Source organism: Loxodonta africana, chromosome 10, assembly GCF_030014295.1.
Source record: "Loxodonta africana isolate mLoxAfr1 chromosome 10, mLoxAfr1.hap2, whole genome shotgun sequence".
NCBI lineage: Eukaryota > Metazoa > Chordata > Mammalia > Proboscidea > Elephantidae > Loxodonta > Loxodonta africana.
The window spans coordinates 14459123-14732050 of NC_087351.1; the positions used below are offsets into that span (position 1 = coordinate 14459123).

At 44.5% G+C, this 272928-nt stretch overlaps 4 protein-coding genes across 8 annotated transcripts; 1 reads left to right on the top strand and 3 right to left on the bottom strand.

The window, feature by feature from the left end:
• Positions 1 to 29867: 29867 nt before the first annotated feature.
• Positions 29868 to 164217, top strand: INO80 (INO80 complex ATPase subunit). 3 transcript variants are annotated; one of them, XM_010598353.3, is made up of 36 exons: positions 29868 to 29940; positions 58764 to 58949; positions 59194 to 59363; positions 59459 to 59526; positions 62532 to 62690; positions 65947 to 66067; positions 74655 to 74869; positions 81180 to 81233; positions 82042 to 82245; positions 84355 to 84550; positions 85408 to 85475; positions 86306 to 86515; positions 86998 to 87078; positions 87936 to 88031; positions 92996 to 93055; positions 93470 to 93612; positions 94853 to 94937; positions 95547 to 95664; positions 96840 to 96925; positions 100107 to 100274; positions 100521 to 100654; positions 102211 to 102278; positions 103284 to 103377; positions 104170 to 104341; positions 118127 to 118264; positions 122446 to 122671; positions 126833 to 126960; positions 136796 to 136890; positions 147373 to 147445; positions 154594 to 154752; positions 155376 to 155478; positions 156445 to 156533; positions 159685 to 159837; positions 160815 to 160974; positions 161865 to 162080; positions 163877 to 164217. In XM_010598353.3, the coding sequence occupies exons 2-36, from the start codon at positions 58807 to 58809 to the stop codon at positions 164092 to 164094; spliced, it is 4671 nt and encodes a 1556-aa protein (XP_010596655.1). In that variant the 5' UTR covers positions 29868 to 29940; positions 58764 to 58806; the 3' UTR covers positions 164095 to 164217. The 3 variants fall into 3 exon arrangements, with proteins under 3 accessions (XP_010596655.1, XP_003418712.1, XP_023414437.1); XM_003418664.4 differs by having other exon boundaries at positions 29869 to 29940; positions 159682 to 159837; XM_023558669.2 differs by lacking the exon at positions 29868 to 29940 and adding an exon at positions 30321 to 37498 and having other exon boundaries at positions 159682 to 159837.
• Positions 164218 to 205107: 40890 nt separating this feature from the next.
• Positions 205108 to 208982, bottom strand: CHAC1 (ChaC glutathione specific gamma-glutamylcyclotransferase 1). Its single transcript, XM_003418748.4, has 3 exons — positions 208632 to 208982; positions 208151 to 208186; positions 205108 to 207714 (listed from the first exon to the last, which is right to left on the bottom strand). The coding sequence occupies exons 1-3, from the start codon at positions 208860 to 208862 to the stop codon at positions 207313 to 207315; spliced, it is 669 nt and encodes a 222-aa protein (XP_003418796.2). The 5' UTR covers positions 208863 to 208982; the 3' UTR covers positions 205108 to 207312.
• Positions 208983 to 219616: 10634 nt separating this feature from the next.
• DLL4 (delta like canonical Notch ligand 4) lies at positions 219617 to 231011 on the bottom strand. Its single transcript, XM_010598352.3, has 11 exons — positions 230525 to 231011; positions 230153 to 230422; positions 229618 to 229675; positions 228527 to 228790; positions 228047 to 228107; positions 227828 to 227958; positions 226092 to 226261; positions 225768 to 225987; positions 223970 to 224672; positions 223388 to 223496; positions 219617 to 222837 (listed from the first exon to the last, which is right to left on the bottom strand). The coding sequence occupies exons 1-11, from the start codon at positions 230588 to 230590 to the stop codon at positions 222832 to 222834; spliced, it is 2058 nt and encodes a 685-aa protein (XP_010596654.1). The 5' UTR covers positions 230591 to 231011; the 3' UTR covers positions 219617 to 222831.
• Positions 231012 to 254295: 23284 nt separating this feature from the next.
• Positions 254296 to 262171, bottom strand: VPS18 (VPS18 core subunit of CORVET and HOPS complexes). Of its 3 annotated transcripts, none has more exons than XM_010598351.3 (6): positions 261766 to 262171; positions 260834 to 261102; positions 260575 to 260716; positions 258388 to 258479; positions 256384 to 258254; positions 254296 to 255373 (listed from the first exon to the last, which is right to left on the bottom strand). In XM_010598351.3, the coding sequence occupies exons 3-6, from the start codon at positions 260601 to 260603 to the stop codon at positions 254648 to 254650; spliced, it is 2718 nt and encodes a 905-aa protein (XP_010596653.2). In that variant the 5' UTR covers positions 260604 to 260716; positions 260834 to 261102; positions 261766 to 262171; the 3' UTR covers positions 254296 to 254647. The 3 variants fall into 3 exon arrangements, with proteins under 3 accessions (XP_010596653.2, XP_010596652.2, XP_003418711.2); XM_010598350.3 differs by having other exon boundaries at positions 260805 to 261102; XM_003418663.4 differs by lacking the exon at positions 260834 to 261102 and having other exon boundaries at positions 261766 to 262170.
• Positions 262172 to 272928: the final 10757 nt, after the last annotated feature.

Below are 272928 nucleotides of genomic sequence, written 5' to 3' on the forward strand. Positions count from 1 at the left end.
TAAAGCTTCAGTTGAGCTTAATGAACAACAAAGTTTCAGAACCACCGTGTGACCCCAGTACTCCCCAGCATGTTTTCTCCTTTTTCAAAATGGGTGACTAAGAGCTTGACATAACTAAGGCCATGATGAACTTGTAAGTTTTTCTCCTTCCTCTGCCTGCCCCCTCCTTCACATACCTCTGTTAAAGACTTTGTTTTGATCTAATGTTAATGACTTTGTTCTAAACTGATGCAAACCACTTGTGACTTACAACCCCTACAGGAAAATCAGAACCCAGGTATCTGATATGTATCTCTTTAGTCTGATGAAGAGTCTTTTGTCACTATCCTGTAATGCATAACTCCTCCAGCCAGGCCATCTGTGGACTACGTACGAACAAGCTTCTAACATAAGCTCTAACGTAAAATTGGTCTTTGCTCCAGGGCACGGACCCTAATCAGATAATAAGGGATAGAGAATATATTAAATGTAAAATTTAAAGCCTATCAGACAAATGGCCAATAAACATATGAACAGATGCTGAAGGTCATACGTCAACATATGAACAGATGCTGAAGGTCATAAGTCATTAGGGAAAAGCAAATCAAAACCACAGTGAGATACCATTTTTTTGGCTATTATCAGATAAATGGAAAACATTAAGTACTGGCTAAGATGTGGAGAAATTGGAACACTCATCAGTTGCAGGTAGGATTGTAAAATGGTGCGGCCGCTGTGGAAAACAGTTTGGCATTACCTTAAAAATTTAACCCACAATTCTACTCCTAAGTATATGCCCAAAAGACTTGAAAGCAGGAACTCAAACAGATACTTGTGTTTACCAGTGTTCATTGCAGCATTATTCACAATACCAAAAAGGTGGAAACAACTCAATTGTACATCAAGCTATAAATGAATAAACAAAATGTCATATATACACACAATGGAATATTATTCAGTCATAAAGAGAAATGAAGTCCTGATACACGCTGTGACATGGGTGAACCTTGAAAACATGTGCTAAATGAAATAAGTCAGACACAAGAAGACAGATATTGTATGATCCCACTTATGTGAAATACCAGAATCAGCAAATGCTTAGAGACCAAAGTTTGTTAGTGGGGCAGGTGGGCAGGAGAAATTGGGGGTGTGTGAGAAGTATTACTTAAGCAGTAGAGAGTTTTTGTTAAGGGCGATGCATAAATTTGGAAACTGATAGTGGTGAATTTTGCACAACATGGTAGATATAGTTAATGTCACTGAAATGTATGAGTAAAAATGGTTGAAATGTTTTGTTACATGTATTTCATTACAATTAAAAAAAAAAAAAAAGCCCATCAGGCTGGGCCCAGGCATGCTTCTGACAATTTACACTCTGAATATACTGTGCAAAGAGAGATATCAGGTCTATGATGTTGGGAGCCAGACCAAGATAAAGAAGAGTAATTCACATGCTATCTGAAATTAACCTAGGATTAAACAGAGCCTAGGTCTCTCTTTTTACTTATTTTCTGCTCCTAGGTCTTAATCGACTCGACGGCACTGGGTTTTAGGTCTTAGCAGTTCTTTTTCATAAATTATTTCTTTTTTCATATGCATTATTCTTATCTTACTTTAGTCACTTATTTTATTGTTCGGCCTGTATTATTGCAAAAAGATCCTAAACTTGTTTCTCTGACTTCACCACAATTAGGATTACTGTTCTTCAGTGCAAATCTGGTCACATTATTCCCCTGCTTAAAAGCCTACAATAGCTAGCTACCTGCCACCTCAGAGTAAAGTCCAAGCTCCTGAGCAGAATATTTAAGGATGTTTGAAGTCTGTCCTTAGCTTATCTTCCAATGCTATTTCACTACCCTCATTCAACATACATTATATCTTCTCTAACTTCTCTTCCTTCCTGAAGCATGCCACACGCTTTAATTCTACCCTCACATTCCACTAAACTGTTTCCCTTTCTTAGAAAGCCACTTTTCCATTTATGTCTGTAAAATTCCATCTCATTCTGCAAGACCCAGCTCAAATACCATGTTTTCTCTTGCAGACAAGACAGATCACTCTGCCTTCTGTAGGTTCTTTGATTATACATCTATTACAGCATTTGTTCCATTATGTACCATTATTATGTTATCTGTCTCCCTTGCTCTTTGGAGGCAAAGCTATTTCTTATTTATCATTATAACCCCAGTATCTAGCACAATGTGTGGCACATAGAAGGTGCTCCATAAATGTTTGTTGAATAAATGTAGTAAAAATGAGCCTCCATCAGCTTGACCTGCTCGCTCTTATCTCTACCTACTGAATGGTGACCAAATTTAAGAATGAGGGTCAATGGGAATGAAAAATGGTACATTCACTCTGGAAAATAGTGTCACAGATCCTCAAACAGTTAAACAGAGAGACCATGTTACCTAGGGATACCTATCGTACTCAAGAGAATTGAAAACATATGTCCACACAAAAAAATTTGTACGTGAATATTCATGTCAGCATTATTTATAACAGCCCAAAGTGGAAACAACCCAAACGTCCATCAACTGATGAATAGATAAACAAAACGTTGTATAGCCGTACGATAGAATATTATTCAGCCATAAAAAGGAATGAAGTACTGATACATGCTACAACACAGATGAACATTAAAAACATTATGCTAAAGTGAAAGAAGCCAGCCACAAAAAAACCCTGTACATTATATGATTCCATTTACATAAAGGGTCCAGAATAGTCAAATCCATAGAACAGAAAGTAGATTAGTAGTTGCCAGTGTCTGGGAGAAGGGAGGGACAAACAAGTAACTACTAATGGTACAGGGTTTCTTTTTGGAGTGATGAAAATGCTCCAGAATTAGATTGTGGTGATTGTTATGGATTGAATTGCACCCCCCCGCCCCAAAATATGTGTCAACTTGGCTAGGCCAGGATCCCCAGTATTGTGTGATTGTCCACCATATTGTCTTCTGATGTGATTTTCCTATGTGTTGTAAATCCTACCTCTACGATGTTAATGAGGCGGGAATAACAGCAGTCATGTTAATGAGGCAGGACTTAATTTACAAGATTAGATTGTGTTTTAAGTAGATTTTTTTCCAGATATACAAAAGAGAAGTGAGCAGAGAGACATTGGGACCTCATACCACCAAGAAACAACAGCCAGGAGTGCATGCTCTGGACCTGGGGTCTGTGCTGAGAAGCTACTAGACCAGGGGAAGATTGATGACAAGGAACTTCTCCCAGAGCCAACAGAGGGAGAAAGCATTCCCTTGGAGCTGGCGCCCTGAATTTGGACTTCTAGCTTCCTAGACGGTGAAAGAATAAATTTCTCTTTGTTAAAGCCATCCACTTGTGGTATTTCTGTTATAGCAGCACTAGATGACTGTATCAGCGATGATTGCTCAACTTCATCAATATACTAAAACCCACTGAATCATGCACTTTACAATGGTGAATTCTATGATTTGTGAATTGTATCTCAATTTTTGAGATAGAATGAGGACCAAAAAAAGAGAGAAACATGAGACAGCCTCAGTAGAAACTGGTACTGTCATTTGGGAGGTCAATTTATCAGTAAGTAGTGAGTTATATAAAGATGTTTGAACCCTTTGACTCTGTAATTCCAGAAAATTGAAAATCAGATCTAAGGAAGTCAACTGAAATGCAGACACCGATATTCACCTTGGAATTATTTGTAATTGTGAAAAAAATTGGCAACAGCTAGGTATATGGGAATAGTTAAATAAATTATGGTAAATCTAGATGATGCAGCCATTGAAATGCTTTGAAGAATTTTTCATGATATGAAAAAATGCTCACTCTACATTTTAGGAGGCAATAATCAAAATTATATATCAATTTTGTTTTAAAAAATTTGTAGGCAGAAAGATAGTAAGAAAGTGCATCAAAACACTCTTAATGGTCATTTCTGAGTTGTGGGACTATGGCTGATTTTTTAAAAAATGCTCTTTATGCAATTTTTCTGCAATACACATGTACCATTTACATTTTAAATCAGAAAAATTGTAGTGTGTAACTAAAAAAACAATAAAGCTCATGTCTGTTGTAGGCAAATACTGTTAAAACCTGGAAGAAAGGTTGTAACATCAGGTATGAATTCTTAGTTCCCCATCTCATTACACTCCAGAAGGAGTTCTTAGCCTTTGTAGCACGTGTTTGAGAGGGACCTCAGGACTGGGAATCACAGCTGCTGTTATCTTTTACATTTAGAAGGGCGTGTACCTATAGTGACTGATTTGCTAAACTTTGTAGGCGGATAAGCCTGATGCATCTGGGTTGATGGGCCTGAGGTGGTTTCTTGAGTAACAGTAGTATATTCTTACAAGCTTTCTAAAGTGATTTCTCCGAGGAGAGAGGATCGACACTCTGACTCACCTGTAAATGTGGACTCATGTATTCTGTTCTTTGGGAAACCTCTGAGGCCCCTCCAGGGTGGGTTAGGTGTGTCACCTAGTTCCCCTTACATATTGTTGTCTTTGCCCTCACACCTTTTGTTCATAATTATTTGCTTCTGTGTCTATCTTCCTCAGCAAGCTGCACTCCTTAGGCAGAACCAGGCCTTGCTCAACTTTGTAGCTCAGGCACCTGGTCCATGGTAAATATTTAACATGTTTGATGAATAAACGACAAATGAACAATGAACGATCAGCAGGTTGTACAGGATGGCAGGCTGGTGAGAGTGGAACCAGGTATGACTGGGTATCAGCAGATTTGGCAGGCGACCCATATTGAGGAGACAAGGGGAGGTGTATCAGATTTTAGGGATCAGATTCTCAGATGGACCAAATGGCTCAGAGAAAGCGTTTCCTGTGATGTTGCCAGTCAGGAAGGAATGGCAGGAATTTCTACCTGTGAAAAGGTTATTCCTCAAGTCAGTGTTTTGCAAAGTCTTGTCCCAGAGCATCTAGCACCACAATGCAAATTTCTGGGCCTCCTCTCAAAAGCCCTTCTGTGGCAGTTTATGGGCTTGAGTCAAGCTCTCCAAGTGGTACCCTAAACTGTGAGAGCCACTGGACTAGGTGATTTAGTGCCAGAATCGATCCATAGATCTTTCCATCCCTCCAACCACCTACAGTGCAGTTAATTACTTTTATGTGTGGCCTTTCCAGCCATGGTCCTGTGACTCCCACCCAGGTGATTGGGTGGGACTGTGCAAATAAGATAATTGTTGCCCACTGAGGGGATTGGTCAGTTTTGCCTTAAAAGAGAACCAATTCCAGAGCAAAGAAGAGAGCCTACGACCACCAAAGCAGCAGACAGCCGCAGCAGAGGCCCGCAGAAGACGGCACAGTAGGCTTCCTGGCACACAGAGTGAGAAAGCTGAGTGCCTTTGAGCAGAGACAGGGGGCCAGGGAGAAATCTAGGCCTGACCCACGAATTTGGGACTTGCCAGCCTCTACAACCCTGTGAGCCATTTCCTTTATATGGTTCTCAAGTTCTGTGAGACGTTGCAGTGAATTAGGGAACCCAAAGACAGGAGGAAGAGCACTGAGGTGAGAGGAGGTAGCTGATGTTAGAGATGATGGAGCGGTACAGCAGCTTGGAAAAGTTAGACACATGGGACATCTTTAACCTCAGCCTTATAGGAAGCAGCTTTGTGCTAATTCTTAGAAATGATTCGTTTACTACCCATCCAAAATCAAAATCCATTGTTGTAGTCACTGTGTCAATCCATCTCACTGAAGATCTTTTTTGCTGACCCTCTACCAAGCATGATGTCCTTCTCCAGAGACTGGTGCCTCCTGACAACATGTTCAAAGTACGTAAGACAAAGTCTCGCCATGCTCCCCTCTAAGGGGCATTCTGGTTGTACTTCTTGCAAGACAGATGTGTTAGTTCCTCTGGCAGTCCATGGTATATTCAATATTCTTTGCCAATGCCACAATTCAAAGGCATCAATTCTTCTTTGGTCTTCATTGTTCGTGATAGTTAAAATTGTGGGTCAACTTGGCTAGGCCATGAATCTCAGTGTTTTGGCAGTTGTGTAATGTCGTGATCAGTTCCCTGTTGAAATTTGATATGTGATCACCCCCATGATGGAAACTGCCGAGTGGTACTGGCAGGGGCAGGGCCTGTGGTGATTCACTGACCCCTCGGCCTTCATCTCTCCACCCTCTGCTGCCTACTTCCTTCCTGCTCACCTTGTCAAGGGTTTTGGCTGGTTCTGGATTCTGTAGCTGCCTCTCGTTTGTCTGACCTCTGATTCTCGGAACTTGAGCTAGCAGCTTACCTGCTGATCTGGGGGTTTGTCGATCTTCACAGCCTATGAGCAAGAGTCCTGCTCACAGACCTGCCAATCTTGGGTTTGCCAGCCCCTGTGCCTACACGTATCAGGAGAAACCTGTACTCTGATCCACAGACATGGGACGTTCCAGCCTCTACAATCGTGTGAGCTATTTCCTTGATATAAATCTCTTTCTGTATATATATTTATACACTTTACTGGTTTGCTTCTGTAGAGAACCCAGTCTAAAATATTGTTCATTGTCCAGCTTTTGCATGCATGTGAGGTGATTGAAAATACCATGGATTGGGTCAGGCGCACCTTAGTCCGCAAGGTGACATCTTTGCTTTTGAACTCTTTACAGAGGTCCTTTGCAGCAGATTTGCCCAATTCAATGTTGCTTGATTTCTTGACTGCTGCTTCCGTGGGTGTTCATTGTAGATCCAAGTAAACAAGTAAAATCGACTTCAGTCTTTTCTCCGTTTATCATGATGTTGCTTATTGGGCCAGTTATGAGGATCTTTGTTTTCTTCATGTTGAAGTATAATCCATACTGAAGGCAGTAGTCTTTGATCTTCATCAGTAAGTGCTTCTAGTCCTCTTCAATTTCAGAAAGCAATGTTGTGACATCTGCATATCTCAGATTGTTAATGAATCTTCCTCCAATCCTGATGCTGTGTTCTTCTTCACATAGACCGGCTTCTCAGATTATTTGCTCAGCACACAGACTGAATAAGTATGGTGAAATGATATAATCCTGATGCATATCTTTCCTGACCTTAAACCATGCAGTATCCCCTTGTTCTTTTTGAACAATTTTCTCTTGGTCTGTGTACAGGTTCCGCATGAGCGCGATTAAGTGTTCTGGAATTCCCATTCTTCGCAGTGTTATCCATAACTGTTACGATCCACACAGCCAAATGCCTTTGCATAGTCAATAAAATGCAGGTAAACATCTTTCTGGTATTCTCCGTTTTCAGCCAAGATCCATCTGACATCAGCAATGATATCTCCTGCTCCACATCCTCTTTGGAGTCTGGCTTGAATTTCTGGCCATTCCCTGTCCACATACTGCTGCAACTGTTTTTGAATTATCTTCAGCAAAATTTTACTTGCGTGTGATATTAATGATATTGTTCAATAATTTCTACATTCTGTTGGATCACTATTCTTCGGAATGGGCAAAAATATGGATTTTTTCCAGCTAGCTGTCTTCCAAATTGTAAATGCTTCCAAATTTGCATCTGTTTCTTGAAATACCTCAATTGGTGTTCTATCAATTCGTGACACTTTCTTCTTTTTTGGCAATGCCTTCAGTGCAGCTTGGATTTCTTCCTCAGTACCATTGGTTCTTTATCTAATGCTACCTTCTGAAATGACTGAACATCAACCAGTTATTTTTGTATTCTATGTATGTATTCCTTCTACCTTCTTTTGATCCTTCCTGCATCATTCAATATTTTGCTCATAGAAACCTTCAATATTGCAGCTCAAGGCTTGAATTTTTTCTTTAGTTCTTTCAGCTTGAGAAATGCTGGGCATGTTCTTTCCTTTTGGCTTTCTATCACCAGGTCTTTGTACATGTCATTATAACACTTTATTTTGTCTTCTCAAGCTGCCCCTTGAAATCTTCTCTTTAGCTGTTTTAGGTGATCATTTCTTTCTTTCACTTTAGCTACTCTATGTTCAAGAGCAATTTTCAGAGTCTCTTCTGACATCCATTTTAGTCTTTCCTTTCTTTCTTGTCTTTTTAAAAGACTTTTTGCTTTCTTCATGTATGATGTCCTTGATGTCATTCCACAACTTGTCTTGTCTTCAGTCATTAGAGTTCAAGTGTCAAATCTATTCTTGAGGTGGTATCTAAATTCAGGTAGGATATACTCAAATTTGTATGTTGGCCCTTCGCAGGTCTAGGGTTTAGGACTCCACACCTCAGTCGGTTTGTCATCCTGTGGGGGCTTGCGTGTTGCTGTGATGCTGGATGCTATGCCACCGGTATTCAAATATTAGCAGGGTCACCCATTGTGGACAGGCTTCAGCTGAACTTCCAGACTAAGACAATCTAGGAAGAAAGACCTGGGGGTCTACTTCTGAAAAGAATTAGCAATGAAAACCTTAGGAATAGCAGCAAAACATTGTCTGATATAGGGCTGGAAGATGAGCCCCTCAGCTTGTAAGGCACTGAAAATATGACTAGGGAAGAGCTGCCTTCTCAAAGTAGAATTGACCTTAATGAGGTGGATGGTGTCAAGCTTTTAGGATATTCATTTGCTGATGCAACACGACTCAAAATGAGAAGAAACAGCTGCAAACATACATTAATAATTGGAATGGGAGTGTATAAAGTATGAATCTAGGAAAATTGGAAATCATCAAAAATGGAATGCATAAACATCAATATCCTAGGCATTAGTGAGCTGATATGGACTGGTATTGGCCATTGTGAATCAAACAATCATATGGTATACTATGCCAGGAATGACAAATTGAAGAGGAATGGTGTTGCATTCATTATCCAAAAGAACATTTCAACATCTATCCTGAAGTACAACGCTGTCAGTAATAGGGTAATACCAGCACACATCTATAAGGAAGACCAGTGAATGCAACTATTATTTAAATTTACATGCTAACCACTAAGGCCAAAGATGAAAAAATTGAAGATTTTAATCTACTTCTGCAGTCTGAAATTGATCAATCATACAATCAAGATGCCTTGATAATTACTGGTGATTGGAATGTGAAAGTTGGAAAGAAGAAGGATCAGTAGTTGCAAAATATGACCTTAGTGAAAGAAATTTTGCTGGAGATCACCACATGATAGAATTTTGCAAAACCAATGATTTCTTCATTGCAAATACCTTTTCTCACCAACACAAATGGCTACTATACACGTGTACTTCCCCAGATGGAACACAGGAATCAAAATGATTAGATTTGTGGAAAGAGACGATGAAAAAGTTCAATATTGTCAGTCAGAACAAGGCCAGGGGCTGTCTGTGGAACAGACTATCAATTTCTCATATACGAGTTCAAGTTGAATCTGAAGTAAATTAGAACAAGTTCATGAGAGCCAAAGTATGACCTTGAATATATCCCACCTGAATTTAGAGACCATCTCAAGAATAGATTTGACACACTGAACAGTAATGACTGAAAATTAGCCAAACTGTGGAAGCACATCATACATGAAGAAAGCAAAAGGTCACTAAAAGGGCAGAAAAGACAGAAAAGACCAAAATGGATGTTAGAGGAGACTCTGAAACTTGATCTTGAACACAGAATAGCTAAAGAGAAAGGAAGAAATGATGAAGCAAAAGAGCTGAACAGAACATTTCAGACGGTGGCTCGAGAAGACAAAGTAAAGTATTATAATGACATGTGCAAAGACCTGCAGTTAGAAAACCAAAAGGGAAGAACACTCTTCGCATTCCTCAAGCTGAAAGAACTGAAGAGAAAACTCAAGCCTCAAGTTGCAATATTTAAGGATTCTATGGGCAAAATACTGAACAATGCAGGACTCATCAAAAGAAGATGGAAGGAATACACAGAGTCACTGTACCAAAAAGAACTGGTCAACATTCAATTGTGTCAGGAGGTAGCATATGATCAAGAACCAATGGTACTGAAGAAGTCCAAGCTGCTCTGAAGACACTGGCTAAAAACAAGGCTCCAGGAGTCGATGGAATACCAATGGAGATGTTTCAACGAACAGATACAGCACTGGAAACACTCACTGGTCTATGCCAAGAAATTTGGAAGACAGCTATCTGGTTAACCAACTGGAAGAGATGCATATTTATGGATATTCTCAAGAAAGGTGATCCAACAGAAAGTGGAAATTATTAAACAATATCATTAATATCACACGCAAGTAAAATTTTGCTGAAGATAATTCAAAAGCAGTTGCAGCAGTACTTCACCAGGGAACTGCCAGAGGTTCAACCCAGAATTAGAAGAGGACAGAGAACAAAGGACATCATCGCTGATGTCAGATGGGTCTTGGCTGAAAGCAGAGCATGTCAGAACTATGCTTACCTGTGTTTTATTGACTATGCAAATGCGTCAACTGTGTGGGTAATAACAAATCATGGACAACATTGTGAAGAACGAGAATTCCAGAACACTGAATTGTGCCCAGGAGGAACCACAATCTGTGGTTGCAGTCTGCCAACAAGGGCCTATTGACAGTGAATTTTCGTGAAATAGGCCCATGCAGGTTCATGCAGGGGGGAAAGATAGTCAAAGTACATGGACCATTTATGCCTGAATAGGAGCCACTTCTGTCCTGAACTCACCAGATTAGTGGAGCTGGCAGATTATATTTTCCCCCAATTGTGAATTTATTCCTTCTCCAAGGCTGGGAGAATGGCTCTGAGCACTCAGCAGGACCTAGCTCAGGCCCAGGGAATTTGATAGCCACTGAAGGTGGCTTGGGGTTTGGGAGCACGGTAAAATATATGCAAGTACTTAGCTTTCACTGAGATCACAGATCAAGAGGCAGTCGTTTGAACAGAACAAGTGAGTACTGCATGGTTTAAAGTCAGAGAAGGTGTGCCTCAGGGTTGTATCCTTTTACCGTACCTATTCAATCTGTATGCTGAGCAAATAATCTGAGAAGCTGGACTGTATGAAGAACACGGCATCAGGATTGTAGGAAGACTCATTAACAACCTGTGATATGCAGATTACACAAACTTGCTTGCTGAAAGTGAAGAGGACTTTAAGCACTAACCAATGAGGATCTAAGACTATAGCCTTCAGTATAGATTACACTTCAACATAAAGAAAACAAAAATTCTCACAACTGAACTAATAACCAACATCATAATAAATGGAGAAAAGACTGAAGTTGTCAAAGATTTTATTTTGCTTATGTCCACAATTAACACCTTTGGAAACAGCAGTCAAGAAATCAAACAACACATTGCCTTGGGCAAATTTGCTGCAAAAGACCTCTTTATAGTGTTAAAAAGCAAAGCTGTCACTTTAAAGACTAATGTGGGCCTAACAGGAGCCATGGTGTTTTCAATTGCCTCATATGCATGCGAAAGCTGGACAATGAATAAGGAAGACCGAAGAAAAATTGATGCCTTTGAATTTCAGTGTTGTTGAAGAATATTGAATATGCTGTGGACTGCCAGAAGAATGAACAAATGTGTCCTGGAAGAAGTACAGCTTGAATGCTCCTTTCAAGCGAGGATGGCGAGACTTTGTCTCACATACTTTGGACATGTTATCAGGAGGGAGCAGTCCCTGGAGAAGGATATCATGCTTGGTAAAGTGGAAAGTCAGTGAAAAAGAGGAAGGCCCTTAATGAACTGGATTGACACAGTGGCTGCGATAATGGGTTTAAGAATAACAATGATCATGAGGATGACACAGGACTAGACAGTGTTTCGTTCTGTTGTACATACAGTTGCTATGCATTGGAACTGACTTGATAGCACCAAACAACAACAATAACAGGGAGTTAGGATTCCAACGCATATTTTGGGGGACATAACTTAATCCATAATAGTGTCATAGTTTTAGTGCTTACTTCTAGGTTTATAATCTATTTTGAGTTAACCAAAAACACAAGGTAATTATCAGCCCAAGAGACAGAAAGGCTCACATCAATCAGAGACTACATCAGCCTGAGACCAGAAGAACTAGATGGCGCCCAACTATAAGGGATGACTGCCCTGACGGGGAACACAACAGAGAATCCCTGATGGAGCTGGAGAGCAGTGGGATATAGACCTCAAATTTTCTTAAAAAGACCAGACTTAATGGTCTGACTGAGACTAGAGGGATCCTGGAGGTCATAATCCCCAGACCTTCTGTTGGCCCAAAGCCAACTCTTCAGACAGGCATTGGACTGGACTACGAGATAGAAAATGATACTTTTGATGAGTGAGCTTCTTGGCTCAAGTGGACAAATGAGACTATGTGGGCAGCTGCTGTTTGGAGGGGAGATGAGAAGGCAGAGGGGGACAGAAGCTGTCTGAATGGATATGGGGAATACAGGGTGGAGAGAAGGAGTGTGCTGTCTCATTAGGGGGAGAGCAACTAGGAGTACATAGCAAGGTGTATATAAATTTTTGTATGAGAGACTGACTTGATTTGTAAACTTTTACTTAAAGCAGAGTAAAAAAAAGTAAATCAATGGATAATCTATTTTGAGTTAAATTTTGCATACAATGTGAAGTATTCATCTAATTTCATCTCCCCTGAAAAGTCTTCTCTGAAGTCTGTTGGCAGTTACCCACGCCTCCTCTTAGCTTCCTAAGTAGTTTGTACACATCTCTTTTGTTGCACTTGTCATGTTATATTGCGATTTCCTTAAAGCAGTTTTACTGTAATTGTTTAGTCTGATGTCTCCCTCACTGGGCTAAATTCAACTTCGTTCTTTTGCGTGTGACTCTCCAGCACCATTGAATAGCCTTAGTCAAAAATCAACTGACTATAAATGTAAGGGTTTATTTCTGGGCTCTCAGTTCTATTCCATTGATATATATGTCTAGCATTATGCCAGTGCCACACTGTCTTGATAACTGTTACTTTGTAGTTAGTAAGAAGCCCCGGTGGTACAGTGGTTAAGCACTCAGCTGCTAACTAATAAGTTGGCGGTTTGAACCCACCAGCTGCTCCTCGGGAGAAAGATGTGGCAGTCTCCTTTTGGAAAGATGACAGCCTTGGAAACCCTGTGGGGCAGTACTACTCTGTCCTGTATGGTTGCTATGAATTGGAACTGACTTGATGGTAATGGGGTTTTTTGTGTTTTGTAGTATGTGCTGAAATTGGGCATAGTGAGTCCTCCAACTTTTTTATTCTTTTTCAAAATTGTTTTATTTACTCAGGGTGCTTTGTTATTTCCATATGAATTTTAGAATCAGCTTGTCAAATTCTGCATGAAAGCCAGCTTGGATTTAATAGGGTTATGTGGAATCTGTAGATTGCTTTGAGTAGCACAGCCATTTTAACAATACAAAGTCTTCTGGTCCATGAACATCGAATATCTTTCCGTTAATTTAAGTCTTATTTCTTTCAGCACTGATTTTGGTTTTTGGTGTACAAGTCTCACATTTCTTTTTTAAAATTTATCCCCAAATATTTATTCTTTTTGATGGCTTTTGTAAATGAAATTTTTTTCTTAATTTCATTTTCAGATTGTTCTCTGCTGGTGTTTAGAAATGCAAGTGATTTTTGTATATTGATCTTGTACCCTGCAAATTTGCTGAACTTGTTTATTAGTTCTAATAGCTTTTGTTGTATTTTATAGGATTTTCTGTATACGAGATCATGTCATTGACTCGTTGTTGCTGTTAGTTGCCTCAATTCTATTCCAACTCTCCCCTTTGTTATATTGTCAAATATAACACACGGCATTCCCCAGGCATCAAGTTTGGGTTGCTATAAGTCAGAACGAATTTGGGAATTTTCTTTCTTCAATGCTTTATATAAGTCATCCCATTGCCTTCTTGCCTGCATGGTTTCTGCTGAGTAATCTAAGCTTATTTTTATCGACTCTCCTTTATAGGTGACTTTTCGTTTATCCCTAGCCGCTCTTAAAATTCTCTCTTTATCTTTGGTTTTGGCAAGTTTGATTACAATATGTCTTGATGACTTTCTTTTGAGATCTACCTCATGTGGAGTTCAATGAGCATCTTGGATAGATATCTTCTCATCTTTCACTTTATCAGGGAAGGTTTCTGCTAACAAATCTTCAATAGTTCTTTCTGTATTTTCTGTTATCCCTCGCTGTTCTGGTACTCAAATCACTTGTAGGTTATTTCTCTTGATAGAGTCCCACATGATTCTTAAGGTTTCTTAATTTTTGTAAATTCTTTTGTCTGATTTTTCTTCATATATATTGGTGCCAAGTGTTTTACCTTCAGTCTCACTAATCCTGTCTTCCCCTTCCACAATTCTGCTCCTCTTTCTACTGAGTTTTCGAATTCTGTAATTTTATTGTTAATCTTCTGAATTTCTGGTTGCTGACTCTCTGTGGATTCTTGGAGCCTTTTAAATTTTTCATTATGCTTTGAATAACCTTTTTAATTTCTTCAACTGCTTTATCTGTGTGTTCCTTGGCTTGTTCTGCGTATTGCCTGATCTCCTTCCTGACCTCATTCCTGATGTCCTGAAGAGTTTTGTATATTAATCTTTTGTTTCTGCATGTGGTAATTCCAGGAAGGCACCTTCATCCAGAAGATCCCTTAATTTTTTTGTTTTGAGAGCTCGTTGAAGGGATCATGGTCTGTTTCTTTATGTGATTCGATATTGACTGTTGTCTCCAAGCCATCAATAAGTTATTCGATTAGTTTATGTTTGCTTACTGTATCCCGGGAAACCCTGATGGCGTGGTGGTTATATGCTATGGCTGCTAACCAAAGGGTCAGCTGTTTGAATCCGCCAGGCACTCCGTGGAAACTCTATGTTTCAGTTCTACTCTGTCCTATAGGGTTACTATGGGTCGGAATTGACTCGACGGCACTGGGTTTGGTTTGGTTTACTGTATCCTGGCTTTTTACTTGTTCTGTTTTGCTATGCCGAAATAGATTGCTTGAGTGAGCTAGCTTGATTATTTTTGCCCTTGAAGATCTAATGTCCTGTCACCAGATGGCTAGAGCTGTTGTCAGGTATCTGAGCCTAGGAGTCCATTCACCTTTCTTGTATGGATTCAGCTCAGGTGTCCAGGTAGTTGATCATCATGTGTGTGGTACAGGTTCTGTCCTACAGTCTTAGAGGGGGAAGGGTGATTTGTATAGGTACAGGTATTTGGTTGTAGCAGGGGCTCATGCTCTGAACAAGGCAGGGGCTGACAACCATCCCCCAAGCGTCTATGTGGAAAGCGCATCCCTGTTTCCTATAGCGCATGGGACCATGGGCACCCAATGCTTTTGAGTGTAAGGACCGGGAACCACCAGTTATCCTTGGACCCGTCATGGGTGGCCGGGTAATGTGAGTGGATCCACCAATCCTTAGACCCCTGATGTGGGTGAGGACCCTGTTTAATATGCAAAGCAGTGTCAAACATCAAACCCATCTCTCCACTGCACAGCTGAGACAGTTGGTCTGCCAACAAGGGCCTGTTTTCATGAAATAGGCCCATGCAGGTCCATGCAGGGGAGAAAGATAGTCAAAGTCCATGGACCATTTATGCCTAAATAGGAGCCACTTCTGTCCTGAGCTCACCAGGTTAGTGGAGCTGGCAGATTATATTTTCCCCCAATTGTGAATTTATTCCTTCTCCAAGGCTGGGAGAATGGCTCTGAGCACTCAGCAGAACCTAGCTCAGGCCCAGGGAATTTGATAGCCACTGAAGGCAGCTTGGGGTTTGGGAGCATGGTAAAATATATGCAAGTACTTAGCTTTCACTGAGATCACTGTCCTTCTTTGGTTCCGGAAGTGTCAGTAGGCTTTGCAGCTGGCTGTTTTTCCCTGAGGAAACTGTGGCCTGTCACTACCACCAGCCTGCTGCAGTTGCTCCTGGGAATGGTACCTGAGGATTCCCAGCAATTCAGGTTCAGCAATTCCTCTCCGCTTCTGAACCATCTCTCCCTCCCCCTGCCACTCAGTCCATTTTCTAACTTTGCCTTTGATTTTCAGGGCTCCTAGCTTGTCATAAATATAATTCTTTCACTTGTTTTTTTTTGGTCTTTATTGTAAGAGGGATCACCGGAAGTGTCTGACTGCTCTGGCATCTTAGCCCTGCCTCCTGCAGATAAGTTTTTACTTTGCTGATCTGCTAAAAACGTTTGGCCAAAATATCTCAACAAAAAGATGGACTATATTGGACTTGTGAAAAAGACTGTGACTAGATTGAATCAAGATTTCCAGAACTCTTATGCAGAAGGCGATGGGTTCACAGACTGCAGCTGATGTAGAATCACATAGAACAGAAAGTAACTACATAAGATTGAGTAAACTAAAGGATTACTATGCGTTTTATTTGGGAATATTACTGATGTTTTAAGGTCCTACTTTCTGGATAGAAGAAACAGTTTTTCTCCCTTCTCCTAAATTATCTATCGGGTTTAGATATTTTAACTCTTGAATTAGACGTTTCTGTTGGTAAACTCAGCAAATTTGTAAATATCATAGCCAGATAATTGTCTGAAATTTGATCTATGATTTTATAAAATAGAATAGCATTAGATTTCCTATTAGTCTCTCAAAGAACATTTCATGACTTAATAAATAAATGTTGTTGTATTTATATTAATGCCCAATCTGGGGTTTTGCAGAATGTAGTTACTATTGAGGCATGTAAAAAGTAATTACTGATGCTGCTTATGCATAAACAAAGACCTCATGAGATTTGTTTCCTTGGTCCAAAGACCTTAGGGTCATGGTTTCATTGGTTACTTCAGATAATTGGCATAATGTTATTGTTAGTGTTTCTATTCTACTTCCTAATTCGGTGTATGATGCTGGGATCAGATTGTGCCCTACTATCATTATTAAATGTCTTGGATCAAAGATTCTATAGCAAGATCATGATCCAAAGGAGGGAATGACAAAAGAGTTGTACATCTCTTATAATCTAGATTTCCGGTTTTCATGGAGGTTAGGGTAACCCACACAGGCTATTCCTTTTGGGTGTCCTTTTGAACCTTGAGTTTTGAAGAAAAAAAAAAAAAAAAGTGGTTCCTGAAGCCTCTTTGAATCAAACAATGGTCCAGATAAACTAGTAAGAATGTTCTGCTCTGGGCATTGTGCTTTTTGAAGATTTCATTCTGTTTCATGAAGCTGACTCCAAAGATCAGACTGAAAGCTATGCTTAGGGTAAATAAATAATTAGTCTTCAATACAATATCATATGAAATGCCTGTCTAATGTTTGTGATCAAACTGTAACCCCTCGTGTTATGCAGAAATTTATGTACCTCAGAGAAGCCAGGTTCTCAGAGATCAACCTCACGGCTTGGACTCCATTTTGTCTTAGGTTTCACTTCTGCTTCTGAGAAAGTGACCCATGACTGTTAATAGGTAAACAAGGAGGGGCAGCTTGCCCTTGGGAAGAACACTTAGTATTATCTTGCCAATCATGTATTCACTAATGAAAACTTGGTTGTCACATGTGTATTTTTCTATACTCTCTGTTTCCTCTGGACAAACTTTGTGTGGTCCTTACAGATATGTTTTTGTGTGGTGGATCCCACTATACCAGTTTAGATGATCCCTTTCCAATTGACAGTGAATTTACAATCTATTTAGATTCCTGATGAATGTATGGGCAATGCACTTTGGGAACTTTAGGATTACCTTTAGGTATTCATAGTAACGATACTAGTAAATAATGGAATGATAATGTTAAATTGTTACACATTGTAAAATGAGAGTCAGAAGAAAACCCACTAGTCCAATACTCAGGTGTGGTTGGTAGTTTTAATTCCTAATTATGGTATAGTTGAATTGGAGAAATATTTAAGAAATTTGTCAATCACTATGGGACAAATAGCAGGCAAAGTTGCCAATGGGATGGAACAACAAGTGATCTCTGACCTCATTAAACCAAGGTGACATAAGATAACAGAATAGACTTAGTTTTTTTTTTTTTTATTAGCCCAAGAAAGTGTAGTCTGTGCTGTAGCAAATACCTATTGTTGCATGTGGATAAATAACACGGGAAAAGTAGAACAAGATATACATAGACTTAGACAGCAACCTACTTGGGTACACACTGTAACACCCTTACAAACACCAGATTTATTTGGTTGGTTACCATCAGGAACAAGTGCATGGGTAGATCACTATTGCCAGGGATGTTAATATTCTTAGTTTCCATCCTGATAGTATTAGGTAAAATAAAACTTATCTTTTGTTGTTTATACGCTTAAAAGGCAAAAGAGGGCCTTGGGCTAAAATGTTGATGTACGCCGATTCTGCTCATTTCGGCAATATGAACTTGCTCTTACTTAAGATCCTGGTGAAGAACCAGATGGTATCTGGTGGAAAACCAGCACTATGAGTTTAAAGAGCCTACCATGGCTGCCATCTAGAAGGATGACTAAGTCCAGATTATTGATCATGATGTGTTATCTCTAATCCCTGATCAAAAAGAGGGAATGATTTAGGAGGTAATATTGGAACTATTATTCCTTGTCCTAGAATGTGACCCAGCTGGAGCTGGACTCATAAAGATACATCAACTGGTCCCTGAGGTATAAAGACAATAGCTGGGACAATCTTGGAAAACATCTTTTAGGGAAATTTCACATAAACTACTCATAAAACACAGCATTAAAGACCCACATGCTTTCCACTCTTTTTTATCAGCCTTTAGTGAATAGTAAGATTTGTTGGAACAATGAAGACCCTCCTGATTGTCACTACTGAAACCTGTACCAATGATTGTTAAGAAAAACAATTTAAAATGTAGAATCATGGTGACTTAATAATTTCTAGCCAATCTGTGAAAAGGTGAAGCTTTCAGTGGTTTTGCCCATTCGTAACATTAGTATATACTGATGATTCTGTAACATCCCTCAGACTCAGCAGGCATGGCTTTAGCAACATACTTATCTGTTTTCCCACTCTTTACTAGTCTGTAATCCTTGGACTCGTATAGACATGGCTCTAGCATCATGCTTGTTGGTTTCCCCATTCTTGCCTATTCTGTAGTATTTCCTTAGACTTGGACAGATGTGGCTCTGGCAGCATGCTTGTCTGTTTCTCCACTCTTGCATAATCTGTAATAGTTCTTGGACTTGGGGAGACATGAGCTCTAGAAGCATCCTTGTCCATTTCCCACTTTCGCCTCTTTGAATATATGCTGAATAAAACTTTCTTTTTGCTTTACTAATTTTTGTGATATTTTTACCTTAGAACACCAGTGGAGTCCTGGTGGTACAGTGGTTAAGAGCTATGGCTGCTAACCAAAAGGTTGGCAGTTTGAATTTACCAGCCACTTCTTGGATACTCTATGGGGGCAGTTCTACTCTGTTATATAGGGTTGTTATGAATCAGAATACATTTGACGGCAATGGGATGTCAAACCAATACTCTGAGGAGCCAACCATGGCCCTTGGTCTGACGAATCTTCTGTTTTGGATGGAACTTTGATCATCTACATCTATAAGCAAAGTCCAGTCCACAGTAAGCCATCAAATTGCAGCAATTTATACCAGTTCATGGTGTCAAACAGCTCTCTCTTTATTCAGTCAGGTTCTCATCAGCTCATTCCTAACCCCAGTGGGCTAGGTCAATGGGTACCAGCCACAGGTTCAGGAAACCTTATACCTCCCAGCTCTTCAAACAAGCCAGCCCCCTCTCTTTCTGTCTCACTCCTAGCACCCATGGGATAGGTCAATGGGCAGCACCCACAGACTCAGGAATCCACACACTCCCTGCATTTCAGACCAGCCATCCCTTCTCTCTCCTCTCTCATCCCTAGCCTCCTTGGGCTAGGTCAATGGGTGCCAGTGGAACATGTCCAAACTCAGCCCATCTCTTCATTGCTGCACCTCCCCCACTTCCACTCATCTTGTGGCCCCAGGTGGTCACCTCAAACAGACAGAGCATACATACCAGGCTGCCTACTTGCTGATTCCCTTTAACTTCCAGTCTTGGAAGGGGGTTCTTCTGATGGACACTTCCTTTTCCTGCCTCGATGCACCCAACGGCAAACCGCTTTTGAAATTCAAAAGTAAAACAGTCTGCAAGAGAAAGACATGGCAGTTTGCTTCCATAAAGATTTATAGTCTTGGAAACACTATGGGGCAGTTCTACTCTGTCCCATAGGGATGCTATGAGTCAGAATTGACTCGAAGGCACTGGGTATTCTCCTTTTAGGTCCCTGGGTGACACAAATTGTTTGCACTTGACTAACCTGAAGGTCGGTCGTACAAACTCACCCACTAGCACCATTGAAGAAGGGGCTGGCAATCTGCTTCTGTAAAGATTATAGCCAAGAAAACTCTATCACACATTTCTACTCTGTACCATGTGTGGTTGCCATGAGTTGAAATAATTTCCATGGCAATAGGTTTTGTTATTTTATTTCCCTTTTGGCCTAGGCTCGAGACAAACATAACAGATCACTGCTACTCAATATTATCCTGGTTGGTTTCAGTTTTTTATTTTGGGGGCACATGAGAGGTATGTGAAACATTACTGTGGTTCTACGAGTCAGCCAACGGCGCCCTGGTGGTGCAGTAGTTAAAGCACTCAGCTGCTAACCAAAAGGTCAGTGTTTTGAACCTATCAGCTACTCTGCAAGAGAAAGATGTGGCAGTCTGCTTCCGTAAGATTTACAGCTTCGGAAACAGTTCTACTCTGTCCTATAGGATCACTGTCTTAGACTGGGTTCTCTAGAGAAGCAAAACCAGTAAACCACATAAACATATATATTTATGTCAAGGAAATGGCTCACGCAGTTTTAGAGGCTGGAACATCCCAGGTCTGTGGAGCAGGATAGAGGCTCCTCCTGATGCACGTAGCCACAAGGGCTGGTGAACCCAAGATCGGCTGGTCAAAGAGCAGTTCTCTTGTACACAGGCTGTGAAGATCAATGAATCTCAAAGATCGGCAGGCAAGACCACAGATAAGCTGCTAGCTCAAGTCCCAAGAACCAGAGATCAGGTGAACAGGAGCCAATGGCAGGCTCCAGAATGAGCAAAAGCCCACAAGCCTTGCCAGAATATCCACTTGCATTCAATGCAGGCCACACACCAAAAGAGACTCCCTTTCAACTGACTGGCTACTCACAGCAGATTCCATCATGGAGGTGATCACATAATCTCAAATCTCATCATGGAAGTGATCACACCATCATACAACTATCAAATCTCTGAGAATCGTGGCCCAGCCAAGTTGACACACAACCTTAACAATTATAGTCCACTGCTTGTCAACTTGGCTCCTATACACATCACCTCAAACCATACATAATATCTGAATAAAGGCAACTATAAAGTCATACTTGCCACTAACATGATACAATGAACACACATACAAAGCAGAAATACTCATAACAATTATAGTCCTTGTTTCTGCAACTGGTCACGTAGCCAAAACTGGTATTTAGAACTACCTTCTTCTACCACCCATTCTGTATCCCCTTTGCCCTCAGCGAGCACCTCAGCTGGTCATGGTTCTTTGCTGGATGGGGTGACCCAAACCTTCATTCCTGAAGGTTGTAGGCCATTAGTAGTTATGTCAAGAATTGGGTTGTTGTAGTTTTCCACTGACTTTAATCACAGGGCATGGTAGTACTAAGAGATGCCCTAAGGGATCTCCTGCATTCCAGACATGCTCTTGTTTACCTCCGTTATGTAAAATCAATCCAATTTCCTCTTGCTAGTCAGGATCAATCACACCAGTCAGTATGGTAACTCCCTTTTTTGCCTGTTGATCCAGAGGCATAAGCAGACCAAAGTGGCCAGGTCGCATTCTTAGCTTCCAGTTCAATGGAATCAGTGATGTGTCTCCAGGTGGGAACATTCCTCCCTTTGGAACTAAGACCTCTAGACCTGCAGAGTATAAGATCGTGGGGAGAGAAAGCAAGAATCTTGCGAGTGGGTCACTAGGGGTAATGGTGAGTGGTGCCTCTCCCATTTCCAGCCCTTGATTCCTGGACCCATGAATCCTGGCTATGGGAGAAACAGCACCATATATTGGATGCTGGTTTAGAGCATATACAGCCTCCTGGAGAACGTTGCCCCAATTTTGCAAGGTATTGCCACCTAGCTGGGGCTGTAATTGCATCTTTAGAAGGCCATTCCATCATTCTTTCAAGCCAACTGCTTCAGGATGATGGGGAACATGGTAAAACCAGTAAATTCCATGTGCATGGGCCCAATGCCACACTTCATTTGCTGTGAAGTGAGTCCCTTGATCTGAGGCAATGCTTGGGATAGCATGGTGATGGATAAAATATTCTATAAGTCTACAGATGATAGTTATGGCAGAAGCATTGCATGCAGGGAAGACAAATCCATATTGAGAGTGTCTATCCCAGTAAGAACAAAATGCTGCCCTTTCCATGATAGAAGTGGTCCAATGTAATCAACTTGCCACCAGGTTGCTGGCTGATCACCTTGACAGATGGTGCCATATCGGGGAGTCAGTGTTGGTCTTTGTTGCTGGCAGATTGGGCACTTAGCAGAAGCTGTAGCCAAGTCAGCCTTGGTGAATGGAAGTCCATGTTGCTGGGCCCATGCATAACCACCATTCCTGTCACCACGACCACTTCGTTCATGAGCCCACTGAGCAATGACGGGAGTAGCTGGGGAAAGGGAATGAGTGGTTTCCACAGGATGCATCATCCTATCCACTTTATTGCTAAAATCATCCTTTGCTGAGGTCATTCAAATAAGACATAAATATCTTCACTTCTTTGGCCCATTCTGAGAGGTCTATCCACGTACCTCTTATCCAGAAATCCTTGTGTCCAATCCTCCACTCATGTTCTTTTCAAATCCATGGCCATCCAGCCAAACCATTGGCCACAGCCCATGAATCAGTATATAATCACACATCTGGCCATTTCTCCTTCCAAGCAAAGTGAACAAACAGGTGCACTGCTTGAAGTTCTGACCATTGGGAGGATTTTCCTTCACCACTGTCCTTCGGGGAGGTCCTAGAAAGGGGCTGTAGTGCTGCCGCTGTCCACTTTTGAATGATGCCTGCATATCATGCAGAACTATGTATAAATCAGGAGCAAGTTTTCTCTTCTTCAATCAACTGATCATAAGGAACTCCCCATGTCATGGACTGAATTGTGTCCCCCCCAAATATCTGTCAACTTAGCTGGGCTTTGAGTCCCAGTATTGTGTGATTGTCCACCATTTTATGTGATTTCCCTATGTGTTGTAAATCCTATCACTATGATGAAATGAGATGGATTAGTGGCAGTTATATTGATGAGATATTCAAGATTAGATAGTGTCTTAAGCCAATCTCTTTGAGATAAAAAAGACAGAAGCCAGCAGAAAGACAGGGGGATCTCATACCACCAAGAAAGCAGTGTCAGGAGCAGAGCGCATCCTTTGGGCCTGAGGTTCCTGCACTTAGATGCTCCCAGACCAAGGGTAGACTGATGCATCACAAGGACCTTCCTCCAGAGGCGACAGAGAGAGAAAGCCTTCCCCTGGAGCTAAATGCTTGAATTTAGACTTGTAATCTACTTGACTGTGAGAATATACTTCTCTTTGTTAAAGCTATCCACTTGTGGTATTTCTATTACAGCAGCACTAGATGACTAAGATACCCCATGAGGCCATAGGTGCAGACTGGCAGACAGAAGGTAACATGACAAGAGTGGGGACAATGGGCATTTGGGCCACTTCCTCATGCAATTCACTTGTGCCTTCAGGTCCTACTCAAGCCCAATCTCGTATATACCACTTCTGTTTAATGATGGAGTACTGCTGTGCACGTCCAACTTTATGACTGTGGGTCAGAAAACAACCAGTTCATGATGGGCAGCTCAAGGCGCATGGTGACTTGGTGTCCCATGGTTAAGCGTTCAGTCTCTTGCTAAGGCCCAGGAACAAGCCAAAAGCTGATTATCCAAAAGAGAGTAGTTATTTGCAGAGGATGGTAGGTCTTTGCTCCAGAATCCTAAGGGGCTGTGCTGTGACTCAGCGATAAACCCAAAAACCAAACCCATTGCTGTCGAGTCGATTCCGACTCATAGTGACCCTATAGGACAGAGTAGAAATGCCCCATAGGGTTTCCAAGGAGCACCTGGTGGATTTGAATTGCCGACCTTTTGGTTAGTAGCCGTAGCACTTAACCACTACACCACCAGGGGTTCCTGATTCAGCAACAGCGGCCTGCCAAAGACTCCAAACAGCATCTCTATCTGCCACTGGCACTTCAAGCACCATTGATCAGCTAGTGGCAGAGCACTTTGGACTGCAGCCTGAACCTGTTGCGGAGCCTTCTCTTGATCTCGGCCCCACTAGAAAGTAGCAGCTTTTCAAGCCACTTGATAAATAGGCTGGAGTAGCACACCTAAATGAGGAATATGTTGCCTCCAAAATCCAAAGTACCCCACTAGGCATGCCTCCTTTTTAGCTGTGGGATGAATCAGACGCAATAACTTATCCTTCACTTTAGAAGGAATATCTCAACATGCCCCACACCAATGAACCCCTAGAAATTTCACTGAGGTAGAGGATGCCTGAATTTTTGTGTGATTAATTTTCCACCCTCTAGCACACAAATGTTTTGCCAGTAAGTCCAGAGTCATTGACATTTCTTCCTTACTAGGACCAATCAGCATAATGTCATCAATGTAATAGACTGACGTGGTGTTTTGTGGAAGGGAAAGACGATCAAAGTCCCTACGGACTAAATTATGACATAGGGCTGAAAAGATGATGTAGCCTTGAGGTAGGCAACTGAAGGTGTATTTTTGGCCTTGCCAACTGATGGCAAACTGCTTCTGATGGTCTTTCAAAACAGGTATGGAGAAAAAGGAATTAGCCAGATCAATAGCAGATACCAGGTATCAGGAGATGTATTAATTTGCTCAAGATACGAAATTATATCTGGAACAGCAGGTGCAATTGGAGTCACCACCTGGTTAAGTTTTCAATAATCTACTGTCATTCTCCAAGATCCATCTGTCCTTTGCACGGGCCATATAGGTGAGTTGAATGGGGATGTGGTGTGAATCACCTCCCCTGCATCCTTCCAGTCTCTGATGGTGGCAGGAATCTCTGCAGTCCCTCCAGCATTTATTCTTGGTTTACTATTTTCCTAGGTAGGGGCAGTTCTAATGGCTTCCATGTGGGTTTCCCTACCATAATAGCCTTTACACAATTTGTGAGAGATCCAATGTGGGGGTTCTACCAATTGCTGAGTATACGTAATTTGATTATGCATTCTGAAACTGGGGAAACCACTACACGATGGGTTTCGGGGCCCACTTGACCTTCTGTGAGACGGACACGAGCCAAGACTCCATTACTAACCTGACCTTCAAATGCCCCCACTCTGGCTGGTAGGCCACAGTGACGTTTTAGATCTCCTGGTATTAGTGTCAGTTCAGAGCCAGCATCCAGTAATCCCTGAAAAGTCTGATTATTTCCTTTTCCCCAATGAACAGTCACTCTTGTAAAAGGCCTTGGATTCCTTTGGGGAAGGCTAGGAGAAAGATTAACAGTATAAGTTTTTGGCAGTATATTGGAGTCCTTCAAGGGGACCCAGCCTCCCCTTCATTCAAGGGGTTGTGGGTCTTTAAACCCATCCATGTCTGGGAATCAATTAAGGGACTGCGACTCTCTATTCTGGCAATTTGAGTTAGACTGCTGTCTTAGGCTGGGTTCTCTAGACAAGAAAACCCAGCAAAGTGTATAAATATATATATAGAGAGAGAGAGGGAGGTTTATATCAAGGAAACAAACAAACAAAAAAGCTCATGTAATTGTAGAAGTTGGAACATCCCAGAACAGAGGGCTTTCCGAATTCACGGAGCCCACAGAACCTGGTGAACCCAAGATCATCAGGTCAGAGAGCAGGGCTCCCGCTCACAGGCTGTGAAGGTTGTGGAATCCCAAGGTCAGCAAGCAAGGCCACAAGGTTTCTCCTGATTCACGTAGCTGCAAGGGCAGGTGAACCTAAGATCGGTATGTTGGGGAGCAAGACCCTTGCTCGCAGGCTGTGAAGATCGATGAATCCCAAGATGGACAGGTAAGCTGCCAACTCAAGTCCCAAGAACTGGAGGTCAGACAAGAGACAATTGCTGGATCCAGAACAATCCAACAACCTTGGCAAGGCAAGCAGGAAGGAAGTAGGCAGCAGAAGGTGGAGAGATGAAGGCTGAGTGGGTGGTAAACCGCCATAGGCCCCACCCCCGCTGGTATCACTCTGCAGATTACATCATGGCAATGACCACATATCAAATTTCAACAGGGACTTGATCACAACATTATACGACTGCCAAAACACTCAGAATCATGGCCCAGCCATGTTGACACACAATCTTAACCATCACAACTGCTGTTCACCTGACCTAGAATTCATCCATTTGTAAAGACCAGGTAAATATTTAGTAGATTGGCTATCTATTTCACTCCTAGGGACACTGTGACTACACACCCAATGCCATAAATCCGTATGAGTGAGATTATTCTGATTACTGCTTTGACTCTGCTGTTCATTATTTAACCACACCTACCTTGTCTTTGTCAATTGAGTGCGGCCATTTGGCCTCTACTACCATGGGGTCCAATTAGCCCCATTGTAATTAGGCGTCTTAATTCAGTTAGAGCAGTTCCCACTGTCAAATCTGATTTATATAAAATAGCAATCACAGCAGTCTTCAAGGATGCTGGGGCTCCTTTCACAAATTTGTTCCTCACCATTGTGGTAAATCATGTGTCCTCTGGGCATTCCACGTGTGGGTCTGTGGGTCTAACCTGATAAATCCATTCTAGCACGCCAGTTTCCCTAAGCCTTTGAATACCTTCTTCTATAGTACACAGAGGCAACTCTAGTACTTCAACTTGATTTAGTGTAGGCCACCATGTAATGCATGCTTCAGGAACCCAACCAAATATTCCTTGTACCATTATCCCATGCCCTTAGTAGCCATTCCTGCACATATTTCCCAGGTTTCTGTCTGTACCTATTAGAAAAGTCAAGCACTTCTTTTGGACTGTAGCATACCTCCTCCTGGGTCACATTTTGTACTTGACCTTTTGAGGCTTGCTGGGACTTAAGTCTAGTTATAGGTCTAGAAGCCGAAATGGATGGTGGGGAACAGTTTTGAGAACACTCAGCATTGTCTTATAAAGTATCTGCCTCAAGTGATGCCCCAGGCAATGACTCAGACAAGGGCTCTTTAGGGGCAGCTGGGCTAATCTCATTAGATGGCAGTGGAGAGGCTCATGGATTTACTGGGCAGGGTGATTTGGCAGACAAACATGGAGTAATCTCTTCAGATATGAGTGACCAGGCTGGTTGTGTTGGTGGGGGTGATTCAACAGAATTTAGGGGCTCAATGTCTCTAGCTTCCTGATTATCTGCCTAAAGACCCCCATCCCAAGCTTCAGGGATTTCTTCCCAATCAATGTACTCATTTTAACTTCAGACACCTCTCAAGGTTGGCCATTGAGTTGGCGTTATAAATCAGCCACTCTTACAATAAGACTTTGGGTTTGTTTTTCAGGAATATTAGCTCTGTTACTACAAGAACTGAGGGTTTCTTTCAAAGCAGAATTGGACACTTTGAGGTTGTTTATGTGGCACTTCAGCTTTGACTCTGAAGCCCTGAGTGACTCTCTTTCTCTCACCTGTTTGTCTAGCGATAGTAGGACCAACCAACCAGCTTCCTTATACTTCTCATTCTGACAAAATTGCATAAAGGTATCACACATGGCAATAAACCAGAGCCTCACCTTTCACCAATGCCTTATCTACTGGTGGTGATATTTTGCGTATCTGAATAGCTACGTCACATCATGGATCAGCAGTGCCTTCTTTATTACTCAAAGCAGAGTCATCAACACCTTTAAGACTAACTAGACTTCAGAACCAATTTGGAAACCTCATCCTTACAATTTTGTTTCCCTAGAACCACTCTTGGTACCAAATGTCTTAGGCTTGGTTCTCTAGAGAAGCAAAACCAGTGAAGCATATAAATATACAGAGAGATATTCATATCAAGGAAATGGCTCAAGCAGTTGTAGAGGCTGAACTTTCCAAGTCCCTGAGTCAGGATAAAGGGTTTTCTGGATGCATGCAGCCATAATGGCTGGTGAACCCAAGGTCAACATATTCAATTTGTTTTTTGTTTATCATGAGGTTGCTTATTCAGTTGTGAGAATTTTGTTTTCTTTATACTGTTTTATGCTAAGGTGCAATCCGTATTTTTTATCTTCATCAGTAAGTGCTGCAAGTCCTGTTCACTTTCAGCAAGCACTTCGTTATAATACTCCACATGCATACAAATGTACAGTATAGTACATATATATAGTTTACTTACACATATGTACATATAATATGTATATACATGTAATACTTGGTCTCCTCCAGCTCCCCTTGAAATCTTCTGTTCAGCTTTTACGTCATCATACTATACCATAATGTTTTGTGCTTAAGCAAAATTAATTTTTAAAAGTCCAGTAAATTTAGGACAGGAAAGCCACTTGACGACCGTAGCAAATTCTTTTCTATTTAAGAGCTATGGACCAGATTGAAATGCATTAAAGGCTGAGACACGAGGAACTGGTAATCAGTTAACTTTTGGGAAGTTCCAATCCTTATCTACAGCCAGGTTTTACACTAGGTACTTCTCACCACAGGTGGTGTTTGGTTAATCTTCATAAATGTGGATAGCAGTGGACTCACTAACCAGTCAGGATAGACAGGAAAATTATTCCCTTTTCAGAGAGGTTCCCTGGGTGTGTGTGAAACTAGGGTGACATTTCCTATAACCAGTGAAGCGTTGGTGGCAAAATGGTTAAGAGCTCTGCTACTAACCAAAAGGGCTGCAGTTCAAATCCACCAGCTGCTCCTAGGAAACCCTATGGGGCAGTTCTATTCTATTCTGTAAGGTCACTATGAGTCGGAATCAACTTGACAGCAACGGATTTGGTTTAGGTTTTTTGGAGCGTGCTCCCAAATCCTTAAATCCTAAGGCACTCCTATACAGATTTTGCATAACTATGTCACACCATCCCAATTATGGTCCTGGAGCCTTAAAGACCTCAACTAATGTGTAGGATTGGCTCTACATAGGAAACCCTGCTGCTGTAGTGGTTAAGAGCTCTGCTAACCAAAAGGTCCACAGTTCGAATCCACCAGGCACTCCCTGGAATCCCAGTTGGGCAGTCCTATGCAGTCCTCTAGGATCGGTAGGAGTCAGAGTCAACTGGATGGCAACAGGCTTGGCTTCGCTTGGTTCTACCCAACAGGCACTTGTCCGCAAATCTACAGCCCCGTTCAAAGGGGTCAGAAACCGGGGAATAAAATACCAGCTCTCAGCCTATCCGTCCTCTCACGTGATCTTATCAGTGTTCGGTAGTCCCTAACAAACGAATCAAAACACCCTCGTCCCTTCTCCCTCCGGGAGCAAACATCCTAAGGATTACGGGCCGTTTCGATTGACGTTACATCCGGGAAAAGTAACCTTTATTCGGCAGTTGCAGGCCTGCGGAACTCTCGCGACATCTGCTCCCGCGAGATCTGCTTGCTCACTCTAGCGATGACATCCTCCTCCTCCTCCCCGCCGCCTTTCGGCAATCTTCGCCAGTCCCAGCCCCGACCAATCTGTACTCGGATAGCATGGATCAGGGTCTCCCCCCGAACCCCGGTCCGCGCGGGGCGTCAGGCGGCAGCGGTGGGGTGCGGGTTGCACGAGGTGGACGGCAGCGACACTGCGGGTGTCCACCGACTGGGCGGCGAGCAGCGAGCGTGGGCGGGGCGGGAGTAAGCCGGCCGAGTAACTGCTCGATTGTTCTGGCCTGGCTATGGCGCCTCTCCTCCCCCCCGCCATGGCTCCCCGTGTCCCTGCTCCGCTCCTCTCAGTGAGTGAAAGTGGCCGCCGCCGCCGCCGGCCCAGCGCCCGCAGCCGCCTCAGCGCCGCCGCCATCTTGGGGTCCCAGGAGCCGCCGAGGGAGCGAGCTAGGAGCGTCCACGCCCAACGCAGTCACCGTCCCACGGCCTCTGCGAGCGAGCCGAGGCTCCACCGTCGGCGGGGCGACCCCCCTCTCCGGACCCCGCCCGCACCCCGCCCCCCCTCCGCCGCCGCCGCGGCGGCGGGGCCCGGCGGCCCGAGGTGAGGCGACTAGACGTGGGCGGGCGAACGGAGGGGGGGGCCGTAGGCCCCGTTGCGCCCCTCGCTGTGGGCGACGACTGGGCCGCGTCTTAAAGGGGCCGTCGCCCCCAGCCCTTGGATTTGTTGGGGTTAGTAGGGAGGATGGGTGTGGACGCTCCCCGCAGGGTTGGGACCTCGGGGACCTGGGCCTTGCCCTTCCCTTCTCCTACCTCTAGAGACCCGGGGGGTCACGCGGTGACCTGAGCTACCCGAGGAAGCCCGTGGGGCGCCCACACGTGGGGAGTGTGTTAGACCAGGTGCACGTGGGACCCGGTGGGGCGGTGTCGGGCTAACACGTGTGTGGGGTTGGGGGTGGGGTGGGGCAGGGCGGGGGCTGGTTGGACTCTTGTGGGAACTGGGTGAGAGTTATACCTGTCATTTGAAACAAATGTGATCTGAGAGCTCTGTACTGTTTAGCGTCAATTTACGAGGAGCAAGTTGGGAATTGTGCACGCTGTTGGTTGGTGATACTGTTTAGTTGGGGCAGCCTAAGACGTGCACGATTTAGGAGTGTGTAGGTGACACCTCTCTCTGGTTTTTTTGGGCTTTTACAGGGCGTCTCGGCAAGTGTCATCCTATTTTGACATTCCTTCTCGAGCTTGCTGTTGAAAACTACTACTTCCGTAATCACTGAGGGTGGAAGCCCCCTACAGTTTAGGAGTGATAGAGCCTAAGAAGGCACTCACAATACTATTGTAACAGCCAACTCTTCCCCGAATTCTTCGTTGATTCACACACTGTTGCCAGTTACATGTTCATTACTTGGTAGGAATGGAGATTGACCTCGCTGACATCACGTGTAACCAGCTTTCTATTCCAATGAGTGACTTTCATGACTTTGTTTCTCAAGGAAATTTTCATTGTGGCTTACTGGTCTTGGCCTTTTTTTTTTAAGTAAGAGCTTTATTGAGAGTGATTGAGATTTATAATTCATCCATCAAAAATTCAGCCTTTTAAAGTTTTAACGTATACATTACAGTTGTGCAGCTAAGCTATCACCTCGAAAAGAAATTCCCATGACCATTAGTTGTCACCATTCTACTCCCTACTCTTCAAACACTAATCTGCTTTCTGTCTCTGTAGTTGCCTATTTTGGAAGTTTCAGATAAATGGGATCATACAATACATGTCCTTTTGTGACTGATTTCTTCTGCTTAACGATCTTTTCAAGGTTCAATCATGTTGTAACATGTATCAGTGCTTCATTTTTTTTCATCGCTGAATAATATTCCATGACACTTGGCATTTTGTTCTTGAAATTCTCATGCCTTTTTTTAACCTATAAAACAATTTGAAATTATATGTAGTAAAAGTAGAATACACTGTTTACTTTCCTGTTCCTGTTGCCTTCAAGTTGATTCCAACTCATAGCGACCGTAAAGGAGAGGAGCAGAACTACTTCATAGCGTGTCCAAGGAGTGCCTGGTGGATTCGAACTGCCAACCTTTTGGTTAGCAGCCATAGCTCTTAACCACTATGCCACCATACTACTTAGTAGGTTCTAAAATAAATTACATTCTTTAAGGGATTCAATTCCACTATTTCAGTTTACTGTATTATTTTTCCCGACGTTTTGTTTCAAAAGAATCTAAAACAGGCTTAGAAAAGCCTTATGTTTTGATAGAAGATGACCGTAAAGAGTACAAATGTAGCTAGGAAAGTTTATGACTGATAACATTGGACTACATCAAGGTGGAAATGTGATTAAGGCTAAACAGCAGACCATAAACTGCTGTGGTGTTAGATCACTTAATGAAAGTTTGCCAAAGTCCTGAGGGAAGATATAACAGCTTTTGACTTCTAGTTACTTGTGCAGACACAACTAGAAAAGGAGTGATAGACACCTGTTCTGCTCACAGTAAGCTGCTTGGCGATTTAACATGTCAACACCCAAGTTCATACAAAAGGTAAATGTTAGGGCGCAGTGGATTTTAGAGTGGTCAGATATTGGATAGGGTTAGTAGAAAATGCTCGTGTAGTTAAATAAGTGAAGTTATGACAGATTTTATAGTTGGATCTTAATTAAAAAACCCAAAAACCCGCTGCTGTTGAGTCAGTCCCGACTCAAAGTAACCCTGTAAGAATTTTGATGTACTAGGCTCCCTGGGTGGCACACTAATCTACTACTAATCTAAAAGTTGGTGGTTCTAAATGCCCAGCAGTGCTGCAGAAGAAAGGCCTGGAGGTCTCCTTCCATAAATACCACAGCCAAGCAAACCCTGTGGAGCAGTTCTACTCTTTAACACACGGGGTCGCCATGAGTCAGAATTGACTTGATGGCATTGGGTTTGGTTTGTTGGTTTTCTTAGCATGTAACAACAGAATGGGAAGGGCGTAGGTGAGGACATTTGTTAAGCATCTCTTATGAGCCAGTATCTATGTTAGGCATTTTATATGTTATCATTTTAATTCTCACAAAACCATCTGTGGTAGATAGTGCCATTTTACAAATGAGAAAATTGAAACCCAGAGAAGCCCACAAATGACAGGATGCATTGCTTTCTAAAGTCCTTCAGCCTTCCTGGAAATATTCTGAGGAATAGTTTGTAAAAGATACTTACAAGATTCTTTCCCTATGTTATGTCAAAAATTCAGTTATAGTAACATTGGATTCAGTAGCTGATCATGATAGTGTGGGTTTACTTAAGGTTGGAAAGTTGACTGAAAAGAAGCTTAATAACTGCGTGTTTAACGAGAAGCGCGTAGGGGAGATTTCCTTAGGTGTTGTATCAGAAGTAGAAAATCAGTAACAGCAAATGTAGTTGACAAATCAGATAGAAAGTAATCACTGAGACTAAATGCTACCCATATTTTTTAAGGAACTAGAGGAAAATTGATAAACTGTGTCACATGCCTTTATAAACCCTTTCACTGCCAAAGACTGACACACAGCCTGTGTGATGATGGTCTTTGGGGTTGGGGTTCTTGAATTGTAAAGCCGGTGAATCCCTTCTCAGGATGTAGTTTTTTAATGTATAAAATACACTTAACATATAAAAAATAAATTTCTGATGTAAGAAATTTGATTTTTATTATTGAATTAAATAACAAGATCTAGTGATTATCTTGCTAATATTACTGTGGTTTGTTGCCTGCATTCAGAATTGAAGGAAATATTAAATTTCAATAATAGATTACTTAGAATAAAGATGTAAATTTCTTTCGCCATGGACCGTATTTTAAGAACTCCTGTCATGAAGAGACCTGGACACATAGCTAAGTTATTTCCTACCAGTGGCTTCCATAACAAGAAGTAGGATTATTAACTCTTAAATTCATATTCACAAGAACATGACCATGGCTTATATGAAGAGCAGTTGGTGATTTAGCTAAGGAGAAATGTAGTATAGTAGGAAGACATTGGTTTGGAACTTTAAAATACTTCGGTTTGAATCCCAGCTGTGCTGTTTGTTGGGTAAGTTAGTCACTTAATTGTGCTCATGAGGAACTGGTACATAGACCAAGTGGCAGTTGTTTGAACAGAACAATTGGATACTTTGTGGTTTAAAGTCAGGAAAGGTGTGCCTCAGGCTTGTATCCTTTCACCATATTCAGTCTGTATGTTGAGCAAATAATCTGAGAAGCTGGACTATATGAAGAAGAACGTGGCTTCAAGGTTGTAGGAAGACTCATTAACAACCTGTAATATACAGATGACACGACCTTGCTTGTGCTGAAAGTGAAGACAACTTGAAGCACTAACTGATGAAATCAAAGATTAGCATTCAGAATGGATTATACCTCACTGTAAAGAAAACAAAAATCCTCACAAATGGATCAGTAAACAATATGATGATAAATGGAGAAAATATTGAAGTTGTCAAAGATTTCATTTTACTTGGATCCACAATCCAATCCGTGCCCACGGAAGCAGCATTCAAGAAATCAGATGACATACTGCATTGGGCAAATCTGGAAAAGACCTCTTTAAAAAGTGTTCAAAAGCAAAGATGTCATGTTTTGAGAACTAAGGTGTGCCTGACCCAAGCCATGATATTTTCAGTTGCCTCCTATGTGTGTGAAAGCTGGACAATGAATAAGGAAAACCAAAGAATTGATACTTTTCAGTTATGGTGTTGGCAAGGAATATTGAATATACCATGAAGTGCTAGAAGAACAAACAAACCTGTCTTGGAGGAAGTACAGCCAGAATGCTCTCTAGTGGTGAGGATGGCGAGACTTCCTCCCACATACTTTGAAAGCGTTATCAGGGGAACCAGTCCCTGGAGAAGCGTATCATGCTTGGTAAAATAGAGGGTCAGTGAAAAAGAGGAGGACCCTCAATGAGGTGGATTATCATAGTGGCTGCAACAGTGGATTCAAATATAGTAACGATTGTGAGGATGGCTCAGGACCAGGCTGTGTTTTGTTCTGTTGTGCATAGAGTCACTATGAGTCAGAGCCGACTGGATCTCACCTAACAACAACTTAATGACAATAAAAAGGAACCACGTATATGGACAAATGCTTTCTCAGGATATTCACGTATAGAGTATACTTTTGGGAATGGTACTAAGACTATTATTTCTTGTAAAAGGGCAAATAAGGTACCTCTGGTTTGCATATAGTTCCCTAGCTGGCAGAAACGGTTTGTGCTCAACTACTAACCTCAAGGATGGCGATTTGAACCTTCCTAGCGCCACTGCAGAAGAACGGCCTGGCAGTTGGCTCAGGTAACAATTACTCTAACACATGGAGTCGCCTTGAGTCGGAATTGACTCAACAACAAACGGATGTTTTAATTTGTTGGTGTGTGACAGCTTTTCTGGATGAGAAGTTTGTAGTAAAGTGTGTGCATGAACACAAAAATGGCTAGTGAGCATCAATAGGGTAAAAAGGGTACGAGGGCAAATGATCAATTTAATTCTGAGAACGTTGCCTGAGTGTTTTTCCAAAGACCAACAAGAAGGATATGAGAAAGTTTAAAAATGGACTGGATTATCTTGGTACGAGCCTACAGTATAGTCAATCTTAGACTGTTAAATGGATTTCAATTATTGCACCTCAAAGAACAAATTAAAAAGGGGGAAAGTTTCCAGAAAACGGCGGTTAAAATGTAGAAGGTAATGCTGAGGCTTTTGTACAAAGATAAAAAAGCAATTTGACTCCAAATGGAATGATAACGTCTGAGAGGGAGGGACTATGATGGAATTGTATTGAATTAGGAAAAGCACAGATAATAATCCTGGAAAGTTAAAACTAGCTTGAAAGATGAGTATTGCTTGACGGGGCTTAAATAACTAGTGGCTTATTCCCGAAACATAGTAGCCCAGAAGGTGGTTTAGGTTTAAGGACATACCAGATGCCATGTAAGGATTACTGAACTAGGGACTGTGGGAGCAATGGTGGTTCAGTGGTGGAATTCTCGCCTTTCACGTGGGAGACCCGGGTTCAGTTCCTGGGCAGTGTATCTCATGTGCAGCCATCACGCATCTGTCAGTGGACACTCGTGTATCACTGTGATGTTAAACAGGTGTCCCAGCATGGAGGAGATGTTAAGCACTTGACTGCTAGCTGAAGTGTTAGCAGTTTGAACCCACCCAGCGGCATCTTGGAAGATAGGCCTGGTGATCCGCTTCTAAAAGGTCACAGCCTTGAAAACCCCAGGGGGCAGTTCTGCTCTGCACATGTGATCTAACCATGAGTTGGAGTTGACTCGAGGACAACTAAGAACAACAACAACATGATGCTGAACAGGTTTCAGTGGCGCTTCCAGACTAAGACTAGGAAGAAAGGCCTGGTAATCTGCTTCTGGAAATCAGCCAGTGAAAACCCTATGGATCACAGTGGTTGATGTGCAGTGGATCATGGGTATACTGCCTGAGTGGGCAGCATTTTAGGCTGACTCGATGGCAGCTAACAGCAACAGTAAACCTGGGAACTAGCCCTAGTTCATTTCTAGTCAGCATACCATTTAACAATACTTGTGCCTCATGGTTTATGAAACTTTTTATTCTATTCATTTACTCAATAAATATTTACTGAATATCTAGTGAATGCTTTTTGATCCTCTCAACAGCCATTTGTTGAGCATCTGCCATCCTCAAGGGACTGTGGAGCATGTAAGTGAATTAATCCAATAGCATATGTATGTGTGGAAAGTACAGAGGGGCTTTGCAAAGATAAACACAATTATGCAAACTAAGTGCCGTAACAGAAGTATACACCTGCATGTTTCTCTTGAGGTGCTGATGCAAATTACTAGTACTTAGTTTTTGTTTTTTTTTTTTAATGAATTGACAGTAACTCTTTTGTTTTTTTGAACAGAAGCAGTGTAATCTAATGGCACTGCAGTGTGATAGAACTCCTTCTAGATCCTAGAGCCAGATGACCTGGGTTTGAATTTTAGCTCTACGGGAAGTTATTTAAGCCGCAGTTTCTTCATTTGTTAAGTGAGGCTAATAATAGTCCCCACTTCATAAATGAATAGATTTATTGTGAGAAATAAATCAGTATGTATAAAATGCTGGCACATGGTGCTCTCAACAAGTGTTAGTTGCCACCATAAGTTGTATTTTGATAGCTTAATCAATTTAATCTAAATAGTTTGTTAACGATTGTGATCAGAACTTTTTTACTATGAGTAGAAAATCATCTCAAATCTTTTTTTTTTTTTAAATATATGACAGGGAAAATACATCAATAAACTATTATGCACTAACTTTTTAAAAAAATTGTGGTAAAATGTGTATTACGTAGTATTAGCCATTTTAACCATTTTTAAGTGTACAATTCAGTGATTTTAATTACATTCACAGTGTTGTACAACCACCACTTTTTCCAAAATTTTTTCATTACCCCAAACAAACTCAGTACCGTTTAAGCTGTACCCCTTGGTAATCACTAACCTGTTCTTGTGTGTATGCATTCGCCTCTTCCAGGTGTCTCTTCATATAAGTAGGATGGTGTATTAACTTTTTTTCAAATAACGATTTGTTGTGTTTTCAGTGGAAGTTTATTAAGCTTTTACGTATATATAATGAATACCAGTAGCTGGTAATAGAAACATCTTCCTATTTAAGCGTATAACTCAAAGAGGTTGTGTTTTGCAACGTGAAACTTATTTCAGACCCTGAAATATTTCTGCCCAGGGTATTGTTCTAATGTTAGTAATAGTTTGCTGTTTTAAAATTGTCCTTAGACTGTATTAGTCAGTAGACCGGGCTTTAGAACAGGGGTAGGAAAGTGTTTTCTGTAAAGGGTCAGATGGCAAACGGGTTGCACCATCTTTCTTGCATCTGCTCAACTCGTGCCATCGTCCTGTGAAAGCAGCTGTAGTCAATATATAAATGAATGTCTGGGGCTGTGTTCCAGTAAAACTTTATTTGTGGGCATTAAAATTTTAATTCAGTATTTTGTAAAATATTATTTTTTGGATTTTATTTTCCCCCAATCATTTAAAAATGTAAAAACCATTCTTAGCTTGCAGACTTTACAGAAATGGACAGGGGCCTGGATTTGACTCGAAGGCCATAGTATGCCAGCCCTGCTCTACAGTCTTGGCTCCACCAGTCCTTGGGTAGGTGACCTTGTGCAAATTAACCTCTAAGCCTTAATTCCATCTTTTAAATGGGGGTGATAGTAGTATCTACCTTATAGAGTTGTTAGAAAGACGTGAGATAATCCATTTAAGTGCTTAGCATGATCCCTGACGTAGTAAATGTTTAATACTTTTAATTAATGCTGTATATTATAATCATCTAATTGAACCCCCTTGTTTTACAGTGAGGCAGTGGGGCTCTGAGAGGATAGCTGATACTGTTAAAGTCTATGTGTGGCTTGTCAGTGGCATTGAATTCACAGCTCTTGACTTAAGCTTCTCTTTCTACCCTACCATGCTGCTTCCAAGGAGGTTTGTGGTATTGTTTAATTCAGTTAAAATACTGCTTGGTAAAACTAAAGTATACTCTGTGTGATACTGTAATGGCAAACGCGTGACTTTATGCATTTGTCACACCTCATGGAACTTTACAACACAAAAAGTGAACCTTAATGTATGCGGATTTAAAAAAAATTATTTAGGGGGTCAAGGGATCCCAGGAAAGGATGCAGATTAAATGTGTGAAACAACCTCACTGAAAGGGGTGGTGAGAAGGGTGCCGACCTAAGTAACTTTGGACGTGAGTGGAGTCGGCAAGACTAAAGGCAAAAGTAACTGCACATAAGCTCTATATTTGAATTGATAAAGTTGTTTCCCACAGGGGTACAAGTTAACAATTCTGATACTGCTGTATATGTTTACTACAATTGAACAATTAAGTGAATGGATAGCAGATGGTGGGAACCAGGTTTCTCACTGTTGGAGTGAGAATTTGTAGATAAGCAAGGGGAAAAGGCTAGAATGATCCATGTGTTAATAGATTAGAGTTGGAGACAGCATGAACTCATGTTTATCTTAATACAAATATGATATGTAAGTAGTTTAATTAGTATACTGACTTTTTAAAATTTTGTTGTTAAGAATATACACAGCAAAACATACGCCAATTGAACAGTTTCTACATGTACCATTTAGTGACATTGATTACATTCTTCAAGTTGTGTGACCATTCTCATCCTCCTTTTCTGAGTTGTTCCTCCCCCATTAACATAAACTCAACTGCCGGCTAATGTTCCTATCCAATCCTTCATGTTGCTCTTGTTTATTCAATCCCATATAGATAGTTTTTAAGAGAGCATAATGCTCAAGACCTTTATTTATTTTGTTGTGCTTTAAGTGAAAGTTTACAATTCAAGTCAGTTTCTCATACAAAAACTTGTACACACACTTTTATGTAACTGTAGTTGCTCTCCCCGCAATGTGAAACTGCACTCCCTCTCTCCGCCCTCTATTCCCCGTGTTCATTCAACCAGCTCATGTCCCCCTCTGCCTTCTCATCTTGCCCCCAGACAGGAACTGCTCACATAGTCTCATATGTCTACTTGAGCTAAGAAGCACATTCCTCACCAGTGTCATTTTATGTCTTATAATCCAGTCTAATCTTTGAAGAGTTGGCTTCTGGAATGGTTTTAGTTTTGGGCTAACAGATGTTTTGGGCGCCATGACCTCTGGGGTCCTTCCAGTCTCGGTCAGACCATTAAGTCTGATCTTTTTACTGGAATTTGAGGTCTGCATCCCACTTTTCTCCAACAACTCCATCTGTTGCGTTCCCCGTCAGGACAGAAGGTGGTGGTAGCCAGGGACCATCTAGTTCTTCTGGTCTCAGGCTGATGGAGTCTCTGGTTTATGTGGCCCTTTCTAAGACCTTTTTTTTTTTTTTTACTAGTTCAGCTAAACTATGGTTTTAAGATGACTTCAGGGGATACTTTTAGTTTAATTCACATATATTTTTGTGCTCTGTCAGCTGACAGGGTTAAAAGAAGCAACAGTCCAGAGTACAACTCATGCCCATATCTCGGCTTCTAATACCATTCTCCAGTAAAAGGAACCAGGGCTCCTTAGACAAACGGCTGGTTTTAGGACTGGGGCAGAGAATATACAAGATGAACCTGGAGCATATTATGGTGCAGAAAGTAAAGAAGTACTCAAACAAACAAAACCCAGGGGAAAAAAAAACCCACATCGATGGGGGGTATCAAAGGAGCACAGGATCCAGTTGAAAGAGCTTCCGATGACCAAAGCTGGAACACTTTGAGAAACCAAGTAGTAGTGGATTATAACTGAAAGTGTAAAATATCTATGAGTTCATACTGATGTAAATAAACAGTTGAATAAAATACTCGAAATACTCCAGTGGCATGCTTTCATGCCCTCAGAGGCCCTGATTTGCTGGAGGTCCTTCAGACAGTATTGGAGTAAGAATGTGGAGCTTTGGTGTCAGACTTCTGAGATTTGAATCCTGGCTCTGCCATTTCTGACTGTGATTTTGGGCAAGTTACTTAACCTCAGTTAAGTTGTAAATTGCAGGTAATGATAGATAGCATCAACCTCATATGAGGAGTACGTGGGTTAATGCATACATAAAACGTACCCACAGGTGTTTGGCACATGGTTCTCAGTAGAACGTGCGTATGTAGCCTCCTTATTATGGTAGTATTTGATGTAACAAAATCAAGGTGTGGACCATTACTCGGAATCCGACTTTAGGTTTTCCGCCCTGGATTTCTTAAATAGAGGAAAGAGTCTGACATTAACAAGTGTTCAGTCGAGCACTTAGTCTGATAAAAACATACCCTCCTTGTTCAGATGGACTGTATAGGTTGTGGAATGGACAGAATGAGAATAATTATATTTGGGGTTAATAGAATCACAGGTCTGAGTAGCTGAAGCATCTAGAATTTGAAAAGTAGGATCTGCTTGGTGTACAGGTCAGCTCTGCTTATTTACAAATGGTTTGTCCCTGGGACGAATACCCCAGCTTCCATCCTCAGGCTTCCCGTGGGGAACACAGTTCTACACAGTTACCACTCACACCAGTTAGTGTGTCCACTGCCAAAGTGAAAACTAGATCTTTAGTATAAGAAAACTGTATATAAAAGTGAATTTTGGGATATTGTCTGTTTTAGGATGTCTGTTACTTTATTTTCTCAAGAATGCCTGTCACTATCACTTGTATGTATAACAGAAGGTTATAGTGGGGCTGAAAATGAAAATTTCCCAACACTTTATGTGGGATCCCTATTTTTCACAAGTGACTATCAAGCTAAAGTTATCATCCCTTGGCCAAGGAGGGAACTGAGTTGCTCAAGGTTTTCTGGGTTTAGAATTTATCCCTTACCAGAGCACTTTTTTCTCAGGTTAGGTGCTTTTCACCAGAAGACTTCTGAAAGAGAGCCCAATGCTAGGAATCTCTAACATAGCCTAGCTTTTTTTTTTTTTTCCTCTTTACCAAATGAAAGTTCTAACACTATACATGCCTGCCTTATTTTTTGGATATCTTGATTTAGTAATATCTAGACCCTAAATGCTTCATAAATATGGACTAAACTTGTCTGACCAAATGCTCGCTCTGTGGTCTGTACTGTAGATCTTCCCTAAGATGGTTGTGCTAGTAGGGCTATTTCTTTTATTATTCTGATAAGACGTTTTTGTTCCCCATGTAGGTGAAGATTTTCTTCTAGGAAATTGAGATGATTCTTTGCTAAAAGAAAGCAAATGCATTGTTACTGATTTTGTTTGTTTTGGTCCCTGGCAACACATTATACTTTGGGGAATACTATTCAAATTTCATTAAGACACAGAAGTACAAAAAAAAAAAAAAAAAAGTTACCAAAAGCAAAACCAAACCCACTGCTGTCGAGTCAATTCCAACCCATAGCGACCCTATAGGACAGAGTAGAACTGCCCCCATAGACTTTCAAAGGAGCGCCTGGCAAATTTGAACTGCTGACCTCTTGGTTAGCAGCCGTAGCACTTAACCACTACGCCGCCAGGGTTTCCAGGTAAATGTTAGGCTTGCTGTATTGCCAGACTCTTTCCGTGCTTTTATAGTGATCCTTTTGGTTGAGTAAGTTGCTTCTGGGCTCCATGCAGAAGTCTTTGTCTGGCTCTGCTCCTTGAGGGCAAAGTCTTTTCCTCGTTGTGTTTAACTTAACATCTGCCACGTAGTAGCCTCTTAGTAAATATTTGATGGTCTGAGTGGAGAGTTTGGGTTCAGCTAGAGTAGTTAAAGAGTATTTTGTGATTTATTTACCTCTGATTTGTCGTGGATACCAAACCCGTTGCTGTCGAGTTGATTCCAACTCATAGCGACCCATAGGACAGAGTAGAACTGCTCCATAGGGTTTCCAAGGAGCGGCTGGTGGATTTGAACTGCCAACCTTTTGGTTAGCAGCTGAGCTCTTAACCACTGTGCCACCAGGGCTCTCTGTCATGGATATAGGATAACCGAATAATTTATTGTTCGAACATGGATACTTCTGACAGGAAGGCGGGGGAGGGGGCGGGGGGGACTATTAGTAATTGTGCTGGAAGGGCAGCTATCAACTGAAATTGCCCTGGGCAGTCCACCTGGGAGGGATGATCACCCTAGGCCTGAGACTTCTCTATTTTCGTTATACCATAGCAGAGCCTGATGGTGAAGAATTGGGGCTTTGGAGTCTGTATAATACACCTGAGTTCTGATTCTAGATTGGGCAAGTTATTTCATTTATCTAAAGTGGGAATAAATTTTGGGTTGTTAGGATTAAATGAGCTAGTGTATTTAAAGCACCTAGGACAGTAAAGCCCCTCACACTGTTGTTAGCTACCGCCGAGTGGAATCTCACTCGTGGTGATCCCATGTGTGCAGAGTAGAACTGCTCCACAGGGTTTTCAAGGCTGTAACCTTTTGGAAGCAGATCACCAGGTCTGTCTTCTGAGACACCTCTGGGTGGGTTCAAACTGCTAACCGTTCTGGTAGTAATTGAGCCCTTAGCCATTTGAGCTACCCAGGGACTCTGTCCCCTCATACTAGTGGGCTCTTTGCATTAGACCCCTTCCCTCCTCCTCCTATTATGCTCTAGCTAGAGCTTTTCCTTTCAGCTGAGGCTGACTTTGAGAACCGTTTTTATGGTTCAGATTAACTGGTAAACGTTTTACTGAAAGCAGAGATGTTTTTCACTTGAGCTATTGAGCTTAATTTTTTGTTCAAGTTCCAAAACGATGGTATGCAGAAAACAAATGGCCTATCAAATCTAACTACACTTACCTCTTTCTCAAAATATTCATGGAAAACTTTTTCCCCCAATCTTTTTATTTTGCAGTATTGCTAAAAGGCATTTTAGCAAAATTAAGAACTGTCTCTAATAAACTTTAGTTCAGCTAAATGGAGTGATATAAATAAATATTGGTTATGAAGAAAAATGTTTAAAATGGGAATTTTTTGTCTCTTTGTTGTGCTTTAAGTGAAAGTTTACAAATCAAGTTGGTCTCTCATACAAAAATTTATGTACACCTTGCTATATACTCATAATTGCTCTCCCCCAATGAGACAGCACACTCTTTCCCTCCGCTCTCTGTTTCCTAAAATGGAAATTTGATTAAGTTTTGATTTGTACTGTACAAAATTATATATTCCCTTTTGGTATTTTGTGTGATTTTTCCCCATGTTTTTGATGTTTTGCTAGCTTAATCCATTTTAATGACTTGTCTTTTTAAAAGGAAAACAAAGAAGAGCAATTTACTTATCCTGTGCGTTAGTATGGGTATCCACACCCCAAAGCAAAGGGAAGCATCCTGCTACTTGGAGCTACTTCAGGTGCCGCATGTGATCTGTGTAATTCTGCTATTACATATGATTTACATGGGAGGATCCCAAGGACCTCTGGTGTTATATACGATTCCTTACTTATTAAACAACTGAGATAATAGGGTAGTGCAGAAAGACATAGAGTATAATCACAGCAATATAGATCCAATAATTTTTGTTCTTCCAACTAAGAAAAGTGGGAATTACTTCGTTTGCTTATTTAATGTGTACAATAAGTTATTTTCTATAAGATATCGGTGAGGTGGGGAAGATGCTGTTGCTTATTCAAACAGAAAGGGGTTAAGCACGGCATGCCGTGTTATGGGAGCATATAGCATCTCCCTTCGACTGGTACTGGGGAAACGCGAATAGTGCTTTAAGGGCCATGTCTGGAAGTTCAGTTCGATCTGATCTGGGCAAGAGAAGGTGTACCAGGATGTTGTGGTACTCGCCAGACTTCCATGAGAAGCCAGGTAGGGTTCTGGTATCTGTGCTAGAGGGAATTCACGCATTTATTTTGTGTGGAGTTGCAAAGGTGGCCAGTTAGCCTGGCTGAAATCTGCTTTCAGTACCTCCTGCAGACTTTTAAAAATATACTTGCATACTGATAAAGAGTAAAACCAAGCAAAGAATAGCTAATGATTTTTTTATGCAGAAGTTTTAAATTATTATTTATCAACATTTTTAATAAATTTCGGTAAATCAGTAAAATTGATTTATCAGTATTTTCTTTTATGGTAAATGCTTTCTTTCTGTGTCCTATCTTAAGGAGTTTTTATCTACCCCAGGGTAACAAAGATATTCTCTTAATGCCTTCTTTTAGATGCCTTATTATGTTGGCTTTACGTTTAGGTCTGTGATTCATTTCTAATTTCATTTTTTTTTATATGATGTGAGGTAGGGGGTTTGAGATCCCCCTCCCCTCATATGGATCTCCAGATGTTCCAGCACCGTTTTTTGGAAAGAGCTTTTCTTTCTCTGTTGGATTGTTTTAGTGCCATTATCAAGAATTGACTGACTGAGTCTCTTCCGGACTTTTTTCTGTACCATTGGTCTATTTGTGTATCCTTACGCCAATACTGTACCATTTTCTTTTTTTGCATATTAGTGATTGTCTAGGCCTGGTGGGATGGAAGTGTTGGAAGAGACGGCATACTGGCAGATAGGAATTTATAGGATCATGGAAATATTGTAAAATTGGATTGTGCTGATGGTTACACAGATTTACGTTTTTACTAAAAATCACTTAATTACATACTAATGTTAGATGAAATTATTACACCTCAATAAAGTTGTTAAAAAGGAACAGAATGTAAGAGTCCCCATCATGAATGTCCATATAATTGACATGATATCGTTATACAAATCAGTGGGCTTATCTAAACATTAAAAAGGCTCCCACATATGAAAAAAAATTTTTTATTAACCCTCATAAAAATATTCTTTAAAAGTAAAATATATTAAATGAAGTGTCTTATAAAAAAATAATGTGGTCATTTTTTACAAAACTGTTAAAAGAGCGTGTTTGGTTGTTTCAATAAGATGGTTTTGTCACAGTTGTTGCTGTGGACATTGTTATTTAAAATTATTTTTCTAGCGATGATGTGTTTGCATTCTCATGAACATATTCAACTGGTCATAAATAAAAATTGGAGAGCGTCAGTGGATCAAGGCCAACACATTAAGTATTGATTTGCATACCATCTTGATTACTGTAACTTTTACTAAATGTTGGAAATAGTGTAGACTCTCCAACTTTGTTAATCTTTTTCATATTTGCTTTGACTGTTCTAGGTCCTTTGCATTTCCATATAAACTTTAGAGTTAATTTGTCAGTTTCTTCAGAAACCTTCCTGGGATTTTGATTGGGGTTGTGTTGAATCTCTAGATTACTTAGGGGATAATTGACATCTTAATAATAGGAAGTTTCCAGTCCATGAACCTGTAATAGTAATATATATATATCTGACAAATTGTATCCAGATTATATAAAGGACTCCTACAACTCAAAAAAAGACAATACATTTTTTTTAAGAGGGCAGAATCTCGAAAGACATTATACAAAGGCAGTCATAAAATACAAGTGGCCAAAAAAGTATACGAAAAGGTGCTCAACTTCATCAGTCATTAGAGATATACAAATTAAAACTATAATGAGATATCACTGCATACATATTAGAATAGCTAACATTAAAAATTATAACAACAAGTGTTGGTAAAGATGGGAAGCAACTGGACCCCTTATACATTGTTTGTAGGAATATAAAATAGTAGAACCATTTTGGAAAATAATTGGTTTCTCATAAAGTTAATGATATACCTACCCTTTGACTCAACAATTTGATCCTCAGGAGTTTACCCAAAGAGAAGTGAAAGCCTTAGTATTCGTCAGTAGGTGTGTAGATAGATAAGCTGTAGTATATTCATTCATACAGTGAAATCCAGTTCATCATCACAAAGGAGTAAACTACTGCTGCATGAACCAAAATAGATGAATCTCAAAAACACACTAAACAAAAGAATCTGGAGACAGAAAAGTACATATAGTATGCTTCCCTTTACGTAAATTTTTAATACATAACAAAATTAATCTAACAATAGGAGTCAGAACAGTGGTTGTCTGTGGGATAACAGGGTGGGAATTGACTTCGAAGAAAAGAGAACTTCCTGAGATAATGGAGCTATTTTAAAAATTTTTTTTGTGCTTTAAGTGAAAATTTACAAATCAAGTCAGTCTCTCATACAAAAATTTAATACACCTTGCTATATACTCCTAATTGCTCTCCCTCTATTGAGAGAACCTGTTCCTTCCCTCCATTCCCTCTTTTCGTGTCCATTCTGCCAGCTTCTGACCCCCTTTGCCCTCTCATCTCCACTCCAGATAGAAGATGCCAGCATAGTCTCAAGTGTCTACTGGATCCAAGAAGCTCACTCTTCACCAGCATCATTTTCTATCTCATTGTCCAGTCCAATCCCTGTCTGAAGAGTTGGCTTTGGGAATGGTTCCTGTCTTGGGCTAACGGAAGGTCTGTGGGCCACGATCACCGGGGTCCTTCTAGTCTCAGTCAGGCCATTAAGTCTGGTCTTTTTCCGAGAATTTGGTGTTTGCATCCCACTGCTCTCCTGCTCCCTCAGGGGTTCTCTGTTGTGTTCGCTGTCAGGGCAGTCATCGGTTGTAGCCGGGCACCATCCAGTTCTTCTGTGTAATGGAGTTATTCTTGATACATTTTGATAGGCATGTGAGTTATATAGGTACATGCATTTGTCAAAACTCCTCAAACTGTATATTTAAGATTTGTACATTCCAATTATATGTAAATTATACCCCAATTTAAAAACATCTTTGCTTTTTTATTTGAAATACGATATATACATGGTAAGAATTTTGAAAAATTCTGAAATTAAAAAATCGGAAGTAGAATTCCTCCTCTGTCCAATTCCCAGAAATAAACACCTTCAGTCATTTGGTATGTATCTTTCAAGGCATTTTCGAGTCTTATAGGGTCGTGGTTAAAGGTGAGGGCTCTGGGGTCAGATTGTCGGGATTCAAATCTAGTTCCTCTATTAAGTTGTGTAACCTTGAACTTAACGTATCTAAGCTTTTGGTTCCCTTTCTGTAACCCAGTGCGACCCTGTAGGACAGAGTATAGCGACCTATACTCTGTCCTATAGTGACCCTATAGGACAGAGTAGAACTGCCCCATAGAGTTTCCAAGGAGCACTTGGTGGATTCCCTTTCTGTAGATGGGGTAATAATAGTAAGAACCTCTTTAAACGGAAAATTACTGAGTGGATACTATGTGCTAGAGGTACTATACTACTGGTAGACATTTGTTAAAAAAATTTGTTAGAACCCTTTAAATATAAAAACCAAAATCCAAACCCATTGCCGTTGAGTTGATTCTGACTCATAGTGACCCTATAGGACAGAGTAGAACTGCTCCATAGGGTTTCCATGGAGTGGCTGGTAGATTGGAACTGCTGACCTTTTGGTTAGCAGCCATAGCACACAGTAGCTTTAACCACTGCGCCACCAGGGCCCTCCTTTGAATATAAGGGATTTTCATTTGTCATTGTTTCTATTAACACTTTACATTCCTGTGGTATATTTGTTACAACTGATAAACCAATATTGATACATGATTACTAACTGAAGTCCATATTTTACATTAGGGTTCACTTTTTATATTGTACAACACTATGGGTTTTGACAAATGTTTGTCATATGGCCACTATTTCAGTCTTGTACAGATTATTTTCACTGTGCCCTGTATTCTACCTATCCATCTCTCCACCCTTCCTTCTCCTGGCTCCTTGGCAACCACTGATCTTTTCATTGATCATAACTGCCTTTTCCAGAATGTCCTAGAGTTGGAGTCATAAAGTGTGTAGCTTTTTTAGACTGCCTTCTTTCCCTTAGCAGTATGCATTTACAGGGCCTTCATGTTTTCTTGTAGCTTGATAGCTCATTTCTTTTCGCCCCTGAATAATATTGTGTGGTGGCACAGTGGTTAAGAGCTCAGCTGTCAGCCAAAAGGGGCAGTTCTGTGTCGGAATATACTCTATGACAACAGGTTTGGTATAGTTCATCCTAGTTTTATCTGTTCACCTGTTGAAGGAAATCTTGGTTGCTTCCAATTTCTGGCAATTGTGAATAAAGCTGCTATAAACATTTGTGTGCATGTTTTTATGTGGACATATATTTTCATCTCAGTTGGTAAATCCTTAGGAGCACAATTGTTGGAATGAATGGTAAGCCTGTGTTAGCTTTGTGAGAAACCGCCAGACTGCCTTCCGCAGTGGCCGTACCATGGTGCATTCCGGCCAGCAGTGAAGGAGGGCTCCCCTTGCTCCACATCCTCACCAGCATATGGTGGTGTCAGTGTTTTGTAATTTAGCCGTTTAACAGGTGTGCAGTGGTATCTCATTATTGTTTTGATTTGCAATTTCTGGTCCCCGTGAGTCAGAATCAACTTGATGGCAATTAATAACAATATATGATATTGAGCATTTTTTCATGTGTTTGTCTACTATCTATATATCTTCTTTGGTGAGGTGTCTATTCAGATCTTTTGCCCATTTTTAAATTGGACTGTTTCTTATTGTTGAGCTTTAAGAGGTTTTTTTTTTTTTAATATCTTGGATACAGGTCTTTGATCAGATACGTGTTTTGTAAATGTTTTCTCCCAGTCTGTGTCTTTTTCCATTCTCTTAACAGTGACTTTTGCAGAGCAGAAGTTGTTCATTGTAATGAAATTCAGCTTATCAGTTTTCTGTTTTATGGCTCCTGCTTTTGGAATTGTATCTATAAAGTCATCACCAAATCCAAGGTCACTTATTTTTCTCCGATGTTATCTTCTAGAAGTTGCATAATTTTGATTTAGGTTTGTGATCCATTTTGAGTTAATTTCTGTGAAATATGTAAGCTCAGAATATATGTATATTTTGTGAAATATATAAACAAATTAATTCTAAAGTCATATGTTTTTGATGTCCTATCTAAGAACTTGATCTAAAAAAAAAAAGTGCATGTAAATTAGTTGCAGACTTTTTTTTTGCATGTGGATGGCCAGTTATTCCAGCAGCAATTGTTGAAAAAAACCATCCTTTTACCTTTTCTCCTTTGTCAAAGATGAGTTGACTGTAGTTGTGTGGATCTGTATCTGGGTTCTCTGTTCTGTTCCACTAATCTGTTTGTCCCTTCACTGATACCACACAGTCTTGGTCAGTGTAGTTTTATAGCGAGTCTTGAAGTCAGGTCATGTGAAAGACAGTTTTTATGGAGGATTGCCTGAAAGATACTCAGGTCATGCATTCTCCTGTCCTTATTCAGAAGCATGGATAATGAATGATTGAGCCCACCCTGCCACTTAAGTTTGTGATACCTGACTTTTGTATCGTTAGGTTTGTTTTATTTAAACTTTTGTTGCCAAATCATGTGTCCTGGGTGGGAGTGGAGGCCTGTGGTCATTAAGTACAGATTGTCATTATGTAGAATATAACATTAGAACTAGAATTTTCTAGTCTTGACATTTAAGACTGTACATAACAAAGAGAATTAATGTGGTCATTTATAGAATCTCAGAACTCGGTAGATTCATGTGATGGGGACTCCTTCCTTAAATAGTCTATAGCTTAGTAAGGAAGATAGGGCATACGTTTTATGCAATAAGTAGACTGTAAGATCATATAAGTGCATGATTTCTATAAATAACACTTGAGAAGAAATTCAGAGAAGAGAAAGAATAGTGTTAGTTGAGAACTGTCTAAAAATGTTTCCTGGAAGAGAGTATTTCATTTTTGTTTTTAAAGGGTTTTGCCTCAACTTATTAAGTCTTTCTTACAGAGTCATTATTCATAGCATGGAAACCCTGGTGGTATAGTGGTTAAAAGCTATGGCTGCTAACCAAAACGTCAGCAGTTAGAGCCCACTAGGTGCTGCTTGGAAACCCTATGGGGCAGTTCCACTCTGTCCTATAGGGTCGCTGTGAGTTGAAATCAACTCAATGGCAGTGAGTTTTTTTTTGGGGGGGCGGGTATTCATAGGACAAGGGCAGGACAACATCCAGAAAAGCACTGCAGTAACCAGAGAGTGCAAAGGAGTCGGCCCGGGATCACACGTGAACATAAGTCAGAAAGTCTGATATGTGAGGATGATTCAGAACCAGACACTTTACCATGGACATCAAGCTGGAGCCAGGGAGCTAAAGTACGATCAGAGTCCAGTTCTAGGATAACCAGGATAAAAGAGCCAGCGTTCAGGCTAGTCAGTGGTAGATTGCTCAGACAACGTGTAAATAGTTCATCCTTTGAAATGGCCATAGAAGCCTATGGTCAGGTGAGCTTTAAAGAGCTCTTTACTTGAAGATGAGAGTGCGTCTGACAGGAAGTTAAGGTTTCAGGGTGGCCGAAATGATTAGTACTCAACAACTAACCTAAATGAGCCTTGGTGGTGCAGTGGTTAAGCATTCGGCTGCCGGCCAAAAAGTTAGCAGTTCAAATCCACCAGCTGCTCCTTGGAAACCCTGTGGGGCAGTTCTACTCTGTCCTATAGGGTTGCCATGAGTCGGAATTGACTTGATAGCAGTGGGTTTTTTCTTCTGTTTTGCTTTGATACTAACCGAAAGTCTGGTGGTTCAAACCTACCCAGAGCCACCATGGAAGGTGGTCTGGCACAATGGTCTGGCAACCTACTTCTGTAAAGACCCCAGCCAAGAAAACCCTGTAGAGCAGTTCTGTTCTCTAACACATGGGGCTGCCGTGAGTCAGAATTGACTAGACGACCTCTGGTTTGGTTTGGTATTGGTAGGGAAATAGTAAAAGATGAAACTGGAAAAGGTAACTTGAAGCCAGGTGATAGAGATCTTTGAATTTCGGGCGGAGGAGTTTAGACTGTATTGAATTTGGGTGTTTTTTGGGGGGAATAGTGATTTGGCAGTAGCTGCAGGAGGATGGATTAAAGTGAGAAGAACCTGAAAGTAAGAGCCGCTAGGCCTGGTGATCCGCTTCCAAAAGATGACAGCTTTGAAAATCCTACAGCGTGCGGTTCTACTCTGCACTCTTGGGGTCGCCATGAGTCAGAATCAGTGTGACAGCAACTAACAACAACACTTCAGACATGAGATGATAGAACCTACCTGAGAAAACTAACAACAAGAAGGAAAGGACAGATTCCAGATATCGTCCCAAAAGAAGAATTAACTAGAAGTCGGGACTGGATTGCATTTAAGAGGAGAAGTAAAGGGGAATTTTAAAAATGATTCACAGATTTTGAATCTGACTGTTATAAATAGGAAAGACAGATGAACTAGCTGGTTTGGCGCAGATAGGACTTTGAGTTTGTGGAGGCCTGTGGTATATCAAAGGAGCCTGGTAGTGCAGTGGTTAAAGTGATCGACTGCTAAATGAAAGGTCGGTGGCTCCAAACTACCAGCGGCTCAGTGCGGAAAAGATTTGGCAGTTTGCTTCCATAGAGATTTACAACCATGGAAACCCTGTAAGGTTGCTATGAGCCAGAATCGACTAGATGGCATTGGGTTTTGGGCAGTGGTACATCAAGAGTGGGATATCCAACAGCATCTGGGAGTGTGGATTGTATACTTTGGAAAACGGGGGCCAGAGAATCAGCCAAGTAGCAGTATTAATTGAAGTCTTGATAGTGGATGAGATTTTCCAAGGAGTGAGGATGAATGCCAGAAGTATAGTTGATTCCTCCATTTAGAATAAATAAGTTTCTAATCAAGGAGGTATAGAAGGAATAGTCCAAGAAGTTTTCAAAGATGCAGAAGTAAGAGTTAGTCAGCAATATCAACTTCTTTTCATCTATTCTGATAAAGAGTGGTTTAGAGAGAGGGTTGTTCTCAACCATATCAGACTCAACTCTTTTTTTTTTTGTTTGTTTCAAATATTCTATAATTCCTTCTTTCCTATTCTAAAATAAATGGAATAATACCCCAAAGAATAAGAGAAGAAACCAGTGAGTTAAGGTGGACTAAAAGGGTGGAGACATTTGCTCCTCAAGCCCTCCCGAGGTGAGAAGGAGTGAGTTGAGGATTTCGAGGAAGAGGGAAGATGTTTGTAGTAGTCTTTTGGGGCGCGTGTCAAAGAATAACGTCTAAGGTAAGAGGTGAGTAAAAGAATTACTGAGAAATGTCCTCTGCGGAAGTTGGACAACAACTAGTGAGTTAGTGTGGTCCTGCTGTTTTCTGTGGAAAATGGGAGAAAGACAAGTGTAGGAGATAAAAGTATAGGTTATTAGGGCAGCAGCTTTTAAGAGACTAACCAGGACATCTGGGCTCAATGTAAGGGTCACCAAGCTTAAAAGGTCATTAAAAAATTATTGAACATTAAAAAAATTATTACTTAGCTCTCCAAATAGCACCATAAGACAACTTCTTGTAGAGATATGTCAAGAACCTCATGCTTGTAACACCTCTTCCTTGTAGCTTTGTAGAAATAAAGGAATGCATCACAGCCACCATTTCAGCCATCAATGGTGATATGATTCTGAGATGAATCAGATTACAGGATTGATGTCTGCTGGGTGTCACAAGGGGGCACATATTGAGCATTGTTAAGACTATGGAAGTAACTGTGATCTTTCCTGGACAAATTGGTTTTGACATCATATATAACCTAGTTACTGGGGAATTAATTTTTGAAATTATCCAGTTCATTTTGGATCATTCAGTATAACTTTTATTCATACCTCCTATAGAACATTGAATTTTGCCGTCCCCCCGCCCCCCAAAGATTTGTTGAAGTCATGACACCTGGTACCTGTGAATGTGATCCTGTTTAGAAATGAAGTCATACGGGGAATAGGGTGGATCCTAATTCTAAGTGGCACCTTATAAAAGAGGAGAACAGATGCGAGACAGATGAGACAGGAAAGGTGATCGTGCGAAGATGCGTCGACAGGCCAGGGAACCCCACGGATTGCCGGGAGCCGCGGGAAGCTAGGAGAGAGGTGCGAAACGCTGGAAGGGGTCAGCACGGCCAGTGCCCTGGTTTGGACTTCGAGCCTCTAGAGCTGAGAGAGTCACAAGGTCAGTTGTTTTCTGACAGAAGCTCAGGAGGGAGCCAACGAGCAGTTTCACACACTTCATGTGTACATATCTGAAGGTGAATTATTTGCTGCTTTCTGATTAAGGCAGTTTTGCTGTCTTTTTAAAACAAAGTTTCTTTGAAATTTTCTGGAAGGAGGTACACGTTAGATCTCACTTTGAAAAGTAGAACTTATTGAAGCCTTAAAACATTTTTGAACATTTTTTTTTAACGTCATTACCAAGACTGATAATTTACATACCGTAAAAGTCGTCTGACTTAAATGTACAATTGGGTGATTTTTAGCAAATTTACAGCATTGTGCAGCCACCACCACAATGTCCGTGTAGAACATTTCCAACTCCTGTGCCCCTCCCCCCAAAAAAGATCCCTTGTACCTATTTACAATCCTACTTTGCACCCCCAGGCCCAGGCAACTCTGAATGTCCTTTGTGTCTCTATGAATTTACCTGTTCTGGACATGTTATGTGAATGGAATCATATAATATGTGATCTTTTGTGATGGGCATTCACCTAGTATGTTTTGAGATTAATTCACATTGTTGCATGTATCATTTTGTTCTTTTTATTGCTGAATGATATTACCATTGTATGAATGTACTGCATTTTGTTTATCCATTCACTCATTTGATGGTCATTTGAAATATTTTACTTTTTTCTTTTTTTGCTGGGTATTATCTAGTTGTACTGGACTCAGTCTGATGGAGACTGTGGTAGTTGTGGTCCATTAGTCCTTTGGACTAATTTTTCCCGTGTGTCTTTAGTTTTCTTTATTCTCCCTTTCTCTTGACAGGGTGAGACCAGTGGAGTATCTTAGATGGCACTCACAAGCTTTTAAGACCCCAGAAACTACTCACCAGAGTACAACGTAGAACATTTTCTTTATAAACTGTGTCATGCCAGTTGAACTAGATGTTGCCTGAGACCATGGTCCTTGGAGCCCTCAGCCCAGTAATTCAGTCCCTCAGGAAGTTTGGATGTGTCTGTGGAGCTTCCGTGACCTTGCCTTGGACAAGTTGTGCTGGCTTCCCCAGTATTGTGTACTGTCTTACCCTTCACCAAAGTTACCTCTTATCTATTGTCTCTTAAGTGTTTTTCCATCCCCATCCCTCCCTTCCCTCGTAACCATCAAAGATTTGTTTCTTTTTGTATGTAAGCCTTTTCAATGAGTTTTTACAGTAGTGGTTTCATACAATATTTGTCCTTTTGTGATTGACTTATTTCACTCAGCATAATGCCCTCCAGATTCACCCATGTTGTGAGATGCTTTTGCAGATTCATTGTTGTTCTTTATTGTTGCGTAGTACTCCATAGCGTTTATCTACCATGGTTTGTTTATCCATTTATCTGTTGATGGGCGTCTGGGTTGTTTCCATCTTTTTGCTATTGTGAACAATACTGCAGTGAACATGGGTGTGCATATGCCTATTCGTGTGGTGACCCTCATTTCTCTAGGATATATTCCAGGGAGTGGCATCGCCGGATCATGTGGTATTTCTGTTTTCTAGCTTTCTAAGGAAGCGCCATATTGTTTTCCAAAATGTCTGTACCATTTTGCTTCCCAGCAGCAGTGCGTAAGAGTTCTAATCTCCCTGCAGCCTTTCCAACATCTATTTCCTGTTTTTTGATTGTACCAGTAATGCAGGGGTGAGATGGTATCTCATTGTGGTTTTGATTTGCATTTCTCTAATGGCTAATGGTCCTGAGCATTTGCTCATGCCTGTTAGCCACTTGAATGTCTTCTTTGGTAAAGTGTCTGTTCATGTCCTTTGCCCATTTTTTAAATCAGATTGTCTTTTTGTTGTAGAGATGTTGGATTTTCATATTGATTTTAGAGATTAGAGCTTTGTCGAATTTGTCATAGCCAAAAACTTTTTCCCAGTATGTAGGTTTTCTTTTTGGTGAAGTCTTTTGATGAGCACAAGTGTTTAATTTTTAGAAGTCCTAGTTATCTAGCTTATCTTCTGGATTTGTGTGTTATTAGTTATGGTTTGTATCTTGTTAATGCCGTGTATTAGGGCCTCTAGCGTTGACCCTGTTTTTTCTTCTGTGACCTTTATAGTTTTTGGTTTTATATTTAGGTCTTTGATCCATTCTGAATTAGTTTTTGTGTATGGTGTGAGGTATGGGTCTTTTTTCATTTTTTTTTGCAGATGAACATCCAGTTTTGCCAGCACCATTTGTTAAAAAGACTTGACTTTTCCCCGTTTGATGAACTTTGGGCCCTTATCGAAGATCAGGTGACTCTTAGTGGATGGATTTACATCTGCGTTCTTATTTCTGTTTTATTGGTAATGTATCTGTCGTGGTACCAGTATCAGGCTATCTTGAATACCGTAGCTGTATAGTTGGTTCTGAGGTCAGGTAGTACCAGTCCTCCTACTTTATTCTTCTTCTTCAGTAGTGCCTTTACTTACCTGGAGCTTCTTCCCTTTCCATATAAAGTTAATGGTTAGTTTTTCCATCTCTTTAAAGAATGTTGTTGGTATTTGGGTGCAAGATTGCTTTGTATTTGTAGATTGCTTTGAGTAGAATTATCATTTTCACAATGTTGTAATGAGCATGGTATGTTTTTCCATTTATGTAGATCTCTTTTGGTTTCCCTCAGTTTTTTTTTTTTTTTTTAATTGTGTTTTGAGTGAAAGTTTACAAATCAAGTCAGTCTCTCATACAAATACTTACACACACCTTGTTATGTTCTCCTAACTGCTCTCCCCCTAACAAGACAGCACACTCTTCCTCTTCACCCCGTATTCCCCATGTCCGTTCAACCAGCTCCGGTCCCCCTCTGCCTTCTCATCTCACCTTCAGACAGGAGCTGCCCACATAGTCTCATGTGTCTACTTAAGCCAAGATGCTCACTCCTCACCAGTATCATTTTCTGTCTTATAGTTGAGTCCAGTCCCTGTCTGAAGAGTTGGCATCAGGAATGGTTCCTGTCTTGGGCTAATGGGGTCTGGGGACCATGACCTTTGGGGTCCCTCCAGTCTTGTTCAGACCATTAAGTCTGGTCTTTTTACTAGAATTTGAGATCTGCATCCCATTGTTCTCCAGCTCCATCAGGGACTCACAGCCGTGTTCCCTGTCAGGGCAGTCATCAGTGGTAGCCAGGCACCATCTAGTTCTTCTGGTCTCAGTCTGAAGTAGTCTCTGGTTTATGTGGCCCTTTCTGTCTCTTGGGGTCATCTTTACCTTTTGTCTTTGGTATTCTTCATTTTCCTTTGCTTCAGGTGAGTTGAGACCAATTGATGGCATCTTAGATGGCTGCTTGCTAGTGTTTAAGACCCCAGACGCCACTCTTCAAAGTGGGATGCAGAATGTTTTCTTGATACATTTTCTTACGCCAGTTGACCTGTTTGTCTTCTGAAACCAGGGTCCCCAGATCCCTGTCCCTGTTACTCTGGCCTTTGAAGTGTTTGATTGTATTCAGGAAACTTCTTTCTTTGCTTTTGGTTTAGTCCAGTTGTGCTGACCTCTCCTGTATTGTGTGTTGTCTTTCCCTTCACCTAAAATAGTTCTTGTCTACTATCTAATTAGTATTGCAGTAGTGTTCTGTAATCTTCTTCGTATAGGTCTTTTACCTCCCTGGTTAGATTTATTCCTAAGTATTTTATTTTTTTAGGGGCTCTTATAATGTTTTCCTGATTTCCTTTTCATTTTTCTCTTTATTGGTGTATAGGAATCCAACTGATTTTTGTATGCTTATCTTGTATCCTGCTATTCTGCTGAACCTTTCTATTAGTTCTAGAAGTGCTATGTCACTGTGCTTTTAATTTGCCTTCATTGATGTTGAGCATGTGCATAGTATAGCCATTCCTGTATCTTTTTTGGTGAAATGTTTACTTAGAACCTCTTGCCCATTTTTTAATTGGGTTGTTTGTCTTATTATTGACTTCTAAGAGTTCTCTATATATTATGGGTGCAACACCTTTATCAGTTATGTGAATTGTAAATATTTTGTTCTAGTCTGTAGCCTGTCTTCATTTTCTTAGTGGTATTTTTTGGAATGTGAAAGTCTTTAATTTTTATGAAGCCTAATTTATGAATTTTTTTCTTTTGTGGTTGTGCTTTCGATGTCATATGTAAGAACTTTTTGCCTAACCAAGGTCATGAAGATTTTCCCCTAAAAGTTTTATAGTTTTAGGTGTTACACTTAGGTCTGTGATTCATTTTAAGTTAATTTTTGTGCATGATATGAAGTAAGGGTTTATGCTTATCTTTTTGTATGTGGATATCCATTTGTCCCAGCAAAATTTGTTGAAAAGGCTGTCTTTTCCCCATTGAATTGCCTTGGTACCTTTGTTGAAAATCAGTTGACCGTAAATGTAAGGGTTTGTTTCTAAATTCTCAGCTCTGTTCCATTAATCTATACAGCTATCCTTATGTCAATATCACATTGTCCTGATTATTGTAACTTTATAATAGGTGTGTATATATACACAGATATATACATATATATGCGTGTATGTAATAATGAGCTCTGGTAACGCAGTGGTTAAGTTTTCAGCTGCTGAGTGAAAGGTCAGTGATTCTAACCCACCAGCTGCTGCGCAAGAGAAAGATGTGGCATTCTGCTTCAGTGAGGATTACAGTCTTGGAAACCCTGTGGGGCAGTTCTACTCTGTCTTACAGGGTTGCTATGAGTGATAATCGACTCAATAGCAACGGGTTTTTGGTTATATATACCATATAGATTTAAATAGATAAATATATTTGTAAAAAATATAACATTTTAAAATCAGGAAGTGTAAGTCATTCAAGTTTTTGTTCTTCAAAATTGTTTTGGTTATTCTGGGTCCTTTATATTTCTATGTAAAATGTAGAATCAGCTTGTCAATTTATATAGGAAAAAAAGCCTGCTGGAATTTTGACAGGGATTGTGTTAAATCTGTATATCAATTGGGGAAGAATTTTTAATATTCTTTTAAGTAAAAAGATTATGTTAGGAAATGTTTAAAATGTTTAAAAACTATTATAAGCAGAGACAACTCAAGAAAGAGATATTAGGGTTTTTCCTTTAAAACTTATTACTTTGTTAGATTATGAGCTTCTAAAAAATAATCACCATTTAGTGAGTACTCACTGTATGCCAGAAAATGGGCGAATCGTTTAATATTCTCTTGTTATTTAATCCTGGCTTACCCCCTTAAGTTTTTAAAGATGTTGCTGTTAGGTGCCATCGAGTCGGTTCTGACTCATAGCAGCTCTGTGTACAAAACACGAAACACGGCCCGGTCCTGCACCCCCCTCACAGTCACTATGCTTGAGCCCACTGTTGGAGCCACTGTGTCAGTCCATCTTGTTGAGGGTCTTCCTGTTTTTTGCTGACCCTTCACCAAGCATGATGTCCTTCTCCAGGGACTGATCCCTCCTGATAACGTGCCCAAAATACGTGAGATGTAGTCTTGCCATCCTTGCTTCTAAGGAGCATTCTGGCTGTACTACTTCCAGAGTTAAACATAACAAGTTACAAAGCAGGCGTCACGTGAAGACGGTTGGGAAAGTTGTTGTATTGGTTGTTTCTCTAGTGAAAACATTCTTACTGCAATCGTTTCTAAATCTTGCTCATTATAGCATATTTATGAGGGATTGTAAAATACTCTGCCAGACCATCTACTCCTTTGTAAATAAAATAGCTTGCACCCGTGTACAGATGTAAATACAAAGTAAAGAAGGAAGTAACTATTTTGAAGGTGATGCTGAGCACAGGTGTTCCTATGTTCCTCTGTGAGGTTTGCAACAGTGAGCTTCCTATAGACTTAGGTAAAAAGTAGCCGGGAGTAATTGTCAATTGTGGGGAGGAAGGGAAGTGGTTATAAATTTTAAGGTACTGTTTCGGAAACATAACATGAATTTTCATTGCAACATATAACAGTGTTTCTATTCTTGCCTTCCACCTTCTGCATTTGCATTAGGAAGCAGAGCTTTGTCATGATCTTTCTACAGACTGTTGTCTTCTCAGTGTCTTGTGTTCTACAAGATCTGATTTCTCCTCTCCTAGGAGAATGAATAGTATTTCACCTTTGACTACTTATCTTCATTATGCAGCCGTGCAGTCGGAGGCCTTTGTGCATGAAGACAGATTTGTTCTATGGCCTCGGAGTTGGGTGCCGGGGACGATGGCGGCTGCACTGAGCTGGCAAAGCCCCTCTATCTTCAGTACCTGGAGAGGGCCCTCCGGTTGGACCATTTCCTGAGACAAACGTCAGCCATCTTCAACAGGAGTATTTCTAGGTATGCTGCTCCGTGTATTAATTCTTCCCAACGTAGTGTTCACATTTCTGAAGCATTGTCATCCCTGTAGATTTTAAAGTATTTTGGGGTATGTTTGATATTTTCTTTTTCTTCCTTTTAAATAAAATGTTGACTTATTCAAAGGATCCATTTCTTCTCTAAAGTGCCCAGTTCTGCTAACCTTAAATTTTAGTATTTTGCTGGGTCAGATGTGATTGTGGACTCACCATTTTTCAATTTATAGTGATGACAGTGAAGATGGACTGGATGACAATAATCCTTTACTGCCCCAGTCTGGGGATCCCTTAATACAAGTTAAGGAAGAACCTCCAAACTCATTGCTTGGTGAGACTTCTGGAGCAAGCAGTTCTGGAATGTTAAACACATACTCGCTGAATGGAGTTCTGCAGTCAGGTCAGCATGGGGTGACATCCTTCTCTGAGCTGTTACTTCTCTTGGGATAGTCATCTTTTCATTCGTTTATTTATGTTTTTTTTTTTTTTACACAGAATCAAAATCTGACAAAGGGAATCTATATAACTTCTCTAAGTTGAAGAAAAGCAGAAAATGGTTAAAGGTAAGAGATAAGGCGGAATGTTTACAATCCAGATATAAAAGTTCTGATAGAAGGGAAAAAAGGTACTAACTCATTCTGGCAGGTTGGTAGAGATTTTTCTAGATGTGAATCTTTTTTCTGGATGTGGTTTTTTGAAGAGATAGGAAAAATCTGGAGGATTCAATAAGTCATTTTAGCAAACATTGAGTGTAAACCATGGGGCTAGTGGGAGGATACAAAATTAGATAAGATCTGTGCCTTCTCTGGCTCACATTTTAATCAGGAATATAAATCTACTTTTTCATCAGCCCCTGAGTAGTTCATTCATCCAACAAATGTTTACTGAGCACATTCTACTGTTCAAGGACTGATGTAGATATTAGGGATACATCAGTGAACAGACAGACAAGGCCTCTGCCCTGTTGAGCTAACATTCTAATGGAGGGAGGCAGACGGTAAGCCTGTACTCTAACAAATGTGAATGGCTTTTATAAAGAGGTAACATTTCAACAGATTTCTGAATGATCAGAGAAAGCTATGTAAAGATCTAGGATAAGAGCATTTCAATCAGAAGGAACAACTGCAAAAGTCCTGAGAAAAGAAGCACACGCTGTTTGTTCGGGAGAGACAGTAGGCTGGCACGACTGGAGCCCAGTGAATGAGGGGAATGGTAGAAGACCAGGTTAGAGAGCCTGGGCATGTAGGACCTTTTATGTCGTGTAACGGAATTTGGATTTTACTCTAGTTAACAGTGGCAACCCAATGGAGTGTTTATAAGCAGGGGAGTGGTATAACCTCTATAATGCTCTTGTAAAATGAAGTAGCCCTTGCGTGCAATGAGGAGCCCTGGTGGCTCAATGGATAAGCATTCGATCGACAGTTTCAACCCACCAGCCTCTCCGTGGGACGAGGCAGTCTGCTTCCATAAAGATTTCAGCCTTGGAAACCCTACGGAGCTGTTCTCTGTCCTGTAGGGTTGCTGTGAGTTGAAATCGACTCGATGGCAACAGGTTTGGTTTTGGTTTTTTGGTGGTGCAATGTTTAAGTGCTCGGGTGCTAACCGAAAGGTTGGCAGTTTGAACCCACCCATAGACTCTGCAGGAGAAAAACCTGGTGACCTGCTCCCATGAAGATTACAGCCTAGAAAACCCCATAAGGACAGTTCTACTCTGTCACATGGATTCAGTCTTTGGTAAGCCATTGGAGCGTTTACAAGCAGGGGAGTAGTGTAATCTCTGTACACTCACTCCTTCCTTATCGATGTGGTTTGGTTCCAACGACTAAGTTGTTATGTGAAAGTCAGCATTACGTGAAAATAGAAGATGACCACATCATATCACAAGATGGAGTATGACTACATCATTATGTAACTGCCAAATTGCATCATTACGGAACCAGAAGCAAAAAATGGAACCCTGGTGGCACAGTGGTTAAGAGTTACAGCTGCTAACCAGAAGGTCAGCAGTTCAAATCCACAAACTGCTCCTTGGAGACCCTATAGTACAGTTCCACTCTGTCTTATAGGGTCACTGTGAGTCGGAATTGACAGCAACGGGTTTGGTACATAACTGCCAAATTACATTACTGCCAAACTGCTGAGAATCATGGCCCAGTCAAGTTGAAATAACCTTAATCATCACAACCGGCATTACTCTCACCTTGTACGTTGGCGTTCATTACTGCCAGAGACATGCGTCATTAATGCATGAAATAGACAGCAGATTTTTTACTGTTGTCGTAAATGTGATACGTTGGATAACAATATAGTTGATAAATGAGGAGTAGGTGTACTCTTAACAAGATTCCTGTCTTTGCCAAACTGAATTAAGTATAGTGTTTCTTGTATTAAAATGAATTGTTTTTCTATTTCGTACTTTAAAAGGTTCATGTGTAAAAAGTCTGATGGCCTTGTATCAGTGAGGTTTTAGTCTGTTGGGAATGCAGAGATCTTTTTGTTTAACCATCACATTAAAAAAATTGAGATATAATTCACATGCCATAAATTAGCCCCTTTAAATTGTACAATTCAGTGGCTTTTAGTATATCCACAGAGTTGTGTAACCATCACCACTAATTCCAGGACATTTTCATCACCGCAGAAGAAAACCTTTACCCGTTAGCAATCACTCCCCATTCTCCTCGTTCCCCAGCTCTTGGCACACAACCACTCATCTTCTTTCTGTCTCTGTGGATTTACCTCTTCTGAACATATAAAAATGGACTTACATAATGTGTGACCTTTTGTGTCTGCTTTTTTTGTTTAGTATACAGTAGCAACCCCTTATCTGTGGTTTCGCTTTCTGTGGTTTCAGTTACCCACTTACTTACCCACGGTCAACGCGGTTAGAAAACGTTAAATGCACACAGAGCATGATGAAATCTCATGCCATCCGGCCCTGTCACTCACATAACGTGTATTACAGCATATTGTTAAAACTGGCCTGTTTCATTAGTTAATGTTGTTAATTTACTGTGCCTAGTTTATAAATTAAACTTTGTCATAGGTATGTATGTATAGGGCAAGTCATAGTGTACGTAGAGTTTGGTACTATCTGCTGTTCGAGGCACCGGTGCGAGGCCTTAGAACGCATCCTGCACAGATAAGGGGGGACAACTGTAATGTTTTCAGGGTTCATTCATGTTATGGCATGTGTCAGTACTTCATTTCTTTTTATGACTGAATAATATTTCGTTGTATGGAGTGCCAAATTTTGTTTATGCACTCATCGGTTGATGAATATTTGAAGAGCTTAATGCCTTCTAGCCTTGCTGCTGTTTACTGCGTTGCTCTGTGTTATTAGTCTGTAATTGATGCCTAAACCAGTGCTGTGGAGGTGATTCCGATAGATAGGTTCAGTTGGCGTTCATTTGTTTTTCAGTCGAATTGGGAAAGAATAGTACAAGGGAAACTGAATGACTGTACCTCAGCTGTTTCTGTCATTGTTCTGGGATCTGGAAAAAATGGTAGGATTATAAAAGGAATTGTTTCCTAGCAGAAGTTACATTTCCATTTCCTTCCTGTTCAGAGCATTCTACTAAGTGATGAGTCCAGTGAGGCAGATTCTCAGAGTGAAGACAATGATGACGAAGAAGAACTCAATCTCAGCCGAGAGGAGCTTCACAACATGCTGCGGCTGCACAAATACAAGAAGCTTCACCAGAACAAGTATAGTAAAGACAAGGAGGTGAGAGTTTCAGGAAAAGCCTCAGACCTTCGTGCTTGATATGCACGCCTTCTGGGTTATAGCCATTAAAGATACATCGTTTTAACTTTATATTTAGGTAGTGGGGATGGTTATTGTTATTTCAGTGACAACTTTATTAAGATTTTATTCCCATACCAAAAAATTCAGCCTTTTAAAGTGTGCAGTTGAGTGGTTTTTGGTATATTCAGAGTTGTACAACTACCACCACTAATTCCAGAACCTTTTTCTCGCCCCAGAAAGAAACCCTGCACCCACCCCTTAACGGTTACTCCCCATCCTCTGCCCCCCAGCCCTAGGCAATTACCAGCCTACCTGTGTCTCTGTAAATTTGCCCGTTCTGGACTTTTATACAAATGGAATCATACCACACGTGGTCCTTTGTGTCTGATTTCTTTCACTTAACATAGTGTTTTCAGGTTCATCTGTGTTACAGCATAATACTTTATCCCTTTTCATTGCTAAATCATACTGTTCCATTGTATGGATATACCACATTTTATTTATTCATCAACTGATGATGTTTCCACTTCTTCACTGTTATGAATAATGCTGCTGTGAACATTGGTGTACAAGTTTTTGTGTGGATGTATGTTTTCATTTCTCTTGAGTATATACCTCTGAGTGGATTTGCTGGGTCATATTGGAAACCCTGGTGGCATAGTGGTTAAGTGCTACAGCTGCTAACCGAAAGGTCAGCAGTTCGAATCCACCAGGTGCTCCTTGGAAACCCTGTGTGGCAGTCTGCTCTGTCCTGTATGCTCACTATGAGTCAGAATTGACTCGATGGCAGCGGGTTTGGTTTTTTTGATGGTTTCTTTGGAGCCCTGATGGCACAGTGCTCCACAGTCAGCAGCCAGCCAACAGGTTGGCAATTCAAATCTACCAGCTGCTGCTTGGAAATCCCATGGGGCAATTCTTCTCTATCCTGTAAGGTCACTATGAGTCAGAATTGACTTGACAGCAGTGGGTTTGGATTTTTTTTTTTTTTTAATGGTATCTCTGTGTAACTTTTGAATAACTGCCAAACTGTTCTTCAGAGTGGCTGTACCATTTTACATTCTGGTGATTGTTTTTTAATGTAGTTGTTCTTTGGAAGCGTTTTTACTTTTCACACACTAACATTAGAATGATGATAGGTTTAAGTGGCAACTATTTGAAAGCTGCTACCAAAGCTTTCTGATTTTTGTGAGAGTGTGGCACTTTACACACAGTGATCAAAATGTACATGAAGAGACCTAACAACCTTCCAGCAGTTACTTAAGGTCTAAAGTTAGCTCAGAGAGCTTTGAATAATATGCTGGAGTTTATAAACCAGTAGAAGATACAAACAGTAAGATATTTGACCAACTTGATGCAGAGTTGCTCTTTAAAGTCCAATGCTGAGACACTTGGTGCTTGAAATATTTGCTCATTCTTTTAAGTGAAGTAAAAGATACATATAGGAAAGTCCATACATTATAAGTATACAGCTCGGTGAATGCTCATTTAGTTTTAACCTGGGAGGAGGACCTTACAAGAGTTCTCCATATTAATCTCTGTACTGGTTTCAGAGCTTGAACAACTCATTTGGCTAAAATCCAGGAAAGGGATTCAACATTGGGCTACATAATTTTAATCTACATTCATTCACATTTATACATTAATAATAAGTGAGACACAAGGTGAGATTTGGGGTCGATTTAAATAAAATATTTGAACGGATTTGCTACTCCCTATGTGGAAAAAAGGAAACCCTGCTGGCATAGCGGCTAAGTGCTATGGCTATTAACCAAAGGGTTGGCAATTCGAATCCATAAGGTGTTCCTTGGAAACTCTATGGGGCAGTTCTGCTCTGTCCTGTAGGGTTGCTATGAGTCGGAATCGACTTGACGGCAGTGGGGTTGGGTTGGTGGTTAGATATGGGAAAAAAGGAGCCCGTTGGAGCAGTGGTTAAACACTCAGCTGCTGACTGAGCGGTTCTGTAGGAGAAGACCTGGTGATCTGCTCCTGTGAAGATTAAGGCCTAGGAAACCCACGGAACAGCTCTACTCTGTCATGTTAGGTTACTGTGAGTCAGAATTCATTTGACGGCACGTAATAACAACAACTACATATGGAAAAAATTTTATCATTCATATATTAGAATTCTGGCAACCTAGGCACTATTGAGCATTGGTGGTACAGTGCTTGAGTGCTCAGTTGCTAACCAAAAGGTCAGCAGTTTGAACCCACCAGCCACTCCATGGGAGAAAGACGTGCCAGTCCATGGGGCACTTCTCCTGTGTCCTATAGGGTCTCTAGGAGTCGGAATCAACAACGGCAGTGGGTTTTAGGCACTGTCCAGAATGTTGGCAGGATCTCTTAGCAGGAGAAAAGAGAGAGAAGACTTAAAAGGTTGGATAATTGGGATGGCTGCTGCCTTAGTTTCTTAGTGCTGCTATAGCAGAAGTACCACAAATAGGTAGCTTTAACAAAAAGAAATTAATTTTCTCATGGTTTTAGGAGGCTTAGAAGTCCAAATTCAGAGCACCCAGCTCTAGGGCAACACTTTGTGTCTCTGTCGGCCCTGTCCTTGTCTCTTTTCAGCTTCTGTTCCTGGGTTCCTTTGTGATCTTCATGTGGCATCTATCTGTGCTTGCTTCTGTGTCTAATCTGCTCTTTTATATCTCAGAAGTGATTGGTTTAAGACACATCCTACACTGATAGGACCTCGATAACATAAAACCCTACTGCCAAATGGGATTACATCTACCGCTAAAAGGTTAGGATTTACAACATAATTTTAGAGAACACAATTCAGTCTGTGGCAGCTGGTGACTCTTGGATCCAAGTATAAGACTATGAGCCAGAATGGCAGCAAGAATCAGGAAATTTAGTAAATCCGAGGACCTACTGGTCATAGAAATATGGTTTATTTCTTAGCTGATGAATTTCCAAGGAAGAAAAGTCTTTTTGCAGTGAATTGCATCGCTCATGTGTTTGTCAGGACTAAGTAAATAATCTGATGGAAATTCAGTAGCATGAAAGGGTTCTCCTTAATTCCATGTGCATTGCAGCTGAACGTATTTTGCTTGGAAGCCAAGTAAATAATTGACTTTGATATACTAAATCCTTATTGATCTCTTTATGGGAAGACTACTGTGCTAAGAGCTTTGATTTTCTCTGACTCAGCTTTCTGTAGTAAAGGTGATGTTCCCTGAAGGTTATGCTATAGAACACAGGCTCATCTAAGCATTACTGTCTTTGTCTGCTTCAGTTGCAGCAATACCAATACTACAGTGCAGGCCTGCTCTCTACATATGACCCTTTCTATGAGCAACAGCGGCACCTACTTGGACCCAAAAAAAAGAAATTCAAGGAAGAAAAGAAACTTAAAGGTGAGCATGCTGACGTGCCTTCTACTTTTACTCATTCTGGATCATGTATGGCTTGCTAGTGCTTTTAGACTTGGCACATAACCCATATAATAGAAGTTTGCTTTGCTATGTGAAAGGTACCAGGCTCTCACATTTAATTATTAGCAAGTACTACTAACTTTGTTTCATATTTGGTTTATGATCATTTCTAAATCTAGAAAGACTTAAGAACTACAGATGCCTAGCCAAAGGTTTCGGCCAATTGGTTTATTCCTTTTCTACATACTCTGAAAATGTTCTGGGAGAGGAAGAAGTTGATGATCCACAGGGAAATACGAAGAGTCTTATCTTTGGAGTAAGTTATAATTGTTGCTGTCTGAGGTGATTTAAAATAGATCCTCTCCTGGTGATCCTCTGTAGCCTTTGGTTTTGTGTTTGCCAGGAAATGTCTTTTCCTCTCTTACTTAGCTCTGAGCAGCTGGAAATCCGGAAGGAAACAGGAGGGGAAAGTTTTAAACTATCTGTACAAGGCAGATTTTATTCCCCCGAAGGACTGAAGTCTATTCAGAAAGTCCATTTTTTGCCTTCTTCCTTTCTCCTACATCCTTCTTTTTTGCCTGTTTTATTTCTCCTGTTTTCTCATCCTCCGCAGCCTCCCCTAAATTAGATATAATCAAAGATGGTTTTTTTGTTTTGTTTTTATTGTGCTTTAAGTGAAAGTTCACAAATCAAGTCAATCTCTCATGTAAAAACTTATAGACACCCCTCTGTACACTCCTACCTGCTCGCCCCCTAATCAGACAGCACGCCCTCTCCCTCCACTCTCTGTTTTTGTGTCCTTTCGGCCTGCTTCTGACCCCGTCCGCTCTCACATCTCCCCTCCAGACAGGAGATGCCCACAGTCTCTTGCGTCCACTTGATCCAAGATGCCCACTCCTCACCAGCATCATCTTCTATCCCATAGTCCAGTCCAATCCCTGTCTGAAGAGTTGGCTTTGGGAGTGGTTCTTGTCTTGGGCTAACAGAAGGTCTGGGGACCATGACCTCTGGGGTCCTTCTAGTCTCAATCAGACCATTAAGTCTGGTCTTTTTATGAGAATTTGAGGTCTGCATCCCACTGTTCTCCTGCTCCCTCAGGTGTTCTCTGTTGTGTTCACTGTCAGGGCAGTCATCGGTTATAGCCAGGCACCATCTAGTTCTTCTGCTCTTAGGCTGATGTCTTCACTGGTTTATGTGGTCATTTCTGTCTCTTGGGCTCATAATTACCTTGTGTCTTTGGTGTTCTTCATTCTCCTTTGCTCCAGGTGGGTTGAGACCTGTCGATGCATCTTAGATGGCCACTTGCTAGCGTTTAAGACCCCAGAAGCCACTCTCCAAAGTGGGGTGCAGAATGTTTTCTTTAAAGATTTTATTATGCCAATTGACTTGTATGTCCCCTAAAACCATGGTCCCCAAACCCCTGCCACGCTGGACTTCAGAGCGTTCAGTTTATTCAGGGAACTTCTTTGCTTTTGGTTTAGTGCAGTTGTGCTGACCTCTCCTGTATTCTGCGTTGTCTTTCCCTTCACCTAAAACAATTCTTACCTTCTGTCTAATTAGTCAAAACCCCTCTCCCTCCCTCCCCCTCCGTCTCGTAACCATCAAAGAATATTTTCTTCTCTGTTTAAACTGTTTCTGCACTTATTATAAAAGTTGTCTTATACAGTATTTGTCCTTTTCCAGCTGACTAATTTCACTCAGCATAATGTCTCCAGATTCCTCCATGTTATGAAATGTTTGACGGATTCATCATTGTTCTTTATTGATGCATAGTATTCCATTATGATATATCATAATTTATTTATCCGTTCATCTGTTGATAGGCACCTTGGATGCTGCCATCCTTTTGCTATTGTAAACAGTGCCGCAGTGAACATGGGTGTGCATATATCTGTTTGTGTAAAGGCTCTTAATTCTCTAGGATATATTCCAAGGAGTGGGATTGCTGGATTATATGGTAATTCTATTTCTAGTTGTTTAAGGAAGCAGCGAATCAATTTCCAAAGTGGTTGTACCATTTTACATTCCCACCAGCAGTGTTTAAGTGTTCCAGTCTCTCTGCAACTGCTCCAACATTTATTATTTTGTGTTTTTTGGATTAATGCTAGCCTTGTTGAGGTGAGATGGTATCTCATTGTAGTTTTGATTTGCTTTTCACTAATGTCTAATGATCGTGAGCATTTCCTTACATATCTGTTAGCCACCTGAATGTCTGCATTGGTGAAGTGCATGTTCATATCACTTGCCCATTTTTAAACTGGGTTATTTGTCTTTTTGTTGTTGAGGTTTTGCAGTATCATGTAGATTTTAGAGATCAGATACTGATTGGAAATGTCATAGCTAAAAACTTTTTCCCAATCTGTGGGTATCTTTTTACTCTTTTAGTGAAGTCTTTGGATGACTTCTATGGATGAACATAGGTGTTTGATTTTTAAGAGCTCCCAGTTACCTAGTTTCTCTTATGCATTGTTAGTAATGTTTCATATACTGTTTATGCCATGTATTAGGGCTCCTAGCGTTGTCCCCATTTTTTCTTCCATGATCTTTATCATTTCACATTTTATATTTAGGTCTTTGATCCATTTTGAGCTCGTTTTTGTGCATGGTGTGAGGTATGGGTCTTGTTTCATTTTTTGCAGATGGATATCCAGTTATGCCAGCACCATTTGTTGAAGAGACAGTCTTTTCCCCATTTAACTGATTTTGGGCCTTTGTCAAATATCAGCTGCTCGTATATGGATGGATTTATGTCTGGATTCTCAGTTTTGTTCCATTGGTCTATATATATGTACCAGGCTGTTTTGACTACTTTGGCGGTGTAATAGGTTCTAAAATCAGGTAGAGTAAGGCCTCCCACTTTGTTTTTCTTTTTCAGGAATGCTTTACTTATCTGGGGCCTCTTTCCATTCCATATGAAGTTTGTGATTTGTTTCTCCATCTCATTAAAAAATGTCATTGGAATTTGGATCGGAATTGCATTGTATCTGTAGATTGCTTTTGGTAGAATAGACATTTTTACAATGTTAAGTCCCCCTATGCATGAGCAAGGTATATTTTTCCGCTTATGTAGGTTTCTTGCAGTAGTGTCCTGTAGTTTTCATTGTATAGGTCTTTTACATCTCTGGTAAGATTTATTCCTAAGTATTTCATCTTCTTGGGGGCTACTGTAAATGGTATTGATTTGGTGATTTCCTCCTCGATGTTCTTTTTGTTGGTGTAGAGGAATCCAACTGATTTTTATATGTTTATCTTGTATCCTGATCTTCTGCTGAACTCTTCTATTAGTTTCAGTAGTTTACTTGATGATTCTTTAGGTTTTTCTGTGTATAAGATCATGTCATCTTCGAATAGAGATACTTTTACTTCTTTGGTACCAATCTGGATGCCATTTATTTCTTTATCTAGCCTAATTGCTCTGGCGAGGGCCTCCAGCACAATGTTGAATAAGAATGGTGATAAAGAGCATACTTGTCTGGTTCCGGATCTTAAGGGGAATGCTTTCAGACTCTCTCCATTTTGGATGATGTTGGCTGTTGGCTTTGTATAAGTGCCCTTTATTATGTTGAGGAATTTTCCTTCTATTCCTATTTTGCTGAGACTTTTTTCATGAATGGGTGTCGAACTTTGTCAAATACCTTTTCTGCATCAATTGATAAAATCATGTGGTTTTTGTCTTTTGTTTTATTTATATGATGGATTACATTAATGGTTCTTCTAATGTCAAACCATCCCTACATACCTGGTATGAATCCCACTTGGTCATGGTGAATTATTTTTTTGATATGTTGTTGAATACTATTGGCTAGTATTTTGTTGAGGATTTTTGCATATAAGTTCATGAGGGATATAGTCCCTAATTTCCTTTTTTTTTTTGGAATCTTTACCTGGTTTTGGTATCAGGGATATGGTGGCTTCATAGAGTGAGTTTGGGAGTATTCCATCCTTTCCTGTGCTCTGAGATACCTTTAGTAGTAATGGTGTTAACTCTTCTCTGAAAGTTTGGTAGAACTCTGTAGTGAAGCTCTCAGAGGCTTTTCTTTGTTGGGAGTTTTTTGATTACCTTTTAATCTCTTCTTTTGTTATGGGTCTATTTAGTTGTTCTACCTCTGTGTCAGTTTCCGTAGGTAGTGTGTTCCTAGGAAATAATCCATTTCTTCTAGGTTTTCAAATTTGTTAAGAGTACAGTTTGTTCATGGTAATCTGATATGATTCTTTTAATTTCTGTTGGATCTGTTATAATATTGCCCATTTCATTTCTTATTCGGATTATCTGCTTCCTTTGCTGTTTTTCTTTGTCAGTTTGGCCAATGGTTTATCAATTTTTACAGTTTTTTCAAAGAACCAGCTTTTGGTCTTTTTAACTCTTTGAATTGTTTTTCTGTTATCTGTTTTTGTTTAATTCTGTTCTAATTTTTATTCTTTGCTTTCTTTTGGTGCCTGAGGGTTTCTTTTGTTGCTGTTTGTTCAAGTTGTAAGGATAATTCTTTGATTTTGGCCTGTTCTTCTTTTTGGATGTGTGCATGTATTGATATAAATTGACCTCTTAGGAGTGCTTTACCTGTGTTTCAAAGGTTTTGATAGGAAGTGTTTTCATTCTCATTGGAGTCTATGAATTTCTTTATTCCATCCTTAATGCCTTCTATAACCCATTCGTTTTTGAACAAGGTATTGTTCAGTTTCCAAGTGTTCGATTTCTTTTCCCTGCTTTTTCTGTTATTGATTTCTACTTTTATGGCCTTATGGTCAGAGAAGATGCTTTGTAATTTTTCAATGTTTTGGATTCTGCTAAGGCTTGCTTTATAACCTAATGTGTGATCTATACTATAGAATGTTCTGTGTGCACTAGGAAAGAAAGAATACTTGGCTGCTCTTGGGTGGAGTGTTCTGTATATGCATATGAGGACAAGTTTGTTGATTGTGGCATTTAGATCTTCCATGTCTTTATTGAGCTTCTTTCTGGGTGTTCTGTGCTTCACCGAAAATGGTGTGTTGAGCTCTCTTACTAGAACTGTGGAGCTGTCTATTTCACTTTTCAGTGCTCTTAGAGTTTGTTTTATGTATGTTACAGACCTGTCATTGGGTGCATAAATATTTAATATGGTTATATGCTCCTGGTATTTTGTCCCTTTAATCTTTATATAGTGCCCTTGCTTATCCTTTGTGGTGGATTTAACTTTAAAGCCTGTTTTGTCAGAAATTAATATTGTCATTCCTGCCCTTTTTTGATTGTTGTTTGCTTGATATATTTTTTTCTATTCTTTGAGTTTTAGTTTGTTTGTCTCTAAGTCTAAGGTGTGTCTCTTGTAGGCAGCATATAGACAGCTTGTGTTTTTTTATCCATTCTGCTACTCTCTGTCTCTTTATTGGTGCATTTAGTCCGTTTACATTCAGTATAATTATGGACAGGTATGACCTTAGTGCTGTCATTTTGATGTCTTTTTTTGTGGGTTGACAGTTTCTTTTTCCCATTTAATTTTTTGTGCTGAGTAGTTTGTCTTCATATATTGTCTTTTCCTCTTATTCGTTGTTGTTGATTTTGTTTCTGCTTAGTCTCTTTTTTTCTTATATTTTATTTTGATGAGTAGGATTGTTAGTCTCCTTTGTGGTAACCTTAATATTTACCCCTATTTTTCTAAGTTTAAACGTAAGTTTTATTTCTTTATAGTGCCTTGACTTCCTCTCCATATGAAAGATCTGACTGCATTTCTTAGTCCCTCTTTATTGTTTTGATGTTGTCTTTTGCGTAATAACATCACTTTTTCCCTGTTTTCAGCATTTTTTTATCTTGATTTATTTTTGTGATTTCCTTGTCTGTGTTGATATCTGATTGCTTTGTCCAGTGTTCTAGGCTTGGGTTGATACCTGATACTGATTTTGTAACCACAGAACTTTCTTTAGTATTTCTTATAGTTATGGTTTGGTTTTTACAAATTACCTAAACCTCTGTTTTTGGGAAATGTCTTAATTTCACCTTCATATTTGATAAACAGTTTTGTTGGATATATGATTCTTGGCTGGTATTTTTTTCTTTCAATGCTTTATGTAAGTCATCCCTTTGCCTTCTTGCCTGCATGGTTTCTTCCGAGTAGTCTAAGCTTATTGTTATTGACTCTCCTTTGTAGGTGACTTTTCGTTTATCCCTAGCTGCTCTTAAAATTCTCTCTTTATCTTTGGTTTTGGTAAGTTTGATTATAATATGTCTTGTTGACTTTCTTTTAAAATCTACCTTACGTGGAGTTTGATGAGCATCTTGGTAATATACCTTCTCATCTTTCATGATATCAGGGAAGTTTTGTGCCAACAAATCTTCGACAATTCTCTCTGTTTTTTCTGTTAGCCCTCCCTGTTCTGGTACTCCAATCACTCGTAGGTTATTACTCTTGGTAGAGTCCCACATAATTCTTAATTTTTCTTTGTTTTTGTTAATGCTTTTATCTGATTTTTTTTTAAATATATTGGTGCCAAGTGCCTTATCTTCAAGTGCACCAGTTCTGCCTTCCACTTGCTCAATTTTGCTCCTCTGACTTTCTTTTGAGTTTTCTAGTTCTGTAATTTTATTGTTTATCTTCTGAATTTCTGATTGCTGTCTTTCTATGGATTCTTGCAGCTTAATCAATTTTACATTATGTACTTGAATAACCTTTTTAATTTCTTCAACTGCTTTATCGTTGTGTTCCTTGGCTTGTTCTGTGTATTGCCTCATGTCCTTCCTGATGTCTTGAAGAGTTGTGTATATTATTCTTTTATATTCTGCATCTGGTAATTCCAGGAAGGCACTTTCATCCAGAAGATCCCTGGATTCTTTGTTTTTAGAGCTTGTTGAAGCGATCAGGGTCTGCTTCTTTATGTTATTTGATACTGACTGTTGTTTCCGTGCCATCTATAAGTTACTATATTAGTTTATTTTATGATTGCTTAGTATATCCTAGCTTCTTGCTTAGTTTTATTTTGGTATGTCCAAATAGGTTGCTTGAGTGAGTTAGCTTGATTATTTTCGCCTTTGAAGCTCTATTGTCCTGTCACCAGATTGATATAGCTGTTTCCAGGTGAGCCTGGGAGTCCATTCATTTTTCTTATGTGGCTTCAGCTCAGGTTTCCAGGTGGTTGGTCATCAAGTGTGTGGTATAGACTCTGCCCTACAGTCTTAGGGGCAGGGGTGATTGGTGTAGATACCGGTATCTGGTTGCAGCAGGGTGTCAGGCTCTCAACAAGGCAGCGGGCTGCCATCCGTCCTGCGAATGTCTTTGAGGAAAGCACCCCCCTGCTCCCTAGAGCGCACAGGTGGGTGAGTTCTGCGTATGGACCATGGGCACCCAATTTTTTGGTTGTGAGGACTGAGAGGTACTAGTTATCATTGTACCCCATTCCCAGTGGCTTGGTGACCTGAGTGGAGCCACCCGTCCTTAGGCCCCTGATGTGGGAAGGTGAGGACCCTGTTTAATAGGCAAAGTGGTGTCAAACATCAAACACCCACTTCTCCACTGCACAGCTGAAACAATTAGTCTGCCAACAAGGGCTTGTTCTCCTGAAATAGGCCCACACAGGTCCATGCGGAGGGGAAAGGTATTCAACGTCTATGGACCATTTATGCCTAGTTAGGAGCCGCTTCTGTTCTGAGCTCCCCAGGTTAGTGGAGCTGGCAGATTATCTTTTCCCCAGTTGTGAATTTATTCCTTTTCCAAGGCTGGAACAATGGCTGAGGGCACACAACCAGAGTTATCTCAGGCCCAGGGAAATCGACAGCCACTGAAGCCGGCTTCTGGGTTGGGGGTGTGGTAAAATATACACAAGTACTTAGCTTTTGGCGAGAGTGCCTTTCTTCTCTGGTTCTGGAGGTGGGAGTAGGCTGTGCAGCTGGCCGTTTCCCGTGAGGAAACTGCGGCCAAATGCTACCACCAGTGCCTGAGGGATCCTCGCATTCAGGTCCAGGTAACTCTTCTCTGCTTCCTTCAGAACAGTCTCTCTCTCCCTCTCCCTCCACCTGCTGCTCCGTCAGTTTTCTGACTGTGCCTCTGATGTTCAGGGCTTCTAGCTTGTCATAAATGTAATCGTTCCATGTGTTTTTTCGGGGTCTTTGTTGTAAGAGGGTTCACTGGAGGTGCCTGACTACTCCACCATCTTGGCCCTTCCTCTATCAAAGATGATTTTGTCTTTGAAAGTCTTAGTGTCATATTGTTTAATCCATTCTTTTCCTTTCTCTGTTAGCCTCTTTAACCACCTTACATTGCCACCAAGTAGTTATAAGGCCTTCCTTGAGACCATTAATTGAGCCCATGATATTCCCTTTACCTCCTTTCCAATTGGGTTCAAAGGAAACTAGGTTCTCAGGTTTTATTCTGTGTTTCTCTTTCCTGTAAGCAGAGAGGGTATCCAGTTTTCTTTTTCAAGGCAGTGAGATCCTCCTCTTGGAATATTCATGGACCTGAATATATAAAGAGATAAACATTCTAGCCTAAGGTGGAATGAAGAAGAAACTTTGAATTTTCTTAAAGTGATGAGATAGTTTTGTGGCTCTCTCCCATGTGTTAGGGAAGAAATGCAACCTCATGAGCCTCTGTTTCCTTTGCAGCCAAGTTAAAAAAAGTGAAGAAAAAAAGACGAAGGGATGAAGAACTTTCCTCTGAGGAATCCCCTCGTCGCCACCACCACCAGACCAAAGTCTTTGCCAAATTCTCTCATGATGCACCTCCACCTGGCACCAAGAAGAAGCATTTATCCATTGAGCAGCTTAACGCTCGTCGCAGGAAAGTATGGCTCAGCATTGTGAAAAAGGAACTGCCAAAGGTGAGTGGGTGCCCCTTGCCCTCCAAGAGTGTGTTGTGAGAGATTGGTACCTTAATGGATTATACCTGTGTTTCAGAAATTAAATTAATCTGTTGGAATTAAGAGAATGTGGAGTAGTATTCTCTTCAGTTAACCATTTTTCAAGAATTGAGTCAGAATTCACAAAATTAGGACTAACTGTGTGATGCTTCTTTGACAGAAAAACAGAGGGAAACTTCTTTGAGAAAGGAATACAGTTTTCTTACATGCAGCAACAGGGATTTGACAGCAAAAATTGATAGGTGATTTAAAAAAAAAAAAAAAAAATCCACTGCAGTCCAGTCAATTCCAACTCATAGTGACCCTATAGAACAGAGTGGAACTGCCCCATAGAGTTTCCAAGGAGCGCCTGGCGTGTTAGAACTGCTGACCTCTTGGTTAGCAGCCGTAGCACTTAACCACTACGCCACCAGGGTTTCCAAATAGTGGAAGTTAAAAAGGAGGTGGTATGTTTCTTAGAGAATTTATAAACGTTGCGATGTTGAGTAATCACAGGTACTAGGACAAAGTGAATGATTGAAAAGAAACATGTATAGGCGTTCTTTATTTTTTATAACATTTTATTTTGACGTGTTTCATATTTAAAAGTTGCAAGGATAGTGAAATTGTTTATATAGTGCTCATTATAAATTCAGTTCAGTCCTGATAGAAATACCATAAGCTGTTTTATGGAGTTAGAAATATTGATATTGGAAAAAGAGCTAGGAAAACGCTGACAAAACCCCACCAAACATGAAAACATGCTATAAAATCTGTGCAATTAGAAGAATGTGGTACTGGTATATGAATAGTGGAATAGATTATAGCAGACTTGTTAATAAAAAGCGCTGGGACAGTTGGATAGCTGTTTGGAAAAAGATAAAATTAGGTTTGTATCTCACACACATAATCCAAATGGATTAGGGATCTCTGTAAAATATGAATCCATACAGATACTAGAAGAAAAAAAATGATTTCACCTTGTCATTAAGAAATTTATGTGGGAAAGGGGTTTCTAACTGACTGTATCCAGAGGCAGTAAAAGAAAAGATTGCTGAATTTGACTACATAAAAATAAATTTTTGCATGACATAAAAATAACAAAAATCAAAAGATAATTGATAAACTGGAAGTAATTATTCACAATGTGCTCTACAAAGGGCTGTTATCCATAATATATAGAGAACTCTTAAAAGTTGAGGGACAAAGGACTAAAAACTTAATAGACAAAAGATATGAATAGACGATCCACCCCCCCCCCGCAAAAAGTATATATGTGTGTGTGTGCACATATATGGCCCTCAAACATATGAAAAAGTTTCAGAGTCTTACAGTTGGAGAAACAAAGTTAAGGAACACCTAGACACCATTTGTCACCTGTTACACTGGCAGAAATGTTAAAATCTGTTAACACATTCTGTTGAGGAGACTTCGGGGAAACGGCATGCTCATCATTGCCAATGGGAGTGCTGATTGGAGGGAACCATCATTCTGGAGGGAAGTTTGGCATTCCCTGACAAAACTACATATGCACTTATTTTCAGCCCGCCACTTCTGTTTCTAGGGCTTTACCCTGAGAATACACCTCCATCAAGACAGAAATACATGTACCCCTGTATTTGTAATTGCAAAATACGGGAAACGGTCTTAATGCCCATAATAAGAGAGTGGTTGCATAACCATGGTACATTCTCCAATGGAGTACAATATAGCTGTTAAAAAAAGAATGAAGCTCTTTCTGAGGTGATGTGGTATAATTCTAGGACATACTGTTAAGTGAGAAAAAGCAAAGCAAAACAAGTACCTGTAGTACGTTACCTTTCATGTAAGAAAGACTGGGATATAGAAAAATAAACAGGTATCTGCTCATTAGTACCAAATAATTTCCAGAAAGATAAACCAGAAACTGAAGTGACTGACTCCCTGTAGCGGGCAGGTGGGAAAGGGGAGGAATGGGAACAGACAGCAGGGATGAGGAGGGAGAGACACTTCTCTGAGTATATCTTCTTGTATGACTGACCCTTAGAATCATACAGATAGATGCAGAAATAGAGATGAGTGTGTATATATGGAGTAGTCTATGTACATACTTTTTCTAGCTCTGTCTGCTGAGAGGACCTAGAATCAATGACATCCCAGTAGCACTGGGGATGCCTGGCGCCCAAATCTTGATTTCTAAACACCTTTTTTTCTATGGTAAAAGGAACCAGTGCTCCTTGGAGAATTGGTTGATTCCAGGACCGGGGCAGTCTATAGATATATAGACTAACCCATAAATACACACCCATCTCTATTCCTGTATCTATCCGTATGATTCTAAGGGTCAGCCATACAAGAAGATATACTTAGTGTTTCCCTCTTCATCCCTGCTCTTTTGCTCCCATTCCTCCCCTTTCCCACCTGTCCCCTACTGAGAGTCAGTCACTTCAGTTTCTGGTTTATCTTTCTTGAATTTCTTTTGTACAAATAAGCAGATACCTGTTTATTTTCCTATATCCCAACCTTTCTTACATACAAGGTGACGTACTGTAGATACTTGTTTGTGTTTTGCGTTTTTCACTTAACAGGATGAGCCTGATGAAACATCTTGTGGGGCCAGAAAGTAAGGAAGGGCATGAAAAAAGATGGGAGTTGTCACAGAAACACAGGGACCCCTAATGGCCCATGCAACAATTTGAGGAACAAAATAAATCATGATAAACCAAACCAAACCCAGTGCCATCAAGTCGATTTCGACTCATAGCGACCCCGTAGGACAGAGTGGAACTGCCCCACAGAGTTTCCAAGGAGCGCCTGGTGGATTCGAACTGCCGACCCATTGGTTAGCAGCCATAGCACTTAACTGCTACGCCAACAGGGTTTCCAAATCATAATAGTATTGAATTTTAAGTCATAGAATAAGGGGAGTACTCATGAGTCCATACTGTTATAAATAAACGATTGATTAAATAGATTGGGAAGAGAGCTCTTTCTTACAGTAAAATTCCAATTAATAAATGTAGAAAGACACAAAAAATCATCGTTAGGCAAACACCACAGTAATAATTATTTCAGACCAGGTCCATTAATGGATTCTAAAATTAGAGGGCAAAAGTTTGAGGAGAAACAGGGTTTGCATAGACTCAAAGTGTTTTCTCTAAGATACGTATTAACATGAAGGGAAAGATAGTAATTATGCTGGTGAAAACTGGCAGAAATCTCCTCAACCAAGTAAGCAAAGTAAGCATCACTGGTAATTTAGATGTCAGCACCATGAGCTTTTGGATATGATGTGCTGAGAAGAACACACCGTTTCTGCGGTACTCTCCCCCAAAACGTGTAACCTTGTTTCAGTCATGAGAAAACTTTAGGAAAACCCAGATTGAGGAACATTGTATAAAACAACTCATTGGTACTTTTTAAAAAATGTCAAGTACATGAAAGAGAAAGATTGAAATGTTACAGACTGGAAGAGACCAAGGAGAAAAGCAGCTAAATGGCATGTGGAATCCTGGATGGGATCCTGGAGTAGTACAAGGACGTTAGTGGAAAAACTGACATTCGAATAAGACCTGTACGTGTGGTTAATAGCACTGTACTGATGTTAATTTCCTTTTCTTAATAATTGTCCTGTGGCTAGGGGAAGCAGGGGGAGGGATGGAATGGAACTCTGTACTATTTTTTGCAACTTTTCTGAGGGTCTAAAGTTAGTTCAGAATAAAAAGTTAGAAAAAATACACCAAGAATCATGCAAGAACTGCCATGTATCTTTTACTCCTATTTAGCAATTGTAAACAGGAATTTATTTTCTCACAGTTTAGGAGGTTAGAAGTCTGAATTCATGGTGCCCTTACTAGGGGAAAGCTTCTCTCTCTGTCAGCTCTGGAGGGATATCCTTGTCTCTCTGAGCTTCTGCTCCTGGGTGATCTGCTTGATGTCTCTCCTCCCTCTCTTTGCTTTCTTAATCTCCCTCTATATCTTGTAAGAGAGTGACTTGAGACACACCTTATACTACTTGTGTTTTATTAACATAACAAAGACAACCCATCCCCAAATGGAATTATAACCATAGGCATAGAGGTTAGGATTTATAGCACATATTTGAGGGGGTGGGGGAGACACACATTTCAATACATAGCAGTTTGCATTTTGTTTCATTTGCTTTATCATTCTCTGTATATTTCTGTGTGTTATGTATGCTGCTATTGTTTGCCATCGAGTCAATTCCAACTCATAGTGACCCTACAGGGCAGAGTAGATAGAGCTACGCCATAGGGTTTCCTAGTCTGAAATTTTATGGGAGCAGATCACCAGGTCTTTCCGCTGGGGAGTTCTGCTCACTGATGTTTCTGTTAGCAGCTAAGCATTTAGCCATTGTGCCCCCAAGACGTACTTCTCTTTTCTTCAACCATTTTGAGGGTCAGTTTGAAACTGTGCTAAATTTACTCCTAATACTTCAGTGTATGTTTCCTGAGAAAAACAACATTCTTATATATATAGCCACAGTATGGTTATCAAAATTAGGAAATTTAGTATTATCAGGTCCACAGTCTATATTCAGATTTTATCAGCTGCCCAGTAATGTCCTTTATAGCCCCCGTCCCCCGTTCAGTTCAGTATCCAATCTAGGACTACATGTTGCATGTAGTTGTTATGTCTTTTGAATCTCCTGTTACCTTTAACAGTGCCCAGCCTTTGTCTTTTATGATGTTGGGTATTAAAAAAACCTCAAAAAACAAACCCACTGTCATCTAGTCAATTCCGACTCACAGTGACCCTATAGGACAGAGTAGAACTGCCTCGTAAGGTTTGCAAGTAAATCTTGATGGAAGCAGACTGCCACATCTTTCTCCCACGGAGTGGTTGGTGGGTTCGAACCGTTGACCTTTTGATTAGCAGCCAAATTCTTAACCACTGTGCCATAGGCCTCTTATTTGGTAAAATGTCTCTCAGTTTGGGCTTGTCTTCTGTTTCTGATTAGATTCTGGTATACATTTTGGTAGAATTACTGCAGGAGTGATGAGTTGTCCTTGGTGTATCACACCAGGAGGCACAGGACGTATCTGTCCCAATATTGATGATACTCACTTTGATCCTTTAGTAAGGTGATGCTTCTCCACTGTAAAATCACTGTTTTCCACATAGTAATAAATTTTGTGGAGAGATTTTTCCTTATGAACATTCTCGATGGGATAAGTTATTAAAAAACTTGTGTAGTAGCTTGGCAGAGAGGTTTCTCATGACAAGGAATGACTGTTCAGTTGGAATATTTAGGAACCTTGGCTTTAAAGTGGCAATAACTACGTAAGAATTAATAACATTAAGTTTTTGAAAATGTCTTAAAAACTCCCCTTAAGCAGATAGTCTGAAGTGGAAATGACATTCAGGCCCTCTGTGTGTAACTTGGAGCCTTGGTAGCCCAGTGGTTAAGAGCTACAGTATGCTGTGGCTGCTAACCGAAAAGGTCAGCAGTTCGAATCGGCCAGGCGCTCCTTGGGAACCCTATGGGACAGTTCTGCTCTCTCCGGTAGGGTCACTATGAGTTGGAATTGACTCAAAGGCAATGGGTTTGATTTTTTTTTTTTTTTGGTGGGTAACCTTGAATCCATTGTTTCTTCATAATCAGGAGGAAGGGCTTTTGAACACCAGGGAGCCACTCAGCTCTGCGTTTTCTGTGTCTTCTCCTATATCAAACGGAAAATCAGTTTACTATTGAGTTGTTTTTTGTTTTTTTTTTTAAGCTGGAGTTAAAGGCACGGTAAGCTGGAGACTGGCTCGCAGGCTGTGATTCATCTTGTATTAGATCTCCCTCAGAATGTTTTGTTGGAGACGAGGAGGCGTATGTGGTGGCAGAGATTGAGTAATAGTGTCGGCTGGTTAACCCTGGTGCAGGGTAGGGCTTCTCTTCAGTCACAGACAGGAAGGCTAGCTTACCTACTCTGGGTACTCTGCTGTCTCAGCGTCTTTGCAGATTGGCCCTGGAAAGCAGTGTGTTTAATCAGGGTGGTGCCAGGTTTGGATATGTAGTTATATTTTCCTAATCTATTTTAAGCCTTATATATAACTTAAATTCTTTGCAAATGTATACAGAGGACTCTCTATTTAAAGCAGCCACAACACTAACTTATTCTTCTTAATGTTTCTTTAGTAGCTTTATGTATGGTGCTAAGACTGTATTTTTTGGATGGCTTTTAGATGTCTCTTGAAAATGTTTGGCTTAACATTTTATTTTTTGACTCGAATAAAAGACAGCCGCCGTCTACATAATCTTATAAATAAAATGAATTTTAAATGTTATTTTTTAAAATTTTAGGCCAACAAGCAGAAAGCTTCAGCTCATAACCTGTTTCTCACCAATAGCCGAAAGGTAAAATTGTAGTTTTATATTTTCTGTTTTGCTGAACTATATTCTTCTTATGATCTATTTTTGCTGTTCTTGTCTGTTGTACCCTGTTGAGGATGAATCTAATAGTACCTAAGAGAATTTCTAAGTGTTCGCAATCTGTTTCATAAATAAAATAGCTCTGGTATTTGAACCTTTTTGGGTAAGACCATTGCCCATTCTGATTCCTTTGGAGATCACTGAACCTCCCTGAACTTCAGCCTGTTCATCTACGAAGAGATGATGTCAGTACTTCTGCGTTGAGGGAAGTAATACAACTTCCTTTGAGAGTTGTCAGGATCAGATGAGATGATGTTACTAGTTGTGTTTCCCTGGGCTAGCCACTCAACCGTACTCTGTTTCCTCATCTGTAAAATGGGAATGATAATAATACCAACTTAATAGGGATTTTTTTTAAGAATAAATTAACATTTAAGCTTAGAATGGTACCTAGCATGTGAACAGTGACAGCTGTTATTCTCAGTGTGTGTGATATGCTTTGTAACCTCCCAGCACATCTCAAGTCCTTCTTAGCTATCCATTTGAGCTTTTATTTCATCTTCTAAGGCAATAAACCTGTGAATTCCTCATCTTTATTGTTATCTCGGGGTATCTGAGACTGGGTCACTGTATAGTGGCATCAGTCAGGGATTGGGGAGAGAGTGAAAGACATGCCCATAGGAGGACTGCCTGCACCAAACCAATAGAGAGCTGCTGTGTTTTAGAGCCCAGGGAGAACAGGCCCCTGCTATTGGGTCCTCCCCTGTTGTGATAACATTGCTGTTTTTTGCAGCTTGCCCACCAGTGTATGAAGGAAGTGCGCCGTGCGGCCTTGCAGGCCCAAAAGAACTGTAAGGAGACCTTGCCTCGTGCTCGCCGCCTCACCAAGGAGATGCTTCTGTACTGGAAGAAGTACGAGAAGGTGGAGAAGGAGCACCGCAAGCGGGCCGAGAAAGAAGCTTTGGAGCAGCGGAAATTGGATGAGGAAATGCGGGAGGTAGGACAAAAGCATACATTTTTGAAAGTCCTAATTACCTTAAGCAGCCATATCCAGAAATGGGTTTGTACTTCATAAATTATAAGTCTAACTAGTAAAGCTATCAGATTTTTTTATAAGGCATGACCATAGGATAGTGATGGTAGTCCAGTAAGCCAATTCGGGTTTTTTGGTTTCAATAAGGTCTTCTCCCTGATCTTCACCTCTCTTTTCTGTGCTGACTCTCCCTATTCTGTGCAGCCTTATTTCTCTTTATGTTTCTGAAGGAACATCAACAAAGAAGAAAAGAAAACAGCTTGTCTTGGCTGGTTTGGTCGCAGGTGCTAGCTATAGGTTTGATTTGTTGGTAGATCAGGGCAGGATGCCAAATTTAGGGCGAGACACAAAAGTGGACGCTAGCCCAGTTTTCCGCTTCCCCATCCCTCCCAGTCTGCAGTCTTAACCTATGACCATCACTGTTGCTAATCCGGATGTCAGCTGATCCAGGCTGTGTGTATTGTTGAGGGGAGAAAAAGAGGACACAACCATTGTGTTACCATTGGTAAATCAGTTGGGATGAATGGAGGGAAAGTTGAGGTTTGGAGAAAGAAGAGAATTAAAAGATTAGAAGATCTTTTCTTTCAGGTACAAGCAGTGCTCCTGTCAAAGTGAAGCTAAGGAGCCTCTTCTGAGCTCTTGACCTTCTCTTCTTGCCTTTGAGAATGAATATGGATTTTGTATAGTTCTCTTAGGTCCTCTGGGTAGCCTGTATCTTTGCATGCAAGGTAAATGTATCATTGAGTTAGTAAATATTTGGTGCTGGTGGGAATGCTTACTGAGTTAGAAGCGTTTGAGAGCTAGCTGCAGATCTTGAGGTTTTGCAGGCAACTTGGCTTATGACCTGGGTATGTAAGACATTCCCTGAAGTGTGCTGATAGCTGACTCATGGGGGTTATAACCATGATTATGTTGACTCATGTGGTTGTCTCTGAATTTTTGAAATAAAACTGTTTTTGACTGGTCTTTATTGTTTTCTTAGTTTATTTAAACACATGGCAGTTACTTTAGAGATGTTATCATTTTTCTTAACTGTTTTAGTTTAGGAAGGTTTCCTTTATAGCACTTCAGCTTTGGAACATGAGTACCCATTTTTAAAGTCGCTCAATTGTCTCTCAGATGAATTTTCTTCTAATTTTAATCTGCCTCAAGTGCTATAAAATTAAAGAGAAAGGATAACTTTATGTAGCACACTTTTGTAAAGTACACTTTAGGACATTTGTCTTGGCCATGTTCCTTATTTTATTATTGTTTTTCTTTTGAGGAAGTGGATCAAGGGTAAATCAGTTTATACCTCGTATGAATTATAAAAGTTATCCAAAAGTAATGACTCTTTAATTTGGTATTTAAAGCATGTGTTATTTATCATATAATCTTGGATTATTTGTTCACTTGTTTTTTTTTGTTTGTTTGTTTTCTTGCAGTACAATTTCATTTATTGACCAAATGATTATTTTGCTATTTGGTTATTTCGGAATCACTTTGAATTTATGTTTCCTACATTAAAAAAAAAGTGTGTGTGTGTGTGTGTTTGGCCTATTTTTTTCTTTATCACAAATGAACTATTAGGTTGTAGGTTCTTGGAATGCTTTCTTCCTTTGATGGACCTCTTTTTCTCAGATTGCTCCTGCATCGACTTTCGGAATATTTTATAGCTTCTACTCACTTATTTTGAGTTTTGGTGATGAAGAGCATTTGACATGTTTACATTTCTGAAAGTGATAAAGCGATATCCATTTATTTCATACATAGGTTACGAAGCAGAATATGTTGTTAGAATTTAGTTTTTGTCTCAGTTCTGTTACAAAATAGTGGTTAGCAAAGAAAAAAAGCATTTTAGACAAGTCTGATGGAGAAAAGATTTCATATTGAAGGTTATTTCTTGTGTTTAGTACCACTGTTTTGGTTATGCTAAAATTGTTCATTAGCAGTTTTTACCTTTCTAAAGGTGTAAAGGATTTGTAAACCTATATATAACCCAAAAAACCCAGGTTTGTTGAATTGTGTTGACCACTACTTGAATGTAATTGATGATTTGGCTCTTTTTCATTTTTAACTGTTTTCCTCCTTCAGGCCAAGAGGCAACAGCGAAAACTGAACTTCTTAATCACCCAGACGGAATTGTATGCCCACTTCATGAGTCGCAAACGAGACATGGGTCATGATGGAATCCAGGAAGAAATCCTGAGAAAACTGGAAGACAGTTCTACTCAGAGACAAATTGACATTGGTGGAGGTGTGGTAGTTAACATCACACAAGAGGATTATGGTGAGTCCTGAATCAGGAGTTAGAGGAAGTTAAAGTTACATACATTATTAAGGCCTAATTTTTTATCTTTATTGATAGGTAGTATTGATCAGAAAAGGGGGATCAATTGTATCGGAGTAGGGAAAGTGTGTTTATATAAAACAAGCATATAAAATAAATTTTATTAGAGAATTTGAAAAGGAAAGGATATGGTATTACAAGTTTGGGGATTATTTTTTATGTTTTGCTTTGCTGGTAGAAATAGAAAGTATTGAATTAGACGAATTAAGTGAACATGTATCCGCAGAGAAAATCATCTCTCACATAAAAAGCTGCTTGGTAATGCAAGCATAAGAAAAACTATTCAGTTGGGACATTTTTGTGACCACTCGGGAAGGGAAGAATTAAGCTGAAGTTTGAGAGGAGTTTAAGAGAGATAGTGATCAAGGTCATGTGAGTTAGGTATACAAGAGGAATGTCAAAATATCTTGAGGGCTACACATGTCTGTGTTTCTCAGCTGGAATAGGTTCACCCAGCATCAATATATCAAAACTTTGAATCCTCATTGTCTTGTTTGTGCTAGCTCTTGGCTTTGCTTCGCGAACCCAGGACTGGGAAACAGTAGAGCTAAGTCCTCTAGTGGTTTCTGTGAGCTGGTTTTGGCTCCTGGAGATCATGGCAGTCCTCTGCCTCCGTTGCACTTCCTGCTCCTTACCTCACTCAGTAAAAGAATTTGAGCCTTTCTCCTCCCCCAACCCCGGGCAGCCTAAAGATGAGTAGAACGGGAGAATCAGGGGTCCTCATGTGTTGGTATGAATCCCTTCTTTGAAGGAGATCGACTGATAAAGTGTGAGAATGTGCAAATTTTCCTTTCCAGATAGTAACCATTTCAAGGCCCAGGCCCTGAAGAATGCTGAAAATGCCTACCATATTCACCAAGCTCGGGTGAGTCTTAAAGATGAAATGATAAATTAATTGGCTCTGAAAGCACCCCACAACCTTTTACTTAAGCGGCCTTTCTTTAGTCTTAGTCACATTTTTAGTGAAAAGCATTGACCTGTGTGTGTACCTGTATGTGAGTATGTGTAGGGTTGAGGCTTATTCGTTTAAGCCTTAGGAGTGTGTTGAATTGAGGCTAGGTCAGTTTGCCTAATTTTTTTGTCCTCTTGAGTCATCATGGGTAATATGGTATGAAATTCATCATGGTGGTTTAGTGAAAAAGAGCATACTCTTTGCGTTTTAAGAGAATCATCACGTCTTGAGAAAACTGCTAAGTTACTGCTTTCTTTCACTTTGGTAGTAAGTAGCTTGCTCTCTGTTATTCGTGGTATGGGGATGTTTAATGAAATAAAAAATTACTTTGCAGTTGGATTGAATTGAGTAGAGAAAACACAGTTTACTATACTGCATAGAAGCCTTTATATACTTTTGACAGGGTCCAAGAAAAGGATGGACACAGATGTGACCTTCCCCCCACAATTCCAGTCAGTCACATTCCTTGATGTTGTAATATGGATTAGTGTATATCCATCAAAAAATATATTCTGGTGTAATTATTATATTAAATTATATTAGAATTATGCTTTGTTACAATGTTTTATGTTTTATATATAATATGATATATTACATTACAGCATCAAATTGTATAGTCAGACATTTTGTTCCAGTTATTTTTCTTAGCACAGGATAGAAATGTTGTCACTGGAGATTTTATTTACATTTGTTCTTTTCTCTTATATTTTTCTTCTAATTTTTTTTTTTTTTTTAATTTCCAGACAAGATCATTTGATGAAGATGCAAAAGAAAGCCGAGCAGCCGCCCTACGGGCAGCAAACAAGTCTGGCAGTGGGTTTGGGGAGAGTTACAGCCTGGCAAACCCATCCATCCGGGCTGGCGAGGATATTCCACAGCCCACGATTTTTAATGGCAAGTTGAAAGGTTATCAGCTGAAAGGCATGAATTGGTTGGCCAATCTCTATGAACAGGTAAATATCTGAACTGGTCATACCCACACTCTTTTGGTTGTTAAACAGTTTTCCTAAAGTCATTAGCTCAGTGTAATTATAAAATGAGCATAAGATACTATTTTAATTTCAGCCACCTTTAAAAAGCTTTATTCTTTGACAAGAGGCAGAAGGATGTCTGTATTTATAACCTGGAGAACATTTCTGTCATAAATATACTTTGCCTTAAGTGGTCTTGGTAAACCTGACTGTTTGCTTTTGTGCCTGGGTTAGATTAGCTGAAGAACAGCCCTTGGCCTGCTCATGCCATGTATTATGGTTCACAGTTGTAGCTGTAGAGTTGGCCAAAGGAATCATCATGGCATTGGATAATAGTGCTGAGGCTGGGTATCTCTAGTCACTTTTGTTTCAACAAACCTGTTGTCTTGGTCGCTTCTCTTGGCAGTGAGATGAACACCGTGTGATGGAAAGCAGAAGGTGTTGACATGTGTGTTTTTTTCCAGGGTATTAATGGCATTCTTGCTGATGAAATGGGCCTTGGTAAAACAGTACAGAGCATTGCCCTCCTGGCCCATCTGGCTGAGGTAGGTAGATGTCATTTCTCTATCTTTTTCTCTCTAGATCCTAGGGTTATTTTCTATTACTATTTGTATACTTAGTATCAGCCATTCAACAAATGATTTATTGAGAGTCATTCACTTACAAAGCACTGAGCTAGGCTCCGTAGCATTCAAAGACAGTAGGACTGATCCTTGCCCTTAAGGCCTTTACGCAGGGGCAGTATGGTGTAACGCTTTGGTTTTCGGCAGGGCTAGGACAGTTTCTGAGCATGTGTGGTTTGACCCCCCTTCCCTCATTGAGAACCACCAGTGTAGAGCAAGAGCACTGTAGTTGGATCAGAAGAGCTGACCCCACATCTCAGCCTGACCCTTAGTAGCAGTATAAACTTGGGCAAGTCATGGAACCTCTTTTGAACTGACTTTTCTTTAACTATCTGAGGTTTAGTTCCGTCTTCTGTAAAGTGGGAGTCATATCAAACCTTGTAGGAATTTTGTGAGAATTAAATGAGAAATTATGTGTAAAAGCACTTTGAAAAAAGCTAAAACTCTATACCAGTTAAATAGCAGAATTGCTAGGATACCCTAGTATGGGGAAGATAACACGTGTAAATCAGTATGTCATCATGCTTTGCGAACGATATAAATTAGAACCTGAAAGAGGTCAGGGGAGGGAGAAATCACTCGGGATTTTTTCTCAAGATATATGCGAGCAACTTTATTGCCTATGTTGTCATTATTAACATAGAATATTATTGGATTTGAAGATTTCCTTTGCTATAATGTGATTCCCATTCTTAAACTGCTTTTGTCATTAATTATAATTTTGAATTAAATATTTTCAGTTTTCCTGCAGTTGGGTGACCCATTTTTTTCTGTTGCAGAGAGAAAACATTTGGGGACCTTTCTTAATAATTTCACCTGCTTCTACACTTAACAATTGGCACCAGGAGTTCACTAGATTTGTGCCTAAGTTTAAGGTAAAAATAAATCCAGCAAAAAGCTCTGCTGCTTTTTAAAATAAACTTCCTGATTCTTCTTTTGCTGCCCCACTGATTTATTTAGTTGCTTATAATAGTTGTAAATTTCTTATGCTGTTTCCAAAATACTTTGTATGTATTTCCTATAAAAGTTACTGATAGGAGCAAGAAGAGAGCATAGTGTATCTTTATATTTCGTAAGCGGGAAAGCCACAGACCAATTTGAGCGCCTTGCTGCATTAGGCCATATGAATTGATACTTCTGGTCTAGCTGTCATAATAGAAGATATCTATCTTGCTGATTTAACGTAGATTTGGGCAAATCATATAATCGGGTCAAATGTCCTCTAAATTTATGGCATTGTTCCTTCTGGCCTCCAAATATATTCATAAAATGGATCTCCTTGATTCGCCAAAGCCACATCTTTGGTCTCAGTCCAGGTTGTAATGTTTAAAGTAGGTAATGTGAAAGGTGGTTTAACTAATTCAGAGGAGAAGAATTCAGGCAGGAGGTAATCAGCAGGGAATATACCGTGTCAGGTTGGGTGAGATGTGGACAAGATTCGAACAGGAGATTATTATGGAAAGTGATAGATAAGAAAGAATGGGTGGGATTTATAAAATTGTTTGCAAGTAAAAAGGGAAAATGAATTAAGTGTTATAGTGATAATGAAGACCCATGGTGAGGATTTTATGGGGGTTATGTATCCGGGGATGTTGCCATGATCTCTGTGATTTGGGTTCTCCAGTAGTAGTCGCAGATTGCACGTAGCGGGTGGGAGGCAGTCTCCTTCTGGCTTATGGTCCATAAGGAGTAGGAACACCTGGGGTATCCCACTTTGGGGCAGCTTTGTGACTGTGGTGGTTCCACCTTCGTGGCTGACTTGCAAATTTAGAAGCTGTTTACAAGGCACCTTAGGTCTGTTGCTTGACTTGACTGACTCGTTTTCACTTTTCTAAAAAAGTGAGATCATTCTAAGGTAATTTGTTGAATATGTAGTTTCTTCAGTTGTTGGCCATGTGGAATGTGGAGATCGCCATCATTCTTCTTCCTTTTTTTTTTTTTTGGTGTTTATTTGTGTGTTTCTTCTTTTTGCCCCATTCATGTGATGTTTGGTACATGTTGAATAATCACGAAGTTGAGAATACAGTCTTAAAAATTTCTACCAAGCCACTTAAGTTTTCAGTAGTCCTCCGCTGGCCAGTAGATGGCACTGTGATATTACTTATGTCACTGGCACCTCTCCTTTGACTTTGTACCTAAGCTTGAAATCGAGTTTTCATTTATATATTGAACCTAGCTTTTGGTACTCTAGTTTTAAAAAATAAACCCACTGCCATGGAGTCGATTCCGACTCATAGTGACCCCATAGGGTTTCCAAAGCTGTAAATCCTCGGAAGCGGACTGCTACATCTTTCTCCCTAAGAGCCACTGGCAGCACCAGTTTAGGGGTCAGTAAACTGTGACCCATGGGCCAATTCTAGTGGTCACTGTTTTTTTACAGTCTCTGAAGTAAGAATGGTTTTTACATTTTTAAATGGCTGATAAGGAGGTCAAAAGAAGAAGCATATTTCATGACACAGGATATATGAAATTCAAATATATATGTATTGGAACACAGCCACACTCTTTTTTAATGTTTTATTTATGGCTTCATTCACACTACAATGGCAGAGTTGAGTAGTTGTAACAGAGACCATATGGCCTGCAAAGCTTAAAATATTACTATCTGGCAATTTATAGAAAAACTCTGCTGACCTTTGCTCTAGTTGATCCATTAACGTTAATCCTTTAAAACAAAATCAAACCTGTTAAACCATTAAGTCAGTTCTGACTGTAGTGACACCTTCCTGTGTTACAGGGTAGAACTGCCCTGTAAGGTTTTCTTGGCTGTAATCTTTACAGACACTGATTGCCAGGCCTTTCTTCTGCATTGTCACTGGGTGGGTTCAAACAGCCAATCTTTAGGTTAGCAGCTGACTGCAAATTGCTCGCACAGCCCAGGCACCTGTTATTCCTTTAGATTGTCAGAAACGTGTTCACTTTCCTAGGGAACCTTGTTAGGGTGTAGACTCTGCTCAGGTTTAAAGTGCACTTTCATTCCTAAGATACTTAGATCTATGATGCTAACAGTCTGAAAGTTTATTTGGCAGGTCTCAGAGTAACGCTCTGTTTATGGTTCTAGATACGATTGGTGCCTCCGACTTCTTCTTTTCCCATGAGACGTGATTTACTTTTTTTATGTAGTTAGTGTACCATTTTTTATTCCTGAAATTGATTATTCTGCCCTCTTATTTTTGTTGGTTTTGCCCAGGGATTTATCAGTTTTATTGGTCTTTTCAAAGAATGAACCTTTAGCTTTCGGAGTTATTTATTATGTTTCCTATTTTATTTATTTCTGCTCTATCTGTATTATTCCTTTCCACTTTCCTTATAAACTTTTTTCTCTTTTTAATGTCTTGCGTTGGAGCTTAGATTGTTGATTGACCGCCTTTTCTAATGCATGCGTTTAAGGCTATAAATTTCCCTCCAAGCATGGCTTTAGCCATTCAGAGTCACATTTTCACCGTCTTCCAGTTTGAAGTAATTTCTGTCTTTCATTGCAAGTTCTTCTTTGATCTGTAGGTTATTTAGAAGCATAGTTCTTAATTTCCAAATAAAGGAGAACTTTCTAGGTATCTTTTTGTTATTAATTTATAACTTAAATCCACTGTGACAAAAGAACATGCTTATTATTTTAATCCTTTGAAATTTATTGAGCCTTGCCTTTATGGCCAGGCATATGGCCAGTTTTTGTAAATGTCTTGTGAGTGTTTAAAAATAATGTGTATTCTGCAGTTGTTGAGTGCACTGTTCTACATATGGCGATTAGCTCAGGTTTGTTAATTTGCTGTTATTCTTCTGTATCTTTACTGATTTATTTTTGTTTGCCTTTCATGTCACTGACTATTAAAATCTATCATGAGGAATGAGTTTGTTCATATTTCTTTTTTCCTTTCTATTTTGTTTATATATGTGTGTGCCCTGGTGGCACACTGGTTAAGAGCTCAGTTGCCAGCCAAAAGGTCAGAAGTTCGAATCCACCAGCTGCTTCTTGGAAATCCTAGGGGGCAGTTCTGCTCTGTCCTGTAAGGTTGGAGTTGGAGTAGACTCAACAGCAGTGGGTTTGGGTTTTTTTGTGTGTGTGTGTGTATGTATATATATAGAGAGAGAGAGAGAGAGAGGCTGTGAAATATATACAAATTTGGAATTATTCTATTTTCTTGGTGAGTTCAACATTTTAGTAATATGAAATTGCCCTCTATAAGATTTTGCCTTAAAATCTATATTCTCTGATGTTAAATGCATCCACTAGCTTTCTTTTGGTTAGTTTTTACATATCTTTCCCTTCCTTTTACTTTCAGCCCTTCTCTAGTCTTACTTTTAAGGTGTATTTCTTGCCTTTTATTTGGAGTATATGTGCTTACTTTTAATGTAATTATTAATGTGTTAGTTTACAGTCTGCTGCCTTGCTGTTTGCTTTCTACTTATTTCACTTGTTCAGTTTTCCTTTTTTCTTCCTTATGTTCTTCTGGGTTGGTTATATTTTATTATTTTCCTCCACCTGTTAGCTTTAGTTACATATTCTTTTACTGTCCTTTAGTAGATACCCTGTAGATTACAATGTACATCCTGGGCTTTTTTAAAGCAATATAAATTAATAGTGTTACTACTTTCCAGACAATACAAGGACCTTAGTACATTTTAACTACACCCCCTCCTATAGACTACATGCTTTTTTTTGTGTATATTTTTTAAAATATTTTAAACCCCGTGAGACATTATTATTATTAGCATTTATTTAGATGTATTTATATTACTCACATATGCACCATTTTCGTTGATCTTCATTCCTTCTTACATATTTGAGGTTCCATCTGGGATTGTTTTCCTTTTGCTCCGAGAACAGCTGTTTGTATTTCCTTTATCATGAGTGTGCTGGTGATGATTTATCTAGGTTTTTATTAGAAAATGTCTTTATCTCACCTTCAGAAGGATTTTTTCTGAGTATAGAATTCTAGGATGGCGTTTTTTTTCAGCACTTTGAGGATAACGTTCCATTGGCTTTTTAAAAAAATCAAGTGTCACTCTTATTGTTCCCTCCTTTGGAAGGTATATTAGTGAACTACCCCAGAGTTTACTGGCTTAAAATAATATTTATTATCTTAGTTTCTATGGGTTAGGAGTTTAGGAAAGGCATAGCTGTCTGGTTCTGATTCTGAGTCTTCTCCTGAAGTTGCAGTCAGGATGTCGGCAAGGGCTGCAGTCATCAGCTGGCTTGACTGGGGTTGGAGGATCTTCTTCCAAGATTGCTCAGTCACATGTGTGTTGCCAGGAGGCCTTGGTTCCTCACAACATGGTCCTCTCCACAGGAGAGGTCCTCGTGACACGGCAGGTGGCCTCTAAGAGAGCAAGCGAGGAGGAATGGTGGTGCCTTTTAAGATCTTGTCTCTGAAGTCACATTGCTTCCCATTTACCAGAGTCTCTTCTCCTTGAAGTAGAGCTTTTGTCTTGTGGGCCCTGTGTCCCTAAAAAAGCTCTGCTCAGTTTCTTAGACTCTCAACTAGAACTTGTGAAATGGACAGTCATCCTTGGGGGAAGAAGTGTATTATATGCTGTGTTTATCTCACTTGGCTTCCTTTCTTTTCTGGAACTTGGCTTTGTAGTTCTTCATCGTCTGAGTAGCTCTCTGATGCCTTCAAACAGGTGTGGTGGTGTGTGGTGTGTGTGCGTGTGCGCGCGCACGTGCATATGTTTTTGCTTAGTCAGCAGGAGAATTGGTCACATCACCTAGACCACCATTGGCAAAGAAACAACTCCTGTATTTATTCTATTAGCTTTTTAAAAATTATCCTGAATAGTCTGTGGTGATAGTTTTCAGATTATTAGTAGAAAGTAATCTGCATGTTGGCTTTTTCCCCAGGTGCTTCCATACTGGGGAAACCCTCATGACAGAAAAGTCATCAGGAGGTTCTGGAGTCAGGTAACTGTTAGCTTACGTATGTAAACACACCTGTAGTTATTGTTTCTCCAGTTATTGGAATAATTTCTAACATTTAAGGTACATGTGATATATGTTTCTGGGCACTGAACAAGAGCACCCGTTTTTTTTTTTTTTCCTTCTGATACATGCTTGTCATTTTACTGGCTATCAGCTGAACTTGAAGTCCAATATTAAGTTTCTTTAATAAGCTGAGGACTACTTTTTAGCATAGTGATTAAGATGACTGCTTTAAGAATAGTTATCATTCAGTTCACCGCACATCTCCCTACCATGTGGGAGAAACACATTTTTAGAGCTATCTTAAACTTGGCCCTAGAAAACGCAGCCCATAACTCATTACGTATTATGAATTGCCAGGTGTCTTTTTCTCACCCTTCCCTTTCCTATTTACAGAAGACCCTCTACACTCAGGATGCTCCGTTCCACGTGGTTATCACCAGCTACCAGCTGGTAGTGCAGGATGTGAAGTATTTCCAGCGGGTCAAGTGGCAGTACATGGTCTTGGATGAGGCCCAGGCACTCAAGAGTAGTTCCAGGTAACATGAGGAGGAGCAGTAGTAACCCAACGCCATAGATGGGGGCCAAAAAATAATGTGTGTGCGTACATGCACGCGTGTGCACACGTGCTTATGTGCGTGCGTGTGTGTGTGAAGATCAAGAACGTTTCAGAGTATGGCCTAAAATAATCTCTGCATAAGCCATGTACCTGACCAGAAGGCAAAAATTCCCTTTTGCATTTTTCTCGGGACACAAATATTATAATGCTTAGAATGCAAGGATTTTTCTTGACTTCTACCCACCTACTCAATAATTATAACATTTAGATACGTGTTTTTTCTTCTAAGAAAATTTCCGTAGCAGAAGTCGTCTCTGCCCTGTCTTTGAGAGATTATTTCTTAGGAGATTTGAGTAGGAAGTAGAATGTTACATTATGTGGATTGGAGATGCTTCTGTTTTATGTAGGTTGTCCCATTCCCTGGATGGTTGTTAGACCTCCACAGGAATTAGAGATTATATTTTTTAATAAAATACGTTTAAAATATTCTAATACCTTTAAGGTCCAACTGAATAGTGAGGGCTTAGGTGTAAAAAAAAAAAGAATTCTCACGTTTGATGTATTTATATTAGCTCTTGGATGGCTCATGGTAGTTTCTTAAAGGTTGATGTTCACTGGCAAGGGTAGTATTTTCCATGGAACTCTCTGTCCTCTGAAGGGCATTGCTTCGTATTGCACTCTTTCAAAGGGGAGGACATGTCTGGCCAGGATCACTAGAGACTCACTTCTGTTTTCTTCTCATACCCTTCCCCCTTTCTCTTCTGCTCCCTCCAAAGCTTTAAATCTGGAAGCACACAGATTAATAATTTTAAAGCTTTCTACCTACAGATAACTAGCTTCTACTTAAATGGCTTCTAACTAAACTGGCCAAAGATAATAGAAGACTCTGTCAAGCAAGAAAGAACTCTACTTCGTTTGAGGGATGTTGTTTTTCTAAGCTCTAACGCCACGTTTTCAGTATGTTGTTGTTATTAGTTGCTGTCGTGTCAATTCTGACTCACGGCTAACCCATGTTTTCAATATAGAGGAGTCAAATCCTCGTAAGTTTCCTGTCCTCAACCTTGTTGAATAATATCTTTCAGTTGTGTGCATGCTGAAGTACTTGTTCGAGTCATTGTTATTTTTTTCAGGAAGTATTTTTAGAAGTATTGGTTCTTAGTAGGCTAATTAAAGAAAGATTTACTGCTAATGTAGAATTTCTAACTTATTTTATTGGACAGTGTCCGTTGGAAGATCCTCTTGCAGTTCCAGTGTCGGAATCGGCTCTTGCTGACTGGGACGCCCATTCAGAACACCATGGCAGAGGTAGGCTCCAGTCAAGGCCCTCGGGCTATGTCTGTGCTAAACAGAATGGCTCTGTAGCAAAGAATTCTTTGCCTGTGCCCCATTGGAGTGATATGCCCATGTAAAAGGAAGGAAGAATTTGAACCTAGCTTGCTTTAAGTGGTCTTTTAGGCATCAGTGCTATTCTCTTATTCTCTGGCATAATGGCCATGAATTATTTTATTACTCTGTCTTTACGTAACGAATAGTGACCACATCAGGAAAGGCTACCCATCTAATGCAGCGGTGTTTCCATACTAAAGTTGAAAAGTGGTATTCCTTATTACTGAGAATAGCCTTCCTTTTTGAAAAGATAATTGATCATCTCAAAGAGGAGTCAAAAAACTTTTCCTGTAAAGGGCCAGGTAGTAAATAATTTAGGCTTTGCAGCCCATATGGTTACTGTCGCAGTTATGCAATTTTGCTGTTGTAATGTGAAAGCAGCCCTTGTTGATACATTTACTTTCTCTCTCATGCACGTGCCTAGACACAGACATACATGGCTGCACTTCCTCTCTGCACGCCTTCGTGTATTCTCATACACTGCCTGCTTGTGGCCGCACAGCCGTTTCATTTTTCCTTTGTTTCCAGCTCTGGGCTCTGTTACATTTCATCATGCCAACATTATTTGATTCACATGAGGAATTTAATGAATGGTTTTCCAAGGATATTGAGAGCCACGCCGAAAACAAATCTGCCATTGATGAGAGTGAGTAGTGTTAACGATCTTTCTTACTTTTTTCGTACCTGTAAGTGTAGGCAACTAAATAATTATATATTTCCTTCTCTGTGGAGACTTTTTTTCCAGTATCTATAGAAGAGGAGCCCTGGTAGTGCACTGGTTAAGCATTCAGCTGCTAACCAAAAGGTCAGCGGTTCAAACCCACCAGCTGCTCTGTGGGAGAAAGATATGGCAGTCTGTCAGCTTTCATAAAAGATTACAGCCTTGAAAACCATATGGGGCAGTTCTACTCTGTCCTGTAGGGTCGTTATGAGTCGGAATTGACTTGATGGCAACAGATTTATTTTTTTGGTAAACACAGAAGGGTCAGGGAGATAAACTGTTCTTCTCTTATAAAATAATTGTTATGTACTTTGCATATATTGTAAATGAGTCAGGAAAAGATGAACATAGATGATGCTGGCCCTGTCTTAACTATTTATCAAGACAGAATAGGCAGAGTTCAAAGAGTGCTACATTTCGGCCCACAAGTACCCATTTTCCAGATAGATTTGAAATTCATATCAAAATCATGTTTTAACAGAATGGTTTTTCTCTGATACTAAAAAAAGAAATTATTAGAAGGATTATTTTTGTTATTTTCCGTATATATTAGGATTTGTTTCTATTGTGAGCATTTTTTAACCTTGTTTATGAATACTTTTAAACTTGTTGAATGACGTCTGACTGGTTTTAGGAGAGTTTTGAGATGCTTATTACATAGACTTGAACTGATGCCTACTTTCTGTTAGAAAAATCCTTAAGTATTTTCTTATACTGTACATTGTTAATTTGTTTAAAGCCTTTGAAAGATGATTTTGGGGGAATACTGGGAGTCCAGATAGCTTGCATTAGACCTGTATGAGAACCTTATTATTGGTAAAAATGTACCTGAAACACTCTAAAAGTGAATTCTAATGAAAATATTGTGGTCCTCATTGATTTGCACTGAGTAAATAAGAGTCAGATGGTTTTGCCTAACTTGCTGTGCAATAAGATGCTATAGAAAATCCAAATTCCTTGGATTCCTCCTACTTGGGAAAAAGATTAAGTTCTACTCTTTGAGAGAATCATTGAGTCAAAAGGTGTTTGTAGGAGGGTATATGTTTTTGGTTGTTTATGTTAAATCAGTGTATTATTTTGGGGGCCTCCTGGCATTTCAGATCAACTCTCTCGCTTACACATGATCCTGAAGCCTTTTATGCTAAGGAGAATCAAGAAGGATGTGGAAAATGAGTTGTCTGACAAGGTAAGGAAAGAAGACCTTGTGAGTGTAAGCCTTAATTTATCTTAATCAATTTAGGACTCCAGGAGAGGAGAGGTACAGGAGTCCCTGAATATATGTTTAGTCAAGCAGTAACTAGGTTGTTTGCGAGAAGACCTTTAAAACTTGAATAGATCAAAGTACTTAAAATGAGTTGCTAATCACGTCAAGTAACATTTTTTCTTCCTGTTGTTTTAAACTTTTTATTATGGAGTTTTTGAAACATTACAAAAGTAGAGAGAGTACTATAACAAACCCTCTTTTACCCATCATCTAGCTTCAACAGTGATCAGCTCCTGACCATCCCGCCCCTCTTGATTGTTCTGAAGCAAATCCCAGGTGTCATATCACTTAGAAATACTTCCGTTTGTATCTCTAAATATTTTTTTAAGTACATAGCCACAAACCGTTAACGCCTCTACTAAAAAAGATACTAATCACATTGTATTATCACATATCTAGTCATTACGCAGATATCCCCATTGCCTTTGTGTGTGTGTGTGTGTGTGTTTTAAATTTACAAGTTTGTTGAAATCAGGATCCAGGCAAGGTCCACATGTAGCATCTGGGTGGTATGTCTCATAAGTATCCTTTAATCCCTCCCTTTTTTTTCCCCTTGCATTTCTTTGTTCCATCGTTGTGGTGTTGTCTGACATACCCCTCTTTCTGCTGTATTTCTGCTGAAAGTTAGATTTAGAAGTTTTAATGTGCTTCAGGTTGTACCATTAAAAAAAAAAAATACAAAGCCAGTAATTTTGGTTCATAAATATCTTTTCTGGAATCCTAGACTGATGTAATTTTCTCGTCTCCTGTGAGTTCTTCTACCATGTTTCTTCTTTTTCTTGACTTCCCAATTTTTGGGGGGTTTTCCTATCTTTCACAGATTGTACCTCTTCTCACAATTCTACTATCTGCCTGTAGGGTTTCTTGCCAAATTCTTAATAATTTCAGGGTGATTTTTCTCTATCTGGGAGGCTGAGTCACCTTGAAATTGATGACTCCCTGGAAGATTGTAGTGGGGATGTACATCTACTCCAGAGGGAGGAGGAGCAGTATAACTTTATGTTTTTAAAAATAATAATTTTTTTTTTTTTTTAATTTTGATGACTGTGAAACTGGCTGATTTTTAACTAAGAGTCATAGTAGCAGTATAACACAGATGTACCTGATAGAAGGAAAACACTTTATTACAGAATGAGTCCTTGAGGCTTTTGATTTAGAAAATATTTTTAAAAACAACAGCAGTATCGTAATTTCTGTTATTTCGTGGTTAATAGGGAGGTGATCAGAAGATGTAGCATGGTTCACAGTATAAATTTCTTAAATATCATTTAATGTTTCTGATCTTATCATTCAAAAATACACATTTATTGAGCTCTTATTGCCTGCCAAGCACTGGTCCATAACCATACAGCCTTCAGGCTTCATCAAGCTTCCAAGGGAGAGAATACATAAATAAGTATAATACTGTGTGATAGAGGGTACAAGGACTGTCTGTATGAACTATACTGGGAATAAAGATAAGGAAGTAATTCTGCTAGGGAAGGTTGGAGAAGGCATCAAAGCAGAGATGACATAGGAACTAGGTCTTAGATAATAACTTGGCATTTACTGCGATAACATGGTAGAAAGGAGGTGCCAGGCAACAAGACCAGCATGAACAAAGGTGGAGTAGAATTCAAGTCTGTAGCATGTTTAGAACATTCAGACCATTTTGGCTAAGATGTTAGGAAGGCATGGTGATAATGAGATGGGACAATAAGAGTAGGTTAGATTATGGAAGATCTATACCTAGGTGAAAAGTTTTAATGTTTTTACTAGAGACAATCATGTCCGTTAAAGATATTTCAGCAGTTGAATTACTTTGTAAGACCTGTGTGGAAAGTACATTAGAACCAGGAGAGACTGGAGGCAGGAAGACCCCAAAATAATAGTAATCTAGACTAGATGTGATGAGGGCCTACGTTAAAAAAAAACCAAACCCATTGCCGTCGAGTTGATTCCGACTCAAAGCGACCCTATAGGGCAAAGTAGAATTGCCCCATAGAGTTTCCAAGGAGCACGTGGTAGATTTGAGCTGCTGACCTTTTGGTTAGCAGCAATAGCACTTAACCACTATGCCACCAGGGTTTCCAGGCCTGCATTAAGGCAGTATAAATGGTCAGAAAGGGTTGTTGTTCTTAGGTGCCATCAGGTCGGTTCCAGCTCAACCCTGTGTACAACAGGGCGAAACACTGCCCAGTCCACTATTCTCACAATAACTGCTATGCTTGAGTCCATTGTTGTAGCCACTGTGTCAGTCTGTCTTGTCGAGGGTCTTTGTCTTTCTTTGCTGATCCTCTGACTTACCAAGCATGATGTCCTTCTCCAGGGACTGGTCCCTCCTGATAACATGTCCAAAGTACGTAAGACAGAGTCTCATCATGCTCTCTCCAAGGAGCACCCCCATTGTACTTCTTCCAGGACATACTTGTTTGTTCTTCTTGGCAGTCCACAGTATATTCAGTATTCTTCACCAACACCGTAATTCAAAGGCGTCAGTTCTTTTTCAGTCTTCCTTATTCATTGTCCAGCTTTCACATGCATAGGAGGCGACTGAAAATACCATGGCTTAAGTCAGGCACACCTTAGTCCTCAGAGTGACATCTTTGCTTTTTAGCACTTTAAAGAGGGTAGTTAGAGGTAAAGTTTCAATTGAGGTGAGGGATTTACAAAATGGTAGACATGAGGTGTGAGGGAGAGAGAAAAATAAGAGCTGACTGAAATTTTCTCTTTGGGCAGCTAAGTGAATGGTAATGCTGTTAACCAATTTAATGACTTGTGGAGAAGTTTTTATTTCTCCTGCGTCACATACACAATTGCTACAAACCCTCTTGAGTGGCGCTGTTATGGTAGGTAGTTGAAACTATGGGGCTGGCATGTTTGGAAATATCACTGTGGTGGGTGATGCTATAGGAAATGGAAGAGATTGCCCAGGGAGAACATGTAAGTGACAGGCGAAGAGGGTCAAGGAAAGAACGTCTTCTGTGTGATTGTCCATATCACAGCTCTACAGAGAAATTGAGTTCACATCTGTGTATTATTTTCTTAGTAATCTGCTTTACATGTGTTTTCAACTTTCTTACAAACTGTATTTCCAAATATGATTGATCTTTCTGATTTGTAGATTGAGATTCTGATGTACTGTCAACTGACCAGCCGACAAAAGCTGCTATATCAGGCACTGAAGAACAAAATTTCCATTGAGGATTTATTGCAGTCTTCTATGGGCTCTACTCAGCAAGCACAGACCACCACCAGCAGCCTCATGAATCTGGTCATGCAGTTTAGGAAGGTAAAAACTTGGGTTAGCTAAGAAAAAGGCTCTATCCTTAATGCCAAATAAACTAAGGATGTCAGTGCTCTGTTGTTATGATGGTTACAAGAACTGATTAAAGTAATATTGTTAAAAAGAGATGAAAATGGGAAAGCATGCTTTCAGAAAGGTAAACATTCAGGATTTGAGAGTTCGTCATCGTTTCACAGAGTGATTGATATCTGCACATGAGAATGTTGTCTTAACCATTTCTCTTCCTCTTAGGTATGTAATCACCCAGAGTTATTTGAACGGCAAGAAACATGGTCTCCATTTCATATTTCCCTAAAGCCATACCGGATCTCAAAGTTTATCTACCGTCATGGGCAGATCAGGGTTTTCAACCATTCACGAGACAGGTGAGTATATCTGTTTATCTGTTTTTAATTAATTTAATATCTGTTAACCATAAGAAGGAACCCTGGTGGCACGGTGATTAAGAGCTACTGCTGCAAACCAAAAGGTCGACAATTTGAATCCACCAGCCACTCCTTGGAAACCCTGTGGGGCAGTTCTACTTTGTCCTGTATGGTCACTATGAGTCGGAATCAACTCGACGGCAGTGGGTTTGGTTTTTTGTTTTTTTGGAACCATAAGAATGTTTTTGTAATTCGGGTTTTTGTGTCTTAGTAGATAAATTTAGCAAACGGTTTTTTTGAGTTTCCCAATGAGGTATTTAAGCAAAGGTTGGACAATTATTTGTTGAGGGATCTTGTGGTAGGAATTTGAGCACTATTAAGGGTTTAACTACATGGCCTTAAAGGCTCTATCTGCTTCTAGTTGTCATCTTCTTTTCTTAGCTTTTCTGAATTAGGAACGTGCACCTGTATGCAAATTAAGTGTACTTACACCAAGAGAGAATGACAAATGTCTCTGCCTTGGTACTGAAATTGGTTCATCATATACAGTAAAGCTTGGTTGTGTGTACATGAATATATGACATTTGTGGAAAACTGGTATATTACCCGTGTTTATGGTCAGAAGTGGTTTATTTTGCTCTTGAATTAGCATTTGTTAGAGATCTAATTAGATTTCAGATTGTCAAATTTATCTTCTGAGGCTGTTGGAGAGTTGAAGTAGAGTACTCTGCAGTCATTTCAGAGTTAGCAATACAGATTTGGTGAAGTGGTTGTGACCGAAAGTATGTTAGAGACCACTTCCATTCCACTCTGCACCTCAGAGTTAGGTTGGTCCTGGCTTCTGGACTTTTTAACAAGCTCCCAGAGGATTCTGATGCATACCCATGTTTGAGAACAATAGATTAGAAAGTTCCTCCTCATCAGAAAACAGTACTGTCAGAATAATCAAGAATATTTAGTCTGATGCAACTGAAATTGAGACCTGTTTCTTAGGTTTAATTTTAAGAGTTCTTTGTCTGTGATAGTGCCAGGCTAATTCTTAACTAGATGAGCAGGGGGAAGTCAGCCAGAGCTGTAGTGCTTTTTGCTTAATTTAACCAAACCAAACCCAGTGCCGTCAAGTCGATTCCGACTCATAGCGACCCTATAGGCCAGAGTAGAACTGCCTGCCCCATAGAGTTTCCAAGGAGCGCCTGGCAGATTTGAACTGCCAATCCTTTGATTAGCAGCTGTAGCACTTAACCACTATGCCACCAGGGTTTCCTTGCTTAATACAGTGCATGATAATTTGCAGTGCTGGAATTGTGACTCTCTGAAGTAAAATGAGACTGTATGGAACTGGTATTGTCTATATGTGTATCTATATAGACACACCTTTATTAAGTATTACTACTTTCTGATATTTATGCCATAATTTTAGCCTGGTCACTTGACAACAGCTACTTTAAACTCTTAAAGGTAGAAACAGGTTCAAATCTAAAAGATTGTCTTCAATTTGGAACCTACAGTCTAGTTAACTTCCTAATATTTATATTTTGTTTGGATTTATTTTGCAGGTGGTTAAGGGTTCTTCTGTCTCCATTTGCACCAGACTATATCCAGCAGTCTCTCTTTCACAGAAAAGGTAGGTGTCTTAATCTTTGCGAGGGAAGGTATGTCAAGGATTTATCAGAGTGTTTTTTCTTTTGTTGAGTAACTGATTTGAAACTGGTAGTGGTTTTGCCTCATGCTAGACCTTTATTAAGTCTTAACCTTACTAAGATTAAAGTAAATTGGTGGTCTTTATCTATAAAACAAACAAAAAAACCCGTTGCCATCGAGTTGACTCATAGCGACCCTACTGGACAGAGTAGAACTGCTCCATAGGGTTTCGAAGGAGTGCCTCGTGCATTTGAACTGCCGACCTTTTGGTTAGCAGCCATAGCTCTTAACCACTACGCCACCAGGGTTTCCAAATGGAAGATTCCCTTGCAGCTGAGTAAAAGGACCTCTCGGATTCAAACCCAGGATCTTCTGTTTACTAGACAGGCGCTTTAACCAACTAATCCACAGCGCCAATGCTCTTCATCTGTAGGCTCTGTGATAACGTGGCCATGACAAGAAGCAATAGAAAATGGTTACATTAGCCTTCTACATCTTTATTTTATACCTGGCTCTTCTTAAAAATGTCTTACCCATGAAACTTGACAAAGTCAGTGAAACTCTATTATTAACTAGGGACTAATTTCCTCCTCCTCAGCCTAAGAAAAAAGGAACTACTCAACTTTGAAAATTGCTCAAAGTGTTGAGGGCAAGGTTGGGAATCTTTCATCTCTGTCTCTCTGTTTTTTCTTTTTATTTCTACTCGCATATTAAGAAGAGAGGGCAGTTAGCCAAGGGACCAAAAACCCTAAAGATAATTGATGAACCAACTCTATTCTGGCCTATGTATTCCACGTCTCATAGGCCTGCCTCTTCTACCTGTGATTGCAGTACAAAGATATGACCCTAACTTCCATCAGGGTGACTAGGTGGGAATCTTTAGAATATAAATGTCTTTTGGTTTTTAGGTAAAATTTCAGCAGTTCAGCAGGCTTGAGTACTGTTTCTTGCTTTGCTTTCCATTTAACTTCGTCCTTTGACATTCCAGGTGTTAATGAAGAAAGCTGTTTTTCTTTCCTTCGATTTATTGATGTATCTCCATCAGAAATGGCAAACCTCATGCTTCAGGGACTTTTGGCCAGGTGAGGAGTTTGCTTACTGTTTGATGGGAGTAAACAGGGACAGAGGTTGGATAGTGTAAAGTTAAAAAAAAAAAAAAATGATATTTAATATTATGGTGTATCATTTTAGGGAGGCTCTCATTCTTCTGTTGTTAAGAATAACATTTATTTATAAGAGAATAGCACTTCCCTTATCATTTAACAGCTGCATGATGTTTCATGATATACCTTAAATAAAAGCTATTTGGACTCGTCGCCTATATTCTACCCATTCTTCAGGTCCTCTAATTTCTAGTTAGTCTCTTCAGTTCTACTGGTTTCCTCAGGACAAATGGGGCCTGGTGATTCATTTAGTTGGTGGTGATAGCAGCATATACTCCTCTAAGTGTTGTTCTGGGCAAATTAGTCGTATGTTCTTATTCTCTGATGGAATGGCTTTAACTTATTACTTCGTATTTGTAGTAAACAGTGACCTCATTAGGAAAGCCTGTCTCCCTAATATCAGGATGTTTTATATGACAGTCTTTTTGATAGATCTTAATGGTGAGAGGAGCTTTACCAAGGATTTTAGTTTTCTTCCGTAGCATACCATGAGTAGCAAATCAAGTCATGCCAGTGACAGAACTTATGGGACAAAAATATGAAATGGCTTTATCTGAAAGTAGGAATGGATCTCCTGTTCCCAAAATGCTCAGTACTTACGAAAGAGACATGGTAATGAAAGCCAACCCTTGGAAGGTTCCTCTCTGCTATGAACAACCCTCAAGCCTCCATGGAACACTGAATAAGCATGTCTGCTGTGGTTTGTTTCAGATGGTTAGCTCTTTTCCTGTCTCTGAAAGCCTCCTACAGGCTCCATCAACTGCGCTCCTGGGAAGAGCGAGAAGGGGAGAACCAGCAGAGATATCTGAGAAACAAGGATTTCCTCCTTGGGGTTAATTTTCCACTCTCCTTTCCCAACCTTTGCAGCTGCCCTTTGTTAAAGGTAAGCAATTATTTCTGCATAAATTCCCCTTTGCTTTCAATCAGTAAAAGTAATAATGAAGTAAATGGTGGCCTGATGGAGCAATAAAGGTCTCAGGGGAGTAGAAGCAGTGTATTCAGTTAACAAGTTAGGTACAGGAATGTGCACAGATTTCAAGTGTATCGCTTGATAAATTTATACCTGTGTAACAACTACCTCCATCAAGATAATAGAACATTTCCTGAAGAACATGATAAACATTTAATGTCATTAAACTGTACATGTGAAGATTGTTGAAGTGACAAATATGTTGTTACCTATTTACAGTTAAAAAAAGATACAGAACAATTTCAGTACCCCATTTAATACCTCTAGTTCAAAACAGACAAAAGCAATCACTGTTCTATTTCTATCATTATAGATTATTTTTGCCTGTTTTTGAACGTCATGTAAATGGAGTTATCCAGTGTGTTCTCTTTTGTGCCTAGCTTCTTTTACTCAATATTATGTCTGAGATTATCAGTGTTCTATGTAGAAATAAACTGTGAACTACTCTTCTGTCTGGATAGGCCGTAATTCACCTGTTCTACTGTTGGTGGACATTTGAGTTGTTTCCAGTTTGTGGCTATTACGAATAAAACTGCTGTGCACTTTCTTGTACATGTCTTTTGGTGGATGTAAGCACAAGGTACTTTCTCTGGAGTTTATATTGAGGAGTAGAATTGCCGAATCATCAGGCATATGTATATTTAGCTTTAGTAGCTGCTACCAAACATTTTTCCAAAGTGGTTTTACAAATTTACACTCCCACTACTGATGTGCAAGATTTGCAATTGGTCTACATTTTCTCCAAAACTTGGTATTATTAGTCCTTTTCATTGTAGTTACTTTTATGAATTTGTAGTGGCATCTCTTCGTGACTTTAAATTGTGTGTCCATGGGAAGTAGTAAGGTAGAGCATTTTTTCATACGGTTGATGGCTGTTGCAGAGTAAGTAAAGGTGAGTGTGATGAGAAATGAGGTCGGAAATGTAGGTCCAGATCATGTGGGGCCTCATAGGTCATTGCTAAAGATTTGGTTTTCATTCTGAATGAGAATGGGTAACACTGGAGGGTTTTCAGAAGAGGAATGACAATTAGTCTGTATGTTAGATTCCTTTAGCTAGATAAAAGGTTTGGAAGGTAGGATGTTTTTTGACTGATTCTGTTCTTTTATGTTTTCGTGGTTAGTTTCTCTAGCATTGCTGGTGGTTCATGTACATTTTTAGATTCTGGAGATGGGACCAATAATGCAAAAGGAGAATAGAATTGGGTTCCAGCCTTTTTAAAATAATGTCAGTGGTAGCAGGATGACTTTCTACTGGTGAAATATTTCTAGTCCGTCTACTAAGAATACTAATACATCTGATGAAGAGTTGCTTAACCTCCTTTAGGCTGATTAATTCTCTTAACCCCTAAGTTTAGTAATGTGTATTGTTCACTGGTCCTGCTTTTGGTACAAGAAAGCATCAGTCATTCTTCCAAGTATTTGTTATGCCTGCATCTTATTTAGCACTTGGAGATATGCATCACTCACTTACTGTATCCTTCTGTTTCAGACAATATAGTGGTGTGTTCAGTCTAAGTGAGGTCCTTGTCTGCAGTTAATGAATTGCCTAAGAAATTCAGATGTGAGCAATATGCTGTACAGGAATTGTAGTGAAATCTAAAAGTATACTTAACTGAAGTTAGAGTCACTGCTATTTCTTATTTAATTTTATTCCCTTTTTTGTGGATGGACATTTGTCCTTGTAGTAGTTTAGAATGTATATAGAGGTCTTGAGCCAGTGGCCAGTGGATGGTTGAAAGCTCATCATAAAAATATGTACATACGTACATATTTGAAACAAAATAATGCTTACTCTCATATGCAGTATACTCTGATTTTCTTTTGTTTTTTAAGGATGTTAGTGATAACCTACTAAAATGATTTCCTGGCCTGCGGAACTTCCAGTCTGAAAACTGCAGCACAAGGCGACTGTGCAGTATTAAAATAGCCAGGGGACTAGATACAGAGAGTCACCACGTAAAAGGTTCTGGATCGGGTTTTAATAGTAAGCAAAGAAAGAAATGAACCTTTGGAGACTCGAAGAATCTCACTTTCTGAATATGAAAAGGAAGTCCAGAAGCTGGTCAGAGAGCAGTTCACACATTTCATCGTAGAGTTACCCTGATGTGCAGTTAGCATGCAGGTCCATCTCTGCCTTAGTACGTTTTGGCACATGTCTGTGAAATCCATGGGTTCAGAGGTAGCATAAATAAAGGTAAGCAAGTTTGAAAGAACCAACTGATTCAAACATGAGCAAGTAGTTTATTATGGGAACTACCCCCAGGAATGGCATTGTTAGAATAGACTATCATCCCTACGCTCTATTTCTCACACTGGTTTTTCTGGACTTTAATGTGTTTTGGGGGACCCATGAGTTTTCTTATTTAAGAAACATTTCTCTCAAGAACATAGGTTTTGTCTGTTTCACTTAAGAATAGAAAAGGAAATTTCAGATACCTAATCCTTTAGAACAGATTTCCAAAATTCATTATTTAAGAGTATATAGTAAAAATTAAAAGAGACATTAGATGTTAGCATACACATAACCCAGTGCTGTCGAGTCGATTCCGACTCACAGCGACATCATAACCAGGCTTTCAGATTTCATGGTCTACTCTGATATTGCAAATTGACAGCTTTAAAAAAATATGCTTGACCGAAATGGGCCTTTTAAAAATATATAACCCATCAAATATGGACAGCAGCACTGAGACTTTAATATTTATTATCTATTGTGCTGATGTTTGAATTCTTCAACGAGTTTTAAATATAAGATCTTGGATTCTTTTTCATCATATTGCTTTATGTGGCATAAATTCATATAGCTGTGATTTGTGGCCTTTCATTCCTGGTATGACTTCATCTCTGCCTTTGGGGTCTGCAAAAGTATTTTTAGTATTGTTAATACAATTTACAAATCTTGTAGGAGACCCTTCTGCTTACATAGGATTCCTCTGTGGAATCAGAGATTAAACTGTTTTGTTTTCACAGAAAACAGACTTGTGGCTATGCTTACTATTTTAAGCAAGTATTCAGAAAATATTGAGGAGTATTTGTGGTTATTTTTATGGTGAATTAGAAAGCCAGGAAGGAGTAGAAAAGTCTTGAGAGATGAGAAAAGGGCCACTGTGTAAATGTGAAGTCCTCCCCAAAACTTGGAGGGGATAGGGAAAAACCATACTGAAGAGGTGATTCTCTTAGATCCGTTTGTTTCCTTCTTTGGTGGATGACTGGCCAAGCAGATTACAGAGATAGGGAGAGATAATAGGCATAATACAATCTTAATGTATCTTAACATATTTTCAGCCCTTTTTGTTGTTGTTACCCTTCTAGAGATACTAACATACATACAGAAAAGTACACAAATTTTAATTGTTCATACAGCTTGATGACTTTTCACAAAACCTTACCAGAACTCCACTCCAGAAGCCCCTTTGTGCCCAATTCCAGCCACTATTCCTGTCTAATCTCCCCTAGAGTTACTGTAGGCAAATATTTGGGAGGTTTCCACTTTTTGTTATTATAAATAGTGCTGCTATGAACATTACCATACATGCTTTTTCGTCAATGTTCGCACACTTTTTTTGCGGGGGATGGTTATCTAGGACTAAAATTGCTGGGTCATAGGGTATATGCATGTTCATCTTTCATCATCTTTAATCAACACTGCCAAACAGCTTTCTAAAGCAGTTATACCAGTTTTTAACTTTCATGAACACCGTATGAGAGTTCTAGTCACTCCACATTCTTGCCAGAACGTCTTTAGCCTTTTGTGTAGTGGTCTCAAATTGTATTTCCCTCATAAATGATGATATTGGATACCCTTTCTTATACTTATTGAGCATTTGAGTAACCTTCTTTATGAAATGCTTGTTCAACCCCCTTGCTTGTTTTTCTATTTGGCTATCTGTATTTTTTTTTTTTTTTTCTTAGTGTGTTGTTGTTCCTAATTATAAAAATCGTGTGGGGGCAGCATCTGACCTCCTCTAACTTCACAAGGCGGAGGGAGAATCAAGATCAACAGCCCAAGGCTGATTCCTATGAGGCGAGGGTCAGACGTGCCTCCCCTCTCTGCCATCTTTAACAATTCTCACACCAACCGTCTCTCCCAGGGCACTCTCTACTTCTCTGCTGGGTTCAGTAATTCGTTGCAATGGCCACACAGAACTCACAGTCAGTATTCACAATTATGGGGTTTTATTAGGGACGCAACAGTTACGATTCAGGTTTCTTCAATACCTATATATTATTTTATTTAAAATTATTAAAATTATACACGTATATTAACATATTATTATTTACATTATGAAGCATGCATATGCTTACTTTGGAAACTACTGGACAGTAAAAGACAGTTAAATATGGAAATGGTGACAGTGGGGAGGACCTGGGGAAGAATGCAGTGTTTACTGGAGAGAGTACCCCTTTTTCTTCTTCATACAGCTGCCTTTCAAATCAAAAATCTCTCAAGCAGTTTTCAGTTGGTTGATCCCAGTGGACAAATAGAATTGAGTGGATAGTGTATATCGGAAAAGCTTGTTGACTGAATGACTCCCCAGTGGTAGAATGTGATCTTGGCACAATGGTTAGAGGTTGTATGGTGCCCCCTTTTTTTTCACCTGCTCCAAGCTACCTTCAGAATAGCCTCACATCATCAGTATAGCACAGCAGGGTGAAAAATACATGTAATTGATGCTGTTTACAAGTACTTCACTATATACCACGGTGTCTGCTGTGGGCAAGATGTGTCATGGAGTCGTGGCCCCTGCCTTCTAGCTGGAGAAAGAATCATTCATATGCATATTTAAAATATGCACGTACAAACTAAAAAGACTAAAAGTGGTTTAATAAGAGAGTGAAAAGATAAGCCACAGATTGAGAGAAAATATTTGCAAGACACATGTCTGATCGAGGACTTGTACCCAAAGTATACAATAATTCTTAAAAACACAACAATAAAAACCAACTCAATTAAAAAAAAAAAAAAACGGCCAAAAGACCTGAACAAAGAAGACCTGTATATCAAAGAAGATATACAGATGGCAAATAAGCACATGAAAAGATGCTCAACATCGTATGTCCTTAGGAATTACAAATTAAAACAATGGGATACCGCTACATAGCTTTTAGAATAACTAAATTATAAAACACCGACACCACCAAATGCTGGCGAGGATATGGAGCAGCGGGAGCTCTCGTTCACTGCTGGCGGGAATGCAGAATGGTAGAGCCACTCCGGAAGGCAGAAAGCTAAACGCAGTCTCACGGCACAGTCTCACTTCATGCTTCTAGGTGTCTACTGAAGGGAACTGAAAACTCATGTCCACACAGAAAGCTGCACATGAATGTTTTTAGCAGCTTTGTTCATATTGCCAAAAATAGGAAACAACAAAGATGTCCCTCAGTAGATGAATGGATAAACAAACTGTGGTACATCCATGCAATGGACTGTTACTCAGCAATAAAAAGAAATGAGCTGTCAACACACACACACGCACACACACACACACACACGCACACACACACGAACCTTAAATGCATAAAGCTAAGTGAAAGAAGCCAGTCTGAAAAGCTTACATCAAAAACAAACCTGTTGCCGTCCAAGGACCCATGCATTCGAACCGCCAACATTTTGGTTAGCAGCTGGACTCTTAACTACTGCTCCACCAGGGCTCCTTTGTTACTGTATAGTTCCAGCTGTATAACATTCTAAAAGGATGTGGCGCAACAGTTATGCTCTTGGCTGCTATCTGAAAGGTTGGCATTTCAAACCCATCCAACAGCTCCATGGGAGAAAGACTTGGCAACCTGCTTCTGCAAAGATTACAGCCAAGAAAACCCTGTGGAGCAGTTCTACTTTGTCACATAGGGTCGCTAGGAGTGGAAATCGACTTGATGGCATCTAGCAACGAGATATGACATTTGGAAAAGGAAGAGCTATATAGTAGCAACATCAGAGGTCCAGGGGAAGATGGTGAAGGAAGAATGGGTGAAGCACGGGATTTTTAGGACAGTGAAACTATCCTGGACAGTTACAGCTAAGATACCAGCTAGGGTTGCAGTTTTCTGAAAGCTTCACTGGGGCTGTAAGATCTACTTCCAGAGTAGCTTACTTACATGCCTGGCAAACTCTAGCTGGCTTTTGGCAGGAGGCCTTGGTTCCTTACTATGTGGACCTCTCCATAGGGCTGCTTGAGTGTCCTCCTGGCATGGCAGCTGGCTTTTCCCAGAGTGAGTGATCCAGGAGAGCACAGGGTGAAGCCACAATGCCTTTTTAATGAGCGGCTGTGCAAGAGAAAAGACTTAGTGAGCTGCTCCCATGAAGATTACAGTCTTGGAAACCCTATGGGGCAGTTCTACTCTGTCTGACTGCTCCGTCACTGTGAGTCAGAATCAACGTGATGGCACACAACAACAAGACCAGCCCACACTCAAGAGGAGGGGAATTAGGCTACACCTTTTAAAGGAGGGAGTATCAAAGAATTTGTGGATCTGTCAAAACTGGTACATACCCTCACTGTCAGTCTGATGCTGTTATATTAGCTACTTAATTATAAAAAATGTTTTGTATTCTCTGTCCTGAAATCTTTGGCTTGGGCCGTAAATGGGCTTTGACTGTGGCATCGTGAAAGTTCTTAAACCAGAATGGATTTTGGAATCTCTCCTTGCTCTCAGTGTCACCTCTTACTGTGCACAATTTTATTAGCCTCAGCAGATGTCAGCTGGGGAAAGTATTAAATACAGTGTGATATCTGGTTTTCATCTTGAGCAGGGATTCATTGCTCATAAGCTCTCTCTGTGAGCAAGATTTGTTTAATTGTGAGCTCTGCTCTGTTCTGCGTCTTGTATCTTCATCTGATTGGGCAGCTCAGTTCCAGTTATCCGATTATGTAACTTTGGTTATTTGCGAACACGATGCAGAAACACAGTTTCTCCTTTTGGCTTTCTTTTGTAGTACTAGGAAGTGGAGTGGCCTCATTTTAATATGCAAAATGGACACCAATTATATTCGAAGGTTTTGGTGAGAGAACACATAAGGTGAACCGAGATTCCATGTTCCAGGTTAGTCTTAAAGGTCAAGTTTGAGTTTATTCTCAGACACGTAGGCCTCGGAGGAGAGACAAAGAAAAATGCTAAAATTTGAAGGGAGCGTCAGGATTCTCTCTCTTGTAAAATTCAAACAGTGTCTTCCAGATGATGTGATTGTCTATGTAGAAAAATCTCTAAGAATCGCCAAGAAGAAATCCCGACGCTAGTAAGTGATAATAGCAAAGTTGCAGGACACAAGGTTAATATACAAGTCAGTTGCTTTCCTATATGCACAGCCATGAACAGTTAGATTTGGAAATTAAAAACACACCATTTACATTAGCATAAAAATTTTAAATAGGTAAGATCTAATAAAATGCATGCAAGACCTATATAAGAAAAACTATAAAACTGGTGAAAGAAATCAAAAGATCTAAGTAAATTGGAGATATTCCATGTTCACAGATAGGAAGATTAGTATTATTAGATGTCAGTTCTTCCCCACTTGACCTATAAATTCAGAGTAATCCCAGTCAAAACCCTACTAAGTTATTTTGTGGATATCAACAAGCTGATTCTAAAGTTTACATGGAAAGGCAAATAGTATCTGAATAAAATTCCTTTGGAGTTAAGCAAATTAGCTTTGAATTAATTTTCCCACACTCAACTTTGTTCTCTTGGGCAGAAAATCCTTCATTCTGTTCCCTTCTGTGCCTTCATTTGTTTTATAAAGAATTGTAGATATTCGACTCAAACAGATACTTGTACGCCAGCGTTCACTGCAGCATCATTCACAGTTGCCAAAAGGTAGAAACAACCCAAGTGTCCATCAGCAGAGCAATGGATAAGCAATTGTGCTGTGTTCATCCATGGAGTGTTCATCAGCCATAAAGACAGGTGAAATTCTGTCACATGGTATGGCATGGATGAACCTTGAAAACATTTTGGTGAGTGAAGTCAGTCAGACACAAAAAGACAAATATTGTATGATACCGCTTATGTGAAATGTCTACATTAGGCTAATGCATAGAGACAAAAGTTAATTAGTGGTTATCAGGGCAGGAAGGAGGAGGGAATAGAAGTTATTACTGAAGGAGTATTCAGTTTCTATTTGGGGTGATGTAATTAATGTCACCTAAAAATTGGTTAAAATGGCAGGCTTTTTGTTATATATTTTTTGTGACCGTAAAATTTAGAAAAAAGAAAAGAGTAATAGGTATTGTGCCAGCAGCCAGTATCCTAAATATAGCTTATTCTTGTTTCTTCAAGGAGACAGATGATGAGTGTTGACTTAGCTGCTTGTTTTCTTGTTCTTGGCAAGCAACCTCAGATCACATACTACCTGAGCCATATTCAGCAGTCTGATCCAGTCTCCCCATGCCCTCATAGGTATGAATGAATCTGGACAGTGAGAAGCTCTTTCTTTCTCATTGTAACTACAAAACCCTTGTTCTCACCCTGCAGTAAACGTCAAGTTTGAATTCTGTGTTGTAGAATTCGAGGAAGTAACATTCTCATTCCTAGCTTCGGGATGTACATGAACAAACATCAAGGAACAGACTAAACTAGGCTAAGGGCATAAACCAGTGACACTTATGGATGTTTTAGTCAAAGTTGACAGTCTTTTAAAATCTCTTACCTAGCATGAATGCGTTTCTGATAATTGCCGTATCTTGTGATTCTTACGTGACGAAAAGCCAGCATGGTTCCCTGTGTTGCACTTAATTTTATTGTGTTCCACCCCATTTTTACTGGGGAGAATTTTAGGAAGGACTGTGTGTTTAGCTCAGAACCCTCGTAAATTCATTGTCACCACCACCTTGTCTCCTTTCCCAGGTTGCTCTGCCCAGAAGTCCTTTCTTACCCTCTTGCAGTGGGCGAGGAGTGGGAGCCTCACGCGTATGAACCTTAATCTTTTGTTGCTGTTGTTGAGAATAAAAACAGAAACCAGAACCTGTAGTTCCATATACCACTTAGTCGTCTTTCTAGGGGCAGAACAGGTTTTAGACTATATCCTATTAAATGTCACGTTAAAAATGATAGTTGCAGAAACAGTACCAGGATTGATTCCATCTCCTAGCTTAAAAAAATAAAACCACACTTGTTGCCATCGAGTCGATTCGGACTCATAGCAACCCTGTATGACAGAGTAGAACTGCCCGTGGGATTTTCCAAGGAGCGGCTGGTAGATTTGAACTGCCAGCCTTTTGGTTAGCAGCTGAGCTCTTAACCACTACGCCACCAGGGCTCAGCAGCAAAACCGTTGTCATGGTAATTGTCTCCTTAGGTGTGGGGTATGTGGAAAGCTTTATATACTCTGCTGCCCTAGTGAGGCAAAGAGCTCAGAAATGGAGGACATTTCAGATTTGTGCAGTTTAAAATGAACAATAGGATCTAAGCATAAAGAATTATTTTTTTTTAAAGGTGGTGTGTGTTTAAGCTTTCAGCATTATTCTCTATTAACTGGCTATTGATGAAGAATCCTCAAACAGGAAGTTTTTGAAAACTCTTCCGCTAAATGTTAATTTTCAGCTACAGTATCTATATCTATCATCATTTCCTGAGATCGTGAGAGCTGCCAACGCCCCTTGTGGAAAGCTCTGGGAAGCCATTGTGTTCAGGGTTTTTCTGTATTTTATTTTCCTCCTTTTTGTTTGGTCACTTAAAATATCTGTGAAAATAGATTCGTGTAGTCTAACATTTGATCTGTAAACACTGTTCCCTTTCGTTTAAAGCGAGACCTTTGCTGTGTATCTAAATCTGACATGTTCTCTAAGAACAGAAACAGAAAATGATTTTCTAAATGATGAAGACCTAATATTAACGTAAGTGTTCTTTTTAGTTTTAAGCAAGACATGGAGAACAAAGCATGGGCCGTGTATCTGAGAAAACAGGGGTGTGTTTTCTGTGCTACGCTGTGGCAGAGTGTGTAGCTGTGGGGCCTGTCATCCTGGCCTACTTATTTTCACTTGAGACCTTTACATGCTGCCAAAAGACTATTTACAAAAAGCTAACTTTGCTACTATGTGCACATGGTGGTGTTGGCAGCAAAACACACACAGCTGCCAGTGCCTACAGGGTATTGAGACATTTAAGAGCATGAGAAAGGGACAGCAGAATAGCAAAAGCTGTGACCGCGTTATAGCCATGTCACATCACCCGTAGTGTAACATTCTGTTTCTTTTTTTCTAATTTGGTTTTGGCCAAAATAAACCGAACAAGCGATGAACTTTCTTCTCTATCCCTACCCCCAAGCGTCCTACACAGTGGGCTTTAGGGTGTCCTTTATGTTCTTCTGTTTCAAACATTATAAAGTTTTCTGGATCCGGCAATGTCTAATTTATGTAAAGCTACATTTCCAGGGACCGCCTGTACTAAGGAAGATTTAGCGGAACCAATGTTGAGAGAGAATAATCTAGAAGAAGGCGTTTATTGAGTAAAATGTTCTGAGGGTAATCAGGGTTTCTCTAAAGCTAAGGCAGTATGTTGAACATTTTGAACTAGCGAATTACTTTTTTTTTAAATCTGGAATTCAGGGAGCTACAAATCAGTTTGATTTCCAGTGAGAACTCAGTCTTACCCTAGTTTATATAAAAACCCATTAACCAAATAGAGTTATCACTAGGCAGACTTTTTCAAGAAAAGTATCACAGTCTGTATGCTGAGCAAATAATCCGAGAAGCTGGGCTGTATGAAGAAGAAAGCGACATCAGGATTGGAGGCATACTCATTAACAACTTGTGATATGCAGATGATACAACCTTGTTTGCTAAAAGTGAAGAAGACTTGAAGCACTTACTGATGAAGATCAAAGACTACAGTCTTCAGTATGGATTACGCTTCAACATAAAGAAAGCAAAAAATCCTCACAGCTGGACCAATGAGCAACATCATGATAAACAGAGAGAATATTGAAGTTGCCAAGAATTTCATTTTACTTGGATCCGCAATCAATGCCCATGGAAGCATCGGTCAAGAAATCAAACAACATATTGCACTGGGCAAGTCTGCTGCAAAACACCCCTTTAAACTGTTAAAAAGCAAAGATGTCACCTTGAGGACTAAGTTGCACCTGACCCGAGCCATTGTTACTTTCAGTTGCCTCATACGCATGTGAAAGCTGGACAGTGAGTGAGGAACACCAAAGAAAAATTGATGCACTTGAATTATGGTGTTGGTGAAGAATATTCAGTGTACCACAGACTGCCAGAAGAACAAACAAATCTGTCTTGGAAGAAGAACATCCACGATGCTCCTTAATGGTAAGGATGGCGAGACTTCATCTCATGTACTTTGGACATGTTAACAGGAAGGACCAGTTCCTGGAGAAGGACATCATGCTAGATAAAGTAGAGGGTCAGTGAAAAAGAGGAAGAGCCATTACGAGATGGATTGACATAACGGCTGCAACAATGGGCTGAAACATAGCAATGATTGTGAGGATGGCATGGCACCAAGCGGTGTTTTTGTTCTATTGTACATAGGGTCACTGTGAGTCAGAACTGACTCGACAGCCAACTAACAACAATCACAAATAACATACTGTCACAAATAATATAAGGACTTCCTACGGTGAGTGCTGTACCCCTTTCTTAGTGATGACTACAATGTTGAAGAGAATAATTGAAGGAAATGTTCATTCTTTCATCTTCTATCTTTATACTTTCGGGATGAAGTAAGAAGCAGTCTTCTGCTGAATATTGCTATTTCAGATACTCAGAATGAGGATAACTTGAGAAATTTCTAACAGACATTGTTTAGATACTGCTGTTCAGAAGTTGGTAAAGAATTTAAAAGTCTTTTCATCAGCTACTGCCACTCCCTCAGCCTCTCGCTCAGGAGTGGTCTGGGTGGCAGTGGATTCCCCAGCTCAGCTAGCAGGACTTAACTACTTTTGCAGCTGGCTGAGAGAAGCTGTAGTTGCCAGGTTTGTGTCATCTTCTTTCTCCATCCACCAGGAGGGGCAAGAGGAGCCACCACTGATCTCAGAAATGTACTTTTGGAAAACAAAAAATTTGGTTAAAATTTTTACCTTTATCTGTGAATTAGCATTAGGCTTTTTTTTTTTTTTTTTTTTTTTTTTTGTAACTTTCCTATCTATTCAGTATCTGAAGAGCAGGATGACACCAGCCTAATAATCTTCATAACGACCCTCATACTAGGCATTCAGATAATAATGAACATAAATATAGAGGGACAGGTGAACTTAAAGTAGGTGCTAGCCCATATTAAGATGAGAACACAAATGTTGCTGAGAAACTCAGGTTAAAATTCTTTTCTGGGCAAGACAGGGACCTCAACATCTAGAAAAAGAAACTGAACACACCAAAGGCATGGGCCCAGCGTAGTAATAAAGTGTCGTAAAGACTCCTATACTGTGGGATTAGAAACGAGTGAAGACAGAACCCAGCTATTCTGGAAAAACAGTTAAAGCTTTCCAGTTTGTTCATGACTATTGTTTAGAAGATGCTGATTGCTTCATGGAAGCAGATAATGTTACAAATTTGAAATACCTTCTCTTAAACTTTGATCCTGAAGAACCCATTTACTGCGGGGAAAGATTGAAACCCTTTGCAAAACAGGAATGGTCTGGGTGGCAGCGGATTCCCCACAAAATTCAGCAGAAGACTGCTTCTTATTTACTTACTGAGCAAAGAGATCTTGAAGTGATTTGTTACTGGAAGCTTTGGGTACCAGAATTATAACTTACTTGCCTACAGAAGGTCCTGGTTGTGTTCCGATGTTGCAGTTTGTTCTCTTGACCTTACAAGAATGCATGACTTAGACTACCTTATGTGTCATCTTCATACAAATATCAGCCTGCCTTATTTGAAAAACCAGTAAAACAAATAAGTGAAGTAGTCAGGAATGAAGATCTGAAGGTAAAATTAGGGAACACTTGGCAGGGAAGCAGAATATACAGGGTAGAATGCCTAACACGGCACTGAAGAGACGCAGGTCCCTGACACACAAACACTCTGATCCCAGAGAGGAACTCTTTGTATGTGAACATTCCAGACTTAAAATCTTTCATATGAATGGCTGTAAACTGAATCTTAGCATCAACTGTGAAGTCTCTTAATATGTATTTTTGATACAGTAATATAAACGAAGAATGTATATTTTTAAAATAGTAGCCAGTAGAGGAACTAAAGAGTTTGTTTTCCTGACCACTTGTATTGATGCCCCCAATAAATAGAAAAGTAACCTTGCTAAAACTTTACTGCGCTATGTTGGTACACACAAGTGATGCTGAACAGATCTGCTTTAAAGAAAATTGAAGAATGAAATGTTCTTGGTCGTTGTTTTTAATTCGAGACATGAGATTGCATCTGCAGTAAACCATAAAGTGAACCAAACTTTCCTTCACATACACGCACACACAGTTTTGTCTAATGAAAGTTTTGCTATGGGTATTTATAATTGATGGTGTTTCTTTCATAAAAAGGTAGAGTAGAATTGACAGTTGCTTCAAGTACATTAATAAAACCACATTTTGAAATTGGGATGGGCCTTGACTGTATTGTATGCTTGGTTCTAATTAGTCGTTAATTGTTTATTGGAAATAATGGTATTCACGATTACAGGAAGAAAGTCTTTAAGTCAGATGTTTAATATGTGACATTTTTCCTGTTTTGCGTCCATCTGATCTGATTGTCAGTGGCACTAACTTGTGTTTCTGTTTTGTAGTCTCTTGTTTTCAGCAGCCCCTGTAAAGCTGTGAGTGGCTACTCAGACCAGGTCATTCATCAGCGGAGAGCAGCTGTCTCACTTCGTTGCTGCCTGCTGACTGAGCTGCCATCTTTTTTGTGTGTGGCCAGTCCACGAGTAAGTATCATGGCAGGGAAGAGACAAAATAGATAGTATTTAAAGAAATAAACCAGTTTTCAAGGGATCCATCTCTTAAACAGAAGTGTATGAAGCTATTTGGACCTTGAGAAGCATGTAAATCCTCAGGACTTAAAAAAGAGAGCATCTGCAGCGTTGACCTTCCCATGACAGCACTTCCTCACTTCGTGTTTGTTGGAGAATGGTTGGATGGTGGCTAGGAGTGGCTTCTTTCCCTGACCACGTATCTCCTGTGTAGTTCTCTGATTCAGTCAGGGGCTCTAAACTGCAGTGGAGACAAGCCATCTGTCAGGTTGATTATCACCCAACAGCCAAGTCAGGAGCAACGAATATTTCCAAAGGAGAGGGAGCTGTTTGTCACCCACATTGAGGTTTTTGAGGGTTTTTCATAGAAGGGGGCTAGGTTGAGGGAGAGATTTGGCCTGGCCTTAATGCCTCAGTACAGTATCCAAATAACGAAAGGAAACACAACACTCTAGCATCATGAAGCATCTCAGTTGGATGTTTCCTCACTTTCTGAACCACGTCTGCCTGGACTGTGGTTCACAGGTGTGCCCCACCTGAACGGTGACTGTTGGATCTTATTCTTGTTCATTAGTTTTATTTGTAGATTGGGAGTAGTTTTCTTCGACAGTTTCAGCTTTGAAAAGGTGTTTGGATCCTTCCTGTACCCCGTTGATCAGAACAGGGTGCTTCTGTGATGCTGACTACATTGCTGCAAAGGCAGTGTTAGGCCTAGGGCTGCTGTTTGCCCGAAGAACAATAAACTGTAGCCTGGGGAAGACTGTCACAGCCATACACGTGTGAAGGCCGGCAGGGAGCAGGAGAAAGCTTACGTCATGTGATAAACGGCTGCTCCCCAACATCCACCTTTCCTGTCAGCCCCTCTACCCATACTTGTGGATTTCTTCACATAGTATATGTTAAACATGAAAATGGGGCAATTCCACCACGTTATGAGGATAGGAGGAAAAGGCTTAAACATCTCTGAAAATTTCGTACACACCTTCCACGCCAGGCCTGCAGTGTGAACAAGGCAGCATTTCATGAGATGAATTCGTTATCTGATGTTGTCTTTCTAACGTATCTGTGATGGGGAGTGAGAAACTGTTTACCCTTGAAGCGTCAGTCTCGGCCTGGAGTTAAGACCATTTTCCTGTCATATACTATGAAAGGAAACCTTGGTAATGTAGTGGTTAAGTGCTACAGCTGCTAACCAAGCGGTCGGCAGTTCAAATCCGCCAGGTGCTCCTTGGAAACTCTATGGGGCAGTTCTACCCTGTCCTACAGGCTCGCTATGAGTCGGAAGCGACTCGACGTCATTGGGTTTGGTTATACTATGAAAACTTAACAGTCAGTTTGAAAGAACTGTGCTGCTAAGGAAGAAATTATAGGAGCTATTTTCTTATTAGCTGAGGAAATAATTCTATAGGGTTAATCAGCTAAGACCCTGGGAACTCGTCTTACAAAGAAACCAAAGGGCTTGGAGCGGTTCCGCTTCCTGCCGCTAGGACAGGAGTACACATGTCCTCAGGAAGGACGCGCTGGATGCTTGAGGAGGCAGGTACTGTAGTTCAGGAGGTTAATGAAGCGAGCAACGGGGTTCGCTCATGTAGGACTAAAGGGAGCACGTATTTCCATTTGAAGATGGCAGGAATGTTATGTCGTGGTTCATCTCACCCTGCTTTGAAGCAATCAGGAAAGCCACTGGAGTTGGCAGAACATGTGAGGCTGCTTAGGATAGAGCTGGCTTGGAAAGCAGGATTTATTGTAAGCAGAAGTGGACTCTTGGCCCCCTTTTGGACCTCATGAGTATACTGCTTACGTACTTACTGCATGGCATTGTATGATTCTGCATGTATCTTGATCCAGGGCTCTCGGCCAAAGAAGCTTATCAGAACATTAAAAAATATTTCACTAAGAAATGTGCCTTGCAATCCTCCCTTGGAAAGGTGTCGACAAAAGGAACGTTGAAAAGTGGGTGAAAGTTTATAGCTGGAAAAAGTTGTTCAGGTTTTAATCTATAGAGTACCTAGAAAAGAGTCGTCTTCTCGGTGTAACTTTAGCCCCCAATTCCTCATGCTGAGTCTCTAGCTCTTAAGTTTTATCTTGGGTTCAAAGTCTTTATGTCTATAAAACAAGTTCAATATGAGTTCTCCTTTTCTACAGAAAAAAATAATACATCAAAGCAATTATCTTTGAACGTAAGATTGGTCAGCATGAGTCTCTCATTAGAAAAGACTAAGTATACTTGCTCATCCCAGAGTGCGTGCTGTTTGAAATACAGAACTGGCCGTACTTCCGTAGTCCAGACCACTGCTTCTTTAGTGGTTTTTATGGAAGTGTAGCTGCTGTTGATTGTAAGGTTCTGGGACACACATCCTAGACAGGAGGTGTCTCCTGTGGCCAGCATCTGCAGGGCGACTGCTAGGATAAAACATAGCAGGGAGAGACCCAGTTTTTATCCAGCTGTTTTTCAGTCTTTATTTGCATGTGTTCAGGTTTCAATGGGAAAAATATATAACCTGGAAGGAGGAGAATAAACTCCTTGTGGAGAGGGTAAAGGTGGTGTAAGATTATCTAAACTTGCCCCTAGTACTGTCTGATAAACTGTGGCAATCAAAACTGAGTTTCGGAGCTTCAGGGGCCCAGTTTGCTGTGACCGTCTGTAGTTTTGCGTCTGGGCCGTAGATGGCACTGCTCCCTAGCAAAGCCAGTTCAGCTGCATTTGCAACATGCTGTATTCTCTGGTTGTTGCTGAATGATGCTGCTTCTCTGTTCTTGGTACCTTCTTGTCCCCAGCAGAAGCACCTACAATACCATAGTCTCTATAGACAGCTGGCTGGCTGTTTATAAACCCCAAGGCAGTAGTTTTCAAGGTGTAGCTTGAGGTCTTGGGATACTTGTTAAAAATACAGACCTATTGGCCCTTCCTAAGACCTTTTGGTTAAAATCTGCACTCTTGACCAACTCCACAGAGGTTCTTACATGTACAAAAACTTGAGAACCGTTGCCCTCAACATTGATTGGCATGAAAATCAAAAAGTTAACAGCAGGATAGAGGGACCTTCTGAAATGCCTGACTTCTAAGAAATAATAAAATAATAGGCCTACCTAAATAGGAGTTGTATCGCCACTGTTTTACGTTCTGACTTCTCCCTTCTCTCTGCCCTTGCTCCTTTTACCCAGTTTCTCCTTATCTCTTGGTCTAATTCCAAGGTTCTTCTAAGTAATTTACTCATTCTAGTATGCTTTTAGCATTTTTCCAACCTGAGCTTGACAGATAATCATAGCCTCTAAATTTTAACAGGAAGTAGCCTTGTCATCTGAGACAGGCTACTTATCAAATGATTTCACAGTCATCTGAACACGCAGCTGCTTATTAGAGTGGGAATAAGCCCAGACAGCTAGAGAAAGATAAAGCCTGTGTTTCTAAATTGGCAGGAGTCCTCTACTCCATTGTGGGAGGCAGTCAACATTTGCGTGTTACTGGGCTGCACCTTGTGGTGAGATAAAATTTGTGCATAGCCTCTGCCCTACCAGAAATGAATCTGCTGCTCTCTGGCAATTGTTCACCCCACCCCCAAGCTTATAGCCAGAAAGAAAGCTCTTAAATCTTCCTTCCCACGAGGTTTGTCAGTCAGCAATCTAGTTAAGAAAGAAGTGCTTTGCTACAAAATCATTAAAGGTAGCTTCAAAAATCAGTACTCTTTAGGTTTTTTAATGATGACCAGCTCTTTTTCTGGCATCACCGTCCTGTGTATGGCTTATAGGTCTTTGCCAAGAGCAGTGTCCAACAATCCAGGGAAGTGGCAAAGTGGGAAGATATATTTCACGTGTGGGTAGGTCAGTCGGTCAATCAATTGATTGATCAAGAGAGAGATAAAATAGAATTATTCCTAACCTAGTTTCCCAGTTTATCTGCAAACTCCAGCTGTCTTTGGATCCTTAGTTTGTTTGAAGGTACATCTTATAAGAGGTGGACCTTTTACCTGGGGAAGCTCACTATGTCAGCTCTGGGGACAACTCACTTTGTCAGAACAGCGTGGTTACCACTAGCCTCAGAATTACACACATTAGTCTGATTTCAGAGTTGAGGTTCAAAAAGCTTATTGTATATAAACTGTGAAAGGGCTGCTCACGTGTATCTTTCACTGCAGGTCACCGCAGTGCCATTGGATTCTTATTGCAATGACCGAAGTGCAGAATATGAGCGGCGCACGCTGAAGGAGGGAGGGAGTCTGGCAGCCAAGCAGTGTTTGTTGAATGGGGCCCCTGAACTGGCTGCAGACTGGCTAAATCGACGGTCCCAGTTCTTCCCAGAGCCAGCCGGGGGACTGTGGAGCATCAGGCCTCAGAACGGCTGGTCTTTCATCAGGATTCCAGGTGAGTCCTCTGTCTTCTTGGAATACGTTCCCAGCCGTGGCGGGGGAGAACCAGTGAGGTATTCTGTGTAGTGATTTCAGATATTTGGAATTCAAAGCTCTTGAGGTTTCTGTTTCCTCCTTTGCCTTTTCCTTTTTTTTTTTAACCCTCATTTGATAACATAAAGGTAAGAACGCTGAAGTAACTTGTGACTTGAGTGGAGAGAGATGTTTTCTAGATGCGTGCTTAAATACTCTGCTTTAGTGAGCTTACAGCTGAGAAGGGAATACTAGTCTTTAAAAGAAAGAAATGGGGCGGGGGGGACTTCAAAAAAGGCTTTGCCCAAGTTGAGTAAATAAGGTTGTCTTGTGCCATAGCCAGTGGAGTGAATGAGAATGTCGTCACTCTACAGAAAGCCTAGCTTAAGTAGCATAAACAGTGGCCTGCACGAAGCACTAGAGATCTGGATGATAATGAGAGGAAAAACAGTGTTCTGTGCCAAAATGCTAGCAGATTCCCAGACCCCCTAGGGTCAAGGTCCAGGCTTGGAAGGAAACTGGGTTTTCATCTTTGCCTTAGTGAGACTGCTTTTAAGGAAATTGAACAGAAATGGTTCATAGGCTCATGTTCTTTGCTTACACCTGCTGACAAACTTGGGCAACCCTGTTAGTTTTGGTTGTCCACACTCTCTGATACCTAGATTATATTCATCTTATTGGCATGTTGTAGAAGTAAACTACAGCCCCATTTGGCATTCAAAAGGGAGAATTTGTTGATTCTAAGAAATAACTGGACTCCAGTGTTTGCAGCCTGGTTTTTCCACTTATGGTTTACTTTGTGAACAGTTAAGGGGCTTCAGGGTTCAGTAGACTTGGGGCTGCCCTGAACTGAAGATGCCTTTTTGGGTAGATGAGGGTGATACTGTATATGGCCTCATAGCTGACCTGGAACACATAAAAGCAGTAGATGAAGGTATATTGTTTGAATATAAGGGGGAAACCCAGACGTATACTGAATGCTAGTGGGAATAGAGGGGTTGCATCCAGCAGGTCCTGGAAACCACAGAAGCCCAGCAGGAGGTGAGCTCAAGTACTGAACGAGGCTGGACAGCACCTTATTTCTTCTTTCTCCCTTCTTCATTCTGGCTCTTAAGTTCCCAGTACGGGAGTAGCAGGCTTATTGCTGGCGCTGTGGGAATCTCTTGTGGCTTTTCCTGTTCTTTGAAAGAAAAATGGACCTTGTTTAAATAGCAGGAAGCGTCTGAGTTCTTTTAGCATCGATAAAAAGCCCCAGCCTTACTGGCTGTTTATTGTGAGAACCAACCATCTCCTCACTGACCCCATTGTGCTCTGTAGACTGGCTGGAGCAGAGGGGGAGCCACTGAAACCTGTGTTTTCTCTCTCTTTCCTCAATACTTTCACATTTTCTGTTTCCCTGGGAAGCGTTGCTTCTATGACATTCTTGAGACTCTGACCAGAATTTCCAGGAGTTAACACCTTGAATGAGTCTGCATGTTTTACGAGGAGAAGATTGTACCATTCCTTCAAAAGTCCCATCTTCACCTGCCTCACCCCCCTCCCCGGAAAAGGGAGATATTTAATCTGCCCTAATTTTATATCTCTGGGCTACATTCATTTTGTTTTGTTTCCGAACAGGATCTTACACTGTGGACAATAAGAGCCTCTTATCTAACTAAATAGAAATACCGTAAGATTGTATGGCCTATTGGTCAGAATAGGACAGGTTTGTTCATTTTGCCATTTCTGAGCTCCTGTTTTAAAGAAGGGGCTGGGCACATGTTTGACTTGGCAGAATCAGCCTGATTTCTAGGGAATTGTGCTCCTCTGGCTCCGTGCCCTGCTTAGCACCAGGTGGTGCTCTTGTTCAGGGCAACTTGGTAGCCCTTGAAAAATTAGGCAGTGGATACAGGTGCAGAAAACACCAGCATGTTCAGAGAAGCCTATTTTAAGTGTTCTAAGGCTATTGTTTCTTCTTAGGCCTTTTCTTTCAGGAATATTAGGCTAAGACCAGGCCAAAGAAGTCAAGTCCATCCACTTTCACCTCCCCCACCCACACAATAAGTAGTCAACAACAGCTATCACTTCTTGCTTCCTTCAGGCACATCAGAGTTCCGTCCTTATAAGTTGTATGCCTAACTTCATCTCTAAGCCTTCCTAATGGTGAGCATCAATTCATTCTAGTTATCTTGCATGTGGGAGACAAGAATCTTGATTTTGAGATGAAGCTTCTCAAAATTCATACACAAGGTAGGTGTGTGCTGAGGGAGTGTGTCTGAGTGGAGAGAGAAGGTAAGCAGGCTGCAGAGATCTGATGAGCTTAGCTTGCCCCGTCTCACTCAATGGCTGAAAAATATATGGGCTTCTATACTTGCTGTGCTTTCAGTGTGTCCTACAGGGTCGCTATGAGTCAGAATCGAGTTCGACGGCACTGGGCTGGGTATGCTTTCAGTGACAAAAGAAAGAAACTTATTGTCTAAAGTTGATTGGTAGCTCTATGAAGGTAGCAAAATGGGGGAATCCCAGGAAATCCAATTAAAGGAAAAGGATAATTGTAACGAGAAGAAAAGCTTGAAGTTGTAATGAAATCGTTGCTGCCTGCTCAGACTTGGAATTGATACAAGCTCCCTAGTCTGGTGCCAGGCAGAGGGCTTACCAGTTGGTTCTGTCTTAGCTGCAGTCATTTGATTGTGTTGGTAAGGAGACCAACAAAAAGAAGAGCATTTCAGTAATCTAAACGGGACCAAACAAAGAGGCTGAGAAAAGGTGTGTGCCACAGCCTCCGGAGAGGGGTGGTGGAGGAGATGTGCTTGGTAGCCTTCCGCAGGTGGGCAAGGCAGGCTGCAGCATGGAGGAGTAAAGATCCAGGACCTGCAGCTTTGTAACAAACACAGTAGCTGCTGATTTGTTACGGTGCTGTCACCAAGTCCCTTCTTGTTCAGTTTATACACTGATTGTACATTTGGCAAATAGTGGCAAGAACAGTGAACTGGCCGTTGAGAACTCTTGGCTTGCTCTCAGCAGTCAGCCTCTGCAGTTCTAAGGAAAAGCCATGATTCAAACCCAGAAACTAAGAATGGACAGTGTGTTTTTCTTAACCATTTTATTTTTCACTCTTAGTGGTTTGTTGTTTACATAACACTCCTATCCTTTCTTTTCCCTGTTTGTGTCCCACGGCCCCTTCCACATGTGCTCCTGAGTCCCACAGTCCCTTACGCCTCATCTCTTCCCCTCTTAATGGCAACAATTGTTCAGGACATGTTTATGGACCCAGTCTGCAAACAGGAAACTGCTTCCTGAAATATGATGGGAGTTGAACGATACTCAGTGGATAGGAGATGAAGATTTGTGGGTTGAGTGTTCTTCAAAGATCTCTGGTTGAAATGCTTGTAAAAGAAAAATGGGAAGAGGAAGGAGAAAGCACAAGTTAGTGAGTGAAAGCAGCTTGTTTTCACAGAAACCCAAAGTCAGTCCTTCTGGAAAACTAAACCAGCCCCGGTGTCTTTATTGAGTTAAAACAGGGGATAATGACGTTTACCAGCCAGCCTACTTGAAATCATCCAGGAGAGGGTATTTTGGTTTATTAAAAAGAAAAGGTGGGGCGGGTATGTTTATTTGTAATCCTTGGTGTGTACCTGTCTCTAAGGACTGGCAGAAGCCTCCCTTGTTTCTTCATTCTTTCATGTTTTCGGGGGTAACCCATTTAGCCACAGAACTAGCAGAAGCAGAGATCCAGAGATGGAATGGGCAAAGAGAAATCGTCTCTCAGGTCACTGAGAGCAGAAGCAAGGTGGACGTCACTTGGCGTGAACAGCAGCCTGTAGCTGGTATCCACTGAGCCGGGGGTGCAGAGCAGGGAAGCTCTCCAGTGCCCTGGCTACAGGCGTCTGATGGGGAGCTGCCAGTCGGGAGGGAACTTGCACCTCCCTCACTCAGGATACTTCTTCCAGAGCACGGCTGGGGACGTGGTGGTAATGGTGCTTTGCATTCTTCCTCTAGAGCACTTTCCCGCTCTCACGGTGACCAGCGCCCTCACGGTGACCGGCGCCCTCACGGTGACCGGCGTCCTGGTTGCAGCAGTTCTGGCTGCGTACAGCTTCGCAGTCAGTGGTTTTGCTGCTTCAGTTAAATACACTTTCCCTTTCACCCTTTTTCTTCTCCCCAGGCAAGGAGAGCCTCATCACTGACAGTGGGAAGCTGTATGCCCTGGACGTCCTGCTGACTCGGCTCAAGTCTCAAGGACATAGGGTCCTTATCTACTCCCAGATGACCAGGATGATAGACCTGTTGGAGGTAGGAGAGAAGGGACCTTGGGGACCTAGTACAGCTTGGCGTTTAACTCGCAGGAATCAGATGTCTGTATAATGCCAGTCCTGCTTAACGGGAACCCCAGAAGTCGTCTGTGTGATTTCATGGTCTCCAAAGGGATCAGAAGCAGCGCTGGCAGATGTGGGAGTATGCAAAGGACTGCCAATGAATTAGAACACCCCCTCACTTTCGTCCTTTATTGAGCAAGAAATTCCCTAGTTTTAAAGTAGAGCAGCACCTAGGAATCTTCTTTAAAAATCATCTGCAATTCTGTGTGGAAAACAGGATCTGGGGGTTGGTTTTCTATGTGAAAACCAGGGAGCAATTCAAGCTGAGTTAGCGGAGTGGCTCTCAGCTTACTACATATTGCAGTCACCCGAGGGAGCTTTAAAAAGCACTGACGCCTGATTCCATCCCCAGAGATGCTTACTTAGTAAGTCTGGGATGAGGCCTGGGCATTAAGATGTGTAAAAGCTCTGGAGGTGATTCTAATATGTAACCAAGATTGACCTCCACTGGGGTAGTGGGTTAGCTGTGTTTCACTGTGCAAGGCAGCTTTTGTTGCCTTAATCACTTCCGTGTTGAGGCTCCCCCAGCATGCTTGTCTGAGTACTGTAGTGGCTTATTTGAGGGAAAGGTGGTCATGGATACAGACAGTGGAGAGTGAAAATGAGGACAGATAGTCACAAAGCGCTGGAGTCTTCAGTCTAAGAAAGTTGGAAAGCCACTGGTTGAGATGCTAAAGCACCTGGATGTCAAGGATATATAAACATTCTCATGTCTATCCATGGGTTTTATTTGTATATCTAAGGCTTCACCATCTAACCTCTAACCCTGCTGCTCCATTGGACCATGATCATCTTTATCTAGGAATAAGGAAATAGGTACCACATGAGTGCAAAAGGAATGAAGGGTGGCAACAAGGAAGGGCTTTTAGGCTTTTTGGAAGCCACAGCTGGCTTGCTGAATTTTGTAATGCGTTTATCTGAACTGAATGACAGGCTTCTTCTCATTATCTGAAAACTTCTTTTCAAAAGAGACATAACATGATTTTTGAGGTCAGTTTATCAGTAAGTCTTAAGTTTCATACAGACAGGGCTTTAGTTGCTTGAATGCTGTCGACAGGCCAGACTTTCTGGTTTGTATTATGTGTAGGTCCCCTATTTGTAAATGATGAAAAAAGGCTTATGAGTGACTAAGTTACTGTAGGAAAGGTGATTAAGCCACTGTGTCTGATGTACTCCAAATAAATCCAGTATTCCAGAATAAAAGGATTACCTCTATCTCTAATGTTCTGTTCAAACCAAATGATGCCGACAGCCTAAACAATGAGAGTAACTTACCTGCAGCAGGACTCTTTTTAGGTAAAATGTACTTGTCTTGTCCGGAAGAGCCAGGGAAAAATAGATGAAGCAGACATCTTCAGCTGCTGAGAACTGTAGGAAAAGCGATTAGCTAAGTAAGGCAGATGACCTTTCTTTTCCAAAGCTACGTCAGCGTATCGTGGAGTCCTCAAAGTTGCTTAATATTAAAGGAACGTTCCAAGGGAAAGTGGGCGAGCAACCAAAAACAAACCCTATGTTAACGGAAGGTGAGCTTGAGTTTGAGACAGCCCTTGTTCTGTGTATTGCATTTCTAGGTACTTATTAAATATTACCAAAATAAGTAATTCAAGGTATAATAATGAGTTTTGTTCAGGATGAGTGCTGTACTACCTACCTACTGGGGTCACTTCCCATTTATTTGTAATCCCCCAGTTATTTTGGGGGAATGGACTGGGTGCAGTGGTAAGTGCTCGGCTGCTAGCCGAAAAGTCAGCAGTTTGAACCCACCAGCCGCTCCCAAGGAGAAGGATGTGGCAGTCCATGTGCGTAAAGATTTATAGCCTTGGAAACCCTGTGGAGCAGTTCTCTGTCCTAGAGGGCTGCTATGAGTCGGAATGGACTGGGCGGCAATGGGTTTCGTTCTGGGTTTGGCTGGACTTAGTAGGGCAGGCTTGCAAATAAGGCCTCTTGAAACCTTTGAATGTCAATGCTTCTCTGTACAGGGAATTCTGAATTAGGGAGAAGTAGATTCAAAGCCTGAATTTCATAACTGCTGACGTTCCTTAGTCATGTGCATAACATGCATCTAGGATACTAAAGCCAGAAAATGTTGCAACTGTTTGTTTTACTGAAAAACCAGAATGAAACTCTTGTCTGATGTCCTCAATATCCTACTGTCCTTTTCTCCTATGACATTACATTTCCGAAAAATTCAATATTTTTGTTTGTTTTAATGTTATTTACTCAAATGAACCACATTCAACCAATCTCTATTCCAAGAGATAAGTCTTCAAAATTTATTTTGTGGGCGTGAAATTACAACGCCCACGATGTTTGGAATATGTCTACTCACTTACTGAAATGTAGATGTGTTGTGGATCTTGGGATAGTGCAGGATTAGGTTGGGATCTCTACATTTCTTTACCTTTGAAAGAGTGATAGGAGTTTTCTAGTCACTTTTGTAGTGGAAGCTTTCAGTGTAAACACTCAATAGAGCCATGATTCAGCTGTAGAGCATGGCCTGGGGCATGAGCCTAAGGACCACGTTATGGGAAAGCCCTTCTGTATAGATGCTTTCTGTTGAGTACACTTGAGCTTTTCTGTAACAACATACCTTGACTCTCACCTAGCTTCTTCATTCTCAAAGTTGTTTTTTTCTTCCAGGAGTCTTTTTTCTTGACATGTTGTACCCTGTGTATCAAACAGGAAAAGAAAAGCTTCCAATAAAGCAGGAGTTAGAAACTCACATAGGGACATTGAAGCTCTGTTGTGTAGCTTTTGAACATGTCATCGTCTCTCGTTCGTCCAGTGATTTTGTTGTTGTTCTGTGCCTTAGCCCCAGCTATCTGTTTGTCTGTCTGTTTCTGGAACTCAGAAGAACTAGAAGACAGTAAAAATTCACATGCTTCTACTTCACGAGGTTCCCATTCTGTGAGAAACACTAGTTGCGTGTATCAGATCTTCTTCCCAATAGAATTCTGTATTCAGAAATGTTTTTTCCTTTCCCTTGGTCTCCAAATAACAGATCTGGAAAGGGGATAACAAAGGAGCCTGCTTTATTTCCAGGGCCAGAAATTTTTAGTGTGCCATGGGCAGGAGTCAAGGACATAAATTGGGGAGGATGTAGTAGATCACTGTTATGTTACGGTTTATATTTGCTGGGTCTTGACTGTTGGGGGTGCTATGGAAACAGATATGTTTCCTGTGCAGTTGAGATGGTGGTGTCCAGCTGGACGTCAGGCAGAACTTGTCCTGCCACTGCCACTTGTACCCTAATCCAAAGTTATTTTCTTAGTTGGGAACACTCTTCTCTCCCCACCCCCTAACTCCTCGCCCCCAAATTCTAGTAGTTGCAAAGAGCTTATAACACATTACAGATGACTTGCATATCTCTGGGTTTTCTCTTCCGAGATTCGTTTCTGTCGCCTCAAGCAACTGAGTTTGTAGTTCCAGGAAAAAAGCCATTCCACTCAGTATTTTCTATGTAATACAAAAGTACTTGGAAAGGGTCAGCCAACTGGTGCTGTATGTGGTATGATTGTTAAGTATTGAAACCCAGACAAATCTTGAACTGCACCAATATATGAAAATAATGCAACACAGAATTAAATCCAGAGAATCATAGCTAACAATGACATTTGAGACACTGGGTTGCGTAACTTGCCTAGTCAGCCGTCCAAGTGCAGTACCTCACTGGGAAAGGCTTCATCCTGAACAGACCTTCTGTCATCTATGATCTGGCTTCTCTTCGAACTTCACTTTACCTTTGGGAGCTGTGATTCTGAACATATTGGAAAGTTGGGTATCCTAAAACTGCCCCATGGAATGAAAAACAAATTTGGATCACTATTAACTGTGGTTTTCATTAGCTCTTAGGAATGAGAGAAGAAAGTTTGCCAGCTTACAGTCACGCTATTTATATTTATTCTTCTTAATTCAGCCTTTTTTTGTGTGTGCCAGCTATGAGCAAGGCATTGTGCTAGGCAGATGTAAATATTCTTTAAATGTGATCTTTGACTTGAAGGAATGTGTCTTGAGGAGACATGTTCATATACAAGTAACTGTCAAGTGAACCCTAGTACCAGTAACAAAAATGAAGCATAAAAACAGCTGAGAATAGCAACAGTGGAGACATTTCTTTTTGAGTCACCTGAGGAAGACTTCACACAGACAATGACGTCTGAACTGGACTTAAACAGAATTTCAACCATCAGCAAGAAAGGGATTCCAGCCTAAGGAAGCCAGATATAGAAAGGCACAAGATGGAAAGGTATGAGACATTAGGCGGAAGTAGTCCCGTGTGACTGGAGTATATGGTTAGGTGGAAAAGAAATAACACAGGTAGGTAAAAGGCAGGTTATGGTGGGTCTGTAGAGGTAGACGAGGGAAGGACGGCTGCCATACTTCACTCTCCTTGGTGCAGTCTGCTTGGCCAGCAGAGTGACTGTGATATGTAGGGAGGATCCTGGCTTTCTGCTGGTGATATACCCCAAAGGGAGCCCTGGTGGTCCAGTGGTTAAGAATTTGGCTGCTTACCAAAAGGTCAGTGGTTCAAATCTACCAACCGCTCCTTAGAAGCCCTGTGGGTCAGCCCTACTCTGTTCTATAGGGTCACCCTGAATTGGAATCAACTTGATGGCCGCCAACAATAACAACATACCCCGAAGATGGAGGGAGATATTTCCAGGAAAATAAAGTTACCCCAGGTCCGCAGGTTTGTGGATCATGCTGAGTTCTTCTCCCATATTGTTTTATGAAAGTGAAGTAGAGTTAAAATGAATATCAAAAGCAGCTTTGACATAGAAAAGAAGTTTCAGAATGGAAAGTTGGTGATGCAGCATATAAACCTTTGCCTTTATTTTTTTTAAGTGCCCAGTTATGACTTCTTTATGATGACGATGATGATGATGGATAGAGGTTATAGAAGGACAGAATATATTTAGAACCTTAGGATTAACGAGGTTAGCCGGCCTTTTTTTCCTCTAGTAGCTGGTGAGCTTCTCCATCTGGGAAGCAGTAGAGGAGTTAAACCAAGGGCTTTGGGACCAATCTGCTTAATTTCCAAACCTAGCTGTACCTCTCACTGCCCAGGTCACTTCTGGGCACCTTACTGAACATCTGTAAAGTGGGGGTGGCAAGGATAGCACCTACCTTAAAGGCTGTTGTGAGGGTTAAATAAGCTAAGCCAAACCCCTTGCCATCAAGTCATAGCGACCCTCTAGGACAGAGTAGCTGCCCCATCAGGTTTCCAAGGCTGTAAATCTTTGGATGCAGACTGCCACACCTTCTCCCCATGGAGCGGCTGGTGGTTCTAACCATCGACCTTTTGGCTAGCAGCTGAGTGCTTAATCGCTGTGCCACCAGGGCTCCTTGGATAAGCTAAACCAGGTAAAATATATAGAACAATGACCTTCACTTAGTAAATGCTCAGTGAATGCTAGTCATCGTCCTCATCACCGCTACTGCTTGAGATGGCCTGGGCGTGGGGGTATTTGTTTGTATTTAGTATATTCAGTATACCCTGAAGAAGTGAAAAGACATTTATTTGCTTTCTATCTTGGGTTATGCTAACACTTCTGTTTGCATGCCACTGCTTAAAAAGTAGGACTTACGGATGTGATCCAGAACTCACCTGTCTTCTCACCTTGTGTTGTATTTTATTTATTAGAGGGGCTCAACATAAGGTTTTACTTGTAAAAAAGTATTCCAGTGCTTTAAAAAAAATTTTTTTTTTTAAATAGCTTAAGGATATGTTCTACATCATCGTTTCTCAGATTTAACTGAGCTTTCAAATCGCATATGTTGTTAAATTGCAAATTCTCATTCACTGAGTACGGGATGTAGCCCTCACTCCTGCATGTTAGCAAACTCCAGGTGATGTCAGTGCTGCGTACCTAGGGCCTCACTGAATACCAGGGTCCTAAGGAACTCTGCCCTGCCTTCACTTTGTAGCAGTTGTTCTCAGCTACAGATCTAGAGTATCTGTTGGAATCATCTGTGGAGATTTTTAAAAATAAACCAGTTCAGGCCCTAGCCCAGACCCACAGAGTCAGAATCCCTGGGTTGGGTTCAGGCACCTATATTTGTTAATCCTGGTTGGGAGTCACTACTCAGTGCCAGGGCAGTATCTTGTCCATAAACCCTTTGGTTTCTTCAGTAATGTTTAAAATAAAGTGGTTATCTACTAGAACTGTATAGGCCTCAAGACTTCCTAAATCTTAAAGACTGTAATTCTACTTTAGTTCAAGCAGTATTAAAGCTTACTTTACTATGGTTAGTAGTTATTGATCCACAAGAGTCCCTCGGGAGTAGTAGCATTTGCTTGTTTACTTAAGGAAGGACACTAAATTACGAGACCTATAGTTTTTTTTTTTTTTTATAGGAGGGGAAGAAGGGCTACATTGGGTTTCTCTCTTCTCTTTCCTACTTTAAATGGAAAGAAGGAATTCTGCTTGCTTTGTGAGACTCCAGGATCCTTTTCTGAACTTTTCCTAAATACAAAAAATGGGCATGGATGGGGGACACCGCTGGATTCTACAGAGTGCCTCGTGTAAGGAAAGATTTGGTATTGCTAGCCTTTCTATCCTGTACCCCTCTTTAACGCACAGGAGTACTGAGCATGACAGTTACGACAAACCACAGTAACGTCACGCTGACCATCCAGCAGCAGTCTTCAAACATGAGACTAAATTACAGAGAATTTGGGAATGAATGGAAGTAGTTGTATCGTATTTTTAAAATATCTAGCTGTAAAACTTAGCAAATAGTGTCTTATTAACCAAGTCTCAGCTGCTGGCTTTGAAAAGAATAAAACAAGGCTCTTAAGATGAATCTTAGAAAACCTTTTGGTATAGAGATTGGTATGTAAAGATAGTTTTTGTTTGTTTTCCAGTTAGATTTTTAACAAATATTAAAAACACTGAGTATGATAAAATCATTTGTTGTTAGAATTTTTGTTTTTATTTCAATGAAATTGAATCGTATACTAAATCATTGAATGTTTTTAGGATGGTAAGAAAATCTGAACTAAGAATGCAGTGGCACAGTTTTGGAAGCTAAATCAGAAGAAATTAGGGATTTCTTTCAAAATGAACATTGGATTATATTAAGTAACTTTTCTAAACAACTTGGAATTTTAGAGAGACTTCTAGAAGAGCTTTGATACAGCCAGGATTTGTTAATAAGCAAAATATTGAATTGCTTTTTTAGCTCTATCTTTTAGGTGTTTTTGTATGCATGGGGATGTAGACATTCTCCCCATCCAGTGTTTATGTGGTTTTTTCCATGTCTGTTTACTTACTGTTTTGAAGCTATTTGCTGATATAGAGTCTAAACTTACTTGAGCCTTTTGAAATCCCACTGCTCCCTTGGGTGGGAAAGCTAAGGCTTGGAGCGATAAAAGGAAAAGCTTCACTTCTGCCATCTCCGTAACAGCTTTTCTGTGACCAGGGTTGGCTTGATTACGGACTAGGGTTAATAATCTCTAGGGTTGTGCTAAGGAGCTCTGGTGGTGCAGTGGTTAAGTGCTTGGCTGCTAACCAAAAGGTTTGAACCCACTGGCCACCCCATGGGAGAAACGTGGCAGTCTGCTTCCATAACGATTAACAGCCTTGGAAACCTTACGGAACAGTTCTACTCTGTCCTGCAGGGTCGCTAGGCGTCGGAATTAACTCAATGGCAACGGGTTGGGTTTGGTAGTGTTGTGCTGACCTTGATATATAAAAGATGTGAGCAGCAACATTTACAAGAGGATTCATTCATCAATGCTCTCTTTAGGTTAGAAGTTGTGGTTTGAATACAAAAGAAAACCTGTGCAAGAAACCCACCTTTTTGCTAAACTCCAAATCTATAAGATGTTTCTCTGTAAACTGTCTTGGTGTAGTCGTTATTTTGTACTGTTTCTGGATGGTAACGTTCCCTGATTGGATTAGCTGCCAAGGTATACCAGCTGCTGTTGAGTCATTGTGGCTGATGGTGACCCCATGTGTGTTACAGTAGAACTGCGCTCCACTGGTTTTAATGGCTGATTTTTACAGAAGTGGATCGCCAGGCCTTTTTTTCCCCGAGGTGCCTCTGGGTGAACTCAAAAATCTCCAAGCTTTCAGTTAGGAGCCAGGCACAGTAACCGCTGGCTCCACCCAGGAACTCCAAGGTATAGCTAGCCACTGAAGATCATCACATGTTACCGTTTTTTACCTTTTTTCCTGAATTTCTTATTATCCAAAACTCCTCTACTCTTCTGCTGTTCCATCGGAGAGGTGTACCGCTAAATGTGAGCTTGAAACTTACTTTGATCAAAGTAATATTTTCCGTCCCTCTTTGATTACCAAGGAGCCCTGGTGACGTAGTAGTTAAGAACTCATCTGTTAACTAAAACGTCGGCAGTTCGAAACCACCAGCTACTCCTTGGAAATCCTATGGGGCAGTTCCACTCTGTCCTGTAGGGTTGCTATGATGGCAATAGGTTTGGGTTTTTTTTTTTTTTTTCCCCCTGATTATCGAAGCCATTAAGGAACCACTCTGAAACAGAAAGAAATAGAGGGGAAGGGGGAAAAAAAAAACCCATAAACCGCAGTGAAAATGTCTGCCTCAGTGAGCTTGTCTACCTGTCAGACAGCTTCACCTCACATGTACTCTGTCAAGCCATTGACAAGCTCTTGGAGCCCCCTCACTCTCAGGATTGGCTGCCACATAGACTGCACTGGCCATGCTGAACTGCAGCAAGCTTATGTGCTGAACTGCCTAGCCAGGCATAAGAGCTACAGATGAGAATATTGCAGTAAGAGAACGTTTGACCACAGAAAACTAATGAGCATAAACATTTCCCAAATGTAGAAATGACTAGTCTTTTTTCAATAAAGGTTATTTTAGAACTGAAATAACTTGTTTCATCGTGTTTCTTAAAAACAGGCAGCTGTGTTGAGCTTTTGGTAAGAGTTCCTCTACAAATGAGCTTTTTGTCGTTTAATCAGTGTAATCAGGGCTAAAGAAAGAGGAAGTCAGTAGTCATTTGGACATTATCTTTAGGAGGAATTGCAACTTCTAAAAATGGAGAGTTCTCCTTAAAATCTCCATTCTTAGACGTTGCGGTCCCTTTTACACATGATATCAAGAACACTCTCCGCAGTGGAAAGTTACCTTGAGTTCTGTTCACGCCAGTGCTGGTGCCTCACTTAGTGGTGATGCCTGTTTTGATGGGGGAAGGAAGCCTAGGCTGTAAATTCAAGGACTTTGGTCAGCAAGGGCTTGCTGGGGGAAAACACATCAGGGTGAGTGTTACTGGATATTTCCACAGCTTTCAAAAACATCTGCTTAGTGACTAAAAAGCCATTTTGTTTGGGGATTTTATTTTATGAAATCTACAGAAATCCACAGCAATACGATTAGTTTCCAGGTTGAAATTGAAGGTGGTTGGAATCTTAAGGTTACTCTTGATTTTAACACACTGGCAGTAAACTCATTTACAGAGTAAATTCCCGTGCTTTTTCTTTTGTGTGTGTGTGTATGGGGTAAACATAGGTAACAAAACATTTGCCATTTCAACCTTCTTTACATGTACAGTTCAGTGTACATTAATTAATTACGTTCATCATATTTTCAGCCATCACCGTTATCCGTTTCCACAAATTCCTGTACTTTGGAGATGGCTTTCTTCCCATTCTGGGATATAATGATTTGGCCGAGTATGGATGAGGTAGAAAGTGGGTGAGAATTTTAATACAGTAATTTGCATTCAGACTTATTAAATTTATTACGTTTTATATTCTGATTGGCAGGAATATATGGTTTACAGGAAGCATACCTACATGAGGCTCGATGGCTCATCCAAGATCTCGGAGAGGCGGGACATGGTTGCTGATTTTCAGAACAGGTAACCTTAATGGGAATTAGGAAAGTTTTCATCGTCATTTTCCTCTAGTACTTGAGATGGTGAACTTAAAAGAAGTGCTAACACATCTCTGGTTGTTAAGCAATCCATGATAGGGTTCCTGTCATTTGTAGAGGACACTTAACCTGTTTATTAGTGATTCAAATTACTGCCTAATTCTTTGAGCAATAAAACAAGATTTCTGACTAGAAACCAAGATTCCCTTTGTGTGGAAAATATGTGTGTAGAAAAAAAAGTCCACAAGACTGTATTCCTAGACGTTAACAGTGGCTATCTCCGGGTGTTAACTTATAGTTGATTTTAGTTTGTTTTTTCTTACCCATTTCATTTTGTGTACATTTAAAGAAAATATCTTCTTTTTTTCCCCCACGTTCCCTGTAGCATTGTAGTAGAAAGCCAGTGCGGTACGACAAACTGTGGTAGCGTACAGTCTGTTCAGGTGACATCTCTTACTTACACACCTATCCTGCCTGATAATGATCCTATGAAATTTCAAATACTGCCTGCTAGATGCTGGTGCTTTACAGAGCCATAATTATCCTAAGTGCAGGTTCTCACTATAATAAGCAGAGTCAGGTTACTGCTGTCTCTAAGCGGAAAGCCAGACTCTGCTAGTGACGAGTCTGCTGAGCTCCACCCCTAATTATCTTACTTAGACCTGGAGAACTGAGGAATAGCATCTTAATGTTCTGCAAATCAGAACAGCTTTTGATTTCAGGCTTTTAATTGTGAGGTTTGTTAATATTTAACCTTTGAATTCTTGGGAAGAAGATGGAGCACATAGCCATTTGTATTTAGGTTACAGTTTTTAATTTAATTGTGGTAAAATACACATAAAACGTAACCATTTTAACCATTTTTGAAGTGTACAATTCATAGTATCAAGTACATTTCCAGTGTTGTGCCGCCATCACCATGTTCTCCTTTCAGAACTTTTTCATCATCCCAGACAGGAACTCTGTATGTATGAAACAATAACTAACGCCCCCTCCTCCCTACCTCCAGTCCCTGGTACTATTTATTCTACTTTTAGGAATTTGCCTATCTTGTAAATGTGATCATATAGTATTTGTCCTTTTGTATCTGGCTTTCACTTAGCATAATGTTTTCAGGTTCATTAATATTGTAACATATATAAGAACTTTTTATGGCCAAACAATATTCCATGTTTTCTATATAGCACATTTTGTTGACACTTTCATCTGTTGATGGACATTTGGGTTGTTTTCTACCGTTTGGCTATTGTGAATCATGCTGCAGTGAACACTGGTGTACAAGTATCTGTTGGAGTCCTTGTTTTCAGTTCTGTAGGGTGTATACTTAGGAGTGGAATTGCTGGGTCGTGTTGTAATTCTGTGTTTAACCTTGTGAGGAACTGCCAGACTGTTGTCCACAGCAGGTTTACTATTTTACAGTCTCATCAGCAAGGTTTCGGGGGTTCCGGTTTCTCCACATTCTCACAAGTACTTAACTGTTTTTAGTTTGTTTGTTTTGTCATAGCCATCCTAGTGGGTGTGACATGATACCTCATGGTGATTTTGATTTTGCATTTTTCTAATAAGTAATGATGCTGGTCATCTTTTCATGTGCTTATTGACCACTTATATATCTTCTTTGGAGAAACGTCTATTCAAGTCCTGTGCCCATTTTTTGATTGTCTTTGTTGTTGAGTTATAGGAGTTCTTTATATGTTCTAGATATTATTCTCTTACGAGATATGTGATTTGCAAATATTTTCTCCATTTCTATGGGTTGTCTTTTTACTCTCTTGATAGTGTCTTTAGATGCACAAAAGTAAGTTTCAAAGCATAAGAGTTTTATGGTTTTAGTTCTTGCATTTAGGTCCTTAATCCATTTTGCAGTGATTTTTGTATATGGTGTAAGGTATGGGTCCAGCTTGATTGATTGATTGATTGATTGCATGTGGAAATCCAGTTGTCCCAGCACTATTTATTGAAAATACTTCTTTCCCCACTGGGTAGGCTTAGCACCTTTATTGCAAATCAACTTACTGTATGTATAGGTGTTTCTTCCTGGGCTCTGTATATTCTGTTCCGCTGGTCTGTATGTCTATATGCCAGTACCACAGTTTTGATTACTGTAGCTTTGTAGTAAGTTTTAAAATCATAAAGTGCAAATCTTCCAACTTTGTTCTTCTTTTTCAAGATTGTTTTGGCTGTGAAGGGTCCCTTGAAATTCCATATGAATTCTAGGATTGGTTTTTCTATCTCTGTAAAAAACACCATTGGGATTTTGATAGGGATTGCATTGTCCCTGTATCACTTTGGGTAGTATTGTTATCTTAACAATATTAAGTTTTCCAGTCCATGGACACAGGATGCCTTTCCATTTATTTAGGTTTTCTTTCTTTCTTTTGGAGTGCTGGTGGTGCAGTAGTTAAAGAGCTGACCAAAAGGTCAGCAGTTCGAAAACACCAGCCACTCCTCGGAAACCCTATGGGGCAGTTCTGCTGTGTCCTGTAGGGTCGCCATTAGTTGGAATTGACTCCATGGCAATAGATTTGGTTTTTGGCTTTTTATTTCTTTCAACAATGCTTTTGTAGTTTTTAGTGTATAAATCTTTTGCCTCCTGGGTTAAATTTGTTCCTTTTTTTTTTTAAGTTTTTGATGCTGTTATAAATAGTATTTTCTTAATTTCTTTTCAGATTGTTCCTTGCTAGTGTATAGAAACGGAACTGACTTTGCATGTTGATTTCGTATCCTGTAACTTTGCTGAATTTGTTTATTAGCTCTACCAACCTGTTGCCACTGAGTTGATTCCAACTCATACTGACCCTGTAGGACAGAGTAGAATTGCCCCGTGGGGTTTTCAAGGAGTGGGTGGTGGATTTGAACTACCAACCTTTTCGGTTAGTAGATGAGCTGTTAGCTACTGCACCGCCAGGGCTCCTTATTAGCTGTAACAATTTGTGTGTGTTTGTGTGTGGGCTCTTTAGGGTTTTCTACATATAAGATAGTGTCATCTTCAAACAGATAATTTTACATCTTTCTTTCCAATTCAGATGCGTTTTATAACCTCCCCCCCCCCCCCGCCCAATTGCTCTGGCTAAAATTTCCAGTACAATGTTGAAAATGAGCATCCTTTTTATTGGTTCTCTCATCTTAACCAAAAAAGCTTTCGGTCTCTGAACAATGAGTATTATGTTACCTGTGGGTTTTTCATAGATGCCCTTTATCCTGTTGAGGAAGCTCCCTTGTACTCCTAGTTTATTGAGTGTTTTTACCAGTAAAGAGTGTAGTATTTAGTCAAATGCTTCCTCTGCATCAGTTGAGATGATCATATGGGTTTTTATTTTCCTTCATTCTATCAATGTGGTGTATTAAATTGATTAATTTTTATGTGTTAAATCACCCTTGCATTCTGGGGATAAATCCCACTCGATGGTAGTGTATAATCTTTTTAATATGCTGCTGAGTTTGGTTTGCTAGTGTTTTATTGAGGATTTTTGTGTCTATGTTGTCCTACAGGTTTCTGTTCTTTTAGCATGTTTGTCTGGCTTGGTATTAGAGTGATGTTGGTCTCATAATATCAGCTAAGAAGTGTTCCTCCTCTTCAGTTCTTTGGAAGCATTTGAGAAGGATTTGGTGTTAATTTCTCTTTAAATATTTGGCGGAATTCACCAGTGAAGCCATTCGGTCCTTGGCTTTTCCTTGTTGGGAAGATTTCGATTGTGGATTCAGCCTCCTTGTTACAGATTTTCTATTCTTGATAGTTTGTGATTTCTAGGAATTTGCGCGTTTCATTTAGGTTGTCTAATTTGTTGGTATACAGTTGTTCATAGTATTTTCTTAAAATTCTATTTCTATAAAATTGATGGGAATGTCCTCATTTTCGTTTCAGATTTTAGTAATTTGAGTCTTTTTTTTTTCTTAGTCTAGCTAACAGGTTTGTCAATTTTTTGATCTTTTTTAAGAACCAACTTCTGGTTTTATAAATTTTCTCTATTGTTTTTCTATTCTCTGTTGTGTTTATCTGTGCTGTAAGCCTTATTATTTTCTTCCTTGCCCTTCTGTTTCTAGTTCTTTAAGGTGTACCTTATCCATTGCTGTTGAGTTGATCCCAACTCATAGTGACCCTAGGACTGTCCCATAAGGTTTCCAAGGTTGTAAATCGTTACGGAAGCTGACTGCTACATCTTTCCCCTGTGGAGTGGCTGATGGGTTCATACTGCCAACCTTCTGGTTAGTAGCCAGGCACTTTAACCACTGCATCACCAGGGCCCCTTCTTTAAGACGTACCGTTGGTTTATTGATTGGAGATCTTTCTTCTTTTTAATGTAGGCATTTACAGTTATGAAGTTTCCCCTTAATACTGTTTTCACTGCACCCAATAAATTTTGGTATGTTGTGTATTCATTTGCATTTGCCTAAAGGTATTTTCTAATTTCCCTTGTGATTTCTTCTTGGACTCGTTAGTTATTTGAGTGTGTTGTCTAATTTCCACATATTTGTATATCTTCTGCTGTTACTGATTTGTACTTTCATTCCAATGTGATTGGAAAAGATACTTTTATAATTTAAATCTTTCAAATTCTATTAAGATTTTTTATGGCTTAAGATATGATCTATTCTGGAGATTGATCCATGTGCACTTGAAAAGAACATGTATTCTGCTGTTGTTGGGTGGAACGTTCTGTATATGTGTGTTAGGTCTAATTGGTTTATAGTGTTCAGATCCTCTCCTTATTAATCGTCTGTCTGATTGTTCTATTATTGAAAATGGAGTATTGATATCTCCAACTGTTACTGTAGAATTGTCTGTTTTTTCCTTCAATTCTGTCAGTTTTTGCTTCATGTATTTTAGGACTCTGTTGTTAGATGTGTATAATTGTATCTTCTTGCTGGATTGAACCTTTTATCAGTATTGATGTCTCTTGTAACTTTTTTTGTCTCTTGCAACCTTTTTTGACTTAGTCTATTTTGTCTGACAATAATACAGGCATTCCGGTTCTCCTTTGGTTACTGTTTGCATGGAATATCTTTTTCTGTTCCTTCACTTTCAACCTCTGTGTCTTTGCATCTAAAGTGAGTCTCTTATGAACAGCATGTATAGATGGGTCATGTTTTGTTTTGTTTTTTTTCAATCCACCCTGCCAGTCTCTGCCTTTTAGTAGGAAAGTTAATACATTTACATTTAAAGTAATTACTGATAGGGAAGGATTTACTCTGCCATTTAGCTATTTATTTTCTGTATGTCTCATACATTCCTCCATTCTTTGCATTTACTTGTATTTTTGCAGTGTACCACTTCGATTCCCTCCTTCTTTCCTTTTCTGTATATTTTTTTAGTTGTGTTCTTAGTGGTTACCTTGGGGATTACAATTAACGTCTTAAATTTATAATAATTTAGTTTGAATAGTACCAGCTTAGTTTTAATAATACACAAACACTCCTTCCTATATATCTCCATCCCTCCACCTTTGTATTCTTGTCACAGATTACATCTTTACACATTGTGTATGATTAGCATAGATTTATAATTATTGTTTTATTCGTTTACCTTTTAACTCCAAAGGGGAAGAAAAAAGAAATTACAAACCAAAAGTACAATACTGCTGGCTTCTGTATATACTTACATATTTACCTTTACCAGTGTTCTTTATTTCTTCTTATAGTTTCGAGTTACTGTCTAGTGTCTTTTCGTTTCAAAGTTCTACTCTTATCATTGTTGTGTGCCATTGAGTCAATTCTGACTCATAGCAACCCTCTGTGACAGAGTAGAACTGCCCCGTAGGGTTTCTTAGGCTGTAATCTTTACAGGAGCAGATCGCCAGGTCTTTTCTCCCATGGAGCAGCTGGTCGGTTTTAACTGCCAACCTTTCGGTTAGCAGCCGAATGAGTAACCGTTGTGCCACCAGGACTCCTTTAAAAAGGCGTTAGTAATCATTACTTTTTTAATGACCCGTATTCTATTACCCATATATATACTACTTCAGACTTTATGCATATAGTCAGATTGTTTTGTAGAAAAGTTCTACTGATTTAGACCCCAACCAGAGTATGCTGACTTCTAATGATTTGGGCTTCTGAGTTGTAGAGTGACAGTAGTTCTTCTATCTGATGAAGCTCTAGAGAACTGTGAGATTCAGCGTTCACTATATTTTACAGTGACTTTTTTCTGGAAAAAAAAAATTAGTAGATATGTCTAATTTCTTACCTCTAAAATCACTTGTTTCACCTGTGAAGCAGAGCTATTTGGGCAATTGTGGTAGCGTACAATAGTTTTGAAAAGCTTCGCTCTAAAGGAAGAATATTTTCACCCTTAAGTTGTACTAAGTCTACTTAGTAAATATCTTATTTTGCACAGCCTTTACTAGGAAATCTGACTTGAACCTTCACATTCTACAGCTGAGACTCCCTTAGGGAGCAGTGCGTTTATGCAGTCAGCGTTTTGAGTAACCGTCGTTTTGACACGTGGTGTCTAATATCAGATAAAATGAAAAAGGCACTAAAGCCTCTTTCTGGTCCCTGTCTACAGTAGAACCTGGATGCTTAGAGTTGGGTTTTGGGTAGGAAACCACCTCCCACTTCTCACGTATAGAATCTGAACTGTGCCTGCTCTAACCAGAAGTTTTTTAGACAGACACCTCCTTTGGAGAGTCTGCAGTAGCCCAATATAGAGAAAAAGACAGGTGTTTTTGAAAACAGTAAAGCATGCTTTCCCAAATATTTTTATTATTATTAATGAAACAACATCAAAAGAAAAGTTGTGGTTTCAACTGGAAAGCCCTGTGGCTCAAAGGTCAGCCAGAGTAAACAAGAACTCCTATAAAAAGCCATTTACATTCCCTTCATACAAGATTTATTTATGAGGGATCCTTCCAGGAAAGAGCCTGACTGAGACTAAAGACTGGCCAGGATGTCCTGACTGGACAACATTCAGAGCACGTGACCTGCGTGATCCTAGCAGCCATTCACAAGGACTTTGCTCTCTGGTGCCTTAAACTTTGCTTCCCTTCTTCCTACCCCACGACATTTCCCAAATGAATCCCCCCAGCCGTTAGAACATTCATTGTGGCCCTTTGGAAAATATGAGAAAAAGTGACTGTAATGTGGGCTTTTCTGGTGAGAATGTTGTAGAGCCCCAGTGTCTTCTTTCATTCTGGCTCTTTTTCATTCATTCAACAGGCCTTTACTGTGGTTGGCTATGTGCCTAGTGCTATTCGTGTATATTGGTGCAGAGGGGCCTTACTGGGTCATTGACTAAAGAAGCGTGAGACCAGGGCATGTCTTTGCTGTGTGATTTCATAGCCCCCTTCACAGACCACCCAGAAGCCTCTAAAGCTTTTTCCAACAGAAGCTCCAAGTTAAGATTCCTTTTCAGCCCCCTAGAGGGCACTCAAACCACCATGTTAGCTTTAAGATTTTGTTTTCTCAGTAGTCGGAGAGAACCCCTAAACACTGGCTTATATTAGCAATACTAGATTTATTAAGTAGAAAAGAGCTTCTCAGCAGTTTAATTTAGATGTTTTTGTTTATATATAATCCAGCAGATTGATCCAGGATGAAAACTCCTAATTTCCTAGACGTAAAAACCCGAGATTGCTATAGTCCTGTTTTTCCATTACAGTATGATAAAAATTACCTTGACTGCAGCCAAACCTTACTAAATACTATCTACCTGACAGAGCACAAAGATAATCATCAAAAAACATCTTCTAAGCACATAGTTACTATCTAAAGAAGAGTTTTCCACCATCGTATGTCTAAATTTTTCCACTAATTTTACCTGCATTCCTCTTACTAGTGTTTTTTCTGTATCTAGTACCCTATTTGTATGTGATTGCCACATCTGGGGACTTGCCTCTGTAGCTGTCCAGGCTGTGGAAGGAAATGCCTCTCTTCTCTTGTACTTCACCGCAGCCTTCTATCACCCTCACTACTCCCTTGTCCTCAGCCACCAGTCATCAGGCTCCAGGCTTCCTCAGGAACTACCAGGAAAGTCCCAACCATTGGGTAACCCCGTCACATCCCAGTGTCAGAGGGGAGCCTCTGACCCTCCCTCTATCCCCAACAAAGTAGGAGAGGAAGAGATACAGAGGGGAAAGCAATCTTCCCAGTGCCAGAGTGAGGAGGATTACTCTGTAGAGACTTGTATGGCTGTGAAAAAATGAACTTTTATTTGAAGCTTTATTGTGGTCAGATACTCCTCTGTGGTCCTGTTAGGAACCAAGCTTCTGTTTACATCATCCCGTGTCTGGGAAAATGTGCTTGTAAATTGGCAGATACCTTCCAACGTTTAATTCTCCCTATATGATTTAATCATAAGAAGTGGCAGTTAAATAAGTAAAATTACTAAATATTAAACATCATAATAAAATTCAAAGATAAACCGTAGAATTCTTGTGGAAGTACAAAACTTTTTTAGACTCGTGACGTACCAGAGGCCTCAGACACGCTCTGTTATCCAGGCCCCTCTAGGAAAGTTGTGTTTCATTGAATGAATAGTGGACAGTTTCTTCTAGGACCTACCCAGCTCAGTGATTAACCAAGATGTTTGTTTCAGAATAGTTCCTTCACTGAGATTCACGTTTGATGTTGACGTGTCATCAGCTTAGTCACTTCAACTGTATTCCCAGCATCCTCATTTTATAATCCAGGAAACACCTTCAGCAGCCGAGTGACTTTACCAAGGAAGAACATTATCAAAGAAGGAGAGCATCCTGATGATTTATGGAGTGTACATTCTTAGCAGATGCCAAGTGCTTGCTAGGATATGACCATACTGTGGTAGAAATAGGGGAGTGATTTCACCCGAGTTGTCACTATCTCATGCTGTCAGCTCTGTGGCTTTCTGTCAGCAGAGCCTGGATGAAACTTGCCTTGAGTGCATCCCTTCTCTGCAGTCTTCTACTCCCCCTCTCCCCGCCCCTTCCCCTGCAACATACTGCTTTGTATTGTGGCATGCTGTCCTGTAGATGGGAAGCTTTTTTGGTACTCTGAATTTTTTGGTACTCTGAAACATTTTCTCCCTTTTCTATTCTTCTACCCATCCAATAAGGAGATGCCATATACGGGTTTCCAGCTAGGTGTTGGAATGTGTTTGATTTTAAAATAATTTATTCTAAGATATGAGTGGTTTAGTTTTTAACTCTCTACGTTATCAAAGGAACTCGTTAATCTAAATCAGTATGCATCAATTTTTTTTTTTTACTGGAACCGACAGAATGAAATTCATTTTATATTGTGACACCTTACCTATATACCGTATCTGTAACAAATTTCACAAAGCAATACTTATCCTAATGACCTGTGATATAATATTTTCTACTCTGTTCATTTCTTTAATTTATTTTTTAATGTGGTCCAGATCCACCAAACCTTTTTCATGACCAGTGACAGGTGTGACCTGCAGTTTGACTAGCACCTAAATGAGTTTCCAGCTGTATTCCTCCCAACGGTTATGAAGGAAAGGAGTCAGCAGCTTGATTTAGAGGGTTGTAACATTTGCTCACCAGTAAAACGCACTCCATTCCTCTTCGAAATGTTCTGGAAAATAACCTAGGATGGCAGAAACGTGAAAATGCAAGATAATCTTAAAATATGTTTGTTATGTGCAAGAATTGAGTTTAAACTGAGTCCCTATTTGTGTGTGTGTGTGTGTGTGTGTGTGTGTGTGTGTATACAGATAAATCTTACATTGTCAAAAGCCTGTTGTTTGTGATCTGGTGCGGACCTAGTTTATAGAAGATATTCCGTAAATATTTGTCCCCTTGAATAAGTGTCAGTGACACCTGCCGGTTTATTTGTAATTTTAGGCTTCTTTCAAAGGATGTTAGATGTAAAGGAAAACTGAGAGAACTATATCTAATTGCTTCTATGTAAGGGCTGTGTTGACATTCTTCAAAAAGTACTTTAATTCAAGGCGGCCTCAATGGATTGATCCTACGTTTAACTTAGCATGTACAAGTCGTGGTGTGGGTCTTAGTCCTAGCCTTGGGTCATTTTCCTGGGACTCACTTTCTTCATCTTAAAATGAGTGTTTTGGACTAAAAATTGTTAGTTCCCAAACTATTGAAAATCACGGTTCTTGGGAGAAACAGTAAAATACTGATGTATCTGGCCCCCTTCATACAATCTAGGAGTGGTTTGACTTGTTAAAAATGCAGTTATTACATACATAGAGAGAGGGCTTTACTTCAGCAGTAACATATTTTTTCTATTACTTTTTGCCACATGGTGATTATTGTATTCCCCATCAGTAAGATACCAGTGGGCAGCAAAAGTTTATCTACAAATTGGAAGAAGATTTCCACCGTTTGATTTTAGTAACAGTGCACCTTTGTACAGTGTGAAGGAAACAACAGTTAGGCCCCCGAGGCAACCATCAAAACTCCTTTAGCCCTAAGACTCTGCGCACTGTATGCAGAGATGCCTCTCTTTTGCCACATGCCATTTTTCCTTTTCAGTTTTCCCTCTTACTGAATCTCTTCATCTCCCACAGGAATGACATCTTCGTGTTCCTGTTAAGCACGCGAGCTGGAGGACTGGGTATCAACCTCACCGCTGCAGACACGGTACGTAATGAGAACACAGCCCAGCCCTGGCTGCGGAGGTCTTCTGCTGTGAGCGAGTCCTTCAGTTCGCATTACCCTTCATTTTCTGCCACAAACTAGTTTATTTCTTTGCCTCTTATTGTGTCAAAAGACTACAGATTGCATTTTGACTAACTGCAGCATTTTAGCTTTCCTTTTAGACTTTTCTGTCCATTCCCTTTTAACAGGTTTCTTACACATTCATTCAACAAAATATTTAATAAATGCCCACTATGTGCTGGGCACTGTTCTTGACACTTGAGGTACATCAGAGACATTTCAACAAATTATTCATCCTTTCATACCCAGTCTCCCTGGAGAAATAATCCCTCCTCTGAAAGGGGGAAGAGCATTCTTTTTGAATTTCATGATTATCCCCAGTATTCAAATATATTTAATAACAATTTCAATAACCTTAAAAATCCGTAAGTGGGAAATTGTTTTATAAAAGGCATGACTCTGAAAGTGTCACTTTATGTGCCTCTCCATAAAATCAAAGCATCAAAATCCCCACAAGGGTGAGTAGGATGCAAACTTAGGAGACCGTGGAGCGTGGAGGTTCAGGCCTGAAGAGGTTTGAACAGATTGACAGCAGCAGAGCTGGAACTAGACCCATGTTTCCTAGTCTCCGCTCCTGGGCTGTATCCACTCTTGCTTTTTGTAACTGCTATGCAGTAGAATTGCCTGTCCGCAAGAGTGAAAAGAAATTGTGTAATATCACTGGATAGAATATCATCTGTAGGACTCAGTTGTACCTTCCTTGGCATCTAAAACTCTTCAGCCGTTCACCCAGGGCTTCAGGGTCTGACAACCACTGGAGTCCTAGCTGCGGAAATGCTGTATCTAACACACATCATTAACTGCCAGCATTTTATGGAAAGACTGTCGGTTGTAGTAGATATTGTTCTTGTGGGTTCTCTGATGTGGTAGCTGACCTGGTGCCTTATCAGATAGCATAAACTTACCCTTTCTCCTTGTTCTGCTTGTTTCTCTGCTTTCTCTACTATTGAAGTATTCCATACAGTCCCAGCTTAGTCATATTCTTAATGTGAGTGCAAGATTCATCACTTTCTCCTAGCTGATCTTTTGGCCTCCAGTCTCAGCCCCCAGCCCGTTACTGTTCGTCCAAGTCCATTCTTTCTATGCTGCTGCTCTGTTAGGTTGTCTATACCCTTCTTCACTAATCATCTCACTCCTTTGCTTAAAACTCTTCAGGGATTCTCCCTCATGTACAAAATAAAGTATAAACTCCTTTGTACAGCATATAAGACCCTTCATTTTGTGGCCTTTATCTCCCTTTCCAGCCTAATTGCCAGACCACTTCCCCTTCCAAAATTTATGTTCCAGAAATAACGATTGACCTGTAGTTCCTGAAGACACCATGCTGTATTACACTGTTGTACAAACTGTTCCCTCAGCGTAGAATGCCCTGTGAGCCTTCTCTTTTCCTTGTAAATCCCTGCTTGTTCTTTACAACACTGACCCCTCCCTCTGCTCAAGTTAACCACACTATATCGTGATTAAGTATGTTACATACTAGACTCAGCTCTTCAATGGGAGGAAGTGTCATGTCTGCATTTCTCATGCCTGGAACAGTTCGTTCACTCATCCGACAGATGTTTAATGAGCATCCACCAAAGGCCAGGCACTATTTTGGCTACTAGGAATTCCGCTGTTTTAGCCACACGCAGCCAGAGTTCTATTTTTGTCCTTATAGTTTCTAGAACTTACATTTCTACCAGGGGAAGATAGACTATAAACAAAATAAAAATGTTAATAAAGAATATGAATGCTGTGGAAAGGAATGCAGCAGGTAAGGAGCGACAGAGTGATCAGGGGCTGGTGTTCTCTGTGGGCTGATAAGGCCTCTCCAGCAAGGTGACACTTGAACCAAGACCTGAAGAAAGTGAGGAAGCAAGCCAAAAGCACGTATCTGGCAGAAAGAAGAGCACTCCAAGCAGAGGAGATGAGTGCAGAGTCCTGAGGTGAGAACATGCTTGGTGCAGTCACACACAACAGCCGGGAGCCCAGAGTAGGCAGAATGGAATGAACGAGGGAAGAGTGGTGTGAGCTTGGGATGGGTGTCGCAGAAGCAGACCCTGTGGGGCTTAGTAGGCTGCAGTGAAGACTTGCAGATGAGAGGCCATGGGAAGAACTGGAGCAGAGGAGTAGTGTAATCTGGCTTGGTATTTTAACGCATCCCCCTGGCTTCTAGGGGGCTGTAGGGGAGAAAGGTAAAAGCATGAAGACCAGTTAGGAGTTAGAGACAAAGTAATGGTGACATGGACAAGGAGCGAAGCAGCAGAGATGGTGAGAAATAATTGGAATCTGCATGTATTTTGTTGATGGAGCTAACAGTTTGCTGCTAGCTTGGGTGTGGGGTGTACAGGAAGCATCGAGGACGACTGACTCCACAGTATTTGACATGAGCAACTGGAATGATGGCGATACCAGTTATTGATAGGAGGAAGAGGAGCTAGGAACAGGTTTGAGGCAGCAGCAGAGTCTGGAGTTCAGGAGAAAGATTGGGGCTGCACATGTATTTTGGAGCCATCAGGTTATAGAGGCTTGATGAGGTCTCTCAGGGAAGTCTAGCATATGTTCATTTGATTAAAATCTATTTCCCGTCTTCTCAGGCTGCCTGTCTAGGGTTTGGTCTCTGGTTTCTTAAGGACAAGTTCCTGAGTCACTCATTTGCATCATCAAAGAAATGAGCAGATTTGGGGTGGCGGGATCCTCATCACGCTTCCTGTGTGAGGCTAAGGAGTTCCTACTGGCTGTAGAGAACCAGAAGTGGGCCCCTAACCGACAGCCAAGGAGCTCTGGAGGTGCCGCAGTTAAGCACTTAGCTGCCAACCGAAAGGTTGGTGGTTTGAACCCACCCAGCAGCTCAGCAGGAGACAAACCTGGAGATCTGCTTTCGTAAAGATTATAGCCAAGGGGCAATTCTACTCTGTCACATGGGGTCGCTGTGAGTTGGAACTGACTTGACTGCATCCAACAACGACTACCACCACCGACAGCTGGAGAGGTAGAAGCAGGAATATCTTTTCATTCTGGGGCCTAGAGACAAATGCCCAGGATATTCTGAGTTCTGAATCATTTATATTTAATTTCTGGGGGATTCACTTGTAAATTAGGAGCTCCTTGTACATTCCCTAGAAAAATAGGGCAGCAAGATTGGAATAAATTCGTAGGTGCTGCTTTGGGTGTATTAAAATTAGAGACACAATAGGCTTAACTGCTTTGCCTTGCATTTTTCCTTTGCCCTGAGATTTATTTAGCTTTGGGAGATCCCCTGGACCATTTATGGACAAGGAAGAGGTTAGCCTAAAATGTCAGAACTGACTTAATGTCTTGTGACTGAGAATGCAGCTTGTTGGTATTTGCATATGTAAACACGTATTCATAAACAGTGGGAGTCTGGCCCAGTGTGTTAGTGAAAACATGACTTTAGCGTGTGATTAATGGCAGCTGCCCCTTACTGTCCTTGTTTTCCTTTGTTCTTGTGTTCTTCCTGAAGTGTAGGGATAGCTTTGTGATTGACTCTGTGTACTTAGTGATTGCTAAAAATGGTGCCATTTGTTTTTGTTTCTATGTCAGACCTGTTTTAGATGCGTACATGCTGCGAGAGAATGAAGAACTTTTTGTCCTTTAGTTAGCAATATGAGCAGTCCTAATGTCCCATGAGATGGCAGGGGACAGCTTTCAGCTTTTCCAAGGGACTGAACTTCCACCCATTCTCTTGGGGGAAAAGAGCCCCACCCTCCAAGTGTTGGTCCAACTTTTTCCGGTTGTTCTTCTCTAAATTTTCCTGTTTTCCATTTCACTCCCTCATGCCCTGGAACCTCCTATCGTTGACCTGTGTAGCAGGGCCCCTCCACCGCATCTCAGCTCTCACTCTCTGTCCCACAACTCCCGAGCTTGGTGTTTACAACTCACAACTCGTGAAGGTGCTATTAATGTATTTCCCCTTAGTCATTGCTGGGCCACGCTTTGTGGATTGACTTGCTTTAATCTTTCCTAGTTAGGTCAGTTCTGGTCCTTTAATTGCTACTTGTTTTTCTCTAGAATGTTTCTCTAAGCTCTATAAACCTGACTACCAAATACAGGTGTCGTCTTTGTCCCACTGTGGTAGGCATTGTCACCCCCAACATTGCCCCCAGTTCATGTCGTGGCTGATTCAGTGTTTGTTTTGTTGTCAAGTTAGATAGTAACCGTTCATCTGACTTGGTTTTTAGCTCTCACACTCTTAATGCTGTGTTTTAATCTTTTAACTGTTATATATTTCATTTTCTTTCTCTCTGGGTAAATATTTTTCTAAGTACAATCGTACTGCATTCTCTTTTCCTCCCAAATGCCCCTAACTCTTTTAATCCATTTACAGAGTAAATAGCCAACAGGTTTGTTTTGTTTTGTTTTTTTTGTTTTGAAGTTAAAATTTCAAACCTATCTCCTTAGGTTTTAATCTTCTTACTTTTGGTGAGTTCGAAAGAACCTAGGTTGAATCAGGTCTGCTTGCCTCTAAGATTTTCACGAAAAAAATGTAAATGGTAAACACTTACGAAGTGATTCATAATATAAAATTCCCCATTATGCGTTCATGCCGAACCATTGCCTCAGGCTTGGCCAGATCAAGGCACTGTCTTGTATGTATGACATCAGCCCCCAGTTTTTACATACGTGGTCATTCTAGGTCTACTGGACAAGTAATCGTCCCTGTGTCCAACTGGAAGTCTTTTACTTAACTCTGTCCTCACTTCTTTTGTTCTTCCCAAAAGTTTAAACTGTATTTACTAGAATTTTGCTTATCCCGTTGAAACTCCCAAATGTTCTATGGTCAGTTTTGCTGTATTTCTCTACATGGGGCAAGCATTGTTTACTTCCAGATCTTAAGTCTGTGGATACCGTGGAGTGATAATGAGCTTTCACTTTGGCAAGGAGCCAGCAGTTCTCTCCCCAAGGGTTCTAACCTGTGCTAAAAACTGAGGGATTTATATGTCATATAAAAGTAAGATGAAAGGCATGCCGTAAGAGAGAGCCAGGGGAGGTTCTTACTGGTAGAGACAAGAGCACCGAAAATGCTGATGCCTATTGTCCGTCTTCACCCAGACCTGAATTCTCCCGAGAATAGTTAGAAAAATTGCCTCTGTTTTTACATGAGAAAAATCACTTGGGGATAGTGTTAAGCGAGGGGAAAAGCGTTATAGAGAAAAAGTCTAAAGAGAGATAAATCAGTGTTCAGTTTACATTTTTAGAGTCTGTCTAGTTTTGGTCAATCCCCTTAGATTTTGCAGAATCAACCAACTAGTATTTGTTGGGATCTATTTTGCACTGATAAATGGAGCCTGTCCTCTTAGGACTACGTGGGGAGAGTTAAAATATAGCACACGTGAAATAATTGGCAACTGTTCACTGATCAAGTGGGGACTCTGAACTAGGGTAAGCAGTGCATGGTGGTGGTAATGGTGCAGGTGTGAGAGGACACTTGTAGGTCGCGCCTCAGGTCAACCACTCACCATGATTTCAAGCTAGCCCCTTATTTGTAACAACAAAACCCCACTGCCATCAAGTCGACTCATAGCGACCCTATAGCACAGAGTAGAACTGCCCCATAGGGTTTCCCAAGGCTGTAATCTTTATGGAAGCAGACTGCCACATCTTTCTTCTGCAGAACAGCTGGCGGGTCCAAACCACTGACCTTTTGGTTAGCAGCCAAGCACTTAACCACTGCGCCACCAGGGCTCCATCCTTACTCAAAAGAGGGAGGAAATACATAGTCTTTGTGAGAATTCACTGAGATACGTTCGCACACTGGTGCCAGTAGATTTCAGCCATTATTATTATTATTTCTAATAAAAAATTCAGGAAAAGGGCACATTATTATAGGCTAGAGAAATCAGGGAGGCCTTCCTGGCAGTGGTGAAGCTTGAACTGAACTTTAAAGGACCAATAGAGAAGAGTTGAGGGATTCTAGGTCAGAGAAACAGCTTGAGCAAAAAGAGGTGCAAACAGATGTGATATAAAAGATGAACACTGAAAAAACCTGTCTGCCTAAAAAGGGAACCAGAATTGTTTTGGGAAAGAATAGAAAATGAAATTGGCTCGGCAGAACAGGGCCCAATTATTTAGAGGGGTTTGGACTTGATTGGTTACAACATAAGTGGCAGAGAGGTGGAGTGGTCTGTAGCAGGGAAGGTTTGTCTACAGAGGTACCCAGGGCAGACTGAAGAAGAAAGAGACTGAGATCCCCTAAGCCTGCTAGATTAACAGCATCAGTGATCCAGGCATCATGGTGAGGATAGTGACAGTGGAGCTGTGCAAAACATAGGTTCATTTCTAAAGAAGCACTGGCAGAATTCAGTGAGTTGGTTGGATATAGAGGAGAATGCATGAGAGATGAGGGACGACCATTTTGAACTAGATTTTTTTCAGTAGGTCAGCTGTGGTGGATAGCAGCCTTAAAGGCTAATGTCTCAGGAGTCTGTTGGTTTTAGGATTACTTGCGGGGGTTCTACATTTTTGTTTGTTTGTTGTTCAACAAGCTGAAAGTAGCATCCAGGGAACCTTTTAAACATTGCTTCCTTGGAATTCATGGGACAGGAAATGACCCTGTTGGTAGGAGCAGATCTCCCTGAGAATACCAAGGTAGGCCCAGTGTTAAAAGGAAGACTTTCACTCCCTCACGTCCCAGGCCTACCACTTACTTAGGCTATGTGATCTTAGATAAATAAAATCCTCTACTTTTCTGGGCCTCAGCTTTCTCATCTATAAAGTAGGGGCCTTAATAGTACACGTCATGGGATGGTTATGAAGTTCCGTTAGGTTAACACACATAACTCATTTAAAACAGTGTCTGGCAGACAGTAAGCCCCAAGTGTTAACTGTTCATATTTATTGCTCTTTTTAAATAAACACTGTGAAAAAAGCCAGGAACACGTCTTTTTTGCCCAGGGCAAGTGAAGGAGTGGCTTGGTCTTGTGACTTGATATCCTCTCCATCTTAATATCACAAAGAGAAACCTGGCATCAAACTATTACAGATAGATGAGGGGCTGGGTTGCTCGCAGAATTCCTGGCCTGCCCAGAGAGTGACTCAGTCCTTGCTGTATCTTCGTCTTGCCTATATAGGTGATTTTCTATGACAGCGACTGGAACCCCACTGTGGACCAGCAAGCCATGGACAGAGCCCACCGCTTGGGGCAGACAAAGCAGGTTACCGTGTACCGGCTCATCTGCAAAGGCACCATTGAAGAACGCATTCTTCAGAGAGCCAAGGAGAAGAGTGAGGTAAGCACAAGACAAAGGAATTAATATACTGGTGGAGAAGATAGAAAATCCAACCACATTGACTAGGCTAAGACTTTTTAAGGCTCTCTTGCCTTTCATTGATCATGAAGGAGCTAGAATTTCTTCTGAATAGAAAATAAAGTAAGGTTCTGTACAATAGCACTATCAGCTGCCCAGGCCATTCCTTACTCTTCCACCAGAATGGTGTCCATTGCCAAGATTCAGCTGTTGTTCATATGGAAACCCTGATAACAGAAGTGGCTTTCATGTTTGATGTGGTCTCACATTCAAAGGAAGAAAGAATGACATTTGCGCTCTTATACTAGTACTCTCAACTTGATCTGCCTCTGAGATGTACACCAATTTACTAGTTTCCAACGAAATGATTGTTTTTGGTTTTTTCAACCCTGATTCAGTATTATTGGATATTCTGGCAGTCCTAAGCCTAGAAGTTCTCATTGTCCTTTCTGTTAGATGAATACTCTGGATGAGCCTGTCAGATAAACAAGAATAGGAAGACCAGAGGCCTCACCTGAGGACAGTTGAGAAGGGTGTTTCTTTCTGGATATTTGCCATATGGGAACAGATGCCTGGTGGTGACATTTTGATCTGCTTTGGTACAGATTCAGCGGATGGTGATTTCAGGCGGTAACTTCAAACCGGATACCTTGAAACCCAAAGAGGTGGTTAGTCTTCTTCTAGATGATGAAGAGTTGGAGAAGAAGCGTACGTACTTTAAACCTCTTAATGTTCTCTCTTGCCCTGTAATATATGTTTCTCTAGCCCCACACACATCTGAAAATGGAAGGGCTACTTGATTGGGTGCCAAGAGTAGGGAAAGCCAAAGGTTTATCTGGGGGAAACTTTTTGTATTAATATTTTATATTAAAGTCCTAACAAAGATGTGTTGTGAAGTAAAAGGCAAAATTTACATGTATTTTTAAAATAAATGTAATTTCAAATAAACGTGTAGCTTGCTGTAGGAAGGCTATATCCCTAGACTCCCCACCAGTTACGAATTTACTCTGTTCTGCCCTGAGAGATGTTTCTGGGGAAAAGTTGGAGAAGCGCTGCTGTAACATGCAAACCCCTTTCCCATTATTTCTGGCCTTTGAGAACAGTGAGTTTCAAACTTAGGGGTGAGCCTTCTGAAGACTTCCACGGCATAACACCAAAATAAGTTCATGGTTCTCACTGTTGCCATCATCGTCTGATATACCTTTCGGACCTCTACAGCCATACCTGGTCTGTTCAATGCAGAGATTCGAAAAGGCTGGAAAGAAAAGAAAAGGAAAAAAAAAAAAGGGCAAGGAGAGGCCTGTAATAATTAAACTGAACCATCGTTGAGCCCAAAAGCTGCGGAGTATCCAAGAACTATATTCTTTCTCTAGGTTAGAAAGCCCCTAGTTACCTGCTTTAGACAGATCAAAGTTGTACCTTGGAACATAAACATCAGAGGATACGCGGTCACCTTAGTTTCAGAGTAGAAATAGGATTAGATGCATCTTTTAATGCATGTAAGAGTGAAATTTCTTTTGACAGTATATAGGTGTATCCAGCTAGAAATGTTAGTTTTCTTTTCAAAATTTTTTCTGTGATACCACTTGCTGGAAATGCAAGAATAAAAAATTCCGTAAAGTATGATTGGTACAGGTTGGAGATTCTTCAGATCTTACTTAATTTTCTTGGTAGTGAGACTGCGACAGGAAGAGAAACGGCAGCAGGAGGAAACCAACCGAGTGAAAGAGCGCAAGCGTAAACGGGAGAAGTACGCAGAGAAGGTATCTCTACCCTGGGGGGCCAGTGGGGGTGGGGGGCCTACAGACCAGGCTGAGGAGTACAGGGCTTGTCATCACTGGTTGGTATCCAGCTCCAGCTGTGTGTGATCACAGCAGGTCTGTGCTGACTGACATTTGATCAGGAGAAATGCTTGAGAGTACTGTGGCCCTGGTAGACCTGTACTCACAGCACAGACCAACCCTATCTGTGTTCACAGTTTAATTGTAGGAACCATTCGTCTGGGCCATTTCAAAGCGTAAGGCTAAATATGGGTATGGTGGCTGTTACATAGATTATTAGAGTTCACAGAATCTTAGAAAGAACATAAGAGCACATCAGAGCCAATTCTTCTACCATAATTCCACGTGTGTACCATTCAGAGTCATCTGTTATTGGAAAAGTAAATCGCTGACCATTCTGACCCTCTCTTTTTCTCCAGTACACTCCAAGAATTTCACCTAGCTTTTTTCTCCATTTTCATTTTTCCTGCTTTAGCCCATTAGGGTTGCTATAAAGGGAATGTAGTTTTCCTTAATTTCTCCATATCTTGCTGTTTCTACCAAAGAGTTTTATCAGTCATTCTTCTCCCCAGTCTTTACTGGCACGTAAATTGAAGGGAAACCTTCAGGACTTACACCCGTTTCAGGAGTCAGCCAATTAGTTCTGTCTAGGTTCCTGGACTTATTATGCCACAGGCTGTTAAGTTATTATCAGTTGTGCTTTAGGTGAAAGTTTACAGCTCAAGTTAAATTCATTCAAAAATGTATACATGCATTGGTTTGAGACATTGATTGCCATCCCCACAATGTGATAACAGCTGCTGCTTTCCACCCTGGGTTCCCTGTGGCCATTCATCTAGTTCTCTTGCTTCTTGCCTTCTCACCTTGCTTTTGGGCAGGAGCTGCCCATTTGGTCTTGTGTATTTGACTGATCTAAGAAGCACATTCCTTGCTTGTGTTATTTTTTGTTTTATAGGTCTGTCTAATCTTTGTGTGAAAAGTTGGCTTCAGGAGTGGTTTCAGTTCTGAGTTACCAGAGTGTCTGGGGGCCACAGTCTCAGGGGTTCCGCCAGTCTCTGTCAGACCAGTAAGTCTGGTCTTTTTTCATAAATTCGAACTCTGTTCTACGTTTTTCTCCCGTTTTATCTGGGACTGTCTGTTGTGATCCCTGTCAGAGCTGTTGGTGGTAGCCAGGCACCATCTAGTTCTTCTGGGCTCACCCTGGGGGGGTCTGTGGTTCACATTGTCTTTTAATCCTTTAGACACATATTTTCTTTGTGTATTTGGTTTTCTTCATCCTCCTTTGCTCTGGATGGGACGGGACAAATAGATGTGTCTCAGATGGCTGCTCGCAAGCTTTTAAGACCCCAGATGCTACTCATCAAAATAGGGTGTAGACCATTTTCTTTATGAACTGTGTTATATCAGTTGACCTATACGTCCCCTTAGACTACGGTCCCCAGATCCCAGCTCCTGCCACTCGATCCCTCAAAGTATTTGGATATGTCTAGGAAACTTCTATGCATTTGCTTTGGTCCAGTTGTGCTGACTTCCCCTATATTGTGTGTTGTCCTTCCCTTCACCGAAGTTGACATTTGTCTACCATCTAGTTAGTGATTTTCCCTCTCCCTCCCTCCCCACCGTCATAACCATCAAAGAATGTTTTTTTCTGTGTAAACCTTCTCTTGAGTTCTGAAAATAGTGGTCTCATATAATATTTGTCCTTTTGTGACTGCCTTATTTCACTTGGCATGATGCCCTCCAGATCCATCTATGTTGTGAGATGTTTCGAGGATTCATAATTGTTCTTCATGGTTGTGTAATACTCTATTGTGTATATTTACCATAATTTGTTTATTCATTCATATGTGAGCCCTAGTCTTGAACAAGATAGCCATCTGACCTTCAGGCGTCTCCATAGCTCTGATCCTCCAGCCCTACCCTTGTCCCTGACCCATTTCCTTGGTCAGTTTGGTTTGCCTGAAGTATATTGTCTGGCCACATAGTAAAACTTTCTGCTTAAGTGGAGGTCATCTTCTCCTTATCCAAGCTTAGTGTTAGGGCCACGTGTCTCTTTGGCCATGTCTGTATTATATCATCTTCCAGTAGACTTACCAACTGTTCCTGTTGTAAATTAAGCCTGCTGCTAAGCACCGCCATTTCTAGTCTGAAGGATGTCCCTGGTACTCACTTCATTTACATAGCTGAAGAATCCTAGGAATTCAAGCCCATCCTAGCCTGGGCTGCCATCTCTCCCATTTCCTCAGGTTGTCTTTCATGACTCCACCATCAGTATCTAGCACATTACTTCCTAGTATTTAGAATAAAAAAAAAAGCTTTAACATCCAGAAGTAATATCAAAGAAGAAAAGGAACGTGGATTTCTCATGCAAAACATTGTAGGCTTTACAGAGTTTGCATTAGATGTCATCTCTACTCCAAGTATAGAACTTTCAGTTAAAGGTACAGTAATATTAATTGCACAAAGACAATACCATGGTAACCCTAATACAGGTGTAGGCACAAATGCAGTTAGGTATAGTAGGTAGGTATGATTCCCAGACGTATCCAAGCACATTCTGTGATCCCAGATCCCTAATCTGTGACATAAAAAAACATAGTCTTACCGAATGTGGTTCTAGAACTGTTCAGTGTAGCGTGGTCACTCAACCCTTAAGAGTTTACATGTAAATGGAAAAAAGGACAAAAACAACCCATTATTCCTTGGGTGTAATGAGGTCCTCTTTTTCATGTGGCACATTTTAAAAAAAGACAGAGTGAAAACAAATGTACATAAAGTATATTGAAAGCACTGGCCCTGCCTTTCTGCAAGGGCCTTAATTCAGCCCCTGACAAGTGTGGTGCTGCAGCTTGGGCGCACCGGAGTCTGGACCCGCCCGTGCCCCGTGAGGATCAGGCCTGCTGTGGCTCTGGTTCAGTGTGACTGGCCTACCTTTTAAGTTCTTATTATGCCACATTTTTCCTCCTTTCTTATGAGCTTTTTCTTTCCTAAAAATGTGATATTCGAAAATAATGAAATATAGATGTTTATAAAGAACGAAAGTTCTGTCCTCATTTTCTTCCCAGTCCCACTCTTCTGTCAGTCCCTGTTCTCATACTTTTTCCATTTTTCCTGATGTGCGTGTTCCCAGAAGAAAAAGGAAGATGAATTGGATGGCAAAAGGAGAAAGGAGGGTGTGAACCTGGTGATCCCATTTGTTCCCTCGGCTGATAACTCCAACCTCTCTGCTGATGGGGATGACTCCTTCATTAGTGTGGACTCTGCCATGCCCAGCCCCTTCAGTGAGGTGAGGGATGACTCCTTCATTAGTGTGGACTCTGCCATGCCCAGCCCCTTCAGTGAGGTGAGGGATGACCCCTTCATTAGTGTGGACTCTGCCATGCCCAGCCCCTTCAGTGAGGTGAGGGATGACTCCTTCATTAGTGTGGACTCTGCCATGCCCAGCCCCTTCAGTGAGGTGAGGGATGACTCCTTCATTAGTGTGGACTCTGCCATGCCCAGCCCCTTCAGTGAGGTGAGGGATGACCCCTTCATTAGTGTGGACTCTGCCATGCCCAGCCCCTTCAGTGAGGTGAGGGATGACCCCTTCATTAATGTGGACTCTGCCATGCCCAGCCCCTTCAGTGAGGTGAGGGATGACTCCTTCATTAGTGTGGACTCTGCCATGCCCAGCCCCTTCAGTGAGGTGAGGGATGACTCCTTCGTTGGTGTGGGCTCTGCCATGCCCAGCCCCTTCAGTGAGGTGAGGGATGACCCCTTCATTAGTGTGGACTCTGCCATGCCCAGCCCCTTCAGTGAGGTGAGGGATGACCCCTTCATTAGTGTGGACTCTGCCATGCCCAGCCCCTTCAGTGAGGTGAGGGATGACTCCTTCGCTGGTGTGGACTCTGCCATGCCCAGCGCCTTCAGTGAGGTGAGGCTCCTGGGAGATGGTTCATTGCAGCAGTGGGGACTGTGTCTTGACCTAGGAGCAGGGACACACTGCTGAGCAACCCATGGTTCTCCTCGAATCCTCCTGCCTTGTAGAAGGGGTTGCACCTGGGATCCACAAGGAGCAAAGCAAACGAGGACAGGCTGGCTTCTCTGATCCCTGTTTGTTCAGTCTTTGATCTAATCGGCAGCAAGAAAGCCAGGAAGAAGAGAGAATTAGTGACAGGACCCACGAAGCCTGTTCCCACCCAGGTGCAAGGGCCTTGGGCAGCTCCCCACAGTGGGTGCTGTGGGCACCACGAGCAGTGGTGACCTCAGACCTTGCCCCTCCAGATCTCCATCAGCAGTGAGCTGCACACGGGCTCCATTCCCCCTGATGAGAGCAGCAGTGACATGCTGGTCATTGTGGATGACCCAGCCTCCTCAGCACCTCAGTCCCGAGCCACCAACTCTCCTGCTTCCATGACGGGCTCCGTCTCAGACACCGTGAACGGTAAGTTCACTGCTGTCTCACACAGCTTGGGCCTGGCCCCGTGCTTTGAGAACAGCATGGGTTTGATGTGGGTGAGGCCCTGATTCCTTCTAGGATTATGGCATTTTCTTTAAAGGAGAGTGGAATGGAGCCAGAAAGAGAATTTATACGATGATTCTTTCAATGGCCTGTCAAATGAAAGGGAGAAAGAGAAGGTTTAAGGAAAGCAAAATAAGAATTTTATAAAGATTTCAAACTTCTTTGTTTTCTAGTCATCTCTTTCACATTTCATCCTAATTTTTGTAATTTTCGATTAAAGTGAGCTTTTGTGCTGGTGGGTATGATTTCCAGATGTATCCAAGCACATTCTGTGATCCCAGATCCCTAATCTGTGACATAGCCTTACCGAATTTGGTTCTAGAACTGTTTAGTGTAGCCCGGTCACTCAACCCTTAAGAGTTTACATGTAAATTGAAAAAATAATAACAAAGACAAGCATTATTCCTTGGCTATAATGAGGCCACTTTGTTGTGTGGGGCCTACGTTGCTGCAGTTTCCCTGGGAGCCTAGATTTGAAGCTTTGGGGTAAAAGTTGCCTCTCCAAGGCCAGGGGTGCGTTGGCAAAAGTGTGCAGGTGCAAAACAGGTGGCAGGTCCCTGGGTTTTGTTTAGTAGTGATCTGTGTAAAGCAAGAATGCAAAACTGATGAGACTGCTGTGGAAAGAAAAGAAATTTGAGGGGTCAGGCAGTTTTGAACTGTTTGAATTCTTAATATCTGTGCAGCTCAGTGGCCCAGCCACCTCCCAGAGAGGCCTCAAACACCCTGAGAACCAGCTTTCCCTGCCAGAGTAAGATTATGTTAACATGTGAAGAAATTGCGTTTTTTTCCTCTTTGTCCATTTGTTCCCACAGGAATTTCCATTCAGGAAATGCCAGCTGCAGGACGTGGTCACTCAGCTCGAAGCCGAGGACGCCCCAAAGGTTCAGGCAGCACAGCCAAAGGAGCAGGGAAAGGCCGGAGCCGCAAGTCCACAGCTGGTAGTGCTGCCGCCATGGCAGGAGCCAAAGCAGGGGCTGCAGCAGCCTCAGCAGCCGCCTACGCTGCATACGGGTACAACGTGTCAAAAGGTATGGAGGCCGGGGGGCCGCAGGCTCCGTTCTGGCCGAGGACAGTCTGGATACTCTATTGAACATTCCACCGGGTAGAGCAGGTGGGATAGGGCATCTACTTCCCAGAGCCCAGATCAGAATCTTCTTTCTTCACATCAAGCTGTCTTAAATCTCCTTCTTGCCCTCGTGACTTGGTACAAGGTCACCTTTGAATTAGAAGTAATTGAAAAAGAGAGAGCTGGATTTTCATGCTACAGAAACATTCAGAATTTTTCCTGCTTTGGGAACTGATTTCTTTCTGAGACCCATGTTTCAGTCATCTGGGGTAGCTTGTTAACACTTACGGTGCTCTGTGTGCTAGGAGTAGGACGTATAGTAGAAGTATTACAGGCATATGATATATGAGCTGTACGTAGGATGTGTTTAACAGGAATACGAGGCGATATGCAGGTAAGGGGAAAGAGAGGGAAAGGTTGTAGATCAGAAGAAGGGAGGAACCACTGGGCCTGATAATGAGAAGGCTGCCAAGCTGTCATTCACAAAGTTTGAGAAGGGATGTGGCTGTCAGGACTGTCAGGACCATGACGTGAAGGATGATTGTCTCAGTGGAATGCAGGACTTTGAGAGTGATGAGGAGAGAGATGGGTGTCAGAGAGTCCATTTACAGAACTCTCTCCTCATTCAAAACATGGGTTAATATTTAGCTCATAGGGTTGTTGTAAGAAGTCAACACATTATTGAATGGAAAGTGCTTGGCCTCTAGTACATGATCAGTAAGTGTTAGCTCACCTCTCCTTTACCCTACTGCAGGGACCCCAGCCCTTATTTGTTTGTTCATTCAGCGAATATGAAGTAGAAGGGCCTAGCCCAGTGTTTCTTAACCTTTTGCCAGCACATTACATCCTTGGAAAAAAGTCACCAGTTGTCAAGGCGACCATGGCAAGGTCTCACCTGTGGGTGGGACAGAGCATGACGGTCATCAGGGTTGTTGGTGGAGACCTGGACTGAGGGGCTGAGGGGTAAAGGAGTCAACAGGTGGTAGAGTGTCACAAGAAAGATTAACAGCTTGGTAGTTGGGAATGGAGAATGAGGGAAAGGACTAACTCAGAGATTACCTGCAGTTCTGCTGTGGATGAGAAGAGAAACAGTGTCTGCCCACCGAGCACCTAGAAATCTTTTTTAGTAAAGTAAAACCACTATACAAGAAACAAATGAGTCATATTAGATATCATGTTTTCAGGTGTAAGTGAGTGGCTGTAAGTGAAAAAGGAGAGCTTATTGTTGCCTGGGGAGCCATCACCACAGATGGCGGGTTTGAACTAAGTTGTCAAGTGGGAGTGGCTAGTCTTAGAGAGCACAAGGGGAACTGCATTGGTTTAGGTACAGGACAGAGACTGAGCAGTCTTGTGGCCTCTGGCCAGACTGATCGGCAAGTGGAGAACACCTTCTGAAATGAGGAGGGAGGCAGCTCATCACAGTGGTGTCCCAAGAAAGAAGAAAATGGCATCAGAGTCTAATTAAAGTGCAGATCTCATCCTACAGCTTTGGCTTCCACAGATCATATAGCGTGTGCTCTGCCCTTGAGCGCCAGGATGGCAGTTTACCCCATGTGGACGAGGTAGTGTGAGGCAGGCTGGGTGAAAAGACAGTTGACCAGAAGAACAAGCACATGTGCCAGGAAGAGGTTGACCAGGTGGAGGTTTCCCGTCCATCTCTTTCCTGGCCCAGACTCTATAACCAGGGCCAGAGGCAGGACGGCAGCTCACGCAGGACAGTTGCTTACAGTCTTCTTGCCTCTCTCTCCATCCACACAGGAATCTCTGCCAGCAGTCCTTTGCAGACATCCCTTGTTCGGCCTGCTGGCCTGGCTGAATTTGGACCTTCAAGCGCCTCTTCTCCCTTGAGCTCCCCTTTGAGCAAAGGAAATAGTGTTCCTGGAACTCCCAGGAGCCTCCACATGACCAGCAGCCTAACGACAGATTCCCTGGTCCGGAAACAGGGCAGAGGCTCCAATCCCTCTGGAGGACGGTAACCAGCTGGGCCCTCCAGCTTCCTTGAACCAAACCAGGGGCTAGAGTCCTTGCCAGCAAACGGTGTTCGGATGGCTTGCCCAGTGCAGCGTATCACATCCCAAGTCAGAGGGCGGAGATGACCAGTTGCAGCAAGGGAAGGCCAGGCAGGTGGTGTTGGTATGAGCACTTTTATCACCTGTGTCTCAAAAGGAGAGCTCTGGGTTTGCTGAAAGGAAGAAGGCCCAGGGACAGGGATTGGCCCCGCTGCACCTCGGATGAACTTGATAGCCAAGTCTTAAACCTCTTAGCGGGGAAGGGCCTGATATCGACCCCTTTAGATGCTCAGGCACGCTGTCTCCATCCCCACTCCCCTGGCTGCCTCTGGCCGTGTCCCTTGCAAAGGCTCTGCGCGTGCTGTGAAGAATGTCCCACGGTGGAGGCTACACTTACAGTTGTGGTTTCCTGTAGGGCTAGGAAGGGAGGAAGTCGTGTACCTGGCATCCTCCGTCTGTGGGGAGCTCCCCAGGTCTCCAAACCCCATCTGCCAGAGTGTCACCATTGAAGGGGGCAGTGAGTGTGAGAAGGCATGGCCTGGCAGAAAGGTGGAAGGCTAGGAAGTGCGCCCGTAGGCAGTTGTTTTCCCAGCACCTCCTCCCCAGTCCTGCATGGTTCACACCAGAGAACCTCAGGTCCCACCAGCAACAATAGCAGCAGCTTCTACCCAAGGGACTCCCAGAAGCCAGTTCGGAGACCAGGAGCCACCTCAGTCAGCAGGACATCCTCACTGCCCCTCTTGCAGGCTCCTCTTTGCTCTTCCTGAATGCACAGTCTCCCCACCCCTCGCCCTTCAGCCCCCCGCTTGGCTGTATGCACTGTCTGTATTGCACTGAGAAAGGAAGGGACAGCAGGAGTGAGGCAGAGAGGGCGAGCTTGGCCCTGACCCTCAGCCCAGACCCACTGGCCTGAGCTCGCCGCCCTCCAAGAGAGGCAGGAGGCTGGTGTTCCACACGGGAGCTGTTTCTGCCTGCCCCCAGCCTGCCGTGTCCCTGGTGGAGCAGGTGCTTCTGGGAGGGCCAGCCTCTAATTTGCACACCTGAAAATCGCGGAATTGAGTCTAGATAGATTGATTTTTTGAAAATTTTTTGGAGCAGGGAGTGTAGGGGAGTCATTTAATTTAAATCATTAAGATTCCCCTGCCCAAACCCAGACTCCTGTGTACAGACGCTGTTTAGAGGGAATCAGAAAAATGCCAAGCCTTTTTTCTCTTTGAATGTGCTGTCTATTTTTATAACTGAACTTGTACATATGTATAAAGAGAGACACATCTTTCTTTTACTAACTGGACAAAAAATCTTAAATAAAATGGAGTGAGATAATTTTATGTACATTGGAGTATCTGTGGTCTTTTGGAGCTGCATCTTGGGAGCAGGGTGGGACTCTCAGGGGAGGGGTCAGGAGAAAAGGAGGGCAGAACCCCAGCGTTGCTGTTGTGGTCAGAGGGGTCAAGTGGTCAGCGGGACAGGAGTGGACACGGTGTCTCCTCAGTGGCAGTCTTAATTGGGCTTAGGAATTTGCCTCCAGCCATCAGGAAGGAGGCCTGGTCTAGTGCCTGGCCTGCGTGGTCAGGCCCTCAGGGTGAGGGCTCTGGACAACTCAGGATGTAGGTTTGGGCAGCTTGACGTGGTCCACCCTCAAGCAAAGTTGCAAAGCAGTAATCTTGATGCTGGCGGTTTCTTTCTCCAAAAAGCACAGGAAAGAGGTTATCCTAGCAGTGTGCAGTCTGTAATCTCTCCAGCTGATAGGAACGTCATGGTTCTAGTCTCTAAAGCTGTGAGGTGTGTGCATATAGTTTATGTGAACCCCAAAAGCCTGCTTCTTTGCAGATCCAGTGCACTATCAGTGGGTCATTCAGACTGACCAGAATGCTGGTGACCTGACAAAGGGACTTACTGTTAATCCGAGTTCTCTGCACTTGGAGCAATCATGAAAGAAACAGTGAAATATGTTCAGAGGGATTCCAGCTCTCTGCTCAGTTGGAAAAAGAGCACCAGCTCCCTGCCTGGGCGGGTGGTTGGTGTTTCCCTGATTGAGCTAAAAGACTAATACGTTCTTGCGTCACCTTTGAGCAGAGCCTGTGCTCTTCCCAGCGTGCTGGCCGTGCGGCCTCCCTAGCCTTGGCTCACCCCCGCTGGTCAGGATGGACTGGCTCCCGTACAGCTGCTGCCCACCCAGTCACAGGGTCAGCCTTCATTCTGTCGATCTCAGGGCGGCATTATCAGATAGGCAGGTTACTGTTTTTCTTGCCGATAAACTTGACCAAGGCTTCACACAGAACAAACCAGCATCAGTTTCCTAACTACCCTAACTGCCCTCTTGTCCTCCTCACTGCGGCTGTGGGACAGCAGACCTACTGGGATGGGTCTCCGGCTTTCATCTCTGAACAAAGCCCCCGATGATATTACTGCTGGCTCTCTGCCAAGGTCAGCAGTGGCCTCACTGGGGCCCTGCCAGCTCTCAGATTCTTGCTCAGCTTAGCCCAGATGTGAATAGCCTAATGCCGTCTCCCAAAAAGGGTGTGAGCTTTGTGTCAAAACCCTCCAGGCTTCTCTGTGCCCAGACACTGCCATACCCCCTTCACCCATTTACAGTCCACTCCCTGAGGAAACACAAGCCAGTGTTTCCCACCAAGGGTGGGCCCACAGTGATGTCCTGTCGCTCCCTCCTCACCTGGCCAACCTTAAGAGAAGGCAGAGGGGTGGGAGCTGAATCTTGAAGGCTTCAAGCTCATTGAACTTAAGTCCAGTCCCCAAGTTAGGACTCATGGCCTGGACTCCCACCTTCAGAGGACTTGCCCATCTTCCATGACACGGAACACAGGGAGCAAGCTCCCCAACAGAAAAACTGGGAGGGTCCCTGCCAGGCTAAAGGAGTGCCCCCAGCAAGCCCAGAGTCCACGTTTTGGGGCACAGGTCTGGGCTGGATCACAGTGAGGACAGTCTCTTCAGCAGGGTCACTTGCCACGTGAGCCCCAGTGAGAACCCTAGGCAAGCTGGATTTTAAGTTTGTGGGTCTTCAGGAGCAGCTGTGGCACTCCCGGGTCTGCACTGGAGCTGCTATCCCAGCATCCCTGTCTGGGGGTTTATTGACGTACCCAGGACTCTAGAAGCTCACCCGTCAACTTGGTTGGGTCTGCCCGGTCCTGTGGAGTTAGATTAGGCAGGAGTGGGGCTGTGTCGTCTAGGCAATGAGCTGGGTATTCTTGCGCATCCCTGCCTTGGTGTCTGCAGACGCAGCATATCCGTAGCGCCTGGCTGCTGGCCTTCAGGTCTGGTCCACCCACCACCGCCGTCTGTGTCCACCACGCTAGACCACCTGGTATTAGAACAAAAGTCCTTAGTGCCCTGATACATGAAACGAGGATGTTGACTAGTTAGTGGGTCCTAGCTGTTGTGGAAAGCTGTAGGGATCCTTGGATGTGCTGTACTGGCTGTGGTGAGTGTGGGCAGAAGGCGGACAGGCCACCCCTCTGCAGAGTTAATCGGCAGTTCTGCTCTAACCTGTGAAGAGTTCAGCTGCTAAGAAAAGTATTTGAAATTTCCTGAGTCGTTCCTAAGGCTTTGCTTCTTAAACTTTACTACGCAAATGAATCTCCTTGGGATCTTGTTAAAATGCAGAAACTATCAGAAGTCTAGGGTGAATTTTTCTGAATTTCCAGCAGATCCCCAGGTGATGACCATGCTAATCCTTGGACCACTCCTTCCAGTACCTTCCTGTCTGCCAGTCAGAATGAACTCCAACCTTTGCTTACACACCACCACCCTAGCTGGGAAACCCTGCGCAGGAAATATAACTTTATGTGGTCAGCTTAATCCACCTGATGACAGAAAATGAAATGCTAGCATTTCCAGGAAACTTCAGTCCCATATGTCTTTTGTTATTTGTTCGTTTAAAACTTTTCATGATTCCCATCACCATCGCCTCTCCTGGGTGGCACCTTTGTTAGGCATATTAGGTATGAGAGGAGGCCTCAGATCTGCTGCTGTCCCTCTCATGCGTGGCCTCCACTGGGCTGTAACCCATATTTGATTGTTGGCATTCGCTGTATGGCCTGTGATCCCACCTGGACTTGCTGTTTCTGCTGCAGTGCCCTCTTGTCGTGACCACCAGACCCCTCAGAGTCAGTCAGCCTTCTCAGCTAGTTCCTCAGCCCTCCCCAGAGGAATGGGGAAATCGGGCTGCCCTCCCATGATTCTCTGAGACAGAGAGTGGTGAAACTCTGAGATTCTGGAGGCAGCCAGGGTTATTGCAGGCTGCCAAATCCTGTTAAACTGCACAGGTGTGTGGAGGGTAAGTTCTGTTCTAGAGAGAGCAGGGCCTCTGGCTGTCTGGAAACCGTGTGCCCAGGTACTTGCTGTGTGGTAGCAAATGATGCCAAGAAAGGTGTCTGCCTGGGGGAGAGGCCCCAGCATGGAGGACTCTAGGGTGGCAGGAAGTTGGGGCTATTCCAGAGCTTGTGGGAATTACCCATTTCCTACCCAGGAAGTGTCTGGGGCACACAGCCTCAGGACTGGGCTCTGGAGATTCCAATCCCATGTGGCAGTCCCCAGAGTGAGGTGGAAAGCAAGGGCAAGAGGAGGGAGGACGTGCTGAGGCCCATTTGCTGTTTGCCAAGGGACCCAGAGGAAGCTGGGCGCCTCCCTATCACCAGGCCCCTGGCCTCCTCCAGTGCTCCTGAGTGAGGGGCTCTCAACTCTCGCTCCCTTCCTCCTTGCTCATCCTTTCTTCCCAAAAGGCAGGCAGCTCCCGTGAGCACCTGCTGGCTAGGCTCCCAGGCCTCTGCTCTCCCGACTCTAGAGATTTCTCTGTTCTGGGACCCAGAGGTCAAGAATGAATATCTGGCCCCAAGGGCAGAGGTGGCCTCTCTGGGTCTGAGGTGGTCTGGGGATGGGCTTCAGCGGCCCCTCAAGGGAGAACGGGAGCAGGGGCAAAGAGGTTCGGAGTTGCAGGAGATGGTGGAGAGTTTTCTAAGCGTTCACATGCGTATGATGCGATTGAAAATACCATGGTCGGGTCAGGCGCACCTTAGTCATCAAGGTGACATAATTGCTCTTCAACACTTTAAAGAGGTCCTTTGCAGCAGATTTACCCAGTGCAATGTGTCTTGATTTCTTGACTGCTGCTTCCATGGCTGTTGATTGTGGATCCAAGTAAAATGAAATCCTTGACAACTTCAATCTTTTCTCCGTTTATCATGTTGCTCATTGGTCCAGTTGTGAGGATTTTTGTTTACTTTATGTTGAGGTGCAATCCATACCGAAGGCTTTGGTCTTTGATCTTCATTAGTAAGTGCTTCAAGTCCTCTTCACTTTCAGCAAGCAAGGTTGTGTCATCTGCATAATGCAGGCTGTTAATGAGTCTTCCTCCAATCCCAATGCCCCGTTCTTCTTCATATAGTCCAGCTTCTCGGATTATTTGCTCAGCATACAGATTGAATAGGTATGGTGAAAGAATACAGCCCTGACGTACACCTTTCCTGACTTTAAACCAATCAGTATCCCCTTGTTCTGTCCAAACAACTGCCTTTTGACCTATGTAAAGGTTCCTCATGAGCACAATTAAGTATTCTGGAATTCCCATTCTTTGCAATGTTATCCATAATTTGTTATGATCCACGCAGTGGAATGCCTTTGCATAGTCAATAAAACACAGGTAAACATCCTTCTGGTATTCTCTGCTTTCAGCCAGGATCCATCTGACATCAGCAATGATATCCCTGGTTCCACATCCTCTTCTGAAACCGGCCTGAATTTCTGGCAGTTCCCTGTCGATATACTGCTGCAGCCATTTTTGAATGATCTTCAGCAAAATTTTGCTTGTGTGTGATATTAATGATATTGTTCTATAATTTCCACATTTGGTTGGATCACCTTTCTTGGAAATAGACATAAATATGGATCTCTTCCAATCAGTTGGCCAGGAAGCTGTCTTCCATATTTCTTGGCATAGACAAGTGAGCACCTCCAGAGCTGCATCTGTTTGTGGAAACATCTCAATTGATGTTCTTTCAATTCCTGGAGCCTTGTTTTTCACCAATGCCTTCAGAGCAGCTTGGCCTTCTTCCTTCAGTACCGTCGGTTCCTGATCATATGCCACCTCTTGAAATGGTTGAACATCGACTAATTCTTTTTGGTATAATGACTCTGTGTATTCCTTCCATCTTCTTTTGATGTTTCCTGTGTCATTTAATATTTTCCCCATAGAATCCTTCACTATTGAGCTCGAGGCTTGAATTTTTTATTCAGCTCTTTCAGCTTGAGAAACACTGAGCATGTTCTTCCCTTTTGGTTTTCCATGTCCAGATCTTTGCACATGTCATAATACTTTACTTTGTCTTCTTGAGCTGCCCCTTGAATTCTTCTGTTCAGCTCTTTTACTTCATTAATTCTTCCTTTTGCTTTACCTGCTAGATGTTCGAGAGCAAGTTTCAGAGTCTCCTCTGACATCCATCTTGGTCTTTTCTTTCTTTCCTGTCTTTTCAGTGACCTCTTGCTTTCTTTATGGATGATATCCTTGATGTCATTCCGCAACTCGTCTGGTCTTCGGTCACTAGTGTTCAATGTGTCAAATCTATTCTTCAAATGGTCTCTAAATTCAGGCGGGACATACTCAAGGTCATATTTTGGCTCTCGTGTACTTGCTCTGATTTTCTTCATTTTCACCTTGAGCTTGCATACGAGCAATTGATGGTTGGTTCCACAGTCGGCCCCTGGCCTTGTTCTGACTGATGACATTGAGCGTTTCCATCGTCTCTCTCCACAGATGTAGTCAGTTTGATTTCTGTGTGTTCTATCTGGTGAGGTCCATGTGTATAGTCGCCGTTTATGTTGGTGATAGAAGGTATTTGCAATGAAGAAGTCCTTGGTCTTGCAAAATTCTATCATTCGATCTGCGGCATTGTTTCTGTCACCAAGGCCATATTTTCCAGCTACTGATCCTTCTTCTTTGTTTCCAATTTTCGCATTCCAATCGCCAGTAATTATCAATGCATCTTGATTGCATGTTCGATCAATTTCATCCTGCAGCAGCTGATAAAAATCTTCTATTTCTTCATCTTTGGCCCTACTGGTTGGTGTGTAAATTTGAATAATAGTCGTATTGACTGGTTTTCCTTGTGGGCTATGGATATTACCCTATCATTGACAGCATTGTACTTCAGGATAGATCTTGAAACATTCTTTTTGATGATGAATGCAACACCATTCCTCTTCAAGTTGTCATTCCCAGCCTAGTAGACTATATGATTGTCCAATTCAAAATGGCCAATACTAGTCCATTTCAGCTGACCAATGCCTAAGATATCGATGTTTATTCATTCCATTTCATTTTTGGTGATTTCCAATTTTCCTAGACTCATACTTCGTACATTCCAGGTTCTGGTTATTAATGGATGTTTGCAGCTGTTTCTTCTCGTTTTGAGTTGTGCCACATCAGCAAATGAAGGTCCCAAAAGCTGTACTCCATCCACATCATTAAGGTCGACTCTACTTTGAGGAGGCAGCTCTTCCCCAGTCATCTTTTGAGTGCCTTCCAGCCTGGGGGGCTCATCTTCCAGCACTATGTCAGACAATGTTCCGCTGCTATTCATAAGGTTTTCACTGGCTAATGCTTTTCAGAAGTAGACTGCCAGGTCCTTCTTCCTAGCCTGTCTTAGACTGGAACCTCAGCTGAAACCTGTCCTCCATGGGTGACCCTGCTGGTATCTGAATACAGTGGCATAGATTCCAGCATCACAGCAACATGCAAGCCCCCACAGTATGACAAACTGACAGACAGAAGACAGGTAAAAATTTATCTCTCTCTCATGTCAGAGTTTGAATTCATATCTGCCCTACACACTCAAGGTTCCAGGCTCCTTCCATCTTGTTTCTCCATCATCTTCATGCTTTGTTCTCTGCGTGGTTGATGCTGGTTTGCAGAAACATGTTAGGGGAAGGGCAAAGCCTGGGGAAGAATTCTCTTGCTGCCTTGAGACAGACGCTCATGTGGCTTACAGTAAGTACTTCAGCTCATATTCCATCAGAGAAAACTTGAGACTGAAGGATTCACCTGCCTGCAAAGGAGGCTGCCATGTAATTATGGAAGAACAGACTTGTTTGAACCACCATTAGTCTTGTGCCCAACACCCCCAAGAAAAATGAGTGAAAACATATCTTCTATGTGCTGGGTGCTGTGTGAACGGAAAATACAAACACACAAAAATGCGAATAATCATGTAGGGGAAAGTCAAACCTCATTAATAAAGAAATGCCAAATAAAACAAGATAAGATTCTAAGCTTTTCCCTCAGATTGGCTAAGGTTTTTTTTTTTTTTTGCCAGAATTGGGGAAGATACAAGAAAATTGGCTTTTCACAAACTTCCAGTAGAATCAGAGGTTAAAACTAATGCAGTTTAAGCTTCAGGACTCCTCACTTGTTTGGGGCACCTTCGCACAGATAGCATGGAGCACTGCTGCAGCCTGGGGACCCCTTCTAGGTCCTGGAGGAGGCAGCCTTGGGGCTGAACCTCAAGTGACAACCTGTCCTTGGTGGCCCTCATCCAGCATCCAGACTCCAGATCACTGATCCCAAAGAGAAGAATCTGAACAAGATACTGTTTCACTATGACCCAGGCTTCAGGGCCAACGAAGCCAAGATTACAGCTGGGCCAACGAAGCCAAGATTACAGCTGTCCCCCCAAATTTGTGAAGCATTTTCCAGGGTCATCAAATATTCTAAAAGATACAATTTTAAATGGTCACCTAGCATTCTATAATACGGATGTACAAAATTGATATAACCAATACCATATTGTGAGACATTTGGATTGTTTCTAATGACAAGATCATTGTGATTCTCCTGGAACCCAGATTTCTGGGATCATGGAATTGGAGTGCCCACACAGGCGGAATAGACAGACGCTTCTGGCGAGCCCTCTTTACAACAAAGACCTGAAAGAAACAAGTGAAATGAGTGTATTTGTGACAAGCTGGGAGCCCTGAGCTTCAAAGGCAAGCTTAGAAAACAAACTGAGAGGCAGGGGGAGGAAGAGACCAGAGCCGGAGAGAAGTTACCGGACCAGAATCACAGGGCGTCCTCAGGCACCATTCCCGGAGCGGTGGCGGCAGGCTGGTACTAGTGTTCGGCCACAGTTTACTCAGGGAGACTCATCCAGCCACACAGCCCACTCACACCTCTGGAACCTGAGAAGAACGGCACTCTTGGGAAAAGCTAAGTACTTGCATATATATTAACGTGCCCCGCCCCCACCCACAAACTGTCTTCAGCAGCTGAATTCCCTGGGCCTGAGATGGGCACTGTTGAGCACCTGGAGCCATCCTCCCAGCCTTGGGGAAGGAAAAAATTTGTATTTGGGGGAAAAGATAATTTGCTAGTTCCACTAACCAGGGGAGCTTAGGACAGAAGCAGCTCCTGTCCAGGCATAAACCATCCGTGGACTTTGAGCACCTTTCCCTTTTGCATGGACCTGTATGGACCTATTTCAGGAGAATACGCCCTTGTTGGCAGACTCCAGCCATTTCAACTGTGCGGTGGAGAGGTGGGTGTTTGATGTTTGACATTGCTTTGCCTATTAAGCAAGGTCCCCACCTACTCAAGTTAGGGACCTAAGGACTGGTAGCTCCGCTCAGGTCACCCAGCCACCTGCAACAGGGGTCCGAAGATAACTGGTACTTCCCAGTCCTTACAACCAAAAACTTTGGGTGCCCGTGGTCCGTCTGCAGAACCCACCCACCTGCTGCTCTAGGGAACGGACGTGCTTTCCTCAGAGACACTCGGGGGTCGATTCTCAGCACCCTGCCTTGTTCAGAGCTGCAATCAGTTACCGGTATATAAGCCAGTCACCCCTGCCCCACTAAGACTGTAGAACAGAGCCTGTACCACACGCTTGATGATCAGCTACCTGGAAACCCAAGCTGAATTCATACAAGAAAACTGAATGGACTCCTAGACTGATATACCTGATAACAGCTCTAGCCATCTGGGGACCGGACATCAGAGCTCCAAAGGCTAAAACAATCAAGCTTGCTCACTCAAGCAACCCACAGGGGTATACCAAAACAAAGAAAGCAAGACGCTGTGACACAGTAAGCAACCACAGACTAATACAATAACTTATAGATGACTCAGAGACAACAGTCAGTATCAAGTCACATAAAGAAACAGACCATGATCACCTCAACAGGCTCTCAAAGAATCCAGGGATCTTCTAGATGAAAGTGCATTCCTGGAATTACCAGATGCAGAATACAAAAGTTTAATATACACAACCCTTCAAGACATCGAGAAGGAAATGAGGCAATATGCACAACAAGCCAAGGAATACACAGATAAAGCAATCGAAGAAATTAGATTATTGAGGAACATAATGAAAAGTTTAATAAGCTGGAAAAATCCATAGACAGGCAGCAATCAGAAATTCAGGAGATTAACAATAAAATTACAGAATTAGACAACTCAATAGAAAGTCAGGAGCAGAACTGAGCAAGTGTAGAAGCTAGAATTTCTGAACTCGAAGATAAATCACTTGGCACTAATATATTTGAAGAAAAATCAGATAAAAGAATTTTAAAAAATGAAGAAACCTTAAGAATCATGTGGGACTCTATCAAGAGAAATAACCTACGAGTGACTGGAGTACCAGAACAGGGAGGGATAACAGAAAATACAGAGAGAATTGTTGAAGATTTGTGGGCAGAAAACTTCCCTGATATCATGAAAGATGAGAAGATATCTATCCAAGATGCTCATCGAACTCCACATAAGGTAGATAGATGTTAAAAAGAAAGTCACCAAGACATATTATAATCAAACTTGCCAAAACCAAAGATAAAGAGAGAATTATAAGAGCAGTGAGGGATAAATGAAAAGTCACCTACAAAGGAGAGCCAGTAAGAATAAGCTCGGACTACTCAGCAGAAACCATGCAGGCAAGAAGGCAATGCGATGACATATTTAAAAAATTGAAGGGAAAAAATTGCCTGCCAAGAATCATACAACAAAACTGTCTCTTAAATATGAAGGTGAAATTAAGATATTTCCAGATAAACACAAGTTTAGGGAATTCATAAAAACCAAACCCAAACTACAAGAAATACTAAAGGGATTTCTTTTGTTAGAAAATCAATAATATCAGGTATCAACCCAAGACTAGAACACTGGGCAGAGCAACCACAAGTCAGCTCAGACAGGGAAATCCAAACAAACAAAGCAAGATTATAAAAAAAAAAAAAAAAAAAGCTCAAAATAGGGTAACAGCAATGTTATTATATAAAAGAAGACAACATTAGAATAATAAAGAGGGACTAAGAAATGTAATCATACACCTTCCATATGGAGAGAAAGATACGGCAATACAAAGAAATAAAAGTTAGGTTTAAATTTAGAAAAATAGGGGTAAATAATAATGTAACCACAAAGGAGACAAACTATCCTACTCATCAAAATAAAATACAGGAAAAAAATAGAGACTCAGCAGAAACAAAATCACCAACAACAAATATTAGGAAAGGACAATATATAAAGATAATCTCAGCACATAAAATTAAGTGGGAAAAAGAAACTGTCAACAACACAAAAAAAAAGACATAAAAATGTTAGCACTAAATTTTTTTTTTTTAATGAATTACCTATCCATAATTAACCCTGAATGTAAATGGACTAAATGCACCAATAAAGAGACAGAGAGTGGCAGAATGGATTAAAAAACAAGATCTGGCTATATGCTGCCTACAAGAGACACAAACTAAAACTCAATGGATGGAAAAAAATATATCAAGCAAACAACAATCAAAAAAGAGCAGGAGTGGCAATATTAATTTCTGACAAATGGAGTTTAAAATTAAATCCATCATAAAGTATAAGGAAGGACACTATATAATGATTAAAGGGACAATACACCAAGAAGACATAACCATATTAAATATTTATGCACCCAATGACAGGGCTGCAAGATACATAAAACAAACTCTATCAACATTGAAAACTGAGATAGCTCCGCAATAATAGTAGGCGACTTCAACACACCACTTTTGGTGAAGGACAGGACATCCACAAAGAAGCTCAATAAAGACATGGAAGATCTAAATGCCATAGTCAACCAACTTGACCTCATAGGCATATACAGAATACTCCACCCAACAGCAACCAAGTATACTTTCTTTTCTAGTGCACATGGAACATTCTCTAGAATAGACCACATATTAGGTCAGAAAGCAAGTCTTAGCAGAATCCAAAACATTGAAATATTACAAAGCATCTTCTCTGACCATAAGGCCATAAAAGTGGAAATCAATAACAGGAAAAGAAACACTTGGAAACTGAACAATACCCTGCTCAAAAAAGACTGGATTATAGAAGACATTAAGGATGGAATAAAGAAATTCAGAGAATCCAATGAGAATGGAAACACTTCCTATCAGAACCTTTGGGACACAGCAAAAGCAGTGCTCAGAGGCCAATATATATCAGTAAATGCACACATCCAAAAAGAAGAAAGGGCCAAAATCAAAGAATTAATCCCTACAACTTGAGAGCAACAAAAGAAACCCACAGTCACCAGAGAGAAAACAAATAATAAAAATTAGAGCTGAACTAAATGAAATAGAAAACAGAAAAACAATTGAAAGAACGAACAAGACCAAAAGCTGGTTTTTTGAAAAAATCAACAAAATTGATAAACCAGTGACCAAACTGACAAAAGAAAAACAGGAGAGGAAGCACATAACCTGAATAAGAAATGAGATGGGCGATATTACAACATACACAACTGAAATTAAAAGAATCATGTCAGACTACTATGAAAAATTATACTCTATAACAAATTTGAAAACCTAGAAGAAATGGATGAATTCCTAGAAACACAGTACCTACCTAAACTAACACAGAGGTAGAACAACTAAATAGACCCATAACAAAAGAAGAAGTTGAAAAGGTAATCAAAAAACTCCCAACAAAAAAAAAGCCCTGGTCTAGATGGCTTCACTGCAGAGTTCTACCAAACTTTCAGAGAACAGTTAACACCACTACTATTAAAGGTATTTCAGAGCATAGAAAAGGATGGAATACTACCAAACTCATTCTGTGAAGCCACCATATCCCTGATACCAAAACCAGGTAAAGACACCACAAAAAAAGAAAATTATAGACCTATATCCCTCATGAACGTAGATGCAAAAATCCTCAACAAAATTCTAGCCAATAGAGTTCTACAACATATCAAAAAAATAATTCACCATGACCAAGTGGGATTCATACCAGGTACGCAGGGATGGTTCAACATTAGAAAACCAATTAATGTAATCCACCACATAAATAAAACAAAAGATAAGAATCACATGATTTTATCAATTGATGCAGAAAAGGGATCTGACAAAGTTCTACAGCCATTCATAATAAAAACTCTCAGCAAAGTAGGAATAGAAGGAAAATTCCTCAACATAATAAAGGGCATTTATACAAAGCCAACAGCCAACATCACTCTAAATGGAGAGAGCCTGAAACCATTTGCCTTGAGAACAGGAACCAGACAAGGATGCCCTTTATTGCCGCTCTTATTCAACATTGTGTTGGAGGTCCTAGCCAGAGCAATTAGGCTAGATAAATAAAGGGCATCCAGATTGGCCAGGAGTAAGTGTAAGTATCTCTATTTGCAGATGACATGATCTTATACACAGAAAACCCTAAGGAATCCTCCAGAAAACTACTGAAACTAATAGAAGAGTTCAGCAGAGTATCAGGATACAAGATAAACATACAAAAATCAGTTGGATTCCTCTCCACCAACAAAAAGAACATCGAAGAGGAAATCACCAAATCAATGCCATTTACAGTAGCCCCCAAGAAGATAAAATACTTAGGAATAAATCTTACCAGAGATGTAAAAGACTTATACAAAGAAAACTACAGTACACTTCTGCAAGAAACCAAAAGAGACTTACATAAGTGGAAAAATGTACCTTGCTCATGGATAGGAAGACTTAACAGTATAAAAATGTCTATTCTACCAAAAGCGATCTATATATTTAATGCAATTCCAATCCAAATCCCAAGGACATTCTTTAATGAGATGGAGAAACAAATCACCAACTTCATTTGGAAGGGAAAGAGGCCCCGGATAAATAAGGCATTACTGAAAAAGAAGAACAAAGTGGGAGGCCTTACTTTACCTGATTTTAGAACCTATTATACCGCCACAGTAGTCAAAACAGCCTGGTACTGGTACCAGAGCAGATATATAGACCAATGGAACAGAATTGAGAATCCAGGCATAAATCCATCCACATATGAGCAGTTGATATTTGACAAAGGCACCAAAACAGTTAAATGGGGAAAAGGCAGTCTTTTTAACAAATGGTGCTGGCATAACTGGATATCCATCTGCAAAAAAATGAAAGAAGACCCATACCTCACTCCATGCACAAAAACGAGCTCAAAATGGATCAAAGACCTAAATATAAAATCTAAAATGATAAACATCATGGAAGAAAAAATAGGAACAACATTAGGAGCCCTAATATATGGCATAAAGAGTATACAAAACATTATTAAGAATGCAGAAGAAAAACTAGATAACTGGGAGCTCCTAAAAATCAAACACCTATGCTCATCCAAAGACTTCACCAAAACAGTAAAAAGACTACCTACAGACTGGGAAAAAGTTTTTAGCTATGACATTTCCGATCAGCATCTGATCTCTAAAATCTACATGATACTGCAAAAACTCAACTACAAAAAGACAAATAACCCAATTAAAAAAATGGGCAAAAGATATGAATAGACACTTCACTAAAGAAGACATTCAGGTAGCTAACAGATACATGAGGAAATATTCATGATCATTAGCCATTAGAGAAATGCAGATCAAAACTGCAATGAGATTTCATCTCACTCCAACAAGGCTCACGTTAATCCAAAAAACACAAAATAATAAATGTTGGAGAGGCTGTGGAGAGATTGGAACACTTATACACTGCTGGTGGAAATGTCAAATGGTACAACCGCTTTGGAAATCGATTTGGCGCTTCCTTAAAAAGCTAGAAATAGAACTACCATACGATCCAGCAATCCCACTCCTTGGAATATATCCTAGAGAAATAAGAACCTTTACACGAACAGATATATGCACACCCGTGTTTATTGCAGCACTGTTTACAACAGCAAAAAGATTGAAGCAACCAAGGTGCCCATCAGCGGATGAATGGATAAATTATGGTATATTCAGACAATGAAATACTATGCATCGATAAAGAACAGTGAGGAACCTGTGAAACATTTCATAACATGGAGGAACCTGGAGGGCATTATGCTGAGTGAAATTAGTTGGCAAAAGGATAAATATTATATAAGATCACTATTATAAGAACTTCAGAAATAGTTTAAACTGAGAAGAAAACATTCTTTTGTGGTTGTGAGAGGAGGGAGGGTGGGAGAGGGGTATTCACTAATTAGCTGGTAGATAAGAACTACTTTAGGTGAAGGGAAAGACAACACACAATAAGGGGAGGTCAGCACAACTGGACTAAACCAAAAGCAAAGAAGTTTCCGGAATGAACAATGCTTCGAAGGCCAGTGTAGCAAGGGCGGGGGTTTGGGGACCATGATTTCAGGGGACATCTAAGTCAATTGGCATAATCTATTAAGAAAACATTCTGCATCCCACTTTGAAGAGTGACGTCTGGGGTCTTAAATGCTAGCAAGCAGCCACCTAAGATGCATCAATTTTTCTCAACCCACCTGGAGCAAAGGAGAATGAAGAACACCAAGGACACAAGGTAATTACGAGCCCAAGAGACAGAAAGGGCCACATGAACTAGAGACTACATCATCCTGAGACCAGGAAACTAGATGGTGCCCGGCTACAACCTATGACTGCCCTGACAGGGAACACAACAGAGAACCCTGAGGGAGCAGAAGAGCAGTGGGATGCAGACCCCAAATTCTCATAAGAAGACCAGACTTAATGGTCTGACTGAGACTGGAAGGACCCTGGTGGTCATGGCCCCCAGACCTTCTGTTGGCCCAGGACAGGAACCATTCCGGAAGCCAACTCTTCAGACATGGATTGGACTGGACAATGGGATGGAGAGTGATGCTGGTGAAGAGTGAGCTTCTTGGATCAGGTGGACACTTGAGACTATGTTGGCATCTCCTGCCTGGAGGGGAGATGAGAGGGTGGAGGGGGTTAGAAGCTGACGAAACGGACATGAAAAGAAAGCGAGAGGGAGAGAGTGGGCTGTCTCATTAGGGGGAAAGTAATTGGGAGTGTGTAGCAAGGTGTATATAAGTTTTTATGTGAGAGACTGACTTGATTTGTAAACTTGCACTTAAAGCACAATAAAAATTATTTAAAAAAAAAAAAGTATGTAGCCAAAAGTGTAGGGAAAAAAATTAAACAGCACGAAATGCTTCTTGAGCATATGGGACTGTTTTTGTTATACAAAAATGGCAATTTCATGTTTCAACCTATTGATAATTTAAAATGTTATTTTATGATTTCGTTTGAGGTATTTGTCAGCTTTTTCTTTTTTAAGACCCATCTCCCCCACCCCGTCCCCCCCCCCCCCGCAACACAAACACACATACATACAACTGGGTAAGTTTTTGGCCTCACTTACCTGGATCCCAGGTCAGGAATGTAAAGTGATATAAACTTTTGTGGGGCAATTTGACAATATGTACAAGAATTTTAAAAATATCCATGTCCTTTGATCCAGGCGTTCTACTTTTTAGGTATCTCTTCAGAGAATAATCAAGGATGCTGTAGGGTAGCTTTCTCAGCTTTAATGCCCGAACAGCCTCCTGCGAGTCTTGTTAAAATGCAGATTTTGATTTAATTGGTCTGGAGTAGGGAGGCGGCAAGATCCAATAAACTCCCAGGTGACGTGGAGGCTGTTGGTCCCCAGACTGCAGTCTGGGTAGCCAGGCTGCAGAGGACATTTTTGGACCTAAACCCCACACACACACTCCTAGCCACATCATCTGTTCATGGATGGGCAGGGAACCCAGGCCCAAGGCCGTCGGAGCCTGGTTTCCCTCCCCCATAGCTGTGCTTTCATAAGTTGGCCCAATCACAGAGAAACACACCTGTGGGCATGACAGTGAAAGCTTGTTGGCCCAGGTGCCATGAAGAACCCAGCCTGTGGGTAATGCTACCTTACAAAGAAGGGCAAACCCAAGAGAACTGCAGGGAAATGGAACTGGAGCCCTGACTGAACCTTTCCTGAAGTTTGCTCTTCCTCAATTTTTGAGTTTCGCCAATAACTCCTAGCTTAAGCCCATTGGAACTGGATTTTCTGTTATTTGCAACTAATGCAAAAGGTGAATGCAGCATAGTCGAGCCTAGCAAATAAATAATTTGTGTCAAAAACCCAAAATGCTTAGAGAAACACCAAGAATTAGTGTAGCAGAAAGTATTTATTGTGAGTAGATACAATTTGAATGGGGCAACATCATGCAAACATGTCAGGAAGGCCCTTTGAAGAGGGGACAGTGGAAGTGGGTTATATAGGCCCTTGTTATGTTAATTTCTCAGAAGATAACATCAATGCACAGGGCAGTTTATAAAAACAGTCAACCATGGACATGCCACACACCCTAAAACAGCCTCTAGTCAGACCCTGGAGCTCCTGCTTCTCAAAGTTGACTGCACATAGATCATTTTCCAGAGGAACCCATAAGCTGCTCGCTAAGCTACTGTTTGACCTGAAGCTGACCACAGGGAACCAGTTCCTCCAAGGTTCAAAAGGATACCTAAGGATGGATGGCCTGTGTGGGCACTCCAATTCCATGATCCCAGAAATCTGGGTTCCAGGAGAATCAGAATGAACTTGTCATTAGAAACAATCCAAATGTCTCATAATATGGTATTGGTTAAATCAATTGTGTACATCCGTATGATAGAATGCTAGGTGACCATTAGAAATCGTATTTTTTAGAATATTTGATGACCCTGGAAAATGCTTCACCCTGAAAAAGTAGGACACAAAATAATAAAGTGTAGTCAATTGTATGTTTTCAGTTATAAACGGATACATGTTGGGTTTTTTTAATAGTAAGAGGAAGGACTAAAGGCTATAAACTCTCCTGGTAGGTGGAATCATGGAAGATTTTCTTATTCTATAAAGGTTTAAATTTCCTGTATTTTCCAAATTTTTACAATGACCATATGTTATTTTATAATAAAAAAAAAAGTGTTATTAATTTTTAAAAAGTGTATGTTTTTAAGGGATTTTTTTTTTTTAAATCAAAGAAGACATTTCCTCCAATCAAAATGAGCTCATAGTGTGTCTCCCTCAAGCTATTTCAGTCCCTGTGATAAAATGATAACGCGGTAACCCCCGCATGCAGCATTCACGGAGGGACCTTAGAGAAGCTGGGCTGCAGGCAGAGAATCCACTCCAGTGGCTGGAATTTCTCAGACCCCAGGGAGGTATTTTAAAGGAGGTATGTCTTTTTCAGCCTGGCAATCTACTTCCCTGAAGATTAAACAAAAAAAACCAAACCCATTGTCTTCAGGACAGAGTGGAGCTACCCAATAGGGTTTCCAAGGAGCAGCTGGTAGATTTGAACTGCCAACCTTTTGGTTCGCAGCCCAGCTCTTCACCACTGCACCACCAGGGCTCCTCATGTAAAGATTACAGCCTAGCAAACCCCATCGGCCAGTTCTGCTCTGTCACATGGGGTCACCATGAGTCAGGCTGACTGGATGGCACCTAACAACATCTTTTTCATGCCTCAAATTGGAGTCTGAGCATTGAGAGTCAGCTCCTTCTGGTTTGCAAGGCTGATTGTTCAGTTTACCTGGGCACAGGGCCAGCTTTCCTCTAGGTGGAAAAGGGGGCCCCTGCAGAGTACACCACCCAAACACCAGGCTGTTTCCAGCGTGCCTTTTCTTTGTGCCTCAACCTTTTCTTTTTCAATCTGTATTTTATCATGTATTTTATTTATGAATAAGTAATAAACTTACCCAATTCAAAATTAAAAACATACAAAAAGGCATAAGAGGAGAAAGTCTCTCTCCCACCTATCCCCGGCCCCCAGCTCCCCTCACGGGAGGCAAGCTGTCTTGACAGTTTCTTGTGATTCCTTCCAGACACATTTCTGCGCTCTTGAAAAGACATGACTGTACTTGTACTATGTATATAACTTTGTGTGCTTTTTTTTCATTTAACATTTTACAGAGAGAGTGAAATGTTTTCCAAACATACTCTTCGTAAACATTTGTAAGGGCTGCAAACATCCTAGCAAAATGAGATGAGCCATTTTGTTGTCCTAATGTGGGACAATCAGGGATCCTCCCCTTTAGTGTTCTGATTCCATCTGAGACATCAGAGCAAAACCATCCACATGGGTTCAGCCAGCGACTGCCTTTGGTTTGGGCCAGAGTAGGCGGATTGCTCCCTGGGGATACAGGGCTCTGGGGTCAGGAGGAGGCCTGGGGCCCAACCTCGAGGGATGAACGGGGTGGTCCCTGGGCCCCGTGGCCTTCAGGGGCTGGCTGTGTGGTCCGCTGGCAGAGGAGATATATTTAGCTGGGTCAGATACTGCAGCTGCGTCATGACCCAGGAGGACTGGGGGGTTAGTAAACAAGCCAGAATGGCCTGGTGGAGGCCAGCCCTCCTCCTCCTCCCTCTCCCAGCTAGTGGCAGGGAGGGGTTGTGAGAGGTGGAGGCGGGCACTGACTAGGAGAGGGCTCAGATGGAGGAGCCATCTCAAGGCACCAAGGCAAGGCCCATGTCTCACTGCCCCTATTTTTTTTTTTTTTTTTTTTCTTCTGTTATTTCCTCTCCTGCCTTTCTTTGCCTGCAGGGGCAGCCCAGGAAGTACCCCCCTTTCCTTTTCTCTGCCTCCTCCCACGTATCCTCTCCCTCTGCCCCAGTCAACTTACTTGTCCTGAGCCCATTTTCCTCAGTGGCAGCTAAGTGGCGTCGTTCATTCATTCATTCAATTCAATTCATTTATCCATTTTTTTATTCACAACTATTTTTTGAGGGATCTGTGTGGGGCACCAAGAATACAGCAATGAATGGGGAAGTGCCTGCTCCTGTCCTTCTAAAGCTTACACTCTAGTAAGATCAGAGATAATCCAACAACTAATTAGGTATTGGTGAAAATAATAGTATTAGTTACAATAATACTCAGTAATCACATAGAGCTTTAAAGCATATGGAGTATTTTTCACCTGATAACACATTTGATCCCAAGACTATGAGAGGTAGTCCCATTTTACAGATGAGGAAGTTGTAGCTAGAGATATTAAGTAACTTAGCCAAGGACACACAGCTTTTAAGTGGGACCCTGGCTCTTGAACCCAGCTCCTCTGACACCAGCCCACGTGCCTCCTTGAAAAAGAGGAGCCACTAGAACTGAATGGAAGCTAGGTTCTGATCCAGCTCTTTTTCTCACATTGGCGGGGCCTGAGCCGCAGAGAAAGCAAAAGTGTCTTGCCTAAAACAGGGCCTGAGGCCTTTGGACTGCCAGTTCTTTGCATCTGAAAGGCAGTTCAATGCTTGACCGGTTGTTAAAGATTGAATTCTGTCCTCAAAAAATACAGATTGTAAATCCTAACCTCTCTGCCTGTGGTTATAATCCCATTTGGAAGTGGGTTGTCTTTGTTATGTTAATGAGGCAGGATTAGTGTAGGGTGTATCTCGAGTCAATCTCTTTTGAGATATAAAAGAGTTTAAATAAGGAAGCAGAACAGAGATGGGTGAAGAGAGATGCCAAGCCACATGAAGATTGTCCAGGAGCAGAAGCTGAAGAGACAAGGACCTTCCTTCAGAGCCAACAGAGAGAGAAAGCCTTCCCCTTGAGTCAACATGCTGAATTCAGACTTTTAGCCTCCTAAACTGTGAGAAAATAAATTTCTGTTTCTTAAAGCTATCCACGTGGGGTATTTCTGTTGTAGCAGCACTAGATAACTAAGAATTTGGTACCAGAAGAGTGGGTGCTGCTCTAACAGATTCCCAAAACGTGGAAGTGGTTTTGGAATTGGGTAATAGGTAGAGGCTGGAAGAGTTGTAAGGTGCCTAATAGTAAGAGCCTAGATTGTCTTGAAGAGAATGCTAGTAGTATTATGGACAACAAAGGCAATTCCGGTGAGGGCTCAGAAAGGAAGCGAGGAGAGCTATATGACATCTCTATCATCTTAGAGAATAAATATGGTACCAGCAAAAGAATTTTGCTAAAAACGTGGATGTTAAATGTGCTTCTGGTGAGGATTTAAAAGAAAATGATGAACATGTGGCTGGACAATGGAGGAAGGGTGATGATTTTTATGCAATGGCAAAGAACTTGTCTGAATTATGTTCAAATGTTTAGGGGAAGGTAGAACCAGTAAGTGATGAACTTGGGTATCTGATTGATGAGATTTCTAAGCAAGATCTTAAAGAGGCTTGGTTTCTCCTTGCCACTTGTAGTAAAATGTGAGAGGAAAGAGGTGAACTTAAAAATGAACTATGTATTACAATGAGATTGGTATTATGCACTGCTGGTGGGAATGTTAAATGGTACAGGCACTATGGAAAACGATATGGTGCCTCCTTAAAAAGCTAGAAATGGACATATCATATGATCCAGCAATCCCATTCCTAGGTATATATCCTAGAGAAATAAGAGCTGTCACGTGAATAGACATATGAACACCCATGTTCATTGTAATATTATTTACAATAGCAAAAAGATGGAAACAACCTAAGCGCCTATCAACAGATGAATAGATAAACAAATTATGATACATACACACAATGGAATACTACACAATGGTAAAGAACAGTGATGAATCTGTGAAACATCTCACAACATGGATGAATCTGGGGGGCTTTATGCTGAGTGAAATAAGTCAATCACAAAAGGACAAGTATTGTATGAGACCACTATTATAAAAACCCAAGAAAGGTTTACACACAGAAAAAAAACAATCTTTGATGGTTACGAAGGAGGGGGAGTGGGAAGGGGGAATCACTAACTAGATAGTAGACACGTGTTAGCTTTGGTGAAGAGAAAGTCAACACACAATATAGGGGAAGTCAGCGCAGTTTGACCAAGGCAAAGCCATAGGAAATTCCTAGACACATCCAAATGCATTGAGGGATCAAGTTACCGGGGCTGAGAGGTGGGGACCATGGTCTCAGGGTATATCTAGGTCAATCGGCATAACATAGTTCATAAAGAAAATATTCTACATCCTGCTTTAGTGAGTAGCATCTGGGGTCTTAAAAGCTTGCGAGCAGCCATCTGAGCTACGTCTGTTTGTTCCATCCTGTCTGGAGCAAAGAAGAGTGAAGAAAACCAAAGACACAAGGGAAATATTAACCCAAAGGACTAAAGGACCACATGAACCAGCCTGAGCCCAGAAGAACTAGATGGTGCCCGGCTACCACCATCGATGGCTCTGAAAGCAATCACAACAGATGGTCCCAGACAGAGTGAGAAAAATGTAGAATAAAACTCAAAGTTTACAAAAAAAAGACCAGACTTCTGGTCTGACAGAGACTGGAGGAACCCTTGAGACTATGGCCTCCAGACACCCTGCTAACTCAGAACGAAAGCCACTTCCAAACACCACCTTTCAACGAAAGATTGTTGTTGTTAGGTGCTGTCCAGTTGGTGTTGACTCATAGCAACCATATACACAACAGAATGGAACACTACCCGGTCCTGTGGCATCCTCACAATCATTGCTACAATTGAGCCCATTGCTGAAGCAACTCTGTCAATCAGTCTCATCAGGGGGTCTCTCTCTTTTTCGCTGACCCTCTACCAAGTACGATGTCTATCTCAGGGACTGGTCCCTCCTGATAACATGTCCAAAGTACATGAAGCGAAGTCTCGCCATCCTCACTTCCAAAGAGTACTCTGGCTATATTCTTCCAAGACAGACTTGTTCGTTCTTAAGGCAGTCCATGGTATATTCAATATTCTTCACCAACACCATAATTCAAAGGCATTAATTCTTCAGTCTAATTTATTGTCCAGCTTTCCCGTGCATATGAGACGACAGAAAATATCATAGCTTGGGTCAGGTGTACATTAGTCCTCAAAGTGACATCTTTGCTTTTCAACACTTTAAAGAGATCTTTTGCAGTAGGTAAACATCTTTCTGGTATTCTCTGCTTTCAGCCTAGATCCTTCCATCTGACGTCAGCAATGAGATTCCTCGTTCCACATTCTCTTCTGAATCCAGCTTGAATTTCTAGCAGTTCTCTGTTGATGTTCTGTTGCAACCACTTTTGAATTATCTTCAGCAAAATTTTACCTGTGCATGGTGTTAGTGATATTGTTTGATAATTTCTGCATTCTGATGGATCACCTTTCTTTGGAATGGGCACAAATATAGATCTCTTTCAGTCGGCTGGCAAGGTAGCTGTCTTCCAAATTTCTTGGCCTAGATGAAAGAGCACTGCCAGCGCTGCATCTGCTTGTTGAAACATTTCAATTGTTATTCCGTCAATTCCTGGAGCTTTGTTTATCGCCAGTGCCTGCGATGCAGCTTGAACTTCTGCCTTCCATACCATCAGTTCTTGATTATATGGTACTTCCAGAAATGGTTGAACATCAACCAGGTCTTTTTGGTACAGTGACTCTGTGTATTCCTTCTATGTTCTTTTGATGCTTCCTGCGTCATTCAATATTTTGTCCATTAGAATCCTTCAAAATTACAGCTGGAGGCTTGAATTTTTCCTTCAGTTCTTTCAGCTGGAGAAATGCTGAGCGCTTTCTTCCCTTTTGGTTTTCTAACTCCAGGCCTTTTTACATTTCATTATAATACTTTACTTTGTCTTCTTGTGCCGCCCTTTGAAATCTTCTGTTCAGCTCTTCTACTTTATAATTTCTTCCATCTACTTTAGCTACTGTACGTTCAAGAGCAACTTTAAGAGTCCTTCTGATATCAATTTTGGCCTTTTCTTTCTTTCCTGTCTTTTTAATAACCTTTTGCTCTCTTCATGTGTGATGTCCTTTATGTCATCCCACAACTCACCTGGTTCAATATGTCAAATCTGTTCTTGAGATGGTCTCCGAATTCAGGTGGAATATACTCAAGGTTGTATTTTGGTTCTCATGGACTTGATTTAATTTTCTTCAGCTTCAACTCAAACTGTTGTGCAGTCGGCCTCTGGTCTTGTTCCAACTGATAATATTGAGCTTTTCCATCATCTGTTTCCACAGATGTAGTCAATTTGATTCCTGCGTTTTCCGTCTGGCAAGGCCCAGGTATAGAGTTGCCATTTATGTTGTTGAGAAAAGTATTTGCAATGAATAAGTCATTTGGTATTGCAAAATTCAATCATATGATCTCCAGCATCATTTCTATCACCAAGGCCATGTTTTCCAACTACCTATCCTTCTTCTGTGTTTCCAACTTTCGCATTCCAATCACCAGTAATTATCAATGCACCTTGATTGCATGTTTGATCAATTTCAGGCTGCAGAAGTTGGTAAAAATATTCAATTTCCTCATCTTTGGCATTAGTGGTTGGTGCATAAATATCAATAATAGTCATATTAACTGGTCTTCCTTGTACACACATAGATATTACCCTATCACTGGCAGCTCTGTACTTCAGGATGTATCTTGAAATGTCCTTTTTGATGATGAATGAGATGCCATTCCTGTTCAATTTTTCATTCCTGGCATAGTAGACCATTTGATTGTCCAATTCAGAATGACCAATACCAGCACACTTCAGCTCACTAATAGCTAGGATATCCATCTTTATGCATTCCCTTTCATCTTTGACGACTTCCAGTTTTCCTAGATTCATATTTCTTATGTTTCACATTCTGATTATTAGTGGATTTTGCAGCTGTTTCTTCTCATTTTGAGTCGTGCCACATCAGCAAATGAAAGTCCCAAAAGCTTTACTCCATGTCATTAAGGTCAACTCTACTTTGAAGAGGCAGCTCTTCCCCAGTTATATTTTGAATGCCTTCCAATCTAAGGGGCTTGTCTTCCAGCACTATATCAGACAATGTTGTGCTGCTATCCATAAGGTTTTCACTGGCCAATTTTTTCAGAAGTAGACTGCCAGGTCCTTCTTCCTAGTCTGTCTTAGTCTGGAAGCTCAGCTGAAACCTGTCCACCATGGGTGACCCTGCTAGTATTTGAAATACCAGCGACATAGCTTCCAACATCTCAGCAACAAGCAAGCCACCACAGTACAACAAACAGACTGATGAGGGGCCAAAGATTAGATAGGTCTATAAAACAAATAACGCAAGTAAAGAATGTGCTTCTTAGTTCAATCAAGTATACAAAACCAAATGGGCAATTCCTGTCCAAAAGCAAAGACAAGAAGGCAGGAAGGGACAGGAAAACTGGGCAAATGGACATGGAGAACCCAGGGTGTAAAGGGAAAGGGGGAGAGTGCTGATACATTGCAGGGATTTCAACCAATTTCACAAAACAATTTGTGTATAAATTTTTGAATGAGAAACTTATTTGATCCGTAAACATTCATCTAAATAAATAAGAGTGTTTTAAAAAATGAACTGTGCAAAATGAAAACTGAACTTAAAGATTTGGAAAATTCTGTTGTACAAACTAAGGACCCATGTCCTAGAATGTTCACCAAGGATGTGGCTACACAATCTTTTATTAAAGAGATTAAGCCTGTGACTGATGGATCTAATCAATTACCACAGCAGAAAACCAATCAGCTTATACTGAAAGGGACAGAGAAAAAACAAAAAGAAAGAACACTGTCTGCCTCTTGGAACTCTACAGGCAGGAAACAGACCAAAGGAGCTACCTGTGTTGTCCTCCAAAAAAGAAAAGGACCATTGCTGGTGTAGCTCGAAGATCACCAGAACTGCTGGAAGGAGCAGAACATTCTTAGTTTCAAAAGGTGGGGCCATAGCCTCCTAGGTTTCAAAAGTTGGATCATTGCCAACTTAGTTCTGGAGTGTGGGACTGCTGTTAAGATGTGTCAGGGGAATGGGGAGGCAATCAAAAGCTGAGGGGCTGGGGCTGCCATGCCCAAGGGGCAGAAGAACAGGGTCTACTGAGGCCAAAGGGTTGGGGGTAGCCCACTCAGATGGACTTGAACACTGGGGCCAGCCAAAGCTGAGGGAGCAGAGTTGCCATCCCAGTGGGCTTGGAAGGCAGAGCTGAAGTCCTGGGCCCAGGAATCTCTGCCCAGAGTCTGTAGGGCAAGGCCATTGCCTAGATGGTCTCAGAGAACAGAGGATTATTTTCTAGCCTTGAGAGCTAATATAAATTTTTCTTCTGGGCTTTGGAATTGCTGGGTGCCTGTTATCCATTCTTTCCATCCAGGTTCTGCCATTTGCCTATTCTTCCATCACACTTTGGAAACAGGTAACTTGTAGTGTAGATGTCACAAGTTCACAGATGAAGAGGAATTTTGCCCCAGGATGAAATACGCCCAGTGTCTCACCCGTATTTGATTTAGATGACTCAGAAGATAAGATTTTGGACTTAGAGTTTATTTAAGATTTTAGGGATGGTGTGGTGGGGTGAATATGTTTTACATGTGGCAAAGACTTTTATTTTTTTTAAGGGTGGTGGAACGTTATGGATTGAATTGTGTCCCCCCAAAAAACACATTGTAAATCCTAAACTGTATGCCTGTGGTTATAATCCCATTTGAGAATGAGTTGTCTTTGCTATGTTAATGAGGCAGGACTAGTGAAGAGTGTATCTTCAGCCAATCTCTTTAGAGATATAAAGAGATTAAACAAGCAAACTAGGGAACAGAGATGGGGAAAGACAGATGCCAAGACACAGGAAGATCTTCAAGGAACCAGGAAGCTGAAGTTGAGGAGACAAGGACCTTCCTCCAGAGCTGATGAGAGAGAAAGCCTTCCCCAAGAGCCAGCGCTCTGAATTCAAACTTCTAGCATCCTCAACTGAGAAAATAAATTTCTGTTTGTTAAAGCCATCCACTCGCGGTATTTCTGTTAACAACAGCACTAGATATCTAAGACACCCGAGTGCAAGGTTCTTCTTGTCTAGGGGCAGGGATGGTCATGGTGGGTCTGTCTCGCCCCGCCCTCCGCTCCCTCACCCAGCCTACCCCACCTGCTGCATATTTCTTCTTCTGGGGAGACAACCCAGAGCGCCCCTCCCTAGTTCCCACCTTCCCCTCACGAGTAACTGCCTCTTGCTGGGTGAGTGGGCTCTTACGTGAGCACCTACCCTGTGCAGGCTCTGTTAGGTGCTGGGATACATCAATCAGACTTGGTACCTGCCCTCAAGGAAGGCCAACAAGAAATAGGGAAGAATCAACAAAGGAGGTGGTGTGATCAATGCTGCAAGAGAAGAAGCAGGTGTCGGAGACAGTGGCCTAGATCTTGGTGGTGGGGAGTAGAGGAGGTTCAGGGAAAGCTTTCTGGAGTAGGTGTCATCTAAGCTGAGCCCTGAAGCTTGAATGCTGAACTAGCCAGGCTGGAGCTGGTAGAGAAGAAATTTTCAGGATGATGGAATGGAGGGCACCAGGCCCAAGGTAAGAAAGCACCCTGCACATTGCAGGAATGTTACAGGAACACTGCAGGTCTCTGTCAGATCAGCCTCTGTTTATTTTGTGTGTCTCATACCTCTCAGTGCTGCAAGAGCAGGAACTGAGTCTCCCTTCCTCTGGAAACCCCCATGGGCAAGGGCCTCCTGTGAACTGATGATTCAGCACCCCACATGAATGGCTCATCATCAGCTCTCACCCTTTGGACTCAGTGTTGCTCCTAGCCAGTAAAGAAAAAAAAAAAATTTTTTTTTTTAGATCTACCAGAATATCTGAGGCTCACTCCTGCCACCTTCCTGGCTGGCCATGTGTCCTGACTGGGCTCCATGAGGGCAGTGCCTGGGGAAGCTTTGACTGTGGTGAGGGGACAGCCACAGGTGGACATTGTGACTTGTTCTATTCCTCTTACAGTCACCACGCCATCAGGCTGTGATCTGGAAGGCCACGCTCCTCCTGTGGGGACAGGGGGAAAGAAGGGGGTGGGAGAAAGACCCCTGAGAGTACTAACACCCCTCCAGCTGAGCACTCCAAGTTGGGAGGACCAGCAAGGGCATGGGTCCTGCCTCCCTCGATATACCTGGCAAGGGACAGGCCCTTGCCCTGGTGTGGGGGCCTTGGCCTCACACAGACAGACCCGGGAAAAGGAAAGGGCCAGCCTGGGATGGCAGACTGCCAGCGCACTAGGGCTGCCCCTGCCTGGCTGGTCTGCCCTTGCCCCTGTGGCTGCCCAGTCCCACATTCCTGAGCTTTGTGCACAAACATTCAGATTGAATATTAGCGCCGGGAGGCAGCTTGGTTGGTGCTCAGACTTGACTATGATCGAGATTTTCAGAGTCTTACTCTCCAAGGTGACATGTGACTTTGCATTCAGAACGATGTCTCATTAAGCTTCGTTCCCCATAGGTCCCCTGAGCTCCCCCGGGCCCCCAGCTCTGTGCTAAGTACTGAGCACACAGAGTTCCTGCCCTCAGGGATGTTCAGTGCAGTGGGGAGAGACCTGACAGCGATGACGTCAATACAACATGGTGGGCAGAAACCAAGGGTGGGCAGAGGTAGCAGGGGCACCAAGGGGACACCAGCCAGCCAGCGTCAGCAGCATCTCTGAAGACCCAACAGAGGATTCATTCTGAAGGATCTAAAAGGGCTGAGCAAAGGGAAGGGCACCCCAGGTAAGGGAAAGCAGTAGGAGCAGAGGCTTAGTGGGCAGAAATAGCAAGAGTTGGGAGGAGGTCTGAGGCTGCTTGGGTTACCAGAGGGCCTGGGATGGAGGGCACCAGAGGGCCTCAAGCCTGGAGGGGAAAGCAGGGCCAGGTGAGGGACATTTATCCTGAGGGCTATGAGGGGCTGTCAAAGCTTGTCACTGTAAAAAGACCAGGGTCAGATTTACATTTTCAGCTGTGAGGCAAATGAATATACAGGGGCAAAACCGGAACTGCAGATCCATGGAAAGTTGTGACCATAGTCTGGGAAATATGGTGAGCATAGGGCAGTGGTAGAAGGGTGGATACAAGAAATATTCAGATCATGTCAGATCAGCAGGGCATATGAAGGCTGAGGAAGGAGAAAGTCCTCAGGTTTCTGGCTTGGGTGATAAGTGAGTGGTGGGCTTCAAGGCTGTGGCTGGAGCTGGCCCCATGGGAGTGGTCACCATTGGGCTAAACCTTGATGGTGGTGATGGTCCAGGCGAAAAAGCAGAGGCATGAAGGTGTGAGAGTCGGGATTGTGCAGCACGGCGTCCTGGAACCCAGAAAGAGAGTGTCTCAAAGATGCCCAGTGAGATCAGTAGAATGGAGGCAGAAGGGAGGGCAGTGGAGTAAAGACGGCATCACCAGGAAGGGCCGGTGACCTGAGACAGCAGTTCCATGGCTGAGAATTCAGGGTGTGTTGGGTTTCTCCCTCAAGCCCAAGGAAGTACCTCGAGCAGGGGCTGGGGGGGCCTGAGGCGAGGAAGGGCAGGTTGGGTGGAAATTCATCCAGAGGGAGGCAAGAAGAGAGAGGCCTTCCCTGGGAGGTTCAAGATCAGCTGTTGCCGCTAGGCTGGGTGTATAGGGTCCAGACTATGGACTTTGGTCACTAGTAACGAACCCTGCTCCAACCCAGTTCTCCACAGCCACCATGTAATTTACTGTCCAAACTGGGATACATTTTGAGAGAGAAAGTAATAATTACTCCAGAACAACAGGATTAAATAGGCCTATCCTGGGCACATTGGCATATGTGGTCACCTCAGCCATGGGGCTGAAGGCTGGGCCCCGTGCTCTGACTGCGGCCCTCAGGGATATTCTCCCTTCGACTACTGGCTTCCCCGGCTCTGGGCTCTGAAGTTCGACACACGCCCTTGAACACCCCGATTACCTTCAGAGCCAGGTCTGGGGAAAGGTAGAGTCTTCCCCATTCTGGATCCACCTCCCCATACCCTCTGTTTCCCTGCTGAAAGACATGGACATGGCCATTCTCTTCAGGGGAAAGATCACCCCCACAGGGATGTGGTCCATTCTGTCGATGCCCTGAGGCCAGACTGCTATTCACCCACACCCACTGGTGTCCTTCTGCTCTGTCCATGTCCCCCACCCTCTTAGCAAAACCCTGATATCCCCACTCTCTCTCTTCCTGCCTACCCTCTAATCCAGCTGCCTGTCAAGAGGCATCTCCACCACCTTCCCAGTTTCTGGCTTTAGTTCAGCCTCACAAACACATGCAGGGAACATTGCAACAGGCTCTTGCCTGTCTCATCATCTTCCCCCTGACACAAACACCAAACCAAAAAAAACCAAACCCATTGCCATCAAGTCAATTCTGACCAGAGCGACCCTATAGGACAGAGTAGAACGGCCCCATAGAGTTTCCAAGGAGCACCTGGCAGATTCAAACTACTGACCCTTTGGTTAGCAGCTACAGCACTTAGCCACTACACCACCAGAGTTTCCACAGGCCTCCTCAAACCTAGTACTAAACACTCCCCTGCCTTAAATTAGACAAAAAGAACAAAAACAAACAAAAATCCTTCACCAGGAGGAAAAACATACTAAAAAATAAAAACATCACCACAGAACTCAACTTCCCTACACTTCCTCTAAGCTCTGACCCCTGATTTAGGAGATAACATTGGAACCATTATTCCCTGTCCTAAAATGTGACCCAGCTGGAACTGGACTCACAAGGACACATCAGCTGGGCCCTGAGGTATAAAGACAATAGCTAGGACAATCTTAGAAAATATATTTTAGGGAAACTTTAACATAAACCAATCAAACAGAACACACAAAAGACTTTCCACTCTTATCTTTTTCTATTAAGATTTTTTAGGCCAATGAAGACCCTCCTGACTGTCATTACTGAAACCTGGACCAAAGATTGTTAAGAAACAGGCTTCAGACACCAAAAAAGACCTACATAAGTGGAAAAACATACCTTGCTTTTGGATAGGAAGACTCAACATTGTGAAAAAGTCTATTCTACCCAAAGTGATCTATAGATACAATGCAATCCCAATCCAAATTCCAAAGGCTTTTTTTAATCACATGGAAAAATAAATCGCCAATTTCATATGAAAAGGGAAGATGCCCTGGATAAGTAAAGCATTACTGAAGAAGAAGAAAGAAGTGGGAGACCTCACACTAATGATTTTAGAACCTATTATACCAGCATGGTAGTCAAAACAGCCTGGTACTGGTACAACGACAGATACATAGACCAACGGAACAGAATTGAGAATCCAGACGTAAAATCAATCACCTACAAGCAGCTGATACTTGACAAAGACCCAAAGTCCGTTAAAAAGAAAAAAAAAAACCTGACAAAGACCCAAGTCCGTTAACTGGGTAAAACACAGTTCCTTTAACAAATAGTGCTGGCATAACTGGATATCCATCTGCAAAAAAACGAAACAAGACCCATACCTCACACCATGCACAAAAACTACCTCAAAATGGATCAAAGGCCTAAATATAAAATCTAAAATGATAAAGATCATGGAAGAAAAAATAGGACAACACTAGAAGCCCTAATACATGGCATAAACAGAACACAAAACTTGACTAACAATGCATAAACACCAGAAGAGAAACTAGACAACTGGAAGCTCCTAAAAATCAAACACTTAGGCTCATCCAAAGACTTCACCAAAAGAGTAAAAAGACAACCTACAGACTGGGAAAAAAAAATTGGCTATGACAAATTTGATCAGCGTCTAATCTCTAAAATCTACAAGATACTGCAAAACCTCAACAACAAAAAGACAAATAACCCAGTTTAAAAACGGGCAAAGGATGTGAACATGCACTTCACCAAAGCAGACATTCAGGTGGCTAACAGATACATAAGGAAATGCTCACGATTATTAGCCATTAAAAAAAAAAAAGAGAAATGCAAATCAAAACTACAGTGAGATACCATCTCACCCCAACAAGGCTAGCGTTAATCCAAAAAACACAAAATAATAAATGTTGGAGCAGTTGCAGAGAGACTGGAACACTTATACACTGCTGGTGGGAATGTAAAATGGTAAAACCACTTTAGAAATTGATTTGGTGTTTCCTTAAAAAGCTAGAAATGGAAGTATCATATGATCCAGCAATCCCACTCCTTGGAATATATCCTAGAAAAATAAGAGCCCTCGCATGAATGGATATATGCACATTCATGTTTATCGCAGCACTGTTTGCAAAAGAAAAAAGATGGAAACAACCTAGGTGCCCATCAACGGATGAATGGATCAACAAATTTTGGTATATTCACACAAAGGAATACTACGAAACGATAAAAAAAACTATGAATCCCCGAAACATCTCATAACATGGGTGAATCTGGACGGCATTATGCTGAACGAGATTTGTCAGTTGCAAAAGGACAAATATTGTATGAGACCACGATTATAAGAACTCAAGAAAAGGTTTAAACACAGAAGAAAACATTCTTTGATGGTTACGAGGGTGCGGAGGGAGGAAGAAGGGTATTCACTAACTAGACAGAAGATGAGGATTATTTTAGGCCAAGGGAAGGACGACACACAATACAGGGAAATCAACACAATTGAACTAAACCAAAAGCTAAGAAGTTTCCCGAATACAACCAAATACTTCCAGGGACAGAGTAGCAGGGGCAGGGGTCTGGGAACCATGGCTTCAGGGGACATGTAGGTCAATTGACATGACGAAATTTATTAAGAAAATGTTCTGCATCCCACCTTGGCGAGTGATGTCTGGGGTCTTAAATGCTAGCAAGAGGCCATCTAAGATGCCTCAGTTGGTCCCAACCCACCCAGAGCAAAGGAGAATGAAGAATACCAAAGACGTAAGGAAGATATGAGCCCAAAAGACAGAAAGGGCCACATAAACCAGATACTCCATCAGCCTGAGACCAGAAGAACTAGATGGTGCCCAGCTACCACCAATGACCACCCTGACAGGGAACACAGCGAAGAGACCCTGATAAATTGGAGTGCAGCACTCCAATTCTAGTAAAAAGACCAAACTTGATAGTCTGACTGAGACTGGAGGGACCCCAGAAGACGTGGCCCATGGACTCCATGCTAGCCCTGAACTAAAACCATTCCCGAAGCCAACTAACTCTTCAGACAAAGATTAGACTGGATTATAAGACATAAAATGACACTAGTGAAGAGTGTGCTTCTTGGCTCAAGTTGATAATGAGACTATATTGGCAGCTTCTGTATGGAGGCAAGATGAGAAGGCAGAAGGGGACAGGAGCTGGTTGAATAGACATGGGAAATACAAGGTGGAGAGGAGTAGTATGGTGTCACATTGTAGGGAGAGCGACTAGGGTTACATAAAATGTGATAAGCTTTTGTAAGAGAAACTGACTTGAATTGTAAAATTTCACTGAAAGTACAATCTAAAAAAAACAAATAAAAAGACAGTATCTTGAGACACCACGATACCGTCATTTCGGGGCTCAAAAAAAGAAAGACCATTCAAAATGTAGAATCAAGGTGACTTAACGGTTTCTAACCAATCTGTAAAAAGGTGTAGCTTTCAATGGTTTTGCTCATTTGTAATGTAAGTATATACTGTTGATTCTGTAACATCCCTTGAACTCTGGCAGACATGGCTCTCGCAGTGTGCTTGTCTGTTTTCCCACTTTTGCCTCTTTAAATATATGCGGAATAAAGCTTTCTTTTTGCTTTACTGAAATTTGTGATGTTTTTACCCTACAACACCCAAAAGTAACTTTCATCCTCCTCTCTAACACCCCTAAGCTTCCACCGCTCAGCTACTTTCCAAGCTCTTTTGTGCTCCCTGCCTTTGCACGTGTGGTTTCCCACATCTAAAACATCTTCCCTCCATGTTTTGGATTCCTATTCCTATTGCTTCTTTCAGTCTCTTCTCCGATCTGACCACCTTTGCCCCAGGTGTGAGATTGGCTCTGCTGGTGTCTGCTGTGGCCAAAGTCAAGGACCTGCTGTAAGCTCAGCAAATGGGGTCAAATGGGCTGACCTTTCTATTCACTCCTGGTTCTCCAGAATACCTTTGAGGCATGGGCAGGATGATTTCTGAGGCCCCTTCTGAAATGCCTGAATGCTACAGCCTAAACCAGGGTACCCACCCATCACCCTGCTCAAGACCCTCCCAACTGAAAAAGTAAAGAAACATAAAAAATTCTCCTACATCAACAGTTGTCAAAGTGACCCTTGGGCAGGGTGGCAAACCCTTTCAGGGGGTCTTTCAGGTCAAAACTATTTTCATCATAATACAAAGAAGTGATTTGCTTCTTTTACTCTGGTTTCGTCATAAGTATACAGTGGGTTTTTCCAGAGGCTGTATGATATGTGAATTTTCAACAGTTTGGATGCAGGAGCAGATGAGAACCCAGCTGCTTCTATTAAGTCAGACATTAAAAACATAAAACAATGTCACTCTTTTCACTAAATTTATTTGGGGAAATACAGTTATTTTTCTAAAAAATATATATGTTAACATGTAATTGTTTTATTGTTATTTTAAATTTAATTAATAATTTTTTTATTTCCCAGTTTTAATTTCTAATGCACTGAAGTCATTGGCGAAAAACGAGGCTCCAGGAATTGACAGGATACCACCTGAGATGTTTCAACAAACAAATGCAGCACTGGAAGTGCTCACTCACCTAGCCAACCAACTGGAAGAGATCTGTATTTATGCCTATTCCCCAGAAAGGTGATCCAGCCAAACTCGGAAATTAATGAACAATATCATTAATATCATGCTGCAGCAGTATATCAACAGGGAACTGCCAGAAATTCAGGTCAGATTCAGAAGAGGACGTGGAACAAGAGATATCATTGCTGATGTCAGATGGATTCTGGCTGAGAGCAGGGAATACCAGAGACATGTTTACCTGTGTTTTATTGACTGCAAAGGCATTCGACTGTGTGGATCATAACAAATTATGGATAACATTGCAAAGAATGGGAATTCCAGAACACTTAATTGTGCTCATGAGGAACCAGTATGTAGATCAAGAGGCAGTTGTTCGAACAGAACAGGGGGATACTGCATAATTTAAAGGCAGGAGGGGTGTGTGTCAGGGTTGTACCCTTTCACCATACCTATTCAAACTGTATGCTGAGCAAATAATACGAGAAGCCGAATTATATGAAGGAAGAAGAACAGGGTATCAGGATTGAAGGAAGACTGATTAACAACCTGCATTATGCAGGTGACACAACCTTGTTTGCTGAAAGTGAAGGGGACTTGAAGTACTTACTGATGAAGATTAAACACCACAGCCTTCAGTATGGATTACCCCTCAACATAAAGTAAACAAAAACCCTCACAACTGGATCAAAAAGCAACATCGTGATAAACGGAGAAAAGGTTGAAGTTGTCAAGGATTTCATTTTACTTGGATCCACAATCAACACCCAGGGAAGCAGCAGTCAAGAAATCAAAAGTCACGTTGCATCAGGCGAATCTGCTGCAAAAGACATCTTTAAAGTGTTAAAAAGCAAAGATGTCACCTTGAAGACTAAGGTGTGCCTGACCCAAGCCATCATGTTTTCAGTTGCCTCATAGACATGTGAAAACTGGATAATGACTAAGGAATGAATAAGGAAGACCGAAGAAGAATTGATGCCTTTGAATTGTGGCATTGATGAAGAATATTGCATGTACCACAGACTGCAAAAAGTATGAACAAATCTGTCTTGGAAGAAGTACAGCCAGAATGCTCCCTAGAAGCAAGGATGGTGAGACTACAACTCACATACTTTGCACATGTTATCTGGAGGGATCAGTCCTGGAGAAGGACATCACGCTTGGTAAAGAAGAGGGTTATCAAAAAAGAGGAAGACCCTCAAGGAGATGAATTGACACAGTGCAGCAACTGTGAAGATGAAACAGGATCAGGCATTTCTGTTGTACATAGGGTCTTTTTTTTTTTTTTTTACATAGGGTCGCTGTGAGTTGAAACTGACTCAGTGGCTCCTAACAACAAGTGTTATTAGATATATCCCATATAAACAAAAGCTTTTTGGGGTCCTTAATAACTTTTAATTTGTAAAGGGGTCCTGAACCCCAATGCCTTCCCCTCATCTGAGACAGACAGGGTTAACTGTGCTGGTGGAACAAAAGAGCCGTTAAAAGATTACCATCTAGAAGTAGGGTAAACAGAAACCACACCCTGTCAACATGAGATAAGGCAGAAACAACCCGTGAATTACTATCTAGTCCTTTCCCCTTTACAGGCTCCCGCATGGGCAGAAGGACAAAGTGTGACTGCTGTTTAACCTTCCTTAGCCCTCCGAAGATGGTGATGTAGTGTCAAAGATCAGTGCACTTGCACTATACCCCATAGTAAGTGATGCCAAGGGCTGCCGAGAGGACTCCGTCTTGAATATCAGCGCATTCCATCTTGGATTCCAGATGTGTGCACAACCTAATTAACATACACGGCCATTCTGAGAAGTACCTGCCCCTTGAAAGAAGCCCACTAGATATTCATTACTCTATAGCGTCCCTATGAGTCGGAATCGACTCAACCGCAACGGGTTTGGTTTTTAGTTTATTGTCTCCACCAAACCCATATAAGCCCTAGCCTTGTTTCCCTCTTTGAGTCAGTCTTTTGGAGAGACTTAGATCCCCCTGACTCCTTTTGTTTGACTCAAGCAAAATAAAGCTTGCTGAAGATAAAATTTGTCTTTTGCGTGTATTCTTATTCAGGAAAAGACAAGGACCCTTTGTGTCAGATTGGCAATTGGTAACACATCCTCCGTTCTCAGGCTCCTCTCCCCTGTAAGTGGCCAATTTTTTTTTAATTGTACTTTAGGTGAGGGTTTACAGAGCAAATAAGTTTCCCATTCAATAATTTATACACAAATTGCTCAGTAACATTGATTACAATCCCCACAATGTGTCAGCACTCTCCCCATCACCACCCTGAGTTCCCCATTTCCATTCATCGTACCTTTCAGCATTTTTCTTTGCTTTGGTCATGTTGCGCTGACTTTCCCCATATTGTGTATTGCCTTTCCCTTCACCAGTTACTATCTACTATCTAGTCAGTGATTTTCCCTCCCTCCCCTCCCTGGTAACCATCAGAGAATGTTTCTTTCTGTGAGTAAATCTTTTCTTAAATTTTTATAATAATTGTCTCATACAATATTTGTTCTTTTGTGATTATTTCACTCAGCATAATGTCTTACAGATTCATTGATGTTGTGCAGATTCATCATTCTTTATAGTTGCATAGTATTCCATTGTGTGTATGTAACACAGTTTGTTTATCCATTTGTCCATTGATGGGCATTTGGGTTGTTTCCATTTTTTTGCTCTTATGAATAATGCTGCACCGAACATGGGTGTGTATATGTCTATTCCTGTTATGGCTCTTATTTGTTAAGGATATATACCTAGGAGTGGGACTGCTGAATCATATGATATTTCTACTCCTAGATTTTTAAGGAAGCACCACATCGTTTTCCATAGTGGTTGTGTTACCAATCACCAATCTGACACGAAGGGTCCTTGTCTTTTCTCGAGTAAGAATACATGCGAGAGACAAACTTTAAATTCAGCAAGCTTTATTTTGCTTGAGTCAGGCAAAAGGAGTCAGTAGGGATCTAAGCCTGTCCAAAAGACTGACTCGAAAAGGCAAGCAAGGCTAGGGCTTATATGGGTATGGGTTCAGTGGAGACAATAGAGTAATGAATATTTAGTGGGCTTCTTTCCAGGGACTGGTACTTCTCAGAATGGCGGTGTATGTTAATTAGGTTGCACACGCATCCGGAATCTAAGATGGAACCCGCTAATATTCAAGATGGAGTCCTCTTAGCAGCCCTTGGCATCGCTTATTATGGGATACAGTGCGGGCACACTTGATCTTCGGCACTACATCACCATCTTCGGAGGGCTAAGGAAGGTCAAACAGCAGTCACACTCTGCTCCTCAGTGCATACGAAGCCTGCAAAGGAGGAGGGGACTAGAAAGACACTAAGAAGGAGATAGTAATTCATGGGCTGCCCCAATCCTATCTCTTGTTGACAGGGTGGGTTCCTGTTTACCCAACTTCTAGATGGTAATCTTTTTAAAAGCTGTTTTGTTCCACCAGCACAGTTAACCCTATCTGTCTCAGTTGTACCATTTTACACTCTCGCCGGCAGTATACAAAAGTTCCAATCTCTCCATGACCTCACCAATATTTGTTGTTTTCTGGTTTCTGTTTTTGTTTTTGATCAGTGCCATTATTGCTTGGATGAGATGGTATCTCATTATAGTTTTGGTTTGTATCTCTCTAGTGGCTAATGGGAGCCCTGGTGGCACAGTGGTTAAGAATTTGGCTTCTAACCAAAAGGTTGGCAGTTTGAACCCACCAGCTGCTCCTTAGAAAACCTGTGGGGCAGTTCTACTCTCTCCTATAGAGTCAATATGAGTAGGCATTGACTCAAGGGCAAAGGGTATGGTTTTGGTTTTAATGGCTAATGATCACGTGCATCTCTTCATTGTTTGTTAGCCATCTGAATGTCTTCTTGGGTGAACTATCTGTCCATGTCTGTTGCCCATTTTTTAATTGGATTGTTTATCTTTTTATTGTTCAAGTGTTGAAGTTTTCTATATATTTTTAGAGATTAGGCCCTTGTCAGATATGTGGTAGACAAAAGCTTTTTCGCAGTCTGCAAGTTCTCTTTTTACTCTTTTGGCAAAGTCTTTAGATGAGCATAAGTGTTTAATTTTTAGGAAATCCCAGTTATCTAGTTTTTCTTCTGAGGTTTGTGCATTGTTAGTTATATTTGGTATTTTGTTTATGCCATATATAGGGGCCCTAGCATTATCACTATTTTTTCTTCTATGATCTTCATAGTTTTAGGTTTTACATTTAGGTCATTGATCCATTTTGAGTTAGTTTTTGTGTATGGTGTGAGGTATGGATCTTGTTTCATTTTTCTGCAAATGGATATCCATTTTTGCCACATCCAGTTTTGCCAGCTCTATTTCTTGAAGAGACTTTCTCTTCCCTCATTTAATGGACTTCTACTCTTTGTGCAAGATCAGCTGTCCATAGGTGGATGCATTTACTTCTGGGTTCTCAGTTCTGTTCCATTGGTCTGTGTTTCTGTCATTGTAACAGTATCAGGCTGTTTTGACTACCGTGGCTGCATAGTAGGTCCTGAAATTGGGAAGTGTGAGGCTTCCAACTTTGTTGTCAGTAACGCTTTGCTTATCCAGGGCCTCTTTCCTTTCCATATAAAGTCGATGATTAGTTTTTCCATCTTGTAAAGAATCTTTTTAGAATTTGGATCAGGATTGTATTATATCTATAGATCACTTCAGGTAGTATTGACATTTTTATGTTAAGTTTTCCTATCCATGAACATGGTATATTTTTCCATTTATGTAGTTCTCTTTTGGCTTCTTGCAATAGTGTTTTGTAGTTTTCTTTGTATAAATCTTTTATGTCCCTGGTTAGATTCCTAAGTATTTTATCTTTTGGGGGGCTATTGCAAATGTTGTTTTCTTGATTTCCTTTTCAGAGTTCTCATTATTTGTGTAGCAGAATCTGACTGATTTTTGAATGTTGATCTTGTACCCTGCCACTTTACTGAATCTTGCTACTAGTTCCAGTAGGTTATAAAATCTCTAGGATTTTCTATGTATAGGATCATATCACCTGCAAATAGGGACAGCTTTACTTCTTTCTTACCAATTTGGGGAGCCCTGGTGGTGCAGTTGTTAAGAGCTATAGCTGCTAACCAAAAGGTCAGCAGTTCAAATCCACCAGCCATTCTTTGGAAACCCGATGGGGCAGTTCTACTCTGTCCTATTGGGTCACTATGAGTTGGAATCAACTTGATGGCAATGGGTTTGGTTAGTTTAGTTTACCAGTTGGATATCTCATATTTCTCTTTCTTGCCTTATTGCTCTAGTTAGAACTTCCAGTACAATATTGAATAACAGTGGTGATAAAATGCATCCTTGTCTGATCCTAGTTCTCAAGGGGAATGCTTTCAATCTCTCTCCATTGAGAATAATGTTACAGCCAAATTTCTTAGAGCTGTGTACTTCTTCCCCTCCTCTGGGCCCCTCAGCAGCATTGTGGCTTCTCTACCACCATTCCTGAAATTGCTCTCCTGAGGCCACCAAGGACTTCTGGCATTTGATTCAGTGGACGCTCCTCAGTCCTTATTTTCACTGACATCTTGACAGCATGACAGCATTGTACACCTTCCTCCTATAAGAACCCTCTAACCCTGGTTCTCTGGGCACTCTTCTTGTTCTCTTCCTACCTCTCTGGTGCTCCTTCTTGACTCCTTCTCCTGCTTTGCGCAAACCTTCAGGGCTGGGGTCTTCAAGGCTTGGACTGAGGCCTGTTCTCTTTTCCCTCTACTCCCGGGGAGACCTCAGCTACTCCCAAGGCTTAGCACTGTCTCTATATGAATGGCTCCCAAATCTCTAATTCCAGCCCAGATTCTCTACTGAGTGCTAGGCCAATCTAGCCAGCTGACCCATGGTGAATATCCACGTGAATGTCCCTGCTTCACACACAGGCAGTTCATACTTAAACCCATCCAACACAGAACAGATCTCCAACCTCTTCTTTCCAACTCCACAGCCGCCATCTTCTCCCTCACTCTCCTCATTCAACAACTGACCAAATCCAGGGACCTCACCTCCTAAACTGCTCTCAAATCCACCCACCTATCCACTCCCACTGCCACACCTTGGCTCAGGCCAGGCCACCTTCCACTCTCCCAGGCCCATCTTTGGCCGTTTTCATCCAACCAACCCCAGCAGCCAGAGCTCCTTCTTAAATGTCTCTTCCATGCTCAGAATCCACAGAGGGCTCCCCATTGACCTAGAACTGACCTAGAACACCGCCTCCACAGCACAGGTCACTAGGCTGGCCAGCATGATATGGTCCTGCCACCTGTCCAGCCCCATGTTCTTTCCCCTATGCTGCTTTGTTCCAGCTGCCCTGGTCTTGCCTCCCCCACAGGCACATCCTGCCTCTCTGTTCACCAGGGACCCCTTCTCATGCTCCAGCCTCAGCCTCATCAACCTTCCCCAGAAATCCTTCCATGTGGCCCCCTTAGGCCTAGGAGCCCCTCCTATATGTCCGTCCCCCAGCCTGGCACATCTCATGCAAAATCATCGCACCAGTTTCTAGACTCCAAGTTCTGTAAGGCAGAGTATTCTTTTACTGCTGTAGTACCCTCAGTGCCTAGAACAGAGCTTGCCTTATAGCAAATACCTGCTGAATGAGTAGCTTGAAGAATGAGAGCCCATGTGCAGCTGGCCAGCAGCCCACCCTACTCCATTCAGTGCTCAGTATATAGCAGGCTCAGGCATCCAGACTGACCTGGCCCTGGCCTAGCACAGGAAACCCAAGAGGTGACAGCGCCCAGGGCTCCCTGCCACCCACTGCCTCCCCCTGTGGTATTGCTTTGACCAGTCTCCCAGGAGAATCTGGCTGCACTCCACATTGCTTCCGTTCCTGGCTAAGACACGAGGCCACTGAAACTTCGGCACACGACCCAGCCATGGGTACCCTCCTTGGGCACAAGTTGCCCAACTTGGTCGGAGCTGACCCTGCTGGGGACACCCAGACCAATCCGGGGCACTGGCCACAACAGTAGCGATAACACACAGCCACCTCCACACATCACCCACCAATCATCCTCTCACAGGCAGTAAGCCGATGCTCAGAGGGTTGAACGATTTTCCCAAGGCCACTCAGCCAGCAAGGGAAGGGGCTGGCTTGGAGCCAGGTTTTCCTGCTGCTAAAGCCTATAATCTTGACCTGAACACACCCTGCAGCCCCAGAAGTAGAGGCTGAGCCCGCTGAGGGGCCATCCCAGTTAAGGAGTTCAGGGCCAGGCTGAAACCTAGGGTCTGTGGTCTGCCCCGGTGGGCCAGGACAGGAGGAGAAGGCAGGCGAGGGCCATGGGTTGAGCAAGGAGCAGCCCCAGGGCATCCTGGCAGCTCATTCCGGCATGAGCCTGGCACATCCTGGTAATGGAGAAGGCACAGGGGGTGACAGTGAGCGCTTGGATGGATCTCCTAAGGCAAAGGCAGGCCAGGTCCTCCAGGCCAGAGCCTCCTGCTATCAGCTGTCGGCGTCACACCAGAAATTGTTGCCACCCTACCGTAACCCACATGCTCCTTCAGCAGGGAAGCCACAGAGCCGACCTGTCAGGAAAAGGCAGCAGCTGGGGAGGCTCTGGTCTGAGCCCTGAGCCTGCCAGCCTCCTGGGATGTAGGGTCCCAGGCCTGGACACTGCTCATAGGCTACAAGTACAGCCACAGGGGTTGAATTCGGCATGAGTCCAGGGCATTATTCACATGCACTAAGATGCAAATGGCACCCAAGGAGTGGCTAACCTGCCAGTTCTGCCTGCTCAGATGCTCCCTTCCTGAGAAGGAGGAAGTGGAGGAAGAGGGAGCCTTTTCCCCTCCTAAGCCTTCCAGGGCTTCACCACCTCCCTCATCCCCCCCACTACCCCAAAGAAAGAACCACATTCCAGCATAGCACAGATAATAAGAGATCTGTTTATGGACAACAGTATGGGACAGACAGACTGAGAAGGCACAGGGCCTGTAGTGATGAGATTCCCAGGAATAAACCAAGAGACAGACAGAAGTGGCCCAGACAGGCAGAGTGACAGGGAAATGATGTCAAAGGGTAAGAGACCCTGGCCCAGCCTCAACAGCTGTGTCTGGGCATCAAACCGAGCTCGGCCCTGGGGAGCTGGGGGCTGAGCGGGGCTGAGCAGGGCTGGCAGGGGCCTCAGTTCTTGGGGGACCCCTCTCCTTGGTCCCTGCTGTCCATCATTCAGTGGTCTGGGACCTTAGGGAAGTGGTTATTTCGGAGGCTAAAGAATGGTTGATCTGGACAGGCAGAGGGTCAAGGTTCTTGGAGGCACCCTTGGGGAGGGCCCCACCTGGGTGTTGTAGGGTTAGCAGCAGCACTGGGGGGAGTCTGGTCAGGTACTGGGATCTGGCATGGGGCCACTGCTCAGCAGGGCCCCTGTGTCCAGGGCAGGCCCCCCATCCTGCCCACCACACCAACATGGCATAATAAATTAAGTTTCAAGTAATAAGACAGTGTCAAGTGGTAGAGCTGGAGGTTGGCGGGTAGATGGGAGCTTAGGGAGAGAAGTCTCCGGCCACCCACTTTGTCCCCTCACTCTCAGTAGCCTCCAATCGTATCAAGTCTGTGTGCAGTGAGGGCCTGGCCCCGATGTCCACATGGACACCCCCTCAAGGGCTCAGCCCCTCACACCAGCGCCAGAGCCTGCTCAGTGGGGCAGAAGCAGGGCAGCATGGTGCCCACAGCGTCCACGATAGCTGCCAGGTGCTCGTCCTGTGCCTGAGGCCCACAGAGCTGCATGAAGTCTGCCAGGCGCAGCAAGTACTCCAGGTTGTGGCCTGAGAAGCCGCGGCAGGCCAGGATCTGCGTGGCAATGGCCTCCTCAGGCGCAGGGCCCAAGTAGCCAGGGTTCTGGGGGGTGGCCACATAAGCCAATGCCTTGAGTGGCTGGTCAGGGGTGTCTTGGGGGTAGAAGGTGACCTCCTTGGTGTCATAGCCGCCGAGCACTGCCTCCCGCACATTCAGGTACTTCAGGGCCTCGCTCACCTGCTCACCTTGAACCTGGTATGCCACACCCCAAGTGCAGCCCTAGGAGGGAAACAGGGACACCCAGGGTCAATCAAAACAGCTCCCCCATCCTAGGAGGCTATATCCCACCCCAGGATTGTACTCTGTAAGGGTGGTGGGTGCAGGGAAGATGATCCATCTAGCAGCAACGCATCAGACCCTTTTTAAGAAGGGTTGGCAAAGTGGTCTAGCCCCAAGAGGGACAGAATTTCTACTTAAAGTGTAGAGCAGCACCACCTGTAAGCTTGTCAGGTCCACCAAGTCTCAAGCCCCACCCTGATCCTACTGAATCAAAATCTGCATTTTAACAAGGTTCCTGACGGAAGGGCTGAGCAGACTGCCCTTCCCTTCTGCCCTAGAGGCATCTAATCCAGCTTGCAGCCAAGTGCAGGAGCTCTGTCTGTCTGCACCCCTTCAGGGTGGGCCTGGCCGTTCCTCCCTTGACTCAGACACTTACCTCATGGTCTTCAAGGAGGGTCACCACACGGCCAGGCTAGGAAAAGAAAAAAGATTTTGAAAAAGACAAGTTAGAAATCACCTCTGTCATCAGCACCCACCAGAAGAAACTTGCCAACCCTGCTGGCCTAGGCCTCGGAAAGGCCCACTAGGCACCCTCAGCGTCCCACTCATCCGGGGGGAGGCGGGGGGGCTGATGGATGGGTGCAGGAGACAGATGGATACACAGCAGTGGTCCACTCGTCAACACAGCGATGCACCGGGTTCACAGACTCCGGCTGTCACAGTGACTCACGGTTCACACTCCAGCCCCCACCGAGCACACCAATTTAAGCCACAAAGGCTGGACACAGGTTCCCACCTCCCCCCATCAGCAGTCACCGGCAGCGGAGAGCCCCGGACTTTTCAGGGCGCCGGCGCCCCCGGCCCTCCCTAGCCTGCCCCCACCTCCCTCACTCCCCTGGGCACGGTCCGATGCTCACCATCTTGTCGCTGCCCCGATGGAAGGTGTCTCCCTGCCAGAAGCGGCGGCTGTAGCCACGCACGAAGCCCACACGGCTGTCGCTATAGGCGAAGTCTGGCCTCCACACGAGGGAGCCGTAGCCGAAGATCCAAAGCGCTGGAGGGTCGCCGGCGTCCCGGGGGTGCTGCGCAGAGAGCTCTGGGGACGGAGAGGCGGCCGCGGTTCTCTGGGATGCGGACTCCTGCTTCATGGTGCCGGGCGCAGGGACGGGCCCGGGCGGCCTCCAGGGCTGGTCTCCAGCGAGGGCACGGACCGACCGACGGACGCGAACACCTGGCCTGACACCGTTCGCTCGCTCCAGCTGAGGGGCCCCCCCGGAGGAGCCCTTTAAACCCTGCGCTCGGAGGCCCCGCCCACCGCGGGCCGCTGCCGCGGCGATTGGGGCGGGGCCAGCCCCCTTTCGGCCAATTGCCTTCGACACTGGCTGCTCGTTTAACCGCGCCGTCTTCTGAGTGGGTGGCCGAGCGGCCCGCCCCGGGCCCAGCGCGCCCGCCGATTGGCTGGGCTCCACCTCTGTAGAAAACTGGCAGGACTGATGCAACGGCGGGGGTGGCTTCCCCAGCATCCGCATGCAGCAAGGGCTCCTCTGATTGCGTCAGGCGGCGGCCAGGCGACCCTGGCGAGGCACGGACGCGGACCCCGGCGTCTTCTCGGCAGCTCCTCCGTGGCCTGGCCTGGGGGGGCTGGCCTCAAGCGGTGTCTCGCCAGCTGTCCTGCCCGCGCGCCCGGCGGAGACCCTGCAGCCCCGGGCAGCAGGGACGCAGGCTCCGGGCTGCGGGGGACGCGTCCAGAAGAAGCGCCTGGGCGGCATAAACGCCGACCTCTGGGCCGCGCCTGACTGCACGCACTCCGGGGGAGCTGTCGGGAGGTGCTCTCGGCATTCCGCTCAGGTGCCTCACGCTGTTGGCCCGCGTGAGGAAATGGAGAAACCGAGTCACGAGGTCAACAAAGGGTTCTGCACAAGCTATGCAGCTGAGTCAGGTTGGGCGCCCGAGCTTGCGGGAGGCCCGAACACGTGAGGGCTACGCCCCAGGCCAGGTATGGGACCCCCTGAGCCCAGGCTGAGGCTCCGGGAAGGGCCGGTCTGAGCGTTTGGAATGGCCACCGGGGAGAGCCGTCACTTTGGCTGTGGTGGCTGGACCTGCGGGGAGAAGCCGTAAGGAAAAACCAGGCCAGTCCTGCTCCAGAGGTTAAGTGCTGAAGGGACCTGAGGCTTTTGCATCTGCTTGGTACTCAGGCACCGAGGTTCCGGGAGCGGCGGGCAAGGAGGGCCGAATGGAAGCCCCCAGAGGCTGTGAGCAGCGGCCGGCCTTGTCCCCTGGCATCTGGCCCCCTGCGGAGGGTCCTGGGGTTGGTTAGCAGTAGCCGTCGCTAGAGGAAGACTTTCCGTATTAAAGTCAAACATTTATGAAAAAGTTCGGATTTTTTATAAGGAGCATGCATTCCTTTTCCAATCAGAAAAAATATTACAGGCAAAATGGTTGCTTCTGGTCAGTCTCTTTCCTTCCGTTCCCCGTGTTTGCTCTCATCTCTTCCCTCTCTCATGTCCCCTTTAATCCCCTTGAGCCTGGATTTGCTGCTAGTTTCTTGGGAAGACTATTCCCAGCTCCTCTCACTGCCTGTGGGTGGCGATGGAGAGAGGATGGCGGGAAACCCGTACGGACACTGCTGAAAGTGTCTGAATTGGCACGACCAACCGTTTAAGAAAGCAGCTTGGTGGTACAACTTAAGAATCATAAAACGTTCCTGCCCTTTGACCCAATACTTCCACTCCAGGAAATACATTCAAAATATGGGAAAAGCCATATGTCTAAAGATTTTCAATGCATCCTTATTTACTGTAGCAAAAACAAAAGAAGAAAAACTCCTTAAATATCCAAAAATAAATGTTTAAGTAAATTATATTCAATCCACATGGTGGCGAAATATACATGAGGGGAGAAAAAAGGAAACAATTTAAAAAACCAACAAAAAGTGACTGGTTACATAAATTTGATACTGTCATAAAAGGAAATCTGTGCAGGCATTAAAAGCAATTTCGTATGCCTATAGTGATTGACATGGAAACGTCTATGATATATAAATGCAAAAACAGATTACAAAATGGCCTAATAGAACTTTTTAATTTTAAAATATCTATATGTGCTTATTTGCATAGAAAAAATCTGGCAGAACACACGAAAATGTACAACGTGATTACCTCTGAGTTGAGTAAACAAAACCAAACCCATTGCCATCAAGTCAATTCCGACTCACAGTGACCCTGGGGTTTCCAAAGCTGTAAACTTTAGGGAAGCTGACTTCCACATTTTTCTCCCACAGAGTGGCTGGTAGGTCCCAACAGCTGACCTTTCGGTTAGCAGCTGAGAGCTTAACCACTGCACCACCACGGCTCCTCACTCCTGAGTAGTAGAATTAAATGAGATTTGCTTTTTTTTATAGTTTTTCAGATAGCTTTTTTTTAAAGAAAACATGCACTATTTATTTTAAAAGAAGGTATAAATTAAACTAAAAATCCATATGAAACAATGTAGTAAAAATGCCTCTGATTGCAGAGTAAGGCAAAAATGCAAAATGTGAATGTAATGCACTATGATTAAAACTATAACAAACAAAGATATATAAGGAGTAAAGATGGGGAGTATGTTAGGGTGTTGGGATTATGGGTGATTCTATTCTCTTCCAAGTGTTATGAAATGTAATTTTTTTTTTTAAAGTTACTTTTAAATGGTTTCTGGGGAGTGAGGGACAGATAGCGTATCAGATCACCTGGGGAACATGTTCATACTCCTCGCACCACCGCCAGAATCCAGGGTTTAAGAAATAACTCCTTTCCTGAGGTCATCAATAACCCTGTCTTGCCCCAGGCAGAGTTAGAGGCTCCCTGCTTTGTTGCTGTAACCCCTCACCTCACTTCTATTTACTTATCTGTCCCCTCCACCTCGGGCTTATATCAGGAACAGTTTTTGAGTATTTACCATGTGCCAGGAAGTTTGCTAAATGCTTTTACATCCATTCTAAACTTCTACTTTGTGAGGTAAATGTCATTTTATAGATAAGCAAACTGGAGCACAGGGAAGTTAAGTAACCTGCTCAAGGAGACACAGCTGTAAGTAGGGGCACCTCTGCAGAGACCTAACTAAGGGGAGGAGAGGGGAGCAGGGAGGTGCCCTGCCCTGGGTGCAGCTTGAGGCGGAGTGCCAATTAGCAGTTTCTATTGACCATAGCAGTTCCCATCGCCAGCTGTGAGAGATCATTCAACAATTTAACACTAATTGCCCTAGGCACTATTTTCCATCATCCTGAGGCCCCTGCAGCAGGACCGAAGGCAGGTAGTCTGGCTCCAGACCCTCCTTGCTTATAATCATTTGACATCCTGCTTCCACTAACCCAAAATCACCTGGAGACCAGGGTTCATCTTCAAAGGTCCAGGGGAACCAATGGCACATGGAAGGTTCTCCACAAATGAGCAGACTCAGTGAAGCTGTTAATTGCAAAAGGCCAGGGCACCCTGGGGGTTCTGAGGAGGATGAATCCTAGCTGTGTCAGATTCTGTACGACACCTATTCAACCTCTCAAAGTAGGAATCCTCACAAAAGCTGGCCAAGAGGCTTCAGACATCCCCCTAGGAACATTGCCTCTTCCCATTGCTTGCTTATCCTTGACAACGTTGGACTCCTTTCCTCTCAGATGGACACTCCCAGGCAGTAAACCATCCCACTCATCCAGTTCTCTCTGAACCATCACAGCAAATCCATCCCATCTTTCCTTTTAAAACCCTGTCAGGAAGGGCCTGAGCATGTCTCCTGCAGGTCGTGCCCGCAGAGGTACCAGCTCACAAGAGGTGACGGGTCCAAACATCACCACCTTGCACAGCTGCACATGATTTGCACGTGGTGGCTTTTTTTTGGACCTTCCCAAAATTAATCTTTCCTTATTGTCCCCTGCAGGCAGTTACTTCCCATTTCCTTATGATCTGTTTCTTCCCACTTCTCATACCAGGTACCGTAATCAACACCTGGCGTTAGTGGGCATGATCATCTGAAGCTAAACAAGGTTGTGTTTTTGGAGCTAGAGAATTTTGCTAATTTATTATGCAATGAAGTTGCTTTGTAACGCTGCAGGTCTGGAACCTGGGATGGAAAACCTTTCCAGGCACAGGCAGTACGTTCAGCTTGCCCAGGTATAGGCCCAGCTCCACCTTTCACCAGCTGACTAACCCTAGGCACAGTGTCTCTGGGCTTCAGTTTTTTCGACTGTGAAATGGGGGATAATAGTAGTATCGACTTGTAGGGTTAACATCTCAAGTTATTACCCTACGAGTCGATGCTTCTGCTACATAGGAGCACTCTGTAAAAATTGGCTCCTGATTATCTTTTACTCCAAAATTCTTATCACTTTCCATTTTATCCAGGGCAGAGCCATAATCCACTTCTCAATTCCACGAAGCCCAGAAGAACTGGGTGGGTCAGGAAAGCGAGCAGTGTAAGCATTTTAAATTCAGTGGAGGAAACCTCTGGCCATCTCACCCTCCATTCTTGCCATGCACTTCGCAGATCGTTTCAGGAAATAGGCTCCTAAAGGAGTGTTTTTAAAAGGCAGAATGCGTGTGTTATGAATTGAATTGTCTTCCTCCAAAATATGGGCTGTAAATCCTAATCCCTATACCTGTGGTTAGGATTTACAAGACATATTTTTTGGGGGGAACACAATTCAAGCCCTGGTGGGGCAGTGGTTAACAGCTTGGCTGCTAACCAAAAGGTTGGCAGTTCAAATCCACCAGCTGCTCCTTGGAAACCCTATGGTGCAGTTCCATCTGCCCTATAGGGTATGAAGGCAATGAGCTTGGGCTTTTTGTTTGTTTTTTAATATATATCTTTGGTTATCATCCCATTTGAGAATGGGTTTTCTTATGTTAATGGACACTATCAGTGTAGGGTGTGTCTTAAATCCATCTTTTTTGAGATATAAAAGAGGAGATTAAGCAAACAAGCACAGAGAAGACACATGCCACATGATCACCAAGGAACCTAGGAATAGAAGCTGAAGACAGAAGCTGACATTCCCCCAGAGCAGGCAAAGAGAGAGAGCCTTTGCCTAGAGCTGGTGCCCTGAATTCAGACTTCTAGCCTCCTACACTGTGAGAAAATAAAATTGTTTGTTAAAATCACCCACTAGTGGTATTTCTGTTACAGCAGCACTGGATAATCGGAAGGTGGAATGTACAAAGTCTGAATCTAGGAAAACTGGAAATCATCAAAAATGAAATGGAACCCATAAACATCGATATCCTAGGCATTAGTGAACTGAAATGGACTGGTATTGGCCATTTTGGACCAGACAATCATACGACCTACTATGCTGTGAATGACAACTTGAAGTGGAATGGCATTGCATTCATGATCAAAAAGAACATTTCAAGAACTATCCTGAAGTACAACGTTGTCAGTGATAGGATAATGTCCATACATCTAGCTAATATGACTATTACTCAAATTTATGCACCAACTGCTAAGGCCAAAGATGAAGAAATTGAAGATTTTTGCCAACTTCTGCAGTCTGAAATTGATCACACATGCAATCAGGATGCACTGATAATTACTGGTGATTGGAATGCGAAAGTCGGAAACAAAGAAGAAGGATCAGTAGTTGGAAAATATAGCCTTGATGATAGAAATGATGCTGGAGACTACACGACAGAATTTTTCAAGACCAACGACTTTTTCATTACAAATACCTCTTTTCAACATAAACTGCGACTGTACATATGGACCTCGCCAGATGGAATACACAGGAATCAAATCGACTACATCTGTGGAAAGAGATGATAGAAAAGCTCCATATCATCAGTCAGAACAAGGCCAGGGGCCGACTGTGGAACAGATCATCAATTGCTCATATGCAAGTTCAAGTTGAACCTGAAGAAAATTAGAACAAGTCCACGAGATCTAAAGTACGACCTTGAGTATATCCTACCTGTATTTAGAGACCATCTCAAGAATAGATTTGATGCGTTGAACACTATTTGATCGAAGACCAGACGAGTTGTGGAATGACATCAAGGATATCATACATGAAGTAAGCAAGAGGTCACTAAAAAGACAAGAAAGAAAGAAAAGACCAAAATGGATGTCAGAAGAGACTCTGAACCTGGCTCTTAAATGTCAAGTAGCTAAAGCAAAAGGAAGAAATGATGACGTAAAAGAGCTGAACAAAAGATTTCAAAGGGCAGCTTGAGAAGACAAAAAGTATTATAATGACTTGTGCAAAGACCTGGAGATAGAAAACCAAAAGGGAAGAACACACTCAGCATTTCTCAAGCTGAAAGAACTGAAGAAAAATATTCAAGCCTTGAGGTGCCGTAGTGAAGGATTCCGTGGGGAAAATATTAAACGACGCGGGAAGCATCAAAAAAAAATGAAAGGAATACACAGATTCACTGTACCAAAAAAAACTGGTTGATGCTCATTCATTTCAGAAGGCGGCATATGATAAGGAACTGATGGCACTGAAGGAAGAAGTCCAAGCCGCGCTGAAGTCACTGGCGAAAAACAAGGCTCCGCGAATTGATGGAATACCAGTTGAGATGTTTCAACGAACAGATGCAACCCTGGAGGTGCTCACTTATCTAAGCTAAGAAATATGGAAGACAGCTTCCTGGCCAACTGACTGAAAGAGATCCATATTTATGCCTATTCCCAAGAAAGGTGATCCAACTGAATGTGGAAATTATCAAACAATATCATTAGTATCACTCGCAATTAAAATTTTGCTGAAGATCATTCAAAAGCGGCTGCAGCAGTACACTGACAGAGAACTGGCAGAAATTCAGGCCAGATTCAGAGGAGGATGTGGAACAAGAGACATCATTGCTGATGTCAGATGGATCCCGGCTGAAAGCAGAGAATACCGGAAAGATATTTACCTGTGTTTTATTGACTATGCAAAGGTATTCGACTGCGTGGATCATAACAAATTATGACAACATTGCGAAGAATGGGAATTCCAGAACACTTAATTGTGGTCATAGGGAACCTGTACATAGATCAAGAGGCAATCGTTCAAACAGACCGAGGGGATACTGCTTGGTTTAAAGTCAGGAAATGTGTGCATCAGGGTTGTAGTCTTTCACCACATCTATTCAATCTATATGCTGAGCAAATAATCCGAGAAGCTGAATTATATGAAGAACAGGGCATCGGGATTGGAGGCTCATTAACAATCTGTGTTATGCAGATGATACAACTTTGCTTGCTGAAAGTGAAGAGAACTTGAAGCACTTACTGATGAAGATCAAAGACCACACTCAACATAAAGAAAAATCCTCACAACTGGGCCAATAAACAATATCATGATAAACAGAGAAAAATTCGAAGTTGTCAAGGATTTCATTTTACCTGGATCCACAATCAACACTCATGGAAGCAGCAGTCAAGAAATCAAAAGATGCGTTTATTGCACTCGGCAAATTTGCTGTAAAAGACCTCTTTAAAGTGTTGAAAAGCAAAGATGTCACCTTGAAGATTAGAGAGCGCCTGACCCAATCACCTCATATGCATGGGAAAGCTGGATGATGAATAAGGAAGACCAAAGAAGAACTGACAGCTTTGAATTGTGATGTTGGCAAAGAATATTGAATATACTACGGACTGCCAAAAGAACAAACAAATCTGTCTTGGAAGAAGTAAAACCAGAATGCTCCTTAGAAGCAAGGATGGCAAGATCACGTCTCACATACTTTGGACACGTTATCAGGAGGAATCAGTCCCTGGAGAAGGACATCCTGCTTGGTAAGGTACAGGGTCTGCGAAAAAGAGGAAGACCTTCAACAAGATGGATTGACGCAGTGGCTGCAACGATGGCCTCAAGCATAACAATGATTGTGAGGATGGTGCAGGACTGGGCAGTATTTCATTTTGTTGTGTATAGGGTTACTATGAGTCGGAACCAACTCGATGGCACTTAACAACAACAAAACTAGATAACTAAGACAGGGTGATAGTCTATCCCAAACCCAAACCAAACCAAACCCACTGCCATTGAGTCGATTCTGACTAATAGTGACCCTACAGAACAGAGAAGAACTGCCCCATAGGGTTTCCAAGGAGCAGCTGGTGGATTCAAATTGCCCACCTTTTGGTTAACAGCCGAGCTCATAACCACTGTGCCACCTGGGCTCCAGTCTATCCCAAACATTCTATTAATAGAACTGTAGCTCAAGCAGAGAGGGAGATTTTCTGTATATGCTTTGTGGTGTGGGGTGTGAAAATTAACTAATTAATTAGTCCACAATATACGAGGGGCTAACCTCCACAGGCTCTGAGAGTAAGTGTGTCCTCAGGTCCTTGACTCATGTGTCAGGAGGCCATAGGTCCCACTGACACCCTAACAAAAGGCTGGGGAGGTGGAGTAGTTGGGTTCGTCAACACAGTCCACCTCAGAAGAGGGAGAGAAAGTCAGAGGCAGCTGCTTTGCTGGTTGTACCAGGTGAATCTAGGGTCAAGGGTGAAGGCCCTTGACCTTCTAGCCACAAAGCAGGGACTATAAAGACTAATCCATATCCTGGCAGAAAAGTGCAGGGGATGGTGGGAAAATCTGGTTCCCTGCTCATTTTCTGGCCTCCAAGAATGGGGGAGACCTGGCTGACTGGTCACCTCTGGGGTGAACAGTGTTCCAGTTATTCAGACCTGGCTCCCAGGCTACCTGGAAGGGGATGGGCCAGGGCTCCAACTGAGAGCTTGGATGGTGGAGCAGCTCTCCCAGTTCCAAGGAGAGGGGAAGGCGTGGGTTGTGGGAGCAGAAGTCGGCTGGCTGCAGGGCTGGGGAGAAGCTGCAGTGGGGACAATTTCAGTGGAATGACAGGGCTGCACATGGAGGAGCTCCATGAGGTCAATGTTGAAAGCAGAACCCATGGAAATGCTGCAGTGTGGTGGGACCTGGCTTTGGAGATCTCCTAGAAAACAGCCCATAAAGTGAAGTATGACTGCTCAAATGGGACCTGACAGTGGGGGCCCACAGAGAGCCGAGGAAGGGAAGCCCCTTAAATGAGAGCCCCTCGGACACTACTTCCTAAGAGCCCACTGCTGTTGGGAAGGGGGAGATGCAGAACCTTTTAAATCTCTTTTACCAGAGAGGACAGGAATAAAGGGAGTTGCTGATGGAGCTGCAGAACTGAACCGACTAGGCCTAGTAGGAAGCTCCTGGCCTAGATGTCTGCCACTATCAGAAAAAGACTGCAATCCTGGGACATTTGGCGAGAGTGCTGGGTTGCAAACCCCCAGCACTTGCTTTTGCCTCCAACCTGAGCCAGCAGGAGGGCTCACTGGAGGCACACAGGGGAGCCATTTCCACCAGGTTTTGGCTCTACCCTACAGGGGATGCCACGACACAGGGCACAAGGTGAAAAGGCTGAGCCCACTCTTGCCCCAAGCATTAAAGGGGACAGTGCCCCAAAGGCCAGGCAAAAGGTGGCAAAAGTCACTTGTGACAGATCTCCAAGGGCAAGACGGCTCTTGCCCACATCAGAGTAGGCTGACCCAGGCCAGTGGTGTTCCTAAAGACTGGGCACATAGGAAAGCAACGGTGGTGACAATCTGGAAGCCTGACTGCCTCACATGGCCCTAGGGCTCCTGTCCGGACTATTCAGCCAGATCAAGGCCCTTCCACACCCCTGTTGCTAAGGACCGGGGAGTGGAAGCCAGAAAGTGGTGCGCTGCGATAGGCTTAAGGAGAATTAACCAACCAATGGGGGAATTCTTTGCTCACATGTTTTCATACAGTCTCTCATTTCATCCTCCAGGTAATGTGCAGGAGGTGTCTTCCCCACAGAGAGGTTAAGAGTAATTTAAGGTTAGCTTCCCGGCGGAGTCCAGGCTTTATTGCCAATGCCTGGGATATAAGAGAAGTTCAGTCAGGGCTGAATGGCTGGAAAAATGGATGAACCTGCTTCAGATCACCTGGCGTGCTGGAAGGAAGCTTCAGTCGCCACCTCAGACCGGGTGCTCTCTCCAGCCCCCTCCATTCCCTTCCCTCCTCAGGATGCCCGCTGGAAGAGGGTGGCCGGAGGACTGTTGGGTGGGGAGGGGCGCGGGCTGACGGAGCCCACCAGGCAGGCTGCGTTCAGCCCCTCGGCTCTGGCTGCTGCGACGCCACGGCTTGGGCCAGAGGGTCCGGCTTCTCTCGAGTCTATTTGGGGAAAAGCGCACTGAGCTCTCTCCAGTTTACCCCCTCGACTGAGGGGCGCAGAAGCTGGACGGAGCTCTGGCCAACAAAGGCTAACAATGAACTCGGCTTCCGGCTGCCCCAACGCTGCTCTCCTTCCCCCCGGTTCGCCCCGTTGCGCCCCAGAACCCCACGATCCTCTCGGCGGGGACTGCGGCCTCCATCAGCGCGCAGCCCCGACGGCCGCGCAGCGCCCTCTGGCGGCGGGTAACAGACGCCCGGGCCGTCCGGCCCGCTGGCCTCCCCGCGACGCCGGCTTCCTGCGGCCGTGGCCTGGCACGGGCTCCCGGGCGCGGGGCGGGATTCAGGGATGCAGGAGGCGGGGCCGGGCGGGCGGGGAGTCTCCGAGAAACTCGCGGCCTTCGGCAGCTTCCCGGCCCGGGAAGTGAGCCGGGGTCGGGAGGCTGCAAACAGGAAGTCGGGCTGTAACAATGAGCGCGGGGGGCGGGGAGCCCGGGACCTCCGGGGCGCCCGGCGGCGGCAGGTGGAGGGCTGACCCGGAGCAAGCGGGCCGCACTGGCCTTTTCCGCCGCCGCTCGGGGCTCCAGGCCCACGGGGATCCGGCCTTGCGGCCCTGGGCGCGAGGGAAGGCGCGACCGCCCGGGGAAGGCCGCTGGGACCTCCCAGGCGCATCCCCTCCCTGGGAAGGGACAATCACAGTTCCCTGAGTGAATCACTTCCATGCCCTTCCCGGAATGCAGCAGGCCACGTGGGGCGGAGGCTGGGTCCGCGGATCCTGCGGGCCCTCGGGAGAGCTGCAGGGAGGGAACCTAGGCAGAGGTCTGTGGGGTCCCGGTGAGAAAGAGACGGTCTGGGGGCCTTATCTAGCCTAGGGTAGGGAGTGCTGAGACACACCTTTTTCCCCTTGCCCCCTGATCGTGGCCCCGAGGCAGGTGAGGGGGCCTGGCCTGAGCACAATAAAGGCATTTCTCCTTTCTCTACAGTGCCATCCTGGACTCATCTCCCCACAGTGAGCTGGTGGTTATCAACCAGGGGGTCCTCAGAAAGCAGATGTCCTCATAACTGGACGTCAGATGGGGCCATATTTATCCTCTAGGTAGGGCCCGGCCGCAGGCTGTTTAGGAACTGCTGAACTCTGAGTTCTCTGGTTAAACACCTGCATTTGCTAAATCAAGGAAGGCACTTCATGGTTAGTCTGGAGCTATCCTCTGGCCTTGTGTCTGTCAAGCCTGGAACAACTCCTGTACACCTGGCCACTCAGGAAGTCTTGGGTATCTTACCTGTGAGAAGTGGCTGGGCTCTCAGGGAGGGACCTTCAGGAAGTCCTAGGAAGAGGGTTTCCACTGTGGCTTGTTCATACCCCGAGCGCCTGCCTGACCCAGCTACTGTGCTGCTAGAGGTGGCACCTGGCATGAGCTACAGGTTGGAGCTGCCCAGGTCAATCCATGCACAGGTCCCCCCTTTCCCCAGAAAGGTCCATGGGCTCCCCCAGCTCACCATCTAGGGCATCAGAGCAAATGAGTCTAGCCAGCCAGGTCCCCGCAGGACTCTTCTCGAGAGGCTGACAGCCTGTGCAACCCTGCACAGCCTGGAGGTGTGGACGTGCAGGCCCGCGGGTGTCCTACCTGTCCCCCACATGGGAGCCTCGTCATCTCCAATTCGTGTCCGGGCCCAGTTTCCCCCGCCCCCCAGGGCCCGGGAGCCGCTTTCCTGTTTCATTTTGGGCAGGAAGAGTGAGGTCTTGTTGTTCTTCCCCCTGCTGCCGGCTTAGGCTGTGGGAACAGTTCCCTGAATGCTTTCCTGTTTGATACCCTGTGTGTGCAGCAAGGGGACCAGGGCCGGTGAGGGAGGTGTGGAGTGTGTGTATGCGAGGGAATGTAGATAAACATGTCACTTACACCCTTGTTCTTTGGCATAGTCACCCAGATCAGGGCAGGCATGCTGTGTGTCAGGGAGAAGGACAAAAATGGAGGGCAAGGAGCAGTCCATATACATAGACTCCATTAGGAAGGAGGCATCGGATGGATCTATCTTGCTTTACTGCAAACAGGCTCAAATTTGGGAGCCTCTGCTCAGCTTTTTGTCCATGGCTCATTTTTTCAGCATTTGCTCTCCATGGGGTATGTTTGCAGCTGTAGAGAGAGGACCTTGGCACCACAGGGACCATCCCACCTCTTAGAAGGAGCTAGGTATGAGGGAGAGACTGGAAACCCCCTAATAATTCCTCAGCCAGAGTAACCTGGACTCAGGGAAAGCCACCTCCTCCTCCTCTTCCCATCTCCAAGTCTTCAATAAACTTCAGAGCTCTGAGCAGACAAGGTGCCCAGAACCTCAGCTCTCTCACTCAGCTGTAAGGTGGACAAACCCAGGGCCAAGTCCCACCCCCACCGGAGGCCAGCACCCTGCAGGAACTGAGGCAAGAGCAGGACATCAGCCCACCTAAGACCCTGCAAGGGCAGAAGAAGGGCCCAGCTGTCAGCACGGTTCAGAGACCCCATTCTCTGCAGGAACATCCTGGCCAATAAGAGGAAAATGGGCAGCATTGTCTCCTTGCCCAAAGCACTTGTATCCCCCAGGCACCCTAGGGAGCTCCATAAGCTTTTTCAGACTTGAGGAGAGAAAGGGTGGGGAGGGTAGAGTCCAGTCAGGGGGACGATGCCCCAAGGAATGGTGGGAGCATAAAGGGGGAAGGGTGAGCTGTAGTCAGCCTCAAAACCAACAGGCAAGGTAGGCTGGCCTAAGTTGGGGACTCAGATGGGTGAGGCTGGGTCCCCAAGGACCCCAAGGTGACCAAGGTCTGGGGCACAACATGCTAAACCCAAGTGTGTGCACTGGTCCCAGGGGATTCCGGGGGGCACCCGGCAGCCATAGGAGAAGGGGGGTTAGAGGACCAACGGAGGATTCCCACACTGTCATCACAAAGACAGGACCCGAAAAGTAATAAACTTCTGTACACATCTGTTCCATATTATAAATACACATTATATACAAAATAATGTTATAAAATGTAGAAAGGTCAGTGCTTCTGATTCTTAAATTATCGAAATACTAGACTTCAAAATAAACTACAAAAAACAAACAAAATAAAAACTCATATTATTGATTTCTGAGGGTCAGCTTCCAAGGTGGTCTGGGGGCAGTAGTGGGCATGGGTAGAGCCCGGGCTTGAGGCCATAGAGGTGGGCTTGAGGGAAGAAAGGGACCACGTGGCAGCGGCCCCCGTTTCTTCCTCATTAGAATTTCCAACATAATTTCCCTGAGCTCCCCAGTCAGGCCTGGCGCCCCTGGCTGGCAGAAGCGGCAGGTCCTCCACCTGCCTGCACACAGGAGCCCAGAAGCACCCAGTGCCAGAGGCTGGGGAGGCCCGGTAAGGCTTACCAACCTTTTTGCCCTGCGGGCCTGGGCCAGGGAGAGAGGCCCACATGCAGTCGTTGGAGACACGGGGCAAAAGCGCTCCTCTCCCTTCGGGCGCTCCTCTCTCCTGCACAGCAGCTCCTGCCAAGAGCTTGGGCCGACAGCGTTGTGGCCCACACGGGGCCCTGACCTGGTTGGCTCCCTCACTTCTCTCTGATTTCGGCCCAGCTGTCGCCAGGGAGCCTGGGCCAAAGGCACTTTCAGAAACACAGACACCAGTGGAGGCCACAGCAGCTCCAAGCCCCAAGGGCCCACTGCTACTCCCTCTGGAAAAGGAGCTCTCTGAAGGCCACTGCTGCCAGGGCAGCTCCAAGTGGCACCTCTCTTCTGTTCCCCTGGCTGGCACAGCTGCCAATCTGATGCCAGACAGACACCCAAAGGTGTGGAAGGGCATTGCATTTCTTGGCAAGTTCACAGTCTGTCCAGTTCATGCCGTTCCCTCCTCCTCCCGAGAGCAGCACGGTGCATATTAAAAATGTCCCATCCAGGTTGCAATGTAAACAATGCAGAAGGAAGGTCCAGCCGCTTGGCCGAAGCTGGGATGTCCTGGTTAGGCTCCTACCTTATACCTGGGGAGTGTGTGGAGAGCGGAGAAGTGGGTTACCCTGGGTGAAAGCACTCCCTCTGTGGCTGCCCTGATGGTCTCCCTGGGAGAAGCCAATGGGGCAGGCAGGGGTGGGAAGACAGGGCAGCCTTTGCTGGTCTCGGCCCCCAACACCAGCATATATTTGGGAGCTGGTGCTCTGTGAGGTGGGCCAATGGAGGAAGCCAGTGGGAAGGGACAGGGGAGACCCAAGACAACCACCATCACCCAACAGCAGCTGGGAAGCAGAGCCTGGGAGCTGGCCAGGTGCCACGTCGGCCCAGCAGCACTAACCCAGCAGGAAGAGGCCAGGCTAGGCTCACCACCACGGCTCTTGTTTCACACCCTCTGTGGTGACAAGGCCAGCAGGGACCCCAGAGTCACTGAACCTGGACTGCCAAGGAGAGGTTCTGGCCCTACCTTTCCCGAGCAACCCCTCAAGACCCCGCCACTGCGTTGGGAGTAACCAGGCCATTTTCCCAGCCCCAGAAAGCTGGAGGGGACAAGCTGGAAGGGAAGATGAGCCCAGCACTCACCTCCGTAGCAATGACACATTCGTTCCTCTCTTCTGATATCAAACACACAGACTGGTACATGGAGTCCCTGGGGGAGCATATCGCTGATATCCGACACTCTGGCTTTTCACTGAGGGAACACAAGACCAGTGGGGCAGGTGAGAGCGGGGTAGAGGACAGGGCGGGAAGGGGGGCGGGAACCCAGACTCCCCCAGCCAAGGGCACTTGCAGAGGAGGCTCTGGGGGAAGACACAGGGATTGGGAGGGCAGTTAGGAATAGGCCCCTAAGAGAGCCACAGGACCCCCAACTTTTTCAAAAGGGCCTTGGACCTGGAAAAAGCCAGCATTACTAAAAAAACTAGTAGAGGCAAATCACACTGTGGAAAGATGAAAGTCACAAGAGTCACGTTGTGGACACTTGACATTTGTGAATGAATGGATGAATGAATTGGGGGAACAAAGACCCCCTGGCAGTTACAAACGCCCTCTTTGCTTAAAAGCAGTTAAGGGCCTCGTGCCAGCCTCTTGCTTGTCCTTGGAGGAACCCAGAAAGAACCACACAGGGGCCCATGGCCAGGCCCTGGGGCTCAAGGTCACACTCACCTGTGTAACCGCAGTGGCGCCTTCTCCCCTAAGCTCTTGTCACTGTGGGGGTACTTCCCCGGAATGGTCCCCCGGCCCAGGAGGCCTGGGGCCAGATTGTAGTCCAGTGTATGGTTCTGCTGCTTGCCACAGTTGGACTTGTCGAGGCCACAGTCCACTTCCAGCTCCTTCTTCTGGTTTGTGTTCTTGAGCTGGGCAGCGGGGATCAGGTTGTCCTTCTGGAAGTCTGACAAGTTGTTCATGGCCTCCCTGCTGTCATCGTCTGGCCGCCGAAGCCGCAGCTGCCGCACAGCCACAGCCACCATGCCCAGCAGCACCAGCACCACCACCAGCCCCACACCCAGAGAGACAGCTACCCAGGGGAAGCTGGGAGGCAAGTCCACAGGGATCTCGCAGCGGCTGCCCAGGAAGCCATAGGGGCAATTGCAGATGAAGCTGTCCAGGGAGAGGCCAGTGTAGCAGGTGGCTCCGTTGAAGCAGGGCCCTGAGGCGCAGGCATCGCTGGGTGTTCGCACCTCGCAGCGCTGTCCTGAGAAGCCGGGAGGGCAGGTGCACAAGAGCCCATTCTCCAGGTCATGGCAAGTGCCTCCATGAGCGCAAGGGCTGCGAGCACAGCTGCTGATGGGGAGTTCACAGCGGGCGCCCGTGAAGCCTGGACGGCAGCGGCACAAGCTGTTGGGGCCTCGGTTCAGGCACTGGCCTCCTGTGGGGACATGGAGCACAAGTCAGCAATGGCCTGGGGCCCCCAGTGCAGGCAGGGGAGTGCCCCATTCCAGGAGCAAGTCCCTGTCCTTCTGCCCCCACGTGCACAGGTGGCGTTTACAAAGCCCACTGCACTGAGCTGTGCTCTCTACCTTGGTGAGCTCAGGTATAAAAACAACTAGCATCTTACAAAGCTTTCAAGGAGAATCCAACAGATGGGCTTGGGTTTGAACCTCTGCTCTGCCTCTCTCTGGCTGGGCATCTAGCACCTGTGGCTTTATCTGATCTGTAAGCCTCAGTTTCCTCATTTGTTAAGCTGGAGTATGGTACCATCTCCTCGCAGGATTGCTCTGAGGGTGAAGGAGGATAACGTATACAGCAGGAGCACATGCTTGGTATACAATAAGTGCCCAAATACATGCAGTTATTATTGTTTCATTTAATTGTCACAACACCACGAAATACCAACGGCAGGTGTTATCTTTTCCTGTTCAGTGATGTAGAAACTGTGGTTCCAGGGAGTTAGGTAAGCAGTCAGAAAGCAGACTTCCTGTTTGCTTTCTTCTCCCAGCCCTTCCAGCCTCTCTCCAGCTCCTAAGGCTTCTCTCCACCTGGCCTGCCTCCTGGGGTGGCACCAGGAGGCCAAACAGGCAAAGGATATCAACATGCTTTGTGCCCCAAAAGGTGCTTGACATTCTACATGCCTTGTGCCACGCTTGGCTCCCCATGGCTGCGGGACAAGATGAGGCCTTCAGGAGCAGGGTGCTGACAGTCTCCCTTGAGAAGGGACACAGAGCCTCCAACATCCCTCTTTCTAGTCCAGGACTCGGCCAGGTCAGGGCTCTGACATTGAAATAGGAATGGAAGCCAAGCAGTGTACACTGCAGGCCCCTCACCTAACACCCGTTGGCAACCTGCTCCTCTTCCAGAGCCCTTCCGCTGGCCAAGCAAGCTCTTTGCCTCCTGAGTAGATGGGGACCGATCTCAGCCTGTGAGTGACAGACAGGTCTCTACCTCTTCTCCTGACCCTCCCTCACCAGAAGGCTCTCTCGCTCCCAGGGCTGCTCCACCAGGTTAGCAAGGGAGCAGGACATACCATTGGCACACGGGTTGATGGTGCACCTGTCCACTTTCTTCTCGCAGTTGGAGCCAGTGAAGTTAGGGGGGCATTCGCAGGCATAGCTGGACCCCTGGTTGCGCTCCTGGCAGGACCCCCCATTGAAGCAGGGGGAGTCGGTGCAGCTCAAGGTGCTGCGTTCACAGTGCAAGCCATAGTATCCCGGGGGACACTGGCAGAGGTAGCCGTCCTTTTGGTCCTGCAGAAAGGCCATAAAGGGAGCCAAACTCAGACGCTGAGGGGCAGGGACGGGTGGCTGCCCACAATGCCTGCGCATGGCTGCACATCCACTGGCTGCCTCACCTTACAGCTGCCTCCATTGCGACAGGGGTTGCTGTCACACTCGCTGAGCTCCAGCTCACAGTCCACACCAGTATAGCCTGGGCGACAGGTGCAGGTATAGCTCCGCTGCCCGCTGTTGGAGCATGTCGCCCCATTCTTGCATGGGGAGTGGTGGGTGCAGTAGTTGAGGTCTGTGGAGACAGGAACCAGCTAACTGAGCGGGGCAGAGAATGTTCCCCGCTAAGGCTCCCCACGGTGCCAGTTCACCCATGTTTGGCCCAAAGAGGTTTCAACCCCACTTCCCCGCTCCCACAATGAAATGTATGTGGAGGCACTGTGAACCACTCCTGACCAGTAGGCAATCAGTCAAGGGTGGAAGAAACCACACAATTCAACAACCGCCTGCCAAGTCAACTCACAAATGCCGCCAGCCAGGGAATGATAAAAGTAAGGACTACTGATGAACGGATGAGGAGGGGGGAGGGCAAGGCCCCCAAGCTAGCCGAGGATGAAGTCAGAAAAGGCTGCATGGAGGAGGGGCATCTGAGATAACCTAGTGGGAGGGGTGCCATTTCAACAGGTGGAAACGGTAGAGAAGGCACTCTGGGCAGAGGGACACCCGAGGAAGTGACCAGGCATTTTCTAAAGATGGAGTTAACACGGGTATTTTGAAATAGGACAGAGAACTGCCCCATAGGGTTTCCAAAGGAGCAGCTGCTGGATTTGAATTGCTGACCTTTTGGTTAGCAGCCAAACTCTTTACCACTGAGCCACCAGGGCTCCATTTTGAAATACAGGTATTTGTTTTCTTATTTGGGAAGGACAGCGAGGGAGAAGCAGACAGAGCAAATACAGGGACTGTGAGAGCTGTGTTTGCATATGATGAGTATGACTGTGTTACCTGGAGCAAATGTGGAGGAGAGGAAGGCGGATGGGCGGGGGGAACCAGGTGCCCTTGTGGAGGGGGAGGTAAAGAGACACACACGCGCACACACACACACACACACAAATGCAGAAGCCAAACCCCAAGCCCCTGTTAACTTCGAGCAAGCTCCAGGCAAGTTCTTTCTACCCTGGCAAGCCTCTGCCCACCCTACCCAGGAACATTCCACCTACCCAGAGAAAAGGCTCCCTCCCCACAGTAGGGCTCTCCACCCTCCACAGCTAGAGAGTGACCAGCCCCCCCCCCAACACACACACCAGGAAGAGCCAGTATGGGCTCAGGCAGCCACCTGGCCAGTGCTACTACTGAGCAGTCACAGGGGAGGCCCGCAGCAAGAAGGTGGTTAGATGTCACTCGCCCAGAGGCCCAGCTCACCTATAGCCTTGGGGCAGCCAGTGAGCACACCCCATCAGACAGCTGTTTAGGGGAGGGCTGCTCAAACAGCCCCAGCAGGTAAGCAAACACTTAGGGGGTTAATAGGTAACTACAAGGTAGCACAAGTTAGAAAGAGGAGTGGAGCCTGGCATCCTCTCTCTTTGGCCTTGCTGGAATTTATGAGTGCAGCCTCCAGGCTGCCAAACTGTCACCCTCCTGGCTTCTTCAGCCACCCTCACGCCCCAGCACCTGGAGAAGAAGGACCCACAATCTCATTCTAGGCTAGTTGGAAAGACTTAAAAGCCCCAAGATCCCTGAAGGAACATGGGAGAGCCAAGTCAACAGTCACCAAGTAAGAAGGGTCCAGAGATAACTGTGACTCCCACCCTGGCACCCCATCTCCTCTGCCCCCTCTGCAGTCCTCTTTGCCCTGACTCACCTTGATCACAGAACAGGCCTCCCCAGCCCTCATCACACGTACATTGCCAGGGGGTGCTGCAGGTGCCATGGCGACAGCCATTGTGGGGGATACATTCATTGCATAGGCGGCCCTGCCAGCCTGGGCGGCAGCTGAGAGACAAATGGGAGGCTAAGGGTGAGGTGAGAGGCCTGGCCAGAGGAGGGCTCCCCCCTCCACCACATCTGAGCTCCTACTCACAGGCACTCTGCTGGCTTGATGCAGTAGCCGTTCTGCTCATTACAGCCAGAAAGACAAATAGCTACAGAAAGAAAACAGGGTTGGGTGAGGTGAGATGCCAAGGACTCTGAAGCCCTGCTTTCCCTCTCCTGGCCCTGGGGGTGTCCCCAGCTCTCTCTGGGGCTCCTTTCCACTTTTGGCCTACCACAGGAGCCATGGGTGACTTAAGGGGAAATGGTGGCATGGAAGAGGACAATCAAGGCTGGATGAAATGCAGTCACGGGGGCCCTTGGGGCCTTTGGCATAATCAGGAGGAGCACCGGGAAGAGAGGAGATCTGAATCCTAAGCCCACCCTAAGCATACCCAGGCATCCCTGAGGCCCAGCTAGTGGGCAGCCCAGCCCTGCCCTCTGAGGGAGCAGGCTGTGGCCCAGAAGATGGCACCTGTTTCTCAGATGACACCCCCCCAGCCACCATGCAGAAGGGAGCTTAGCCACTTACGCTGGTCACAGTACTTCCCAGTCCAGCCAGGCAAGCAGGACAGGCTGCCATCTGGCTGGCACACGTAGTGGCCGAAGTGGTCATTTCGCTTCTTGCACAGGCGCGAGCAGTTGTCCCCATAGTAGTTGTCACTGCAGATGACCCGGTAAGAATACCGCAGTCTCGTCAGGGAGCGGCTCTGCTCATCTAGCAGCCAGTTCTCGCCCACAGCTAGGGACCCCTGGATGGTGATCCTGCTGATGAGTGCATCTGCTGGCAAGGCCTCTGAGGGGACAGAGAGCCAGGTCAGGGAAGTATAGCCGGTCCTCAAGGGTGCCAGTGATCACTGGCCAGTGTCCCTCTTGGCTGGGCTGATGGTGATCACTGGCCAAATCAGAACAGTTATCCAGATGACCCCTCCTGCTGCCAAGGGCCAGGCCAGAGGAACCCACTGCTTAGCTGCCCTCTGTGCGTGTGTGTGTGTGTGTGAGGACCTGATACCATTCAAACAAGGGACAATAGAAGGATGTTAAGACATCCCAGTGCTATGGAGAATGATAGGGAGGGGAAAGAGAAAAGAGATCAAAATGGAAAAAAATAATAAAAGAGAGAGAAGAAAAAAAGAAGGCTCCCCAGGCTGCGGAGGACCCTGGGAGCAGGGGGTCTTTTGGTGCCCACCCCAGGGCTCTGCCCCCAGAGGTGGGTAATGGTATTCTTTTTCCTTTTCAAAGTGAGAATTGTTGTGCTGCTCAAATATCCTGTTCCTCTGTGTCAGAACAACATCCCAAAGCCATTATTCCCTTTCCAAAGGAGCGGAATTCGCGAAAGGTGTAAAATACAGGAAGGGGCCCGTCAGTGGCGCTGGCAGCTTCGGCCTTTCTCACCGCCGTGCTCCCTGCGTTCCCACGCCAAAAATAACCCGCAGGAAACGCAATTGTGCTCAAGTCCAGGCAGCGGACGGAATCCGAGCGTCCAGCGCGGGGCGCACCTCCGGGCCGAGCTAAGCGTCCTACCCTCCACCCCCAGCCCCGCACTTCCCCCGCCTCTAACAGGTTAACTCTTTCGGCGCTGCGCCTTGTCGCCCCCCTGTGGCGGCGGCGCGAGCTACTCACCTGGGCGCAGGTCGTTTCCCAGCGCGTGCCAAGCTTCGATGATGAGTGAGAAGGTGCCCTGGGAAGCGAAGGGGGGCGGGGGAGATAGCGAGATGAGCAGGGGGGAGGGATGGGGGCTGCCCTGCAGCAGCCGGTTTAATTAACCTAATTGCAGGATACAGTTACTGCGTCCGGGTCCACATAACTGGTCTGCGCGCAGTACAGCGCGCGCGCGGGGAAGGCAAGAGTAGAACTCGAGGCATATGAGGGTTGAGGGGAGTGCACGTGAGAGCCATTCGGTGGGAGGGGGGAAGAGGGCGCTGGGGCGATAGGTGATGCAAATCGTGTCTCAAGAGCTGGGAGAAGGGAGGGTGTAAAACTGGGACGAGGGAGACTACAATCAGAGCCTTCTCGGGGATGGGGCCCAAGGGAGTCGTAAAAAAAAGGTCAGGAGACAGTGCACCCCTGGGGTTTTGGGGGGATCTGGGGGGTTGGTCCAAGGGCGCCCTCTCCTCTAGGCTTTCGTGACCTCTCAGTGGGCCCAGGCCATGCTCACCGGCCAGGTGAAATTGAAGGGCAGTTGGAGAGGATTGTGGCCTCCGCCTCTACTGTCGTCCCCGACCGCGAAGGAGTTGGTGCCCAACACCGGTGTGGAGACGCTGCCGAAGGTGCAGGCCCCGGGAGAGACGACCGCCTGAAAATGCTTAAGGCAGACGTGGAAGAAGGTCCGGCAGCGGGGCTCGCACGACCGCCCGCTGGCTAGGACACCGTGCTCGTTGGCGAACTCCTGCAGCTGCAGCTGGAAGACGCCGGAGCCAGCCGCGCGCTATTGCACAGGGACGGAGGGGAAAGAGAGAGGGGAGGGTCAGCTCGGCGGGTGCCCGGGGCTCAGGCTCTGGGCGCGGTGGGAGGGGGCGCGGGACGTTACCTGCTGCCAAAGTGCCACCAGCAGCAGTAGAATCCAGCCAGAGGCGCTCCGGGTCGCGCCAGCCATCCCCCTGGGGCTTCGCTCTCTCCACTCGCGGGCCTTGAAACCGGCTCTGCTCCGGACGCCGCTTTCGCTAGCTTTTCCCTGAAAAGCCCAGCTCTGCCGGGACGCTGCTCCTCCTTGAGCTCCGCTCCAGCTGCCGCGGTAAGTAATCCAGGTAAGGGCGGCTGGATGGCGGTCGCGCTAAGGACGTGTCCTCCGTCTAATCCTGGGGCTGCAAGCGGGCTAGTGCCCCGGCTACACTGCACCGAGGTGGCTTGAGCTGCGGCTCTTGGTTTCGTGCTCCCGGCATGCGCGCAGCGCCGCTTCTGAAACCTGCGCGCTCGGGAGCCTTCCTTATATATATTGGCTCCACTCCTCTCCGCCTGTCACTCAGACTCATGGTCACTCTCTCCTCCCCTCCGGGCCTCTAGCTGCCACAGCCCAGCGCCGCCCGGAGGGGGCCTCCGCCCCCGCCGTCCCCCAACCCGCCAGCCAGTCGGGCACAGGTCCCGCCCCTCGGTGCCGCTCCCACCTCCTGGGCCCCCCGGGCCATGCGCGTGCCGAGACTACCAGTCCTCGGTGACTATAGGGTTGCTGGCCGAGACCCTGGCCCTGGCGGGGGGCTAATGCGAGAGCCTGAGATGGAGAGGAAGGAGAGCGGGGGTTCCCGGATGGTCATGGGGGCGGAGACACTGGGTAGTCCCCGAAGGCGGTGTGTCCGTATCGGGCGCTAGTTACCTGAAGCCCTCGCTCAGGTGAAAAGAACTTAAGCCTGGAAAGCGAAGCAGCTCCAAAGAACTCCGATCTCCTTCGTGTCCCTCCCGGAGCTTCGGGAGTTCACGCCTCGGAGGCCTGCAACCTGTGAGTGCCCACACACCACGCATCCTCGGCGCAGCAGGGAAGCCCGCGGGCGCCTTAACCTTTCCGTGGCCACTCCCGGCAAGGCGAGGGTCCAAGCTTCTAGACTCGGGGGCTGCCTCCCTACACCTGGAGGGCGTCTCCCTCCCTAGCTTCGGGGGCGTGCCCAACGCGTGCCTTCTTCCTTCTGCCGCAGCCTAGGCTAGGCGCGTGCCAGCCCCCAGGCGCGTGGCCCCCAAGTGGGGGAGGGGCGCGTCCTCAGCTGTATGGTAATGAAGTGCTGGCCCCGCCTCCAGCTCCTCCCCTCACCTGGGTCCCACTTCAGTTCCAGCGCCTAGCATCTCCCCTCACCCCAGCAACCCCAAGCACTCCCCCCACCCCCGCGTCCTGTCGCTCCGATGGGGCAAGGAGGCTCCAGAGTTGGCTCAGGCCACTGCAGGGTCAAGGTGAGAGGCTGAGGTCTGGCAGGCCCGGGTCCTCTCCTCCTTGGGAGGGATGTGGGGTGGAACTGGAAGAGCACGGACTTGAGTTTCAGGCGGCTTCACCCGTCTCGCCCGCGCGGCTCCCCTAGGCGGCCCCACTCCTCCGAGCCGCTGCAGCGCAGCTGCTTTCCCGGAACCCGGCGCGATCCCCCGGAGGACACAGACTGGGGAGGGCCGGTTTCTCCCAGGCTCAGGGGTGCCGTGGAGCTCTCTCTCTGCGACGCTGAGGGCGGCGGGGGCCCTATAGCTTCAGCTGTCAGCCCGCCCGAGCGGTGATTGCTGTCGTCGGGAGATAAGATCGGCGCGGGGGGAGCAGGGACGCGGCGCGGGCCGGGCGGAGGCTATGGGGCGGGGTGGCGCTGCGCTGAGCCCAACAGCTGCCTATGCCGAGCACGGTCTGATTTTTTTTTCCTGGGGAGGGGGTTGGAGGATTGGGGAAAAAGGATGAGAAACAAGAGGTTGGGAGCGTGGGTTGGGGGAGGGATGAGGTGAGGAGCCGGGCTCCGGGGTCCCCCACGCACGGCCACCCCTCCCAGCCACCATCTGGCGCGAGCGAGTTGGCGTGGGGAACCGAAGTGGGGCGGGGGCCGGCAGATGGGCCCAGGCTGCGCTCCTGAGTTAATGTAGGTTATGGGCGGGCAGAGTCCCCAGGCCCAAGGCGGGGAAGCCCGGGGCTTGCCTCCCAGCGATGCTGGCAAGTGGGCGTCCAGATCCACTCTCTGCCCATAGTCCCTCCTTCTGCAGATCCTTAGACCTCCTTAGGATGTCAAAGGGTACCCCTTACTCTCCTCCGAGCTGGCTTTGAACCCTACCTCAGTCTGTCCGCTCCCACTCCCAAATCCTGGCCTGGAAGTTCTTAAAAGCTTTCTCCTCCTGCGCTGGCACTAGCCAGAACCCTCAAGAGAGACCTCCAGTCCCCCACGAGGCATCTCGCTCAGTAGTGGCAGATCTGGAATACTCTCTACCCTTCAGACACACCTGAACTCATGTGCCCAAAGCACTTTGCAAGTGGTGGCAAAGGACAAAACAAAAGCAGATATCATTATACTCAACCGCGAAATGCGAGGGATCCCAAACACCTAGAAAACCTCTGACCTGGGAAGGAAAGGGTTAAATTCCCTAGCATCTCCAAAGGGCCCTAGTAGCGCGGGACGCTGTCCCAGAAACACTTTACCCCCTAAGACACCGCCCTCGGCCCTGAGTACGCACTAGCGCTCCCGTCTGCTGAGGTTGGGCTTTGCCCACACTTGCTGAGCAGGAGAGGGTAGCGCTGCGGGCAGGGAACCGGGGTGCAAAGGCCCCAGTAGATATCTCTCACCGCCCCGCAGCTGGGGCTCCGCCCTTCTTCACCCACTCCTGATTTAGAGCCGGAAGAGTCGCACGCATGCCCTGGGAGTGTTCACAGGAGCAGGAGGCTGCGAGGGGAGCTTGACCCGCGGGGATGGACCCGCGTAGACGGCTGCCGCCCTCAATGCCGATCCTCCACGCTGCCCTGGAGAACGAAACGAGCATAGACACAGGGCTGCCACGGAGTGTGGGCTCTCGGCGGTGCCACGGTTCCTCACTCGGATGAACACCCGCAATCCTGCCCACCATCCGAAGCGTCAGGTTCGAGGCCTGGCTCAAGGCCCCAGGCTTTCCACCCCTGAGGCCTTATGCTGACCCCTCTGCGTGGCCGCTGAGCCCAGGCCCCCAGCAGGTAGAACCCGACTTGGGGCCCCGAGAGAGCTAAGGTTATTTTCCAGCCTTGCCCCCAAGCTGGCCACAGGTTATTGGGGTGCGGCAGGAACCGCGCAGAGCCTCGGGATTCTTCCCTCTGGATAGCTTACTGCGCCCACCCAGAGCCTGTGGCTCAGCTCCGAGGCCTCTCGCACCGTTGTGCTACCTCCAGCCACCCCCTTCCTACCCCCGCCCCGGCAAAAAAAACGCACGGCAACCTGCTACTTGGAGACAGCGCCTTCCCCAGCAGGGTAGGAGCGCATTGAGGGCCCGGCCACAGCCCTGGTGGGGCAGGCGGGGGCGGAGAAGCAGGTCTGGTTTGGGCGGGGCCCTTAAGCCCTAAGGGGCGCCGCTGCGGTCGCTGCGGAGAAGGGGACACGTGCAGGGAGCCGCGGCCCGAACTGCACAGAAGGCGGAGAGATTTGCAAACTGTTGCTGCCACATGGCTGCTCCATTCGATCCATTCACATTGAAATGAGGCCGGCGCGTGCCTCATCTGCCGCAGGGCGCTGCCACGCGTCAGCCCGGCCCGCTGCGTGCCAACTGGGGCAGCCAGGGGCGGGGGGGGCGGGGAGGGAGGGGTGAGGGGAGCCAAGCTACCCAAGCCGCTCAGGCGCCACAGGTCCGCGGACCTTGGCCCTGCAATCGGGAACTAGCTGGTGAGAAAGGGCCAGGACAACTGGTTTCGGAGGCGGACTGGGATCGATGCCTCCGCTCCGCTCCCGGCAGATGCACCCGGGCAGCGCTACTCTCTATCTGCAGCTGCTCGCACCTGCCGGTCAATAAATCGATTTTACAATTTAATGCAGCAGCTTCCCGCCGGCCTAGGACAGATGCCACCGCAGAACCACCTCCGCCCTTGCCCCTCCCGTCTAGGGGCGCCAGCGGTTAGGGCCGGGATTCCCGCTCAGCAGGCGGCGTCCCGCGGGGCCTAGTTCACCTCTCTCCGGAGCCCCTACAAGGAACTGTCTGCTCCGGTTTTTCCCGCGGGGCCGAGTGGGTTCTCCATAGTACAGTCCTGAGACTGGCGGAGGAGAGAGGTGGTGGCCTTGAGGGCTCACTTGGGGACTTCAAGGGAGGAACAGGATGCAGTGGCTGATGATGTGAGGGCCCCTGTAAGAAGCAGGAAGGGGAGGGCCATTGGCACTGAGGGACATTGAGTTCTGAAGAATTCCCATGACTAGGGGACTGAGCAGAGATAGGGCGACTGAGATGGGAGGGGGCCTCTCCACCCTCAGGATGAATATATTATCAGCATGAGATGGATCTGGCTATTGGCACTTCCCAGCCCATGTGGTCTTGGGTTTGTAATTTAACTCCAACTCTACACTTCAGTTTGTCATCTGTGCAATGGGGATAATGAGAGTCACCTGGGAAGGTGTCTGAGGCACCTACATCAGGTTATGTATTTGCAGAGCCCAATCCACATTGATTTTCTTTACTCCAGGTAAAGGGGGCAAGATTTAGGTGGAAAGGCAGATTTAGGATAGAGGGGAGATCACTGACAGCAACTGAGTTCCAGGAGGAAAGGAAGAAAAAAGAGGAACCAAAGGCAGACAGTTGTAAGGAATGAGGCATGAGGAGCAGAAGTGGAAAAAAAAAGAGAGGACAACCCACCTGGAGCAAAGGAGAATGAAGACCACCAAAGACACATGGTAAAGATGAGCCCAAGAGACAGAAAGGGCCACATAAACCAGAGACTCCATCAGTCTGAGACCAGAAGAACTAGATGGTGCCCAGCTACCACTGATCATTGCCCTGACAGGGAACACAACAGAGAGTCCCTAATGGAGCAGGAGAACAGTGGAATGCAGATCTCGAATTCTCATAAAAAGACCAGGCTTAGTGGTCTGACTGAGGCCAGAGGGACCCTGGAGGTCATGGTCCCCAGACCCTATGTTAGCCCAACATTGGAACCGTTTCCAAAGCCAACTCTCCAGACAGGAATTGGACTGGACTATAAAATAATGATACAGGTGAGGAGTGAGCGTCTTGGCTCGAGTAGACACATGAGGCTACGTGGGCAATTCCTGTCTGGAGGCGAGATGAGAAGGAAGAGGGGGACAGGATCTGGTTGAATGGACATGGGGAATACAGAGTAGAGAGGAGGAATGTGCTATCTCATTACTGGGAGAGCAGCTAGGAGTACATAGCAAGGTGTGTATAAGTTTTTGTATGAGAGACTGACTTGGTTTGTAAGCTTTCACTTAAAGCACAATAAATAAATAAAAAGAGGAAGACTAGGTGGGGCATGGAAGGAGATGGACCCTGTGAGGGCCATCTCTGGGGAGAGGGCACAAAGGGTCCTTGGCTGGAGGGAGAAGACTGGAGTTGCTAGAATGGGTTTGAAGAAGAGGCGAAGATTTGGAGGAACCAACTGCACATGCTTTTGACCTTCCAGAGATGACCCTCCAGCCAGGGTCACATGTAGGTCACAAACTGGCACCTTTCCTCCTTATGGTGGAATTTCAGAGCAGAGGCGTATGGGAGGAAGGAAGAGGTAACTTCTGAACTGCTCTCGTCGCTGATGTTCCTGGCAGCCCGGAGGGGCTCAGTCCTGCCCATGTCATCAAGAGGCACACTAACTGGGCTGGACTGTCCATTGGCACATGGCTCATGATTGATCACCCAAACATCCCAGGAAAAGGATGTCTGAGCTGGCAGGACCACTGGGCATGAATCAGACCAGGGCGGCCTCCCACCTCTCCTCTCTCCCAGGTTCCCAGGACCCTGAGAGCCTAGGCTAGTCCCATAGTCTATCTCCCTTGCCCTTACAAAAGACCCAGTGCAAGTGGTGCCTGGAGCCAGATAACTGGTGTGGACCAGACCCTTTCCTGCAGAGAAGATGAGCCCAAGAGAGGAGAAATTGAGAGTCCCTGATGTGAGAAGCTTCTTTTGACTGTGACTTGTACTGGGAAGGAAGCTCTCCCCAGGCCTCCTGGGTGTTGGTCAGGGGGAGAGGAGGAGGGATAGGCCAGGGCAGAGTGGAGATTTGCTGGCTGGAGAGGCTGAGATAGCCCTGGCTGCAAGGGCTCATGTTGATAGTGACCCCAGCAGCTGCCCCAGACTCATTTGCCAAACCCAGGGGATGCCTGGAAAGCTAGGCTGCCGGGAGCCACGCAGCGGGTATTTCCAGCCACGAAGGAGGCCAGGGTTTAGGGCAGCTTCCACGGGCAACTTTCCCAGAGCCCCTGGCTTCCCCTTCCCTAGCTCTTTCCTGTCCCCACCCTAGAGAGTGAGCAGGAGACTCAGGGAGGAGAGGGCAGGCTCAGGGCAGCCTCTGCATGGAGACCCCCAGGCTCCAGGCCTCGCCACACTCACTCATCTACCCTGCCTCCTGAGCTGGCTCCCTTAGGGCCCAGAGAACTCCGAGAGGGCTCTTACTGGGCCAGCGAGCAGAGGGCACAGGGCCAAGGCATTGCACTGGGCCAAAAGAGAACCCTCTGCTGACTTACGCTGAAGTGTGTGATGTGCTGGGGGGTTGAGCCTGAGTTTAAAGCAAAGGTTTAGTCACTCCATTGGCCACTGGACCCTTGAACAAGCTTCCCTTCCCCAGGGTTTTTCTTCTCCTGTAGAAACCTCCTCATCCACTCATTCTCTGGCCTGGTTGTGCTAACCTTGACTGTCCTCTCCTCTTGCTCGCTCCCCAGCATACAGGTCACCATCCCTGAAACTGCTGACAGGTGGGAAGCTTTCTCCAGTCCCACTTGGCCCCCCAGCTCTTACTCCCCACCTATGGTTTTGACCTTCCATCAGTATCCAGGTGCAGCATTCCCCCTGACCCCTTGTAACCCCCTGGTCCTTGGGAGGCCTCCACCTTCCCCCACTGTGCAAAACTCACCTAGTGGAAGAAACTCTGACCTTACTTCCCCACACCAACCTCTGGTCTCTGATCCCTGCTGCCACCCAGGACTCCGAGCAAAGCAGAGTTGGGGGATGGGGCCCTCTCCCCAGCAGCAGGAACCTGGGGGATTACTCAGACCAGCTCTGGCCCTCTGTGGCCTCTCTGGAAGAAACGGTCAGGCCTGAACCAGGAAGTGCCATTTCAAATACTCTCACACACAGAGGAAGAAACCAGGACAGGTGCCAACTTCATGAACAGCTGCCTAAGCGAGCGAGGCACTGTTCTCTAGAGAAGGCTGAGGAGGAATCTGACTGCCATGGTCAAGTAGGTGATGGGTCTTGCCCAGAGGATGGTGACTGACTGGCTGTCTCCTCCCTCCGTGTTCCGAATGAAAGGAAACAGGATTTAGGTTAGACATATGGGAGAACTTCCTGTGACCGAGTGTCTACACTATGTAGCCCAGATGTTAATCCAGGTTGAACTCTCCCCTGGAGCTGATGAGAATTGCAGGTTGATGCTTGCTAATGGGGAACTTGCTTTGCCTGTGATCAGCGAAGGTCCTCCAAACCAAAATCAACCCGCTGCTGCAGGGTCAACTCTGACTCCTAGTGACACTACAGCACAGAGTAGATCTGCCCCACAGGGTTTCCAAGGCTGTAAGTCTTGACGGAAGCAGACTGCCAGATCTTTTTCCCATGGAGTGGTTGGTGGGTTCAAACCACCGACCTTTCGGTTAGCAGCTAAGCGCTTTAACCACTGTGCCACCGGGGCGCCTAAAGGACCTCCAGCGCAGAGACTTCTCCTTGTGTCTAGACCATCCCCAGGGAAGACATCCACAGAAGCCTGGGAGGCACCAGATCCTAGGCCCGCTCTCAGCCCCAGGGAGTGTATTTTGGACAACCTTTAGGTCACTGCGAGCTACTGTTACTTTGACTCTCCTGCCCCAGCCCATCGTCTGGGTGCTATTCTCAGAAATACAAGCCCTACGGAGCTGTCCAGACACGTGAGCTTTGCAGCCAAGAGGCAACCTGGATTTAAACTCTGGGAGCTCGTAAATCATTTCCAGAGTGATAGTGGATTCTCAGGGACTCCAACACCAGGAGTTTCAGTAACAGCCTCTGCTGACTCTGTGCGTTTACAAATAAACAGGCTTCAGACCCTGCCGTGCCCACTCACCCCAGCCTCATGAGCCTGCTCTTACTGTTGGAGCCATTCTGATCACCAAGATCCCTGTGCCGCCCTGTGGCTGACTCCCCTCACTTTTGCTTCTCCTCCTCTCCTCAGTGGTCTGCTCCTCTTCCCTATTACCACAGCCTTTCTTCATCTGAGGAGGATGCAGGTGAGACCTGGGATGAGCCCATGAAGACTGCCACCAAGAGAAGGGAATGTAGGCATCCCCATCTGGGGAATGGCTCTGGGTGCCCTGTGGTTAGCTTGTCTGGGGTCTGTGTGTGTGCATGCACATGTGTGTGGGGTTTGGGCCCATCAGTCAACCAGTTGTGGACTGGGTCTACCACGTGCCTACTGTGGGCTAGGGTCAGTGAGGCCACAAAGGAATATAGGTTGAGACCCTGTTGGCCATGGCAAGTGGAGAGGAGATCAAGGCCCATGAAAAGGAGCATCATGACCTGTAGAACCAGGGTTCAGAGAGAGGCTGGGGCCCCAGGGGCCAGGGTAGGCTTTCTAGGGAAGGAGGGATTGCACTGGGCCTGGAAGAAAGAGCAGAACTTAAAGGGAAGAAGAGAGGGTATTCCTGGCAGGAGGAATGGAGAGAGCAAAAGGAGCAGAGTGGAAATGAAGTAGGTATGGCTGGAGCAGAGACTCTGTGTATGGAGAATTGGACATGAGGTTAGATAGCTAGAGTGTGGAGAGCCACCAGGCAGATGAATTTGGACTTGCTTGATAGGCATTAGGGAGCTCTGTGGCTTCTTGAGCAGAGGAGGGCATGAGCCACTATCCAGCAGTCTTGTGGTGGTCTGTAGCAAAGAGGCCAGAGGCAGTTAGGTGGCCCTGTATACACTGATGCCCAAGTCCTGTTGCTTAGTTTGTGCCACCCACGCATAGATGGCTTTGGGAACCTAAGAATGCCAGACCCTGGTAACCTGCTGGGACTGGCGCCACTCTTTCCTTGCTGGTAGCTCCTCTATTCTCTCACTCCCTGCTTTCCAAATGTTGTGTGCCCTTGAGTGGATTCTGACTCATAGCGACCCTATAGGACAGAGTAGAACTGCTCCATAGGGTTTCCTAGGCTGTAGTCTTTACAGGAACAGATCACCAGGTCTTTTCTCACATGGAGCCACTGGTGGGTTTGAACTGCCAATTTTTTGATTAGGAGCCAAGGGCTTATCTCTGCGTCATCAGGGTGCCTTGCTTTGCTTTCCAGATACAAACAAAAAAACCCATCGCCATCGAGTCAATTCTGACTGATAGCAACCCTATAGGACAAGGTAGAACTGACCCATAGGGTTTCCAACCTTTAGGGATGCAGACTGCCTTATCCGTCTGCCACAGAGCGGCTGGTAGATTTGAACTCTGACTGAGTGCTTAACCACTGTGCAAGGGCTCCTTGGTTTGCTTTCCAGATAGACTCTTACAAACACAAGACCAGCCTCAGGGCTTCCCTGGCTATGATACTGAAAGTAGGGGCAGCTTTGGTCATGCTGCTCTCCCAACCAGCCTCCCCACTTCCTCCTCCCCTCCCCTCCCCCCGCCCCCAGAGGCCGGAGGCCCTGCCTGACAGCCCAGGCTTGACTAGGGGAGCAGAAAGGCTGCTTGTGCAGCCTCAGGCCTGGAACCCACAAAGGGAGTCCAGAGTGTCTTGGAGAAATGACCTGGCCCTTTATCTAGAAGCTCAGAGTGAGGCGGGCTCTCACAGGCACCTAGAACAACCCATAGTCTATAACCAAGAGCCTGACTACTTCCAGGGACAGGACTCTCACCCCTCCTCAGGCTGTTCCCTGGTCTTTAAATGGTTCTGACTACAGACAGCTCACCTCATGTCGATTTGAACGCCCTGCTGTCATCAGTTTGGGCTGCATTTCGGCGGTGGGGGGGGGGGGGCTGTGTTTGGACTGGGACTTTTGAGGGACTTCCGGGACCGTCCTGCCAGAGGGAGGGTCAACTAGCCTCTTGGGTCTGGGGTGGCTCTGCTCAATGCCTCGGCCCACCTGCCCTCCTGCCTGGAGCCCCAGGCTGGGGCCGTTTCAGCGTGAGAAGCACGGGTCCATTCCCAGCTTGGCCCTGGGGGTGGGGCATCAAGGGTCAGCCTTCTCAGCCTCACTGGGGAGGCCAGGCTCAGGTCAGCCAGTCGCGCGACGAGCCCCTCCCCCCAGCCTGAGATCATCACCCTCTGGCCCCCATGGCAGCCCCCACCCCCAGCTGAGCTCACTGCCCTGGCCTGCGGGGGGACATTGTTGTCTCTCGGGCCCCTCCCCTGGGCTCAATGAGCTGTTTGTTGGCACGTCAGGCGAGCCAAGGGGAGGGCGGGCACAGGGCCCGCACACAATGGGGATTCCGTCCATTCTGAGGTGGCTGCGGGCTTTGTCCTGCGGACCCTCATTCCCACCATTTAGCGGAGCCGGAACTCCAGGCGGAAGGCCCCGTATAAGAACAACAATGTCGTCACCCGTCTATGGGGGAGGGCGCTACAGGCCCAGCCTCCTGGGGGCCCAGGGGACCCACAGCCTAGGGCAGCCTAAGGGGTGTTTGAGACAGGTTCAGACACCAAGGCTGTGCCTCAAATCTGAAGGCGCCTCAGGCAGGCAGACAAGCACCCTCCACCTGCCCTGCCAGACCATCTGCAGGTCAGTGGCAAGCATTTAAATGGGGGCCTTGGCATCCCCGCTTAGCTCAGCTCCGCCTAGAACAAAGCGGGAGCCCTACGGGTATAGAAGGGATGAATGCATCCTGTGAGCCCTGCTGGGTGGTGGGAATTAGAGGGGCTGGGTTAGGGGTGGCCTGACCTGCAGGTCTTTCTTGATCCAGCTTGGGCAAAAGCCCTTGCTCAAAGCTGGGCTCAGGCCTGTTTCTGGGCCTCTAGCCCAGCCAGCCTGGCCCTTCGGAAGTGGCGCTGGCTGCTCAGACAACAAGTGTTTATTTTCCGGGGGGTGGGGGGATACAGGACGTCAAGGCGTTTCCCTCCTGCCTGGTGCTGCAGTGGTTCTCACAGTCTGGGCACTGGTGACATCACCAGCCTTTCCTCTGCAGCTCTGGCCTCCTTGCTTTTCCCCCCTCCTAACTCCCACCCCGTGCCCTGGCCACACTACAGAGTTCTGAAGCTCCTGCTTCCGGCCAAGCACTTTGGAGCGGGCACTCATGGAGGGTGTAGGAGCAGCTGGGAAGTCCTGGACCAGCCCCTCATCCATTCACTGCCCCTGGCATTCAGGCTGAACCCAGGGAGAGCCCCTCTGTGTTCATCCCCACCAGAGGGGTTGGTGTCCCACCCAGGGCATGCTCCTAGAGCGATGCTGGCCCTTTAAGGGTCTTGGGAAGCCAGAACAACAGGAAATCCAAACGGCCTCATTAGGCAGCTCAGAGCTCAGCACAGTAATTAGTGCCCTGAAAACAAAACAAGGAAAAGCAGGTGGTGGTGCCCCCTCCCTCAATCTCGGCTGCCCCTGGCATGGCCTGTTAGTACCCACAGCTAGGCAGCTGGGATAGGACCCCTCCCTTCTAAGCCCCCTCACCCCCAGCTCCTAAAGCCTGCTGTCCACTGCCCAGGCCAAAGGTCAAAGCCTACGCTTTCAGGGAGCAGGCCATAACCTCTGTCAACTATTTCTCCTTAAGGAGATAGGTGCCCCAGGGACACGCACTGGGGCTTCCCCTCTCCCAAAGCCAGGTGGCCACTTGTCCATAGCATCCTCCACCTGTTTGCAAAATACTGTGATGCAAGGTTGGGGACTGGGTTGGCTCCTCCAGAGGCAAAGGGGAGACCCCTGGGAGCCCCAGGCCAAGAAGGCCTTCCCGGTGTAGTGATCCTCCAGGTGGCCAAGACCACTGGCAGGAGGAATGGTAACCCACAGGCCCTCTGGACAGATCCTGGGGACTTGCAATCCACCTCAGATGATAAAAGTCTGACTGGGAGTCAAAAGGGATCCCAGCAAGTCCCTCTCTTTAGCCAGGCTACAGGCCGTGGCTCATTCTATCCTCCCACCCCTACATTTAATGAAATTGGAACTGTGTCTTGACTCTGACTCCTGAGATGTCTCCCTTTATCTGTACTACCAGGGGAGGGACATTCTATGCTCCATTTAAGAAACAAATATGCATTCAACAAACACCTATGGAGCAGTTGCAATACTTCCAACACTGTGCTGGTGGGGAGGCTCCTTCCCTCTGACTTGAGACTGTGACTTTCTCCACGGGTGTATTGCCCTTACCCACCCCCACAGACCCAGCACTTCAGAGGTGACTGGTGAATGCTTGTGAATAATAAAAAAAATGAATCAGGAATGGACTCTGAGCTTGAGGTGTTTACCACAGAAGCCTAGGATTTGGCATGGCTCAGCAGCACCCTGTCAGGACGCTGGCTGTGTGCTCAGAGCCTAGACTTTGTGCAGAGCAAGAGCCCAGGGTACTGTGGAGGAAGGATCCCAGTCCTCCTGTGGACCACACTGGTGATGACCCCAGGAGTGTGGGGAGGAGCTGCTCTGGGCTTGTGTAGGCTGCAGGCTGTGGGGGGCAGATGCTGAGCAGTAGAGCTAGACAGGTTGAGTGAGGACGGTGACCAGCCTAGGGCAAGCAAATGGGGCTGTAATTAAGCTGTGGGTAGGTTTCTGGTCACACTCCTCTTGGCTAAGAACAAAGGCCTCAGGCATCATTGCCCATGGGGAAGGAGATGGAGCAGAGGGAGGGGGCGGGGGTAACCCAGAATCTACTATTGGGTTGGGCAGCTGGTCTCCAGCTGGGTAGGGGACTCTGTAGCACCTCCTGAGGCCACCAGCTGGGAAGTGATTTCTGAGGGACTCCAGTCTGAAGCTGAGAGGGCTGCCCTGATGGTAGAGGGGGAGTGGGCCAGCCAGGAAGTGACTGAAGGCTATGGGGCCATGGAGCAAAGCTTCTCATCCCTGGCCACACAGGAGAGTCACTTGAGCAGCCCTCTGGAGAGTCTGATGTAATTGGTCTGGGAAGAAACCGAGGCGCTGGTATTTTCTGAAAGTTCCCCAGGTGTCCCAGTGTGTGGCCAGGGTGGAGAACTAAGGCTGGCTGGGGAGCACAGGGACCCATTTTAAATCCAAGGGCCTCACCTGCCTCTCCCCTCCCCTCACTAAGGCCCACAGTGCCCAGAGGCCACACAGCTGAACCAAACAGTAGGAGTGCCCTGGACTCAGCTGACGGGTTGTGGGAATCGAACCCAAGAGGGAAATGGGCATCCGAGTCCCCTAGGCCCAGGGGTGAGGCCTGTGAAGAAGTCCGCTCTCCTTGACCCCCAACACCCAGTGGAAAGTTACTCAGGGAAGTAGCTGTGGCCAGACAGAAAAGAAGTCTTGGGCGGGGGCAGTGCCCATGGTGTGCCAGTCACCCCAGCCAGGCCCTAGGAATGGACCCTCCTGCCTCACCCCTTCCCTGTCCCCCAGGCCTGGGGACAGCACCTGGAGAATAGGCTGTGGAGAAGGAAAAGGGGTAGACTCAGAGCACCTGAGCTGAGGGGACCTGGCCTGGTACGGGGACGTGCTCCAGTCCTGAATCACTTCCCGGATACAGTTCACGGCCCAGACTTCAAGGTTTTGGGGGGGAAATCTTTTTTCTAAGTTCCCCAATCTGTCATCCCCCTCCCCCACTGGCCGGATAGGACTGGACCAGCGTCCTCTCTGGGCTCTTCTCAGCCTCCCAGCTCAGGCCTTCTCCACCGAGGGCCCTGGACATTGTTTCCCGCCTCAGGAAGTCTCTGATGCCCTGCACTGGATTTTGTTTTCCTTGTTATCGGGACAACTAATATTTTTTCCTGTGCGGAAAAAAAAAGAGATTTTCCCAAGCAGATTACAGCTGTCAGTGCAGGGTGGGGTGGGGGGTTGGGGGAGGGGGCTGGAGGCTGAGCCGGCCCTTCACCCTTCCCCTCAGCCACTCTGTCAGGGCCAGACTTTGTCAATGGAGGAGGAGGACCTGGCCTCAGGGCCAGCCAGGCAAGCTGGAGTCGGGGGGAACTCTGGCCTGGGCTGAAAAGCCAGTCCCCTATCCTCTGCCCATGGACTAGGCCATACTTCCAAGGACAGGAGGAGCCCTGGGCTTGCCTTCTCTCTAGCGCAGCAGAAGGGGCAGGCACAGAGGTGGACTGGAGGGTCCGTGGCTCTGGGGGGCAGTTTCTTCCCGGACCAGAATTCTGAACTGCCAGGCAGCACCATCAGACCAGGCGGCAGGACAGGAGGGGAGAGGCTTAAGGAAGGGTGGGAGCAGTGGGAGGCCAGCTCCGGTACACACTGCGACTGGGGCTCCCTGTCTCTGACTCACTGGGCATACTGACACCTGCTTCCCTACCTACAAGGTTATGCTGTGAGGACACAAAGGAAATAAAGTATCTGATTCAGTGTCGGGGGTTCTTTTCTTTGTGTGTGTGTGTATTAACATATATGTGTGTATAATAAAATTTGCTGTTTTAGCCATTTTAAGGGCATACCCCAGTGACATTAATTCCATTCACCACATTGTGCAACCATCACCCCTGTCTATTTCCAAAACTTTGTCATCACCTCAATGTCAAGGGTTTCTATGACTCTGGTCAGCAGGGTTGACAGCAGGTATTTGAGTTTCAGTGTGAGTGAGCCCTCTACAACCAGCGGACCAGAAACCAGAGGCCGCCACTGAGGAGGTTCTGTTTGAATGGCACACCTGGTGTGTGAGCCCATGCATGCGGACACGCATTCACACACACTGGCCTATGCATTTTTCCTTGATAAACTCTCACTTTCTGTATCGAGCTGCTGTGGCTCTAGGGACAGGTTGCCTGGGTCTTCGGGGTGGAGACCCACAGAATAACCCCATGGCAGCAAGAGGGCCTTGCCTTAGATGACCCACTTTCTTTTCAAGTTAACAATACCAAATAGAAGGACTTCAGATGTGGGTTACTCAATTGTTTGTGGCTAGCAACGTATGAAGAAAACCAGCCCCAGCCCCTGCCATGCCCTGCACCCTCTTGCAATGCGGCTGGTCTCCTCTGAGAGGGGCTCTCCTGCCTTCATCCATCACTGCGGTGGGCTCCCCAGTGGCTGTGTGCAGAGGTGAGGGGAAATACAAGGATTTCTATTTATACTTATTTTTAATCTAAAAATGAGAAATTGAACTTTAATATGTGTTTTGACTGTAGCACGTAATCTGTATATAAATATTCATAATCATAAACATTTGGAGACCACCACCCTGGGAGATTACTGAGGGCTTTGTGTCCTATCATAAACCCATTTCTGACTGGGTGCTGGGGTGGGGGAAGAGGACAATGGGGGAGGGGCCAGTGAGCGCTGGGTGCAGAAGCTCTCTGGTCTGGTCAGACTCCAGGACCTTTTCTGGCCCTCGAGGCCACTCTTCTCCCTGTCTACCCTCTCAGGCCTCCTTACGGCCCAAGCAGGTTCTAGAACCTTGGCTGCCATGGTCCCTGTGGGGAGTGAGTAGTCCTGTGTGGCTAGCACGTTCTCCTCAACCTCTGCGAGGCTGGGGTCCCTGTAGCTGCCCTGCATGCCATGTCACCCCCAGGAGAAAAGTCCCTGGCGGGGAGGCGGCCCTCTGCCGGGAGGCTGTTTCCTCAAGCGGCCAAGGTAAGAAGTGGGGGATTTCCAGCCCAGTCCATGGGGCTGACTTCAGTACTGGGGGCTCCTCTCCTTTCTCATGTAGCCCAGGCTGGGGCGAAGACAGAACTCGAGAGGAGAAGAGTTAGGCCCCATCGTTGGTAAGGGACTGTGGGACAGAAGAGCCAAGTAGACTCGCAGGCCTTCTGAGTGGAGCTTAGGCTGGAACCCCGGGGCTGAACCTAGGACCAATAAGGACCCAGTGCTGGAAGACCCCGAAGGGCGTCTTGGGAGAGCTGTGGCCTGGAAATTCAGAGCCACACTTACTCATGGGCCTGTGGGAAATGACTCAAATCGATGAATGCCCCTGCATAGCCCCACTGCTCTGCTTCTGCCCCAGGACTGCTGGGGGCACCTGGTGGAGAGTGGAATGGCAGTTGTAAATCCCACCTCGTAAGGTTCCCTTAACTGGCCAGCACTTCCAGGGACCGGGGACGATGGAGACTCAAGGGAGTCAACATGGCCCCATGGGAGCTAGGAGCCAGGAGCCTCACATCCCAGACAATCAGGGGCACTGCACAGTGCATCCGTCCCTACAGACAATACCTCTGCACCATCTTTCCCTGCAAGCTTGGCCCCCAGGAAAGGGAAGCTGTCCCCTACAGTGTTCTCTGTATTCCGGCACTGTGGCAGCTGGGCAAGGAGGATGGGTGCAGTCCCAGGAGAGATGAGGCAGTTGTGGTGGCCTGGTGATGGGGTCCGCTCACCAGGCCCTGGTAAGGGCTTAGGACACAGCTAGACTCTTCTTCCACCATCACGTGCCTCAGACATTTGTGAGCTTCATATTATTACCCTGCTTCTATGTGTATATGTGTCTGTGTGCCTTGCACACGTGTGTATTCTTGTGTGATTAATGCCAGGTCAAGGAAAGGGCAGAGGCTCATTCAAGGTCCCTGAGCAGAAGAGGATCTGCAAGGTGAAGGAATAACACCAGCCACCATCAATGCAGGCTCACAATGTACGAACCACCGAGCCGGGGGTTTATATGCCTGATCACTGATCTGCACAGCAACCGACCCTCTGAGGGAGATGTTACTTACCATTTATCTCCATTGTACAAATCAGTAAGCTGCATAAGGCTGACAAAAGTTAAGTGACCAGGCTGAGGTCAAACAGTGAGCAAATCCAAGGCAGGATTTGAACCCTGGTCTGACCGAGTCCAAGCCAGAGATCTGCCAAGCTCTCTCAATTATGCCCTATTTGCTATGAGGTCCTAGTTTCTCTGGTCTGAGGTAACAGATCTCCCTCCCCCAACCCCTTTTCTCCCTCCCCCCATCAAGGTGGCAAAGCAGAGACTGCTGAAGGCCGCGTGGCGCCCAGGGCACTGCGCCCAGACCTTCATACACCAGGCCAGTCCCCAGTTCAGAGGTCTGGCTGGCCCTGGGCTGGATCAGCTAGGGCTGAGCTGGGGCAGCTGTTTACAGTAAACAGAAAGCTCCTGAGGAAGGAAGGAGGGGAGGGGCTGGGGTCGTCATGGAGACAGGGATGAGCCGCGGGGCCTCAGCTCTGATCCACAGCCATTGGTAACACACCCCTGCCCCTTCTAGGACTGAGAAGGAGAGGTCCTGGAGGAGGCCCAGAGGGCGGGCTGAGGAGGCGGGGGAGCTGAGCAGACAGGCCAGACCTCAGGGCAGCACCCACTGAGAACTTATTATTACTTATTTTTAACAATAACAACTACTCTTTATTAAGCTTACGGCACACCTGGCGCTAGGCCCTTGGGAATGTTTTCTTATTTAACCCTGACAACCACCAGCAGGTAGGTACAACAATAGCTTCTTACAGATGAGAAACTGAGGTTCAGAAAGATGAAGCAACTTGCCAAGATCACACCACTTGTCAGTGACAGCAGAAATTCTTGGATTAAAAATGCTTTCAACCGAGGCGGGTAGGAGATGAGACAGCTGGTGAAGCTCTGAGCCCCTCAGCCAGGGGGAAACTGAGTCCCGTGGGTGCCAAGGGGACTTTCCTAGGCTTCTGGAGTTAGTCAAAGAGGTTGCTGGGGACAGAACCCTTGTGTTCCAGCCCTAACCACTAGACCACACAGCCTCTCCATGGCTTGAGCTGGGAAGATCCAAAGAGAAACTCCCTTTCTAGCCCCAGCCTGGAGTGTAGACTCTTCCCCTGCTAACACGGCTGCCCCAGTGGAGGCCCGGCTGGGCCAGAGTGTGGTGGGGGATGCTGGGGGGTTTCTGCCACACATATGGTTTCCAGATTCCAGGGGATGAAGAGGAGGCCCTGAGGGGCGGAAATGGGGGTGTGCGATGACAAATTTAGACTGATTGCTTAAAAAAAAAAAAGCCAAGAAACTCTAAAAAAAATAAAAGCAAAAATTCCACTAGAAAACCAAAGGGAATTATTCAATTGTGAAACTGAGCGCCATGAGCCGCAGCATGGTCTAATTCAGAACAGTATCAGGGTTCTTGCGGTGTTGACTGCTCAGAGGATGCCAGGGAGGGATGGAGGCTCTGTCTGCCGTTCCTGGCTTCACGCGCTCAGGCTTGGGACAGGGATGGAGTCAGGGAGGGGGACTGGAGGATGTCCGGAGCTCAGGAGCACTGCAGGGACTCTTCTGGAAGGCTTGGGCATCCAAGAGCCCCACTCCAGAAGCCCCATGGCACGGTCAAGGATAGCCTCTGGCTTACACAGGGTTTGGACCTGAGCAGATAGGAAAGGATGAGCCATAAGGTACGAACCTGGGGTGTCTCTGAGACCCAGCCTCAAAGAGAAATGGCCAGGAACAGAAGCTAAAAGAGAGGACAGCTGCCTGGAATTCCGACTTGCAGCAGGCCCAACGCCAAGGGGGGACAAGGGGGACTTTCTGAGGCTCCCAGGAGAGTGCCTGCCAGCCAGCCAGCTAGGCTGTTGAGCAAGCTCTGGTCTGGACCACAAGGGCAGGCTGGCAGAGGAGCCACACTTGTCCGTGGCCGGGGCGATATCTGCCCGGCCCCCAGGCCTGTTCCTGCTCCTCCAGGAAACCAGACCCCCACTCCCCAAGATGGGCCTCCTGTCTCACCTTAGTGGCCACGTTCTACACGCCCGAGGCTTCCTCTCTCCTTCCTATCATGAGCCTCTCTTCCCCAGAATCACTGCTTTTTGAGAAAACAGAGAAACCTTCTCAAGTAAGTCGCTTTCTTCCAATTCCACTGACACCTGAAGAGATCAGAGGGGTTTGTGAGGAAGGGCTGAGACGGGGCTCACAGGGTCCCAGCCCTAGAAGAATGAGGCACAGAGGAAAGGGGAAGAGAAAGCCAGCCAGCAGGAATGACTCATGCCAGGCACTGGGCTAACTTTACAGGTGTGCTGCAGTAAATTTTCTCATTGAAGCTTCGCAACAGTCTCTCAAAGTCTGTACATTTCTTCACATTTTACAGGTAGGGAAGTTGCAGCTCCGAGGATGTGACTTAACCTGACAGCTGATAAATGGCAGAGCAGAGGTTTTTTACTTGCTGTTTTCAGATCACCTCTCTGCCCCTCAGCTCAGCCCACTTTGTCTGGAGATGTTTGAGGAAGGGCTGAGGCCAAAGTTTAGCTCCTAACAGGCACGTGACCATGGATGACTGACGCTGAAGCCTATGAAGGAGGGACAGGGTTGTGGATGGAGCCTCATGTCAGCCACCTACTGGCTGTGGGCTGGTCACTTTCCTCTTAGGTTCCGCACCTGTGAAATTAGGAGGTGGGATTGGTGGCTGAGTGGTTTTCAAACTAGGTTTCTGGGCATCCTGGCAGTCCACAGAGGTTGAGGTGGAGAGGAAAAGGGCCTGGGTCCCCCAGGCCAGTGTCCACCAGAGAAGCTCAGCATATTTGTTTTAGGTATTGGACACCACGAAAGTTTGTATTTGAACAAGGACCCCGCAGCACTCTATGGTCTGAGGTCACTGCAGCTCTGACTGGGAGCCAAGATGTAGGCACTCAAGTCCTGGGCTGGGGAGGGCAGCAGGGCAGGCCATGTCTGGGCTTCTAGGCCTGTGGGGAAGCCAGGGAGGAAGCGGGTCACAGGTCAGGGCTGTAAGAGGCGCAGGGCAGGTGAGCTGGTGAGCTGCAGAGATATATAGCACCTGCCTGCACACCTGGGAAACACAAACAGACCTTTGGCCACAGCAGCCTGGGAACCAAGAGCAGCACCCACTGTCCTGTAGACTGGACCAGTGCCCCTTTCCCCCGGCTTGTTCTCAGTGGGCATCGGTTGCTAGCTGCCAACCCTGGGCCACCCTGAACTCCCATGACTTCACGGTTCAGTTCGTGACTGCTCAGTTCAAGGCGGATACTTCAAGGCAAAAGTTGTGAAAATGCAAAGCTGCTCAAAGCTGGAAAGGAAAGCACCCAACTGTGGGGAGTTCAGAGAGCAGGGGCTAATCTCCGTGAAAGGAGAACCCTGTTCCGCACCTTTGTTAGGCATCCGAGACCAAAGTTTGCTACTGTCCCTGTCTTCCCTTTTGGAATCTGGACATAAGCATGGCGTCCCTCTTTTGGTGGCTTCAGCATACATAGCTACCTCAATGTCATCATTTCAACATCCAGGTGGAAGAGACAGCCCAGGGTTCCAGCTGCCTGAGGATGAGAGCTAGCTCGTACCCCCCTTATCACCCTACTCCCCCAGGCCTGCCTCTGACCACCAACCACCCTCAACCTGCTGCAGGGCCCAGCCTCACACCACATAAGCAAAGCTGCCAGCAGGGTCCTTTGTGGTGCTGCTTCCGTGTGGCACTGCCCAGGGGCTCCACCATGGGGCAACAGATGGACCTATGGTCTCTACAGAACAATGGTGGGGGAGGGGCCCTGGCATCGCCCGCCCCAAACAGGAAGCTCTGCATGAGCTTCAAAGGACAGGCAGGGCCAAGGGGCTGAGTGGCTGGAGCCAGTGCCAGGACTGACGGCTGCCTCAAGAGATGCCTGCCAGCCCCGGGATGCCCAGCCTGGCAGTGGGCGTGGGGCTGTGGTGGCAAAGGCAGTTGCCTCTGACCTGGGAGCAGGTTGGAGAGTGAGGGCTGGACACTGGGCTGTTTCCCATCCGGGCTGCAGGTTCTTTCCCAGGCCACAGGCGGTCTGGCCCTCCAGCAAGTAACTATGAGGGGCAGGGCTGGCACCAAGCCTGCGGCCCACTCCCTGCCTCCAGCTCCCAGCTGCTCTGCTCAGAGCCTTTTCCTCTCCACTTCCTGTTCACACAGGGGGGGGTGCGGGAAGTGGAGGGAGGAAGTTGGGGGGAGGCGTGTAGGGGGGACCCATTGAATAAAAGGAATTAACCGTTTCCCTCCTCTGACCTCTGGGAATTTCCGCCTGTGAAAGTGTCTCGAAGAATCTGCAGAGCTGGGGGAGTGGAGGGGAGGTGTGCCCCCTCTTGGCCCCCTCCCCTCTCCTCCACCCAGTGGTGGCGGTGGGACCAGATAACTCCCTTTGGGCCCCTAGCCTTTTGTTTCCCTGGCGCCAGGGGGCAGCGCCAAGGGCAGCCTGGAGCCTTGTGGCCTCGGAACCCCCTCCCAACCAATGGGGTTGGTGCCAGTCCTCAGCCTGAGACAGGAGCCTTGGGGGCAAGGGGCAGGAACTGCGATAATTGGTGGTCCTGGGGGAATGAGCTCACACCCAGGGTGGCCAGGCGCTGAGCTCTGCGCCCTCTCTGCCAGGGCTCCTGCCCTTGGCCAGTCTGCCTTGAGGGCAGAAGGAAGGGAGGCAAGCAGGACCTCAGCCACTCCCGACTCCCGTTGACATGTAGGTTCGGGGAAACCAGTAGACAGCGCCTCCTGGTGACCACTGCCTACTTGGCTGGGTGGCTCCCCAGGGCCCTCTCAAGGGCGGGCCACAGGAAGCACCTGCTCCCCAGGACCAGTGCCCCCGCCCCCCCACCCCCCGTCTCCCCCAGGTGGCTTCCTTGTTTACAGGCCTCCTGCCTGGTCCCAGCGTCACTGCCTGTGGCCACTCCTACTTCCAGTGACTGCACCAGGAGCAGCTCATTCATCTTGGCCCCCGTCAGTGCAACTGCCCCCTACACTACCCCTTCTGGCCCTCCCCCAGGCTCGGGGCCAAAGCTCTGAGGACCTTCTCCCTCCCCTCCATTCCAGGCTGCGCTTGGTTTCCAGTGATCCAAGAGCTGTGGCTTCCCATTGCCCTGACTCACCGGAACCTCATTCTATCAGTGCCAGGGAAGCCTGGGGCCTTTTTCCAGGAAAAAGGAAGCAGCCTAGGACCAGATGGGCTGGCTTAGGGAGGACAGAAGGGACAGGGGCGTCCCAGGCTGCTTTAGCCAAGCCCCCTGGGAGGAGAGAGCAATAGGGCAGTATTTGTTTAACTAACACGTAGTAAGCACCCATTACGTGCAAAGACAGAAGCCCCAAGCTGTTTTATCTAAGTGAGCAGGACACTACCCCTGTGCAGCCCGCCTGTGATAATGCTCACTGACAATGGGGAGCAGAGGCCCCCAATCCTCCCCTCAGCCACATGGGGAGTGGAAGGGAGGAGTGCTCCAAACCTTCCCGAAACAGTAAAAAGGGAAAAGATTAGGGTGTCCTCACCCACCCAATGCAACCCCATCACCTCACATTTGCTCCCACTCTTGCTTCTGGGGGAAGAAGAATCTGGGGTTCATAGAAAACGGGCAGCTCTTAGACCCTCTTGTTTGGCAGAGGCCATGAGGAGACCCTGTCGTCCCAGTGGGGAACTCAGGAGGGTAAGATTCACCTGGAACTGGAGAAGACAGTCTTGGCAGGCTGTGTGTATGAGGGGCAGGGGTGACCTGCAGCCACCAGCTATGTGGGTGTGACCCCTGCAGGATTCCAGGAACACTCTGTTTTTTGTTTCCATCTGGGCCAGGTGACAGACACACCCATAAAGCCAGGCAGTGTGCTGTGAACACCAGCCCAGGGGGCAAAGGGTGCTCAGCTGATGTCATTGGGTGGCCTCACTCCAGGCCTGAGACTTAACCTTCAGCCACTATTAAAGAAGCATAATAGGGGGAGGGGTCACAGGCGACTAGATGGGGAGAAAACCTATCTGCCAAATGCCTTGGACGGCAGCAATGACTGTCTCACCTTTGTGCTGAGCCTCAGCATTAAGGTTAAAGGCCAGACAGTGGCAGGGAAGTATCAAAGCTGGGCAGGACCTGGGAAGGCAGGGACCCAGGCTGGTGGAGAGGGGTAAGCAAAATCTAGCATGCTTAAGGCTAGCGGAGAGAGAGAGAATGAGGGGGTTCAAATCATGGGTAGGTGGTGGACAGTTTCAGAAAATTCTAGGAACAACTATGGAGGGAACAGTCGGAGGAGGCACTAGGGGAAAAAGTGGCTTAAGCAATCAGTATCCCAGGTGCCTGGGTGCTAACGATTCTGTGGGGAATACCACCACCTGCTGGCCAAAGGGAAGAACAGTCCCTGGTCCACGGCTCAAACCAAACCCACTGCCGTGGCGTCCAACTCCTAGACTCAGAATAGCCAAAAAATCCAAACCCGTGACCGTCAAGTTGACTGTGACTCATAGCGACCCTATAGGACAGAGTAGAGCTGCCCCATAGGGTTCCCAAGGGGTGCCTGGTGGATATGAACTGCTGACCTGTTGGTTAGCAGCCATAGCTCTTAACCACTACACCACCAGGGTTTCTGGATTTAGGATGGTAGCTGTAAATTCCCAACTGAGCCCTGAAGGCGGGGAAGTTAGAGCCAGGGGACGAGGAAGTGAAGTAAGCAGACTATGGCAACATCATCCTGTCTCATTGCCTGCCATGCAGGGCCCTGGTGGCCTCCCTTGGCACTCCAGCCCCCCGAGATCACTCACACACCGCTGAGACCAGCACCAACACAAAGCCATGACTCCAGGGCCACCAGTACACACACTGTTTAATGCCCTCACCCACTGCCATCCCCCACTGTCCTCCATGAGGCCCTCTGCTCCAGGGCACCCCTCACAATGGAGACCCAGACACAGGGCACCTGAGCACGTCCATTATCAGCACTACTTCTCCCACCCCAATGCCAGGACTCAGATGGGCTGCCTTTCCCCTTCTGAGGACCTGCGTGCACACAGAAGAGGGGGCTTCCTTTGAAGGAGCAGAGCTGGAGGTCCAGAGGCCAAAGAGTGAAGAGGAGGAAGAATGGTGCTTTTGCTCTGGAAGGTGAGCGAAATGTGTATAGGAGTGATAAGGATAAAAGCGCTGTTAGATGCAGGGGAAATGCTAACGGGGTCAGCTTTCCGACTTCTCCAGGCTAAGGCCATCCGCTGGGAGCCAGGTGGATGGGCTGCTCTTCGTGGCTCTAAGGCAGATCTGAAGAACAGCCCAGGAAGCTGGCCGCTGTGTGCAGCTGACACTCCACGGCAGCAGCTATGATTACACTCACCCCACATGGCAGAGCCCAGTAACCTGTGGCCGAGCAGAGATTAGGGTGCGGCCTTCCTGCTGCCACCCGTCAGGGGTGGCACCCTCCTACAGCCAGCTGAGATGCTCGTCCTCGTAGCGCTGAGGATCAATGAAGGGCCGGTCAATGGAACGGATCATCAGCTCCCCGCAGTACACGCACTCAGCGGCCACCAGCTCATCTAGGTCAGCCTTGAGCTGCTCCCGGCTGGGGCCCCCAGCTGCGGCCCCACCCTCTGCCTCCTGGGCCCGGGCAGAGCCCTTGGCCAGGGGTTGAGCAGCCCCCAGCTTTCGCTGCAGCTCCTCCAGCCGGGCCTGCTTATAGGCAGGCAGGCCAGGCCTCACGGCCTGCAGCAGGCAGTCAGCATGGAACATGTGGCCACAGAGGAAGAGATAAAAAGGGCGGTTGAGGAGGGGGAAGTCACAGGTGGCACATTTGTCCTGGGGCTCCACGGTGCCGTAGCGGCCTCGCAGCTCCTGCAGGTCTCGCCGGATGCGCTGGGCGCTGGCTGTGGCCTCTTCCATCTCCCGCTGCAGCTCCTGGATGTGGTGGTTGTAGGCCTTAAGCGAGCTGCAGATGGCCTCCTTGAAGTGGTCGATGGTGACGAAGTCGGGAAAGAAGGGCAGCACGTCCTCAATCTTGAGCAGGGGGCAGCTGGCCAGGCAGGCCATGGCCGTCTGCACGTCCTCCTCCTCCTGCACCACGTGCCGCGCGATCTTCAGCCAGAGTTTCTTGCGCAGCTCCTCATCGTCCTCGGGCAGGTCCGCGCACTGCTTGGCCAGGTCCACGTCCACCTGCGGGGGGACCGTGGATGTTTAGGCCAGCCCCTCCCCAGCCCCGGACAAAGACTGTGAGAGGGAACCTGGGCCTGAAAAGAGGCCCCCAAGGCAGGGTTCCCAGCACTCCTGGCAGCAAACAAGGCGGGGGTTCCCAGGGGCCAGGATAGAAACCTGTCTCGGTAATGGCCCTTCAGTCCCTGCCACGACTATATAAAAGCTACTTGTGGTGGTGGGTCTCCAATGCCAGTGAACTTAAGAATCACCTGGGGAGCACATTCAAAATAGATTTTGGGGCCCCACTCCCAGACACTCTGATTCACTAAGTCCTAGGTTCAGGCCTAGGAACCCGCATTTTAAATAGCACTTCCAGGCACGTAGACGATTCATGCTTTGAGAAATGTTACCATGGAGCTCAGCACCTTTCCCCTCTGCTCTGAGTGACCACAACCCAATGGCTGACATGCAGGTAGAGCCTGTCTACATCCCAGGCGCTGTTCTAAGTGCCTTTCACATATGATACTTTAATCAGCCCTATGAGGTAAGTGGAGTCCCTGAGTGGTGTGAACAGTTAATATGCTCAGCTGCTAACCGCAAAGTCGGTGCTTCAAACCCACCCAGAGGCACCTGGGAAGACAGGCCTGGCCATCTACTTCCAAAAAAGTGAGCCACTGAAAACCCTATGGCACACATTTCTACTGATAGACAAGGGGTCGCCATGGGTTGGGATCAACTTGATGGCAGCTGGTTAACTGGTTTTTATGAGGCAAGTAGTAGAACATCACTCTCACTTTGCGGCTGAATTATCTAAGGCACATGAGTTTCAAAAACTAGCCCAAAGTCCCACAACTTAGTAAGTAGCGGTGCCAGAACTAAACCCTGACTTCAGAGTCTTTGCTCTTCACCAGGCACTACACCAGGCTCTTCAACAGCGACCTCCAGCTGCTGCCCCTCCCCCAACCCTTCAGCATCTGAAGCTACTGCTCTCCAGGTCCCTCTCCTGGCTGGGTCAAGACTCGTTGGCTCACCTGCAGTGCCAGGTCCACAGCCTCCTCGTACAGCTCCAGGACCTTGTAGACGTGGACGCAGGCGCGGTGGTGGCCATGCTCAGCACAGAGCCGCAGCGCATACTTGAGGTCGTAATGCACACGGCGTGGGCTGGCCCCTGCCTGCTCCAGGTAGACCAGCAGTGAGGCAGGCTGGCCGCGGGCATACAGTGACAGCAGGTAGTTGTGTATGGCCTGCTCGGTCTCGCCCAGCACGTTCACACAGAACTCCATGTAGCGGATGGCCTGGCTTACCTGCTGGGCCTCACCACCCTGGCTATAATTCACCAGGGCAGGGATGAGCTGCCTGGCATCAAGCCGGCTGCCCAGCTCAATCCAAGCGTCCACCAGCTGGCGGGGTATGTGGCGGATGAGGATGGGTGAGAACTTGTAGAAGAGCTGGGGGTCACGGTGGCGGGTGAGCACAGCCAGGGCCTCCTCGTAGGCCTCATGCTGGCAGTGGTACGCCACCACCCGTTCGTAGTCCTGCATGATTACTGCAAAGTACACCATGTGCTCCGAGTCCCCATGGCTGGCGAGCAGCTCGTGGATGGAGGCCCGGCTGGCAAAGAGCCACTCCTTGTGGCGGGGGCTGCTGAGGAAGGCACGGAAGCGCTCCCGTGTTTCCCGGTAAAGGGTCGAGGCCTCTGGGTCGCCCTGCAGCGCGCCAAGCCGGCTAAGGTAGAGCTCTGTCAGCCAGGTGGTGAGCAGTGTGGCCTGGGTACGCTCAGTTGGCTTCAAACCGGCCAGTTTCCGCTGGAGAAACTCAGCCAAAGCCTCCTCCTGTCGGGCCTCCAAGAACTTGAGGGCAATCTCTTCAAAGTAACTCTGGGTCAGGGCGTAACAGCGGGCGCTCTCCAGGTATCGACGCTGGCGAAAGCAGAAATCGGCTTCACGGGCTAGGACTGTGTCCAGGCAGTCAGGCCGCTCTCGACAATACTCTTTGGCCAGATCGAAGCGGTTCATGTCCAGGTAGGTGCGCCAGACATCCCGGGCCTCTCGCTGCACGTGGTAGCGGAAGACAGCCCGCTCAGTGTAGGCCCACAGCTGGCCCGTGGACGAGTCCTTCACCATGTGCTTCAGAGGCCCAAACTTCTCCAGGAAGTGATCCCGCAGCACCACCTGCCCTGTCAGTGTGCACACCGCCTCCACCCGGTCCGCCAGCAGCAGCAGGAAGTGGAACTGGGTCAAGACGATGGCCAGGGGTGGGCTGGCCCCAGGACCCACCCCCTCCGGGTACTCCCAGACTCGCTCCTCACTCAGCAGGGAGTCTGGACGCCCACAGTCCAGCGCTCCGTATAACACACCGTCCCCCATCATCCAGGCAAAGGCCCGGGGCGCAGAGCGCAGCTTGGGGGTATAGAAGGCCAACTCACTGTATCCCAGATTGCTGGGGAACTCACGGAATGGGGGTGGGTGGTCAGTGTAGGCAGCAAAGAGCCCCGAGAACCCTTGGGCCTCAGCCCCCTCGGCAGCTCGGCTTATGAACTGGAAGAGGCGCTGCCGAGTGGTGGCAATAACAAAACCACGCCCATCAGGGCCCCGCTCAGCCTCCAAGGAGCACACGGGTGCTGGACCCCCTTCTTCATTCAGCACGTACAGTGGACGGAAGTAGAGATCGGGGGCCGGGCCAAAAAGTCCACCCTCGCTGGCTGAGAGCTCTGCTTCGAAGATCTGACCTTGGGCGGTGCCGACCAGGATGGGGCCTGTGCTGCTCTCGGTACCCAGCGCCTTGTTCCAGCCCACGCTCTCCACCAGCTGCCCCTTCCAACGTGCCAGTGGCCGCACCTTCTGTCCATTACGGTTCACGTAGAGGACCTCAGTGCTGCTCAGAGCAATCAGCAGGTGAGAGCCTGGAGTAGGGGATAGCATGGCAACCTAGTGGGTGCCGCCACTCCCGCCTTCAGTCTCCTCCTTGCCCCCACCAAGCTCAGACCCCACCCGCCCTTTCTGGGGCCCCCTCCTCAGACCTCTACTACCTCTTACCAGTGTGGTCCAAGAACATCTTGTGAACTCTGGCATCGTCCTTGCGCCCCAGCTCCACGTGGTTGGGCTCATTGGCCTTGCCCAAGTCAATGCTGTGGAAACCAGAGTTGCAGCATCACTCCAGAGAAAGGATCACAGACCCCTCTTTCAGAATGTGATGAAAGCCACAGCTTTTCTTCCCTCAAATCCACATACACCCACAAAATTCTAAATTTAATCCCAAGGGAACCCTAAAACACATACAGGGTCCTACTTAAGACCCTCCAGCTCTGGGAGTTCCACCACCTTATTCTGAGAAGTCACTAAGCAGAAGCCTTTTTCTGCAGGTCAGTGGAGTTCCAGCGCATCTGGGAGGACAGGTAAGGGTCTCCCAGATGGCTGGGTAAGAATGGAACAACAGCAAATAGTAGCTAATGGTTACGGAACACTTTCCATATACCCAAGACCCTGCCAAGAGCTTAATCTAGTATCATCTCAATTAAACTGCACAATAATCCAAAGGAATATTCCTGTTTAATTTTCCTTATTTTTTTTTCAAATTATATGCTCATTACAACTAAAGAATCAACACAAAGACTTATAAAGAAAAAGTTAATGATTTTCTTCCCAACTCTTTTCATTCTCAACTCGATGAGAAAACAGATGTTAACATCTTTCTCCATGCTTGTAACACAGATGGGGTGTTTTGTTGCTGTTTTTACAAAAATGCCTTCACACTGTGTGTGTGTACGTATTATTTTGCAACCTGCTTTTCTCACCTAACGATATTTCGTGAACATTCCACTCGGTCAACAAATATAGCTGTAACTCATTATTTGAATAATTGCGTAATATTCCACTTGATGACAGAACTGTAAGTTAATTGGCATTTTTGGTTGATGGGCATTCAGTTTGGGTCCGGTTTTTCCTACCCCAAATAATACCGCAATCAACATCCTTATATCTGTACCCTTGCAAACTTGTGCTTTTCTATGGGATACATTTCCCAAAGTGCAATTACATGGTCAAAGTTGATATTTTAAATCTTAACAGATGTGGCCAGATGACTTTTCCAAAAGATGGTGGAAATTTACTCTCACTGGCCACGTATGAGAATTCGTTTCCCTGCATCTTCCCAGCACTACATGTTACTGCCTTTTTTTTTTTTTAAATATTACTGCTTTTAATTTTTGCCAATCTAATAGGTTAAAAAAAATTGGCATTTTATCATTTTAATTTGCCCTTTCCAGAGATTAAAAATGTTTTCATGTGTTTACTGAAAATCTGAGAAGTCCCTGGGTGGCGCAAATATTTAAGTGCTGGACTACTAGCCAAAAGGTTCATGGTTTGAATCCACCCAGAGGCACCTCAGAAGATGAGCCTGGTGATCTGCTTCCAAAAGGTCACAGCCTTGAAAACTCCTCAGAGCAGTTCTACTCTACACACACGGGGTCAGAATTAACTCAATGGCAACAACAACATAGAGTTCGTCTTCTATGAACTGCCTGTTCATTGTCTTTGTCCTCCTTTTCTACTGAATTGTCTTTTTCTCATTAATTTGTAAGGACTTTTTAAGGAACAGGAATATAAATCTTTGGTCATGTGAAACAAACATTATTTCCCCATCTGTCCTTTCTCTTGACCTGATTCATAGTGCTTTCTTTTTTTGCCATAGGAGCAAGTTTTACATAGTGAACCATGTCTACCTTTTTCTTATGGCTTCTGGGTTTCCTAGCTTATGTAAGGTCTCCCTTCAGCCTGAGGATATAGAAATGTATTAGCGTTCTTTTAAGATTCTCACTGTATATTTTTTATATTTAAACCATTATTCCACCTAGAATTCACTTTTGTGATACAGAGGCCTGCTTATTCCAGGAGGATAAACAACTTTGTTGGGTCTATTTCAGGACTCTAGACTGTTCCACAGTTCTGTGTGACTACCTTGTGGTAGGTACTACCTTTAACAGATAAAAGAACAAGTTTACAAGGGTTGGATGACTTGCTCTAGATTCCATAGCTGGTAAGTGGTACAGTTAGGATATGAAGCCAGGTCTATTTGAATCTTAACTACTATACTATATTGGCTCTCTTTGGAAAGAGATGGGTTATTTCCTGAAAATTCACCTGCCCAGCATGGAAGAAAGACCCTGGTCAGTTATAAGTCCCCAGATACCACCAGTTTTCCCTCTTCCCTCAACCCACGGTTACCGGAACAGCGTATCCTTGCCCAGGCTCATGCAGAGCTGATTGCAAGAGACAACAAGACTGGTGATGCGCTCAGAAGGGGTGAAGTCGATGCGCTGCTTCGTGAAGATGGGCACCTCCTTTTCCAGCTGGGCATTCACATAGCCTACAGGTGAGGAGTGAAGAAAAGGTTAGCTATGAAAGAGACGGAGAAAAAGGAGAGACGACAAAAAACAGGACCTTGGTTAACACACAGCTCAATATCAAGTAGCTGGCTAATCACTTCTGGATTAGAGGCGTCGGGCTCTCCCTACACTTCTGACAACAGCGAGGGGTTGATTCTTTGAACTCTGGAGATGCTGTCACACCATGATGCATCTGCTCCCAGTGGGAATGGGGTGTCAGGAACTTCAGGGTTCTCCCTTAAGTCTTTGACCAGCAATCCCAACTCAACTAAAGCAGCTCCACTCTCTCCCATCCTCCGGCGCAGGCAGTAATGCTCTCAGTAGGTCTCAGTGAGAAGAACGAAACTCCTTGTCAGGCAGAGGGAGCCTGGGAAAGTATTGCCATTAGTGATGTTAACAAACTGCTGCACCTTTTTCTCTAGTCTTTTACCCTCATTCCTTTACCACTGCTCAAAATACCCCAGCATTTCAGGCCCCTCTGCCAACTCCACACTATTTTCTACAAAAATTACCCCTCAACTCCAGGCTGTGCCCGGGTCTAGCCAAGGCCTAAAATATTTCAGATCCATTTTTTCCTGTTCAGCAACACATTTCCATCTAGGACCATCCCTCCTTCTCCTACAACATTCTCCTTTCCTCACTTTCTTTGCCAGTTCTCCCCCTCCCACCTCCAGAAAGGGCCTGGTGGGAAAAGCACAGAATCAGACATTGGAAGAAGTCTGGAGTCTATTTTCAGATCTCCCACTGGCTCAACTGCCGTGCACAGGCAAGTCACTTCCTTTCCTGGGTCCCAGTTCCCTCTTAGAAGTACCCCAGTGGCAGGGCCTAGATCCCACGGCTGCTTCAGTTGCTCTTTCAAACTTTGATCCTCCACCAGCTGGGGGCCAGGAGAGCCAGAGGAGAATCAAGGGCCTAGACCTGGACTGCACGGCCCCGGAGGTGAATCCGAGCTCTTGGGACCCCTCTCCCGCTCCTTCTCTGCAGGTGCCAGGAGGGCCAACGAGGGGAGTCCCGCCCAGCCCTCCCTTACCAGAGTGGGGGATGCCCACGCTAGGGCAGCCGGGCTGCTGGACCGCCGAGCGGGACAGCGAGTCCTCGTACTCATCCAGGATGGAGGCCATGGCGCCTGGCCTCTGGGCCTTTCGTCCGGGGCCCGGGGATTACGACAGGGCTCCCTCCAGGGATCCCCGACGCCCTGGAGAAGAAGCTGCGACTCCCCAGTCTCGATAGGATCCGACAGATCCTGGGAATCCGCCTCCGCCGTCTCTTCTTTAAAATCCCGAGGATCTTCTCGGTCTCGTCTTACAGAGCGAGAAGGCCGGGAAACCCTCCCCTCTGAAGCGGGCGCAGTGCTGCACCCCACCCCCGCCCCCACGCGATCGCGGGCTCCCTTCAGCGGACCCCAGGAGATCCCAACCTCACGGGGCCGCTCAGCTGACTCCCGCCCCCGTGACGCGTGCCTATAACGCAACTTCCGGGTTCTCAGAGCCCCACTACGCTTGCGCCGGGACGTCGCCGGCCTGGCCCGGGGAGGCACTGAGAGGACTGCGGGGCGGTGGCAGGGGCGGGGAGACGACTGGGCGGCCGATGGGGCGGGGCGGGCCGACGACGGGGGCGGGCCGACGGCGGGGCGGGGGCGACCGCGGGGCGGGGTGGGGGCGGGCCGACGAGGCGTGGGGCGGTGACTGGGCGGGTGCGGGGACGGTGACGGGGCGGGCAGACGCAGGCGTGGGGCGGTGACGGGGCGGGGCGACGGCAGGGGCGGGGCGGGGTGAGGGCCCCAGTCCGTTCTGGAGGGGCGGGAGCTGGGAGGGGGCGGTGGCTCTCAGCCGGCGGGGATCCCAGGCTGGGGAGGAACCGTGTGGTGGGCTGGCCCTGCTGAACACAGGCGCTTCAGGACCCTGCTGCGGTTCCGGGCTTCGACACTAGGAGGCGAGCCCGGCTTTCTCAGTCACGGCCCGCCCAGCACTGTCCTGCCCCAGCCCGGCAGCCCGCGCCCGGCACCTTTCTGGACAAGGTTTCTCACTCTCAGACGGATCGCTCGGCCTTCGTTGTCCAGCGCCACTCCCACCTTTCTAAGTAGCCCGCCGCCCTAGGTCCCCAGGATTGTCTCCAAATCTAATCGCTCTCTTGGTCCCACCTTCATAAGGTTCAGGTAGAGCAGTTCTGGCCCCCCTTCTCCCACACCCAGGGACGCACCAGCTTCCAGAAAGCGGGAGACCCTGTGCCAGGTATCGCCCTGACCTGCCGCGTAGCGGCTTCTCTCTGTGGTGGAGACAGATCGGGCAGTAGGGAGACTAAGCACAGCTCAGGAGCGCGCGTCACTTCCATTCATTCACTCAACAAAAGAGTGTTAAGCACTTAGTCTGTGCCTGGCCTGGGGCTGGGCACTGGGTCCGGACGTGAGTATGGCATCGTCCCTACCCTACAGAAGGTCATAATCCAGCAGGGCGACGGGCCAGTAAATAGGTAATACTAGGAAAGCGACTGGTGGAGTCCACAAGTGAGTGCTCACACTCTGCCACACGCTGTTCCAGGCTCTGGGGACACAGCAGAGAACAAAACTAACAGAAGTCCCTGCCCTCGTGAAGGGTGCGCAGAGACGTGGCCACAGCACTGTAGAAGCATGGAGGAGCGAGGAACAAATACCTGCAAAACCTGGCACGAACGGAATGATAGGTGGCTTTGGAGGCGGGTCGTGAGGGTTGGAGTCGCCCAGCTTAAAGGGAGGGAGGGAGCCCTAAGCCGGGATCTGCGAGGGCGGGGGTGCGACCGCGGTTGGGTTTCCTTTCCCATCCGCCCAGGTGACCCAGAAGAGTCTGTTCTATTCTCTTCGGCGGCCCATGCACTCTACCTTGTTATGGTGGAAGGCTTTTGGCCAGAGTCGCCGCCCACCCGGCTTGGCTGGAAGCCCCGGCGTAATGACTAAGAGCGCCTCCTTCACTCTAAAACACCTGGGTTTGCGCTGTAACTTGTGTGGTCAAGCTGCTTTTACCGAACTTCCCTGCCAGGCGCGGAAGACTCTGACGCTCATCAGCCCCCACGGAGGGGTCTGCGGCCCTGGAGCCCCGTCCACCCCTTCCGTCCCCCATCCTCTCCACCCCGGCCAGCACCGGGGGGGGTGACAGGGGTGAACTGTCCAGGGTAACTTTTCCCCGCGCCCGGCCTTGAACGGCGCGCGCTCCTCTGACTCGCCCAGCTTCTCCTGTTCGAACCTGCCGCGGCTACCCGCTTTCCCCCCGTCCGGGGCGCTACTGGGCCGGCCAGGCCTGCGGAAGGCAGGTTTCTGAGCTGGGCAGTAGGCAGGGGCTTCCCAGGCGCTCGGCGAACGGGGCTCCACCTCAGACCACATGCCGTCTGCATCCGGGAAGTACCAATCGGTTCAGCCAAGAACCAGACTCATAAAAGGTACATCTACAGTATGCCAGGCACCATGCTAAGTTCCTAATATTTTTATCTCATTTAATCCTCACACTGATTCTAAGGTAGGCAATGCCCTTATGCCCACTTTAAAACCAGCGCGGTGGAGTCAGCTTGGACTCGCGGTGATCCCTTGTATGTCAGAGTAGAGCTCTGCCCCACTGGGTTTTCAAAGACTGGTTTCTCTGAAGTAGATCACCCAGTCTTCTGAGGCACCTCTGGGTGGACTCAAACCTCCAACCTTTCCGTTTGTACCACCCAGGGACTCGCTGAAATTCAGAACAATGAAGCAGTTTGTGATCAGTAAGTGGGGGAGCCATGAGACATATTCAAATCCAAGTAGATGCTGAAGAGTTCAACCACCAACCTGTCCATCCCCAGTGGAGGCTGAGGGAAGGGGAATACAAATGGCTCTCTCAGGTCTGGACTTCACAGAGGGGTGTCCCCCTTGCATGAAGTCTATCAGCGTAGGAGGGTTGTTTCCAAGATAGAGTTCATCAGCCACCTACTTACTGTCCCCAAAGGCCCCTCCTAGGTTCTACTGCTTTCTGTGATGTATGGTGTCATAGATTGAATTGTGTCCCCCCAAAATATCTGTCACCTTGGTTAGGTCATGATTCCCAGTATTATTGTCTACCATTTGTCATCTGATCTAATGAGATGGATTAGCGGCAGTTATATGGTGCCTTAAGCCAATCTCTTTTGAGATCTAAAAGAGAGAAGCCAGCAGAGACAGGGGGACCTCATACCACAAAGGAAGAAGCACCGGTAGCAGACCCGGGTTTCCTGCACAGAGAAGCTCCTAGTCCAGGGGAAGATTGACGACAAGGGCCTTCCTCCAGAGCCAACAGAAAAAGCTTTTGCCTAGAGCAGACACCCTGAATTTGGACTTGTAGCCTACTAGACTGTGAGAGAATAAACTTCTATTTGTTGAAGCCATCCATTTGTGGTATTTGTTATGGCAGCACTAGATAACTAAGACCTTTAGGGTGGTGCTAGGGTGGGGGCTGCTTGCTACAGACTCAGTACATACTCTCTGATGAACTGATTATAGCAGTGTATCTCTACAGACTCGTTCTTCCATCCTTGGGCTGGACATAGAAATAAGAGCCCGAACCCAGCCTTATTATTTATCCCTGCCAAACTACTCACCAGCTATAACACCTAGTGCATATTTTATCTTAGTTTTCGCTTCTTTGTCTACAAAAATAAATAGATATAATAATGCCTACCTATTAGGTCCGTGTTTGAGGAGTGAGGTGTGCCAGGTGAAAGCTCACTACTATAGTATCCTATCCAACATAGAGTATGTGCTCAATAAATGCTAAATGTGACTTTAATCTGACAGTCCCTCTCAAGTCCACTTCCTCCATGAAGCCTTCCTGGACCACAGCTTCACCCTCAGAGCCGTTATGGCTCTTCTTATCCTGGCCATTTACCGGCACCTTATTTTAAATTATGAAGTGCAGAGATGTTGCTTTGATACAACAGAAGTTAATTATGGGGAATAACCCAGACAATGTTGAGCACCAAGATAGAGAGATGCCTGAGGGAATTCACAACTAAAGAAATGGATCCCCTGGTTTCTACCCCTCAGAATCATCCATTTGGTAGTTGCCATGAGACAGGTGAGGGCTGACTGCTGGGCCAGGGAGAGAGGATTTGTGTAAGAAAGCAGGGGATTGGAGGTAAGACTTGAAGTGCATGTATGATCTCCAAGAGCAAGAAAGGGAAGGTGTTAAGAGCAAAGGCATGCAAACAGCATGATGTTCAAGGGCAAAGCTGGAGCCCTGGGGACCAGGAGAGTGGAGGAACTGTGACCAGCTGTGGCCAGATTGTGAAAGCTGCTCGACTGGGCCATCTGAAGGCTTTAGGCTGGGAATGATGTCATCCTGTGTGGATTCTAGACAGATAGGCTGGGCAGTGACTGGGTGGAGACTGTATCAGAGAGGGTGAGACCTGAGGCTGAACCAGAGAAGCCCCTGAGGTCCCAACCAGGGGAGAGTAGACTAGAGAAGACTTTTCTGAGGAAGGACCCACTGATCTTAGTGTCAGATCAGATGTGGGAGGTGAAGAAAAAGTACAGGATGACTCCTGGGGAGACCTGGCCGAGAGCAGCTGTGACACCATTGCTGGGGAGGAGGATGAGCTGGGTGGGGGCAGGATGGCGGCCACAGTGACTGAGATGGGCCTGGACAGTTGCACATCAGGCACTTGCAGGCACTTAGCAGAGAGACCCAGCACCCTGTGCAAAGTCTTCTAGGGCAGCCGCCAGTAATTACTTACTGAACTATTGCATGAGTGAGTTTCCTCAAGCCTCAGTTTCTACATTTGTAAAATGAGAGAAAACCTACCTTATAGCATTGTAAGGATACTAGATGTTACACAAATCACTCAGCACTGTGCCTGTATCTAGAAAATGCTCAATACAAGTTAACTATTAGTAAAAGTTATTGGCTGGATGAAGACCCAGGCCAAAAGAAATGATTTAACTAACTTATATATTTTTTTTAATAGATTTTATTTTTTAGAACAGCTGTGGATATACAGAAAAATTGACATGATAGTACAGTTTCCATATACCCCGCACCACATTTCCCCTATGATTAACATCTTACATTAGTGTGGTACCCCCTCAAAAAAACCAACCTGTTGCCGTCAAGTCAATTCTGACTCATAGAGACCCTATGGGACAGAGTAGAACTGCCCCATAGGTTTTCCAAGGAGCAGATGGTGTATTCAGACTGTCGACCTTTTGGTGAGCAGCTGAGCTCTTAACCACTGCGCCACCAGGGCTCCAGTGTGGTACATTTGTTACAATTAATGAATGAATATTGATACATTAGTATTTAATTGAAAAAAAAAAAACAGACTTTATTCAGATTTCCTGAGTTTTTAATCTAATGTTTCGTTTCTGTTTCAGGATCTCATCCAGGATAACACATGTCTCCTTAGGCTCCTCTTGGCTATGAGAGTGTCTCAGACTTTCCTTGTTTTTGATGACCTTGACAGTTTTGAGAAGTACTGCTCAGGTATTTTGTAGGATGCCCTCTACTGGAGTTTGTCTGATGGTTTTCTCACGATTAGACTGGGGTATGGGTTTTTGGGAGATAAAGTACCATTATCATTATGTCATATCAAGGGTACTACTATCAATATGACTTATCAGTGTTGATGTTGACCTTAATCACCTACCTTGAGGTAGCATTAGTCAGGTTTTTCCATTGTGAAGTTACTCTCTCCGCCTCCCCCCGCCCCCCGCACCTTTCCCTTCTGTGCTCTTTGGAAGTCGCTGTGCACAGGCCACACTTGAGGAAAGCCGTTACAGAGGAGGCAACTTCCAAAGTAAGCCCCCTAAGACCAAATACTCAAATGTCTGGAGGGGTGTGGTGCATTCTGGGAACGTTCTTAGATCAGCATGTCTGGGGCACCCAGAGGTAAGTACAGATGAGATGGAGTTTAACTGGGGATGGGGCAAGGGGCTGCTGGGAGTTCCTGATAAATCTTGTAGCTCTGTTTATTTTTTAAACTGCATACACTTACTGAAACAACGACAACAAACCCGTTGCCATCAAGTCCATTCTGCCTAATAGCAACCCTATAGAAGAGTAGGACTGCCCCATAGGGTTTCCAAGGCTATAAATCTTTTGTTTTTTTTTTAACATTTTATTGTGGTTTGGGTGAAAGTTAACAGGGCAAATTGGTTTTCTATTCAACAATTTATACACATTTTGTTTCATGAAGTTAGTTGCAATCCCCTCAATGTGACAGCACTCTGCCCACTTCCTCCCTGAGTTCCCCGTTTCCATTCACCCATCTTTCTTGCCCCTTCCTGCCTTCTGAACTTTGTCTTTGGGCAAATGCTGGCCTTTTGGTCTGCTGTAGTTGATGGTTCTGAGGAGAAAGTTCCTTACTGGGTGCTACTGTTCACTTTATAGGCCTATCTATTGTTTGGCTGAAAGGTGATCTCCAGGAGTAGGTTCTGTTCCAGGTCTGAACTGTGTCTGAAGGCTGTAAACCTTTACAGAAACAGACTGCCACATTTTTCTCCCATAGAGCGGCTAGCGGGTTCAAACCGCAAACCTTCTGGTTCCCAGCTGAGCACTTAACCACTGCGCCACCAGGGCTTCTGTACAACTATTGCCATGGTTAAAATAAAAATTAAATTTGAAAACAACTGACTAAATCTCCCTTGCAGAGGAATTCAAAATAATTTAGTTTATTCGATACTCTGCCCCTGAAGGAGATAGAGCTCCCCACTTCGTTCTTTATGAAGAACATTTGAGAATGTAATCAAGTTTTGGCTGACTAAATAAAAAAACAAATCACTAATATTTTCATCATCTAACTTGGAAGGGAGTCAAATAATTTAGCAACATTGCTACTGCCCAAACTACATCCATTCCCATTTAATGACTGATGTGAACCAGGTTTCTTGGCATTTACATCAACACAAAACCCAAGGTAGCAAAAAAACTGATGCTTCATCCCAGTCCAGCATTTCACCCACAAATACACGAGCCAATACAAGTTTTGGAAACAAACACAAAAATGGCTCCATGTATCTCATCAAGGTGTGTATTTCTAACCCAATTTCACTTTTTATGTCTTTATGTTTTTATCAAAATGTATAATGTATTTATGTTTTGATCAAATACTAATAATTGTGATAACTTAATTTTTTTTTAACTTAGAGCCTTATAATAATCAGAGATATAACATTATAACATTTTTTAGAATTTTATATACTTACTTTATTACAAATAAGTATGATCAGGTATCAATAAAAGCTTTCAAACATAACATACAGTAAGATTGGAAACACTTAAAAAGAAAATGATCCACTTAGGGGTACCTGATCTTCACAAGGGCCCAAAGTCCGTCAAACAGGGAAAAGACAGTCTTTTTTCAGAAAGAAAATGAATAATAAAAAATTTCCAGCTATTAGAAAAGACCTTGTTCCTGTGTTTTTGTAAATGGCTGACAGAAAGTATCAAATTGCTTTGGTATTTAGATTCCAGTGCATACACCTAAAAGAGATAAGTTTTATTTAAATGTCGATGTTCACAGTATGCTAGAAATCATACCCTTTGCAAGGATTTAATCTTAATCTTAGTTGTCAACATCCTTTTGTAGACATCTTTTAGGAAGCATGGCTGTCTTGCTGGGGTCAATAATTTGTGCCTGTACCACCTCTACTGGGAGCCCCTTCCATGCTGGCTTTTGCATCCCCCCCACGACCACCCTCCGTACTGTTTCTCCCATGGCCTTCTCAGCCAAGCCCTCAGGGTCCCCCTTCTTTTCAGGATATGGAATTGAAGCCAACTAACCCTTCTCCTTTCCTCAACCCTACAATGTGAGGGTAGAACTAGACCGTCTCTAAGGTTCCTTCCAGCTCGAACATTCTTTGGTTCTCTGAAAGCCAAATCCTTGTCACATCCATTTAGAGATATTTGGGGACTGTGCCCAAGGAACAATTGTTTTCAGGGCATGGCCTCAGAGCCCTGTGCCATGCTTTTTACCTATCCCTTAGTCTAAGATTCATTTCAAAAGACGCCTCAGCCAGGAAGCCTGATTAACGTGAAACCCAATAAAAGCTAAGAGCCCCCTCTCGTTCTGCCTCCAGCTGTAACAACCTCTCAGGTCATAAGACCTGGCATATGTAAGCACTCGGGTAACACTTCTTGCATCCATTGGACATGTACTGTTCCTTACAAATACACACTGCCACACTGCACATATATGGATTAACTTATCTATTCACCCACACAGCCTCCTGCAGAAATGGTCTTCAAAGTTTTAAAAACGATGAAATTGTGTATGAAAAAGAATACTAACAACACAATCATGACTAAATCTAAAATCTTTAAAAAGACAGACAATACCAAGTATTGTGAAGACATGGGGCAGCTGAACTCTCACACATTGCTGGTGGGAATATAAAATGGTGCAGCCATTTAACATACACTTGCTGTTACGGATTGAACTGTGTCCCCCCAAAAAAGATAGGTTGAAATCTTAACCCCAGTACCTGCGAATGTGACCTTGTTTGGAAACAAGTCTTTGAAGATGTTATCATTTAAGTTAACATGAGGTCATACTGGAATAGGGTGAGTTCTAATCCAAGAGGAGTGGTCTCCTTGTAAAAGAGGAGACAGAGAGACACAGAGGGAAGATGGCCCTGTGAAGACTGAGAAGAGATGAAGTCACGCTGCAGCTGCAACCCAAGGGAAGGCCTAGGGGTACCCAGAAGCTGGGAGAGATATGACAGGATCTTCTCCTGGAGCCTCTGGAGAGGGCAAGGCCCCACTGACACCATGAATTGAGCTTCTATCCTCCAGAACTGTGAGACGATAAATTTCATTCCTATAAGCCATCCAGTTGGTGGTACATTGTTAAGACAGCCCTAGGAAACTAATGTATTCATCTTATGACCCAGCAGTTCCACACCTGGGTATTTACCCAAAAGAAATGAAAGCACATGTCCACACAAAGATTTATACACGAATATTTATAGCAGCTTTATTCATAATCACCCTGAACTGGAAGCAACTCAAATGACTATCAGCAGGAGAACGGATAAACAAATTATGATACATCTACACAATGGAACGCTACTCAGCAATAAAAAAGAACAAACTACCCTTACATACAATAGCATGAATGAATCTCAAAAATATGCTGAGCCAAAAAAGTCAGACACAAAAGAGTACATACAGTATAATCCCACTTATTTAAAATTCTAAAACGGGCAAAAATTAAGCTCTAGTGACAGAAAGCAGATGACTAGTTGCCTGGGACCTGGTGTGGGGGTGAGGGATTGACTAGGAAGGAACCAGAAGGGACTATATAGGGGAGATGGGAACGTTCTGTATCTTGATTGTGATGGTGATTATACAAGTGGATACATTTGTCAAAAATCATTGAACTACACACTTAAAATGGGTGTACTTTATTGTATATAAATGATACCTTGATAAAGTTGACTACAAAACAAAATTTTTTTAAGTTCTCTGGTCAAATGTTGGAAACCCTGGTGGCATAGTGGTTAAGTGCTATGGCTGCCAACCAAAAGTCAGCAGTTCGAATCCACCAGGCACTCCCTGGAAACTCTATGGGGCAGTTCTACTCTGTCCGATAGGGTCGCTATGAGTTGGAATCAACTCGATGGCAACTGGTTTGGTTTTTGGTTTGGTCAAATGTTAGAATATTAATTAGTGTATATGAGGCAAAAAGCAACAACGACAGCAACAGCAACAACAAAAAACCCTTGCTACTGAGTCAATTTTGACTCACAGCGACCCTACAGGACAGAGGATAACTGCCCCATAGGGTTTCCAAGCAGCGGCTGGTATAACCTGTACCTCTCAAGCAGAGGACTAAAAAGAGGGCGGTGTTAGAGTGCAACAGACCTGGGCTCAGAGAGGGTTCCCTCAAACTCTTGGGCAAATCATTTAACCTCTATGGAGACTCAGTCTCCTTATCTGCAGAATAAAGATAATAACAGACACCAGTATATCAGACCCATGACTTGAAACAGTTAATTTTTTTTTTTTTTTTTGTATTTCCTGTCTGGGACATAAAAACAAAATTACTGCATTTATACCCGACAAAAACTTGTATTGTTTATTTTCAGGCAGAGCCTTGACTTTGTCTGAGAAAACTTGCCCTGATGCAAAACCAAAACCAAATCCAAACCTGTTGCAGTCACAGTGACCCTACGGGACAGAGTAGATTTTAACCACTAAGCCACCAGAGTTTCCACCCTGCTGCAGGGGGAAGATAATTATAACAACAGCGCATGCTTACAGAACACTCTCTATGTATGGGGCACCAGTCTAAGCGTTTTCCACAGCTCATCTAATCCCCACAGCACTCCATGAGGAAGGTACTATTTTAACCCCATTTCACAGACAAGGAAACTGAGGCCCTGAGAAATCAACAGCTAGTAAGTGACACAATCTGGAAACCAATCCAGGTTGTTTCGGTCCAAAGTCCATGCTGGACCATCAAGCTAACTTCTCTCTAGCTGACAAAGTTGTAATTTGAGACAAAGGAAGGAAAAAGAACTTGAATTAAAAATGCTAGCTTCTCACAAACTTAAATGTGAACAAAAACCAGTGCCTTCATACCATAATTTCACAAAAAATAGTGAAAGGATTTCATGCTGGTTTGGAAAACTGGGCTCTGTTCCTAGAGTCAATTGCCGCTGCCATCTTTCTGGGGAGTAGGCTTAAGTCCTAACAGGAGTAAAAAGGGACTAGCGTGACCAACTGTCCCAGTATGCCTGGGACTGTCATGGTTTTAGCATTGAAAGTTCTGTGTCCCAGGACACCCCTTAGTCCTGGTCAGCCTAGACCTAGATGTACCCTCACTGAAATAACCCCAAAGGAAAAGAGAAGTTGTGGTGTGACCTTCTGGATCTAGCTTCTGCCTCCCTCTACAGTTCATTTCTCATCAGTCTCTGCCTTGGCCAGGCTGCAATACTTTTAGTTCCTAAAATGGACCAGACTCTCTCTTTGCCCTCTGGGCCTGATTCCTGCTATTTCTTCAGGCTGTCTCCAAGCCCTCTTTGCTTGGTCCACATATTCCAAATCCAACCAGACTGATGCAGTTTGATGCCTACACATCAGTATGGTCACACCAGTTGTTGAAATATCCATACTGGTTGGTAAACATCCACTTCCCTGAGTATGCCCCTACCTCCAGTGTCCCTCCTTGTTACCCTTCCCCAGGATCCAGCCACTAAAGGGTTCATGTCTGGCACAGCAAA

Bases quoted from the DNA above. Each gene is read 5' to 3' on its own strand.
- INO80 (XM_003418664.4), top strand. From the start codon at position 58,807: ATGGCCTCGGAGTTGGGTGCCGGGGACGATGGCGGCTGCACTGAGCTG. The intron at 88,032-92,995 runs GTAAAAATAAAT...CTTTTTCCCCAG, and splicing joins GATTTGTGCCTAAGTTTAAG to GTGCTTCCATACTGGGGAAA. The intron at 93,056-93,469 runs GTAACTGTTAGC...TCCTATTTACAG, and splicing joins TCAGGAGGTTCTGGAGTCAG to AAGACCCTCTACACTCAGGA.
- CHAC1 (XM_003418748.4), bottom strand. From the start codon at position 208,862: ATGAAGCAGGAGTCCGCATCCCAGAGAACCGCGGCCGCCTCTCCGTCC. The intron at 208,187-208,631 runs GTGAGCATCGGA...TTCTTTTCCTAG, and splicing joins ATCGGGGCAGCGACAAGATG to CCTGGCCGTGTGGTGACCCT. The intron at 207,715-208,150 runs GTAAGTGTCTGA...TTTCCCTCCTAG, and splicing joins CCCTCCTTGAAGACCATGAG to GGCTGCACTTGGGGTGTGGC.
- DLL4 (XM_010598352.3), bottom strand. From the start codon at position 230,590: ATGGCTGGCGCGACCCGGAGCGCCTCTGGCTGGATTCTACTGCTGCTG. The intron at 230,423-230,524 runs GTAACGTCCCGC...CCTGTGCAATAG, and splicing joins TGGTGGCACTTTGGCAGCAG to CGCGCGGCTGGCTCCGGCGT. The intron at 226,262-227,827 runs GTGAGTCAGGGC...CTGTCTCCACAG, and splicing joins AGGCCTGTTCTGTGATCAAG to ACCTCAACTACTGCACCCAC.
- VPS18 (XM_003418663.4), bottom strand. From the start codon at position 261,856: ATGGCCTCCATCCTGGATGAGTACGAGGACTCGCTGTCCCGCTCGGCG. The intron at 258,255-258,387 runs GTAAGAGGTAGT...CCCCTACTCCAG, and splicing joins GATGTTCTTGGACCACACTG to GCTCTCACCTGCTGATTGCT. The intron at 255,374-256,383 runs GTGAGCCAACGA...GTCCCCCCGCAG, and splicing joins CTGTGGACCTGGCACTGCAG to GTGGACGTGGACCTGGCCAA.